The sequence below is a fragment of the Sphaeramia orbicularis genome, chromosome 24 (genome assembly GCF_902148855.1).
Source record: "Sphaeramia orbicularis chromosome 24, fSphaOr1.1, whole genome shotgun sequence".
In the NCBI taxonomy this organism is placed as follows: Eukaryota; Metazoa; Chordata; class Actinopteri; order Kurtiformes; family Apogonidae; genus Sphaeramia; species Sphaeramia orbicularis.
The window spans coordinates 5,340,930-5,592,396 of NC_043979.1; the positions used below are offsets into that span (position 1 = coordinate 5,340,930).

General features: G+C 37.8%; 3 protein-coding genes and 1 long non-coding RNA gene across 5 annotated transcripts; 2 read left to right on the forward strand and 2 right to left on the reverse strand.

The window, feature by feature from the left end:
- Positions 1-94,722: 94,722 nt before the first annotated feature.
- frk (fyn-related Src family tyrosine kinase) lies at positions 94,723-132,917 on the reverse strand. Its single transcript, XM_030127960.1, is given in 9 exon segments — positions 94,723-96,061; positions 97,199-97,364; positions 100,548-100,729; positions 105,177-105,335; positions 113,702-113,870; positions 114,022-114,185; positions 118,655-118,776; positions 132,303-132,324; positions 132,327-132,917. Coding segments are annotated over 9 exon segments (1,566 nt in total). The 5' UTR covers positions 132,700-132,917; the 3' UTR covers positions 94,723-95,852.
- A 6,898-nt stretch (positions 132,918-139,815) lies between these two features.
- On the forward strand, positions 139,816-243,573 carry nt5dc1 (5'-nucleotidase domain containing 1). Of its 2 annotated transcripts, XM_030127954.1 has the most exons (12): positions 139,819-140,242; positions 142,568-142,659; positions 145,707-145,778; positions 145,890-145,999; positions 146,104-146,183; positions 146,292-146,373; positions 204,801-204,975; positions 208,635-208,732; positions 218,269-218,390; positions 230,204-230,377; positions 235,283-235,451; positions 242,659-243,573. In XM_030127954.1, the coding sequence occupies exons 1-12, from the start codon at positions 139,886-139,888 to the stop codon at positions 242,769-242,771; spliced, it is 1,644 nt and encodes a 547-aa protein (XP_029983814.1). In that variant the 5' UTR covers positions 139,819-139,885; the 3' UTR covers positions 242,772-243,573. The 2 variants fall into 2 exon arrangements, with proteins under 2 accessions (XP_029983813.1, XP_029983814.1); XM_030127953.1 differs by having other exon boundaries at positions 139,816-140,242; positions 145,707-145,999.
- Positions 146,494-152,439, reverse strand: col10a1b (collagen, type X, alpha 1b). The gene is made up of 3 exons (XM_030127951.1): positions 152,286-152,439; positions 151,706-151,829; positions 146,494-148,922 (listed from the first exon to the last, which is right to left on the reverse strand). Exons 2-3 carry the CDS (start codon positions 151,812-151,814, stop codon positions 147,067-147,069), a joined length of 1,965 nt encoding a protein of 654 aa, XP_029983811.1. The 5' UTR covers positions 151,815-151,829; positions 152,286-152,439; the 3' UTR covers positions 146,494-147,066.
- Positions 190,249-200,869, forward strand: LOC115414705 (uncharacterized). Its single transcript, XR_003934702.1, has 2 exons — positions 190,249-190,332; positions 200,820-200,869. It is a non-coding gene; the product is annotated as an uncharacterized LOC115414705 (long non-coding RNA).
- Positions 243,574-251,467: the final 7,894 nt, after the last annotated feature.

The window sequence follows — 251,467 nt, forward strand, 5'->3', positions numbered from 1 at the left end:
GCTTTTTTCACACCACTTTTCTGTCCAACACAGCATGGATGCATAGCTCTTCTAGAACGCACTATTGTAACTAGGGATGCACTGATACCGATACGAGTATTAGGCATCGGTTCCGATACTCCGTGTGTGTACTCGTATTCATACTCATAAAAGTAATCCGACACAAATGCACCGATACCACTTACGGCCGTGTGACTTTCACAGTTCAGTGCAGCAGGTACGCGGTGCTGGAATAATGTGCAGGGAGTGTGAAGAGTGTGGAGATTTTTCAAAATAAATGATGGTGATAAAAGTAACACAGACTGCAAGTAATGTTAAAGACACAGACAGATACAGATGCAGCATTCTGTCCATCCACTGCGTACATTCCATCCATTTTCCAGGTGCTGACGGATGCGTACCCAGACAGAGAATACCACCAGGGGTACGGAGCGGTGCAGACCGCTGCCAGTGGAAGTGAAAACGAAACTTATCACTCATTTCTCTTTTCTCTACCTGCTGAAGCTAAGCTTTTAAACCTTACTAGCAAAAACGCTGCAATATTAGTATCACATTAGTGTTGCCTCTGTCGTCTCCATGTTTATTATTACTGACTTTCTTCTTCTCAAAAAACTTTACTCTTCTTCGTGGTATTTGTCCAGTATGGTTAATTCAGAGCAGCGCCCCCTGGTGGATTAATTCAGAAACGCTCATTCCAACACGTTAAATGTCAGTAGCAGCACTTTTTTTCCAGTCAAACTAATGACAACGACAATAAAGCACATTCACAAAAGGAACTAAGAACTGGAATGGGATTATTAAGTACTCGTATTGGTACTCGGTATCGGCAAGTACTCAAATGTAAGTACTTGTACTCATACTCGGTCTGGAAAAAAGTGGTATTGGTGCAATTGTATCCATGAAAAAAACAATTCTCCATCACTTGTTATCCATTTAAGTGTTTGATGGTAACAATGTAAACAAAGAAGACTAGATGGCACAGCTTTCAGTCTAAAATGACAGAAAACTCGTTATGCAGTTGCATGATTTGTTTTGCAATGTGAATAAATATTATCTGTCAGTTTTGGTCCAAACTTCCTTGAAACGTCTTTAAAATGTACAGTATTTTTCAAAAATATGAACAATTCCAGAATTACACTTCTTATTTTACACTAGTAGCCCAAGTACAGACACCTGGGGCACACCACTTAGGTAGGTATGTAAATGTGCTCATCGTGTCTATCGTGTCTAGACCAGTGGTTCCCAGCCTTTTTTGGCTTGTGACCCCATTTTAATATCACAAATTTCTGGTGACCCCAGACATTCAAAATGGAAACTTTTTTTTTTTTTTTGCTAAAATTAATTTGTTTTTGATCATGTAATAGTTTGCTATACTATGATGCAAATAAACATTAATTTTAGAGGACATTTAGGTTATATATTGTATATTATTATGGATGGAGGCAGAAAAGCCAGGTGTAGATTACTGCACAAAGTGAAAATTTTATTTTCCTTGGTCAGGATATGTACAGTCAGTCCAGCTTGGATTTACAAGGCTGACAATTAATACTGAACAAACAGTAACTCAAACTATGAATTATGAAAGAACTGCAGCATCTGAAACCGACCACAATCAACATTTGAAAGATAAACAGTTTTGACTTTTTTTTCTCTAATTCAGTTAGTTTTAATTAGTTTTTAGAGCATGTTTGCTAGTTTTTATTAGTTATCGTTTTTTTCTGAATGCTTAGTTTTAGTTTAGTTTAGTTTAGTTTAGTTTAGGTTTAGTATTAGTTTTAGTTATTTCATATGTTTTATCTTCCTCACCATCCTATTCAAAGAAATTAGTGAGGCGCGAATCAGTGGGTTACCCTGGACACTTCATTTGGGGGTCGGGTTGGGCGGCTCATTGACTGAGCAGAGACACAAACACATGTTCATTATGATGCATAAATTCCCTATACTAGGTTGGGGGTGTGCGTGTGTGATCCATACACAACGTAACTTACGTGAAAACAATGCAAAGATGTGCAAAGCGTGAGAGGAGATGCACAAAGCAGCCAGCAGTAAACCAGTTAGAAACATATATAAACCAGCTAACCAGCAGTTAAACCAGTTAGAAACATATATAAACCAGCTAACCAGCAGTTAAACCAGATAGAAACATATATAAACCAGCTAACTAGCAGTTAAACCAGATAGAAACATATATATATATATATATACATATATATATATATATATATATATATATATATATATATATATATATATATATATATATATATAAACCAGCAGTTAAACCAGATAGAAAGATATATAAACCAGTTAACCAGCAGTTAAACCAGACAGAAACATATATAAACCAGCTAACCAGCAGTTAAACCAGATAGAAACATATATAAACCAGCTAAGCAGCAGTTAAACCAGATAGAAACATATAAACCAGCTAAGCAGCAGTTAAACCAGATAGAAACATACATAACCCAGCTAACCAGAAGTTGAACCAGATATAAACATATATAACCCAGTTCCTCATCAGTAAACCACACCTTAGCAGATATGTCATATCTTAATCATCTACAGTTCCATTATTAGCCAACTTTGCTTCATTTCAGTTCAGCTAGCTGTAGCTAGTAACATCAAACGTTTTTTAACATTATAACAGGTTCCATACCTCTGTAATTGGATTAGTTTCCATCCTCCTCTTTTCTCCTCTTCTATACTGTGCAGTTAAGGGCTTGGAAGGCCTTTTCATGGTGATAAACTCTCCAGTCTTTACCTGGATGCTAGTCCTGTTTGACGCTGTCATTTAGCTCTGCTCTTTCTGTCACGCACACACAGTGAGGGAAAAAAAAAAACAAAACCCGACCCCATGCATCACTAAAGTAAATCCCAGACAGGACTGTGCTACGTTGTCCCAGCTTTAGTCTGTATGTTCCAGGTAGAGTGGGGACCAGAAGACGACTGGAAACCACCAGTGACCAGACATGATGGACTGTGAAGTGTCGTATGGTGCCGCTAGCTAAAATTGCTGGAGCGAAATAAATCAATTTGATATCAATCCGACGTTGACAAAGACGACAACAAAGGGAATTTTATATATAATTTTTATATGTTTTAGTTAGTTTTGTAAGCTCACAATATAGTTTCAGTTAGTTATAGTTTTTTTTTTTCTTTTAATTAGAGTTTTTATTTATTTCAGTTAACAAAAATGTTTTTCAATTTTAGTTTTCGTCATGTCATTCGTTTTCGTTAACGAATATAACCTTGGTAAACTGTCCAGTGTTCAAAATATTCCATCGTGGTAGCCGGTTGGCTCACCTATTGGAGCTTCCTCTCTCCCAGCTTTCCTGTCTGTCTCTACTGTACCCTTAATAAAGGCTCAAAATGCCCTAAAAATACATTTACAAAATTAGCATAAAATTCATTCTTTCTCAGTTTATTAAAAACTTTGCAACAAATGTTTATTTTTAATAAGCCAGCCATAAAACATGCTGGAAGCATCCGGTGTTACACATGGTGTTCCAGGGACTAATCTGTCACCCACTATTATCCATACTTCATGAGTTTGGCGGCTGCAGCCCTGGCAGTGGCACTGCTGTAATCACAGCGGGTCCGGCGGGCATATCTTCAGGCACCCATTCATTAGCTGACTCAGCAGCAAGTTGGACAGGAAGCTGGCAGATTGGTTGGTGGATCCAGGGTAAGTGATGAGGTGGCTGGAGAAAAAGTAGGAGAGTGTCTCCTCTGTGATTAAAGACTGGAACTCCTGACATGCATGATAGCCCCATGACTCGGCTGACCCCGGTCCACAAGAGATAAACTGAGGCCTCTACTTCTTTCTCTCTGCAGCATCCTCATCTGCAGCTGTAATTCACTGGCCTCTGGTGAAACCTTAACAACTTTCCCCTGGCTTCTGTACCCCATCACAGTTGCATCACTCACCAGGTGAAGACGTGTGCAAAATATGAAATGAAAAAGAAAACAAGAGAAGCTGAGTCTCTTTATTGATTACAGTGTAAAGACCTGACCTGAAGACAATATAGACCGTACAGACAGATGAATGAACTTAGTGTAATGGTGATAAAATAGAAAACCTCACAGGAGTGATATAATAAAAGAACAAAGAATTGACTCACTGCTCAAAGGCTGATTTAGTATCATTTGTCAGACTTATATATGGAAGTGCAAAAGGTTTACAAACTCTAATCTGTCACACTGGGGGGTTCAGTGTGTACACTGTAACATATAATGCATATCTGTCAAAGCCTTTCATTAACTCAGGTGCAGTTCAGAACATAAAATTGCACTGTAAATGTTAATCAGAGTAAATAGCCATTGTCTGAGGAAGGTTATCGGTACACTATTTATCATCTGTTCCTCTAACTAATCCAGTGATCAGACCCATGCATCAGTCATCCTCCACCCTTCATTGGACTTCAGAGCTCAGTACTGAATTTACATTATGTGAATATGACTGGACCTAGATTATATATTTTGTAGAGTTGTGCATTTAGATTATCTCAGACATTTCCAATACTGTTTAAAATCAGAGAAATAGGCAATTTATTAACTGTCATGGTCACTTTCACTTGGTTAGCAGTGATGTCATACAATAACATGGGAACCTCAGTAAAGGAATAGTAATTTACCCTTTCATGCATAGTGGTCACTACAGTGGACAGCTGTTCAGAGGTGTTTTCTTGTGTATTCATGGATTTTATTATTTTAGTTCCATATCAGCCAACACAGTGGACACTTATCCATCATCCCATACACTGTAATTTATACCATTACTGTAACTTTTCTGTTCTAGATAAACCTCTCATTGTTTTTTTTTGTTTTTTTTTGTTTTTTTTTTTTGGGGGGGGGGGGGTGTCATGCCCTAAGAGGAATAAAAATCACTCGGGGAAAAAAAAATCTTGATTAAGGTTCTCATAATTCATGCATGAAAGGGTTAATACAATTTTAACACATTACCTCACCTTTAAACAGAATTTCTAATTTCTAGATGGAACAAGTTAGATCAGCTGCTGTGGTGAAAACAACTCCCATAATCCCATACTACACAAAAAAACATACTCACAACATCTTCAAACTACATATTTTGCTACAGATTGTGCCTCGAAAGATGACAAGAGGAGGAGGCTGCAACAGTACTAGGGATGAAAAGTGTGCTGTTAAGTCCGTCCATTTACCATCTGGAGATATATATCATGCAGACTATACCTAGGGAGGGTCTATGTCTGTGGAAAACAACATTTACGGTGTAAGTATTCAAAGTAGTTTAAAGACTACAGTACATATAGACGGCCCTAATGCCAGACATCAGGAAGACCCTGTAACAGCTGCTTCTGCATCTTCTGAGACCCCATGTCAAATATGCACAATGGAGTGGAGGATAATGTCTTCTGCGTATACCCAGAGACAAGCTCCAAGGGATGGGGTGAATCTCTCCATTGTTTCCTGGATCACTGATAATGTGACAAGAAGGCCACAATCTGTCAGGCTACAGACCCGTGTCTCTGGGGCAGTAATTATCAACAGTGGGGCTCCACAGGGGACTGTTTTGGTTCCCTTCCTGTTCACATTGTACACTGTGGACTTTTAAGTACAACTCTGAGTCCTTTCACATCCAAAAATACTCGAGCGACACAGTTGTCTTGACATGTATCATGAATGGATAGAAGGGGAAGTACAGGGACCTGACCGAAGCCCTCTGGGACTGGAGTCGCATAGGCTACGTTCAGATAGCAGGTTTTGTTCATAATATTACAAATTAAATGCGACTTCTATCAGTTTTGAGTATGAACTGAATGCGACCCTGAAGTGACCTGCATATGCACGAGAGGTCCTGACGTAATACATGACCACACAGGCCACACATGTGTTTACGGAAGTAAATATGGTTTTCCCACCTCCTCCTGGGATGCAGAATTGTGATGTTTGTCCCATTTCAATGGCGTAAAGGTTGGATAACTGCATCCTGGCCGTTCAGACTGAAGTCGCATTGCAAAATATTGAAATATTTTCATTTAGATAGTTGAATTCTTAAGTTTAATCACATATTAGTCAGTATTAGTATTAGTTAGTATTAGCTCGGATTCCTTTGTGTCACTAGATTTTCTTTGTTTCACTGGCCAGTCGTAAATTTCTTAGGATAGGTCACATCTTGGTCACACACTAAACTGGCAGATTTATGATCATAGGACTAATACACATACCCACAGATGATCGTAAACAACTAGAGATTAAGATGTAAACACTAAATATGGGGTTTTGCATTGAGTTGAGGAATTACATCTGCTTGACTTTAGGGTAAGATGACACCAGTCCATTTTCTGTGACCCAGCCCACCTATAGCACAAGGGGTTCAGCCCATAGTTTGAAGATCAGGTTACAAGGATTATAAAAATGATGTGGATTTGGAATGTCGGGATCCATTTTCCCCGCTTGGGGTGTGGATCCTCAGCTGAATTATATTTTGTTTGTGATCAGATCAAGTCAACGATAAATTTATAAAAATGAGACCTAAAAGAATCCAGACTTATTCTTGGAGCTGCCAACAAAAGAACATGTTAACAATATCAGATGTGTATTGGATTTAGGACTACATATGAAAGTGGCCTGCGTCGGATTTGAAAAAAATTGGTTTTGTGTTGTTCAAACTGTGTTTAACAGACCGGATACAGGTCACATATGGACAAAAAAATCAGATTTGGGCCACATTTGCTATAGTCTGAATGTAGCCAAAGACTGTCACCTGCTGAACACTCCCAGGACCAAAGATATGGTGATGGATGTTGGAAAGTTTAAACCATGTCTTCAGCCAGTCAATATTCCTTAGATGCATATTTGTATTCACGTTGCTGGCATTAAAAATATCTTGCATCTGGACTGGTCACTCTGTCGACTAAGATGCTGCATCTTTAACTGGTCCATGGAGACGACTGTACAAACCACTGCAGTGTAAGTTTGAAAAATTTGCAGCCATCATGATTGATTGATGAGGTTAACATGATGTTAGAGTAAGTCAGGCACAAAACTAACCAACAGGTACGTGCACCGACTGCCAGGTTATTTTGAATGAGCTTGGTGTTTTGGTTGAGAGGCAGAAATTACATTCTGTATGCATTTATCGAGTAATAATGTATCATTTGTAAAACAAACTAGATGTTAAGACATTATAATCCTGGTTTTATTGGTATTTTAACATTAGTTTTAGTATTAATATCAAAGCTCTTTCCTGTTGCTGAATGACAATAACTACTTTACATACAATCTATTAATTTAACATTCTTTTGAAAAAATTTGCTATTCTGAGCAAATAATTCAGCAACCATAAGATAGTACTATATCGCTGTTAACCGATTACTGCATTATACTATGTGCAATGTATGTATTACTTTTTAGCATTTGTTTCCCCTGTACTTTAAACATGCTGTGACAATGTGCTGAAGCATTTTGCAAACAAAAATCAGAACAATAAACCAAACACTAAAAATACAAAATATGCTTTTTCTTAGCATCTGCCCCTGAAAATGCATTTAAATTCCAAGAATACAGAAGTTTTGAAAAATAAATAAGCTACGCTACAAAAATAACACCACAAAAATAACAAGGAAATTGACATATTTGGCAACAAAAATGTGACTACTAAACATACAAGTAAAACATTTACTGATTATCTTATTTTCTTTCCACTAACATGTCTGATTCTGTTCTACCTGCTTGGTGTCACTACGACATAATTAAAGTTTTTTTCTGGATATATTTAGGCACTAGCACTACTGCGGGAGAAACATCACATCTTAGTTCATTACAGAAAATGTCAGCGGAGACTTTCAAAACAAGACAACATCTACTGTATATTGAAGCCATTCTCTGTTCTAAAACAACACATTTTTTCATGTTCTTTCACTGTCAGTGCTTCTTCACTGTGCAGAATAAAGCGCTTTGACACTGTCAGTTTAAACATTCATCTGATGGAGATGGAAAGTTCCTTTGTGACTCTTTGACAATAAGAAAAAAATGTTGAAATACGATTAAACTTAATAAAAAAAATATGGACATATTATCGAGGTACCTGAGTGTGATAATATTTTATGTATTGTTGCTTAAATGGGTGACTTACAGTATATACCAGAGGCTGGTGGGGTGATATGTGGATAACAACTTGGTCCTTAACACAGCTAAGACCAATAATTGTTGATTTCAGCAGGAGGAAGCCTGATCTGCAGCCCATCAACAGGGAGTGTGTGGAGAGCAAGGTTATAATAGTTTTGGATATTTCGTTCTAGTTTAGTTTTATTTTGTTTTGACTTGTGTTTTCTCTAATTCAGTTAGTTTTAATTAGTTTTTAGAGCAGGTTTGCTAGTTTTTATTAGTTTTTGTTGCTTAGTTTTAGTTTAGTTTTAGTTTTTGTTATATTTTTTCTCTTCTTCTCCGTCATATTCAAATAAATCCCAGACAGGACTCTGCTGCTTTCTCCCAACTTTAGTCTCCATGTTTCCAGGTAGAGTGGGGACCAGAAGACGACTGTAAACCACAAGTGACCACAAGTGATGGACCGGTAAATATCATTGGTGCCGCTAGCTAAAATTGCTACAACGAAATAAATCGATTTCGTATCAATCCCACATTGACAAAAACGAAAACAAAGGGAATTTTATCCATAATTTTTATCCATTTTAGTTAGTTTTGTAAACAGACAATACAGTTTCAGTTAGTTATTGTTTTTTTCTTTTAATTACAGTTTTTGTTTATTTCAGTTAACGAAAATGTTTTTTCAATTCTAGTTTTCATTATTTCGTTAGTTTTCGTTAACGATAATAACCTTGGTGGAGAGGGTGCCCAGCTTCAAGTTCTTGGGGGTGCACATGAACGCAGACCTCAAACACCTCAGCGGTAGTGAAAAAGGCTCAACAGTATCTCCACTTCCTGAGGATTCTCAGGAGGATCAATCTGAGGAAGGACCTGCTGACCGTATTCTACCGCTGCTCCATTGAGAGCGTGCTGACTTATTGCATCTCCGTGTGGTTCTCGACCTGCACCAAAGAACACAAGAAGGCTCTGCAGAGGGTCATCATTATTGTCCAGAAGATCATTGGCCACACTCTTCCCTCCCTGAAGGACCTCTACAGTACCTGCTGTACTAGTACCAGGACTAAACAGGGTGAAGCTGTGTTTCAGTTTTATGCAGCCAAACTCTGGAACAGTCTACCTGATGACGTGAGACAGGCCTCTGCTCTGACAATGTTTAAGTCCAGGCTGAAAACAGCTCTGTTCTACTGTGCATAGAACGACTGAAAGGGTTCTATCTGCACTCTGACCTTTTACTTTGTTTTAATTGATTATTATTTATATTTTTGTTTATTTGTGTTTTTAACCTGTCTCTTTTCCATTTCTGTAAAGCACCATGAATTACCCTGTGTATGAATTGTGCTATACAAATAAATCTGCCTTGCCTTGCCTTGCCGCCACAAGAGCATCCTGGGGGACTGTGCACACCCAAGACACTGGGTGTTTGAGCTGCTGCCCTCTAGCAGGAGATTCAGGGCGCTACGTTCACAGACTTATAGACTAGGGACAGTTTTTACAACAGGGCAATTACCCTAATCGATGAACAGCAGTGACGTTTTCTGGCATGTACATTATGTGTGGCCGCCCAGGGTGGCATTGCTGGGTGGCATTGTGCCCCAAAATTTAAAAAATGACAATGTGAAATGTTTTTCTATTGTGTAATGCAGTGTTTTTCAACCTTTTTTGGCTAAAGCCCTACTAACAGCAGCATCAGCCTCCTGCTACCCTCCCATCCCCGAAAAAATGTGTGTGTGTGTGTGTGTGTGGGGGGGGGGCTGTCACAGTAGTTTTATGGTAACGTAAAGTCAAGTTTATGGTAACGTAAAATGTAAACCTTTTACATTTGCGACGGGGGACTGTCTCGCACAGGATGCCATTCAAGCTAGCACCCCTCGTTTAATTGGTGGTTGGAGGTAAAGGCTCAGGGGTTCAGCACTCACGAAGAGTCAGCGAAATTGCTGCTGCGTGGAATTCCCATTCCTACAATTCCAAAAAGGCCCAAGTGACGTTTTGGTTTGTTCTGTAAACAAGTGGACTTTAGAGCTGCAACCGATTAATCGACTCCAAGTGATCCAAAAAATTCATTCAACCACAATTCTCCTGAATCAAACTTTGTTTCCTTCATTTCTCTGCTGTTAAACATTGGTTCCATTGTTGTGTTTCACACGGACGCTTATTGTGATGCACAAAGAAGCTTCAATTCAGGAAAACTGCAATAGAATATCTCCCTTCAATCAATTCGAGTTGATTAATCGAATCGGGAATTTTTGCATTGGCTTCAAGCACCTAGTCGATTAATCAGTTGCAGCTCTAGTGGACTGTGTTTATGATTGAGTCATCTTCAAAGTTGTTCACTGTGAGGGAAGTGATTCAGTTACGTAAGCATGGAAAGACTAATGGATTAGTGATAATTAGGCTATCGCTCAGATTTTACAAACTTGAAAAAAAATTTGTAATGAAAGTCATACGCTGCTTTAAGGAAATCAGATGATTTGGTGAGGAGTAATCGCACTGACACTGATGAACAGATGACAGGGTTCAACAATACCCCTGCTGCCATTAGCTGAGGACTAAAAACCAGTGGGTGAGGCCATGAAAGCTACATCCATTTCCTTCAAACGTGGTGGTCAAATTTAAGTTAAATTTACTTCTTACCTGTCATCAAAGCAGTGAGTCACACATTGTTTTAACCATAACCCGACTCAAACTGTCCTGTAAATTGCTGCAGCAACCAAACAGACATCTTTAAAACCAGGCTCCGGACCCACTTTTTTAATCTGGCTTTTAAATAAGATCCCTTTATTTTAGCTCATGTTTTTAACACCTGTCTCCCTTAGTTTTTAATTTGACTTTTAATTTGACCTTTAACCACTGCTTCTTTTTTATCTTTTTATTACTTATATTTATATTATAGTTCCACATATTTTTTATATTACATTTATACTCTTTTAACCAATGCTTCTTTTTTATCTTTTTAATGTTTTTATTTATATTCTCCAGTGTTTCATCGGTGGGGGCCCTCCACACCAGGGGGTGGCTGTAGGCTCCAATGGCTTTGACGCTTGCTCAGGGGTCTGCTCCCAGGTGGGGTATGGGGCCCTGCTGCTGTGATTTCGTGGCATTTCAGCCCTCCCTCACCGGTCAGGATGCGGCTTTATGATGGCGGCGCCAGGTTGCTAGGGGCGGTGGCTGCCCCCTGGTACGGGTGGCTCCCTGTGATAGTGCCTCCTCTCTGTTGTTTTATGGTCCCCCGTGCTCAGCCTGTTTCTTTCCTTTATTTCTTTATCTATTTCTTTTTGTTTTATTATTTATGGGTATTAACATTGGGTACATAGGTGGCGGGGTGTGTGTGTGTACGTGTATGTGTGTATGTGTGCATGTGTGTGTTGTGGTGGTGGGGTGCACTGATTTTATATGTAAAGCCCTTTCTGCTACATTTCATTGTATGAAAAAATGCTATATTGATTGATTGATTGAAACATAATACTTCTAGTTTCATTTCATTGGGGTTTTAGAATGAAAATACCCCTGGTCTATGTAACGATACCTGTGGTCTGAAGCATTTGTGTATGTTCATGACATTAGCAACTGTAGGGGCGACAGGTTTTATGACAAGGGTGGACAAAGTATACAGACATTTAAATGCATTAAAAAGACTAGAAAAGCACTTGGAGAGCACTGACCTCCATCAAGGCAGATCAGTGCCCCCCCCCAATCACCACCAAAATTTAATCATTTGTTCCTTGTGCCAGTATCAATATTTCCTGAAATTTTCATCCAAATCCATCCATAACTTTTTGAGTTATCTTGCACACGGACAGACAGACAAACCAATGCCGGCAAAAACATAACCTCTTTGGCGGAGGTAATAAGGTGATATCATGACTCGCATAAATATACACACCAAATTTAATCTGCGTGTTATCTGTATACATTATAAACTTTCCGTGTGTATGTTTACGCCATTATTAGCCCTCTGTCCAACCTCAAGCGATGCGTCAAATATCGCACACTGAGGGTTAGGGTTAGGGTTTTGTGAACTGCAGATCTTGCCATAAATTGACACGCAATCAATTGGCGCTGAATAACACACGAAAGGTTGAAAATGCGTACGTATAGCACGCCAAATGCCATAAGAACTGGTGTGACATACAATGCCATTTCATGAGATCAGTCTTAAAAAGAAGTAAGCTGTTGTAAAATAAAGGGGGAAAAAAAGGATCTGAAAGGTCCCTGGAGCAGATGCATTTGCTTCGGGCTTTCATGTAATACTTATGGTGGTAATCTTGTTGGCGATCCAAGAGGAACGCCAAGATGATGGAATAATGCATTTTATTTGGGAGGGGGACAGAGGAATGGACAGCTCTGCAAATGCTGACAAGTGGAATGTATGAGGAGGCACATTAGAGAAGAGTGAGAGGAGAATACAGAGGCTTGCTGAAGTATCAGTTCACACCCTCCCTCCCTCCCTCCCTCCTGACGGTCCTACCAAGGCCCATTATTCCCATGGAAATCAGAAGTGGGGCCTCTGAAAGAATAGATCATATTGCTGTTGTTTGCTCATTAGACAGAGGGGAATTCAGCACAATTTTTTCATCCACATCCCCGCTCTGATGTTTTTGAAGACCTGTTTATGCAGCAGACATTTATTTTGGAGCCCCAACTGAGGGCTGGATGATCCATCACAGGCTGCAGTTAATAAAATTACAGCTCACAGTGGCTTGTACATCCCAGATTCATCACCTGCAGACAGCGGCTTCCTGCCACACCCTATCAGTCTCTGTTACTGAAAACCCAACCCCGGTGCCAGAAAAAATGGTGCCATTTTAGATTTCTGCATACGACTGATAGGAGGAGCGGGTGCATTTTAAAATTTTGGTGTTTCTCCTGGGATTTTTGCATACTAGGAGTCAAGCAAAAAGATAGACAAAAAATGTACACTCAAGGAATGTACAGATATCTGAAAACTATACCACAGGAATGTATTATTTGTACTTAACCCCTTAACACCTGAATTTATGTACAAGTATATTGAAAAGCGTATTTGTGTTTTTGCTTTCAAGCAGATGCTAAATTAAATAACAATTGTTATTTGACTACAGCACATAAAATACTCAGAAATTTGGGTATGATGTAAATTTGTGACAACAGGCATAATGGTCTATTGTTATGGAAAAGTAATGCAACAGATTTTCCCTTTCAGGAGATGGAGATGGTTTTATTGATGCCACAAAATTATTTTCAGTGTCCTGACTAAGTATGTATTGAATATATCTGAGCTGGCAATGGGGGAATACATATGCTATCTTTGCTAATTCTGTAATGGAAATTTTTTCATGCAAATTTGCAACAGTTGATTTAATAGTTACTTTCATGTTATCTTCCACCGCTGAAAGTGGTTAAACACTGCTGTTAAAGTGTGAAGTACTGATTTGAAATGTATTTTTGGTTAAGAAATAGGGATATTACACAAATGCTCAGTTTTTTGTTACCAAGTTGGAGAAGGCAGCCCTATGTTCCCCCGTACCAAGGGTTAGGGTAGTGGTTCCCAACTTTTTTTGGCTCGTGACCCCATTTTAATATCACAAATTTCTGGTGACCCCAGACATTCAAAATGGAATTTTTTTTTTTTTTTTTTGCTAACATTAATTTGTTTTTGATCATGTAATAATTTGCTATACTATGTTGCAAATAGGCATTAATTTTAGACAACATTTAGTCTATATAATGTATTTTATTATGGATGGAGGCTGAAAAGCCAGGTGTAGATTACTGCACAAAGTGAGGATTTTGTTTTCCTTGGTCAGGATATGTACAGTCAGTTCAGCTTGGATTTACAAGGCTGACAATTAATACTGAACAAACAAGAACTCAAACTATGAATTTTGAAAGAGCTGCAGCATCTGAAACCGACCACAATGAACATTTGAAAGATAAACAGTACCACAGGGCTTCAGTTTCAGCTTCACAGTTTATCATGTCTTTTATGGATTGGGATTGTCTCTCTCAACTCATCATATGTTTTTTATTAGTAAGTTTTTATTTTTATCAATTACTAGAGATTTCAGGTGACCCCATTTGAATTCCAGGCGACCCCACGTGGGGTCACAACCCCAAGGTTGAAAAACACTGGGTTAGGGTTAGGGTAAGTGAGGCTGACACTACTTCTGACACCAAGTTTCCCTGTGTAACCCTACATAGGGACTGGGGAACGTAAGTACGCTCCCAAGTTGGAAACCATCCAGTTTGACAGTGAGCTGAGACTCGGAAAAATTAAAATAAAAAAACCAACAATAATGGGATTTTGATGAGCAAATGCTTCCCAGCTTCACAGTGCCAGCTCTTCCCTGTCGTCTGTGTGTGACAGTTGTAAATGAGTGTCCGTCAACAGGCTGACGACTGACCTGCGGGGCTGAGCCGAGGCGAGTGGAGCATGGCTGGTGTTCGGCGACATGGCAGCAGGATGTGGGGAAGGTGGAGGCAGGCGGAGGCAGCTGCTGCAGCCTGGGGGTGACCTACAGGAGAGAACAGCACATCTGTAACCGCTGACAGGCCAATAAGGGCTTGACGTCCCATTATCAGCAGCAGCAGGAGGGCACATCGAGGCAAGGCGTCCACGCAGAATCACACTCAGTCTGAATCCAGTTTCATGTGCAGGAACCACTGGGGTAACTGCCATACAGCTCGTAATTATTTCACCTACTGATTCTCTCAAATCCTCCTTTTACTGCACTAATAAATACACCATATGAACATTATCATATCTGGCCTATTTTATTTGTCAGTGAAATCAAGAGCAAAGAGGAGCAATTAGCAACAAAATACGGCAGCATAAAATTGCCATTAGTTTCCTCCCTCGACGATGATGTGTTGTGATTTATAGAACGATTTCATTATAATGAGTAGGGATGAGGGAGGTTTAAGGCACTATAATGGCAACAGAACCATTTGTTAGGTGTAATTGTCTCAATATGAAAATGAGACATGTAAATCAAAAATAAACAACCTAGTGATGAATAATACAAAGATTAGTCAGCTATACTCAACATGATGTGCCCTCCAGTGGTTCTGACAGTGTTCTCTATAATTTTCCCCTTTGTAGGGTGAAAAAAGTCATGTATATGTGTACCATTATCCTTGATTTTTGTATTTATTAAAGGGCATGTTGAACTGATTAACCCAGGGGTGTCAAACTCCAGTCCTCGAGGGCCTGTATCCTGGATGTTTTAGATCACAGGTGTCAAACATGTGGCCCGGGGGCCAAAACCAGCCCGCCAAAGGGTCCAGTCCGGCCCCTGGGATGAATTTGTGAAATGCAGAAATTACACTGATGATATTAACAATCAAGGATGTTAGAATCATTTTAGGTCAATTCAATCTCAAGTGGGTCAGATCAGTAATAAAATCCTATCATAATAACCTATAAATAATGAAAACTACAATTTTTTCTCTTTGTTGTAGTATAAAAAATGTAAAATTACACAAAAATGTTTACATTTACAGATTAGCCTTTTGCAAAAAATGTGAATAACCTGAAATTTCATAAGAGAAGTATGTGGAATTTTAACAATATTCTGCCTCTTACTAAATGTTTTGTGTATTTGTTGATCCACTGTGATCTGTAAGTTGTGATGCACATGTATAAATAATAAAATAAGGCATGATATTGTTAAAATTGCACTGATTTTTCTTAAGAATTTTCAGGTTAATATTTGTTCATATTATGTTCAAGTACACAGATGTATAGTAGATGTAAAAATTTTCATTGTGGAATTTGACTTTTTTCACTCAAAAACAGAGAAAAAAACTTTGGAGTTGACATTATTTATAAGTTCTTATCCTATTATTTATATTATTTTACTGGTCCAGCTCACTTTATATCATATTAGGCTGTATGTGGCCCCTGAACTAAAATGAGTTTGACACCCCTGTTTTAGATATTTCCCTCTTCTGTCACACCTGGAAGTCATTACATCATTGTCAGGCTTCTGCAGAACTGGATAATGAGCTGATCATTAATTGAACCAGGTGTGGCTGGAAGAGGGAAACATCTAAAACATGCAGGATACCGGCCCTTGAGGACCGGAGTTTGACACCTGTGCACTAATCCTATCAATACATATAAATAATTCCAGTAACATGCAGTTTGTCACCTTTTCATGGTCATCAGATATGACCCATTTGGACGTTCAGAGGCTCCGGAGTGAACATGGAAACACTGTCATCTTCTACCACAGGGGTCACTAACCCTGGTCCTCCAGAGCTACTATCCTGCATGTTTTAGCAACATGAGACTGTGTTGGTTTTAGATGGTTCCCTCTTTCAGCACATGTGATGGGTCGTTATCAGTCTTCTGCAGAGCTTGATGATAGGCTTATCATTTGAATCAGGTGTGTTGGAGGAGGGACACATCTAAAACATGCAGGATAGTGGCTCTGGAGGACCAGGGTTGATTACCCTTGTTCCCCAACATTGATTCACCAGTACAACCCATGGAGTTTGATAAATGACAGTGGATGTAGACACTTGGTTTTATGTTCAACTGATGATATATTTCATGGAAAAGGTCACTTTTTTCTGAATTAATCTAATAACCTTTGCTTTATTTATAATCTTCTTAAATTTTATGAACATCTACATGGTCAGTAAAATAATATAGGACCATACCTTATTTTCACTGAAAAATGTAAACTGTAAATGATAATATGATAATAAATGGTGATAAATCACTTGAGAATTACAAAAAAAAAGTTATTTTGCATTTAATCATAATAACTGCTCAATAATAACTGCCATAATTATCATGAGTCTTTAAGGATTAAAAACGCTGGTACGGTCAGTTTTCAGTTGTCAGTGTCTTATTGCTGTTACTGTCTATTCAACGCAAGCCCCCCCCCCCCCCCCCCCCCCCCAAAACTCCAAACCATTTGTTCTGTGGGTTAAAGGGTTCAACAAGTGATATTTAGTGGATTTTCAAATCCTAAAGGTGATTATGAAACAAGAATAGTGAATACATAAACCTAAAACTATGGTTCTTGTTTTCTCAGTTTAATAATCCTTATTAGTTATTGTGATTATAATGATAGCAGCCCTAAAATGGGGTCGGAACTTACCATCCAGTAAATACAGGGATTCTGAGAACATGACACATTTCCAGGTTTAAAAAGCATTTGTCAGGCATCAAAACAGACATTATCTATACTGTTATACTGTTGACAAACACAATGTAATTCATGTCACCTTATGCATTTGGTCAAATGGCAGCACTGTTTTCCACTGCATCAGAACCTGATAAAGTCTTTAATAATATAGAACTGACAGAAGGCTGAAGTGCCACCACTATCATCCTGAGATATTACAGAAAGAGTGTGTTTAAAAGGAGGTGAATGCAATAGTGCAGAGGAGCCAGGCAGCTCCATTTACAATGTCATTACCAGGAGTGAGTTTATGTCACAGTATCAGTGATGGTGGAAATGGCTCTAGCGTCTCCACACTCACTGTGAACTGGAGCACAGCAGAGCAGCCGACACACTGCCAGCGCTGGGACGTGTCGACGCAGATGAATGACAGTGCTTTGTTCACTCCGAGTGGTATTTTTTTGTGCGTTGCCACACAAGTAGAGAAAGCGGAGTTTATGAGAGCTAAAGGGGCTTACAAAGCACTGCTGAGGCTTTGCCAGGTTGCATCTTGTACTGATCAGTAATCGTATTCTTCTGCTGAAAGAAAGAGGAGGGGAGAGACGCAGCCACCACAAATCAATATACGAAAAGCAGATGAATAGATTTCCAATTTAAACAGTCCTGCAGTAGCTCTGCTAATGACCCCGAGGGCTGTAATCCAAGGTGTTGGACATGGGAATGCACTCACAGGAGTAGACCGTGATCAAATCATAGCCCAGATGTCCTCCCTCCCACCCCACTCGCATTCTTCAAAAACATTTTAAACAACCATTAATCTCCATCTCCTCGTCTGGCATGTTATTTCCTCTTTCTTCTCTCCAAGGGAGGTCGTACCCAATGCCTTTGTCTTATAGGAAACACTACATTGTTTTATTTTTCTGCATAAGATTACATCCATTAAGTGGAAATACCCCCCCACCCCTACTTCCTGACACCTACAGAACGTCCACAAATATTTCCCTCAGAAAAAGAAAAAGTCATTGAAAGATTCTCCAAAAAAAAAAAAAAAGTGGTAATTCATATTTGTTACCAAACATAATACATATATGACAGTAAATATAAATATTTAATATTTAAGACATGACATGCTCATGGGTTGAAGTCAAGTCAAGTTTGTGCTGGAATCTGTTTTGTGTTGGAACCAGTCTTTGTTGACATTAGCAAAATCCATTTCTGAGGTAATGGTAGATAATGTTGCAAGCATTGATTTTTAATGAAAGTTAGGAGCTAGTCCTCCACATCGAGGTCAGTGCACAGGCGGTTATCATGGAGGGAAGCAACTGAGACAGATGTTAGTGTAGAAAAGAGGTTGGTTAACATCGACCAACGACTGGCTTCCCAACACAAACTCAAAGAAACAATCTGGAACTTTCAAGAATTTAGTTTGATGATTTTTCTTATTAACAATGAACACAAAAAAATCATTTGCATTTCTTTGTGTTTGTCTAATGTAGCCATATCTTTTGAAACACACAAAAAAAGGCTTTTGTCTTATTTATTTAACTCATAAAGACCCAAATATCCATCATCAACTAAAACCATCTACTGGTCTAAACTGTTTAATACCTGTTGACCCATTAATCCTCTCAATACATGAAAATAATTGGTGTAAAATACAATGTTTCATTTTTTCATGGTCATCAGATATGACCCATTTGGACGTTCAAAGGCTCCGTAGTTACCGTGGAAACACTGTCATCTTCTAAGACATTGACTCACCAGTAAAATCCATGGAGTTGGATCAATGACAGTGGATGGAAATGCTTCATTTATGTTCAGTTAATGATATATTTTACTGAAAAAGTCCCCTTTTCTGCAGTTTTCTCTCTTTTTGATATAACAACCCTGAACTTTAATCTGAGCTTTTATGAACATCTACATGATCAAGAAATTAAATACAGGAAAATACCTGATTTATACTGATAAAATGCAAACCACAAAAGATAATATTATAACAATTAGTGATAAATCACTGAAGAATGGGGGGGGGGGGGGGGGCTTAACATCAAATACCACATTAGCCCTGATTTTCTGATGCAACAATGTTGATGCAATGTTCTAAGCACTCCTGTGTAATTAAAAAAAAAAAAAAAAAATTGTCCAAAAACGCCCCCTACCCCGAAAATTACTTTTTTAACTCTGAAAGGTCCCACCCCCCCGTCGACTGGTGTTGGAATCGAACCCAGGACCTTCTGTCTGTGAGGCACCAGTGCTATCCACTGCACCACTGTGTCACCTGCAATGGGACATATACATGTAAATGTCCAAGTCATGTGAAACTACTGTTTGTTCTTTTTGACTTGTCTATATGGATAATACACTGTGTAAATAGTTGTGTTTAATGTGTCTTACTGAATGGAAGTTGTTTGTGTTCAGTAGATGTGTTCTGAGGAGAGAACCTGAGCCCAACATTTGGAAGAACCCACATTAACAGCTTAATTCCATGAAATATTCATTTTTGGCCATTTGGGTGACCTTTGACCTATAATTTGACCTTGACACTACACCTTTTATAGCGCAAAGCACTCTTAAGACATAACGTGTCTCACAAAAAAACATTTAAGGGCCCAGCATGAGCATCTTGCTACACTGTGCTTTATCAAAAGTGAAGAAGGTTTGAAAGTTGCCAAAAAAAACCCCAAACAAACATGTTTTCAGGGTTGAAAAAGTAATTTTTGGGGTGGGGGTGGGGTGGGGGGGTTGGGCTTGATTTGAATTTTTTTTCACATTTTTGTATTCCCAAGACATGGGAGCATTAGAAAATCTGCTAAAGTTGAATATGAAAATTTTCCTGAAATAAGCCCCCCCGCCCCATTAAGAAAGGTTAAATATAGAGGAAAATTTAATTTGACACTGAACTGACACAAAAGTAGTGCTTGGTCTTTATGGATTAATGATAATATTTGAGACTGTGTAAAATTTTAAGGGTGTCTGAAAACATTTGACTATTGAGTACTTCCATTGCTGCTGTCCTCCATGTTTGCATTCACCAAGTGACTGTTTCGAGACCACAGTTTGGACAAAGTCAAACTAGGGTGGCATAGAAGTCACACAAAGTCTGAAATGCCTGTTCAGACTGAGGTAACATTGCAAAGAATATATAAATACATAAATAAATAAGAGAATCAAATGGTTCTGAGTAAACAGAGTTATGCTCTGGTGCTGAGGTCATCTTCTCCAACCCCACCTTGAACACTAATCAGCTCCAGTAGTGGTGTTCTGTATTTCTTGTTTCAGAGTTTCTGTCTTTCTGCGGGTTCTGTTTTACCCAGTTCATATGCCACTTGCGTTTAAGAATTATAATCTCAGTTCCAAGGAAAAATAGAAAAAGAAAATGAATTGCATTGCTGCTGGATGTGACCTTCTTTTCTATATGAATCAACCCATTGTTGGTAATTCCACTGTGGTTGATGAGCGCTCTGTGCGTACAATGGCTTTCACATAAACAGAATGAAAACAGGTTGATTCTTCACCAAGCGAAGCCTCCTATTGAACCCCTGAGAATGACGAGAGATGTTGATGAGAAAAAAGGTTCCGCGGATAGACTGGCTCATCTCTCAGCACTACGCCACCTGGTCGAGATTCCCCACAACCCCTTTGTTCTCCCAAATAACCCCCTCCCCTTCCAGATCTGATCCTCCGGTGACTTTCTGTCATCTGGTTGCTTTACTCCAAGGCCAGCATTTCCACTTGACTCCTGTGCATAATTATCAGCCCTCTGCTCTCCAAGATATTGAAAGGAATTGAGAAACAAGCACAAGACATGGGAACTGAACTGCAAGAATCACCTGGAGTATCAAGTCTCTGCACTGAGGATATACTTTATTAATGAACATGTTCCACAAGACCCCAAAAGAAGAGGAAAAACTTTTTCTTCTTTTTTGTTTTTGCTAAGGCAGATTCTGCTGTTGGGTTTTTTTTTTGTTGCTGCTGAATTGTTCAGGATTTTTGAACATTTCTTTTTCATGCTGGAGTTTTTCCCACAAGGTTTTGATTTGCTTAGTATTACAGTGTTTCACTTCTCAAAAACTACTTGTTTCTCAAACATGCACTCAGGAATTGTTTCACAAATCTGAAAAAGAGCCATGGAAATTCTTGTGTCTATACTCTGATACTAGTAATTGCAAACGTGTTTCATATTATTATCATGCTGAGGGTGAATATCATTTCTGTGAAAAATGTACTTTTATTTCAAAGCAAACACAAAACAGTTGTCATGCCATGGTAACATTGCCTCCACATTTTAGTCGCAATAAAAGATGATTTCAAAAAGGTGGTATGGAACATATCCAAATCAAATGAAAATTGCTAAGGTTATTCCGCTACATAAAACTGGGAGTAAGCACAACTTCACAAACTACAGACCTGTCTCAATACTGCCACAGCTTTCAAAAATATTGGAAAAGCTTTTCAACAATAGAATGGATGCATTTCTAGAAAAACATAAACTATTTGCAGAAAGTTAGTATGGGTTTAGGGTTAAAAGATCAACATCACAGGCAATATTGGAATCAATTGAGGAAATCACGGATGCAATAGACAATTAAAAACATACAATAGGATTATGATTATGATTCTATAGGATGGAATTGGTTAATTTCACGGATGACACAAATATTTTTAATTCAGGAGAAAACAGAACAAGTGGAAGCAGTTACAAATGAGGAAATGAAAAACTTAAAGACATGGTTTGATTTGAACAAATTATCATTAAATGTAGTGAAGACTAAATGTATGTTATTTGGCAATTTATGTTATTTGGTATGTATGTGTATGTATGTATATGTGTATATGTATGTATGTATATGTGTACATACTGTTGGTTTAGACAAAGGGGTGAGAGCTAATAAGCTATGCTTCTTCACACTCCTTTTTGAATATGACTTTTTTTCTTTTTCTTTTTGTGTGTATCATTATTTTATACTTCCTTGAATTTTCATTTCTATGTTATGTTGTGCAAAGAAGTCAGTTAGCAGCAATCAGGAAGCTTGTATCATTTCCATATTCGAAATAAATCAATGAAAAAAAAAAAAAAAAGCCAGATGCTAGTGGTGGTCCAGAGTTGGTGCAACTCGTAGACCATCAAAGATTGTTTTTCTACCAGTCTATATGGTGCATGAGCCAACATCAATATTACAACGAAGTATGTTAACATTATCCATTATTAACAAATTGGTTAATAACACATTCAAAGCCTTGAAAATTCTTTAAATGATGACCTGTCCAGGGTGCACTATTACCAACTCCTCAGAAAGAAAAATTATCTTTTTTCTGTCCTAAACGTAACTCTTGTTGTAAATCATTTCAAATAGGAGTCAATGTGCACAAAGTCCAATCCACAGTTTCCTCTGGGATTAATAAAGCATTCTGAATCTGAATCTGAATATTCAAACAGTCAATAATCAACAAAGATTATGACAGACAATGTTGGCAACTCCTTAGTGAGTATCTGTTGTCTGTCCTAAAAGGAGCTAGAAGTTGCTAAATGACCTCATCGACCTAATTTGCATACTTGTAAATATGCAAGTAATTGTAATGAATGACGCAGGGCTGTGTTGGAGACAAAAAGTAAGTATAAAAACACCCTAAACATGTTTAGAACTACAAATGAATTATACTCTGTCAGTTCTTGGTTTTTCTTTTTTAATGTTCCAATTCCGACTGTCTTCCTTTATCTTGGGGACCAGCTAAAGGGACCCAAAAAAGACACTCTGGAGGAGTTCCTTAGGTTATTTATTCATTTATTGGTTTGTATGTTTGTTTAGTGTTTAGCCTCACTTTCTTAAGTTTGGTTTGGCTATTGTCATCAGTTCATTGTCCACCTGTCTGTCTGTCTGTATGTGCAAAAACTAAGGTGTGCACCAGTAGTTCTCAACCAGGGGGCGGCAGCAGATCGTTAATGATAAGGAAACCCTGGCGTGGACTGAAGGCCAAGGGTTTTCAAGTGTGGGCACGTTGTGTTTAACGGTCCACTTAGGAGACTACAACAAGGCACAGTAAAACAAGAACATTTTTAACAAGCACATTTTTAATTTTCAGTCTACATTAACAATCTGAATGGACCAAAAAGAGACAATAGAGAAAACTGTCAATGTCAATGGGACTGATTTATATTCAGTGATTTATTTTAGACAAACAGTGTTACGTGCTTTCATGTCAGACTCTCCAAAAGTCTCCAATAACACCAGAAAAAGGGGAGTATTTCCTTTTTTGATAGAGTCCCTAGAGGGGTCTGAAAAATCACTAAATATACCAACAAAGTGTTTAAGTGGGAAACACTGACTTGGGTTTATATGACTGGGACACAGGAAATCATTTGGTGTCATTTAGAGGAAAACTGTGTATGTTTCAACGTTTGAGTCATTTTTCAAAAGTTGCTAAAACTTTCCAAAAAATTTTTAAAAATAGCTAAATTTGTGTTTTGAGGGGGAAAAAAAGTTGCTAGGGGTGTCTTAAAAGTTGCTAAATCTAGTAGCAAAAGCGCTATGTCGGCATCTGTGTCAGTATCCCACCTCCACCTGATGGTATATAAAATAAGCTCCAGCTCTCCCATGACCCTCCAGAAGATTAAAGGTGGGGAAGTAGATCTTAGAAAAACAGTTCAAGCAAGCTGCATTTTGAAAATACACAATTCAAAAGTCCACACCCCTTTCTTCAGACATTGCCCCCGAAGCCACGCCTCCAAAGTAATGGTACGCACAATGCTTGTTTCCGAGGGTTCACGAGCGCTGCACAGTATCAATTCGCCCGGCCCCAACTCCAGCTCCCGCTCCAGCTCCGACCTCAGCTACAGCCCTGATCCATGCATACCTCATTCAGTTTCCTCTAACACCCCCGCTCTGACAGAACAACCCCAGTTCATACCTATCTGGCTAACCTTAAATTTCCTAGTGATTTATGTTAGTGACAAAACAGTTTGCAGGTGAATTTTCCATCCTAATACAGCTATTATAGCCAAGCTCTGGCTTCGTTTCCTGTACAAGTGCTCCAAGCCTCTGAGAACGCATGATTCATGCATGAAGAGGGGGGAGGGACAAATGGCAGTTGAGTTTGATAGACATATCACCAATCAATCATTTCGATTGGGTGCTTAAAATGATTGGATGGTGTTTTTTCGGTCCTGTCCGTTCCACAGGTGACTAAATTTTTTTTAAATTTTTATGTTAGAGTATTTAGTTAATTGGTTGTAATCGGGGTGTGAAGGGGATTTTAAGCAATATAGTAAAAAATGCTCCAGGAAAACATCTCCCACCTTTAAGTGGTTCAAAAAATGAATGAATAAATGAACAAATGAGTGAATGAATGATTTGAACTAACAGTCCCAGATTACATAGGAAAGAATTATTGATGTGATCTTTTGAGTTTTTAGTCTAGCTCAGGGGTGTCCAAACTTTTTTTCAAGAGGGCCAGATCTGATAATGTGGACATTGCCAGGGGTCAGTGGTCCCTTCAGACATTTTTTAAACAGTAAAAATTACATATAAATGCGCTGTTCTACAACAATTTTATTTTCATTGTCACAATATCGTTTTTTTAAATGGCAATGTAACCAAATCTAAGCCACTCAGGTATGAACAAATTAAAAACAAAACAAAACAATTCTGCCTTCCTTTCACATCTGGAGTCAGGTAACATAGAACAAACTGTATAGCGTATCTTACACATCCAAGTTGATAAAAATCTGAACCCCACATTCATTTTAAACATGACTTATATGAGTAATCATTACTCATATATTACTCAGTAATGTAAAGTCTGTTAACGTTTAAGATGAAAACATATGACTCTTACTCTTTGAAAAAAACATTCAGAAAGTAATATTTTGTGTCACATCTACAAGTACATAACACCAGCAGTTATAGGCAACTAACCTGGCAACTTGGTAGCCTGCCTTGGTGGTGAATTCATTGAACTCCCAGGTTCACATGAAGAGTCACTGTTATGAGTTTAAAGCAGCTTGAATTTGCTTCACTTTTTCGGAACGCTCACTCCCTGCTAGCTTGTCGTATGCGTTAGCATGTTTTGTCTGTTTGTGTCTCTTTACATTGAATTCCTTAAACAAGGCAACAGTCTCTTGACAAATTAGGCAAACATAATTGCCTCAATTTTCAGTGAAAAAAAATTGTAATTCCCATCTCTCCTGGAAGCAGCGACCCTCACTGTCAACTTTTGTTTTTTTATTTACAGGCGCCGTGGTTAGAAATTAGTGAAAAAGGGTTCACGGTAAGGTCACAGAGCCAGATAGAGTTAGAGTGGTGCTGCCACCATGAGGTGAAAGGAGAAACTGCATTTTGAACCTTTTATGAGTCATGTACTCGGTTCAACAGTCCAAGCGGGCCATAAATAATACAATATAAAACCCAAGCTGTGGGCCGTATAAAATCTGACCGTGGGCCGTTATTGGCCCCCGGGCCGGACTTTGGACATGCCTGGTCTAGCTGAAGTCCCATACAATAACATGGAGGAGGTGGGATTAATGTAAACTAACCACCAGAGGGAGTTTGTTTTTTTATCTGCAGCTACAATCCCTTTCATTTAGGATGCTGTCAAAACAAACTACGGCTAAAATGGAAATAATTTAACACAACTGATCAAATACCAATATTTTAATCAATATTTTAGTTTTAGCTAAAATAGTTTAAACAAAAATCTGAAAAAGTGCATATAAATAGTGAATAAAAATTCACAGATTGACAATAGTACTCGTATCCCAATAGACAACCGGATGAAAGATGAAGAAAACCTGAGAGTGAAAATGATTGTTATGGAAGGTTAATATTTATTTTTTTAATCACTTTAGCTACTTTAGCAACTGTTACATTATTGGCATCTTAGATTATCCATAGTAATACACAGGTAGTCATGCAGTCTAAACAGGTTAGTATGTCATATTTCTAGAAAACAAAGGTTTATTGTTGATTTCACACACTTGCACTTAATGTGTCATCCTCCAAAAAACAATCCTTTGAGTATTATTAAATTGGCCCTCGGGAGCACAGCATATTTATTCCCCAGAGGTTGTGAAGGCTGTCACAAGTCGGGTTATTTGGGTTATGATTTAAAAGCATTCCAGGCCTTGCAGTGCTGACAGCATTGAATATGTGCAAAGCGCAGCCATTAAAAGAAAAGCACCGGCAAACAAAAGCATCAACCGAGGTGAGGAACCTGATCCATTTCACGAAAATGAATTTGGGCTCTACAGCAACCTTGACCTTTTTGTTGAAATCCTCTAATTTGGCCTGAAAGGTAATTGGGTGGATGATGGATGTGTTGCTCTTTTATTATGTTGATTCATCTACTGGATATCAAACTGTCTGTCAGGGGGTCTTTCCTCAATGCTCAATCATGGCCACTTGGGGGGTTAACAGTATTTTTATTGGCTTTAATCTGTGTTGGGAGGAGTTAACGCTGATGTAGTCATATGGGGGTAGATATTTCTTTGTGATACTATTCCCCTTGTCTCTCTCAGAAGAAGTCACAAATTTTAACTTAAACTACATTTTATCACCAAAGGAATGCCATGAATGTTACCTTTTATTTTAAGCTTACCAATTTGTATTTTATTTTATTTTTTCTTTTTTACATAATTTCCAAGTGGCAAAGACACCAACCCTGAATGTAAATGACAGTATTGCCTGTTCTGCCAGCTTCATTTACCATTTAACTCTTCTGTTACCATGTTTTCTTATCCCCAGGGGAAGGTTTGGTCTCTGCATTTTACCCATTCTAATACCAGTCCCAGGCAAAAATCTTTGAACATGCGATTGAGTATGGTTTTTAAGTGATTTTGCACAGTGAAATTGCAGGAATTTGCAAAAAATGTGCAAAAATATGTGGGAACTGGAAAAACATGCATTTCAATGAAAAAAACTGATTCTTCTCCCACACCCTCTTCTAACAATGCTACTACAAAATGAAAAATGTAATCATTTGTTCCTTGTGCCAGTATCAACATTTCCTGAAATTTTCATCCAAATCCGTCCATAACTTTTTGAGTTATGTTGCACACGGACAGACAGACAAACAAACAGACAGATGAACCAACTCCGGCAAAAACATGATAGGTAATAACTGCTTGCTGCTTCACAAAAGTGAGGTAGAACAGGCCATCTGTTTCAAGTCTGTTATAGCCTTTATGTTCATATAACATTATTATCGCTTCAGCAGAAACCATTTTCAAATGATTCGTGCAGGAAAAGTGACTCCAATGCTGATTTTCTCTGATGTTCCAATGTACAGTTGCATGGGCTGTAATAGAATACTTGTGACTTGGCTGGAGTTTTCTATTGCTTTTCCTTATTTAGGAAACAGAGTTTGCTCTGTCTTGCAGATATTTTTGTTGGCAAATGAGCTGTATTTTTCATCATCTTGCAGGATTTTTTCTGAGATTCGTGGTTAGTTTACCTTCTGTGGACGCACGAGCTGATGACATTGTGTGTCGCATATTACATCACTACCCGTCTCAAGATACAATGTAATATTTTTCAAACTCCATGTGGAAAAATGTGGGGATTATGAAATCATGTGAGCCCTGCATATTTCGCATATTTTGCACAGAAATATGCTATTATTGCAGTGAATATGCGCCCTTTTTGAAAAAATGCGGACCCCTGTGTAATGGGCACTATTTTCTTGATTATGCATTGAATTATGCAATCGCATAATCACATTTTTCTGGAGGGACTAATACACGCAGTACCTAGCATTAGCATTAGCACATCCACATTAGGAGCAGCGAGCTGCCATCTTCATCAACACTGTGGTCAAGGAGAGTTAACCTACATGATATAAGTAAATGGGGAAAAAAACGATTTCAAAATTCATAAAAAATGTTAACTTTGACCTACTTTTCCCAAAATGTAATCAGATCTATACTGGGTCACTGGCAATCTATTAACCTGATTTGGTATGAAGTGAAGTAATAGTTTTGCTGCTAAAGTGTTAAGAAAGAAAGAAAGAAAGAAAGAAAGGAAGAAAGAAAGAAAGACAGAAAGAAAGAAAGAAAGAAAGAAAGAAAGAAAGAAAGAAAGCAGAAACAATGCCCCTTGCCTCATACTCAGCGAGCGGGGTAATAATAATAATAATAATAATAATAATTGACCTCTATCGTTCTTATTCAGGTGAGGGGGGGCTCAAACCCAACTATCTAATTCTGGCAACCTTCTAGGAGCTTGAGGTGATAATATTTGTTTAAGAAGATGAAAATGTTTAAGTTCAAGGGGTGATGATGGGTGAAACTCACAAAGTTAATGTAATAGCTTGAACCTGAAAAAACAATAACACTGCAAACCGAGAAATGTCAATGGAAAATGCCTATACTTATTCACCCGGCTGTGATTTTCCTGGTCATTTCTCCACCTTCTCAAATAAAAATGATCAGATTCTTCAGTAAGTTTACTGACTTGAATAGCAAAAACACACTGGCCTACAAAAGAAATCATCAATGAAAGAAATGGAAATTGACAGAAATAAATGTTGTGACATTTATTGCGACATTACATAAGCGCTTTGCGACATTAACGATGCCACGATTAATGTATTCCATGATCAAACCTAAAAGAGGTCTCACAAATACACTGAAATATATGTTTAGTCATATATGAATGTGATTTCTTAGAGATTAGGCTCATTTATCTGGATGAATGAGTGCTCTTATTTCTTAAGAGGTCACCTTCTGGTATGAATCCCCAACCCATCATGGACCGTTGTAGTCCTGCTACACACAAAGCTCTACATTCAATTTCCCAAACAGAGATAGGCTCTTCAGCTCAGAAACTCAATAACAGATGACAGTGTCCAGTTTCCAGTAGTGTGGAAAATGAAGCCTGCCTGTGGAAGTGGGAAAAATCTGCCGACTGTCCCCTGAGCGCATTGAACCGAGCAGGGAGGATAGTGTCACTGCTGCATTTGCATAGCGACAGGTTCCCCTCCCTTTGTGTCCTCTGGGTCTGTCTGTCCATCCATCCGTCTGTCTGTCTGTCTGTCTGTCTGTCTGCCCTCTGGGACAGCAGGGCGAGGCTGTCCCTTAGCTTTGGACACAAGATGATGGAGCGGACAGACATGACCCCTCTGCTCCGTTTTTTTTTTTTTTTTTTTCTTGCAGATTTTTGAAAGGGCCTGGAAATGTCATGGAGACGCATCATCCTGCCAGCTGCTATGACTGAGAGTGGACCCGTCCCTGCCTTTCCTTTAAATGAGTTGAATTTATTTCTTCTCCAGCCCGACTTTGGTGTCATTTCAAAGATGGACAGGCATGAGACCTCCTGTATAAACTCTCTGTACGTAGAGAGGGGGACCAATGTCACTGAAGTGGAAAAGAGCACTGTCAAGGTCAAACACTCTCGTCTGTCTTGTCTGGCAGAGTTCAGACGCCACCCCCCCCACCCCACCCAATATATCTACAATGGCTGGAGTGTCCTTGCATGATAGTCTCAAAGATTCCAAAATGTCCTCTCTTCATACTCATGTTAAAGGTTATTGCAGTGCTTTTGAAATGGATTAGCTTAGAGACATTATTACATTTTTATTACTATTAAAGAATTATCATACTGTATTACTACACTGTTATTAGCTTCTACCCTTCGTGACTGGAAGAGAAATACGGAATAATTATAACAATAATGGAATATTTTGATGGAGTTTTTTTATGGACATTAACACAGTATGAATTTCACTGACAACCTCCAGTTAAAGGACCACAAAGACCCAATCCCAGTTCACCCCTTAGCCCTAACCCTTACCCTTACCCATTGGCCCTTGCACTTGACACTACCCCAGTGGTTCCCAACCTTCTTTGGCTCATGATTCCGTTTTAACATCACAAATTTCTGGCAACCCCAGACTTTCAAAACTGAGACATTTATTTTTGCTAAAATTCATTTGTTTTTGGTCATGTAATAGTGTGCTATACTATGTTGTAAATAAATGTTAATTTTGGAGGACATTTAGTCTATATAATGTATATTATTATGGATGCAGGCAGAAAAGCCAGGTGCAGATTACTGCACAAAGGGAGAATTTGATTTTCCTTGGTCAGGATATGTACAGTCAGTCCAGCTTGGATTTACAAGGCTGCAAATTAATACTGAATAAACAATAACTCAAACTATGAATTATGAAAGAGCTGCAGCATCTGAAACCGACCACAATGAACATTTGACAGATAAACAGAACCACAGGGCTTCAGTTTCAGCTTCACTGTTTGTCATGTCTTTTATGGATTGGGATTGTCTCTGTCATCTCACCATATATTTTTTATTAGAAAGGTTTTTTTTTCCTTTTCTTTTTTTTTATCAATTACAAGAATTTTCAGGCGACCCCATTTGAATTCCAGGTGACCCCACGTGGGGTCCTGACCCCAAGGTTGAAAAACACTGCACTACCCCTTGAAACGGAGTTGCAAGGCTTAGGGGTTGAAACATTCTCCTATGAAATGGGACAACCCTTCGCGACCTGTTACATCATTAGCAGTCATCGATGTTGCTATTAACAGATGTGAAAACTTTGTTTCCGAAAGAATTCCCCATGCCGTCATTAGCTGTAACCATCTCTGTTCCATTGGCTTTGGTCATCTTTTTGCAGCTATCAACTATAAACCACAGAAATGTGATCTATAACACATTGAAACGGCACTAAACAGTCGATCAAATGTATAGCATACCCCCCGAATGAAGGATGACACTTACCTGGTGATTTTCAGATTTAATGGCACTAAATCCTTAAATCAACCGTAAGAGCTAAAGAACACAGGAAAACATGTGTTATTACAAAGCATTTACATTTCACATTAGCAAAATAACTATGAGGATTAGCTTGACTGAAACCTAACAATAAACATTAGCTTAGCTCGCTAGCGTAAATGACAAATTTATAAACCAGTGAGAGACAAACTATTCAGTAACATTTCTAAATTTAACACAAACGTACCTTGTGCCTCTTCAGAGGGGCAGCTAATACAAAACAATGAATTGACTCTGTGTTGAACTTTCTTTGCTGTTTTTTAAGTGTTTTTTTTTTTTCTCCTTCTGATGTTAAGAAAGGAAGTTACTCTTCAAAATAAAAGTCCACTATGTCCAAACCGGAAGTTACCCTTTACATAATCAAAATAAAAACAATACACCAAGACACAGTTACAGAAGTGAATTTAGCAATTGTACCAAGGGTTATTTACAAAATGGTAAAGCTGTTTACAAGGGAAATACGTACATTTGTGTGTTTCTTTCATCACACTGCTGCACTTTTTGGCTGTGTTTACCTCCATTTTGTTAATGATTTGAACAGAATTGTGTCATACCTGCAGCCAGTTAGTCCGGTTTTGTCTGTCTTTTATGTTTTGTTGGTCACTTCCTGTTTTATTTTGTTAAGTTTCCCCTCGTGTGTCTTGTCTGTTGTCTTTACTTCCTGTTCCTTGATCATGCTCACCTTTCCCCTGATTACCTGTCTCCGCCCTGATTTGCTCCACCTGTGTCTAGTTGTCTTCCCTCCCTTTTGTGTATTTAAACCCTGTCTCTTCCCTCTGTCAGACGCCAGTTTGTAACTCTCGCAGTTCTTACCAGCGTTTTGACCTCGTCTGTTCGTTTGTCTGCCTGTTGTGACCCTTCTTTGGATTCCTCGGTTTTTTGCCTTCTGCCTGCTCCCTGCCGGTTTTGTCTGCCTCATCTGAGCTCCTGGTTCTGACCTTCTCGCCCTGACTACTGGTACGTGAGTTTAGCCTTGTCCTTATGTCCTGTCGCCTGTTTGATAGCCTGCCTGTGTATGACCTGTTTCCGTCCCTGACCTCCCTTTGCTTTTCCCTAGTCGGGAAAAATACCCCTAAGGCCGCTCGGGTAGACGGGCTGTCGCCCTCGATCCGGAGGACGAATCAGAGGAGGAAATCCCCAACCATTATCCTCAAGATTCTGTCACTAACATTATTTTTGCACCTGTGTGTAAATAATAAATCTTCTGAATCTTATTTTTTGTGTCCGAGTTCTGCATTTGGATTCTGTGTTTGTACTAACGCCATTACAAATTGTGGGAAATTTCTCCAATCCCTCTGTTTGTAGGGTGGTCCTGAAAAATCTCCGTTTCGAGGGCTTTACAGCCCTCCACCTTAGCCCTTCCCCTTTGTCTAATTGAGAATCGGGACAACACTACCCCTTCACATGTATGTGGAAAACAGAGGGGAAGGGGTAAGGGGGAGGGGCCAAGGGGTGAATTGGGATTCAGCCAAATAATGCTCATCCCATGCAAATACAGTTCATAGGCTGTACTTAGATAGTGGATGAACCCACCCATTACAAAATTCACTGGTTTGTCAACTCCAAATCTGAAACCTAAAGACGGCAGATATGACCGTCACCATGTTGGAAACCAGTGGGAGGAATTGGAGAACAGTGTCCACACCCCCTGGTTGAGAACCACTGGGCTAAGGTATTAAATGTTAAGGTGCTTTTTGCGTTAACTTCAGTGTCAAGCCACAAGTTCCCCCTAGATTCTAAGTATTATTTGTATTTGTACATAATGTACCTATTTTAATCATTTCAATCATTTCTTACAAATTATTGCATTTAAAAGCTTTCTGAATAAATGTTTTAAAATGGTGAAATGAATGTGACAAGTGGTACATGGGTTTATTTGGATGTGGTGGAGAGGAATACAGCAGAGTGGTCTTAGTGGGAATCCGCCTTGTCTTATATACTTAGTGGTTTTGTTTATAAGTTCCTTTTCAGATAACAGGTTTTCACTGAAAACCAAACCTCTCCAAATGTGATGATTTTGAATGTTTGTGGTAAACTGTAGGATGAAGTGTTTTTATGGACTGGTTTCAAATCCTCTTCTGTCTTAAGCTGAATAAACTCCGAACCCTCCTGGATTAGCTGGAAAAGGCATCATCACAAAGCTGAAAACAGGCCTGTTTTTCTGAGCACATGAAAAAGTGACTTTTTAGAAATGCATGGTACATATATTTTTGCATTTGCACAACAAATGAAAAAACACTCCTTTTTGTCACCCTTTTTTTAAAATATAAAATGTGTTCAGTTTTCAACATAACACTAAGATAGACATAACATCTACATTTACATTATCTATTTATGTTATCTCTTGTTTAAAATTTATGTACATTTTATGTACACTTTTATAGTGTTCAATAAGTGGGCCTAAAAAATAGAAGATTAGCTTCACTTCACTTTTAGGGTTTTAACATGTGATAGCTTTTGTCTGATCATCAGTTTGTGCTACCTGTTGTGCCACATATTTTCATACATTATCAGAATATCTGTAAAGACACAGCAAACAGCTGATCAAGTCAACTGTGTCATAATAATGCATGTTAAATGTGTGCTAAATCTGAATTTGTTCAAAAAAGGTATTTCTGTTTCCTGAATTTACTGCTGTGAAAAAAGGTAGAAACCACCTCCAAAAGTGGAAAGAATAATTTTTTCAATCTTTTTTTTTAATTTTATTTCACTATTTCCTTACACATTTTTAAAAAGTACATTAAAGACATTTATGGAAATGCACCTATTGACTACTGTGATTTTTCAGATTCAGAATACTTTATCAATCCCAGAGGAAATTGTTGCTCCATGCAAATATTGTAAATAACACGCACGCGCACGCACACACACACACACACACACACACACACACACACACACACACACACCCCTATATATAAAATAAAGAATTGTGAAATGCATATTGTTGTATGTAATTATGTGGTTATAAGTTGGAATTTCATACTTTTAGTCTTTCACTTCAATATGTACAAGTAAGGTATTAAATCATTAAAGGATCAAAATATTAATGCAATGAATTACAATGGCTTTTTACATGACATGAAGACTGCTAGGAGCTGGTAGAGAGACTGAATATTAACTGTGCGTGGACAAACCTAAGCTTGGCTGATTCTGTTCCCTTTTGCCCACAGGACAAACATGAAAAAAACAAGGGAAAAGAAATAGAACAGGAATGCTTCGTCACATCTGGACTTTGTCATAATTAGACAACAATGAACTGGACAGGAATGTGGTCGATGCACCCTCCACCCATCTGCCAAGTCCCCCGCCTCCATCCCTGCTGACCCCCCACCCACTGCTGTGACTACGCCAATCAAACCCAAAACAGCAGCCAGAGCTGGCTCCCTCACTATACTCTTATAATCCCTTCCTCCCCCCAGATGCCTAATTACAGCAGTTTCTATTAGCATATGGCACTGTCAAGATGGATTTTCCCCACTCTGGTCTCCACAGGTAATAACTTACAGCATTTTTGTCAGAATAGACACACACCTTACATTTTTATGCAGGTTGAAACCAGGAAGAACTGAACAAACACCTGTGTTTGGTATGGTTTTCGTAAAAAACTGCTCTTGTCAGTCAGTGATTTAGTCGAAGCCAGTTGCTATGTAGCTATGTAACCAATTTTCTCTCATCAACCAAACCAAACACTTGTGCCTGCTGAATTTAATCAGCACTTCAGTCTCATCCCTGTCTTCTGGCCAAGGCCTAATCCAGTATTTGGAAATACTGACTGCAGTCAGCACTCAAAAGAAAATTACAACTCACATGGAACACCCCTACTAATACAGATGGAGCTACAAGTGAACAAACTACTATTATTTACAGGGCAAAGCAATAGATTTAAAAGAGATTTTTACCCCGAGATTAAATCTGCCACATGGACTATTATTCAACCAATTTTTCATAGCCACAGGGGAAGTCTCTTTAAAATATTTAAAGACTTTTTTTCACAACTTCTTAATGACCTTCTTGTCTTTTCCAAGTGATTTATCATTATTTATTATATTACTGTCCGCACTTTGTATTTTTCAGTGAAATATTTCCCATTATTTAATGTACTGATCATGTAGATGTTCATAAAAGCTCAGAGTAATATCAAGGGTTATTAGATCAAATCAGAAAAACATGAAGAAAAGGTGACTTTTTCAACAGAATGTATCACTAACTGAACATAAACCAGGTGTCTCCATCTGAAGTCATTTGTAAAAGTCCATGAGTTTGAGTGTGGACCCGACTTAACCCATAAAGACCTAGTGCTACTTTTGTGGTCGTTTTTAAATTCAGTTAAATTTAATTTTATTTATAGAGCCCAATACCACAACAAAGTCACCTCACAGGGCTTTACAGAAATTGTTGATTTACTACAAAAAAAACAAACAATGAAAATAAGCAAACAGGCAAGTAATCAGATAGTAAACAGTTGGTGAAGCAAATGGATCAGTGTCCTGGGCTTACTCCGTCCTTAGACCCTCCTTCTCGGAAAGGAAAAACTCCAAAAAACCCAGTGGGAAAAAAGAAACCTCAGGGAGAACCACAGCGAAGGAGAGATCCACTCCCATGGACGGACAGGCTGTAGATGTAATCAGGACTGATGGACATCCATTTGCTGATATAATTCCAAATGAATTTTTCTCTGTATTTAACCATTTTTAAGTGATTTATCGCCATTTATTTGTTAGAACCAGTGACACAAGACTTGGACCCAAATGCACAACCAACAGACAGGAATAAAGTTAAAGAGTGTTTATTAAACACGGACAAAATTAACAGTTCACAAAAAGGTTTCGTTAAGGAGTCTTCGCAGGTCAGACTGTGTGAATTCGTCACGGCGTCCGAGACCAGCAAGGGAAACTCTCTGCCCGGGTCGGGAGCACACGAGGGTAACCCGACTAGGAGGAAACAGAGGAGAGTCAGGGGACAGACCAGGTCATACACAGAGGATCCAGAAAACAGGCAACGGTACATGGGGATAAAGCAAAGCACTAACCGTGAGTCCAGGCAAAAGTCGAAAACCAGTGAGGCAGAATCAGGCAGAGGTACAGACAGGGATCAGGCAGGCTCAGAAGACGAGGAACAAACCGGGTCAGGAACGAACAGACAGGCAGACGAACAGGTTCAGAGAATCGCTGGTAAGTATACACAACACAAGGAAGGAATACGAACTGGCACAGGACAGGGGAAAACACAGGGCTTATATACACAGAAGGGAGGGAAGACAATGAGACACAGGTGGAACAAATCAGGGCGGAGACAGGTAATCAACACAGGTGAAACAATCAGGGAGAGGAAGCAAAGACACCAGACATGACACAAGAGGAGGATTAACAAAATAAAACAGGAAATGACACAAGACAGACAAAACATACAAGAGTCCAAGTACTGATATGACATTATTATTATATTATCCTCTCTACTTTTTTGCGTTTTTCAGTGAAAATCAAGTATTTTCCTATATTTAATTCACAGATCATGTAGATGTCAAACTCATTTTTGTTCAGGGGCCAGATACAGCCTGATATGATCCAAAGTGGGCCGGACCAGTAAAATAATATAAATAATAGGATAATAATAACTTTTGAGTGAAAAAAAATTAAAATTCCATAATGAAAATGTTTACATCTATGAACTGTACTCGAACATTAAATGAACAAATATGAACAACCTGAAAATGGTTTAGTAAAATAAGTGTAATGTTAAGAATTAGGCCTTAGTTTATCATTTATAAATGTGAATCTCAACTTAGAGATCACAGTGCATCTACAAATACACAAAACATTAAATAACAGGGGGAATATTATTAAAATTCCACATACTTCTCTTAAGACATTGTAGATATTCACATTTTTTGTAAAAGGCTAGTCTGTAAATGTAAATATTCTTGTGTAATGTAACTTTTTTTTTACACTAAAACAAAGAGAAAAATTTACAGTTTTCATTATTTATTGGTTATTATAATCGTATTTTACTGGTCTGATCATTTTTAGATTGAAATGACCTAAAATGATTTTAACATCCATGATTGTTAATATCGTCAGTGTAATTTTTGCATTTCACAAATTCATCCCAAGGGCCGGATTGAACCATTTGGTGGGCCAGATTTGGCCCCCAGGCTGCATGTTTGACACCTGTGTTGTAGAAGATGACGGTGTTTCCACGTTTACTACGGAGCCTCTGAACGTCCAAATGGGTCATATCTGATGACCATGAAAAGATGACAAACTGTAAATATATCAGTTATTTACATGTATTGATAGGATTCGTGGATGAACACATATTAAACATTTTAGATCAGTAGATACTTTTGGTTAGTGGTGGATGTTTGGGTCTTTTTGGGTTAAACCAGGGGGTGCCAGATTCAATGGGGTGCGTCACTTTCTCTGCTGTCAAATCAGCTATATAATATCTTTTTAAAAAGTGAATTAACAACTCTGTGTGTTCCAGCAATTACAAAAAAGTGTATAAAATATTCCTCTGGCATTTCCATCAGAATATAAGAAGTTAAGTCAGTACGTCTTATCGACTCTCCGGTGCCAAATGGACCATCAGTTGTCGTGGCAGCAGCCCAGCGCTCTCCAACATGCCAGCCTGCTCAGTGTCTGCACACACTTCCTGCTAAAGATATTGCACACCTCAGCTGGCTGACAAATGAAAGAGCACTCTGCTTGGCCAGTAGAGATGGACACAGTGCGAGACAGAAGGATGCCTGATATTTGAGGGTTTGTTATCCTCTCTAACCAACCACACAATTGAGAACCAGTCAAACGGGTCCTACATCCAAATAGATTCAGTCTAAAACTAACAGTCATATCCCAATGAATGTTCTTAACCCCTTTAGCCCTATCAGCCCGCCCGCGGGCCGAAAAAATTATATTAATATTCATCTACTATGAAAATATAATAAATCAGGACAATGAATGTTTTTTTCAACTTTTGCTCAAAGTTTAGACCCTGATGTTAATAAAAGTACATCAAAAGTGTATTTTAGTGCAAACTTTAATGTTCAAACATGATTTTTAATCTTTGTGAGGTGAAATATTGCTATTAAAAATCTCCGACATGAACAATTAATTTATGCATATCATCGTCAATCCAGCCGGGAAAAAAAACAGGCGAGGATAAAAAATTCCAATTTCTCTTTTAGTTTGTTACAGTTTACTCGGGCATAGTAATAGATACAATATTTTAGACAATGGGAATAGATTCTGTGAGGTCTCTAAATGTCCATAGACACCAAGAACATCCATATGAACCTTATGATTGTGAAGTAATTCTTCATTTACTTTGGGTATGTCTTTTCAGGCGTTTTTCCCCTGAAAATATGGTCAGGGTTTAACAGGTTAAATGTAACATATATTTAAATGTTTGCTTTGCATTTGAATAGTTTGACAATTTGCAATCAGAACATCTGAGCCTACATCTAACCAGCCCACTGATGCATCAGTGGTGCTTGACGTTGCAATGCCAGCCATCGAATGTGGAGTTTTTAATGTCCATCAACAGTTCCAAGTGAACTCTATGGTGGCCCAGAGGGGCAACAGCCCAAAAAATGACGGGGGTACTGGAAAGATACGACGGCGTATTAGGGCCACATAAGAAAATAAAAACACTTGTCACTATGAGTATAAAGTCATAAAATATCGATATAAAACCCATAATTTTATGAGAATAAATTCGAATACAAAAAGAATCACAATGTTATGAGAATAAAGTCAAAGTTATCAAAAAACTCATAATTTACCAAAAATGTAATTCGTTTATGAGATTAAAGTCGTGATTTTCCAACAATGAAACCATAATATTACAAGAATAATGTCGTCATTTAAAAACAGGTGGGAAAAATATCATAAGTTACAAGAATAACTGCTGTGCTGGTCCACAGCAGTTGTAGCTCTGTTGTATAAAATGCTTGATATGAACTAGTTGTAAATATCGTCAGTACCAGCAGATCATGCATATATTCACTGGGGTCAGTACATGGTCTACTGTAAATGCACTTTGGATCAGCTGGTTCTCTGCCTAGTTTTGGACCCTGGTTGTAATGATGAAACCACATATATTTGTTTCAGATAAAAATAGCGCTGATCCGCTCCACCCTGGATGTCTGGATTCACAATTTCTGTCCACATGTCAGTGTTCGTGGACCACTTGTTCTTTGGTAGTTCGTACGGATCCATGTCCAGTCCAACTGTCCTTCATTTAATTTCATATTTCACATTTTCCTGGTCTGGCTGTGTTTACTGCTATACTCCGTCACGTTGAGCAGGTTGGTTTTTGCCACTCAGTCTGATATAGAGGGGCGTGGCCTGGGGGGGAAGTGTCGTATTTTCAAACCCTCTATACAGACATGACAGAATGAAGGATGGTTGTTTAATTTTGAGCTAAAACCTAACCTATACATTCTCGATCCATAAAAGGCTTAAAATGACTTGTTACAAAGTGGTATAATATGTCGTCAGGGCATAGAGCTCAGGACACATAGACAAGTGTCGGACTGAAAACTATATGTCAGTGGTTCCCAGCCTTTTTTGCCTCGTGACCCCATTTTAACATCACAAATTTTCCCCAGACATTCAAAACAGAAACATTTTTTTTGCTAAAATTAATTTGTTTTTGATCATGTAACAGTTTGCTATACTATGTGGCAAATAAACGTTAATGTTAGACGACATTTAGTCTATATAATGTATATTATCATGGACGGAGGCAGTAAAGCCAGGTGTAGATTACTGCTGTGGTGGAAAAATTTACTTTTTATATTTTATACTCTTTTAATATGTTATACTGTTAAGTGCATGCTGAGTCATTGTTATGTGTGATGTTTACCACTCTGTAGCAACCCCGACTTGGGGACGAAGTTCTTACCTTGAGTTGAAACCCAAACACCTAAATGTCTGAATGTGTAGATAGAGGATGGCGCCTGTATTCAAGCAAGGTTAGAGTGAAGAGGACCTCATGACCTCTTCACGGAGCAGAGAAGGAGTAGTATGGGGTGGTATGATGTACGTAAGGAATGACATCATAGTTTGAGGGGGTTGGATTTGGTTCTATATAATCTTTAGTTTTCTCTTGTTAATCAGACTTCATTTACAGAGCTTTGTCTGTGATTGACTTCTCAATAAATGCATTTATTATTTTAACTCTAACTTTCTTCCTTTTTCTTTGTGTGAGTTATCAGTTGAACGGTAAATTTCCACGACACTGCACAAAGGGAGAATTTGATTTTCCTTGGTCAGGATATGTACAGTCAGTCCAGCTTGGATTTACAAGGCTGACAATTAATACTGAACAAAGAAGAACTCAAACTATGAATTATGAAAGAGCTGCAGCATCTGAAACCGACCACAATGAACATTTGAAAGATAAACAAAACCACAGTGCTTCAGTTTCAGCTTCACAGTTTGTCATGTCTTTTATGGATTGTGATTGTCTCTCTCAAGTCACCATATATTTTTTATTAGTAAGTTTTTATTTTCGTCAATTACTAGAAATTTCAGGTGACCCCATTTGAATTCCAGGCGACACCATGTGGGGTCCCGACCTTAAGGTTGAAAAACACTGGTATATTTCTATACAATATGATGCACTGACTCCTTCAGAGACAGATTTACAATTATAACAGCCCAATCTTGTCACTCCTAGGTAATGCTAGCTGTAGCTAATGCATGGGCGCAGTGCACCAGTTTCCTTTGTGTAGAAGGACAGCAACACCAAGCATGTGCTGGCTCGTATACTTCAGGCTTCAGGATGCGGTAGAGAACTGTCTGCCTCACCTTGGGACTCTTCTCTGTAGTTTTGTGTCCAATCAACAAGAGTAATGATGTCACACATACATTAAACACATTAAACAGACTGGACAAAGTCATGGTGGATAATAAACCTTTGTGAAAACATTATGTTGGCGACATGCTGAGACAGAAATGCACATGACCACATGTCAACCCAGTTTGTGAACTGCGCATGTGAAATTCAGGGGTGATGCACGACTCAAAGCAGCTGCACTTCAGGTTTACCTCTGTACTTGAACAGGAAAATCTGCAATTCTTTACTTCAAAAACATTAAGAAAAAAGATTGGTCTGACAGAAAATACATTTATAACACAGATCGGTGAGAAATTATTAATATTTATTATACGTTATCATATTTTTTTTGTTTGTTTGTTTTTTACAATGACCTCCTCTAACTGTATGTCACTGATGTTAGGCTCATGACATACCATGTAGATGCATTTCCATGATCATACAACAGCTGAATTTGACTTCATGTTTACCGTCCCTTCTCAGATTTCAGTCTCAACAGAACAAGAATTCAGAAGTTTTCTAACAAATGATCCATTGTGTCATTGTGTCATGCTATGCCTAGACAAATGTTTAAGACAAATACAAAGCTTGCCAGGGAGTAGCACATGGCAGCTACCTCCTTCGATCCTTTCTGTCTGTTCAAGAGCTGTATTGGAAGAAAATTGTCCAAACAGCACTTCTAAAGCTTTCAACTCTTTCCCTCCTCCACCTCTTCTCCATGGTATAAATGTCTGAAATACCAGCCCCTACCCCCACCCTGTCTCATACATAGTGTTAACTGGGTGTCCACCACCACTTGGGCAATCTCATTCCTTGTCATTCCTATTGACAATCAACACTTGACCAGATGGTGGTGAGGAGTGGCCACTCTGCTCCATCACTACAGATTGGATACATAATGGTCCACAACAGAGGGTGGAAGCAGGAAGAACATTGTTCCCCCATGAGGATATTTCACTTACTCCTTATTTGTATTCAGACTGCTTCTTTATATACATTTTTGTGATTTTGCTCTGTGAGAAATACAGCTCTGTGGCATCTTGTGCAGCTTGTGATCATTAGTCTTACTGATGTGTAAAGGAAGACAAAGGTGGAAGGAATCTAGCATGCCGACACTTTCTTTGCAATTCACCGTATTGAAGTAAATACCATTACCTTGCAGGCAATATGCATTCCACTCTTCGAGTAATGAATCATCCTGTGAAAGACTTTTTTTTTTTTATTGTCAATAGTCGGTGAGATATGACTATGGGGTGTGAGAGTCTTATTTATTCCTGTGGTATTGTCAGTGTCTCTCCCCTCTACTGATCTCCAGCTGAATGGGGCTTGTAAGAAAAGCTTTTTCAGGCAGAACAAAGCGGGGCATTAATCATTCAGAAAAGGCACATGCTGTCCTCGGGGATCCAACGGGGCTCAATGCAAAATCTGTTAAAAGAAATAGTTTTGGAGACTCTGCCAAAGGTCAAGTAGATGGATTAAGTGATAAAAGTCTGATGATAGAAGTCAACAAAGTACACAAAGCAATATACCTGAGGAGGAAGGACTGCTCTTCTAGCAACCTTTTCATATGGCATCAAGAGGACAGACGAGCACCCAAATGAGCACTATCCACCGTGACCTTAACAAAGTCTTCTGCTACTCACAGCTTATCAGTGGCAAACTAGATAATCTCATAGGTCAGTTGATAAAGCATTTGATTCTGCGATGAAGTTTAGAGAGGAATAACAATCTGGCTCCTGTTGCCATACCTAACCTCTGTAAAAGAAATTCTGCTACTCCAAAATTAACTCTTTTCAGCAAAGTGTTGTGGTCATGAAAAAGGCTGCCAAGTACTCTTTATATTTTAATAACAAGGTATTGTGCAGACTCTTTTAACACCATGTTGTCATGGTGCCATAAGCCTAAACAAACCAACATCTATTCTAAAAGAAATACTTGTGTTAGTGCTTGTTCAATAGCAAGTTTTTTCTGAAAAGACCTTTTCATCTTTGCAAAGACATGTTAAGAATACCCAGCAGAGTCAACTCTCAAAAAGTCAAAAGAAGAAACGTTTTTCTGCAAATCAATAATATCAGGAGAGAAGGCAGACAGTTATTTATTTAATAACACTTTGAACCTTCTGCTTTTTTCATATTTAATACTTTAACTACAAACTCCAAAAATGCACACACCAAGGCTATTTAGTACCAAAAGTGAAGTCATACTGGAGCTGCCATGTAGGATTGTGCCAGTGTAAAGAATGTCAATGTCAGATTTTACTGCTAGATTTCACAAGAAGGTGTAACATTAGCAAATACCCATGACTGAGTGTGTAGTGACTCCAGTGCAGTTGGTGGCAGTAGTGCATGTTGGGGCACCACTGGCAATAGGGGTTTTTAACGCATGACAAGGAAATGGTTTGAAATGACTGACTTTGTGTATCACTTTTTTCAGTTTACCTTGTCAACAATGGCTGAGGCCACACCGAAGTGTCACTGCTGTGTGCCCCAATGTACATCAAATAAACAAAGGCAACTATATTTAAGTTTTCATGGTTTTCCTTCAGATTTAGTTGAGAAGAAGAAATGGGTGGTGGCAATTCATCGAGATGAGGGGCCGAACTTCAGAATCCAATCAGGAAGTACGTTTGTGTGTAACAGGTGTCCTGAACACCGGCATTTCTGGGAAGAGGATTACCAGGGAAACATCAGTGATATCGTGAAGAGAATCAAGGATGGATAGATGGATGGACTTCATAAGTCTATGCATCAGACAATTTAATGCTCTAACGTTGGTGTTTAGATAAAAGTCATTTTTGTATATATTTCTATGATTCAAGGGGCATAGTAATTTTTATTTGTCCGTCATCATTTTGCTCCTGGAGCGTAACTGGTTGACCAAACCTGAAGCATTTTATCAGTTATGTGTTAGAGTGGTAAGTTTTGATTTCTTGGCATTTTTTCATCCATCCATGGGGTGTGTTATTCTCTTTGTCATCATTCTGGAAGAGAAGACAACTAGAAAACAATTGAATATTTTTCCAGTTAACATCTTGAAAACCTACTCAACACCTCTGCAGTCAGCGAAAACCCACTAGAATCTGTATCATGTACCACTTTTGATGCTGTGGGGCTGGGAGGATATGAAATCCTCCTACAGCTCTTTTTTAATAGACCACAGTTTGAGAAAGAACACGTGTTGCATTTTAAGTAGGTGAACTTTCATTGACTTGTTAAGAAAGACATATTCCGCTATAATGCCAGTGCCCAAACAGATGTGATGAAGAGCTAAATGCAAGAAGTTGTAGCACATGTACTGTAATGAAGCATTTTAACTTAACTGTGAGCTGATCTAAATGTTTTCCCACCTTTTATCCAGTCTGTGCAGTAACAGGCTCCACAAGGATGTCATACAGTCCATCCACACTCAAGGATCTGTGTCCTGAAATGCCTCAACGCTCATTTCAGGTTGTGTGGGAGCAGGAGTGTGGGTGGGAGTGGACTCTTGTGTCATCCCTCAGTGTCTCTCATTTCCAGCTTCCGTCTGCTAATGAATTCTGCTCTAATGGAATTACACTTTAATGATGTTTGCTGTTTTTACAACGGTAATTAATTAGATCAGTGTAATTTCTTTCTCCTAAAAATCTTCCCACATGAAAATCATAAGCGGTGAACAGTGCAGCCCACGGCCCCACAGCGCGTCATAAACAGCGGTAATGGTGTACTCCCAGGATGATGCTCCCTCAGTAAATGAGGGCTGAGCCCACACTGCATAGGCAGAGGGCTGTGACACATTCTCCAGAGGTGGAGATGTTCACAGAATTATTACCTGATGTCTACATATGCATTTAATTCTTTTTTAATTCATGGAAGCTCCAAGCACCAGACTCAGTCATCCCAGAGCACCTCATAAGGATGAGCACTGCACACAAATCCACATTCAAATGAGGGCTTGTCAAGATCAGTCTCCAGATTTGTTAGTAAGTGACAAAACCTCACATGATGCTATGAAAGAATTAGAGGATGGAAATGGGTAAAAAATGCAGACGACTGTGTAAAGACTTGTATTTTGACCCTGTAAACCCTGAACCATTAAATCACTGACAGAAAATTCCAGTTCCTTGAAACTGGATCCTTTATTGGTCCTTCTGAACAACCAAAAAAAAAAAATTTTTTTTCAAATATCAATTTTCTTATATGTTAATATGAGGTAATATTCAAGAGTTAACCCAAAAACAGACAAAATAAACACTGGCTATCATGAAGGACTCTACTGTTCATGACATTAGTGATCACTCTGAAGATATTTTAGACACACATTCCAAAGTCATGACATTGTGTTGCTTGGTCATAGGCCCATGGTATTTTCAACACACATATAGTGTTAATTTTAACAGTTTTCAACATGGATGATACGGACTGACAGTAACACTGTTAACCTTAACCCATAAGGACCCAGCATGACTTTTGTGCCAGTTCCCAAATAATTTTTTTTCTCTCTATTTAACTTTTCCTAATTGATTTATCACCATTTATTACAATACAGTTGGAATTTCGCATTTTCCAGTGAATATAATCTATTTTCCTATGTTTAATTGACCGATCATGTAGATATTCATAAAAGCTCAGAGTAAAGTGAAAGGTGATTAAATCAAATCAGAAAGACATGAAGAAAAGGCGACTCTTTCAACAGAACATAAATCTGGTGTGTCCATCCACTGTCATTGATCCAACTCCATGGGTTTTACTGGTGAATCAATGTTGTTGAAGATGACAGTGTTTCCACGGTAACTAAAAAGCCTCTGAACATCCAAATGGGTCATATCTGATGACTATGAAAAAATGACAAACTGTATTTTACACCAAATGTTTACATGGATTGATAGGATTAGGGGATTAGCAGTTTAGATTACTAGATGCTTTTGGTCAACAGTGGACGTTTGGGTCTTTATGGGTTAATACAGTGGTTCCCAAACTTTTTTGGCTTGTGACCCCATTTTAACATCACAAGTTTCTGGCGACCCCAAAACAGAGACATTTTTTTTGCTACAATTAATTTGGTTTTGATCATGTAATGATTGCTATACTATTTTGCAAATAAACATTAATTTTAGACAACATTTAGTCTATATAATGTATATTATTATGGAAGAAGGCAGAAAAGCCAGGTGCAGATTACTGCACAAAGGGAGAATTTGATTTTCCTTGGTCAAGATATGTACAGTCAGTCCAGCTTGGATTTACAAGGCTGACAATTAAGACTGAACAAATAATAGCTCAAACTATGAATTATGAAAGAGCTGCAGCATCTGAAACTGACCACAATGAACATTTGACAGATAAACAGAACCACAGTGCTTCAGTTTCAGCTTCACAGTTTGCCATGTCTTTTATGGATTGGGATTGTCTCTCTCAACTCACTATATATTTTTTTTATTTGTAAGGTTTTCTTAATTTTTTATCAATTACTAGAAATTTCAGGTGACCCCATTTGAATTCTAGGCGACCCCACGTGGGGTCCCGACTCCAAGGTCGAAAAACACTGGGTTAATAGGAGGTGGTTGAGGTAGAACACTAAAGTTTGTGTACTTGCACACTGGACAACAGAGTTTGTGTCAGATTTCCTGTGTATGTCATGAGTGTTTTTGCATTTGTTTCTTTGTCTTTCTGTTTTTAGCCCCTTCCCTGATCCAGTTCCTCATCCAAAGTAACTTGGAACTGGACCCTGAAAGTAGAGGGTTGAGGCAGAGTTCAGTGGAAGGTTTATTGTCCAAAAACAAAAGGAAATATTTGACTGTGGTGGTAAGTAATCAGCTATGAAGACGTGGAAAAGAGGTAGGCATGGGTGGAATCACACTAAGATGATTCAAAACCAGTGGACTGGAGTTCAAAACGTAAGGAGGTTAGAGAAAGTGGAGGGAGGTAGACAAAAACAGTAACAGAACAGAAACACCATAGTTAGTCCTGTGCACCTCAAAAAATGACAACCAAGGCCCATTTATGCTTGCTTTACATCAATAGGTATGTCTGTTTTAAACATTGTTAAAAATGACTGCTTTTATATTTCATGCATCCATTGCATTGAAATGAGCATTTTGCAATCAGTCCACCAGGGGGCGCCACTCTGAATTAGCATATTGTCTGCATTTTTTCACCAACTCACAAATCACTGAAATTATTCTCTTAAAATCTCAACACTGCGGTACTGCTCTGAAAACTTTTGGTGACCAGGTGATATGAGGCCTTGCTCTTATTGGAGGATTAAAGAATCATACAGGTGTAAAAGGTCAAAGTATACCCCCACCCAGACTGTACCTGGGGTTAAAGCGGCCTAGGCTAATTAAAAAGAAAAAAAAAACAACGAAAAAACTATTTTCACACCCCAATCTTATTTCAGTAAAGTATACAGCACTATGTCTACATTCCTCTCAGTAGCTGACACTGAAAACCATGAGAAAAATATGGGGCACGAAAGCCATGTTAAGAGTCAAGAATGCGAAGTTTAATACCGGAGTCCAGTGATAGACATGAGATGCAAGATAAATACAGGTCCAGATGTGTAACCCCATGGCTATAATTTAGATAAGCTGTACTGTGTGGATAAAGACAGTAACATTACACAAGCCTTGATGTCAAACTTCTTTTGCATTTGCATTATTTGTTCCTTCTATAAAATACCTCCCAGATATATGGGGCGGACTCTGGTTGGTGGAATGAGCAGATAGTGCAGCATAAATGTGATAAAAGGATTGATTTAGAAGCTTTTTTGGCACTGAAATAGATACGGACTAGTGCCGTCCATACAGCGTGAACATATATGCATACTGATTCATGGTCTGCTGTTTTCAATTTGCATTTACAATGTAGCCGTCAAACAGACGGTCACACAGCCAAGTGAAATATCTGCTCCTCGTCCACGCAAGTTGACATTGTGAACAGTGCAGCGAGGCAAGTGGAAACAAACACTGCAAATGAGTCCGTCACATAGGAAGAACGACCTTGCTTTATGACTTAAGTACTTCCCGCCTTCTCCTGTCTGATCTGCCACTTCCATCTATCAATCTAATGATGTGGCAAAGGGCCAGGTTAATCAAGCTCAATTACTTCTGCTCTCATTTGTGACTGACAGTGATGCAGCCGTGTCCCAGCTGCAGCAGACTTAGGACTGGACCAGTTTCAGGGTCTGGGTGTTAGACAACCACATGCAGACAGACCTTGTTCCCAAAGAAACTTTCTTCCCCTGTAATGAACTTACAGATCATTTACAGGATGGATTTGCTTCAGATGTGTCATTAGTCATCTGGTGTGGTGCCACAACCCCCAACATCACATTTAGAACAAAGGACCACAACATGAATTTTCTCAGTAAGGATGATATTCAACATGGCAGCCATTTTCCTCTGATGTCACTCAAGCTCAAATACTGATAGCCAAAGTAGAATAGAATAGAATAGAATAGAATAGAATAGAATAGAATAGAAGTTATTGTGGCTTCATTTCTGTCTGGAACAATTGGGAGGCAGCTATATGAAAAGAAATTAACACAAGAAATAAAAAGTAATGCCATACTACATAAAATAGAAATGAAACACCACCATTTATGAACAGCAGCTAATGTCAGACAAAGGCTTTGAAAAACTGCAGAAAAATTAGAAACCATGTTTTACTATTAAGGCCAGTGGTTCAATTTGTTTCAGATTGCAGGAAAAAAGCTGGAAGCAGCTTCAGCTTCAGGTTTTTGCCAAATGTACACTACCTCTCACATTCATCAGGTCAATCAATAGTTCAGATAGTACATTACTGTATGAAACACTAACAAGGGAAAAGTTTTTATTATGCCGATGACAACAATGAAGACGACGACAACAGTCCAACTTATAACATTCACATAATTCTGTTGGACGGAAAAATTATTCATTTATTATTTGATTATTTCTGGAAATTCAGTTAAGATCTGCAATACATTTGGATGGAAACCGACTTACCTTGCACAGCGTTCTTTGGTGCAAAACCAAAACTAACTGGTTCAAATATTTGCAGGAGAACTAAGACAAGAATCTTGAGGGGAAGGGAGTATGAATTAGAACTGAGGAAATGGGAATCTAATGTCAGTGCCTTCAATCTATGATGTCTGGGGTATTTTCTTTGTTGATCAGGGACTAAATACCATTTATTAACATATCTTTTTTTTTTTTTTTGGCTGTTTTTCCTGTCCCTGTGAGACCCACCCCAATGGGTTATAGAATATTAAATGGTAACCTCTCCCACTCTTGTGAACTCTAATAGAGAAACCTCCACTTCACATCTTATACTTTTCACACTATTTGCAGCTAAGCAAGACAACATTCAACGCTCACTGCGCTATCTTCTCTTTTTTTCCACCTCTCGATCTGTTCTCTCCTTTGTTCTCCTTCTTCGTCCCTGGATGATATGGCCTCATTAGTTAACTGGTGACCCTCCTAATTTGTGTTTGGCTGTTACAGTCAGTAGGCAGAGAGCACCCTGAGGCCTGTATCAGCTGGCCAGATCATTAGTGAGACTCCTGTCTTCCTGCATGTACACATCAAAACATCTTCTCTTTTGTCCTTGAGGAAAGCGTGACAACGGGAGCATAAGGTTCAATAAATATTGCATTGCACTGGAGGCCTGCACACAAACACAGTGTTGGAACGACTGGTGGTAGTTAACAGATGTTAGTACATCTTAAAATTTTACTTCATACCGGAAACATGACTGAATATTATTTAATTTCTTCACCTAATTTAGCCCTAAATATGCTGCCGAATTTATATTTAATTGTCGTCTATCAGGTTTTCATTGTTATGTCTTTAGTGCAGGGGTGTCGAACATACAGCCCATGGGCCAAAAGCAGGAGAAGGAGTAGGATGAATTTGAGAAATGGAAAAATAAGAAAATATTAACAATCAAGGGTGTTGAACTCATTTTAGTTCAAGGGCCAAATACAGACCAATATGATCTGAAGTGGACCGACAAGAATCTCATCCTGAGGCCAATGAGATACATGCATATATGTATGAATGGTGATTAATGGTGTTTTCACACAGCATACTCAAGTCCGTACCGTACTTGGGTCCGTTCACACCTTTCCCGCAGATGTTGCGTTCACACACACGTACCACGGCCCATGCCCGAGTACGAATGAGTGTTACAGGGCCGAAACAATAGGTGGTGGTGTGGAAGGAGTTCTGTCGCTATCCTACAAACGAAGAAGTCAGAGGAAGACAAACCCTTACCAAACTGTTAGCCTGTTTGAGGCTAAGAGAAGCAGAGCGACTTCTGTTGTCCCTGATATATCACTGAGTGGTTCGGTTGATAAGGTGAGCCAGGGCCGCGCGGATCCAAGGCTTTTTTCAGGAGACAACAGGAGTGCTGTCTATGGTCTCGTGATTAACCCACTTCCATTGTTGGAGTGGTGATTAGATCACTTCTGGACTCGGACATGGACTGCATTCACACAGCAACGTGCCATGCTGGAGAACGGTCAGTCCAGACCCAGGACTATCTTCTCAACTGGACTCAGACACGGTACGGTTGCATTCACCTGGATAAAATTAAGCAGACTTGGGGGTCCAGCGTACTAGGATACGGACTCGAGTATGCTGTGTGAAAACGCCCTAAATTGTTTTGTCCTTTCAACAGCCCAGGCAGACATAGATGGAAACTGCATCTTGACTTTCGGTGAAGGCGTTCCACAGTGAATATTTCTCATTTTCAAAAGTTCTTCAGCTGTTTAAAAAGTACAGCTCTCTCTTACAAATTAGCTAATGTGCATTTATTCCATCTACTACCTATTAGTCATTCCACTGGTATTGGCAAGGCCTCAAACTGGCGGAGTGTCTAATTAATCAGAATGCAGAGGTCAGACAGCTGTTGCTTCCAAAGCCATTACCATCACCTTAGTGGTCCTCCCACTCTGCATGCTACATATTTCAAATAATTAGCATTAATGAACTCATCCACTACCAGCAACACCACACACGTACCACTGTTTGATGTCAGATGGGTTGGACAGATTATGGATAACTTTTGTTCCTAGGCTTTATCTCCCAGTTGGATCACATCAGGAGGTAGTGCATGCAGTTCCCCGAGGATAGAAGAAAAACTGGTGTTAGTCCGACCATTAAGACGCAGACATATTAGCTGTAAGCATGATGTCTTCATTGCAGCGTTGTCTCCTCTGAATCCTATCTCTGCTTTATTTTTGGATGGGGTCACAAATAATTTCATGCCTATTTTGGCTAATCCCCATGTTCCATCAATTATTTGAAATACACCAAGTTAAGCCTCTTCCAGTAGGAGATGTGAATGGAAAGAAATGCAGTTGAAATGTTTTAGCAGTTGTAACAGAAAATAAATGAAGTTCATTAAAAATGGAAATCTTGCAGGGGATTAGTGAGGGAGAGGCGCTTGGCACTGGTGGGACGCCTCCATGAAAACCCTGCTGCTCAGGATCAACACACAAAATGGTGTCAATGCTGTTAATTGCCCCCAAGTCCCTGTCCCACAGTGTGGCTCTCAGCTGCCTCTTAGCTCTGTCTGACTAATCTGCACATGGTGTTAATCAATGCCACTGCCATTTCCATAACAAGGCAAACTGCTCGGTAACTATGTTTGCAAAGAGGATTGTGCATTCCCTTCATGAAGGTCTGCCGAGGCGTATTTGCTGTAGCTTTAGAGAAAGTAGTTGTTCAATCTTGTCCGTAAGGAAGCTAAATTAAAGTAAATCCAGTGTTGTTTTCTGGCCACAGTTAAAATACTGTTGCCAAGTGGGAAGCAAGCCTGTAATCCACTTTATGATGTGGATAAGTTATTTAAAACAGTTCTATTTGGGAAATGCCCTGGATCTTATACAGCTACATGACAACATGTATCGGATTCATCAGGGTTCACATGGAGTCGAGAGTGAACTCATTACATTTTGGTGACAGGAACGGACATGGTCAAGGTCATTGCGACTTTACAGAACACATTTGTGGTCATGACTGCCAGTAACCAAGAGAACTGCATGAACTGATTATGATGGAAGGATAGTGGACATATGGTTCTTGTATAACCACATTTTAGCTAAATTTTTCTCTTCCAAACCAAACCAGTAACATTGAAACATTATATTGACACAAAACCTAATGAATTAAGTTTATAACTAAGCATATGTAGTTGAGTATGAACATCATTTCTCTGAGCCACAGTTGAAATAATAAGAAAGCCATTTACTTCATTGCTGGCCCCTGCTCAGACCATGAGCTTATACCCAGAGCAGACTTTTGGTCAACAGAGTATGATTGTTCACACAATACAGGGAGGAAATTACAGCGGTGTAAAATGCCTTCAGGGTCTATCTGTCTGCTGTCTATTTATTTCAAACCTCATCACACAACTCAAAAAAGACCAGACACATAATGATGGATCATATGTAGTAGTTTATGAAATTGGTTTTTATGGAATTTTTCAAAGACAAATGATAAAATAGCAGACGTGATTTGTGTAACAGGAAGTTGCAGTGTTGTAACGTGGTCCGCATGATCATGTTTTTAAAAATTCTAATTAAGCTGGATTTTAAGCAAGAGATATGATTTGTGGTTTGTAGCTTTAATAAATGGTCCTTTCCATTAACCATTAAACCACTGATTTGCCAGGGCTCATTCCAACCAATCAAACCTATTATTTAAGCTATTACCCTTGTTCATCGCATATGTAACTAGAAGCACTCGGAGAGCGCAGACCTCCACCAAGGCTGATCAGTGGCCCCCCCCCGTGGGCCCCCCCGCCCCCGATCACCACCAAAATTTAATCATTTCCTTCCTTATCCCATTTCCAACAAACCCTGAAAATTTCATCCAAATCTGTCCATAACTTTTTGAGTTATGTTGCACACTAACGGACAGACAAACAAACAAACAGACAAACAAACAAACAGACAAACAAACCCTGGCAAAAACATAACCTCCTTGGCGGAGGTAATTAAGAAGGTTTTACCAATATAAACTTTATACAGTGACAACATATTAACCTATAAAGATCTGGTGCTACTTTTTGTGGCATTTCCCAAGTGAATTTTTCTCTCTATTCAGCTTTCCTTAAGTGATTTATCAACATTTATTGTAACATTATCACTGTATTTTGTGTTTTTCAGTGAAAATCAGGTATTTTCTTAAGAGATAAGACAAGATAAGATAAGACTTTATTGATTTCACAGTGGGGAAATTGCAGTGTTTAAGCAGAATAATACAGAAAATTAAATGCGGGAAGACAGGGAGAAACTTTCAAGAGTGAAACAGGAAATATAAAAGAGAATCTGCTGTTTATATTACTTTCTCTGTGCATACATACATATTATTTATAATACAATTGTATATGATGTTGATAATGATATGATAATTGATCATTTCAACATATACTGACTTACACAGCGTTCAACATAGGTTTTGTGTTTAACCTCCTAAGACCCAGCTATGGGTTTTCTGTCCACATTTGTGGACAAGAGTTTCACAACTTTATACAAAAAAAAGAAAAGAAAACTGTCCACCACAAAGGACATTCCATAAAATAACTAGAAGCACTCGGAGAGCGCAGACCTCCGCCAAGGCTGATCAGTGGCCCCCCCCGTGGGCCCCCCCACCCCCGATCACCACCAAAATTTAATCATTTCTTCCTCATCCCATTTCCAACAAACCTTGAAAATTTCATCCAAATCTGTCTATAACTTTTTGAGTTATGTTGCACACTAACAGACAGACAATCAAACAAACAAACAAACAAACAGACAAACAGACAAACAGACAAACCCTGGCAAAAACATAACCTCCTTGGCGGAGGTAATTAAAAACTGCATCTGAAAAAAATGTCGCATCATGATGTTTCCAATATAGGCACTTATTTAGTAAAAAGCAAAAAAAAAAAAAAGAAAAAAGCTTGTACTTTGCTGACATTTCCTGGGTCTTAGGAGGTTAAATGAGATAAAACCTTTGTTTCAAGTAAAGCTCAGTTCAGACCAGAGAACTGGGCCTACTGGCCTAATGACACATTTTTTGACTTGGGTAGAGCAAGGCAAACAAGTTTCAGGTCCTTTTTAGTTTTTAGCGATGCAAGGCTAGAATAAACATAGCCTTAGCCTAACTCAGTACTCAACATAAAAGCACTTCCAAAGCCAAATGTTTTCAAAACCTGTCATCTCTTTTTGACATTTGTCATTAATCATATAAAGAGGAACAGAAGAGGCATAGTCAGTGTGATATCACCTATAGATTTTTGTTGGATTCTTGGATTTTTGGCGTTTTTGGATTTTGGAGTCAGAAACCATTGTTGGACAAGAAGGAGAGCAAGTGGTGAAACTGAAATGCTCCAAGCCAGTGCTCCTTCTTTTGCTAATTTACTGAAAACAGTAATACTGTTACCTAGCACTGTTATGTTAGATGCCACAGAGTTCATTTAGCTACTTACTGCAGAGCTGTCTGTTTTATTATGAAAAAAAAAAAAAAAAAGTTAAATTATTATAAACATTATCTAACGTAGTTCATCAGGTAGTTAAATTAGTTTTAATAAGAGTAAAGATTTGCATCAATCAAGGCCCATATGACAGACATCAAAGTCATAATAATGCAGCAATAATTTACCAAAAGGACCACAATATATCATTGGGTCCAATGGATGTCACAGAATGAAACAACAATCCATCCTGGAAAAAAATAGGTTTGGTTTGTCATTCAGTTAAAGTGGACCTTATTATTCTAGAGTCACAGGAGATTACTGCATGAGTGTTTTTGGTCATTTAGATTTTCGCTCTACAAGTTTACTCATCATTTACTCCAGTTAAGCGATACAGGCCAGAGTACAGATGTGTTTGTCACCAAATTATCAAGCAGGAGAAAAAGCATGACGAGGCCACTTGTCTGAAAGGAAGCCGCCGCAATATGCGAAAGTCAAATGATTCATCTGATCCGGTCCGAGCCATTTGTCTGTGTCAGAGTTTATGCGATGCTCCCAAACACTTTGCCGAGCCCCCCAACTTTCCTGTCTCCCATCCTTGAAAGCCGAATCAATCAAGCTTCCCCATGCAGGAAAGTGCCGAAATAAAGAGACAATGAAGTGGAATGAGCGAAAGCAGGATTGATAGCATTAAGAGGATTTGGGACAGCTTGTGAGGAATTTTCTGGGCTGCAGTTTTTTTTGGTTGGGGGGTGGAGGGGTTGTGGAGCAGCACACTCCACTCTACACTGCTGAATAGGAGGTATGCAAATAAATAAAGTCAAAGCTATGTAATCACATATTCAGGCCCTAGGAAGCAGTAGCGGGCGGTGCTCTGATGGATGATTGCCTATCTTTATTTCTAGAAGCTAGAAAGACAAAGGTCTGCAGCATAACATAATCGATCATTTTTCTCTGTGCTTTCAGGACGAGTCGGAGGCCTGACAACCTCCGAATACTGATTGTCAGATGCTTCTTTTTTTAATCACGCTCACAGCAAAGATTACTTGAACTGACATGTTCAATCTTTTCTTCCAGGGAAATAAAAACACAGAAGTGGATGTTGTCATAAACAAGCCTTTATCTCAGCAATACTGTATTAAATCACATTTGATTTCCAAGAAAGTAAATGGGCTGCAATAGTCGATTGTGATTTCATCTTTGATTGGGTCAGCTTTTGTTCCTGCAGCATCAATGCTAAAGTCCAATAGTGCCAGAGGAATATCAAATATTGTCAAGTATTTTTAGCAAATTAAACACCAGAGGTTAAACACTGTATTGAATACGATATATCTGAATGTGTTTCCCATGGACATGAAAAGACATTTTTGAGCTTTAGAGTAAATCAAGTTACCTCGGCTGGTTTTCACATTTCAACCAACAGAAATCTACTTAAGATTTCACATTAATCATTACTTAAACATGTTTTCTCATTTAATGCAATATCTGTCTTTTCACAAAAACCTAAATCATAATGTTACACACCCCTGGGCACAAATGTTTCATGTGTTCACGCTTAATTTGGTTTTTGTCCTGTATTTTTTTTTTAGCTTCCTGCTCTGTTATATTGTTAAAGCACATTTAAAATAGTTTTATTTATTGAAACTTGTTGAACTGGACCTGAACCATCTCCTGCTTTTGCAACCGACATGAGGACTGTTTTGTGGGACTTGTGAAGATGGCCACATTCTGGATATTTTATGGTTTCAAAATTCTTAGAGAACAGTTTATTTTGTCTTTTATTGTAAAAGTAGTGACACAAAGTTAATACATTTAAATGATTATGAAAAGAAATTGACCTAAACGACCTGAACTTCAATCCACATCTTCTTTATCATTGTTTAAAAAGCATCTGAAAAGGACTCTAATTCATTAAAAAATGTAAGGCTGTATATCATTTGATTTGTATTTGATGATTTGTAATGTGATTTTCATTTTTATTGTTTTTACTTTAGTTTGTTATTTCAGTTGTATTGTATTTTTAATTCTTTTTTTCTTTTTTTTTTCCCCTGTGTATTGTTCATTTCTGGGGAGGTATTCATGTAACCCTTTTTTGGCTTCTAACCTCTCCTGCACAATGATGTGACTTGTTTGAATGTTGTTTTTTAAAAATTTTTCTTGCTGTTTTATGATGTGCAAATAAATAAATAATAATAATGAATTAGATTTATATAGCGCTTTTCTATGAACGCATACTCAAATAAATAAATAAATAAAATAAATTACATTGGGACAAAATTCAGAAGGAAATACAAGAAATTTTAGATTTGAATACATCATTCGAACCACACCAGATAATTCTATGAAAAGTATGTTTAGAGGGATTGAGTAAAAAAACAATATATATGCTTAGAGTTCTTGTATTACTAGCACATCAAATTATTACTTTATACTGCCTTAAACCCCACCCACCCACTGTGGACCAGTGGATCCAAAGCTGTAGATTGTATGGAAAATATAACCACAAGCCTGCAACTCCAGAGGGATATTTACTTGGAAAGATGGTCTCCTGTTAAGTTGTATCTGGTAAAGAAAATATGTTTCTGACCTATGGAGAAGTCTGTTTTTTTTTTCCTCTTCTTCTTTTTCTTGCACATATGTATATGAGTAGAAAAAAATGTGTAAAAGACAAGTATTGTTCAATATGTATGAGACTTAACTGTATGTCAAGGAATTTGTTCCAATAAATGTTACAAAAAACAAAAAAAAAAGTCATAGTCAAAAGTAGAAAATAGTCAAAAAAAATTACAGTCATAGTTAACATATAATATACTTAGCCTGGCCAAAAAACAAACACATGCAATATCTGACTGCACCACCTTTGGTTTTGATTACAGGAGACATTCACTGTGACATCTTTTTGCCACATGATGCTTTTGTAGCGTCACAATAATGTTAATAATATTTTTTCCATCAATAGTGGCATTAATTTTTAATTATTGACGATGGAGAATCGGACCGCTGCATCAAGTCTTCATCACATCCCAAATTAGAGTCTGGACTTTATGGAGGCTAATCCATGTGTGAAAATGAAGTTTCATTCTCACTGAACCATTCTGTCACAAGCCTGATGATTCTGATCAATCTTTGCATTGGCATTTAATTAACCCATAAAGACCCAGTGCTACTTTTGTGGCAATTTCCAAATTATTTTTTCTCTCTATTTAGGCTTTAAGTGATTTGTTACTATTAACTGTAATATTATCATCTACATTTTGCATTTTTCAGGGAATATCAGGTATTTTCCTATATTTAATTCACAGATAATGCAGATGTTCATAAAAACTCAGAGTAAATTCAAAGGTTATATCAACACAGAAAAAACTGAAGAAAAAGTGACTTTTTCAGCACAGATATCAATAATTGAACATAAAAACAAGTGTCTCCATCCACCGTCATTTATCAAACTCCATGGGCTTACAGGTGAATCAATATTGTAGAAGGTGACAGTTTATCTACGTTCGCTACAGAGCCTCTGAACGTCCAAATTAGTTGAATGTGATGACCATGAAAAGATGACAAACTGCATTTTACACCAATTATTTACATAGATTGAAAGGTTTAGTGCAGGGGTCTCAAACATGCGGCCCGGGGGCCAAATGCCAATCCGGCCTGTGGGATGAATTTACAAAGTGCAAAAATTCCACAGTCAAGGCTGTGGAACTCATTTTAGTTCAGGCTCCACATACAGACCAATATCATCTACAGTAAAATAATAATAGCAAAATAACCTACAAAAAATAATGACTCCATATTTTCTTCTCGGTTCGGAGTGAAAAAAATATTACACTATGGCTAAAAATAATGACAACTTCAAATTTTTGTCTTTGTTTTAGTGCAAAAAATAACATGTGAATATAAAATGTGAATAATCTGAACTAATATGAACAACCTGAAATGTCTAAAGAAAATTAAGCACAATTTTAACAACTTTCTGCGTGTTACTCTGTGTTTAGTGTGTTTGTGGCAGATACTTCAGGGCAAAAATAGGGCTGACAAGCTACTCCAGGACCCACAAAAACTGAAGTCAAGGTCATCATCGAAACTGATGGATGAACAACAGTGTCTTTGTAGATCCGATCCATAATGCACATTTAGAAATGATAAGTTGAGTCATGATATTGTCAAAATTGCACTTATTTTTCTTAAGAAATTTCATTTTTTTCATGTTTTTCACATCTTTTTTTGTTTGGATAATTTATAAATGTAAGTATTTTCATAATTTAATGGGGGTTTTTTGCACTAAAACAAAGACAAAAATTTGGAGTTGTCATTATTTATAGGTTATTATTTGACTGGTCCAGCCCACTGCAGATGAAACTGGGCTGAATGTGGCCCCTGAAAGAAAATGAGTTTGAGACCCCTGGTTTAGTGTATCAGAAATTATTAAGCATTTTAGATCTGTAGATGGTTTTCATTGCCAGTGGCTGTTTGGGTCTTTGAGGGTTAATGTTGTAATCTTAGGTGGATACGTCGTCCTTAAATGCAAAAAGTGCATCTGACATGTCACACACTTCTGCTCATTTAGTAAAAGGAGAAAAGCATGGCCACATTGAAGGACAATCCCTTTTTACTCAAAGTCAGAGGGACCCGTGGCAGATTAGAAGATCCGAGTGCTTTCTTGGCCAGCTCTGTCAGTGGTCATGGCAGTCCTTGAACACCATTTGATAGACTTGGACATCTGGACCAATGTCAAAAACGTACTTGGCAATGAAGATACTTTATTGTCCGGAGGTGAAAAGGGACATTTCTGGCTGTTGTTCAGGCATTTAATTTCTGGGAGAAACACAAGCATCTGTTGTCAAGTTCATTTTTCAAATTGGTAGAGGCTGATTAACACTTTATAGAGAAAGCTGGTGCAGTCAAAGCCCTGTAGGGATGCTCTGTCAGGCTTTGAGATTTTGGCCAAGATTTGTTTCAGTAATGTGAATAATTACTTTGATGCTAATCACAGAGAGAAGAGAGAAACATCTGACTTTGAAGAAGAAGGTGGGTAAAATAGAGTGATTTCACACTATTTCCTCCACTTGACGTACAGTCTGGATGCCTGACAAAACAAAGCTCAGCGATCGTCTGTCTCTTTCTCTGCACTAATCGACTTTTATCTGCAGGACTTTTGCCTTTGATCTTCGACAGTTAGCAGCAGACTGCTCCGCAACGTGAGCCTCCGACAAAAACGGGTGAAACATATGGTAACACAGTGGGATTCTGGGTAATTTAGCTCCCTTCACAACAATCGCTCTGCATGAGAATGAAGTCTTGACAGAGGAGGTGAAGAGACTGGGCTGAACCTGAGCCTTTGGTGTTCAAACATCCGTGTCACTGATAAACACTATGGCCTCTGACAACAGTCCAACAACACTGGACATCTGCATCACATCACACATCCCTCCTACTGGCCTGTTGTCACGATCGTTTCTTTACATTTACCAGTTATCACATCCAAATGTGGCACCATTTCCACAGTATTAATAATATGTAAAACACTGTGTTACTGAAATTACAAAACCCATTTATTTCAATTTCTCAAAGATCAACTTCATTCCATGTGCTTACATGACAACTTTTACTCCTGGTTTAAACTGATTGAAGGTTAGATCCTACTTAAGATGCCCATGTAAACACCTTATTCCAGTTGAAAAAGAAAAATTCGGATTAAATTTAAACCCGATTAAAGTCACTGGTTTAATCCACTTTTGAATCCAGTCTAAATTATTCTTCGGACATGTAAACCTTTTATTCCGTTCAGACTTTATTCCTGTCATTCTGCGCATGCTCGTTGTCTTGTCCTGTCGTGATCATGCACACATTCTGCACTGGCAGAAGAATATGCAATGCAGTCTGGTCAACCCAAACTGTTCCAGTGGGCTATTCTGATGGGATCTACCAGCCTCTAAAACCCTGAAGGAAGAGTTCACCACTTGTTTTTTATTCATTCATTTGTCATGCACTAATGAATTTGATAAGTGGGCAAAACAGTTTGCACTGCAGTGCACCGATTGCCTTGTTGTCGCAGTCCTTCCGTTAGCTTGGCTTAGCCTAGCTTAGCATAATCACTTCATTCCTATGGTCAGACGTAGCCAGGCTTTTATAGGTGATTTGTAATATTTTATGAGTGATTTTGTGAAATTCAGTTCTCCCTAATCATTACTTTAGTCCGGTGGGGTCAATATGATCACAAACTGAGGCTCAAATCATGGCCATGTGACTTACTGCAGTAATAAAATCTGGGGAAATAAAAACTAATGCAAAGCTAAAACAGTAAAGCAAAGCTAATTTAGCACATGCATCCCTTCCAACAAAAAGATTTTCCAACTTCCGTCAACACAACAGTCCCAAGATTGTATGAGTGCAGTAAGTTGCAAATCTAAAGAAATAATTAGGGAGAGTCGGATATCACAAAATCACTTACAAAAGACGACAAATCACCTTTAAAAAACTGGCTACGTGTGACCATGGAAATGCAGTGACTATGCTACACTAAGCTAACAGAAGGGCTGCGAGAACTGAATAAACATTTCACATGTAAACCTTTATTCGGGTTTAACATTTCCATGTAAACAGAAGAGAAAGTACTTTAGTTCCGGATTAATTTCTTCTAGAAAAATGAATCAGATTTAAAAAAACATTATGTAACCGTACCCACTGTGGTATCATAATGTTCCGTAAAAACACTTTTGTCCATTATTCAACATCATATTCCTCATGCATGTTCCTCACTTTAGTCTTATGCTTGATATTTTATCAGCAGCCACTGAATTCTGCTGTTGCTACATGTCAAATGCCAAAATTAACACACCTCCTTATAGAAAGGAACTCACATGGTACCTCCATGGAGCCACTGTAGGTACCTGACCTGCTCAGCCTGCCAGATCTGTAAACCCAGACCCCAAGCAGATTTGGCAGGATGAGCAGATCTGGTCCCTACAGGTCCACACGCAACTGGTCTTTTTGCCAGCGTCAGTCATCCAAAGTGAACATGGTGGACAAATGCTGTGCTCTGTCATGCCTGAGGACTCCGGTGAGTCCTGTTCTAATGTGTCTGTTGTTCATTCATACATAACCTGACTTCGTCCTTTGCAATGGTTTTAACTTCTTTTTCTAGGACTCAAAGTATGGACATGAGGATCACTGGATGTGCTTTTGGAAAATCATCGAGGCTTTAAAAATAATATCCTCTGTCATTGGTGGAAACTAGTTGTTACCTCTGAATTACAAACGTGCTAGAGTTCAACAGGCAACAACTAAGACTATTTTGGAGGTAGACAGAGGTGTTAAAAGTATTCACAGTCATTACTCAGGTAGAAGTATAGATACTAGGGTTTAAAAAGACTTCTGTAGAAGTTGAAGTAGAAACTCAAGCTTTTTACTCAAGTAAAAGTGTAAAAGGTTTCAAAACTACTTAAAGCACAGGTGTCAAACATGCGGCCCAGGGGCCAAAACTGGCCCACCAAAGGTTCCAATCTGGCCCACAAGATGAATTTACAAAGTGCAAAATGCCAAAATTACCCTGAAGATATTAACAGTCAAGGGCGTCAAACTCAAAAATAAAAGCATAATAACCTAGAAATAATGACACCAAATTTTCTTCTCGGTTTAATTTTTATTTATTTCTTTTTTATTTAACCTTTATTTAACCAGGAAAAGGATCCCATTGAGATTAAGAACCTCTTTTTCAAGGGAGTCCTGGCCATGAGACAGCATGAAACACAACACATAGTTACAACATACAATTACCTCATACAGTTACAACAAACAATACTTTACAGGACAAGTCAGTGTGAGAAAATATGACATTATGCCCCTAAATAATGGGAACACTAATTTTTTCTCTTTGATTTATTGCAAAGAACATTCAGTTCTGATATCCTTTAACAATAAAATGTCAATAACCTTGGCAAATATGAACAACCTGGAATGTCTAAAGAAAAATAAGTGCAATTTTAACAATATTCTGCCTGTTTTGTGCCTTGGTAGATCTGATCTGTAATGCACATGTAGAAATCATAAGTTGAGCCATAATATTGATAAAACTGTACAGGGTGAGTCAGAAAAAACGCTCTTTTCATTTAAAGAAATTGTACCACTGAAATGGAAATGCTTATTTTTCTTTTGATTATACAGTCATATTGATGTGGTTATTGAGCATGTCTGGCGATTGAATCATTGATTTATGGCATAGCATAACAGAGGGAATGTCCATTGTTTATTGTGCACAGAAATATCTGCCAACACAGTTTATGCCACCGTGAATGAAATTGAAATTGTCAACCATTACAGCATGTTTACTCGCCATCAAAATGTTTTGTCTCAACGAAGTCGTCCGGCACGACCTTCAACCTGGCTACCGTTCAGATTGATGCAAATCTGTGCTCGTTGTCGCATCTCTAACACAGCTCTTCTCGCCATTCGTGTTCGTCGTAGGGCTTGGATTTCAGCTGTGATGCGATTTCGGAGTTCCTGAAGAGTTTGTGGAACAGTCTGATACACACGGTTTTTAAGATACCCCCACAAGAAAAAATCAAGGGGGGTCAAGTCCGGGGATCTAGGTGGCCACTCTCTCTCCTGACCCAAACAGACAACTCGATGAGGAAATAATACCTGCAATCGCTGTGGTCTTGCCATGATGAAAACTCCCTGGGCACTGTCATGTAGGCCTATGTCCTGAGTGTGAAAGCAAAGCCCCGACTCCTGTAATTGTTGTCAATTTCAAGTTTGTTCACTGTGGCATACATTGTGTTGGCAGGTATTTCAGTGCCCAATAAACAATGGACCTTCTCTCTCTTATGCAATGCAATAAATCTATGACTACATCACCAGACATGCTCAATAACCACATCAATATGACTGTATGGTCAAAAGAAAAATCAGTGTTTCCGTTTTAGCAGTACAATTTCTTTAAATGGAAAGAGCATTTTTTTCTGACTCACCCTGTACTTATTTTTCTACAGAAATTTAATTTTTTTTCCAGTTATGCACATCTTTTTGGTTTTGGGATAGAAATAGTTTCATCATTTAATGTTATTTTTTTGCATATAAAAAATTTAGAGTTGTCGTTATTTATAGGTTATTATGCTGTTATTTGACTGGTGTGGCCCACTGGACATCAAATTTGGCTGAATGTGGCCCCTGAAAGAAAATGAGTTTGAGACCCCTGACTTAAGTATTAAAGTAAATGTAAGGGGGGAAAAAAATGCCATTAGGACAAAAGCTTAGGCCACACCACAGGGGCCTATAGTGCACTACCCCACCTCCCTAAAAACCATTTTTCTAAAGGCCATAATAACTATAATGTTATATTACAATGTTAATATTGAAAAATTTGGGATGCACTAGGCTACCTGTTTCAGACGCATATTTGCCCATTGAAAATGAACGCATTTTAGTCCAATGCGAATGTATTACAGAGCCACATGTGTACTACTGAGCATTAACGTGTTTTATAGAGTGCAAGATATGATGACTAGTTGCCTTTAAGTATTGCAATGGTGCAAAAAGTCAGTTGTGATGGATCGCGTACAAACCAATTGGGTGTTGGAATGGTATATGTTTATACTTCTCATCCAACCACAATCAAATTCACTCTATCTGGATGGTGTGATTTATCCGGATAGTTTTTTTTTTTTTAAATTTGAATGAAAACAAGCCGAAAGTAACGAGGCTATTCTTTAAATGTAAGGAGTAGAAAGTACAAATAATTGTGTGAAAATGTAAGGAATAGAAGTAAAAAGTCATCTGAAAAAGAATTACTCCAGTAAAGTATAGTTAACCAAAACTTCAACTTACGTAAGGTAACGAAGTATTTGTACTTACTACACCTCTGGACGTAAATGCAAAAGTCAACACTCAATATGTCAAACAAATATTGTAAAGCAGAACAAACTGGGCCTAGCCTGCTGTGCTGTACATGACTTATGCTAGCCTCAAAAAGACGAACAAACAACAAAGAAATACATTTTAGTTATTATTTTGTCTCCGATGCTTAACCCAAAAAGACCCAGAACTATTTTTTGTGGTGACGTCCAAATGAATTTCTCTCTACGTTTAACCGTTAACAAGCAATTTATCACCATTTATTGTAATATTATCCTATGTATTTTGCATTTGATTGGTGAAAAAGCTGTTATTTTCCTATATTTAATTTACTGACCATGTAGGTGTTCAAAAAAACTCAGTAAAGTCGAAGGTTATTATATCAAAACAGAGAAAACATGACTTTTTCAGAAAAATATACATTAATTCTTCATAAAAACAAGCATCTACAACCACTTTCATTTGTCAAATTATATATATTTTAGTCGTGAACCAAAGTTGCAGAAGATGATGGTGTTTCTATTTTCACTACGCAGCCTATGGATGCATGACATCTGATGCTACTGAAAAGCTGAGAAACTGCATTTTACCTGAATCCATAGAATTAGTGGTTCTACAGTTATTAAACATTTTAGTAGATGCTTTTAGTCTTTAAGGGTTAATATCCATGAAAAGTTTGCAAAAACTTTCCAGAGTGATTGTCGGGGAGCTGATCAGGTAATTGCAGATGCCTAAATACTACAGGTTTGTAAAGTAATCAGTACTGGTTTCATTTTTTGTGAAAAATGTTTCAGGAAACATTACAAGGATTCAGTAATGTTTAATCTGTCAAGTTTTTCAAGATTAGTGTTCTATGTAAAATTAAAATGTGCAGTGCACTCTGATGGCCTGGAACTTTTTGTAAGCCATTAATAATACATCATAAGTTGTTAACGAAGGGATTTGGTTGAGACCTTCTGCATCATTCAGTCCAATTAGTCATTGCTTTGTAGATTAAAGCTCAGAAACCAATAATGACAGTATTTGCGTGATCAGGTTGTAAAATACGTCTACTGCCGCTACTAATCCTCTGTAGTTGGTAATAATTCAGTTTGAATGTCAGTAATCCATTCATGAATTAATAAAACTTTACTCTAGTCCTTATGTAGAGAGAAGAGAAGTGCAGACTCTCCAGTTCTTTTTACAGCCTGGCAGCCCAACAAGTGTTCTCGTAACTGCTAACAACAATCAACAATAAAACATTATTAAAAGACAGGTGTAATAAATTAGATTTAGCTGTCATAGAACCATTGGGAGAATGCCTTATTTGAAAGATGGTCTGTCATTTGAAATAAAATAATAAAAGAACAATCCAAAGTAATTTATTACTTGCCTGTTGTATATTCGATTTGCTTGCAGTGTTTGCCTGCTCACTTGAGTGACAAGCTAGCATTCACATTTTATAGTTTCAACAAATATTTCCTTTGTGTTCATTTTATGTGGAGTTTTTCCAACTGTGGTACTGAATCCAAAATGCTTACAACAAAGCTTGGAGTAAAGTTTAATAATTGAACTCGGTTTGCTAGTTTTATCCACCAGAGAAAAACTGATGGCAAGGAAACTCACGCTGAGGGCGTTTTCACACTGGGTATCCGAGTCTGTATCCGAGTACGTTGGACCCCAAAGTCCACTTAATTTTATCATTCTGAGCATTTACATGACAACTTTTATTCCTGGTTTAAACTGATTAAAGGTTAGATCCTATTTCAGATGCCCATGTAAACACCTTATTCCAGTTGAAAAAGAAAAAATCGTATTAAATTTAAACCCGATTAAAGCCACTGGTTTAACCCACTTTTGAATCCGGTCTAAATTATTCCTCGGACATGTAAACCCTTTGTTCTGTTTGGACTTTATTCCTGTCATTCTGCGCATGCTCGTTGTCTTGTCCTGTTGGGATGACGCACACATTCTGCGCTGGCGGAAGAATATGCACTGCAGTCTAGTCAACCCAAACCGTTCCAGTGGGCTATTGTGATGGGATCTACCAGCCTCTAAAACCCTGAAGGAACAGTTCACCACTTGTTTTTTTATTAATTCATTTGTCATGCACTAATGAATTCAATAAGTGGGCAAAACAGTTTGCACTGCAGTGCACCGATTGCCTTGTTCTCGCAACCCTTCCATTAGCTTAGCTTAGCCTAGCTTAGCATAATGGCTTCATTCCTATGGTCAGACGTAGCCAGGCTTTTATAGGTGATTTGTAGTATTTTATGAGTGATTTTGTGAAATTCACTTCTCCCTAATCATTACTTTAGTCCGCTGGGGTCAATATGATCACAAATTGAGGCTCAAATCATGGCCATGTGACTTATTGCAGTAATGAAATCTGGGGAAATAAAAACTAATGCAAAGCTAAAACGGTAAAGCAAAGTTAATTTAGCGCATGCATCCCTTCCAACAAAAAGATTTTCCAACTTCCGTCAACACAACAGTCCACAGATTGTATGAGTGCAGTAAGTTGCAAATCTAAAGAAATAATTAGGGAGACTCGGATTTCACAAAATCATGCTCAAAAGACAACAAATCACCTTTAAAAAACTGGCTACATGTGACCATAGAAATGCACTGACTATGCTAAGCTAAGCTAACAGAATGGCTGCGAGGACCGAATAAACGTTTCTCATGTAAACCTTTATTCGGGTTTAACATTTCCAAGTAAACAGAAGAGAAAGTACTTTACCCTTACCAAAAAGAAGTATGTTCAAGTATACTTCAAGTATACTTTGTTTAAACTAAAAATGATGGGGTATACTTTCAGTATACTTTTTATGCACTTATCAGAGATATACTTAACAAAGTTAATGTTAAGTATACTTGGCTTGTACTAAAAAGTATACAAGAAGTCTAAATACATTTAACCTATACTTATACTTAAACTTTTGATGTACTTGAATATGCATTTGTGCCTTAGGTTTAAGTATACTTGACTTGTATTTGTGCTTATGCTTTTAAGAGTAGCCTAGTATATTTTCACACATACTGGTTTCTTTGTGGTATACTGCAAGATATTTTATATCCTATCTTGTGGCAACAGGTCAGGCGCTGAAGAGTGAGCAGTGCTGAGTGAACCCGATCTTTCATGTACAGTGCTATTAACCCACACAGACAGAAACATTTGTTTGATGTTTATTTGAAATCAAAAATGACAATTTACATCACACTGGCATAACACCTTTGTTAAAAAAAAAAGTATAATACAAGTGCCCCCAAAGTAATACTGATACCAACAGTATTTCTTTAAATATGCATCATGTGAATGGAAGCAATCAGTTGAAATATCCTCCAGGACCTCTAAAACTTTATACAGGTCCTCTAAAGCTTTCTCCGGGACCCCTAAATCTTTAGCAGTCAAACATTCAGGACTGGGAGATACACTTATGAAAGTCTAAAGTCATTAACACATCATCTAAAACATTTTGCACCAGTTTTACTAATACAGTTTCGAGATTTTTCATGCTCTGTTTAGTAAATGATTTGCTGACCCACTTGTAATACATCTGTGGCACACAAGTTGGAAACCCCTGCCTTCAACGTATTTAGCACCTATACTCACCCCTAGACTTATGACAGCTCTTTTAGTCTCGCTCATATGGATTTGGTAAAGGTGTCATGTACAATTTATCAGCTGTTTCAACAACAACACATTTCACTGTCATCATATCAGGCCAGATGGCACTTATGTTTCCTGTCTTCCTGACCTTGTTTATGAAAGTACTCTGTACGTTTATCTGTGAATCTTTACATAAAGGCCTGCTAGATTTAGCCAGTACCTCAACCAAAACACAGCAATGTTTAATACATTTAGTGTTCAGGATGTTGATGTGCACATTTTTGTTTAAAGACAACTAGGTCATCTAGGACAACAAGTGACCATCTTTCAAGTATACAGCACTGTTGATGAAGGGGGGGGGGGGGGGACGACGACAACACATTAAGGATATTTTTATGTACTATGAATCTTGATCTCAGAAATGTAAAGTGGACACAAAAAACTATTAGACAATTACAGGACAAATTATGTGGACGTCATGAAAACAAAATGTATGGAATAAAATATTTTGACTACTTTGTAGTTAATTAATTTGTAGTTAAATTAATCTGTAACCATAGTTACAGATTAATTTCTTCTAGAAAAATAAATTGGATTTAAAAAACATGTAACCGTACCCAATGCGAATGCTAATGTTCTATGCGAATGCTAATGTTCTATGCGCAAGCACCCTAGTCCAGCTGAGAATGTAGTCCCAGGTACGGACTGAGTGGATTCCAGTACGAAACGTTGCCGTGTGAAAGTGATCCGTACCTGAGACAGGAAGTGACCTAATCACCACTCTGACAACTGAAGTGACCTAATAACCATGAGGCCATAGACAGTGCTCCTGTTGTCTCCTGAAAAAGCCTTAGATCCGGGCGGTACAGGTTCACCTTATCGACTGAACCACTCGATGACATATCAGGGACAACAAAGGTCTTCTTCACTTTGCCTCAAAAAGGCTAACAAAAAGACAAGCATTGGCTGTGGACAGAACAGTTGCTCGGTTGATGACGTAAGGGTTCGTCTTCTTCTGACTTCTGCGGTTGTTGGATAGCTACAGAATTCCTTCCACACTGCCACCTACTGTTTCAGCCCTGTAACACCCATTCTTTCTGGGGCACAGGCTGCAGTATGTACTTGTGAACGCAACATCTGCAGAAAAGGTGTGAACGTCTCCAGGTACAGCACGGATCCGGATACCCAGTCTGAAAATGCCCTGAAAGTTTTAAAAATTTCAATATGCAAAACTTGTGTGTACTTGTAAGTTTTTTTTTTTGTTTTGGGTTTGTATTGTGGAAGTAGTTCTTTGTTAATATTTCAAGAAAACAGTCAGATATACACTACCGGTCAAAAGTTTTAGAACACCCCAATTTTTCCAGTTTTGTGTTGAAATTCAAGCAGTTCAAGTCCAATGAACAGCTTGAAATGGTACAAAGATAAGTGGTGAACTGTCAGAGGTAAAAAAAAAAAAAAAAAAAAAGGTAATTTTTAAGTGTTATGATGGTCTGTCTCTTTTCTATCGTTAATTGCCTTTTCCTCTTTTCCATTTTTATAGTAACACTACTTTCTGCAGTCCAATACTGTTCAAATAATGCGGACAATGGTATGGTACCAAAGTGTGTTCCAACACTACTTTCATGCAGATAGAGGGGGGTGGAAGGAATTCACAAATGTTGGGACACCTGGAGGAACTGATAGCACCAACTTTCGACCAACCATTTCAACCTCCATTGCTGCAGAACTGCTGTAAGCTGTTAACCCATTTCTTGTTCGCCTTTTTGTATAATTCTGAAATGTACATTATTTTTCAGTTTTGTTTAACCTAACCTTTTTTTTTTTCACCTCTGACAGTTCACCTCTTACCTTTGTACCATTTCAAGCTGTTCATTGGACTTGAAATACTTGAAATTCAATATAAAACTGGAAAAATTAGGGTGTTCTAAAACTTTTGACCGGTAGTGTATGTCAATTAATTCTCCTGTCATTGCCATTGGTCCCCAAGCACCTTCACTGTGATGTGCTAATGCTAATCGCCAATGGCAGGAGCTCAGTGTTTCATTAACATGTGTAAAATGCAGAGACTTTAATTTTCGAATGAGGAATGCAGATAATAGAATTGAGTTACCTGGTGTTAAGAAAATGACCAGCTCCAAGCACAACTTCGACTGCAACACAAACTTCATGTAAGCCCATCCAAATATTACACATTGAATCTTTAATTTGCACATACAATATAATTTAGTATAAGGCATTTAAATTTGCTCAACATTATAACTCAGAGTTTAAGTAGGGACACCTTCCCACAAGAACTGAGTGAGTTGGATTGAGTGGTAAAGCCTGTTATAACAAGGGAAACTGCAAAACAGAGTAAAACAAATGATTATTTGCTTCACTTGCAGGCATTTTTTCGTGGAACTTCACAACAGCTCAGGGGTTGACAGCTTTGAACTGAGTGCTGACTCTCAGAAAGTTGTTTTTTGACATCATGTGCATACCAATCTATAGAAAGTGGCAGTCCAATTAGAAAGCGGAACCATATGGGGTATTACTGGGAGATTAAAACTTGCATTGGTGTTGTACACTGGATAACAACAGAATAAGCCAGGGTTTTCTGTGGCTTTTCAGCGGCCCATGGACAGGGCAGGTGGCCCCGGTCGCATGCTGACTTAACAGCTTGACTCAGTTCTCAGGATCCGGCCAAGTGTCAGCACCAGGTTTGGACGAACACACACTTCACAGCTCAAGCGCCAATGTCACTGGCCTCATTTAACCACCGTGTCATCCAGAGACATTTTCACCAAGATGAATCCTATTTCTAAATTATGGATAAAACTTTAATGACACCAGGCATTGAATGGGCTAATATAATTCCAATTAAAATGCATAGATTTTGATCTTTAATTTGAGAATGTGAGTGAAAGGAAGGGATGCTCTAAATGTTTAAAGAGACAGAGTTTATGAGAGGGAAAGAACGGTGGAAAATACCAGAAAATTAAACTTCAGATTTATTACTTCTGTATCAAAGCAATCATCCATCTGAACATGAATCTTTAAAGCTGTGCTTAAATTACAAAGCATGAATATATCTGTAAATGTGAAGAAAGACAGCGTGTCTCTATCTCTGATACTCTAGTATATAAAATGTGGAGGTATATTTGTTTTTCTTTTTATTAATGTATATTAGATTTTAGCCTTTGAAAACAATATTAACCATTATTAACTTCATATCCATTCAATTTTTTGGAAATATATATATATTTGAAACTCTTGCATACGGTGCACAAAATTTGGTAGGAACAGGTCTAGGTGACTAATGCCCCGTTTCCACTACGTAGTATCGGCTCGACTCGGCTCGGCCTTTTTGCGTTTCCATTACGAAAAAGGACCTGGAATCAGGTACCTGGTACTACTTTTTTGGTATCACCTCGGCCGAGGTTCCAGGACCGGGGACCAGATACTAAACCATGATGTGTAAGCACTGCAGACCACTGATTGGTCAGACAGTTGTCTCTGTGACCCGCCATTTTACAAAAAAGAGATGCGGAAGTGGATAGTAAATATAGCCGTACATTAATTCACATGATAACAGCCCAAAACTACACCATGGTCGGTCCAGGAGATTCAGTCTTTGGTGGCCGATGTAAAAATTCAGACAAGACAACATGTAACGAGCGAGTTTGTCAGCAACTCCCTGAGCAGACAACACGGAAATAACACGCCGCATTGCTATGACGATCAGGTACTGTAAAGTCAGTAGTATCTTGTAATGGAAACGGTCTCCAGGAATACCGCGTCGAGCTGAGCCGAGCCGAGTCGAGCTGGTTCCACGTAGTGGAAACGCGGCATAAAAGGACCATTTTGGTTTGAATACGCCCAGGGCTTAATTTGTAAAGTGGGAGGTGAAAGTGGGTGTGACTAGATATCCACATAAAATTTGGTGATAATTGATTGCAGTTTTCGGACGTTAAGCTACGTTAAGCTTTTTTACATTATGTTTTAGACCACAGGTGTCAAACATGCAGCCCGGGGGCCAAATCCGGCTCGCCGAAGGGTCCAGTCCAGCCCTTGGGATGAATGTGTGAAATGCAAAAATTACACTAAGATATTAACAATCCTTTTAGTTCAGGTTCCACATTCAGAACAATTCAGTCTCAAGTGGGCAGGATTCAGTAAAATACTATCATAATAACATAGAAATATTGACAACTTCAACTTTTTCTCTTTGTAAATGTAAATATTTTCATGTATTTACACTAAAACAAACTATAATTTTGCAAAAAATGTGAATAACCTGAAATGTCTTAAGAGAAGTAAGTACAATTTTAACAATATTCTGCCTGTTACTAAATGTTTTGTATGTTTGTAGATCCACTGTGATCTGTTAGCTATATATAATGTACATGTGCAAATGATAAACTGAGGCAGAATATTGCTAAAATTATACTTGTTTTTTTCAGTTTGTTCATGTTATTCACATCTTTTGAAAGGATAGTTTGTAGATGTAAACCTTTTCATAATGTAAATTTACTTTTTTCTCTCTAAAACATAGAGAAAAGTTTGGAGTTGACATTATTTATATATTATTATGTTATTATTTTATTGGCTCGGCCCACTTCAGATCAAATATGGCTAAATCTGGCCCGTGAACTAAAATGAGTTTGACACCCCTGTTTTAGACTGTCCCCGTTACATCCGTGTTTCCTTTGAAATTTACCTTAAAATGCATCTGAACACAAGATTTTTGTGTAACTTTGACGGAGAATAAAGATTAACAAGACAGATAACAACAAAAATTTGGTTTTTTTTTTCATTTAGGCTATCTGTTTTTTCGTAGAGGTGCTGGATCCAATGAAATACATTCCAGATCTGACGCTGGAAGTGCCGGATCCAGCTCAATTTTAGCCCTGAATACACCATTTCTCCCTCATTTTTGTTTGTGTCACTGTATTCATTATTTAGCTTTTTTCTTGCTGTACAAATGGTGAAATATATTATAAATGCAAAGATATTTTACAAGTCTTGATCTTGGTTGTGTTGAAAAAAAAAATAAAAGAGACTCAATAACGCCCCCTTCAGAATTTTTACATGAAAACACTGCACAAGGTTTCACCTATAGATGTCCCAACTTTAATATATATATGTGTGTGTGTGTGTGTATATATATATATATATATATATATATATATATATATGTGTGTGTGTGTGTGTGTGTGTGTGTATGTATATATATATATATATATATATATATATATATATAAATTAAATTAATTTATTAAATATTCTGTTGGGTTTCTGTAAATTGCCTTAGAGTCTGGTTTTTGACCAACTCTATATATAAAGTGTCATGAAATAACTTTTTTTGTGATCTGGCATTATATAAATAAAATTTGATTGATTGAGTGATTTAATTGGTTTTCCCCTGTAATCCATTTGGAAAAAAGCGTCTGCCAAATGCATATATATATATGCACCAGGTCCAGAAAAGTATCCACCAATAAGGCCAAGAGGATGTCCATCATTTTGGTTTGAACTGGTATTTTTTTTTTTTTTTTCTTTGTTAGTTTCTTGGTTTCTATACATAGACATTTAATCCAAACAAGTTCACACTGTATCATAGACCCTTGAGATGGAAAGTTATTTGTAAAAGAGACTTTTAGCCTCAGTGAGTCTCTCCTGATTAAATAAGGGTTAAACAAAATCTGTGACTTGGCACTGAATACTGTGATGATGCAGAAAATTCAACTTATTCAATACACATCAGGAAGGGGTTGAAGCATGGGGGTGCGTCATCTAGTCTGCCTCAAATTTTCCATGATTCATGAGACTCCTGGCCTGAACACAAAAAGAAATCATGTGACTTGAAATATCAGTAATATTAGTGAGTGCACCACATAGTTACAGGAAGTTATTTATGTACAAGGACCCAACCATAGCCACTTCCAGCTTTAATTTGCACTTTATCTTGACAACTGTAGATTCCTGTTATTTTTAAGGTCTCTGTTTTCTATAGAATTGGCTGTATAACACTGTACATTTAAGAAAATATTCATTTCTACTTGATCTGATAGTGAATGAAGCAACAGGAAAGCAGTCAAATTAGACTGGACTCAAAAAACAGAGAGTGAACAAGGCATTGAAATCAGAGGTAGTTATGTAGTGATTTGGGTAAATGAAGGGCACATGAGTGGTTTTATGGAATACAATGGAATAAAAGATCAAACTGTGAAAATATCACAAAATTTAAGAAGCTGTATGAAAACCTTATTTTCTGGAGATACAGTAACAATGAATGGGAGTACAACAGTAAAAGGTATTGATGGTATGTTATAATATTTTTCTCCTTTTCCATAATTTAATAACTGATCTATTCTTTTTTATGGACTAATTAGCCAAGTCATATAGTGTTGTTAAAGAGCCACAATGAAAGAGTTGTGCATTGTGTTTTTCTTTTCTTTTCTTTTCTTTTTTTTGGGTTAACTTGTTAATATTCTGAAATGTTCTGTTTAAATTTGTAATTTCCTTTTGCCTTTTGTTCACCTTTATATTTTATTCTTACTTATGTTCAAACTAAATTTATCATTACCTTTTTCATTATCATGTGACAGGGGACAGACAGACATGAGACACAAATGTTAAAAGAGCTGATTTAACTTCCGTAGAGCATGATATGTTTTTGATCATTCCAGTGGAACACTTACATAAAATGTGAAACAGAGGGAGTTCTTTATTCTGAGTCAAACTTTTTTTTTTTTTAATAATCTACTTTTTCTGCATGTCTGTATTTTTTATTTTAAAGTCTTCCTCCAGTGAAAAGTGTATGCTATTTTTTATTTCTTTACTGAGTTCCACTGTGCAGAATGTACTTTTCAGAACAGTCCGTCTCCTATGTAATATGAGTTTCAGGGTAACCTACCACGTATTTTGGGTGCCAATCAGACCTGAATATGCAACTTTTACCAGTAAAATATAAAAACTCAAAGTCCTCACTGTATTATTATTATTTTACTTCAAGAATGTTCCAAACTGCAATACTTTAAAGCAGGGGTCTGCAACCTTTATTTATCAAAAGAGCCATTTTGCCCCCTCTTCTGCCAAAAAAAATTGTCAGGAGCCACAAAAAATAACAGAGCTTATACACTTTTAAAAGTTTTGATCTTTTTTTTTACATTTTATCTGTTACAACCACTGAATACAGCAGAAGTGCAGTGTGGAATGGATTCTGGAGTATGATTACTCCAAAAGTAGACAGTAAAAGTTTTATTCATCATTGAATTTAGTCTTAAAGCCTATTTCAGACGAAAAAAACAAACACTTTTGTAGCTTGGAAGGGAATCTGGAGTAGGATTACTCCAAAAGTACACAGTAAAAGTAGTTTATAGTATTTGTGCTAATAGTATATGAAGTAGTAATACCAAATATACCAAATTCATGAAGCACTTATTGGAAAAAAATAATTTTATTCATCATTGAATTTAGTCTTAAAGCCTATTTCAGATGAAAAAACACACTTTTGGAGCTTGGAAGGGAATCTGTTGTAGGATTACCCCAACAGTACACAGTACTTATACTCATACAGTCGCTCTATGAAAAGTATCGCTATTTATGGAAATTATTCTCTTCAAAACTCAACACTGCCTCCACAGTTCCCAGCTGTACTGCTCCATATTCTCCGTCCGGGTTCACATCTGCAAGCTTCTGGAAAACGGACAGAATTACATGAGTAATATACAAAGGACGGACAGGACCCTCCGTCCATATCCGTCTTTAACGTAGAGCATAAATGAGCCCTTACTTTTGTTGTCCGGAAGGCACATTCGCTCCATGCAGCTCATCTACTGTAACTGAATGAGTAGCACACAAGAAAAATGCTAGCGGCTGGCTTGACCATGCACAGGAGAATTGCGGCTGGCTTGACCGTAGTAAAGGGAGGAGCCACTACAAGGAGGATGAAGAGCTGCATGCAGCTCCGGAGCTGCAGGTTGCCGACCCCTACTTTAAAGTGAAGGAGATTGAGCAATTTCTAACATAGTTCTTGTGTAAACTTAAGATCAGATATGAACTATTTAAAACATATTTATTTTATCTTTTTACCTGACTGGGTTAGATTTTGTTGTCCCAAACACCCGTAAAGACCCGGTGCTACTTTTGTTTTAGTTCCCAAATTCATTTTTCTCTCTATTTAACCTTTTTTAAGTGATTTCTCACCGATTATTATAATATTATCCTCCATGTTTTGCATTTTACAGTGTAAATCATGTATTGTTCGAGATTTAATTTACTGATCATGTAGATTTTCATAAAAACTAAAAAAAAAAAAAAAAAACTGACCTTCATCCAAATATATCGTTCAATATTATACGCTGAATCTTGAACCCTTAACCCATAAAGACCCAGAACTGTTATTTATGGCAACTTCCACTTGAATTTTTCTCTACATTTAACCATTACCAAGTGATTTGTGACTGTTTATCCTAATATTACCTTTTGTATTTTTTTTTTTTTTTTAATTAACTTTCTTTATTGGAAGTAATTTCACAGGCATGACAGTGCAATGTGTTAAAAGGACTTCCATTCTTTCATTTTTCTTTTTATCCCTTCCACAATACCACCCTACCCAAAAGAGGACAATCCTTAATGTAAATCTATTGTTGTTATGTAATTAGTACAGAACAGATACAACAATTGTCTAATAAAAAAAAGTAGCTAAAGTAAAAAGACATTTTTTTTTTTTTTTTTTTGGGTGAAAATCTTGTATTTTCCTGTATTTAACCCTTAAAGGCCCAAAAGCATCTATTGCTCTAAAATTGTTAAGAACTTTAAAACTATTAATCCTATCAATACATGTATATAATTGTGGTAAAATGTAGTTTCTCAGCAGTTTATCATATCAGATGTCTTTCTCAGACTCATCCATAGTCTCTGTAGTGAACATGGAAACATCATTGTCTTCTGTAACACTGGTTCATATATTTTGAAAAATGACAGTGGTTGTAGACACTTGTTTTTATATAGAATTAATGATGAATTTTGCTGAAAATGTTATGTTTCCTTAACTTTTCTCTTTTTTGAGCCATTATGAACAGACATGTTCAGTTAATTAAATAAAGGAAAATACATGATTTTCACTGAAAAAGTACAAACATTAATTTTAGAATAAATGATGATTATTCATGTGATAATGGTTAAATGTAGAGAAAATTTTATTTGGAAGTCAACACAAAAAATCGTTGTGGGTCTTTATGGGTTAATCAGCTCCATTCTGACAGCTTGAATCAATCAAACATAGTTGTTGGTTTAAAAATAATATGCAGTTGAATTGAAAAAACAGAAGCATGAAACTGACGAATGCCTGCCTTTCGTCGACACTGTGGCGTCACAGCAGGATCATACGGCCGACCTGCTGTGACAAATGAAAACTGGTAAATGGGAGTAGTTCATTAAAACATGTTCTAGTTCTGCACAGACTCTAACTGGGAAAATAATGTTTTGGCTCATGTGTGTTTGATTTATTTCCAGAAAACATCATGGCAATTACTGGGAAAGTTCTGGAAAGCATGAAATAAATATGTCATATGCATATGACTCATGCATCACTGATAATAAACAGTTTATTTCACAGGTCACTCTTGTTTGTTTCTGTACCTAAGGATGATTAATGGACAGATATGTCCCTCATCATTTCAGGAGAAGAATGTTTGCCTTCTCGAAATGAAAGCTGAACATTTGATTCCTGTGTCAACCATCACAACAGCATCACAACCTTATGTGCTTGTGTTTTGAAGCAACATTTCTGAAATAGTTGGATTGTAAAAAAAAAAAAAAAAAAAGCAGACCAACAACATACAGCAAGGGTGTCAAACATGTGGCCAGTGGGCCAAAACCAGCCCATCAAAGGGTCCAATCTGGTCCCTGGGACGAATGTTTTTTTGTTTGTTTTTAAATTACCTCCGCCAGGGAGGTTATGTTTTTGCCAGTGTTGGTCTGTCTGTCTGTCTGTCTGTCTGTCTGTCTGTCTGTGTGCAACATAACTCAAAAAGTTATGGACAGATTTGAATGAAAATGTCAAGAAAAGTTGACTCTGGCACAAGGAACAAAGGGATTACATTTTGGTGGTGATGGGGGGGGGGGGGCGGGCACTGATCTGCCTTGGCGGAGGTCTGTGCTCTCTGAGTGCTTTTCTAGTTATTATCTTTTATGAGCAATGTAACAGTACATACAAAGGAGTGGAATTACAGTGCATACATTATACATTACCTTTTATATTATTTTCCCCCCATGCCCTCAGAGTGGGGGCAACACCAGGAAAAAGAACATAATAACAAAGTCTCTGTGCAGTTGAAAATCACTTATCACTTATCAGCGACCACCACCAAAATGTAATCATTTGTTCCTTCTGCCAGTATCAACATTTCCTGAAATTTTCATCCACATCCGTCCATAACTTTTTGAGTTATCTTGCACACGGACAGACAGACAAACCCCGACGAAAACATAACCTCTGCCATTCCTTGGTGGAGGTAACAAATCTGTGATTTACAACCATAATAACTGAGCCAACAGAAAACACAAAAGAGAAATTTTTTTTTTAAAAAGTAGACATAGCTTATAATAATAATGATTTAGATTTATATAGCGCTTTTTCTATGAATGCATACTCAAAGCACGTACAGAGGATCCATTATTCATTCGCTCACACATTCTCCCTCTGGTGGTGGTAAACTACATTTGTAGCCACAGCTGCCCTGGGGCAGACTGACGGAAGCATGGCTGCCAGTCAGCGCCTACAGCCCCTCTGACCACCACCAAACATTCACACGCATTCAAACACCAGTGTGAGTGGCAGCACTGGAGGCAAGGAGGGTGAAGTGTCTTGCTCAAGGACACAACAGCACATGGACAGAGTGGGATTCGAACCGCCAACCCTTTGGTTATTGGACGACCCGCTCTACCATCTGAGCCATAGCCGCTTGTAAGATACATGTGCCTACTTTAAAATATTAGGCATTACATCAAGCATGAAAATAATTGGTAGACAGAACGAATTAAGACAAAAAACAACACCTAAACAAACACAACATAGAGAATAGGGTGGTGGTGAGAGAGATCAATCTGAAGACAGTGTTCGTAAAGATGGGATGAATGTTTGAGGTGAAAAATTTCAAAATGAATTTGACTGAAGATTCAGTCAAATTCATTTTATTTCAATGGTCACATACAGAACAATTAGACCTCAAGTGGGTCACACCAGTAAAATAACCTAGAAATGATGACAACTCTACAGGGTGGGGAAGCAAAATTTACAATATTTTGAGGCAGGGATTGAAAGACAGTGTATGACCAATTAGTTTATTGAAAGTCATGAAAATTTGTTTGACACAAGAAAATGTACATAATAGAAAATGTTTTTATTCTATGTGTCCTCCTTCTTTCTCAATAACTGCGTTCACACGCTTCCTGAAACTTGTGCAAGTGTTCCTCAAATATTCAGGTGACAACTTCTCCCATTCTTCTTTAATAGTATCTTCCAGACTTTCTCCTAATAGTTTTGCTCATAGTCATTCTCTTCTTTCCATTATAAACAGTCTTTATGGACACTCCAACTATTTTTGAAATCTCCTTTGGTGTGACGAGTGCATTCAGCAAATCACACACTCTTTGACGTTTGCTTTCCTGATTACTCATATGGGCAAAAGTTTCTGAAAAAGTATGGATAATAGTGTTAGGTATGATTATGACATCAATATATGTTTGGTTTCAAAACAATTGACGTAGTGCCTGCTGAGAAAAAACAACTAAATGTTCATTGTAAATTTTGCTTCCCCACCCTGTAAATCTTTGTCTTTGCTTTTAGGTGGAAAAAAGTACAATTACATGATGAAAATTTATACATTTACAAACTAACCTTTCACAAAAAATGCAAATAAAAAAGAACAAATAAGTAAAATTTTAACTATATTCTACCCTTTTCTGAATGTTTTGTGCATTTGTAGAACCACTGTGAATTGTAAATGTGATGTATGTGTACATGAGACGCTGAGGCATAATATTGTTAAAATTGTACTTTTAAATCTTCCACAAAAAAAAAAAAAAAAAAAGTTATTATTATGATATTACTTTACTGGTCCAGCCTGAGATCAAACTGGGCTGTATGTGGCCCTGAACTAAAATGAGTTTGACACCCTTGATGTACAGGATCCTACCAATCAGCTATCACTGCCTGCCTTTGCCCAGAAACAGTTATCAATCATTTAAGACTCAGTAAAAACAATGGTTTATTTCTACACTACAAAAGTTTTGATTTCAATGTTATTGGCTCTGAGGATGGCATTGGACACAACTAAGCTTGGTACTTTAATAGACAGATGTGAGAGGTGGGTTACTCTGTCTGGGTCAGCATTCATTGGACTTTTATCATGTACATGTTTGTCGTGTTTCTCTTGGGAATTTTCTGGTGGAAAATTTCCTGTCAGTATTAGGCAATATTAGGCCTTTTAGTATTTAATTTCAATTAATCTCACCTTTGGCGCCAACAAAAACAAGTCAGTTATTATTACTGGTATTTGTTTTGTCCCTCCATTTTTATTTAAGGTGACATTAACCCATAAAGACCTAAACTGTCACCAGTGGCCAAACAGTAACTACTGATCTAAAATGTTTAATACCTGTTGATCCACTAATCCTATCAATACATGGAAATAATTGGTGTAAAATGCAGTTTGTCATTTTTTCATGGTCATCAGATATGACCCATTTGGACGTTCAGAGGCTTCGATGTGAATGTGGAAACACCGTCATCTTCTACAACATTGATTCACCAGTAAAACCCATGGAGTTGGATCAATGACAGCGCATGAACACACTTGGTTTATACTCAGTTATTGATATCTTTGCTGAAAAAGTCACCTTTTGTTCAGTTTTCTCTGTTTCTGATATAATAACACTCAACTTTAATCTGAGCTTTTATGAAAATCTACATGATCGGTGAAATATAGGAAAATACCTGATTTTCACTGAAAACCCAAAAAATAGAGAGGATAATATAATAGTAAATGTGATAAATCACTTAAAAACGGTTAAATAGAGAGAAAAATTCATTTGGAATTACATCAACAAATGGATGTCTGTCAGTCCTGGTGTATCTATAGTCTGTCCGTCCATGGGAGTGGATCTCTCATTCACTGTGGTTCTCCCTGAGGGTTTGTTTTTTTTCCCACTGGGTTTTTTGGAGTTTTTCCTTGCCAAGAAGGAGGGTCTAAGGATGGGGTAAGTCCAGGACGTTGATTCATTTGCTTCACCAACTGTTTACTATCTGATTATTTGACTGTTTGCTTATTTTATGCAGGAATAGCTTATTATATTATCACTGCATATTTTTCAGGCACTACCTGTTTGCATGCATGTGTGAAGTGTGGGTGTGGAGTATGAATGGAATCATTTATTCTTTAGTACTTATTGTTCTTATACTTTTTTTATGGGTCTCATTTTTACCTTGTGCTTCAAAATTTTGTATTTAATTGTAATGACAATTAAAAAAAAAGAATCTTAGAAAAGGAATCTAATCTTATTTTCATTGCTTTTTTTTTTTTTTTTTTTTTTTTTTAAATTAAACAATTTCTGTAAAGCCCTGTGAGGCAAATTTGTTGTGATATTGGGCTCTATAAATAAAATTGAATTTAACTGAATTTTAAAAACTACCACAGAAGTAGCGCTGGGTCTTTATGGGTTAAGTCTGGTCCACACTCAAAAACAGTAGGTGGTACTAATGCACCCAATGTAAAAATGTAAAATAGAAAAAAGAGCTCCTGAGCTACCATAGAAACATGGCAGACCCTGTTAATGGCAGCCCTCTCCCTCTATAGATACAAATGTCTCATTCTAAGATAATGGAAACAGAATGACTGTCATTCTAAAAATGAAGACATAATGATGACCATCACATGGCATGTGTGCAGTTATATCCTGCTCAATCTTACACATTTGACCTGTAAGGAAACTTTCAATTTAAATATTTCTTCAGTATGTACCAGACACTTTAGTCCAGTGGTTTTCAACCTTGGGGTCGGGACCCCACGTGGGGTCGCCGGGAATTCAAATGGGGTCACCTGAAATTTCTATTAATTGATTGATTGATTAAATAAATAAATAAATAAACCGTAATACTAAAAAATATATTGTGAGTTGAGAGAGACAATCACAATACATAAAAGACATGACAAACTCTGAAGCTGAAACTGAAGCACTGTGGTTCGGTTTATCTGTCAAATGTTCATTGTGGTCAGTTTCAGGTGCTGCAGCTCTTTCATAATTCATAGTTTGAGTTCTTGTTTGTTCAGTATTAATTGTCAGCCTTGTAAATCCAAGCTGGACTGACTGTACATATCCTGACCAAGGAAAATCAAATTCTCACTTTGTGCAGTAATCTACACCTGGATTTACTGCCTCTGTCCATAATGATATACATTACATAGACTAAATGTCATCTAAAATTAACGTTTATTTACAACATAGTATAGCAAACTGTTACATGATCAAAAACAAATTATTTTTAGCAAAAAAAAAAAAGTGTCCGTTTTGAATGTCTGGGGTCATCAGAAATTTGTGATGTTAAAATGGAGTGATGAGCCAAAACAGGTTGGGAACCACTGCATTAGTCTTCTGCCTTCTAGAGTTGTCAACAAACATCAGATACCACAGACTTCAGCACAAACCTCCCACAAATCTACATTCTGAACCTTTAATTTGGATGGCTTTTCTTTTTCTGCTCTTTAATATCATTAAAGAATATCAGTCTTACATGCAGTATGTCCTCTTAAAGTCCAGGACAGACTCCAGTCCAGAATATCAGAACCCAGATGCACAGCAGTCATCATTTGCAGCTTTTGATCTCTGGTGTGCTTACGTACATGCATCATTGATTTATTTCCAGCTGCTCATTTGAGATACAGCTAAGACAGCTCATTTACCCAGACTGCACTCTGCTTCTATAGAACACGACCAGGGATTGTTCTGTCGACGTTCCTGGTTTTGTTTTAACAAACTCAGTCCATGCTTTGGCCAATTGTGCAGCCCTGCAGAGTAGAGATAATTAAATCTAGAGGTTCTAATGTCAAGTCATGGCCACTGTGGCTTTGCTAATGAATTCCAGGTTTCTTGGTACAGGAGCTCGTTCCCTTCTCCGCAGCAGCCGCAGAGAGCCTTTTATTGCCGCTGCCAATCGATGCATGATGAAGACGTGATGGTCCAGGCCTGCAGAAAGAAGGGGCTCTGGACTCCAGGTTTTTCAGGTCATTCATCTCAGCGAAGATGCTCCCCCTCTCCTCAGGCCATTAGAGTTTGAGGGATCAATGTGAGCAGCCTGAGAGGAGTCCATCCATCATGTCACCCACATCCAACCCCAAAGGATGTGGCTTCCTGAACCTCACCTAACCCCACGCCACAAATATAATTACAGTCTGTTCCAGTCACCTTCCGCTAAACTCACCCAGAGGACAGCCTCATCTTCCAGCCAGCAGCGTGGTCACAGGTGGCCTCCACAAGGACGCATGAAGGAGAGCGTAAGGTTTAAAGTGTTCTGCATATATGGAATATTTTAGATGGTTCTTATTAGCAAAACAACAGTTACCATGATCCAACAGCTGATCAGCTCAGATCAGACTATGAGACAAACGGCATCAGTCTGTTCAGAGTCATCTGGGTATGTAGAGGTACTCAGGTGCACATTTAAGTCGGTATTAACACATTTATATTAGCTTTAAATGCAGGTCCCTCAGTTGCAGAGGTGCTGCACTGATCACATCTCCAAAGGCAGGACATTGGACCCCAGCTTTTTTGGTCCAATGTACTCTAATGTCGGCTGCCAAATGCAACCCTGTCGCCCAGAAATCCTGTTCCAAATGGAATTGCAGTTGTTTTTGTAATTAGTGTGAATAGTGCTAGAAATGTAGCATGAACGAGTGCATGCTACATTTCAATGTCTCCTATGATCAGCAGGAGTTTGATTAGGACTGATATGAGGCCAAGAGTTTGATTGGGGTTACGAAATTATTAGACCATCAAAAGTCATCAAAAACAATGGTTATGCAATCAAGGACTAACTCCTGTGTGTATCATGTGACTAAAACAGACAGAAAAGAAAACACGAAATGCCTAAAAGCACTGTTTTTGTTAGTACAATGCCATAGATATTGATGTAAGAACTGAAGTGATTTTGGTTTTTATCAAGAAAACCATGGAAAATTAATAGATATCAGCTCTGAAATTAATCTCTTATGAGCTATTTTTGTTGTTATCATTAAATTTGTCTTAGCAAATGGACTTTTTGGTTGCATCAGGCATTAAAATGAGCAAGAAACTGAAGAAAACAAGGACAAGGGGTGGTCTAAAACTTTTTTCCGTGACTGTATAGTGACTTTGTTTGAAAAGTCATTCTGAGTCGTTCCTGTTATCTTTATGTTACCAGTGTAAACCTATAATTTCATGATGCTATGCAGTCACATGTGTCAAGAAACCAACCTTGTCTATTAGAAATTACATTTACATTGAACTAATTTGCAACAGTAAATAAACTGTGGAGGAAGCATAATGCAGTCCTCTATTAACATAATAGAAAAATGTTTGTTAATTAACTTAGTGTATACGACAAGTCAAAACGAATGTATCCGTAAAATGTGAACTGAAAATGTATTTCATTGTGTTCAGTTGTGTTCTGCTCCATCTGCTGCCTGTTTCGACTATAGATTTATTAAACTTGTTTACACAATAGTGCTGCCACACTTGGTTAAGGTTATGGAAAGGCATCAGGGCTCAGTTTAATATTAAACAATTCTTGTGTGAATGCCACTATGCATCAGCGTAAAGCACCTCATAGAAAGAAAACAACCCAAACCTTTATCAGCAGGCAGAATAGCAGAGACAGGCTATTTCTTCAAAGAATGCAATGCATATTTGTTCTGCATTAGGAGGATACTGTGTGAGTTTCTACACTAACATTATGACAAGGGCCAGTAACCATGACTTTGAACTGATGCCGATGTGGAAGTACCTTAAAGTGTAGTGTCACTGATGGAAACTATAAATGCAGAAGAAAAAACCTCTGACTGACTTCCAACTTCTCTCTTGCAAGAAAATGTGTTTTTTAGCCTCTAAATGTCAACTTTTTGTAAAATATTCCTTGATTTCTAAGATTTTAGGGCTAATGGAAAGCTTTGATTGACAGCTCATTTGCTGCTGATTCCAAACATTTTGACAAATTTCACAAAACTAATACATTTTCGTTATGTCCTCCAATAACACACTAAGGTTGAAATTTTGAATTTCAGAGTAAAGTAAAGAGTGCCCTATAAAGGCTTAATTGATTATTATTTATGTTTTATTGATTGTGTTTTAATTGTAATTGTGTGTTTTTCATTTGGCTTTTTTCCATTTTTGTAAAGCACTGTGAATTACCCTGTGTATGAACTGTGTTATACAAATAAATTTGCCTTGCCTAGAAATTAGTGTACAGGTTATTACAGTGGTTCCCAACCTTTTTTGGCTCATGACCAAGGTTCTAATAGTTTTAGATCTTTCATTATAGTTTAGTTTAATTTAGTTTTGACTTTTTTTTCTCTAATTCAGTTAGTTTTAATTTGTTTTTAGAGCAGGTTTGCTAGTTTTTATTAGTTTTCATTTTTTTCTTAAATGCTTAGTTTTAGTTTAGTTTTAGTGTTAATTTTAGTTTTGTCGTCTCTTTTCTCTTCTTCTCCGTCGTATTCAAATAAATCCCAGACAGGACTCTGCTGCTTTCTCCCAACTTCAGTCTCCATGTTTCCAGGGAGAGTGGGGACCAGAAGACGACTGGAAACCACAAGTGAACACAAGTGATGGACCGTCAAGTGTCGTATGGTGCCAGCAGCTAAAATTGCTAGAGCAAAATAAATCGCTTTTGTATCAGTCTGACATTGGCAAAGACGAAAACGAAGGGAGTTTCATCGATTATTTTTGTAAGTTTTAGTTAGTTTTGTAAGCACACAATACAGTTTCAGTTAGTTATCATTTTTTTCTTTTAATTACAGTTTTTATTTATTTCAGTTAACGAAAATGTGTTTTCAATTCTAGTTTTCGTCATTTCGTTAGTTTTCATTAACAATAATAACCTTACTTGTGACCCCATTTTAACATCACAAATTTCTGGCGACCCCAGACATTCAAAATTGAGAAATTTTTTTGCTAAATTTTGTTGTTTTTGATCATGTAATAGTTTGCTATACTATGTTGCAAATAAATGTCAATTTTAGACGGCATTTAGGCTATATAATATATATTATTATGGATTTGAAAGATAAACAGTACCACAGTGCTTCAGTTTCAGCTTCAGTTCATCATGTGTTTTATGTAGTCATTGTCTCTCTCAAGTCACCATATATTTTTTTATTAGCAATTTTTTTTTAATTTTTATTAATTACTAGAAATTTCAGGCGACCCCATTTGAATTCCAGGCAACCCCACATGGGGTCCCGACCCCAAGGTTGAAAAACACTGAGTTATTATAATGGAAGTAAACAGAGGTTTGTTAGCAATGAAATGACCTAATTGTCATATCTCGTCAGATTTGTTAATTATGTTAATGTTTAGTGTTTCATGTCTCGTCTTTGGTTTTCATTGTTTTGTCTTTCATTAGTTACTTTATGTTAAGTTAGAGTTTCACATTTTGTCCTGTCTTGCACTTCCTGTCTTATTTTGTACACATCTCTTCCCTCTCGTTTCAGACCCTGACCTCCTCCCTTTGTGTGTTTTCCCATCAGTGTGATTGTCAGCCCCTCCCCTGACTGGTGTCACCTGTGTTCCCCTACCTCATGTATAAATAGTCCCGTCTCCCCTTATCTTGTGCCAGTTCGTCTGATTCCGTCATGGAGTTCACGTTAAGCAGCCAACTAGGTGCTTTTCCACGTTCATCAGGTTTTTGTTTCAAGTTTTCTCTGAAAGAGTTTTTGTTCATCATAGAGATTGTTTTTTAGTTTGATATATCCTCCTTGAGAGCGCTTTTTGTTCATCACTTTTTATTATTAAAATACTTTTGTTAAAACCTTCAGCTGTTGTGAGTCGTGCATTTTGAGTCCTCCTTTTCGTGTGTCAAGGAGTTAATACTAATGTCAGCAAATCACTGACACCCAAAACCTCAACGACTCCAACACAAACTTCCCAAAGCATATCGAACACACTGAACCTTTATTGTTACTGCACAAAAAATGAACAGAGTTTTGACATAGAACTGTTGTACATTTTCTAACAGCTCCTTTGTACTGAACTCACAAACCTGGCTTTCAGTGTCGTTTGTGTTACTTATATCGATATGCCAGTCCCATTCCGCTGCAGACGTTAATGTTACCACTTAATGAGTTGCTAGATAATGTGACTTCAAACAGAGCTAGCATCTCTCCTAAAAGGCAAACACAAACCAAGTGATTTGTCACGTTGATAACCTCAAAGCGCCCCGAAAGCGAATCTTAACTTGAGCGTCGTTATATTGTCTCTCACATACAGTTGTGCGTGTGATATACAGGCATTATAATGCTGACTGTGTATTCAGCAGTGCTCCCTATATACCGGCACAGTGTCACAGTCAATCATACAGCGATGCCTGCAGATATGAGGAAGAGGAGGAGAAGCAGATCCGGAATCTTGACATGTCTCTGTGAATAAGGGAATTAACTGTGTGCTCATAAATATGTTGGCTGGTAAAGGAATTATCCATCCCATTCTAGGCAGCCCATCTTTTCCAAATCCCCCCTTTCTCTATGCAAACAAGAGCAATTCATTTGAATAATTCTCACTAAAGCTGTCTCATCCACTTGTTTTCCCTTTGAGAGGCAATCACCCGTTGTCTGCTTGTAATTTATGACCACGGGCGAGTCTGCTGTGGTTTTACAGGGTTGCATTTGAAAACACTCTTGTTATTGTGAGGCATTATGGTAAATGGGGACAAATATACTTTTTAATGGAAAAAGACAGGTGCTCTAGTAGGTGGATCCTCAGCTTTATGTGTTTCCGAGACACTAAAAGGAAGATGGATTATTTTTGCAGTGCTACTTATTTGTTGTCCCTATTATGCAAATAGTTTACCACTGTGAAATATCTCTAAAAAGCTTTTGTACATTGCAGCCACCGAATTAAGACGCATAAAGACATCGTGTTTGTTGTACTGTGGCACTAAAAACAACTTCATGAAATTAGTGAGCTCATAGAGTTGGTCAGCCTTGTAGAAAATAAGACCTTCCAAAGTGTTTGACAAGATGCGAGTCACAATGTTTTATGTTGTGCTTTCAAGTGTTTGTAGTGACTGATGAAGATGGAAAATAAAAAGCCGGAAAGGAGCAGGTTTTATGTTGGAGAAGCGTAGAAATAACGGGCAAGCAATAAGGGGCCTTGTACCTCTGTGGCCTTTAAAGTATGCTGTCACTTATGGGATTTATTACAAACTTACATGCCCTCTTTTCAGATGCTCAACAAAGGAGCTGAATATTACATCTAGAGGAAACAGTGCAATACCGGGACGAAGGCAAAAATTACATATTTGTACCAAAATGGTGGATGTGCTTCAGGAATATGGGTCCAACAGGCTTTTTGTACACCTGCACTTCTAATACACTATCTTTTTTTGTTTGTTTGTTTTAACCAAATTTGGTACATCTAGGTGATATCTAACGTGGATGCTTTCAAGTCATTTCTAGCAAAACAAAAATGTTGCCCCGCTCAGAGAAAAATCACCATTTCAGTATGAAGAATGTTAATGTACAATGGCTAGAAATGGAAAAAATAGGGAGAAAATTGCATATTCAAACCAAAATGGTGACGTCTAATTGGGATGAACTTGGACCCACCAAGAGGCTGTCTCGTAAGTCTGTACATAGTAAATGTCCAACAAATTTAGTACATCTAACCAAACACAAACTCACTGGTTGTAAGTGGGATTACTATATTTCCCACACCTGTTCCCTACCACAGGAGAGTCTAAATCAGGGCTCTCAAACTCATTTTCAAGGGCCACATTCAGCCCGATTTGATCTCCAGTGGGCCGGACCAGTAAAATAATAGCATAATAACCTATAAATAATGACAACTGCAAATTTTTGTCTGTGATTTAGTGCAAAAGAACCCCATTACATTCAGAAAATACTTACTTTTATAAACTATCCAAACAAAAGATGTGAATAAGCTGAAAAAACTGAAATTTCTAAAGAAAAATAAGTGCAATTTAAAAAAAAAAAAAAAAATTTGCCTCAACTTATCATTTCTACATGTGCATTGTGGATCGGATCTACAAAGACACTAAACACTGAGGAACAGGCAGAAAATTGTTAAAATTGTGCTTAATTTTCTTTAGACATTTCAGGTTGTTCACATTTAATTGTTACAGGATAGTTTGTAAAAGTAAATATTTTCATAATTTAATGTTATTTTTTTGCACTAAAACAAAGAAAAAACTTTGAAGTTGTTAACTGAAATTTTTTTTTGCTTAATTCCAGATTTTTTGCTACATTTGAGATTTTTTTTTTTTTGGCTTAATTCAAGATTTTTTTTTACTTAATAGATTTTTTTATTTTGCTTAATTCAACATTTTTTTCTTAATTCAAGCTAATTATTTTTTTGCTTAATTCAACTCAAGACTGGAATTTTTGCACTTGGCCAAAACATCCTACGAGCCGGATTGGAAACTCTGGCGGGCCGCATTTGGCCCCTGGGCCGCATGTTTGAGACCCCTGGTCTAAATAAAAATTACAGCTGAATCTCATGTTTGAAATGCAATTATTTTTCACAATTTGGCAGGGTGCATTTTTTTCAGTTCAAGTTGGACTTTGTTTCTCTTAGTTTTGATGCTGTTCCAATGCAAAGGAAATAAACATGTGAACGTCAAAACATTTGCAATTGCAGCAACTTTCTGTGATATTTTCTGAGTGCAAGGGTGCCCATATTTTTGGCCATGACAGTATATTAAAGCTGTCAAAACTGTGTTTTGATTTTTTTTTCCAGACAAAATAAAATTGCTGTGTAAATTCAACAATAAATGAAGACCTCTGGAAATAAAAACAGTAAAAAGATGTGTCATAACATTTCTTTGTGGATAGACTGTACTTTATATTTGCACAAATATCATCTTAAATACATCAAACTCTAGTATTTATGATTGTACCTTATTCAGAGAGAATGTGAAGACAATTCTGCTAATATGGATTAAAGATTGTAAATAATTAAGGTCAAAACTACACCTGAGTTATCATATACATTTCACAAGAATACCTCATCAAATTTATTCTGTTTAAGTATGTCAGATTTATCTATGCTTGTGTTAATACATGTTGTCTGTGTTGGAGTCCTAACTCCATTTCTCCTCTTGACAATCACTCAAACAATGTTTTTCCAAATGTGTTGATTCTGAATGTTTAATGGATAAGGTGTTTCCATTGAATAAAGTTTTTGATCTTTGTGTAGTGGTATTCCACATATAAAGAGGGCAAAGTTTGGACAAACACATTAATTTTAGTGATAACTAAGACTAGATTTGATCCAAGATCCTACAAATAAATAAATAAATGAATAAATAAATAAATAAATAGTGCAATTTGTCTGATTTTTTTTCAATCATCCCACATTGTTTTTGTCTGAGGTAGAATGGGTGCACCATGTCTCGTAAAATGACATGATTCACTAAAAATACCTGAAATTTAACTGAAATTTTATCTTCAAAGAAGAGTCTGGGATGGTTTGACAATATGAGTTATGTCACCAATGCTCGAATATTATCACATCACATGCACAAGGTCAGTGATCAAAAAACAGAGGAATATTTCATATTCTTACATCTACCAAAAACAAATTGGAATTTTCTCATCTGATTCTGAAAATAAGAAAAAGTTATTCAAGATGAACATGTCTGAGCTCAAAAAGGCTGAAGAAAAAAAAACAAAAAAACAGCAACTTTAAAAGGGAACAAAATAAGACATAAATGATTTTTAAAATGATCAAAATTCAACAAAATTAACCAAAAAAAAAAAAAAAATTAAACAAGAGTTATCATCCAGATATAATAGATATCACCTGGATTTGGTAATACTAACAGCGTCTGACCATCCTCCTCCTCTGTAAGGGAACATGTCAGAGGGATTTTACTGCACACACTAAAACAACATGTTTAACAGTACGGTGAAGCTTCCACTGTCATAACTGATGACCTTAAATGGTAGAGAATGACTGACTTTACTGGATACAATAAAACATAAGAGGACACGGAAGATGAGGAGGTGGTGAGGGACTGACAGGATAAGGAATGTGAGCACCACCCTGTGGCCAGTTTAGGTAAATACACTCAGCATTCAGCCTGTTCATGAACTGACCGAGTCCTGTAGGGGAAACATATGTGCCACCTGTTCAGTGAATACACCTATTATTAACCCTTTCATGCATAGTGGTCACTACAGTGGACAGCTACTCTACAGCTGTTCTCTTGTATATTCATGGATTTTGTTATTTTAGTTCCATATCAGCTTATGCATCATCTCATACACTGTAATTGATACCATTACTGTAACTTTACTGTTCTTGATAAACCTGATCTGCAATAACATGTTTGACTGTAAATCAACTGCTGATTGCTATTAGACCAGGGGTGTCAAACATGTGGCCCGGGGGCCAAATCCGGCCCGCCAAAGGGTCCAGTCCGGCCCTTGGGATGAAGCTGTGAAATGCAAAAATTACACTGAAGATATTAACAATCCTTTTAGTTCAGGTTCCACATTCAGAACAATTCAATCTCAAGTGGGCAGGACCAGTAAAATACTATCATAATAACATATAAATAATGACAATTCCAATTTTTTCTCTTTGTAAATGTAAATATTTTTCATGTATACTAAAACAAAGTATAATTTTGCAAAAAATGTGAATAACCTGTAATGTCTTAAGTGAAGTAAATACAATTTTAACAATATTCTGCCTGTTACTCGATGTTTTGTATGTTTGTAGATCCACTGTGATCTGTAAGTTATAATGAACAAGTGTAAATGATAAACTGAGGCATAATATTGTTAAAATTACACTTATTTTTTCATTTTGTTCATTTTATTCACATCTTTTGAAAGGATAGTTTGTAGATATAAACCTTTTCATAATGTAAATGAACTTTTTTCACTCTAAAACATAGAGAAAAGTTTGGAGTTGACATTATTTATATATTATTATGTTAATATTTTACTGGTTTGGCCCACTTCAGATCAAATTTAGCTGAATCTGGCCCCTGAACTAAAATGAGTTTGACATCCCTGTATTAGACTTTTTTTTTTTTATCTTTTTTTTTTTTTTTTTAGCATATTATCTCCATGAAGTAAGTAGTAACCAGTATTAGAGTGTGTTAAAATGTGAGAAAACATCAGATTACCAGCATTAAAAATTGTTTTGTTTCAGAGTTTTCACACAATGTATCAGTTAATACATGTTTCTTTGCTGCTAAAATTAAACGCATGATGTCTACCTAAGTGGACATTTTTGCAAATCTATGAAAAACAGGTTCATAAAAAAATTTCAATTGCATTTTTTTTGTTTGTTTTTTTTCATGCCTAAAGTCGAATAAAAACCCTCTGGAAAAGAATCTTGATTAAGGTTCTCATAATTCATGCACGAAAGGGTTAAATAAAATGTACTAAAATACTCTGCTGTTTAGAGTTGGTGCTATGTTAAACTTTTATACAGTTTTTCTTTCAACTGTGCACATTATTTGTACGTAGCACATACAGTATGTTGTCCTCTTACATTATTCTCATGTCTTATGGTTGTGTCTGATTCTGAATAATAGCAGCTCAAACTCTGGATAGAAGGCTAGGAGCTGAAGAGAAATGATCATTTTATGTTTAATTTAAAAATGCGTAATGATGATAACTGACACAAACAGCTGTATGCTTTTTCCTTGGACCATAAAGATATTTAAAAGGAATGACACCTTTCTGACATATAATACGTCCCTCTGTTTTGTCCAGTTTTGTAATGAAAAGTGGAAATTTGTCCCAAATACTGCTGTTGAATGTGTTTTATTTTAATGAGACTGTTCTGTTCGTTGCTTCATCATCTGAAACAGACATAAGGTACAAGTGCCGCATGTGAACATTTAAAGATGTTAATATTTTAATCGACTTCAGATAACATACAGTCCTGGAAAAAATTAATAGACCATCAAAAGTCATCAAAAACAATGGTTATGCAATCAAGTACTAACCCGTGTGTGTATCATGTGACTAAAACAGACAGAAAACATGGAATACCTAAAAGCACTGTTTTGGCAGTACAATGCCACAGCTATTGATGTAAGAACTGAAGTGATGTTGGTTATCATCAAGAAAACCATGAAAAATGGATAGATACTAGCTCTGGACTTCAACTACTACAAGCTATTTTTGTTATCATTACATTTGTCTAAACAAATGTACTTTTAGTTGTACCAGGCATTAAAATGAACAAGAAATTGAAGAAAACAAAGGGTGGTCTAAGAATTTTTTTTTGGCGACTGTATGTCAGTTATCTCTCTATACATTTATTCATCTTCTGAACCCACTTTATCCTCACTAGGGTCGTGGGGGTGCTGGAGCTTGACCCAACTACCTGTGGGCAAAGGCAGGGTACCCCTTGGAAGAGTTGCCAGTTCTATCTTCTCCCTTCATTTCATAAAAAGAAAAATACACTGCAACAAGTAAAAATGAAAAAAAGCAGAGAGAGGGAGCTGCAGAAAGTAGGAGAATCTTTCAGAGCTGGTACTATGTTAAACTTTTATACAGTTATTCTTTCAGCTGTGGACATTACTTGTATGTAGCACATACAGTATGTTGTCCTCTTACATTATTCTCATGTCTTATGATTGTGTCTGATTCTGAATCACAGCAGCTCAAACTCTGGATAGAAGGCTGGGGCTAAAGAGAAACGATAACTGACACAAACAGCTGTATGCTTTTTTCCTTGGAGTATAAAGATATTTAAAAGGAATGACACCTTTCTGACATATAATGCGTCCCTATATTTTGTCCAGTTTTGTAATGACAAGTGGAAATTTGTCTCAAATATTGCTGCTGAATTTATTTATTTTAATGAGACTGTTCTGTCCGTTGCTTCATCATCTGAAACAGACATAAGGTACAAGTGCTGCATGTGAACATTTAAAGATGTTAATATTTTAATCGACTTCAGATAACATACAGTCCTGGAAAAAATTAATAGACCATCAAAAGTCATCAAAAACAATGGTTGTGCAATCAAGGACTAACTCCTGTGTGTATCATGTGACTAAAACGGACAGAAAACATGGAATACCTAAAAGCACTGTTTTGGCAGTACAATGCCACAGCTATTGATGTAAGAACTGAAGTGATTTTGGTTATCATCAAGAAAACCATGAAAAATGGATAGATATCAGCTCTGAAATTAAACTAATATGAGCTATTTTTATTGTTGTCATTATATTTGTCCAAACAAATGTACCTTTAGTTGAACCAGGCATTAAAATGAACAAGAAATTGAAGAAAACAAAGGGTGGTCTAATAGTTTTTTTTGTGACTGTATGTCAGTTCTCTCTGCTTTCATACATTCATCTTCTGAACCTGCTTTATCCTCACCAGGGTCATGGGGGGTGCTGGAGCCTATCTCATCTACCTGTGGGCGAAGGCGGGGTACCCCTTGGAAGAGCTGCCAGCTCCATCTCTCCCTTCATTTCATTAAAAAAACCCACTGCAACAAGTAAAATGAAAAAAAGCAGATAGAGGGAGCTGCAGAAAATAAGAGAATGTTTCAATCCTTCATATATGAGATGCACAAATTTGAAAACACATACTTGGACGATGTATATTTCAGACATTAAAGGATTATGAGACCAGATGATGATCAATAGACATCTGTTTGTCAAAAGCCGTGGTGGGTTAAAACAAAGAACCCATATAAGGTGGTCCTGCTCTAAAAGTAGATTCATCTAACTTCAGGTAAAACTCCAGTCTTTGTTGAACCGACAATGAAAGTGAACGGTGCATGCACAAACAAACTAAATATAATCCATTTAATTATATTACATAAGACCAATTTGTTAAAATACAGTTTGATTATATAAACAGTCACAGTTACAATATAACAAGATTGTGTTTCACTAAAAACATATGAAAATCACAGCGACATAATCCATACGTTTCATTAGTCAGTGTTGATTTGACGGATGATCACAAAGACTGTGAACAGATTTAACAGAATCAATAACAATAAAGGAATCAAGTCTGGTGTCATCTCGTTCAGTCATCCAGTCAAACATCCCACTGTGGTAAGACCAGAACAAAACATACTGATTATGAAAACAGAGCTTTTCGTATTGTCAGTTTAGGGGTAAAGAGCCCAAAACTCTAAAAAGAAAAGTGCATTCATGAACATAGATACAAAATAAAACTGCATGCTCTTGAATTACTTCATAGGTACCGAAAATTAACAGAACATGATATTACAGCCAAAGCAGATTCACATTATAAACTGAATGATTTACAAACTTACAAGACAGAAATAAGTGAATCATCTCAGATCATTTATTTCTATCTCTTATAACTGGTTAAAATGCTAACAAATGCTAATGTTAAATGTTTAACAAGAGTGCAGTGGATCGATCTGTGCACTAATGACTTAGTAGTACAATGTGCAGACAATGAAGTGTAAAGGAATGAAAGTGAGACAGTTTGGATTTTGTGATGAGAGAAGTGGACTTGAAAGGTTTTATAATAACTGGAGCAGTGGGTTGTCGATCAGGGCCTCTGTAGGCTCCCACTGGTTATGAACGATGGACTGGGTTTACTCTACGAAGCAGTGACGAACAGACTGAGGCGCTGGGGGAATGTGAGTCATAAGGCTGTCGGTAACGGATGGGCAGGTGGAAAGAATGTGGAAACTATGCAGAGTATGAGAAGAACCGGTCCATCCAGAGGCAGATCAAACAAGTGTGTTTCAGTCCGTCTGCACGAGCGTCGACTTCCTGAACAAAGACACACCAGGGCTTCCATCGGACTGGTTCTGTAAAAGTGTCCTTGCTGCATTCATCCCGTAAGTGACAACAATGAATGGAATTTCCGCTTACATTGGACTCCGGTGTTTTGATTCTTTTGGCTCCTTCTGTACGCTCTCCTTTGTGTTTGGTCTAATAACGGGCAGCGTCATCGTACGAGGTCACGTCCATGTCGAAGAAGTCCTCCAGCTTCCACTGGAGCGTCTCGAACGTGGGCCGATCCAGTTCATTCTGTTTCCAGCAGTCCGTCATAATGTCATAGAGGATTTTGGGGCAGTTTGGGGGGCACGGCATCCTGTAGCCCTGGGGAACCTTCTGGACCACCTGGTAGTTGGTCATGGCTGAAAGAAAAAGAAGGACATGAGGAGTTCATTCAACATCCTGCATAACGTGGGATTCAAACAAGACTTCAACAGCTTTCACTAGTTACATTTAAGACGTTTTATACCAAGTACCGTTTGGGGGACCTAACTGCAGAAAAAGAAATATTAATTATTCATAATCATTTGAAAATTAGAATTACTTTTCTTTACACTGCCATTCTTCTACTCTGGTTAAGAATTTCTGTTTTCTGGTGGGTGAAATCCAACATTAACAAAAACCCCAGAACAGATCAAACGTAAGGTATAGGTGTGAGTTTTGGCATTTGCTGGGGGCAATGGGACTCTAATGCCCCTAAACCCAGAGGTCCAACATCCAGCATGCTTAAAATTCATTGTCAAGTAATAATGTATTAAAATCATATTTAAGATTTTAAATATGGTTATCAGGTTAACTTTTGACAAACAGCCAAAATACATATATATGATTTCATCTGAAAGGAAACTAGTTTCTCTGATTAGCATGTGTTTAACCCTTAAATATCCATAATTTTTTGTCACAACTTTTTTTTTGTCTTTCCCAAGTGATTTATTACCGTGTATTAAAATATTACCCTATGCATTTTGTATTTTTCAGTGAAAATCAAGTATTTTCCTATTCCTTAATTATCTGATCATGTAGATGTTCATAAAAGCAAGAGTAGATTCAAAGGTAATTATATCAAAACAGAAAAAAATTTGGGAAAAAAAGGAACTTTTTCTACAAAATATATCATTAACTGAACATAAACCATCCACTGTCATTGATCCACCTCCAAGGGTTTTACAGGTGAATCAGTGTTGTAGAAAGATGACGGTGTTTCCATGTTCACCAAGGAACCTCTGAATGTCCAAATGGGTCATATCTGATGACCATGAAAAGATGACAAACTGCATTTTACATTAATTATTTACATGTATTGATAAGATTAGTGGATCAACAGGTATTAACCAGTTTAGATCAGTAGTTACTTTTGGTCACTGGTGGATGTTTAGGTCTTTATGGGTAAAAAAAGAGCCTAAAACAGAACTGTTAAAACCTGTGATTTGATTGAAATTGAGACATTTTAAGGACCTGCAAAACCCAACAAAAGGATTAATACATAGAAAGACTGTTACCTGGGTAAGGCATCTGCCCAAACGTCATGATCTCATAGAGTAAAATCCCAAAGGACCAGATGTCAGATTTGATGGTGAACTTGTTGTCGTGGATGGCCTCAGGAGCCGTCCACTTCACAGGAAACTTGGTGCCTTCTTTGGCTTCGTACACCATTTCATTCTCTTTCTACAAACAAAACAGACAGAAAATGAAGCTTTACATTTGATCATGGCTTAGCTTCAACACTGAACTTGAACACTTGTCTTAGAAATGAAACATTAAAGGGAAGGGAGTAGGTGTGATTTTGACATTGGTGGGGACACAAAAGTGCTCCAAGGCAGCACTCCTGAAAGTTGATGATTTTTTTTGCATTTGCAATCATAATTTCACATCATGTAGAGCTGATCAAAAGAGCAAACAATCAGTCAGAAAAAAAAAAAATCAGTAATCAACATGTTTAGAATGCATATCTGAATATCTAAAGACGATACAAAAATTTAATGCATTCTGCAGTGTTGTTCTCATGACTAACACATCCATTATTATTTAACCTCACCTGTGAATTTTCAGCCTCTCCTCCTCCTGCCTCTACTGTCTGTCACCTGACATAAATATGTTGATTCATAACATATGAACAGATAAGGGATACAGTGATCATAGAGTTTGATGGTACAGTTATTGCTTGAGCAAAAAAGGCTTTTTCTTTCAGTTATTACATGTAATTTATTCCCCAAAAATATGGATAAAATCACATGTAGAATCACATTTAGAATTTGAGGTTTTATTGTATTTTCCCCACAAATTTTCTTTGTGTTTTTTAAACAGTTGCTCTCTTCCATAGTAATACATGAAAATAGTACATAAAATAACTTTTTTAAAAAAGTGTATCTGTTTGGCATTAAATAGTGTCTTTCATTCAATATCTGTATTGTTCGGCCTCTACAGTTCTATACCTTGAACTAACTTACACTTTGACCCCTAAAAAAGCGTCTTCTGACCAGTTTTCTTTTCTTTGACATCCTTCCAATCCTAATTACCGAGCACACACGCACGCAGGTGAACAGACACAAATACAAATGTAAATGTAAATGACACCACTGATATTAAAATCTGTCTATCTGACATGACCCATGCAGAACAAATGCCAAACATATTGACAACTTACACTAGCAGTGCAACTGTCCAACTAACAGGTTCATTTTACAAGTAGATGGAGTGACATCAGGGACGCCCAATCACATGTGCGTTAGCAAAACCGCAGAGACAATCAGAGAGCGATATTTAGGTTAGAGGCGGGACTTCTAACAGAGACCGACTATTAACCCTTTGTGTGCCATAATCATTGACTAAACACTGCAGACAGCGGTTGGATTGATAGTGAGTACACAGTTGTGGCTGGATATTGGTAGGGACGTGTCCCTAACTTCTCTACCTAATTCTACACCCCTGATTAAAGGGTAACTGACACTTTTGGACACCAACCAAATGCAAAAATAGAGATAGAGACGGTTCACATCCCGGACACAGCCTGTTTTCACTGTTGCCCTCAGGGAAGAGGTACAGATCCACCCAGGCCTGCACCTCCAGATTTAGCAGCACATTTTACCAAGTGCAATATGGGTACTGAACACATTACAGTGACAATAGCTCAAATAAGGATATATATTTAACATACATCTTTAGTGTCCAGCCAGGGACAAAGAGCAATAGATATTTATCTCTACTGTTTCTTGGTTGGTTGACATGCTTGTTTTTATTCTGTTACACTTTTTTTTTCTTATCTTTAATACTGTTCTGTACTATGCACCACAAGAGAGTTGTCTCATTTATTTTGTAGTACATATGACAAGGTTGAAACTTTGAGTATCATTATTGTGACATTATTGTGAAAAAAATAATGTGGAATAAATGTATATCTTTCATGCAGTGTCTTGTGTTGAATTTATTGGAAAAATTGTGCAGTTTCAGAATATAACATCAAAAAATGTGTATCACTTGTCCTTGTGTGACTTTTTGCATGATGTTTGCTGAAAAGTGGGCAAAAATTACCCTTTTTCAGTGACAAATAATTTGAAAACCCATATTAATCCTGTTGCTGCTTGCAAATTTTCATTGAACTGGCTTACTTTTAACCATTGAAGAAAAGCTTATGGTCTGGCCTTTTGAATGAGTATCAGTTTCAGGGATTTCAGTTAAAAGTCAATGACGTCATATCAGCCAGTTCCTCAGAAGACGTCCTGTGACAATGTTGTTTGGATTTTTTGGCTTCTAGGTAAAAATTTGACTTAGAATTCTTTATGTAGAGTTGATATTATCATAAATCTGTATGTATTATACACCATTCTCTTTATTTTACTGCATTACCCAACAATTAAGTATATTCTAATATTAGATAAGTCAAATCATTACTTTTACTAACCCTACCCCCATCAGGTTTTAGTTTGTGAAAAAAATACATACCATTGTAAAAAAAAAAAAACTTGCAATCACTCAATTTTCAATATCTAGCCTCCAAAATTTTATCAATTATGCCCACCTACATGGGCTACAGTTAGTTTATATTATTTAGGCCCATTTACTTTCCTAAAGTGAGATCAAGTTTGTTTTTTTTTTACAACCAAATTTTCATATTCGTTTTTGAAACTGCCCACCAATTTGTTAGATTTGGACTTGCTCTGTCAATGATGAAGCTAATTTAGCTAGCCAGAATCACTTTAGGAAGGCTTCTATATATCAATTTATAGTTAAACTAATAAAACAACTCTTACACATGTTATGGAGGAATGCCTAATTGATTTTTTTTTTTTTTAAATTTCAGACTGACTGAATAGGGCTAAGATGCCAAGACGAAAGCCATCCAGGCTGCATTGGCTGACCTGAGAAAGGACTAGACTTTTAGTGAAGAATTTGTGCCTTATGAGCAGAAGTACATGTTATGTTTGATTTTTGACAGAAATCAAATGGTTAAATCAAGTAGTGCATAGGTGAAATTTCATGTTTTTTTGTTTCAACCTTGTATCAATAAAGGCTCAGTGATTTGAAAACCACAAAAGATTTTGCATAAATGATTTCAGATTCAGATTCCTGAGAAAATTTGACCCTAAACTGATATATTTTTAGTCCATAACCAAGAACTTGAATTTTTGGCACTTAATGTCACTAAAATGCAACTCAAACCTTGAACCTTGTCATATGTATAATGACAATAAAGGCATTCTACTCTATTCAGATCTATTCTATAGTGAAACTTCGTGTTGATCCATGACTGGAGCTGTGTGTATAATTACAGCTCGTTTCATTGACAGGGAGGCATTCGTCATAGGACTGTGACTCATACAGAATACAGCGTCTCTGTGTTGTAAAACTCACCATGAAGACTCTGGCCAAGCCAAAGTCGGCCACTTTGCAGACGTTGTTCTCGCCCACCAGAACGTTCCGGGCTGCCAGGTCTCTGTGGATGTAGTTCTGCAGCTCCAGGTAGGCCATACCTGATGCCACCTGGGCCGCCATCTCAATCTGGTCAGAGATCCGGATGGTGGTGCCCTTATCCTCTGGAAACAGACACCAAAGTCACATAAATATTACATCCTTTTATTTTATTAACCCTCCTATTATCCTCAAATGTTACTAACACATCTGAGCTCAGGGATATTTACCTCCAGGAAATGATTTACATAAAATTGTTGACCCAGTTTTTTGTGTCAGGCACTTTATTTATTATTAATTATTATTATTATTATTATTATTATCATTATTATTATTATTATTATACATGACATGATAATATTAGAGGGGAGGTATGTGTAGTTGGACAGACTTGGATGTGATCATCTCTTAAGCCTATACTGGCTTCTTCATTTTGGCAGGAGTTCACAAGTCAAGTTGTTTCCCACATGCCCACACCACCAGAAGTATCAAAGTTCTGGTGGGAATAGTTGTTTTCTCCTCCCCGTGTTATGGATCAACTCAAAAATATCAACTCTGAACCAGCAGGTATGGGGATGGTAGGTGTACCAGTTTTAAACTGACCCCAATGTGTATAATATGTGTTCAGCACATTGAAAAAATATCATCATGACAATTTTATGCTAAATCATTTGTCCCCACCAAATTAGGAAAAGTCATGAAATATGAAGCAAAAAAAAATCAACTTTTTTTTTTTTTTTTTTTTAATAATAACCACTGAATGTGGTCAAAGTAACCACAAGGATAATAGGAGGGTTAATCTATAAATAACACATTTGCTCTTTTGTCTGGCCTTTTGTCTCCATTACAGCTTTTCAACACGTATCAAAGAAACATTGATGGTATACATGATGGCTGAGTGCATGGAGGAACTGTGATGTCACCCACTGGTCTCCGAGCTGCTGTTCGGAGGCCAGTAGTTTGCCATTTAGCTGTTGCTGCGTTCGCTTTCTGGGGAAAAGAGGCAGAACAATGAGAGCCTGAGGGGTCAGAGGTCAGCTAATGCTAAGCACTAGTTTACTGACTCAGTGAAACTAAACTTCTCCAGGCATTGAGTGACAGTCATTCTAACAGTTCTGTTAGCTGAACCTAGCCCAGACATAAAACCATGTTGATGGAGCAATATGTAAATCATAAAATATGTATGTAACTCATTATATAATGGAAATGTAATGACCATTAGTACTGATAATATTGATTAACGACTGAAACACTGAGTTAATATTTATGATGAGAACTTCAGATAATTTCAAGCTTTTTAGAACCAACCCCTTGAGGTTTGTATGTGGTATTAAAATGACTAATAATAATTTAAATACTAATGCATTGGCCTCAGTTTCAACTTGTTCATCTATTTCATTACAATGCATGTTAATAACATATATAGGGGCCTTTTTATGGCATTAAAGCTATACCTGTACATGATTTTCATTCCTTTTCAACACAGATTAAGAACTTCTTGTTTTTTTAGTGCTTACCCTCTCTTTATCTCTTGTTACACCCTCTATTAAGAATAAGAGGTGATAATTGTTTTGGTAAATGCTGTTCATAGTCTGTAGATTATAGACTGGTGGCTGAATAAAACAAGAAATTCAAATACAGGGCTGCTTAAGGCACACCATTAAAACTTATTCCTGTAAAATAGTTTTGGACTGAGTTAGGGTTTCTGCATCATGTTCGTGTGACTTTGAACATGTCCTATCTGTGGGATGTCGGCGTCGATGGGCGTGTGGTCTGAATTATGGTTGATGTGTCCGAGCACAGACGTCTCAGGGCTGCAAACATCAATTCTACCTGAGCTCTGTGGTGACCCTCGGTCTGATGGACGTGACGCTGCATCTCTCACACTCCGACACAGCATGTGTGTCCACAAGGTCACACATTAAGCACGTAACATGTCTCAGATATTAATAATAGCAATATAGTGGATCTGTTGGAGCTGTTTGGTGATATTTTTAGAGCTGAATCGATTAAAAGAATTATTCGATTACAATTTTCCTGAATCGAAGCTTCGTTTCCTTAATTTCGCTGCTGCTAAACATTGGTTCCACTGTTGTGTTTCACATGGACACTTATTGTGGTGCACATGGCGCCAGGATCAACACAAATAACACGGAGCGTAGCTCAGAAGAGAGGAGGACAAAAATCAGATAACGTCTATAGGTTCACTTTTCTACATTGGAACCATCACCTACTCCTTTAAACTTTGAGGCTTTCACACAAACATTAAATATATTTGTTGTAAATTTTTTTTTTTCGTTGTATGTCAGTTCCATGTTAATTTATTAGTAATTTGGATCCAAATGTGTTTAAGACTGCAGTGCACTAATTGTATCTATAGATATATTTATACTGTTATTTCCATATTTTTTTTCTATCCTTTAATTTGTTTTGTGGTTGTTGTTTCAGCTAGTTCTGGAATAAAGGACAAGTTGTATGTCATTTTCAAACAAATTTATACAATTTTTTTCACCTATTCAAATAATCGTTTCATTGCATCGAAGAAGATAATTGATAAATTAATCAATTGCAAAAATAATTGATGGCTACAGCTCTAGGTCTTTCTCTGGGGTTATACCCAGTCACAGCCACCATTTCCACAAAAACACTGTTCCATAATCCTCTGTTGGTATAAAAACAGAATTAAAGCTACTTTATAAGTAAAGCAAAGTTGTAAACAGTTGTAAAAATATTTAGATGCTGAATCACGATCGTAAATCTGCTACATGCTCATTTTTAATTCACTCCAACAACACCGGTCATGCAAAGAACAAAGTCCAGCTCCATACCTGACAGTAATGCCTGTGTAATTTATTTACATGTCTATTCATTTTGAACAGAAGTGTCTATAGTGGGTGACATTTATTACATGTTCAAACAGGATGCACTTAATTGTTTAGTCTAAAGTGCATATATCACTCTGACCTTTGACTGTAGCATAATTAGAATGAAAGACTTTAATGCAAATTTAAGTAAAAGGTAAGATCCATTAATTGGATAATTACTGCAGTGATTAATATGTTTCAGCTGCAACAGGTTTTTTTTTAACCCTTTCACTGATGCAGTGAGGAGCTTTTCATGTCTTAAAGAACCATCAGTTTGATAGAAGCATGAAGACTGGACAATGTCATAGATGACGTTTGAAGCCATTATTGTCCCTCTGTCATTATAGGACTTTTTCAAATATGGATGTGAATATTGTATATGTACTACTACTATCACCACAGAACATCAATTAGAAGATATCAACCAAGAAACTCTTAGGCTACACTATTCACAAACAAGCACATTAATAATGAGACTAAAACACATGGTTTAAATGGGTTATTGTCTTTATATTAAATTAAATTAAAATGACTTTATATCTTCTTCCTCATTACTCTGATGCCCAAACTGTGGCAGCTTTGACAGACATACGGTTAAAATGACGATGATCACATCTGCCTGTCTTTTAGTGCTGGGCAATACCACACGTTATGGTTTGACACAGATAACTTTTTTGGCATATACTGTATGTTCAATACCCAATACCGTGATTATTATTATTATTTTTTATTTAATTTGCAACACTTAAAGACATCTCGCATGACAAATACTGTCCATTTAACTTAATGTGCATAACCTATGCTGGCCTTTTCTTTTAAGCAATGAAAAAAATAAAAAAAAAGATAAATAATCAATAATTAACATAAATGTTAATTAAAATATAAAAAACAAAACTGAAATATAAATATAATAAAAATGTCAGAATAAAACACATTAACACATTAATTATATAAAAATAAACAAATACACATGAATAAAAAAAGACATAATTTGAATGTATTCATTGAATACATTCAAACTCCAAAGACCCTTTTTTTCAACAAGACTTATGCATTTCACATTTTATAACAAAATGAATTTATGATAGAATAAAATTGACAGCGATTCTGATGGAACTGGGCTAATTTTCAAGAGTGTAAAAAAAGTTGCTTGTGTTGCAGCAGTGTTGTACATTTTTTTCTGCACAGACTACACTTTGCTGTAGTTTTATCCACTGGTGAAAAGTACACCCACACCACACTCCTCTTTCCTTCAGCCAGGCTCTCCTTTCAGACACACGCAGCCACAATGTGAATACAGAAAATGTATTTAAGCAAAACTATCAGTTCTATCATTAGTCCTATATCTATAAGTCTGTTTGCTATCTTTTCTGAAGTGTACAAACAACCACCCTCATTAATGCACTGAACTGAAGTGTAAAGAAAAGTTAAAGATAAACTCAGTGGGAAAGTGTCTTGACCCGGAACCTATTTCAGGAATGGAATTTGTACTCACTTTGTACCCAAGCCAAATGGATTTAAATGAGGCCTGTGTGATATGAGGAACATCTGTGGTGTAAGATCCTGCATATATATACAACTGAAAGGACTTGGCTGACTCTTGCCACAGATCATGAGGTTGTTTCCGAAGAGCGTCAACAATGCTGGACTCTGATCCCGTCATAAACCTTAAGTTAGACTGTGTTAGATATAAGAGAGGCGGTCTTACTCTGCAGGTAGTCCAGCAGGCTGCCGTGTGTCATCAGCTCTGTGATGATGTAGATGGGCTCCTCCATGGTGCACACGGCGTACAGCTGGATCAGCTTGGCGTGACGCAGTCTCTTCATGATCTGAGCCTCTCGAAGGAAGTCCTCAGGGTCCATGGTGCCTAGGACAGGTGGACAAAGTTGGTTTCAATGCTACAATTAGCACAACTCCAACATAGAAAGTGTAGTTAGACTAAGAGAAGTCGGGATGTTGATACAAGCAGAAAAGATAAATGTTGATATATGTTCATACAAGGGCTGCACGATTAACTGATTTTAAATCGAAATTGGATTTTTTAATTGGGACGATTTTTAAAAAAGGGAAATTGTCAAATTGATTTCATCTCTCTCATGTCTCCAGGCTGAGCGCCTCCAGACTACTGTAGGCTCCTCCTCCTAACTGTGAGAGCGGTCTTTCACAGAAGACCCCGTAATGACCACAGACCTTAAATCTGTGATGGGCCTGCAGTAGTGACACCAATGTAAAAAGTGGTCCACGCATGGATCCTCCAATTCAAATATAACTGCATGGAGATCACTCATCTTACGTTGTCCACACATGGTTCCGTACCATACCATCTTCTTCCAATCCGGGTTTGGGTCCTGGGGGCAGCAGCCTCAGCAGAGGAGCCCAGACAGCCCCCTCCCCAGCCACATCTACCAGCTCCAGGGGAATCCCGTGGCGTTCCCAGGCCAGCCCAGAAATAAAATCCATCCAGCGTGTCCTGGGTCGGTCTCCTTCACGCACAGATCTCCCAATTTAAATATAATCACATGGGGATCTTACATGGTCCACGCACACACAAGCGATGCCTGTCACTGACTTACATTGGTATAACTTCTGTGGGCCTATCACAGAATTTTCGGGGATTCCATGATACCATCACAGATTTGAGGTAGGGAGCAGTGCCTTGCATTGCAGGCTGCTCACAAAAACGACTTGCTGACTTCTGTTGTCTTTTGTAGTTTTACCCAAAAATCGAGTTTTTAGAAAAAAAAAAAAAAAAAAAAAAAAAAAAAAAAAATCGGGATTTTATTTTTGGCCAAAGTTGTGCAGCCCTAGTTCATACAAACATTGACCAATGCCACCAAATATCAGCTGCTATATTGGTGCATCCAAGTTGCATCTACTGTACATCTATAAGGTAATGGATGGAACATGCTAAATGTAGTGTACATTTAAGCTGAAAACGACCAGCTCTGAGTTTTTGCACTGAACATCAACACCACAACTCTTAATCTTTCAAATAATACCTTCAAAGCTCATGAGACCTCTGCTCTTAAGAGACCACAAAAGATAGCATACCAGGTTATTTTATTACTGATAGAGATATCATTATTCAGGTCATTATTTCATCTCATTATTATTAAAATATTAGAAAACTGAAATTGACCAACATACTCACTGAATGAGCAACAAAGCAAAGCGAGGAATTATGGGAAACAGTGGCAGTACTGGAAAATGGAACCTAAGCATCCTTCTTGCAGTCATTAGCAAATAACATAAATTGGTCTAATTTGGTCTGGAGTTGTGTCTTCATCTACAACAGGGGTGGCCGACCCTGGTCCTGCAGAGCCACTACTCTGCATGTTTCAGATGTTTCCCTCTTCCAGTCCACCTGGCAGTCGTTATCAGGCTTCTGCAGAGCTTGATGATAGGCTTATCATTTGAATCAGATGTGTTGGAAGAAGGATACATCTAAAACATGCAGGATAGCGGTTCTCCAGGACCAGGGTTGGCCACCCCTGATCTACAGCATGATTTCTGAGTGGTGGATGTACCACAGCCATCATTATGAATGTCAGGGTTCTCACTAGGATTTTTTCACAGCGTAGGGGCACCATGTACGTGGCGGGCGCCAGTACATGGCGCAAGTTTAGTAGGGGGTCCGGGGGCATCCTCCCCTGGAAAATTTTGAAATTTAAAACTCTCTGAAACACTATTTCCTGCATTTTGATGGGTAAATTTTGAGGAATGAAGCCAAGTTTTTGTCTTTGTTACAACAATGATTAAAAGCAAAAACTGTTTTTTTTTTTCAATTTGTGAATGGTAATTATTGATGGGAATTACTCCATATGGGATAGTCGGAGCGGCACTCACTACACGCACGCACTGGCTAAATTTTAGATATAATTTTCCACAGGTGATCAGTCGTTTAAATAAAATAAATTAATTGAAGTCTCATTGTTAGCCAATGAGAATGAATGATAGTGATGTTGCTGGGCAGGTGTCAGACAATACCAAGGCACACAAAGGGGTTTTGATTATATTGTTCTCATTTCCTGTCTGCAGCGCTTTGCACCAAGACAAAGGTAGGGCTGCACGATTTTGGCAAAAAATTATTTTTTCCTCTAAAAACTCGATTTTTGATTTTGAGTTCAATTGTTTTTTTTGTTTTTTTTCATTAAATCTTTATTGAATTAAGTAGAGTATACAAACAATGTATACAACAAGAAAATAACATAACACGTTTGCCAAGGGGAATGGAATACACTATAATACAATGTCCAAATGGTTGATGATGGTTTTTACAGCCTTGTTGTTTCCAGATTTTTCTAACAGCTTTAACCCTTTCATGCACAAATTATGAGACCCTTAATCAAATTTTTTTCCTGAGTTTTTATTCCTCTTTAGGCATGAAAAAAACAATGCGATTGAAAATTTTCTTCTGGAAAAAAAAAAAAAAAAAAATTGAATAATTTAAAAATGTAAAAAAAGACATTACAAAAATAATAATAATAATAATAATAATAATAATAATAATAATAATAATAATAATAATAATAATAATAAATCTTATGAACCTATTTTTCATGAAGTTGCAAAAATGTCCACTCAGCTGGACACCACACGTTAAATTTTTGATGAACAGAAACATGTATTTACTGATAAACTGTATGAAAACTATGGGGAGGGCTTGTGATTCTGGGGGTTTATGCTCAGGAGAGATCTACATAATGTGGCCAATTCATGTCATAAAAAATGTATAGTGTCTAAAAAACTTTAATAACGATATGCGTAAAAAAAACCAAACAAACAAACAAAAAAACAACAAAAACAACAAAATCCATGAATATATAAGAGAACAGCTGTAGAATAGCTGTCCACTGGAGTGACCAGTATGCATGAAAGGGTTAAATAAAGTTCAACAACTTTCAAAAAATAAATAATATTTGGTTTTGTGTTAAAGAACTTACATTTGTGAATGAAAAATTTAGCAGGCAAGAGAAATACTTTTTTTTTTGTCTTTTCTGGGTATCTGGGCCCACAGAAGTGATACCAGTGTAAGTCAGTGACAGGCATCAGTCGTGTGTGCGTGGACCAGGGAATATGAGTGATCCCCATGCGGTTCTATTTAAACTAGGAGATCTGTGCGTGGAAGAGACCGACCCAGGACACGCTAGAGGGATTCTATGTGTGGAGCTGGTGGATGTGTGTGGGCACAGGGCTGTGTGGGCTCCTCTACTGAGGCTGATGACCCCGAGACCCAGACCCGGATCGGAAGAAGACGGTACTGTATGGATCCGGGACAACGTAAGATGAGTGATCCCCATACAGTTATATTTCAGTTGCGGGATCCGTGCGTGAAACATCGACTTACATTGGTATCACTACTGCGGGTTCATTAACAGATTTAAAGTCCGGTCATTACATGGACTTCTGTGACAGACCGCTGTCACTGATAGGAGGAGGAGCCTACGGGAGCCCACAGGTGTGCAGCCTGGAGGCACAAGAAAGAAGAAATCAATTTCATGATTTCCCTTTTTTAAAAATCGTCCTGATTAAAAAATCCGATTTCAATTTAAAATCGATTAATCGTGCAGCCCTAGACAAAGGAATATATTTTTTCAAATTCAAATCTCGTTATCATTACGCTGGACGATCACACACACACAAAAAAAACACCGCTACGGTCAAATCACAGCGTCGGGGGCCCTGACGTTCAACGATGGTAGCGAGAACCCTGAATGTATACATGCACAGATAAGGCAAGAGTCATCTGATCTAGCATTATGCAATTACTGATTCTGTTTTCCTTAATTCCACTGCTACACTAAGTCAGATGACACAAACTGGCTTCAACTTCCTTAATGCCACTGAGGCAGTAAAAAGGATGACATGATGATTCAGTGTTTCCAGTAACTACATCAAATTTGACTGAAAATCTGTCTGATTCTTCCTGTTCTGGATTTGGCACATGGGTTTACCTGTCATCCAAAACACACAGTGGTATTTATCACATAAACTGTGAAACACTTCTAAAGAATACAGCTGTTTTAACTCTAACTTAACACATCCAAATCACAAACCGATTTAAGACGATGTATCAACAGATAGAGCCTCGCTGAGCCTTCATTTCAGCAGATGTCAAAGTCATACTGTGAAACCAGAATTATGGCACACAATAAAAATTGAATTTTCAGCAATACTGCCATCATGTTTGGTGCATGAAAAGATGGCAAAAACAGGCTTCTGAGGAAAGTGATTGAATGAAAAAACAAACAAAAAAACAAGCCAATACATCAGATACGTGTCATCTTGTGATACCTGATTGTTTTGTAAAGAGTTGTATATAGTTTCCCTAAAAACCCATGAGACATTGCCTGCGTTTTCTTTTTTTTTTTATTTTAATTAACACTTTCTTTTATTGTTTCTTTTTAAAGAACATGTAGCAGATATGGACATACAGAAGGAAGACAAAAAAAAGAGATAAATACAAACTTCAAAAGAAAAAGAACATAGTGGATTGCCATGTCTTTACACTTTGCTCCAGTGTTGTTACCTCCATCAAGGAATGACAGAGCTTATGTTTTCATTGGGGTCTGTTTGTTTGTTTGTCTGTTAGCAAGACAACTCAAAAAGTTATGGACAGATTCTAATAAAATTTTCAGGAAATGTTGATACTGGCACAAAGAACAAATAATTAAATTTTGGTGGTGATCGGGGAGGGGGAATGATCTGCCTTGGGGGAGGTCTGCACACTCCGAGTGCTTTTCTAGTTATCAATAAGATCGTTGTATAAACACTGGCCACTTCTTCCACTTTTCTTGACATTGTTCTTCTTGAGTCCTTATCTTATGGGTCAACAGCTCCATTACATATATCTCACTTACATTTTTTTTGCCAGTCATCCTATATTGGCGGATTGGCTTTCTACCATTTTCTTGTGATTGTTTTCTTACAGGCTGCGAACAACTTTTTCTGTAAATATCTGTCCTCTTTTAAAGGTCCCGTATTATGCAAATCTCACTTTGTGACAGTTTTCTTACAGTAGCGTGTGTTGCAGTAGCCTCATTATGAGGTTGGAATTTGAAAACTGTCTGTTTCCTCCCTGCCTTGCTACACCACATTTTGTGAAAATGCCTGCTCAAACGGCCGAGTTTGAGTTGGGTCCGCTTATGACGACATAAGTGGATTTAACTCCTCCCCCTGACTGTGCTCCCACCCTGCATGAAAAGGTGAGCCCCACCCTGGCAAAGTACCTCTTGGACAACAAACATGGTGAAGGCGAGACACGCAAGTTGTGGTGTTGTTGGCTGCACACACCAACACGATAGTTTATTTTTGCTCCCCACTTCCGAGCCTCTCCGTAAAAAGTGTCTGGATTATATCTTTGATGGTCATGTACCACACAACATTCCCAAACGCTTGTATGTGTGTGCCCGGCATTTCACGGACGAGTGTTTTTCGAACATGGGCCCATACAGCTCCGGCTTAGCACAAAGACTCCGAATCAAGAAGGACGCAGTACCAACGCTTCGTGACCCAAGTACAAGTGTAGGAGATGGAAGTTCTTCTCATTTTTTTGTATCTTTACTGCATAACCCTACATTACGGATAAACTGGTGGTTGTTGATGTGTTCGTCTAACGTTAGCATGGCAGCTAACATAGCTTGGTTACTGCTGCTAACGCTTGCGTCCCTGTTAACATGCAAGAGCTGATAATATCCAGAGACATTCAACAGAACTACTTTGAACACAGGCCTTTTGTGGTTGGCGTCAGTAGAGTTAGCATCAGGCTTGTTAGCAGCTGCCTGCATTAGTGGCAGCAGGCGTCTTTCCGTGTCAGGTCCACGAACCCGACACAACACCGCCGTTTTCCGTCGGGGCTCAATCACGCCTCAAGGCAAAGAAAGCCAGTGTTTGGAAAGACGTTCTGTCTGAGACATGTGTATGATGGCTTCACAGTCAACATTAGCGCGTAGTACCGCTAGCGTAAGCCGCGTCCTCTCCCAGAGAGGGGAGGGGGAGTGGGCGTGGACAGATGCGTTCATTTGCATACCTGGAAGCAGGCCCAGAAACAGCCTGTTCTCAGGAGGGCTGGTGAGAGGGACTTTTTCGACCGCTGAAACTCTGAACAAAGGATGATTTTGGGGCGAACAAACTTAAATACTATGTTTTTGGGCTTCTGAGACCTATATGACGTGACTGAAAAATAGCATAATACAGGACCTTTAATACAACATTGCCTGACATATTGCCCACATACAATAGTACACTTGACTTGGTGTATTATAGCCCAGAATTTTAGAAATTACCGGTGAACATTGTCCTAAAAATATACGATTTTAGGACAAAACCAAAATACATGTGAATGGTCTACATTCATATCTCCGCATTTCCTCCAACATGGCTAATCCTGGGTGTGACAAAAAATCTGATCGAGTTCTTCCAACAGTATAGTCTCCAAATCCATGATGATGTAGATGTCTGCTGTGTTCGCCAAATATTTAACCATTCATCTTCTGAAATATTCACACCCAGTTCTCTTTCCCATTTTAGTTTTATATATGTAGTTGTATTCCCTTTTCCCTCCATAAGGTGGCTGTACATTGTAGATATGATTCTATACTTCTTTGAAGTGTAGGTTCTAATGAAACCATTCTTATCCAGGTTTACCTTGCATTTTATTCCTTTGTCAAAAAGTCCCTTACTTTCAAGTACCTGTAATGGTCATGGTGACTTAAATTATATTTTTGTTTCATCTCTTGGAAACTCATGAAATTCCCTTTTTTTTTTTATTAATGTACATAATACTGTTATGCCATTTCTGCTCCATTGTTTAAATTTCTGGTCATCAGAACTAGGAGTAAAGCGTCTGTCATATGTTATCCACCAAAGCATTCCACACTGCAAAAATTTAAATCTTACCAAGTGTATTTTCTCATTTCTAGTCAAAATATCTCATCACACTTACAATAAGACATAATCACCTAAAGAGTAACTTTTCAGTGAAATATAAGAACATATTTTTAGACAATAGATCTTGAAAATTAAATTATAAGTTACTTGTGTGTTTCTGGATGGTGAGTAATTGAATGGTAGGATTTGTGTTTTAGTCAAATTCAGCTTATATCCAGAGCAGAAGCCAAATGTCTCTTGTTGTTTGATTAATGTAAGAATTCCTGTGTCTGATAGTGCCTGCATTTTCATGTAAATAGTTGTATATAACTTTATTTTTTTTGTTTGTTTAATTTTGTTTAAGTTTTCAATTTATGTTTATTCTAAATTATAAAAATGGTTTGTTCAACATGTTTTTGGTGAAAAATAAAGAATCTTTTTCCTACTTGGATTTCATGTTTTTAGTATAATTTTAGGTTCAGCATGTCAAACGAAAAAAAACAGGCTTCCGATGTTGGGGGGTGACAGCAAGGGTTTATCCCCGAAATCCCCCAGTCCTCTGCTATACATAAATCTATCCACAATAATTGTTAGACAATTGATATGAACTTAATTTGAGCTACATCGACCTGATAGTGGTAGAATAATAGTCAGAGAACCAATTGTTGCCACAAAACTCCCCCTAGTGAATGAAAATGACCCCATATGAACCCTGGATGGTGGACAGAACATGGACATTTGGAAGACGATCAATATGAACCAAGTTTTTATCTCAATCAGTCTATTATTGCTTGATTTATGCCCAAAACATAACGTACCAGCACTTGAAAACCCTCGGCCTTCAGTCCATGCCAAAGTTTTTGCACAGACAGATGGATAGACAGACGGCAAACTGATGACAATACCCTGTGGCGAGGGTAAAAACTGATTTTCAACTAAAGCGCCCCCATTTGGATGACTTATAATACTCATAGAAAAGCTGAAATCAATATGGTTCTTCCACTAGGAGTCCCCTGTGTTGGTTATCAAGGGATGACAAATCCAACCAAATTTGTCCAAGTTATCACATTCACACAAAGGATATCCGGTGGCAGCAGTAGGGGTAAAACCATTATTTCCCTAAAACTCGTCACACAGGTGAGGTTGTGTTGAAAATAATGATACCAAATCAGACAAAGTAAACAGTTTTATAATGAGAAATATAAAAGACAAATTCAAAAGTATTAAAAAAAAAAGCCAATATACACTTAGACTCCTACGGTTTCGTCATCATCTGGGATGTTAAGGGCTAAATTTTCAGCACTTTTATCTGTTTACTGATCTGTGTCATGACACTTAAATGGAAATTGGATGCATGTACTGTACCGGGTTTGAGGGTCTTCACTGCCACTGCTGTTGTGTCATTCCACAGGCCTTCGAAGACTTCTCCGAACTGACCGGCGCCCAACTTCCTTATCAGCTTGATGGATTTGCGGTCAATCTCCCACTGGTCCACGGTGTTGTAGGACAGGCCGTATGTCTGCGGAGCCTCCATCTACACAAGAACAGGCAGGTGACACCAGTGGTCATGGCTAAAATCACAGCAGTTTTAAATGATCTGGATCATGGTTCCAGAAATGGTAGAACAAATAATGGAGGAAATCTCTGCGTTCCAACATGTTTGCTTCATGTCTGGTGTTTTTCACCTTTTTACATGGTTCACCCAGTTGAACACAGAGGCCATCTGCCTGTTTGGAGTAATATTCCACCAACTCCCTCAGTGTTTCAAAGGATTTGGTCCTTGATACGTAATAGTGACCGTTATCCAGCTTCCTCAGCTTGTAATGCTTCACCCGCCCACTGTCCAACACTGAAACACAGGAAAACACACATACATTAGCATAACTTAGTCATTTACTTTAGTTCAGCTTACCCTCCTAGTGATTCTACAATTCTGCGTCTTATGTAAATATGTATACAACCTGTAGAGTTTTATTACTTGTTTATTACTCTTTGCTTTATTATTTAGCTCTCTCTCTCTCTCTCTCTCTCTCTCTCTCTCTCTCTCTCTCTCTCTCTCTCTGTATATATATATATATATAGGGGGGAAGCAAAATTTACAATGAACATTTAGTTGTTTTTTCTCAGCAGGCACTACGTCAATTGTTTTGAAACCAAACATATATTGATGTCATAATCATACCTAACACTATTATCCATACCTTTTCAGAAACTTTTGCCCATATGAGTAATCAGGAAAGCAAACATCAAAGAGTGTGTGATTTGCTGAATGCACTCGTCACACCAAAGGAGATTTCAAAAATAGTTGGAGTGTCCATAAAGACTGTTTATAATGGAAAGAAGAGAATGACTATGAGCAAAACTATTACGACAAAGTCTGGAAGATACTATTAAAGAAGAATGGGAGAAGTTGTCACCCCAATATTTGAGGAACACTTGCGCAAGTTTCAGGAAGCGTGTGAAGGCAGTTATTGAGAAAGAAGGAGGACACATAGAATAAAAACATTTTCTATTATGGACATTTTCTTGTGGCAAATAAATTCTCATGACTTTCAGTAAAGTAATTGGTCATACACTGTCTTTCAATCCCTGCCTCAAAATATTGTAAATTTTGCTTCCCCACCCTGTGTATGTATGTATGTGTGTGTGTATATATATATATATATATATATATATATATATATATATATATATATATATATATATATATATATACATACATATACACACACACACGTACACACACAAACATAGTCCATCCAATGAACAGGAGAGAATTCAAAATGCATCCTGTTTGGTGTTTTATATTAATTGTGAATATGCTTCTAAAGCTAAAATTGTTCATTGTTTATTTAAAGATAGTTATGTGTTATAAACAAAACAGAGTTGGTTGCCTTTTTTTTTTTTTTTTTAAAAACAGCAAGATTTACCAAATCTCAACAAAAATCGCTAATCATTTTTAAATCACATTTTGTATCTGTATCCAAAACTATCTTTGTTTGTGCCAAAGAAAAAGCAGTTTTATCAACCACTTACCACCTGAATTTATATTCATGTATATTTTTTAAAATAAATAACTAAATGATTGTGATTTTGCTTTCAAGCAAATGCTAAATTATGTGGAGATCATTAATTTAACTATCATGTAACAAATAAATTAAAATTTGGGTATGATGCAAATTGGCAACAGGCATATTGGTCAATAGTAATGAATAAGTAATGACTGAGATGTGATGACACAGGATTATTTTTGTGTCATGACTAGGTCCGTATTAAATATGTCTGTACTGTCTTTGGGGGAATACATACGATATCTCATCTGTTTCTGTAATGGAAACAGTTTGATGCAAATTTGTCGACGATAAGGGGTTTAAAACAGACTATATGAGCTGTTATCAGAAACATAAAAGAAGATGACTAACGGTATTATTAAACCAATTAATGACGTATGAACTTTGCATATACCTTAAAAAACACTGTAAATGAAAGGTCGTCATTTGATCCTCAGACTCGCATATAAACTCTCTGACTGGTTGTGAAATAAATTATGTCATCGAGTGGATTTAATGAATGAACATGGAAAGAATTCAGGCCTGATGGAAATAAAAGGCAAGGCCAGCTGAGTGAGAAGACAGATTAGAACGGAGACAGATAAAGTTATCACCGCGCTTTTATGGGAGCTGAGGCTTTTATTTATTTAACTTGATGACCTTGAAACCATCAATCACACGAGTCAGTCGAGGGAAAGGGTGAGTCACTGAACAATGCCCGGTGTGTTGGGAAATGTGTGTTTTGGAGAGGAGCACCACGCAAATTTACACGACTGAATATCTGGGAAAAAAAACATAGTAGCACAATAGAAATGAGGCGTCACTCCTTGGTGTGGGAATGTTGTTGTGCATCATCGCCAAACAGGTTCTGCGGCCGTCACAGGTGCAGCAACACAGTAATTAATGTATTTAACACCGGTGGTTATTAAATTCTACGTTCAGCTTGATCTGAAAAGGACCAAACAAACACTGGCACATTTATGCTGCAGCAAATGTCTGCAGTCTACTTTTACAGATTTTGACGCAACTATAGCCACAAATAAAATACACAGAATTAAAAATAATCATTAAAAAAACTATGAAATGACTCATTAACCCATAAAAACCCAGAACTATTTTTTGTGGTGACTTCCAAATGAAATTTCTCTACATTTAACAACTACCATGTGATTTGTCACCATTTTTCCCTCATATTAACATTTGCATTTTTCCATATCCAATTAACTGAACATGTAGGTGTTAATAAAAGCTCAGTAAATTCACAGGCTATTATATCAAAACAAAGAAAATTAAAGGAAACATGACTTTTTCAGCAAAATATATTATTAATTCTACATAAAAACAAGCGTTTACAACCACTGTCACTTGTCAAAATACATAAACCATTTCACTACTGAGACTATGGATGAATCTGAAAAAAAAAACAAAATACAACCACCCGATTCGGCTGAAAAGCATAGAAATTGAATTTTACCTGAATTATTACATGCACTGACAGGGTTAGTGGTTCAAAAGTTCTTCAACATTTTAGATCAGTAGATGCTTTAGGGTCTTTAAGGGTTAAATATAGGAAAATACAAGATATTCACTGAAAAAAATGCAGAAGATAATATTACAAAAAATGGTGATAAAACATTTCATAATGTAGAGAAAAATTCATTTGGAAGTTGCCACTGAAAACCATTTAGTGGCAACTAAATAATGGTCAATGGTCTTTATAGGTTAAGGTTGAATTGAGACTTAAGCTGCAAATGCACCTTATAAAATGTTTAATCACTTCTGATCCACTAATCCTATCAATACGTTGAAATAAGTCATGTAAAATACAGTTTGTCATCTTTTCATAGTCCCATTCAGAGACTCCGAAGTGAACATGGAAACACTGCCATCTTCTACAACATTGATTCAACTGTCAAACTCATGGAGTTGGATTAATGACAGTGGACGAACACTTGTTTTCACGTTCAGTTGTTGGTATCTTTGCTGAAAAAGTCACTTTTTCTTCAGTTTTCTCTGTTTTGGATATAATAAGCTAACCCTCAACTTTAATTTGACCTTTTGTGAACGTCTACATGTTCAGTGAATTAAATATAGGAAAATCTGATTTTCACTGAAAAAGGCACAAATCCATTTAGAAAGGTTAAATAGAGAGAAATATTCATTTGGGAACTGCCACATAGCTAGCACCGGGTGTCTATGGGTTAAGGTTAACTGTGGCCACAACTACAACACAAAGAACTAATAATAATCTTAAGAAAAATTATGAAGTGACTCATTAATGTCAGTTATATGGCATTATCTTTAACCCTTTCATGCACGAATTATGAGAACCTTAGTCAAGATTTTTTTCTTCAGTGTTTAGCCATGAAAAAAACAATGCGATCGAGTTTTTTTTTTTCTATGGAGTTACAAAAATATCCATGTATTTCATTTTTGAAGTAAAGAAACATGTGTTTAAAATCCAATATCAGAAAATGATATGAAAACAGTGAAATAAAAACTTTTTTAACGCTGCTAATCTGATGTCTTCTCACATTTTAACATATTCTAATGCTAGTAATTACTCACTTCATGGAGATAATATGCAAAAAAAACCCTCCTTGTCTAACAAATAACAATTGATTTACACTCAAACATGTTACTGCAGATCAGGTTTATCAAGAACAGTGAAGTTACAGTAATGATCTGAATTACAGTGTATGGGATGGTGCATAAGCGTCCACTGTGTTGGCTGATATGGAACTAAAACAACAAAACCCGTTAATATACAAGAGAACAGCTGGAGAAGAACTGTCTACTGGAGTGGACAGTGCATGAAAGGGTTAAAGTTTGTTGAGAATAGCGAAAATTAGCCTCTATACACTGTCAGATTAGGCATTTAGTCCACACTGGCACATTTATTTTTACAACTAACTTTTCCAGAATTTAAAGCAATGGTGACCACAAGTAATAATAATGAAAACTGACCAGGATATTTAAGTTGCAATCAATATAAATAAAGTCAGCTGAGATTAACTACCATAAATCAAGTAAAATTTCATTGCTCCTGAGGCCAGTGGGCTGGCAGTTCAACAATCCACACAATTCTATGGGAAGTTACCATAACACGACGTTACACGGAAGTTGATATGATATTCCATTACAACAAGATATTCCATTACATGAACCCTTAAATGAACCCTTATATAAACCAAAAGACTAGGGTTTGATTTCAGAGGATCGTTTGTACGTCCTGAGGCGGCGGCCCTATCGTTTCATCCAGTTTTACCTGACAGAGACAGCTCCCCTCTCTGACTTTCACAGTTCCTGATGAGAAAAGCACCCTGGTGGTTCCCCTCGGCCAGAAGCATCTTCTCCGCATCTTGCCTCTTGGTTTCAGGAAAATACCATCTGCAGATTACAATTAGAAGCCTGGTTAAACAGTGCAAATAAATCATTTTCAATGTGTCACATTAACTTCGTGATCCGAGTTTTTACTCAGCTAGTTTGTACACAGCTTGAATCAGATCAGTGTATTAGGCAGCCAGCCGTGCACCCGTGATTTGCATGTTTAATTTTTGTTAGTGATGTTCAATACCACGGATTTCCTTTCCAATCTGATACTGGGTAAAATTCAGGCCGGTATCAGCGATATCAATCCGATACTTTGTACAATACACTTAATGTCTGGAAAATCTTTAAAAAATTGTGTATTTCAAATCATAACTTCATAAAGACATGAGAGTATTTACTGTTACCCTCGGCCCTCGCCACAGGGCATTGTCATCAGTTCATATTCTGTCTGTCTGTCTGTCTGACTGAGAAGCGTGGTGCAGTAAACCAGTGTTTTTCAACCTTGGGGTCGGGACCCCACATTGGGTCGCCTGGAATTCAAATGGGGTCGCCTGAAATTTCTAGTAATTGATGGAGAAATCCGGAGAAAAGGCCTATGTAAAGATATGCTTTTAGGTCGAATATTTGAGTATATTCTTAATTTATTACAATTTTGATTTTATATACTTAAAATTTGGAACCAATATTCACTTTTAAAGTCTTTGTAAAGGTTCATTAAGCATCTTTGTGTCATTTATGCAAAAAATTATATACATTTTTCAAATCGGATTTTATATTTTTTGTGTGTTTTTTTGGCCTTTTGTATTGATATAATAGGTTGAAGTGAAAAAATAATAGGCAGGTAAGATAGATGAAGTTGTGCTGAAAAAGAAGATACTAAACATGGGTATAGTAAACATTTCTTTATATCGTATATAAAGGCAAAATCAAAAGAACTCAAAAACAGCCAAAATAGGCTCAGACCCCTAACGGTTCAGATGCTGCAGCTCTTTCATAATTCACATTTGGAGTTATTGTTTGTTCAGTTTTAATTGTCAGCCTTGTAAATACAAGCTGGACTGACTGTACATATCCTGACCAAGGAAAATTAAATTAATTTCAGCAAAAAAATGTCTCTGTTTTGAAAGTCTGCGGTCGCCAGAAATGTGTGACGCTAAAATGGGGTCACAAGCCAAAAAAGGTTGGAAACTACTGCAGTACACACTTACCCAGGTGGAAGAAATAGTTCCCACCAATCGCGTGTCATTTGGACAAGATCCCAATAGTTTAGCTACTTTCCACTGTGTTCCTGATATACATTACCTCAAATGCACGAAGGATCAAAAGTATCGGTATTTTGTTTTGTGAATCGATTCTAGAGTGCCAAGATCTGGTATTGGAGATACTGATATTTCAGTATCGATCCACACATCCCTAAAAGCACGGCCAATAAAATGGTGCACCGCTTGCTCAAAGCTGTGCTAATTATCAGTATATGCTAGGGCTGCACGATTAATCGATTTTAAATCGAAATCGGATTTTTTAATTAGGACGATTTTTAAAAACGGGAAATCGTAAAATCGATTTCATCTGTCTCGTGCCTGCGGGCCGCGCGCTTACGGGCTCCCGTAGGCTCCTCCTCCTCTCAGTGACAGATGTCTGTCACAGAAGTCCGTGTAATGACCGGACGTTAAATCTGTTCATGAGCCCGCAGTACTTGCAGCAATGTAAGCCGTGGCTTCACGCACGGATCCCGCAACTGAAATAGAACTGCATGCGGATCACTCATCTTACGTTGTCCCGGATCCGTACCGTACTGTCTTCTTCCGAACTGGGTCCGGGTCTCGGGGTCATCAGCCTCAGCAGAGGAGCCTACACAGCCCCCTGCCCACACACATCCACCAGCTCCAGTGACAGAATCCCTCCAGCGTGTCCTGGGTCGGTCTGTTCCACGCACGGGTCCCCCAGTTTAAATAGAACCACATGTGGATCAGTCATAATAACGTGGTCCACGACTGATGCCTGTCACTGACTTACAGTGGTATCACTTCTGTGGGCCCAGATACCCAGAGGAAAAAAAAATAAAATAAAATAAATTATATATATATATATATATATATATATATATATATATATATATATATATATAAATTTAGTCCTCTTACTTGCTAAATTTTTCATTCACAAATGTAAGTTCTGTAACACAAAACCAAATATTATTTATTTTTTGAAAGATGTTGAACTTTATTTAAAGCTGTTCGATAAATCTGGAAACAAAAAGGCTGGTATAAAAAAGGTATAAAAAACATAAGTATTTGCTCTGATTTGGACATTGTATTATAGTGTATTCCCCCTGGCAAACTTGTGTTATTTTCTTGTTGTATACATTGGGTGTATACTCTACTTCATTCAATAAAAATTTAATTAAGAACAAATAAACTTCTGTGGGTTCATCACGTGATACCATCACAGATTTGAGGTCAGAGCAGTGCCTTGCATTGTTGGCTGCTCACGAAAACGACATGCTGACTTCTGTTGTCTTTTGTAGTTTTACGCAAAAATCGAAATCAAAATCGAAAATCGAGTTTTTAGAGGAAAAAATCTGGATTTTTTTTTTTGCCAAAATCGTGCAGCCCTAGTATATGCCTTGTCACGGATATTACGATGTCAAAACACGAGCGGCTGGACCACTAGAGTGTTTCTCAACGTGGGTGGTATCCTGCGTAAAGACCCCATGTAAGCGCAAATTTGTTACAGCTTTTACACCTGCCAGAATATTACACACCCTGTTTTGTTTTGGGGTTTTTTTGGTATTTTTTTTTTTTTACACACTCTGTTCCTCCATTTCTGCCTGATTCACTGAATCACATACAGGACAAATCCAGCAGGATTAAAGTCTGGGCAAAGGGAATAAATTATCCTGAGCTTATCAAAAGGCTTTTTCGAAGAGTTCCACTGCAGCTCTTAAACGTTATCCACTGTAATCAAAAACACTTCTGGAGGGATAATGCACAACTAATAATATCACTGTGGTTTTCAACATAAATTTAAAGACAAGTCTAGAGCTGAAATGGTTAATCAATTAATCGAATGGAATCGATTAAAAAATATTATTCGATTAGAAATAATATTTGATAAACATTGGTTCCACTGTTGTTTCACATCAACACTTATTGCGACACACATGACCCGAGGATCCACACAAACAACATGAAGCGTAGCTCAGACGAGACGAAGACAAAAAGGCAGAAAATGTCTATGTTGACTTCTCTACATTGGAACAATCACTTACTCCTTTAAACTTTGAAGCTTTCACACAAACATTACAAATATTTGTCTGTATTTTTTTCAGGTGTATGTTAGTTCCATGTTCAGTTATTAGTTAGTTGGATCCAAATGTGTTGAAGACTGCAGTGCACAGATTGTAGATGTCATTGGACTTGTTTGTTGTTTATATCTATAGATATTTTTATATATACTTTTATACTGTTGTTATTATTATCTCTATATAGATATTTTTATATATTATTTTACTTTAATACTTTTTGTGGTTGTTGTTTCAGCTGGTTCTGGAATAAAGGACAAACTGCTTGTCATTTCCAGACACGTCTGTTTCACATTTGTTTTTTCCACCTATTCAAATTATCATTTAATCGAATTTAAGAAAATTATAGATTAATTGATTACTAAAATAATCCATAGCTGCAGTCATTGGTTGCTCTGTTTATCAAAAATAAAACAAAACAAATCAAGCAACTCAGTCTCAAATGACCAACACCACTAACAGTCCACTTCATTCCTTCTGTGTCTTATTTTGATTGGAGGCTGTTTCACAATAATTAAAACACATTTCATTAGAATTCATCTTGTCATATTTCAAATATCAAATATGAGCTCTCAATTTGTTCCCAGTATGATGACTGGTCAAGTCTACATTGAGTCTTCAGTCAGTGTTAGTTAAGTCTTTTGTCTTTTAAATTGTGACTCAAGTCAGACTAAAGTTGGTGGCATATTTCTGACCAGGAACCAGTTTTTGACACGTTTTTGAGTCTTGGTGATAATCTGTGAAGTTTGTTTCTGTATGGAGGTGAAACCCATCTTGGCTGACATTTTTACTAGTCCATATAATTGACTCTTCTTCCTGTTCCCATCAAATGTAACTCAGTAAACTATAAACCCCTTTTGCACTAATTCACTCTTAACCTTATGAGAAACAGCTATGACTTTGTCCAGTTTCAGGGAAAAGAGTTTCTCATCTTTAATTATGTATTTATTAAAAACTGTCTACTGCAAAAGACATTCATAAAAAAAAGTTACAAAGAAAAAATTCAAATGCATCTGGAAATAAAATGCTGTTTACACTAGGGGTGTAACGGTGCACTCGTTTTACCGAACCACTTTGGTTCAGGGCCTTCGATACACTACGGGGGTGTACCAATGTTTCCTCTACAATTGTATGAGGGGGGCACTCCGCCCTCTCAATGACACCTCCCACCCACCCCAAGACCACAGACCAGCACAGGCCCAGCCGGAGGCTCACAGCTGGGCACAGCCCCTTGGACCTCGGATCCAGTTCCAAGTAAGGCTCTCCATCAGCTCCCACTTAGGTGTCTATATGTATCACTGTCTATCTCTCTCTCTCTCTCTCTCTCTCTAATGTCACTCAAGTGCACATGTTGAGCTGCAGGTGCCACTGACCTGGCGTGCATACTACATGGATAAATAGGAAATTTCACACACTTTTGTGTCTCCGTCTGCATGCAGATTTTCCCCCAAAAACGGACATCTAAACGCTGAATTTAAAGTGAGAACGTAACGCCACTTTGTGTTTTCGGTTCAGATTATTCAGGCTCCCAGAGTCAGGTGTACTTGACTGTGCAGACGTCCATGTGTCTCCACCGGATGACTACTTTTAATCCAGCTTGGCTGACAGAGGCCAAATACTGGCTCTGGCTGTAGAGGACTGAGCTGGGTAAGTAGTAAGGTAGTTAGAAAACAATAATGGGGAAGCAGGGTGGCCGTAAGCAGAACACATGTACAGGGTTTCCCCTGTACACATTCTGCAGCGGTGCTGCTGCTGAATTCTCAGCACTGCTGCAAAAAAAAAAACAACAACAAAAAAACACTTTATTCTGAGGCTGGGGTGCTGATAAGGGGGGGTAAACATGACAACAGAGAGTATAACAGAGGTACAGAAGCCGAGTCGGACATTCGAGGTGTGTTAAGTTTCACTTGCAGTTTTCAGTAGGAGTGCACCCCCCCATATCCCCCATACCCCCATACCCCCCACCCCCTGCTGGTGTCCTTAACTGTACCGAAGACCCCTGCACTGAAAACATACCGAACCAAAATGTTTCTGTACAGTTACACCCCTGATTTACACTGAATTTCTCTGTGAAGGAGCTTAAAGATGAGAGAAAACATATTTTCCTTACAGGTAGAACCTGCTTTCCAATCCAAATCCAGATGTTTTTAAGCCAAAATGCTCAGAATGGCTCAAGGACGAGGTCAAGGGCGTCACAGATGGGCAGCCCACAACTTGCTGATTCATAACTTTTGAACCAGACAAGTTTAAGACAAATATTACACATAATTATAAAGGTCTAAATGCCATCTTAAACTTACCCAAAGGGCAAAATTTTATTTGAAATATTTTTAGATGAAAAATACCAAAAACTACTGTGCCTCAGATGGACAAAAAAATTAACGTCTATTTTTTTCAAGAATTACAAAGTTCTCCAAAGTGAAGTTTCTATAACATTTTTATCCCAAAATTTATTCAGTGTACACCTTAAGTCTTCTATTTAACAACCTAACAGTTGGTTAGAGGAAAAAAAATATTTGATCATACCTAAATAGCAGGAGTTTTGACAAATGACAGCGTCACGGATGGACAACAAAAGTAAATATCAGATTAAATATTTTTTGTTTCAATTATCAATATATACATTTTACAATATTTAGAACTTACAAATAATATTAACATTATAATCAAATGTATTTTGCATTGATACATGCATTTTTAAATTTTAGACAGTGTGTTTAAAATATGACATAAATAATATAATAGTCAAATTTAGTTTATTTATGAGACTTTATAAAATGAAACCAGAATGATGGCAGAACACTGTCACTTTCCAAACATTCACGAAAACACCTCAAAATTACCTACCCAAAAATATAAGTTTGGTGTAGATTACTGTAATTTCATTTTTTTGACCAGATGCTGACCTTCCCTCGTTTTCGCCCTCAAGATACGATGTGAAACCCAAAATGGCTCCTGTCCCATGTTGATGACAAAGAGGTATCAGGTTTTTTATCAGGACCTAGAGCTGGTTTATCTGGCCCTGTTTAAACCAAAACACAGCGCAGCCAAAACAAGTCTCAGTAAATAGTTCAGACCGTTCCATTGGATAAAATCGTACAGAGACTATTATGTTTCAGCTATAACAAGCTGTTTAACTCAAACTGATGCAGTGAGTAGCTTAGGTGCTCCAGTCCAAGCTTGGGGGGGGTCAGGGTTATGATCTGGGGTTGGTTTCAGTCGGTTGGGACATTAATGTTTGTTGCACAAGCTAACTGAAATGATGCCATGGTGAATGCGTGCTGTAAACAAAGTTAAGTGGGGTACACACTTCAAGATAATCAGGCTTTTTTTGTCCTGATTTTCCCCCTCCCCGACCAAGGACAGCAAACGCCAGATTATCTTTTGTTTTATAAGTTTATCCTATAAGATTATCCTGTGGTCTGAGGTGTGTTAAGAGTAAATTTTAAATTTTAAATTTAAATCCTGAAGACCCAGCTCTTCCGAGAGCACCTCCTGTCCTAGCACTTTCAAACATTCCATTTTAAATATTCTAATAAGGTTTTTCCCAGGACAACCACAGATTCTTTCACGATTATCTCTGGACCTGCTGCGGTGGTCCGGCCTCTTCCCTGCCCTCATCATCACCACTCACTTATCCTCAACCGCCTCCATGTGTCTCCCCCTACTCCCCCCTTCTCCCCCTCTCCCCCAGTCCCTATCTCTATCGCTCTCTCTTTTTCCCCTTCTCTACTCTCTCTCTTTAACCCCAACTGGTCAAGGCAGACGGCCATCCTCCAGGAGTCTGGGTCTGCTCGAGGTTTCTGCCTGTTAAAGGGAAGTTTTTCCTCGCCACTGTCACCAGTCACAAGTGTTTGCTCCTGGAGGATTCTGTTGGGTTTCTGTAAATTGACTTAGAGTCTGGTTTTGACCAACTCTATATATAAAATGTCAAGAGATAACTTTCTTGTGATCTGGCGCTATATAAATAAAATTTGATTGACTGAGTGATTTAATTGGTTTTCCCCTGTAAGTCGCTTTGGAAAAAAGCGTCTGCCAAATGCATAAACATAAACATAAACATAAATTTGTCCCGATAATTGGCTCCGAAATGGGTCGGGGCCGACAATCATAAATATTAAACTTGTTCAATATTTCCAACGAAAAATCTTCATGTGTAGGGAAAGCCAACAACTCCCAAGCAGAGTCCTGCACTGGTCCACTTTTCCAAACCCACACCCACCCATGTACATTAGACCCACAACCCGACCCGACATGTGATTGAACACACTGTCTACACAGTAACTCACTTTTAAAGGCTTTCTTTTGGCCTAAAACTCACGCCATCAATAAATCTCTAATATGTGCTACTCAATGACATTTGTGGGCGGATGTAAACAGAGGTGACGTTCACTTCACAATAAAATAAACTGGATGTGGATCAGCGATGGTGAAATTAGATGATCATCGTCATTAAATGTCCTGCAAATTTTCATCCACAAACTTTTTATTTTTTCACTTCCTTGCCCACTACCTGTCAGCATTTCATTAATTTTACCTGCAAATTTTTTTTTTTTCCCCCCATCCCCGCATGTTTTTGCAGGCTACCCGACCAGATGCAGGACTCTGCTTCTGAGTCATGCTATGTTTCTTCTTTGCTTTTGTTAGATCATGCGAGATTTCTGGCTTGGAGGACTAGATTCTAGATCGATGGTGGAACACAATTGTTATGTGTGTGGTGTGCTGTGTTGAGATTATCGGACCACACATCACACAGTACAATCCAAACTGTTCAATGCCTGAATTTCGTTGTACATATGTATAATGACAATAGAGACATTCTATTCTATTCTATTCTATTTTTTGTCTTCATTTGTGGGGTATGGAACAGATAAAAAATCTCTTCAGATTTAGAAAATCCTTATGTCTGTACCCCGCTTTAAAGGTGGTCCAACAAAATATTCAAGTGCATGACTTTTTTGGCCCAGGATATGTATTGTCTTGAGCTGCAGCCATCTATTATTTTTGTAATTGCTTAACCTATTGATTATTTTCTTCAATTTGATTAAAAGACTATTTGAATAGGTGAAAACAGTAAAAATGTGAAACAGACATGTCTGAAAATGAAAGACAACTTGTTTATTCCAGAACCAGATGAAACAACAACCAAAAAAAGGCACACTTTTTTATACATTTAAGTAGCGAAGTCCCAATCTGGATTTTTTTGCTTCCGATCCGATTTTTTTAATGATTAGTTTTGCCGATGCCAATCGGATACTGATACTTTTTACTATGAAATTTTGATTTAAATTTAAAGTCATTATTTTAAGGTTATTATACTATTATTTTAATTGAGATCACAGTTGGGCTGAATGTGGAACCTGGACTAAAACAAGTGTGACACCTTTGACTCTTAATAACTTTACTGTCCTAATTTTTGCACTTTCCTAATTCATACTGTGGGCCAAATTAGAACCTTTGGGGGGCCAGTTTTGGCCTACGGGCCATATGTATGCCACCTCTGCTATAGCGTGGCTATGGACAAGTCCATCCAGGGATTATATGGGGGTGTGTTCTGTACCATCTGTACCTCACAATGAGTATGCGCAGATAATACGACCGTACAAAATATACGTGAAACTTATAGATGCTTTACTAATTCCTCTAAAGGTTCCCACAGAGTCGGCCGCACTGTGTGTGTACTGTGAGCGGACGTTTGAGGTTTCATAGTCAAGTGTACCAATTTCCTACATTTACATCATCCTATATTGTGTGACACCGAGTACGCATATGTGGAGTCTGCGTGGTCGTAAAAAGTGAGCTTTGAGTGGACATGTCCAGCGGACGTCTGGTTTGGGTCTGCATTGAGTTCAACTTGAGTATGTGCTGACAGAAGTATGCCCGACTATGTGGGGGCCCTTAGCTGTTGTGCAGCTCATTTTCCTTTTCCCTACCTTTGTAAACTTTAATTTGAGGGGGCAGGACGTTTGTTTAAGGGGGCATTGACCAGATCGGCCTGATCTCGTGACTAAATCCGATCCGATCTCCTAAAAATAGGACTAATAGCCCTGTAGCTTACCGGCCAAATTAAAAGCTTTGGGAAATGTATCCAGATGCCATTTATTATCATCCAGTTATGTGTATTTATTCTATTACAGAAATAGCCCATGTTTTGGTCATATTCCAATCAGATCTGTAAAAAATTAAAATTCCAACTTGATATCATTGATACTTACCGATTTATTGTATCAATCCACTTCCTATCTCTTATAATGGGAAAATTTTTCAAAGTCGCACCAAATCCAGACTCAGATCTGGATCCAAATAATTTCAATACCTTGTGCTGACATCATCATAAAGAAGCTGTATACTAAGTTTGAAGTCAATCAAAACTGTAGTTTTGGAGAAGAAGACGATTGAAATTTTTTCCCCATAAGAGCCCATGTTGAATTTTCCGTAAGTTCCCAGATCCAGAAGAAGATCCTGATCAGCATGTGGACATTATGTTTTGGTCATCTCCCCATCAGGGCTGGACTGTAGAAATTTACACTTGATATCATTAATATTTACTGAGTTATTGCATCGATCCACTTCCTATCTCTTATAATGAGAAAATTTTTCAAAGTGGCACCAAATCCAGAATCAGATCCGGATCCAAATATTTTCACTAACTTTTGTTGACATCATCATAAAGAAGCTGTATACCAAGTTTGAAGTCAATTGGAATTGTAGTTTCAGAGAAGAAGACAATTGAAAGTGTTGTAACCGACGACGGATGACAGACGACGACGATGGATGCCGAATGACGACAATAGCTATTTTGTGAAAGAGTGAAAATAGTGTACTATGATTGACTGTTCTTTAATTATTTATTTTTTTATCTGGAAGTCCAGTCCCTACAGTGTTGACTCATGTGACAAAAATAGTTGATGACCTCTGATTTTGGGGATCTAATCCATAACTGGCGTTATATGAGGTCTTCAAAGGTGTCACCTTTAGTGAAACTGTGACAAGTGATACCTACAGTAGAATCAAGAGAATGCGGTCTATTTATATCCTCAGTGTAACGGGAAAAACCTGAGCACAGCTGAGCAGAAGCAGGTTTCTGTCAGAGGGAAACCATACACATACCAGACAGAACTGTAGAGAGCCAGTCAAGTAGATGTTGTTAGAAGCTCATCCGATCAGTCAACTCTGAATATTCTACACAATATTTTAATAGTTTTCCATCACAGTGCTCTATGCTTCACAGCATCTGGAACAAAACTAGCAAAACCAGTTTCTCTCCCCTCACATATTTAGACAAAACAACATTTTAACCCTTAAAGACCTAAACATCCACCACTGACCAAAACCATCTGCTGATGTAATTTTTTAATGATGATGTTAAATACCTGATGATCCACTCATCCTATCAGTACATGTAAATAATTGGTGTAAAATGCAGTTTGCCATCTTTTTATGGTCATCAGATAGGACCCATTTGGACGTTCAGAGGCTCCGCAGTGAACTTTGGAAACACCATCATTTTCAACAACATTGATTCACCAGTAAAACCCACGGAGTTGAATCAATGACAGTGGATGAAGACACTTGGTTTATGTTCAGATAATGACCTATTTTGCTGAAAAAGTTTGTTTTTCTTCAGTTCACTCTGTTTTAATGTAATAATCCTTGACTTTACTCTGATAATTTACATTGTCAGTAAGTTAAATATACAGCCCGACCAATGAATCGTCCGTGCACTTCCTGTCTTCCTCACAGGTTCATTCTGCAGGCAGGCCTGTGAGTTAATAGTGTAGGGGAGACCGGGGACAGTTGTAACACGGGTCAGTTGTAACTCTTGCAATTGCTCCAATCAGAAACAACTTAGGACTCACCTAATTCACTCTGCACATGCTCAGTTTAGTCCTTAGTCCACATAAGAAGTTGTAGTGCCGTGAGGCAGACACATCAAAATTTGTAAGTGAAAACATAATTGTGTGGTAATATTTTTTGCTCTAATTATTTTTGTGATCGCATAGTTTGCATTTTAAAGTTGTGTAATATATATTTGTGAGATAAACAAAGATGTATGCAACTGTTTAGCCACCTGTCCACAATTATCTAATATAAGATTATTATATCCTGTGTAGATCAGTGTTCTTATCGGCCAATATATCGTTTATCGGCCAATATCGGATATCGGCCAATATATTGGATATCGGCATTTTTTAGCCTCCAATATCGGTATCGGCCCCAAAAATCCCATATCGGTCGGGCTCTAGTTAAATATAGGGAAATACCTAAAAAAAAAAAAAAAAAAAAAAAGCAAATTGCAGGGCATTATATAATAAATGGTTATTAAAAAAAAAAAAAAACACGTAAGAAAGGCTAAAAGAAGAGAAAATTCCTTTTTTCATGTAGTCTGATAAATGACAGTGGATGGAGACACTTGTTTTTATGTTTAGTTATTGATATCTTTGCTGAAAAAGTCACTTCTTCAATTTTCTCTGCAGTTGATATGATAACCCTTAACTTTAATTTGACATTTTATGAATAAATCATTTAAAGATTAAATATAGAGAAAAAATCATTTGGAAACTACCACTGAAGTAGCAATGGGTCGTTATGGGTTAAGTCTATAGGGCAGTGGTTCCCATCCTTTTCTGGCTCGTGACCCCATTTTAACATCACAAATTTCTGGCGACCCCAGACATTCAAAACAGAGACATTTTTTTGCTAACATTTATTGTTTTTGATCATGTAATAGTTTGCTATACTATGTTGCAAAAAACATTAATTTTAGATGACATTTCATGTATATAATGTATATTATTATGGATGGAGGCAGAAAAGCCAGGTGTAGATTACTGCACAAAGTGAGAATTTGATTTTCCTTGGTCAGGATATGTAGTCAGTTCAGCTTGGATTTACAATTAATACTGAACAAACAAGAACTCAAACTCTGAATTATGAAAGAGCTGCAGCATCTGAAACCGACCACAATGAACATTTGACAGATAAACAGAACCAGTGCTTCAGTTTCAGACTCACAGTTTGTCATGTCTTTTATGGATTTTGATTGTCACTCTCAACTCACCATATATTTTTTATTAGTTTTTTTTTTTTTTTTTTTTTAATCACTTACTAGAAATTTCAGGTGACCCCATTTGAATTCCAAGCAACCCCACATGGGGTCCCAACTCCAGTGTTGAAAAACACTGCCATAAAGTATTAGTGTTTTAGTGCAATGCTGGTTGATTGATTGATAGATTTTTTTCCAAAACATGTTAAACATTTAAAACAGCTCTGCTCAACTTTAAAACAGCTCTGCTTGTTTATAAGTCTCTCCATGGTCTAGCACCAAAGTACATCTGTGACATCTTGGTCCCATATGAACCATCTCGCACCCTGAGAACCTCAGGGATTGGTCTTTTGCTGGTGCCCAGAATCAGGACTAAACAGGGTGAAGCTGCGTTTCAGTTCTATACAGCTAAACTCTGGAACAGTCTTCCTGATGACGTGAGACAGGCCTCTACTCTGACAGTGTTTAAGTCCAGGCTGAAAACAGCTCTGCTCAACTGTGCATAGAACAACTGAAAGGGTTCTATCTGCACTCTGACCTTTTACTTTGTTTTAATTGATTATTATTTATGTTTTATTGATTATGTTTTAATTATAATTGTGTGTTTTTAATCTGTCTTTTCCATTTTTGTAAATCACTGTGAATTGTCCTGTGTATGAATTGTGCTATACAAATAAATCTGCCTTGCCACAACACTGGCATGACACATTTGCATTTCCTTCTCTTCCCATGGTTGTAAACAAAACTATAATTCTTTGGTTTAATTAGAACAGAACAAAACAATGCAGCTAAATTTCTCTCTTTAAACACTGCCATTACTGTCCTGGATTCAAGTGCTTTTCCTCATTCTTATATTTATGTAAAAGTTTTCTTCTTTTTTTTTTTATGGTCTTGTGGTTTAAAGACATGGTAGGAATTATTAACTGGAATGCCTCAACTTCCTGGTCAGAGGTAATTATTAACTAGATTCCCAGATTTCATTTATTCAGCAAAAAAAAAACACAAAAAACAACCTGTTGAGGATTGCAAATATCATGTTTGGATTCTAACAACTTATATGAGTGTTTGATTGAATATTTTTATTTTATATTGATCTGACAGAGGTTATGTTGGGGGTAAAATGAACCAAGTACACTCTGATAACATCTAATATTTCAACCAGACATCTGAGCAGGAAATGGGCGAACATGAAAATCCAGAACCCCCTGGGTGTTTGGGTCAGATGGTACTCACGGTTCTGCATCGATACTCTCCACCGGGCCACATAGTTGGCGGGGATGTAGCCCTGTTTGGCGGCCGAGACCCCGCTGAGGGCCCGGGCGAACCACCAGTCCCCGGCGCTCTTATCCAGAGCCTCCAGCCGGTCCCCGGTGTTGAAGCTCAGGTCCTCCTCGGTCCGGGCGGAGTAGTCGTACAGGGCCACGTACACGTTGGTCCGGTTCTCCGGGGGGAGCGGCGGGAGCGACCGGCGCGCGTGGACGTCCGCCCCCCCGCTGACATCTGTTACATTACGATTCACTATCACCGTGGGGGGTTTGTTTTCATTCTCACCCCCGGAGTCAGTATTTGGCTTCTTAAAACACGCCATAAAGCGCTCCCAACACGCAGCAAAAGTTTTCTGGATATCCATGATAAAAAAAAATAGAAAAGAAAAAAGACAAAGAAAAGAAGTTAAAATGCCTCCTTAATCACAGCAGCTCATTCTGAAGGGAATGAAGAAAGAAGTGTGTGTTGGAGTCTCAGAGGCCCCCGGTGTGTGCCCCCGATCCGCATTCCGTCATTTTAATAATCCTTAAAACAGCCGTGTTCCTCCACCTGGACTGCCTGAGCTGACTGTGAAGTTTCCTGGTGCAGGAGCCTCTGCTCAGGTCATGGTTCAGGTGTTCTGTGCCAATCACCTGCACCTGTTGGAATGGGGAGCGGCCACGGTACTAACATAAAACCACGACCCCTGGCGGCAGCACAGGAGAACTGCACCTCAGCTAAGAGACAGGGAGGAGAAACCCAACCTGCCCACTAGGGCTGGAACTAATGACGATTTAAACCTGGGGGGTCAAACTCATTTTACACCTAACAAAAATATAAACGCACCACTTTTGTTTTTGCTCCCATTTTTCATGAGCTGAACTCAAAGATCTAAAACTTTTTCTGTGTACACACAAGGTTTATTTCTCTCAAATACTGTTCACAAATCTGTCTAAATTTGTGTTAGTGAACACTTCTTCTTTGCTGAGATAATCCATCCACCTCACAGGTGTGGCAGATCAAGATGCTGATTAGACAACATGATTTTTGCATAGGTGTGCCTTAGGCTGGCCACAATAAAAGGCCACTCCAAAATGTGCAGTTTTATCACACAGCACAATACCACAGATGTCACAAGTTTTGAGGGAATATGCACTGGTCATGCTGACTTCAGGAATCTCCACCAGAGCTTTTGCCTATGAACTGAATGTTCATTTCTCTACCATAAGCCATCTCCAAAGCTGTTTCAGAGAATTCATGAAGAAGACTGTTCGAGGAAAATGGTGGTCACACCAAATACTGACTGGTTTTCTGACCCCCCTGGACCACCCAATACTGTAAAACTGCACATTTTAGAGTGGCCTTTTATTGTGGCCAGCCTAAGTCACACCTGTGCAATAATCCTGCTGTCTAATCAGCATCTTGATCTGCCACACCTGTGAGGTGGATGGATTATCTCAGCAAAGGACAAAGGAGAAGTGCTCACTAACACAGATTTAGACAAATTTATGAACAATATTTGAGAGAAATAGGCCTTTTGTGTACATAGAAAAAGTTTTAGATCTTTGAGTTCAGCTCATGAAAAATGGGAGCAAAAACAAAAGTGGTGTGTTTCTATTTTTGTTCAGTGTAGTTCAGGGGCCACATTCAGCTAATTTTTTTTTTAACTGATTTGTTTCGAATATGGCTATGATACAAGCTTCCTGATTACTACTATTTGACTTCTTTGCACAACATAATATAGAAATGAAAATTCAAGGAAGCATAAAATAATGATATACGCAAAAAAAAAAAAAAAGAAAAAAGTCACATTCGAAAAGGAATGAGAAGAAGCACAGCTAATTAGCTCTCACCCCTTTGTCTAAACCAACAATATGTACATATATACATACATACATACATACATATACACATACATACATATATACACCTATGTACGTACACATCTATCTATCTATCTATCTATCTATCTATCTATCTATCTATCTATCTATCTATCTATCTATCTATCTATACACACACACACACACACACACATATACATACACATACATAAAACACACACACACACACACACATATACATACATACACGTGCACATGCATACATATACACATCCACATATATATATATATATATATATATATATATATATATATATATATATATATATATATACATACACATACACCTACATATACATACATACACATATATGCATATATGCACAAATACCATGCGCGTACACTTACATATACATGTACAAATTTATATATACACTGTTGCAGGCCCGGACTGGCTAATCGGGAGGACCGGGACAATTCCCAGTGGGCCGGTATAATATTTGGGCCGCGAGGGCCGGAGTTCACTTTAAATATGTATTTAATATTTTATTTATTTATTTTTTAGGGGCCGGTGTTCAGTCATAGCACTGAGTTGATCACGTAATCTGCAGCCGCTGTTCCTGGGCCCCACCCCCTCTACTAGCAAACTGTTTGTTTTCTTCCTGTTTTTTTTGCGGACACACCGTGACCTGGTGTAACATCTCCTTGCATACGGTTAGTAGCTCTGTACTGTAGCTGTGGAGCATATACCATCTGTGCTCTGCAGGCTGTGGATGGTCAGCTGTGTTTGCTGTTTGAAACATGGATAATAGAAAGAGCAAAGGTGGTGTAGAGAAGACAAGAATTAAAAAGAGGAAAGCTCTGGAAGCAAACGCAGCCAAATGTGACAAAATCGGCAACTTTTTCACAAAAACGACCTCCCGGTTGGAAACAACTAATAAGGACGAAACCGCGTAAACCACCTTTCAAGTTAGTTAATTATCGAGTCAGTGAATTGTGTGGCATTGTGGCGTGTAACATAACGTTATGTAATTTAAATAATAGTATGATACAACGCCCCATAACTGGGAAACTTTGTCTTGTAGCTCCTCAGAGTCAGAAAGCAGATCCAGCAGCAGACACCAGCCATGAGCCCACAAGTTCAGAGTGGGCAGGTAGGACTGCTCAGAGAGGGAAGATTATTAATAAATAGGCTCCATTTGAAGAGTATGGTGTAGGCCTGTTCAGTATGAAAGGTGCTCTGAGATGCTCCAGGATTCAGCACTACATGAATGAAACTGACACCAAGGCTTTGCAAAATAGAAGATTTGTGCTGAGAATTATGACCATTTTTAAACTGTGCTTTAGTGTCAGAAGCAGAGCCAGGAGCAAGTAGTGATGAGGGGATTGTTCCTGTCAGGATGGAAGGAAAAGGTGAGCTGTTGGAACAGACTGTGTGAACAAGCATCAGTTCCAGTAAAACCACTTTCTAGACCCAAACCATAGTCCTGACCTATTTTATTTTTTATTATTAAAAGTGAAACAGTAAATACACAAAGCCCACAACTGAAAGGCAATAGCTTAAATTAATATCAAATAAGCCTGCATATTTTACCAATGTAAATATCTGAATTGGTTAAGTAAGTCAAAATGTCTGTAGATATTATTATTTATTGTGATACAGGTGCAGACGAGTCTAGAGAAACTGGAGGAAGTGTGAAAGGGAGAGCAGAGTCTACTGATGACAGAGGAGCAGCTCAGCAGCACAACCCTGAACCACTAATGACACAGATGAAGAGGAGTCTGCTGTTAGCTTTGATTGCTTTGCTCACCCTCAGCCACAGGATACACATATTTTGTTCTTATCATCCTCATCAAACCCCTAATATCACTATACCAAAAGTTTTCAATAGCATCGATGGAACAAACCGCAAGTAAGTTGTGATGGAAATCTTTTGTTGCAGAGGATACAAAAATAATAGTTATTAGAAAGTGCAGCAAGCTTTTTTTTTTTTTTTTTTTTTTATACTTTCATTTCATTTCAAACATTTTAAAGGTTTGAAAAATGTTAACACTTATAAGATCAAAAATATAGATTCTGTTATTGTTGTGTTGTGAGGAATAATAATGTTGGAGATGTCAGTGTGCACTCACTTTTGAAATAAATCCACATTGTGAAGCAACCTTTACTTGCGCTGAATTGGAAATATTTTTGAAAATACACTGAATTAGAAGGCTTTGCAGAACAGTGTGTAGACCTAACATGTAAGGTTATAATTGCATGATTTTAATAATAATCGGTCGTGATCTAAAGTGGGCCGGTCTGAGGTATGAAACTCCAGGGCTGAAAATGAGTCTCAGTCCGGCCCTGCACTGTTGCATACATACACATATACATTCCCATAGGCTTCTCTGCCTCTAATCCCTATGCCATATCAATGAGTGAAGGAAAATAGTCAGTAATGACAATTATCAATTATAACTGCTAAACAAAATATTTTTGTACTTTTTCTTGAACTGGTTAATATTTGGATTTTGCTTGAGCTCTTCACTTAGATTGTTCCATATCTTAACACCAGGAATAGATAAACAAAAACTTTTTAAGGCTGTTGTCCTGTTTTTGATTTTGAAGTTATGTTCCCCTCTTAACTGATAACCTCCCTCCTGATATCTAAACTTTTTTTGGACATTTTCTGGTAATTGTCTGTTTTTTGCCTTGTACATGATTATTGCTGCTTGTTAAGATACAATGTCCGTGAGTTTCAGTAGTTTTGATTGCCTAAAAAAATTTGATCTGCAGTGGGCCGAACCGGTAAAATAATAACATAATAATGTATAAATAATGTCAACTCCAAACTTTTCTCTGTTTCTCACTCTATGTGCAAAAAAGTAAATTTACATTATGAAAAGGTTCACATCTACAAACTATCCTTTCAAAAGATGTGAATAACATGAACAAACTGAATAAATAAGTGTAATTTTAACAATATTCTGCCTCAGTTTATCATTTACACATGTTTATTATACCTTACATTACATTTACATTTATGCATTTGGCAGACACTTTTTTCCAAAGCGACTTACTGGGGAAAAAACAAAAATGAAAGAAAAATACAAGAATAGATTAAAAACATAAAACAGCTGTACAATTAAAACACTGTCGTACAGAAGAATAAAAAGCAAAATAATAGACTAAAATACAAGAATGGATTAAAAAGAGACATAAAACCAGCTGTACACTTAAAAACAGTGAAATAAAAATAACAGGTAAAAACAACAGAATAGACATGATAATATATTTAAAATGGACTGTTTAACTTATAAATCACAGTGGATCTACAATTACACAAAACACTGAGTAATCGGCAGAATATTGTTAAAATTGTACTTACTTCTCTTATGACATTTCAGGTTATTCACATTTTTTGTGAAATTATACTTTATTTTAGTGTAAATACATGAAAAATATTTAAATTTACAAAGACAAAAATTTGGAGCTGTCATTATTTCTTTTTTATTACAATAGGATTTTACTGTTCTGACCCACTTGAGATCATATTAGTCTGAATGTGGAACCTGAACTAAAAGGATTGTTAATATCTTAGTGTAATTTTTGCATTTTACAAATTCATCCCAAGGGCTGGACTGGACCCTTTGGCAGGCTGGATTTGGCCCCTGGGCCGCATGTTTGACACCTGTGATTTAAACAGTCAACTAGTCTTCAGCGACTGTACCGACTATATTACAGATTATTAACTACAAAAAATACAACAAAAGGCATTTTCTTTTCTTTAACAAGAATTTGGTGACACCAGTTAGATTGCACAAGTTTGATAACATTCAATATTCAACAAATATTGCAGCAGCAATGAAATACTTTATTTCCTTATACCAGGGGTCTCAAACTCATTTTCTTTCAGGGCCAGTAAAATAATGACATAATAACTAGGCCTGTAACGGTACACGTACCGAACCGAACCATTTCGGTACGCACCTGTTCAGTTCGGTACACAGCTGTACCGAAACGGCACAGTATGATGAGAAAAAGAAAAAGGAATGAAAGACGTTTTTCAATGTGGAACTTTAAATCCGCGCAAGTTTCACATGGACATATGGAAGGACGCACACATTGACCCAAAATATGAAATAGCAGCTGATATAAGGTTAAAAAAAAAACAACAAATATGGTGTGAGGAAACAGATGTCAATAAGACAGACGTTGTTTGGCCCCTAGGAACTACGGTAGTTCTAAAACACTTACACTAGCTCTGTCTGTCTGTCTGTCTGTCTGTCTGTCTGTCTATCACGCACGCTGTATAAAAGAGGAATAAATAGAATGTTAGAAGTATGTAAAGTTTCAGTTTCGTTTCACGACAGCGTTCGTTACGTTAGTTATGGACCGCACCCCCAGGTATATAACTGCACGCCCCCCCTACCCCCCCGGCTCCGACAAAATAAAAAAAAAAAATCCCCTGTGCGGACAGGCACACACAAATATACACAGCGTCCTAAACAGTTTGTTCTCTGTCCTAAAATAAATAATTTGGTTCATTGTGTTGTCAAAGTTTCTCTTCAGTTTGTTTAAACAGAACACCAGTTTACCCTCTTGTTAATGTTGCAATTCATGTGGAATTTTTTTTTCTATTTTTATGCAGAATGTGAACTGACAGAACTGTGATTAGATTTCTCTTGTTTGTTCGAAACTACCTTTCAGGGAAAAGTGCAATACTAATGTTTAAAATACATTTGATAATATTAATAATTTATTTTATTTTCTATTTGATTTGTAGCAGCAGAATTATATTATTCCTGTTTTTCTGTATTCTATTGACTCCAAAAATTGTGGGAAAAATGTTAAAAAATTCATAAAAGCATGAATTTTGAGGGGTTTTCTTTCTTCCCGTACTGAACTGAAAAAAAAAAAAAAAAAACAACGAACCGTGGCTTTGAAAACTGAAAACGTACCGTCACAGGCCTAAAAATAACCTATAAATAATGACAACTCCAAATTTTAGTGAAAAAAAAATAAAACCCATTAAATTACGAAAATACTTACTTTTATAAACTATCCAAACAATAAAGATGTGAATAACCTGAAAAAACTGAAATTTCTAAGAAAAAAAAGTGCAATATTAAAAATATTATGCCTCAACTTATCATTTTTACATGTGCATTATGGGATCTACAAAGACACTAAACACTTTGTAGCAGGCAGAAAAAATGTTAAAATTGTGCTTAATTTTCTTTAGACATTTCAGGTTGTTCACATTTTATTGTTACAGGATAGTTTGTAAATGTAAATATTTTCATAATTTAATGTTATTTTTTTGCACTAAAACAAAGACAAAAAATTTGAAGTTGTCATTATTTATAGACATAATGTAATATTTTTTTCCACATCAAACCCAGAAGAAAATAAGGAGTCATTATTTTTTGTAGGATATTACTTGAGATCATATTGGTCTGTATGTGGAACCTGAACTAAAATGAATCTGTGAAATTTTTGCACTTTGCAAATTCATCTGGATTGGATGAATTCAGCCGGATTGGAACCTTGGCGGGCCGCATTTGGCCCCCGGGCCGCATGTTTGAGCCCCCTGTGCTAAACTGTCTGTGTGTCGGTGCAGATGTGTCCGGTAGTCCTTATGTGCTCTTCTATTCCACACATTACGGTCCGTCCTCCCGGAAGTCCTGTGCTGTCTCTCTGCTGCCTCCTCTGGTTCACATGAGTTTACCCTGTGACTCCATATGTGCAACTCATTGACGTTTACCGTTCACTTAAGTCGAATAATCGGTGGTGCTTTCGGAGACGGGTGTGTGTGTTCGGTCGGGGTTCCGGTCGTGTCGGCACCGGGCCGTGCAGTGGGCTCCGGTCCGCAGTCTCATCCGCCTCCTCCGTCAGTGACATTGACAGAGCCAGTTGTGTTGTGCTGCTGTGCACAACTTCATGTGTGTGGAGGAACGGCGGCTGCCGGTGCTTCCCCCGCGGTTTCAGCCCCTGCTTCGGCTACAATGAGCGGCTACTTCAGCCTGTCGGACTGTGATGTGATCGGGTTCGACCTGGACCACACACTGTGCCGGTACCATCTGAAGGAGACCTCCAGGGTGAGTGTGTGTGTGTGTGTGTGTGTGTGTGTGTGTGTGTGTGTGTGTGTGTATGTGTGTGTGTGTCCGCTCCGGTTCACAACCGGAGGCTTCGATCCGCAACACATCGGTATCAAAAAATAGCTCGGCCCCGTCGATAAGCTCCGCGGTCACATGGTAACTGTGGCTCTGGTGTCCGTGGAAAGGCGTGTTAGTGGGTTTAAACGCGGGGATGTGGGGACGTGGAGTCGGTAATGCGATGGTCCTGATGCTGCAGTCAGCGCGTGACTCACAGGTTGGACGTCGACAGTGATGCTCATACATGTCTTTACATCCTCTGAGGCCTCACACACACACACGCACACACACACACACACACACACACACACACACACACACACACACACACACACACACACACACACTCACTCACTCACTCACTCATTCACATGGACACACATTCCTGTTACCCAATGTTCATTCCTGTTACTAAATAACTTTTTCTAAAAAATAAAGATAAACCACCAGATATTTTCAGTTATGTGTAGTCCATAATTTGTCCAAGTATTTAATGAACTGCATCATAAAAATTTTGATAAATTTGAGGTTTGGGTCTCCTTTAAAATGAAAAAATGACTTTGCAGTTTTAAGAAAAATACAACTTGCGTGCATATGTAATGATTTTTTTAGTCACAAATATTAATTATTTGAACATGTAACCAACCATTTCTTTAAGATAAACACTTTGTTGAGAGGAAAACAAAAGGAATTCGTTGACGAGCTTTTAAGTGTGCTTTTTAAATGTCTCATGAGTTTTGGTAACAGGACTGAGAAAAATGCAATCATCTTCTGCTTAAAAACCTTGTAAAAAATGAAATAAAGTTGCCCGAGATTGACCAATACACATTTTGAATAGTTAAATATGTGTGCTATTAGATTCAGTGTTGAAAAAAGATAAAAAATGAAGTTTAATTTGGAAGAGTTATAACAAGCAAATGGCACCCATTCGATGGAATGACCCATTTACATCAGCAGATGTTTACATCAATCTGCTGTTGTACATGACTTTACATCCTCTGGGGCCTCACACACACAGACACGCGCGCACACACACACACACACACACACACTGATCAAAGACTTCAGCTGCGCCAGTGACTCACAGGTGAGTGCATGATCCTCACGTTCAGACAGAAGCCTGAGTCTGGCTGGATCACATTCAGGGAATCCTAAAGGGTTTCCCCCACAAACTCATAGATCAGTTGATCTTATTTATTTATTTATTTACTCCCAGAAATCTCCATTTGCAGATGCAGTCATGCAAAAGGGTTTCCTACAGCCCAGTGCATATACAGTTCCAGTGTTTTGCACAGTGTAATTAAATGTTGTGATGACTATTAGTTTACCATTAGTGACTACATCTGAGGGATCACAGTGGAGCTGCAGCCATCAGGTATTTTTATAATCGATTAACCTATCGATTATCTTCTTTGATTCAATTCAATTAAGGGATTCATTGAATAGGTGGGAAAAGAACAGAAAAAAAATGTGAAACAGATGTGTCTGAAAATGACAAACAGCTTGTCTTTAATTCCAGAACCAGCTGAAACATCAATCACAAAAAATATAAAAGTAAAAGGATACATAAAAAATAACTATGTAGAAATAGCAACAACAGTATAGAAGTATATACAGTATAAAAATATAGATATGAACAACAGCAAACAAGTCCAATGACATCTACAAACGTTAGGTCACTGCAGTCTTCAATACACTTGGATCCAACTTATAAACAACTGAACACGGAACTAACATCCAACTGAAAAAAAAAACCACTAATATTTTTAATGTTTGTGTGAAAGCTTCAAAGTTTAAAGGAGTAAGTGATGGTTCTAATGTAGAAAAGTCAACATATAGACATTTTCTGCCTTTTTGTCCTTGTCTGCTCTGAGCTACTCTCCATGTTGTTCGTGTTGTCATGTGCGTCACAATAAGCGTCCGAGTGAAACACAACAGCAGAACCAATGTTTAACAGCATTGAAATTTAGGAAACTTTGATTCAGGGCAATTGTAATCAAAAAACATTTTCAATCGATTTGAGATGATTAAGCGTTAATCATTTCAGTTCCAGTCAAATTAAATGTATTCTCCTTTCTATATTAGTTCAGTCATGTAACAGAGGTCACCCATGGCCATGATGTTAAGAGGCTCCACAGTCTAGCATGTGAACTTATTACATGTGGTTAATCAGTGTTGACACATTCAAGGATGTCACATGTACATATTGTTATTATTCCCATCGCTGTTATTACTGCATCTTATGGTATCTGTGGTTTCATGTTGCAGCTGATCTATGAGAGCTTCGCCAGGTACCTGGTGGAACATAAAGGCTATGACAAGGACCTCCTGAACCTCACTCCAGCCACATGGGACTTCTGGTGAGTCAGCAGCAACAGGAAACTACAGTCAGGCTGTTCATACTTACGGAGAATACAATCTGCTGTCCTTGAACATGCACTTAGCCACTAGTTCGATCAAGTATAATTAGACCATTATCCAGCACAAATGGCTGCAAAATCCGACTTTCTCTCTGCCCCAACCTGAACTACTGAACATGGCACTTAAGATATGATCTGTGTCATCAGAAAACAAACCCAGAAGCTCAAACAAAAATCTGAATATTTGGAGGACCTCTTTTGAAGAAAGAAACATGGAAATTCTTGTCATCCCTCAGCATGTCCTATTGCTGAAATTAACCTCAGTATAAAATAGATGGGATGTGATAATGTTTACGCTATTGAAAAGTAGGGCTCTAACTAATCACCATTTCAGTAGTTAAATAGTAATCAACTACATTAACGACTAGTTGATGAGTCAGATTATGAACGGCAAAAAAAACAAACAATGACTCTTATTTATACTCACTGCAGCAACAAAATACAGTTTCTTTCCTTTAACTAGAACATGTGCTGTCAGTGCATCAAAGATTTGGTAAAAGTGAGATGTCTCACTCAGAGCTTCTTCAACTGACTATTGTTTAGTGCAGTGTTTTTCAACCTTGGGTCAGGACCCCACGTGGGGTCGCCTGAAATTCAAATGGGGTCGCCTGAAATTTCTAGTTGTTGATAAAAATAAAAATAAAAACTTACTAATAAAAAATATATGGTGAGTTGACATAGACAATCACAGTACATAAAAGACATGACAAAAGTTGAAGCTGAAACTGAAGCACTGTGGTACTGTTTATCTTTCAAATGTTCATTGTGGTTGGTTTCAGATGCTGCAGCTCTTTCATAATTCATAATAATAATAATAAATAATAATACATCACACTTATATAGCGTTTTTTTGGACACTCAAAGACGCTTCACAAACAATCAAAACAAAAAGAACAGAGAGAAAAGAAAGGGGCTCAAGAAAATGCAAGTTTGAACAGGTGAGTTTGGAGTAGTGATTTGAAGTTTTGTATTGAGTCGGAGTTCCTGATGTTTTGTGGGAGTGAGTTCCAAAGGGTGGGGGTGGGAGTGGGGGTGGGGGCGGCTGCAGCGAAGGCTCGGTCCCCCAAGGTCCGGTGCTTTGTCCTTGTGGTGGGAGTGAGGAGGTTAGTATTGGCTGATCTTAGGCGGTGGGTGGGGCAGTGATGCTGAAGGAGATCAGTAAGATAGGGAGGGGCCAGGTAATGGAGGGACTTGTAGTTTGAGTTCTTGTTTGTTCAGTATTAATTGTCAGCCTTGTAAATCCAAGCTGGACTGACTGTACATATCCTGACCAAGGAAAATCCAATTCTCACTTTGTGCAATAATCTGCACCTGACTTTTCTGCCTCTGTCCATAAAAATATACATTATATAGACTAAATGTCATCTAAAATTAATGTTTATTTGCAACATAGTATAGCAAACTATTACATGATCAAAAACAAATTAATTTTAGTAAAAAAAAAAAAAAAAGTCTCTGTTTTGAATGTCTGGGGTTGCCAGAAATTTGTGGTGTTAAAATGGGGTCACGAGCCAAAAAAGGTTGGGAACCACTGGGTTAGTGTGACATTGCATGCCGTGGGATACACACGATGTCATCAATAACGACCCACTGACTGCTAAATTAGTTGTTGTCTAATTGTGCAGTCAGCTAGTCAACCATAAATAGTCGTTGTGGCCCTATTGTAAAATTAAAGTACAGTTAGAAGTAGAGCGATGCTGATCACCGACATCTCTGAAAAGAAATACCCATTTGATATATAGCTGATGTAAGTGTTGTTTTGTTTTCTCATCAATGCTTTATTTTTTATATTTTGTCGCTAACTGCTAGCACTGATACAAGCTAAAGTAACAGGGTGAGATCAAGCGAAAGTAAACATCAGCGTTATAATTAAAGTTTCCCCTGTCATTTCTGAAATAGGCTAATTTTTTAGCTTAAGAACTGTATTTTATGGAACTGTTGACCAAATTTCAGTATCACTTGTAGAAAAAGAGATATAAATATATAATCAATATAAAATGAACCTAAAAAGGAGTAATATATGTAAATGGACTATTAACTTTAATAACAACATTTTTTTGCTTCTGTGAATGTGTAGGAGCTAATTATTCAACAGTGCAAAAATATAGAAAGGTTGTGTCCAATCCAGTTATTTGTCAAATATGCTCTGCTGTTAGCTGTATATATCACTTCAGTTGTAATATGTCTGTTAAATAAAAATTTATGTGCATATTTGTAGTGTTTTAGTTCCACTCAATCTTTTATTCTGATACTGAACAAAGATGCAAACTGCTGTCCCCGTTTCACAACATATTTATGTTCATTAAAACATATCATTTAAACATTTTTATCCAATATTGATCACACTTGTAGTTTAACCTCATAGCTGAAGCCCTGTGTTTCATTTAGGATCAATTTCTTATGACAACAGCATGTTTTGTACATTTGCATAAAGTGAAAAAAAAAAAAAAAATCATTCTGAGTCTTTAAAAAAAGTAAAATTCCATGAACTGTCCTCTCACAATAAAGGAACAACAGGAACAACCTGAAATGTCTTAAGAAAAATGAATGCCTGTTACTAAATGATTTGTGTATTTGTAGATCCACTGGGCTTGGTAAGTTGTAATGCACATGTGTAAATGAAAAACTGAGGCAACATAATGTTAAAATTGCTCTTGTTTTTCTTAAGAAATTTCAGGTTTTTCATATTCACATTTTTTTCTTAAAAAAGGGTAGTTTGTAGATATAAACATTTTCATATTGTAAATTTACTTTTTTCACTTTAAACATAGAGAAAATTTTAGAGCTAACATTATTTATAGGTAATTTTGTTATTATTTTATTGTTCAGATCAATTACAGATGACTTTGGGCTGAATATGGAACCTGAACTAAAATGATTTTGACAGTCCTGCTCTAGGAACTACCTGAACCTGAGATGTGGAGACAGAGGCAGAGGAACAACAGTTACTTATTTCCTTTTTCTCATATTGTGTGGGTTGTGCTCAGTTTCAAAGGGCTGGTGGTTGATCTTGAGGATGGGAACCTGGTGAAGTTGGCTGAAGATGGAACTGTCTTGCGGTATGATCCTGACTTTATGAAATGTCCAAAACATTCCAGAAGTCCTTCTGTCACAGCAGTGGTTGTTTTTTCAGGGGTTTTGATCGAATTGTTGTATTTTTGTCTAATTAGAGCAACACATGGAACTAATGATCTCAGCACAGAGGAGATCATTAAGCACTACGGTCCGAAAAGGGAGTGGAAGCACTTCAACAGCCTCAACACCTCCTTCACAAGATCTGGTATGGATTTATATAACAAACTGTAGTGTTCCAAAAGCTAATTATTTGCATCTTTACCTTTTTAGATTTAATTAATTTACTACTTTTTGCTTTTGTCATTACAGCAAAATATTATTTCTATGACAACTACTTTGACCTACCTGGGGCTTTTCTTTGCGGAAGAGTTGTGGACATGTTGCATAAGGTCTTTGTTTCATAATTAAGATATTGTTTCATAAAAGATAAGCACGTTTTTTAGCACAATCTGTCTTTAGCAAATTCATGATATATGCTTCTGTGTGTTTGTGAACAGCGAGGAAATGAGGTGAACTCTGACTTCTGGAAAGACATGGTCGCCGCCATCGATCACAATTACAACACATCTGCTTTCAAAGGTATGGACTTGGTCTCTTTTTAGTTAGATTACTGTACCTATTGCTTCTGGATTATGCTTCTCCTTAAGGACCCATGCTGTAAGGAAAAACCACACACAAACAACACAAACAATACTCTTCTTTCTTTTTCAAACTAGAATTTTATTCTGTGTTTTGGTTCGCAAATGGTACATAACTTAACACATCCAATGGGACATAGTTGTTTCAACAATATGCGCTTTGAATTTCTCATTCTGTTCAGTTTTGCTTGTCGCAGTGCTTGTGAGAATGTGCTGTGTAGTAAGAGTTTTGTGTGTCTTCTGTGTGTGTGTGTGTTACATGTAAATTCTCAGACAATAGACATTAATAAAAACAAAATACAAATACATGTTGTGCTGTAAATGTTACAGGCAGTTGTAGCACCACTTCAAATATCTTCCAATGTTGTTTTGTGTTCCTTAGAATTGCAAAGTCATGGTAAACAGTGAAGGGGATCATTTTGAACTGTACATTTTTAAATTCTCTCTCTGCCTCTCTCTGTGAAGTAATTTGGTTTTTCATTGTTGTAAAGCTAAAAATGAGGCACATAAATTTGTAAAAATTACAACCTTGTTTTATCTATTCAACAGTTTCATTGTAATTTTGTAAACCAATCTGTTTCTCTGAGTAGTTCAATGTTTTGTAAGGATTTGAGGCTTATTTGGAATTGTGAAATCACGTAGAGGCAATCAAGAACCCAGAGAAAACACAGTGAACATTATCCGCCGCAAATATACCGTTACTCTCCTCATCAGGGACCTGGACGTAGACTCTGTCACCTGCATGTAGCATAAGAACAGCGCTGCCTGACATCTGATCCAGGAAGCCTTTGTTGTACTCGTCATAGGTGAAAAGGACGGGCTCCTCGTTCCTGTAGAGGGCCACTAATGCGTTGGCACCATTGACATGCATGTGATAGCTGAAATAGTAGAGACCTGGGATCTGGCAGGTGAACACCCCACTGTGGGCATCATAATGGTGCTCCCCATTGTACAAAACCTGGCTGAACTGAATAGGGGCTCCAGCCGGGGGGTAGGCCGTGGTCAGCACAGCACTGAAGGCGGACATAGGAGCCTTCATCATTTCATGAGGCATCACAACCTCGTGGGACTTGATGGGCATGCTCTTCTCATGGTGGTAGATTGTCTCTCCTGGTGGGCCAGGTGGACCAGGAGGACCAACAGGACCTGGGAGACCATCTTGACCTCTGGCACCTGGAATTCCAGGTGGACCTTGAGGACCAGCAATTCCCTTAGCTGTCATGCCAGCAGGGCCTGGTGGGCCGGGAAGACCTGGATGACCTTTCAATCCTGCAGGTCCAACTGGACCAGAAGGACCAACTGGTCCCATAGGTCCTGGGCGTCCGCTTTCACCGGGTTTTCCAGGGGCTCCTGGGCTACCTGTATGTCCTTTTAATCCTGGAGCACCACTTGGGCCTGGGAGTCCTGGGGCACCAGCATGGCCTGGTGAACCCTTTGGACCCTGTGCACCATGATGACCTGGAAGTCCTGCAGGACCTACAGCCCCTGGAGTACCTGGTTTTCCTGTGAATCCCTGAGCTCCCTGTTCACCCTTGGTTCCCCTAGGTCCTGGTGCGCCAACCATACCGATGTCACCTTTTGGTCCTGCTGGGCCAGCCTCACCCTGGAATCCTCTGGCACCTTGTGGACCAGCTGGGCCAATTTGACCAGGAGCACCTGGTTGACCAGTAAAACCAGTAGGACCAGGTTCTCCCTTCTGACCTGTGGTTCCTGGAGAACCAGGAGAACCTCTGCTACCTGGGATTCCAGGCTCACCTGTTTTACCAACACCAGGCATACCAGGGGAACCTGGCTGGCCAGCTGGACCCTGTGGACCTTTAGCTCCCATAGGTCCAGGCATACCTGGGGTACCATTCTGACCTGGTTTTCCTGGTGCTCCTTGGCCTGGAGCACCAGTGTGACCCTTTGGTCCTTGTGGACCCATTGGGCCTGGGGCACCATCTCTTCCTGGCATGCCAGATTTGCCTGGTTCACCAGGATAGCCAGTGGCACCAGGCTTACCAACTCCAGGTTTGCCAGGCATACCAGTGGGGCCCATTGGTCCAACAGGACCTGAGGGTCCTTGAACACCAGGAACTCCAATGCCTTTCTCTCCCTTCAAACCAGGAACACCAGGAACACCAGGATGTCCCTTCAAACCAGGCTCTCCTCTTGGTCCCATTGCTCCAGGGAAACCAGCTGGTCCAGGTTTGCCAACAGCTGAAAGTCCAGCAGGTCCTGGGGTTCCAGGTGTGCCAGGTGCACCTCTGGGACCCATATGTCCAGTTGCACCAGTTGCACCTTTTTCTCCAGGGATTCCAGGGGTACCTGGTTTACCAGGGGCACCTGGGGCACCGGGTTTACCAGCTTGTGAGTAGCCAGGGGGTCCAGGAGGTCCAGGTGGGCCTTGTGGTCCAGTATGTCCTACACCACTTTTACCAGGAGGTCCGGGTGGGCCCATTGGTCCTGGCTCACCTGGTGGACCTTGAGCACCTGGTGCACCTGCAACGGCTAGAGAAAACACAAGTACAGATACACATGAGCTAATTATACCTGTAACACAATCTTTCCCACCATAATATGACAGGAATTAGAACGATCGGTGTTTCTATGTGTTCATACCAGACCTGCTCTGTACTGTGTGACACCAGAATCAGATACAATGTAACAAAAACGCAATGGACATGATTCATGATGATGATTCGTTATACAGTGGGTTGTTATAGAAAACATGTTCAAGCACACAACAATCCAGACTTTTTAAAAAGCATATTATTATGATTCTATGTAGTAATAAATCATATACAGAGTATATGATCAGAAAATAGCCACATTTTTAAATACATTTTTCTTATTTGGAACCTGTGTAGATGTTATATAATGTAAATAGTGTTCAATTATTTTCCTTTTTTTGCATGAGATAGCCTGATTTTTAAAGCATATCTATGATTTGCACTCTATGACATAAGATGCCACCATCGCCTTGAATAACCCCAAGGTTCACTATTCTACGCCAAAAGCCCACAACCTGACTTAAAACACTACTCCCTATGATTGTTGGGCGGGATGTGGGGACTCCTTGTTTTTTTTTTTTTTTCTTTTTTTTTTTTTGGAGTAGTCCTCTTGGCACTAGTGGTCTGAGGTAATGTTCTCAACAAACTTATGTCTGGGACCCCGCAAACCAGCTGCTGTGCATTTCGCCAGCACCATACATACCCTTCAATTTGCTGGATTCTGCATGACACTGAATGTATGGTTAGTGGTCTGCACATTGTCAGCATCATGATGATGCCCTTCCTGCCACATGTTGAGTTCATGGACAAGGTCACATGAGTTCATGTGGATACTCAGATCTTTACTTATTTACTTACTGCTCACTATGTATCACTAAAATCACCATTGGGGTGAATGAAAGCTATAAAACCGAGATATAGCATTTCAGACTGCTGTATTTTTTGATTTAACAACATGAAAAAACATGTATAAATATGTATTTTGTGGTTCAGTCTGTCATTTCATTAGGAATAGTGTAGAACATGTGCTGGGATTTGACACATTGAATAGTCATCCTTAGAAGTAGTTGTTGCTGACCTCTAGTGGCTGATATCTTCAGTCACTACTACAGGTGTACAACAGAACCATGAGGTGTGATTACAGCAGAAATGGGCTTTAAGCTTTTAGTCATACACAGCAATAAAACTGATCTACAAAGTATATAGTAACTTCAAAATATAGTAGTGCTTAAACAAAAGGGGCTCCAAATGCACTTTAGAGAGACCATGTGTGACTCTGAAATTGTGACAGAGTTGTTTTCAAGTGGCGTTTATTTCATAGGCAATAATCCTGAAAGCATCCTTGCCAAAAGGGACCTGTGAAATAAATCCTGTAGGTTTGGCTTCCTTAGAGAAAACGGTGTTTTGAGAGGAAAATGCTTTGACAGGGTTGTCATTTTCAAGCCACATAAGGCAGTGCCTGAAACCCCAGAGAGGATATTTGTGCCAGAACTGGACCTTTTGGCTGACACGGACACCGCAGAAGCTGGACCACGTGTGACCTGATCACACTGCACAGTACTACGCTCTTAGATGATTTAGTGTTGTACATTCTCAGTTTGGGTGACTTTAATAGCACTTCTTGTCTAAACCCCCCCCCCCCCCCCGAAGTCTTTTTGTCTGCATTGTTTTTGAAACAACACAGCTCTATTATCTCAACCGCTAAGTAAATTTGCAGTATTGTGTGGTTTGTTTGGCAGATTTACTGTTTGAAATAAATGTCGGCGTCTCCAAACTCTGTTTTTCTTCTCATTCTAATTGACTGAAGTGATTTTAATGCAGCTAACTAGTCTTAAGGGTGTGTCTGCAACGTGGTAACAACATCTGTTTTGGGAGATTTGTCAACGACTTTGTTTTTTATGTGGAAACGTTCAGTCAAACCACATCAGAACTTTCCCCTAGAAAAACAAAACAGAAGAAATACATCGTACTGCAAAAAAATCTGAATCATTGTTTAGTTGGGATATAAAATACAGTGTTGCACATGGCCCCAGCAGTTGCATCATTTATGACCATTGTTTGGGTTTTTTTTATGACACATGCAAAAGTGACACTTTCACCTCTTGAACCTTTATTTATCCAGGACTCAAGTGCTATTTTACAGCTGTACCCCACCTCACAGTTAAGACATATTCAACCACAGTCTGCATAGAGCCAATGAGCAGGTACAGCAGGACTAATAACAAAGGAGGGTGACGCTGAATTTACTGGATGTCAGTGATGCATTACAGTGGATTGCACTGATATGCAGACTTATGTAATGACTTTAATGTGTAGGATTAGACTTAAGGTTAGTCATTTACCTTAGTTTTGGATCCTTCAAAAAAAATGAAGGGAGGTTGAAATAGATATCCTTGTTTGTAAACCTGGACACTTGTCTATTTCAGTTTTTTTTTTTTTTAAATTTAGTTAATATACATATCTTAGGTATAATCTGTACCTGGAGTATATTGTAAGATATGCAATAGTAATTTCCCCAGTATCATCAAGAGCCATTTTCCAGTTTTATTTGTGTATATTAGTCTTAACTGTTGGCCAAATAGGTGATGGATTGGTGATACTGATGCAGTTTGAAAGCAGTCTGCACATTGGTGATTGGCTGGTTTATCATTATTACACTCTGGAGAATTTTGGGAAAAGTCCAACCACATTTATTTATTGTAATCTCAACTCATCACTGTATCATGTCCTTTTATCATACAGTAAATGTAGTTAAAGAACAAGTGCAGTACAGTGACTCACTGTGGGTTTTAGTGGGGTAGGGGGCCTTCTTCACATGGTAATAGCGTTCAGGGGTCGCCTCAGCCAAAGCCACGAGGACGAGGAGGACGCTGGCTACCCTCAGGTCCATCTTGTGAAGCTAAACCTGCAAGGCAACAACATCAGTTTGTGACAGGAATAAAACATATGTACCTGATGCATCTTCCTCCACGGATCATGCATAATAAAAATAAAACATAGTGGCAGCAAATTTTTAGTAGCATCACCAGGACTTAGAAGTGTCTCGGAGTGTACATGTGATTGAAAAATCAGCATGAGAAGATAACTTAGCATCAAGTTTTGACCTCATAAAGTGAGCGTCTGCTGTTCAACATTATCAGGAAACTTCCAATTTCAAATGCATTTCCTGTTTAGCTGATGTTGTGATAGCATGCAAGTAGTCAACAAGGGTCACAGAAGTAGATGAAAGCAAGAAAAACAAAGTCATGCCCATCACATGGCTCATTATACCGCTCTATTGACTCAGCCTGCAGGTCTCACTCTGCAGGCACTCTAACCTGCAAGCAGACAAAAAAACAAGAAAACACAGGAGCCACCTTACCAGGGGTTTATGCTCCAAAGAACAGTGAGGGGGGGGTCAGGAGGCTGCTGTCCCTGACGGTGCTGCTATATCCTTAAAACTGCGGAGTCTGTCAGTCTGAGCGGCAGCTGCTGCTTCCCAGGGCATTGGGCTCAAGGTATTTATACCGAGAGCCGGTCTTCAAGCATGGTGAAGGATCCTACCTCGTGTGGAAGTCCCCTCCCCACTCTGATGTCATCTTTAATGATGGGTGCCATGTCCTCAGGCCTGGGTGACAGTCCTCCCTCTCGTTCCCCGGTCTCCCTCTTCATCTGGCTCTCTCTGCCTCAAAGGAGCTGCAACCCTCTTAAATTTAATTTTGCCTCATAAGCCATTTTTCTTGATTTATGTCGGGTGGTAGCGACCTGTCGTTAAACTTGTGGCAAGTGTTTGTGGAAACATTAAAAGTGAGCATCCTCAGGTCATTTTTAATCACTGTGTTTGTGCTTTTTTGACAGATAACTCATTGCATTTTCATTTTTAACCGCACAAACACAGGTGTTTTTAGAGGTGTGTCGGTGTCAAGCTGAGTTACTGACTGAGTGTTTTTCTGACAGGGTGTTCTTATTATTTATTTATTTTGGAAAAGTAAAGACTGGATGTTGGAACAATATTTTCCTCCAGTCTGAAGACTCTTTCCTGGTTTGGCTGTGGTAAACTCAGATGGTTATTTTTATGCCAGCCATGGTTACATCTGAAATTTCACCCAGCTTTTAATGAATGCTGGAAAGTTGTGGAGTGTCTTTTTTTAATCTATAATTTTGTGCTTCGAGAGGAAACAGCAGCCATTGTCCACTTATCTAAACTCTACATTAACCTGTCACAACTTATTTATGTCCACATTGAAATATCACATCGAAAATTCCATTGATGTGTATCTGTATGTTCTTGATATGAGGATTTTGGAAGTGGCCTGTGGTTTGCAGGTTTAGAACACCAGGAGGCAGGAGTGAGGTTGGGTTGGAAACTTAGTTGCTGCTAAGATGCACCAGTACTGGGAAAATAGCTGAATTTCTAGATTCTACCTGAAATACTTCAAAGCAGCATTTAAAAGTTGGCAAAATATTATCATTTTGATGGTTTTTAAATAATTCTTTTAAATAGTTAGATTCAGGGTGAGAACAGTTCTTTGGTCTTATTTGAGCTAAAGTCAATATAGATATAAATATTAAAGAATGTGACAAATTCCATATAGAGATTTAGAGCTGATTCTTCTGTTTAAAAAATGCTGTGAGAACATATTATTATAGATTTTTGATCAAAGTTCCATTCGAAGCCGGACGTTTATGTGATGTTGCACTGATATTGATATTTGACATGTCACACTACATCTAAAATAAGCACATCTTTTCATATTTTTATTTATAATTTTAACCTAGACGTGCATTAAACTGAACTTTTGAATTCATTATTAGTAGTATTAATATTTTTGTCTTTCAGTGTGTTTTTATTTTGTACTGCTGAATTTTTGTTCATTTTATTTCATATGCCAGATTTATTTTTTTATTTTTGGAAAACAGTGATCATAAATGCTCCACTGGGTCAAAGAACACAAATGTAAAAGTGTATATAATGTTACAAGGGTGGGATGCATGAAAAACTAAAGGACACAAAGAACTATCAGGGGAAGAAAAACAATTATCTAAGGCACAAGTGTCAAACATGCGGCCCAGGGGCCAAATCCAGCCCGCCAAAGGGTCCAATCCGGCCCGTGGGATGAATCTGTGAAAGGCAAAAGTTACACTCAAGATATTAACAGTCAATCATTTTACTTTAGGGGCCATGAAAAGTCCTACTTTAGTCTCAAGTGGGTCAGATCAGTAAAATACTACCATAAAAACCTACAAATAATGACAATTCCAAATGTTTCCTCTGTTTTAGTGTAAAAAAGTGAAATTACACGAAAATGTGTAAATTTACAAAGTAGTCTTTCACAAAAAATATGAAAAACTAGAAATGTGTTAAGAGAGGTAAGTGCAGTTTTACTAATTTTCTGCCAGTTACTAAAATATTTTGTAAATTTGCAGATCTATTGTGATCTGTAAGTAGTAATGCACATTTACAAATGATAAGCAGAGGCAAAATATAATTAAAATTTCACTTATTTTTCTTAATAGATTTCAGTTTTTTCATGGTTCATGTTATTCACATTTTTAAAAGGACAGTTTATAGATGTAAACATTTCCATGGTGTAATTTTGCTTTTTTCTCTATAAAACACATTGAAATATTTGGAGCTGGCATTATTTATATATTTTTATGTTATTAATTCACTGGTCCGGCCCACTTCAGACCATATTGGGGTGAATGTGGCCCCTAAACTAATATGGGTTTGACACCCCTGATCTAAGGTCAAAACGTTGTGCAAAAATTCAGAGAGAAGTCAGAGGCTCTGACGCAAAAATAAACAACACCACTGTCAATGCAGGCAAGGTTTTATTTAGTCTTAGTGTTAGCTTTTCTAGTGTAGTGAGTGTCAAATTGGCCAATGCATGACATCAAATCTTCATTCAATTTAGTCCCATTTTGTGCAAAGACATTGTATTCTTGTACATCATAACCTTGCAGGAAAATAAAGCTGATTTTACCTGCAATTCTGTTTTGTTTTAGTTTATTTTGCATCGATGGTTGTAGTTTTCATGTAATTTTTGTATTTGTCATTGCTACATTATATGGGAAAAAAATGTTGGCACACATCATGCCTAAAGATTAAACTTCCCATTCCTGTTGATATGAAATATTATCATGATTACATTATCAACTGTTCATATTTATTTAATATTAACTATTATTATCATTAGTAGTATTGTTATGTTATAATTTCTTTTAAAGTTAAAGGTTGATTTTTTTTTTCTCTTGAGTGAGAGTTGAAGATGGTTGCTGTTGGTTAAAATGATGGTTAGAATGAAGCATATTTTAGAAATGTATTGGTCGAATATTCCACAAAATGATAACAACAAATTTCATCGGAGAGTAAAAACATTTTGTAACCATATGCCAATGTAAAGAAAATTAACACTAAAGATGAAATAAAAGCATTTATTGCACTATTTATGACAATATACAATTCTTAAGTCTCAATTTTCATTAACTAAAATACAAAATGCATAAAACACAAATTATAGCATGGTGACTCTAGCGTTTTTGTAGATTAATGTCTTTTATCCATTATTTATATTTTATTCTATATTTATTGGATGCTGTTTTCTGTATGCAGGCACTGCTTGTAGCTCCTTGTAGATTCATGCCTCAGTCCTGCACAAAAATCAAATGCAGATTATTACCTCCCAAAGTATTTATTTGTTATGCTGTATATCCCCAATAAAATTACAGTTGTAGGAAACTATAAGTTGTTACCTACATCTTGCAGAAAACCCCATTTAATTTGGTTCAGTGGTCACAGAGAAATGTGGATCTTTGTAAAGCATGTCATGGGTTCGTTTCTTCCAAGTTTGGCTCTTGGATGCTCTTGGCATCCATATGATGTCCTTTTTGATGTAATTCATTATTCATTTCGTTAGTTGAAAATGAAAAGAAACAAGCAGTCACTTTTTCAAAAGAGATATTTTTGTGCAAGAACACAATGAAGAACTTCGTATTTGTAAGGCGTGAACACAGTGGACAACGCGTCTCCTTACAAACTTTGGAGGGAAGGGACTTCTGACATGCTTTACAAAGATCCCCATTTCTCTGTGACCACTGAAACAAATCGAATGGGGTTTTCTGCATGATGTAGGTAATAACTTATAGTTTCATGCCCTGAAATTGCATTTTGATTGATTCACTATTTTAAATTGCAGAAAGTTCGATTGTAATTTATTTGGGGAAATGCAGTATGACGTAAATCATCATTTGGAACTAAGAAGCCCAGGACTTATTGCTCGCTGCCATAGACCATTTAGAAAGGGTACTTTGTAGTAAAAGTAAACATTTTCATTCAGGTTAACATATCAGTCATCAAGTCTTAAAAGCCATATAAAAGCAGAAATATATTTAAAATGTTTGAAGGCTAAATGTGAACATTTGCGTTCTATCAGGTTTCTTCCAGGGCCGCAGATCTAAATCAGCTTTATATCTTGTTCTGATTGGTCAAGCTACAGTATAATTTGGAAAAGCCTTTCCTTCCCTTTTCACCATATTATTTTAACTGCCAACATTTCTGCAGTTGCAGATGAGCCATGGGCATCTTTGGTAAACTCTTTGAATTAAATGACAGAGTAGTGGGGGGGGTGGAGTCGACATTTAACAACTTTGTGAGCTGCAGATATGCCACTGCATCTCACCATGAAAGTGGTTGTGACCGCAGCGAGGCATGGCTGGCGCTGCAGTCATTTCCATTTTTTTCCCCCTGATTCTGTGTGTGTCAGAATTAATGCTTCCCGATCTAAATCTGGCCACGGTGAGGTTCAATCTAAATAGCTACGTAGATTCAAATGCTGATTCTTGGTGAACTATAGTGCTGCGTACAGCAAAAACAGTAGTCCCAGCGCATAAACGTGTAATTAGGTGTATGGATGGGAGCGCTGGCAGAGTGTGATGTGGACTTCAGTGTCTGTGCAGACACCTCCTGATGGTGGGGTGGGCCAGGGGGTTCAGTTCTGGGAAGGTGCTGGTCTACATCTAACATCTAACATGTTGCTGTTTTACTCCAGACATGACTTAATGCTTCTTCAGTGGCTTTAATTAACTTCTGTAGTGAAGGGGACAGACTGTTTTTCACATTATCTTGGTCTTAGTATGTTTATGTCTAAAGAACCTTTAGCATCTTGGACATTTTTTAAGAGAACCTTAAAATGATTTCAAAAATTATTTTATCTTTTAGATTATGTTTGAAAACTCTTAATTCATTTCTCTTTATTTCATATTCATAAATGTTTGCTATATGTACTCGTTGATTCCAACTTAGCATTTGGTTGCTAGATTTAGCAAATTTCCAGACTACCCCTGCAATTTTTTTTTCATAAAGCACCTACAAACAAATTTAGCTACTTTTAAAATTTGTTTTGGAACTTTTATCAACTTTCGAAAAGTGACTCAAGCACTAAAACACACACGTTTTCCCTCTAAATAACACCAAATGATTTTCTCTGTCCCAGTCATATAAACCCATGGTCTGTCTGTCTAGCTGGTAAAAGTCAGTGTTTCCAACTTAGACACTTTGTTGGTATATTTAATGATTTTTCACACCCCTCTAGAGACTCTTTGTCAAAAAAGTGACCAGTGACAAATCTTTTTCTGGTGTTATTGGAGACTTTTGGAGACTCTGACGTGAAAACACGTGTCGTTGTTTGTCTAAAACAAGTCACTGAATATAAATCAGTCCCACTGACATTGACACTTTTCTCTACTGTCTCTTTTTGGTCCATTTCAATTGTTACTGTAGACTGAAAATTCAAAGTGTTCTGGTTAAAAATGTTTATGTTTTACTGTGACTTGTTGCAGTTTCCTAAGTGGACTATATGGTTAAAAAACAAACCAAACTGAAGAAAATGAAGATTAAAACTAAACAAACAAACAATCAAACAAATAACTAATCTAAGTAACTCCTCCAGAGTGTCTCTTTTGGGTCACTTTAACCGGTTCCCAAGCCCGGATAAAGGAGGAGGGTTGGAATTGGGATATTAAAAAAACAAGATGGTCATGAGCTGTAGGTAGTGACTGAAAGGACAAGATTGCAGATGCAAGCGGTGGAAATGAGTTTCCTTCACAGGGTGGCCGGCTTCTCCCTTAGAGATAGGGTGAGGACTTTGGCCATCTGGGAGAGGTTCAGAGTAGAGAGAAGCCAGCTGAGGTGGTTTGAGCATCTGGTCAGGATGCCTTCTGGACACCTCCTTGGTGAGGTGTTAAGGGCATGTCCAACTGGGAGGAGACCCCAGGGTAGACCTAGGACTCACTAGGGGGATTACATCTCTCGGCTGGCCTGGGAATGCCTTTGAATCCCCCGGAGGAACAAGAACAGGTGGCTGGGGAGAGGGAAGTGTGGCTTTCTCTACTCAGGCTGATGCCCCTGCGACCCGGACCTGGATCAGTGGACATGGATGGATGGATGGATGGATGGATGGAAAAAAAACAGGAATTGACAGAGTATTGTTCATTTGTAGTTCTAAACATATTTAGGGTGTTTTTATACTCACTTTTTGTCTCTAACACAATGTTATTCCTCTCTCCTACATTGTTCATTACAATTACATAAACATTTACAATTATTCAAATTAGGTGATGGTGTCATTTAGCAACTTCTAGTGACTTTTAGGACAGACAGTAGATACTGTCATAACTGAGGAGTTAGAAACACTGCATGTACTGTATATTCTTTATTGTTTGTATTGGGTTTGATCCACTTTGTTGTACCTTGGTCTACCTAGACTTCAGTGGCGAATGCTGGTCTTTAAACCAAAATGTCCATGGGAGGGTTTTGGATGGGATGATTTGATGCATTTAGCCAATGACCTAAAAAAAAAAACAGCTCGGTGTTGCCTCGTAGACATCCCACTGTCACTCAGTGTCAATGGAGAATTTAACAGTGTAGGCTACTAATGCGAGAATGTATTGGGGAATTGGCATTTGAAAGTAAACAATATAAATGGCCGACCAGAACGACATAGCCATAAAATTAAGTACATGCTTGCACAATTTTGATGTAAATGGAATTTGTGTCTTTATTGTAAATTGAACAGTGCAATTCTGCACATTCATTTCCTGAAATGTTAGGGGTAGTTCAGCTTCCCTTGCTGTCTCAAAGCAATCGCCTCTGCTAGAGTTGGGTTTTTTTTTTGGCTTTTGCCACCTTGTGTTTTGTAGCAAGAACTGGCCTTATATGGTTAGAGGGTGGAGCTGGTGATGGTCCAACTGACACAGTAATGTGGTAAAGTTTATTACCTTTTGGCGTAACAAAATCCTTTGATTTTCTTCTTAGTGTAACCTTCTATCCGTAATGACAGCAATGTTGTTTATTTACTGTTAGCCCTAAAGTGTAATTAACCAAATAATAATTTTCAGAAAACCAATGAGTACACTTATTAGAGGGTTCAGCTGAAGCAAATGAGACCAGAATGTCTCTTGGAAAGCTGGAAGCTGAGGTTGTTGTCCGTTGCTTGTTACCTTCCAGCTTTTTATCAGGAAGAGTCCTGTTAATCACCTAGTTTATTTGGCATGAAGACAAGCATTTTTAAAAATTTTATTCAGTTTAGCTGTTAATTCTTCAACTCTAGATGTGTTTGCATGCTACCTTTGGCAAACACATCCAAAAGACTGTATTAAAGTTCATCAGAGAACCTTCCTCTTGCATGGCAACCTTCATTAACAAAACTGAAACACACTCAGAGCCACTGTCTGGATAATGAAGCAGTTTGGAAATGGCAAATGTCCCCAAGAAACAACAGTCCAACCTACCAAAGAAAGGATAGAGGACAAGATATAAGAAAAACCAAAAACTGGACCAGCCAAACAAGAGGGAGAAAAAATCAGTAGCCTTCAAAAAGAAATCATCTCTTGAACAGGTAGTATAAAGAGATTTTGTAGAAAAGAAAAGAGGAAGAAACTGAGGAACATACTCCAAAGGCCAAGTGTAGTAGTCAACTCCAATCTGCTAGCCATAGTAGTTTACCTCATTTTTACAGCAGTGAAATAAGTAAAAGGAGGTCCAGAAGCAGTTTCAGGCATCCAACCAACTCCCCATTACTGGGTTGATCCATGTAAAATTAGAGTTGTGTAGGCAGAAAATGGAAGACGACCATCAGGTTCAAGCTACAGGTGCAGGTCGAAGCAACACTGTCTTTACTATGGTACTACAGACATCAGGTCCATAAGGTTTGTCCCACTGCAACTCTTTGACATCTGTTATTGGAGATTTGAAAACAGCCATTGTCAGGACTCCCAGAGGTTGTCTCATCTATAACCTGACCAGACCTGACCTCTGAAACTAAGGAACTCAGCAAGAGTTTACGTGGTCGAACACAAGGACTTGGTCTGGCTTATCTCCAGTACAAAGGCCAGCCTAAGGGGAAAATAACATCATACATTACAAAGTGAGAGACCTGGATAAGGGCAAGACTAGGGCTGAAATGTTGAGCTCAGGACACAGGTAACAGGAGAGGAAAAATCCAGGTACCACATTTGGGCAAAGGCCTCAGCTTTGTGTAGAGCTGAAATGATGAATCAGCTTGAATCGATTAAAATAATATCTGATTACAGTTTTCTTGAATTGAAGCTTTATTTTCTTAATTTTGCCAATGCTAAACATTGTTTCCACTGTTGTGTTTCACACGTGCACTTATTGTGATGCACATGACGCCAGCATCAACACAAAGTTGTATGTTAGCTCCATCTCAAGTTGTTAGTAAGTGGATCCAAATGTGACATATTGTTTGGAGGTGTCAATTGACTTGCATATTGTTGCATCTATAGATATTTTTATATATACCTTTATACTGTTGTTGTTATTGTTATTTCTAGATGGATATTTTTACTTTTACTTTTATACTTTTTAGGTTGTTGTTTCAGCTGGTTCTGAGATAAAAGACAAGTTGTTTGTCCTTTTTGTACATGTTTGTTTCATATTTTTGTTATTTTTTTGCCTATTCAAATAATTGTTTAATCCAGGGGTCAGCAACCCTGGTCCTAGAGAGCCACTATCCTGCATGTTTTAGATGTTTCCCTCTTCCAGCACACCTGATGGTCATTATCAGGCTTCTGTTGAGATTGATGATCGGCTGATCATTTGAATCAGGTGTGTTGGAAGAGGGATACATCTAAAACATGCAGGATAGTGGCTCTCTAGGACCAGGGTTGCTGACCCCTGGTTTAATCGAATCAAAAATAATCAGTAGATTAAGTGATTACAGAAATAGCTAATTGATAGCTGCAGCTCTAGCTTTATGCATCAGGCTCAGAATGTTGACAGCTGAAAGAGCACTTCTGCTGCACTCAAGTACCACCGACAGACCGGTGATTCTGAGAGCACTTTAAATTCTGTTTAAAAAGTCAAGGTCAAGTTTAATTCTGTATTACATTTAAAACAACACCCAAAGTGCTGTACAAATGGTAAATGGTAAATATGGTAAATGGACTGCACTTATATAGTGCATTTTATACACCATCATGGTGCCCAAAGTGCTTTACAAGGCCTCGTATTCACCCATTCACACACATACTCACACACCTGTAGGCAGCTGCCACCATGCAAGGCACTGCCAGACCCTGCTGGGAGCAATTTAGGGTTCATGACATTGTAAGCTAATAAGAATAACAATAAAATGTGCTAAAACAGAAAAGAACAGATACAAAACAAGTAAGATAAATAGGATAGAACATCTAAAACACAACCAGTAGGTAAATAGATAAAAGTCAGTCGTATTAAAAGCCAAAAAAAGCTTGAAAGACTCTACAAAATAAAATAAACTACAGTGATTGGGAAAAAACAGAAACAAAACAGAAGAAAGAACATAATGAGAAACTCCAGTACTAAATTTATAATTTTGTTAATAGCTATCTGGACTCTTTACCTCCATCTGTTAGAAGCATATGAACAAATACGACTTTTAAGGTACGTGTGATATTGGTTTTGATCAGTGTTTTCAACTCCTCAGTGAGGAAAGTATCTATTGTCTGTCCTAAAAGTTGCTAGAAGTTGCTAAATGTCATCACCTAAAATCATTTGGTGTCATTTAGAGGGAAAATGTGTGCTTTTTAGTGTTTGAGTCACTTTTCAAAATTAGCCAAAAGTTTCCAATCAAAGAAAATTTACTAGGGTAGTCTGAAATGTTGCTAAATTGAGCAACAAAAGTGATAAATTTGCATCAGTAGTTTTGATAATAATACCAATATATCCTTTTTTTAAAGACTTGCATCAGTAAAGCTTTTTTTGCCAGAACAATTTATTTAACGTATTTATAGCTTCACAAATATTGTCCCTTCAGTGTTGATGTCTTTTTTTTCGGAACTATAATGCAACATTGTCAGACATTGGTAGCAGCAGATATTTGCTGATGTCAGTCACTGAGCATGTTTACATGACCATACAAATCCAATAACGGGGAGTAATCAGACAATTGTAATAATAGCCTTAGTAATAGTAATAGTAGCCTTCAAATCCGACCCAGGCCACTTTCATATGTGGTCCTAAATCCGATGAGTATCTGATATTTTACAATGCGACTTCAGTTTAAACAGCCAGGTTGCTTCTATCCGACCTTTACATCATTGAAATGCGATAAACATCACAATTCTCTGCCGAGACAAGATGCCTCCATATTTACTTCCATAAACACAATGCCTGCGTGGTCATGTATTACATCAGGACCTCTTTTGCGCTGTTTGTTACTTCAGGGTTGCATTCAGTTCATACTCAAAACTGATAGAAGTTGCATGTAATGTGTAATATAAACGAGCACACAAAAATCGGATTTCACCACAAAATCCAAATTATACATTAAGACCTGCTGTCTGAACATAGCCTTAGTCTCACTTTTATCTGCCGTAGTTTTCCAAATTTTTGTGCACAGTAGGACTGCAACTAATGATTATTTTAATAGTCGACTAGTCATCAACTACTGTAACGACTAGTCAGATTATGAACTGTAAAAAAAAACAACAAAACAATGGCTCTTATTTATATTTATTTATCAATAAAATACATTGTCTTTCCTTTAACAAGAACATTTGGTGCACAGCAATTAGAATACATAACAGTTTATTGAACAAATATTCAAATCCGGATTCAACACACATTACAACAGCAATAAAATACTTTTTTCCCCTTAAACAAAAGTGCATTTTGTGCATAACAATTCCAGTGTCTGACAAAGTCTGTTAAATAAACAACTAAATACTTAAGAGTTGCAATCAGTAATAAAATAACATTTTTTCCTTAAATTGAAGTACATGATGTCACCAACGACCTGAGTATACGGGTCGCATTCAGTTCATACTCAAAACGGATAGAAGTCGCATTTAATGTGTAATATGAACGAGCACACAAAAAAATCAGATTGCACCAAAAAATCCGAATTGTGCATTAAGACCTGATGTCTGAACGTAGCCTAAGCTTTTTTTTTTTTTTCTTCTTCTTCATCTGTTTAAACATATTATAGCAATATCCATGTAGCTGAATTTATGTATTTGTAGTTTTTGCATCTGTCTTTTTGGACTGTGTTGTCTCCTATTCTGTGATCTGAGGATGCCATGGTGCCTGAGAGAAAAGGAGCAAAAATAATTGAAGGTTGATGTGCCTAAGCCAGCAGGGAAGGGTGGAAAGCAGGAGCTAAAGATAGAGCCTTAAAGCAGGGAAATGACGGTGGCTCTGGTTTAACGTTTTAATAAACCAAATCAGCCACTAAGAGGCATTTAGAGCTTTATGAATGGAAGGACTGAAGCTGGACCTCCTGGCTGAGTGTTGGCTACAATTACAGGGACCCAAAGAAAAAAAAGCCTGGTTGGAGGCTTGACCGACCTGAGGCTGAGAGTAAGTCAGAATAGCAACCACTTGCCTTCACGATTTTCTTTCTTTCTTTTTTTTTTTTTTTTTTTTTTTTTTTGACAAAATATTGCCTGAGTCATTATGAAATTACAGAAACGTTGCTCTCATGAGGAAGAGGAATTAACCCTTAAAGACCCAGACACCATGTAGCAACCAAAAGCATCTACTAATGTAAACTGTTTAATACCTGTTGATCCACTAATCCTATCAATACATGGAAATAATTGGTGTAAAATACAGTTTGTCACCTTTTCATGGTCATCACATATGACCCATTTGGACGTTCAGAGGCTCCGTAGTGAACATGGAAACACCATCATCTTCTATAACATTGATTCACCAGTAAAACCCATGGAGTTGGATCAATGACAGTGGATGGACATGCTTGTTTTTACATTCAGTTATTGATATCTTTGATGAAAAAAATGAATTTTTCTTCAGTTTTATCTGCTTCTGATAAGATAACCTTTGAATACACTCTGAGCTTTTATGAACATCTACATGATCAGTCGAGTAAATATAGGAAAATACCTGATTTTCACTGAAACAATGCAAAATACAGAGGATAATATTGTAATAAGTGGTGATAAATCAAGAAATAGAGAGAAAAATTCATTCGGGAGCTGCCACAAAAAAAGCACTTGCTCTTTATGGGTTAAAGCCAGACACTCTTAATTTCTCAGTTACCAAATCAGATTTCGCTCTCATTTTGAGCTTTATTTCTGGAGAAGGCAATGGGTTGCTTTAAGGCCAATTATCTTAATCAAAGCTGAGTTAAGTGCCATAATGACCACTTCATTTCAGCTGGATTGTGCCTCCCATACTATCTCATAATCGACGGCTTTTGCAGGGGTGCAGCAAAGATTTAATGCTCATACAGTTTTAATCTTTGGACTTAAAAACTCCTCTAGTGTGTGTTGCATCAGAAGTTTTGTAGCCAACACAGTTCAGTCCCTCCCCACATTCTTCACATCCTGCAGTGAGTGCCTGCCTCCGACTGACCGTGGAGGGGTGTTAGTGGTGAAAAAAGGTGTTGGAGGCCAAACCAAACAGCTCCAACGTTATTATGTGTATGTTTTTCTGGAAGGAGCGCCGGTGTTTACCAAATTACGCAGAGCCCAAAATAATTACGGTGCAACGAAGACAAAAATGGAAGGAGTGACTAGCACTGATAATCTGCCATTCAGCTTCTGCAGACATCAGAGGCAGTACTTTTCTCCAGTTTTGGACTCTGTTTTCATTGAAGATGAGTCGTGATGGGTTTTTAATCTTTGCTTTAAAGGCGTGGCCTTCGCTGACCAATGACCAATCGGACAGACGGTCCAGTGTATGTTTTTGACCTCTTGAACTTTTTTTTCCGTTCACAAATTACAGACACATTATTGGCAAAAGTTACAAGAATGTAGATTACAATAGTCTATTTATTGCAATATGACAAATAAATAATAAATTAATTAGTTTAACAATCTATAGACAGTGAATGTTTATCTGTTGTGTTTGATGTAATCAGAACTTTGCAGTTTCAAGAAAAGGATCATTTTTTCAATTCCTATTAACACCCTGAGACCCAGGAAAGTAAAAGTTTTGGCTTTGTTTTACATTAAATTATTGTCTTGATTGGAAACAACATTATGCAGCAGTTCTTGGGTTGTTTTTGTTTTTTGAGTTACATTTTTTTATGGAATGTCCTTTGCAGTGGAAAACATTTTCTTTCTTTCTTTCTTTCTTTCTTTCTTTCTTTCTTTCTTTCTTTGTTATTTTTTTAAAGCTGTGAAACTCTTGTCTCCAACATCATTGCGTTGCAGGGTCTCAACAGATTAAAACTGTCACCAATAAAATATTTTAAAAGTCTCCTGAACAACTCTTTTTTTAACGAAGTCTTCTTAGAGTTAAAGAACTTGGTGCAGCTGAAAAATATTATTCATTGTAGTTATTTTGCAATGGAAGGATGTGAACTATTTGCTTGATTAAAGTAAATAAATAAAAAAAAATCAAAAGCTACTTAAGGGGTGACTAAAGTCATTAATTTATGAGAAGAAAAGCTTGGGTATATAAAACTGGTAATGTTATGACAAAACACTTCAGTCTTAAATTTAGTTTGAAATGATGAAATTATATATTTTTGATTTAAAAATTACCATATTCTGATATTAAAGTGGTAAATTTATTATGGGAAAAAACTAAATTACAAAAATAGAGATCAAATATTCCCTCAGATCACAAAACAAACCAACTGACAAGAAGAATATGCTTCAACGTCATACATGCATAAATGAGTGGGAAAAGATTCAAACTCTGAGATTTAAGTGGAAAATAAAACATGACTATTGTCTGAGATTACAAAGTTGGGTATACATACGATAATGGTAATTTCGTGTCTTGGGTTAAAATAAACTCTTTGACGGCGTTCAATGTGGTGACACCACTTCAACCACACCTCAGAAACCAGCACAGAATGAAGGCCACATGGACCAGTTAGTCTGGAGATGCAAAAGAATGGACGCTAACTTGACAAACATTACTCATTAAAGAGCTCCTATTCTACTCCTTTTTAACAAGTTAATGTCATTCTCACACGTCCAGGAAATGTGTATTTTAAGTTGCAGACAAAACTTTTTCCACGCCTATAGGCCCCTGGTTTTCAGCCCTGTTTCAGACCAGTTCTGTTGCTGTCCATGTTTCCTGTCGGTGCCATGGATACCCCCATGTGGACATGGCATTCAACCACTTGATTCCCCCTCTTGTTGACTAGAGGTTGTTCCTTATAATAATTAGAGTTTTGAGCAGGGAAAAGTTGATCAGTGTTGCCAACTCATCAACACTGAAAGTATCTATTGTCCTAAAAGTCACTAGACATTACTAAATGACGTAATCACCTAATTTATATCATTGTAAATGTGTATGTAATTGTAATGAACGATGTAGTAGTAGTGTCAGAGACAAAAAGTGAATATAAAAACACCATAAATATGTTTAGAACTAAAAATTAACTATACTCTGTCAATTCTTGGTGTTTGTTTTTTTTTGATGTCCCAGTTCCAACCGTCCTCCTTTATCTGGGCTTGGGGACTGGATAAAGTGACCCAAAAGAGACACTCTGGAGGAGTTATTTAGGTTAGTTATATATTTTTTGGTTTGTTTGTTTGTTTATTTTTTTTCATCATTTTTTCCTCAGGACCTGAACTGAACTGGAACTGAACATCAAACCAATTATAAAAAATCTCAGGGATTTTGATCTCTTACGTTAATATGTTAAAGTCAGTATTTCCACTTTTAAAGCCTAGTATTGGCCATTGACCATCTTTGGCACCAACTTCTGCCCATTCCCACTTCATACAACATTTAACCCCTTGTGTTGTGAACCATAGTTTCCTATTTTCATGGTTTTGTGTCCAGTTGCCTTGAACGCAGCACCTCAGGCATTGCTTCACATTTGGCACAAATGTGGATTAGACCTCAAAAGTCATAGGTCAAGGTCATGGTGATCTCACAAAACACATTACTGCTGAGAACTCAAGACACAGAAATGTGATGTCCAAAATTATTAGATGAAGAAGTGATTGCATTTTATATCCAAAAGATCAACTTGATGTTTTGAAAAAATATTTTTTGCTCCATAATTTATCACCGTACTTATCTGCAAAAATACTTTCTAAGACTACATTCACACTGCAGGTCTTCATGGTCTGTTCAGTTTTTTTTTTTTTTTTTTTTTATCTTTATTTTTTTGCATGGTTGTTCACATTATAATATAAATGCGATGCCATCAGACTCATGTGTGAACAGTCTGCAGCCCTGAAGTGACATCAGATGCATCATACTGTGTTTACGGAAGTAAATGTGGATCTTGTCAGGTCCTGCCTCCTCTAGCGGCAGAATTGTGACATCTGTTGCATTTCAGTGACATAAAAGTTGCCATAAAACCCAGATGAAATGCAACATGAGCATTCAGACTGAAGTTACATTGCAAAACATCAGATATGAATCAGATTCAGGACCACATATGAAAATGGCCTGGATCTGATTTGGAAAAAGAGGACTGGTGCTGTTCAGGCTGTCAAACAAACAAACAAACAAAAAAAACAGATATAGGCCATACACATTGGTTAAAAAAAAAAAAAAAAATCAGATTTGGGCCACGGTCACCTGCAGTGTGAACATAACCTCAGCTTAATTTTCACTGGAAATCATTTCTAAAAAAAAAAACCCCAAAACATTTAATAAATTTCATTAAATTCCTTCCAGTTCTTCATTCCATATATGACATGATGTTGAACAGACATGGAGGTAAACTGTAACTGGACCGTTCAGAGTCTTACAACCACAGAACAGTAATTGTAGTTTTTACCTACGTTGACCCTGGTTCGCCATCATAAAAATATATATAGCATCACTAAAGCTGCACTATTTGCAGCAGACCCTTCACCTCTACCTGTAAGTACACTGAACTGACACTTTTTAAAACAAAATAGAACTTTTAATACAGATCTGAAACTTTTGGATGGCAGTTTGGGTTCAGGTTCTAGTACATAAATATAAAATGAGCTTTACGTTGTCTTTATAATACAGTGAACCCGGTGCTTATCAGCCCTGGTGGCCTACGTCCTAAATATACTTGAATCTGTGTGGACTTTCCTCACTGGGCTGCGCTCCTAGGTCAGGTCTGTTGTTGTTTTTGTCGGTTTTGATTTTATTTTAGGTGTTGGGCTGGGAAGGATCCCTGAGAACCATTCTCAGTAGGTTGGGAAGAATGCATTAAGGAAGTTCCGAAGCCCTTGGTTCTTTTTTTTTTTCCATCCCTTCAATCCAAAGAAACCCTACAGGGGAAATGAATAAGGAGCAAGTCACGAATAGCATTTATCTCACAAGCAGTATAAATATCCCTGGTTCGATCCCCACCACAGTTGATGAATAGATAGTGCAAATGGACATGAAATTGGATGTAGTAAAAACTATTAAACCCCTTAGAATAGCTTAAATAAAACTGTAAAAACTCAAAATGTGCTGCCAACAACAATCTTCATAGTGCAAAATGAGATGAATATATAGAAATAGCAGCATCTAGATTTAGTATTTAAGTATTATATCTGTTTTATCAGCACAGCTGTGAAATATTTGACATAGTTCCATAATCTTTCTGTGGCTTTTGGCTGCAGTCGGCTAAACTTTTTAAACAGAGGAAAACTATCAAAGTATGTGATGCTGACGGTTGCCTGAGCGAGAACACAGCGAGCTTGTGTTTGGTGATATAATCTGGGGCTCCACAGCGTTTCAGCGGTATTATAACATGTAAACACTCTGAAAGTTTATACTTTCTGAAACAGGGGTGTCCTGTTCCCAACACTTCTGGACACTTTTATTGCCTTGAATTCTATGCTGTCAACACCAACAAGTGGTGTAATTTAGAAAGTATTGTGCTGAAATCCACTTCTTTTCTTTGTGCTGCACTTTTGTGGATGATACTGAAATTGTAACAAAGGCTAAAGAATCATGTGTGATTGTGTTAATTCTGAAAGTAAACTCTTTTCAACCAAAGCTGATGACTTATAGTTTGGTCACACCAGCTTTTATAACCACAGCGTTTCTCACCACAGCCATGTCATTCCAACAGCTGGTAAATTAACTGGAGAGACAAATTGAATTTACATTCATTGTTTTTAATTTTCAACAATATATGAACTGTGACACGATGTCACCTCCCCGACTAATACAGAACATCTGAAGTCCAAACTGAGTAATGATAAAGACCATAGCAAGTAATTTAGATGATGCATACAATATAAACAAACACTGTTTATGTGCACAGTCTAGCCTAAAAAAAAGTCTCCAACCAGATTTAACAAAGCAGATACTGAAGTTCTTTGACTCTAACTGATGTATGAGTAGCTTCTCATTTCTTAAATTTCCATCAGTTTGACAGAAGCATAAAGACTGGACTGTGTTTCAATGGAAAAACGTCATGTGGTCTGCTGAGTCCAGATTGACCCTGTTCCAGAGTGATGGAAGAGGTGATTACCCATTATGCCTAGTACCTATAGTCCAAGCCTGTGGGGGCAGTGTTATGATCTGGGGTTGGTTCAGTTGGTCATGTCTAGGTTCAGCTTACTTATGCCACGTTTCCACTACTTGGAACCGGCTCGACTCGGGTACCAGGTCCTATTCCTGGAGACCTTTTCCATTACAAGATGCTACAGACTTTACAGTACCTGGACGTCATAGCGATGCAGCGCGTTACTTCCGTGACATCTGCTCAGACAGTTGCTGATAAACTCACTTGTTGCGTGTTGTCTTGTCAATCTCGCGCTGAATTATTTACATCTGAACCTCCTCGACAAACCATGGTGTAATTTTGCGGGCTGTTGTCATGTGGATTAACCTACCGCTACATTTACTGTCAACTTCCACATCTGTTTTTTGTAAAACGGCAAGTCACAGAGACGACTCTCTGACCAATCAGTGGTCTGCAGTGTTTACACGTCACGTTTTAGTATCTGGTCCACAGTCCTGGAACCTCAGCGGAGGTGATACCAAAAAACTAGTGCCGGGTACCAGATTCCAGGCCCTTTTTTCATAATAGAAACGCAAAAAGGTCGAGTCGAGTCAAGCCAATACCACATAGTGGAAACACAGCATAATACCCCTGCCTGGTCTCACAACAATTTGCCCCTCCTCCTGGTCAGGGATTGATTTTGAGTCTTAACTTACAATCTTTTGAAAAACTTAAAAAGTGTGGGTGAATAGCGTAAGAGAAATCAGATGGATTAATTTTCTAAACTGAAATTTTGAAAAATTTGTAAAATAAATAAATGAATTCAGTCATCAAACTGTGCACTGCATTTCTACTAGTGATAAAGAACATGTGTGTAAAATTTGAAAAGAATCAGGGGAATACTGTCCGAGAAATCAGTTGGACAAACATCTTGGACCGACCAAATTCCTGGTATATCTATAGACCAATTTATTAATATCTAATTTATTAGTATATAGATACTTATACTATTTGTACTGTTTATTATATTGCATAATAAATGCTATGACGTTGTATAACTTGATAATGAAAGTTAAAGGTGTCCAATTAAATATTAGAGTGTGGAGGGGAGTCTTTTTTTTGGCCTGTCTTTGTATCTGTAATGTTAAGGTCAGTTTTCCCACATTTGGGGTCAGAACCCAAACTCCACAGTAATATGCGATACGTTTCAAAGTAGAACAGAGTTTAGGACAAGTTTATAAATGTTGACCTAACTAAAGAGTTGTGAAATGTAGAGTAGAGACCTTATCTGTAAAAAATATAAAAAGACAAATATTGTATAAAAGGCAGAACAAGGAGGGTGAAGTGTCTTGCCCAAGGACACAACAGCATATGACTAGGAATCACTAGTGGGATTCAAACTGCCAACCCTTTGGTTATGGATGACCCGCTCTCCTGAGCCATGGCCGCCCCCAACTTAAATCAACCATTATATGTAGGAAAGTCATTGAGTCAGTTTTGAGGCTCCACGGTGATTTTACATTAAAGTGAAACCAATGATAAAACACAATTAAACACAATAATAAAACATGAAATTGCACATAAAATAGTGAAATATACAAAAGAATCTACATTTTATGGGGGACGACAATCGACACTTCCATTTTGATCCTTCCCGTAGGCTCACTTCATAAACCTATGTTTGCCACAATGGTGATTTTCTGCATTTATCCAAAAGTCAATGTAAAAATCGACGGCCTGATCACAATCAAGGGTACCAGAAGGGGTGCACATATAGATAAAAAATAATAATTATCTATCAAAAAATCAGACAGGCCATTTTATTTGTCTGATATTTCTCTTTTAAAGTCCAAAATATTTTTGTATAATGGTGTCTACTAAAAATTTTGCAGGCTTGCCCCTGTCAAATCAGAAATTATTGGGTGTACGGACACTCCAGCCTAATAGCCTCCATATTTAATGCCTGCAAAGATATACAAATGTTTCAGCACTCAGGATAATCATGCATTGTTTATTGCATAGATGTCGTGTCCAAAGCATGCGTGCTGAAAAATTCCATATATTGACAGAAACAATAAAATTAGACCCACATATTTTGATATGGTGTACGGACACTACTTGGTGTACGGACTCTACAAAATTGGAATGGAAATCTGGCTTACCACATGGTCGCACCTCTGTTAGATCTGTAACTAAGTCTTCCTGGTAAAGGAGTAAAGAAACGTTTGTGAACAAGTTATAACAATATATCTATAAGGCATATATGCAATATTATTGATGGAAGTATTTTGGTGTTACAGACACTACATGAATTCTGGTGAACAACGCACCATTGAAAACATGCGGTTCGACGTAAACATCTGTTTGCCACATTGTTACCAAATTTTCTGCAGCCAGGGAGCATACCAACATCTGTCTAGTTGTGCATATTTAGTCATAATGATACTTAAATAACAGGTTCCCATTCTATTATTACAATTAAAGGGCTGTAAAAGAAGGATTTTCATAACAAAATGGTTGATTGTCTTAATATTGAAAATAAGAATTGATAATCAAACAGCTGTTCAACAAAAATGATCAGTAAATGAAAAGCAATGTGATGTGTGTATTTTGTAATAAAAAAGACACAGGAGTTGAGTAGTAATTATTTATTGTGTTACGAAACATTATGTACAATAATTTTGCTCTTTTATAACAATAAAATTTTGCACGTTTTCACGCTCATTGGGTCACCATTTAATCAGTTTTTATCTGATTTTCTTCAAATTTGGACGATTGCAAGACCTAGTAATAAGATGGCCAAAGAAACATTTTGGGAATGGTTTTGGGGGGATCTTTTATCAATACTGATTAATAACTGATGCAAATATACATGTAGACCTTGATTGTGGTCAGGCTGCTAATATTTGTTCTGCTGAGGGAACCTGAGTGATGCTAACTTCCTGGTTGGCTCACGAAAATCTGTCAATGAAATACTTGTGTGCAACCAAACGGTTAGCAATTTTTTTTACTAGATTTCAAGCTAACTAGCACGGTCAGATCCTGGTCAGTAATTCAAGGACTTTCTTTAGTTGATGCTCAGTCAACCACCTTATATTACACAGTTATTTTTGCAACATTTGGCGTGTCAATGGTCAGTCCAGCCGAGGACTTGACTCAGCGACAGGGGAACGTCCACTAATCTGTAATGACCACTGGTTAGGTGACCTCGGCCTCCCCTCCTCTGTGCTGTAATTACTGGGAGGACCCCAAAGCCACTTTCCCTGTGCCTTTTGAGAAAGAAAACCAAAACAGAGTATGTGGGCACAGAATTGATGTGACACAAGTTTGAAGGGAAGCGACTCTAACCGGTAGATGCTGGAATGAAAAGTAGTGAAATGATGGAAAGTATTAAATAGCATCTGACATTTTCACTAAATCTTTGCAACCACTAGATTTGGTTTCGCTTGAAATACTATAGACCTAAGAGCATTTTATTAGCAATACACACACATGTGGCTCGGTGAAATCTCCCATGAAAGGTGGAGCATCTAAAAAAGTGGAGCTTAATTTTCTCAGTGAAATAGGGGGACAACCCTCAGTGACTGACATGTGTATTGGTTTTTATGGTAATCCAGCAAATCCAAAATAAGGCAGCTTTAAAGTCAGCAATTTCATTCTCAAACATGGTATTAAGCTGCAAAAAATACCAAAGTGCTCTCATCAAATCTACCACGTCTCCGACCACTCATTCACCTCAGCTTCCACCACTGATTTAACTGCCGATGTGTTTAGATCCACATATTTATGGTAATTGTCATGAGTTTCTGACACCTGTTGTCTGAGTCCTTTACATTTAACGACTCCACCTCTAAATCCACGTCCCACTCCTGATCCTGTAGTTTTGCTGCTTCCGTCTCTGTGGTGATTCTAATTTTGTGTCTGTATACGTGTTCCTATACACTAAACATGCTGTTGGCTTCAGTGGCCTTGTCAAGAAGTGAGTATATACATATACCGCTAGTATGTTGACATAGTAACTGTAGCCATGTTTTTACAGCGTCATAAAGATTTAAGTTAGACTGTGAAGTCATCTGTGCCACAAGACTTAGACCTGATTAGTCTGGAAAAGGGAAAGTGGAGTTATTTTAATGCCTTTGTTTGTATTTGCAATGAGGTTACACCATAGGGTTTGCTACAGTCAGAGGTTCTTACGTCGCAGTCTCTTCTATACAGGCTGACAAGGTCTTTGATTTTTATTATCAGGTTAACTTGCAGTGAGTGAGTAAAACAGGACCTTCCCTTCTGAATGTGTCCAGTCTACTGCAGTTATTAAGGTTCACTGAGTTTCAGTATGCCTATTTGCTTTACTGACCGTAGTAATATGACAAAATAAATCCGTATTATGTCTGACTCCTAATGATAAGGTTCAGTTATGTCACTTGTAACTTATTTTTCCTGTTCTGTCCTGTCCTCGCTGGAATGAAGCGGGCTGGGATCGTCCATAAAATGTATAAAAGAGGCCGACATAGCCACCCACAAGCACGTTGCTTTGTGGCCTGCTGTTTTGCAGCTTCAAGTTTTTGCATTTTGGCTGTCACTATCTTGGTTTTGGAGACAGAAGTGACATTTTTGGTTCAAAAGGGTGCAGCTGGGGAGGGGTGGCACTTGACAATCTAATGCTACCGCTAACTCCCAAAAAGGCACTGATCAGACCGACACCAATACTAACAGTGTTACGTTAAATATCACTGAGTAGTTTCGGCTACTTGATAAATGTTCACACAGTTCATAAACATACTGATTAGTGCAGTGGTGCCCAACCTGTTTTGGCTCATGACCCCATTTTAACATCACAACTTTCTGGCGACCCCAGACATTCGAAACTGAGACTTTTTTTTTTTTTTTTGCTGAAATTAATTTGTTTTTGATCATGTAATAGTTTGCTATACTATGTTGCAAATAAACATTAATTTTAGATGACATTTAGTCTATATAATGTATATCATTATGGACGGAGGCAGAAAAGCCAGGTGTAGATTACTGCACAAAGTGAGGATTTTATTTTCTTTGGTCAGGATATGTACAGTCAGTCCAGCTTGGATTTACAAGGCTGACAGTTAATACTGAAAAATAATAGCTCAAACAATGAATTATGAAAGAGCTGCAGCATCTGAAACCAACTACAATGAACATTTGAAAGATATACAGTACCACAGTGCTTCAGTTTCAGCTTCACAGTTTGTCATGTTTTTTATGTATTGTGAAGGTCTCTCTCAACTCACCATATATTTTTTATTAGTAAGTTTTTATGTTTTGTTTTTTTTTTAATCAATAACCACAAATTTCAGGCAACCCCATTTGAATTCCAGGCAACCCCACGTTGGGTCCCGACCCCAAGGTTGAAAAACTGGATTAGTGCTAGCTGACCTAATACGCAGACTAGCCCACATAGACCACATAATTGGAATTAATTAATTGTAGTTGATAGCATATCGTGAAACCCTTGATCAATTGTTTCGAATCTGAATTATTTCAACATAACACAAACCAACAGACTGGCCGATAGCAGAAGCTTCATTCACATAAAACCAAGTTTCAGGAATCAGAAAACAGCACAGATCAGACAAAAGTCATAATCATTGCACCATAATGCAAACTTTCTTTTTATTCTTTGTCTTGTTCAGTGAGTTTTATCGGTAGAGAAATAATCCTCGTACTGTTTGATCTGCTTATTGTTAGTGTAGCACTGCAGAGTTTGTCTCATTGGTCTGTTTTATGGAATAATTCGTGTCATATGCGGGTCGTAGACTGTTAGCTTGTTTTTCGGTATTTGACCATTTAACAGTCCCTCCAGAAAACTGCGGGCAAAAATCTTTGATCATATGAGCAAAAATCCTTGATCTTGCGGCTGTGGCTCAGTTGGTAGTGCAGGTCGTCCTTTGACCAAAGGGTCGGCCTAAATAACCCTAAATTGCGCCTGGCAGCGCCTTGCATGGCAGCAGCCACCTTCTGGTGTTTGAATGTGTGTGTGTGAATGGGTGAATGTGAGGAATTGTAAAGCGCTTTGGGCACCATTAAGGCATAGAAAATGCACTATATAAGTTCAGTACATTTACCATTTGATCATGCGATGGAATATGCAGGGGTTTTATGTGATTTTAGGCGGTGAAATTGCGGGAATTTGGAAAAAATGCACAAGGCTGTGAAAATTTGCGGGAACTGGAAAAACGTGTTTTAATAAAAAAAAAAAAAAAGAACTCTGATTCTTCTCCGACACCCTGTTCTAAGTAGGCTACTACTAAATGAAAAAATGTCTAACTACATCCTATGATAAGCAAACATACAGAAGTAAGCCTCCACTACATCCCAGAAAGTGGTGGTTGAGTTTTAGCTCTTCTTTATTTTCTAATCATGGCTCAAACATTGTTTTAACATTCCTGAGTCACAAGTGTCACAAAGAAAATAATTGCTTCCTACTTCATAAAAGTGAGGTAGAACAGGCCATCTGTTTCAAGGCTATTAGAGCCTTTATGTTCATATAACATTATCATTACAGCAGAAACCAGCGTTGATTTTCTCTTGTGTTCCAACGTGCAGTTGCATGGGGTGTAAAATAGTATGAACCGGCTTTCATAGGACGTCGAGTACTAGTTTACTTTGTCCTTTGCAGATATTTTTTGTTGGCAAATGAGCTGTATTTTTCATCATCTTGCAGGATTTTTTCTGAGGTTCACGGTTAGTTTACCTTCCGTGGACATGGGAGCTGATGACGTTGAGCATTGCATATGACATCACTGCCCGTGTCAAGTTACAATGGAATATTTTTTAAACTTTGTGCAGAAAAATGTGGGGATTATGAAATCATGCTAGCACCCCATATTTTGTGAATTTTGCGTGAAAATATACTATTATTGCTGTGAATATATGCCTTTTTTGAAAAAAATCTGGACCCCCGCATAATGTGCACTATTTGTTTGATTATGCATTGCATTGCATAATCACGATTTTCTGAAGGGAGTAAGTACTTATTTGGATTGTGCTTTCCGACAATGTGTTTTGTTGAGCTTTTAGCTGATATTCTTCTTGTTACGTGGATGAATAGGATGTTTTTATTTCTACAAGTAACATGTAGCGTTGCCATGGCAACACAGGTAGAATTGTGGCTACCCTCGGTACTGTGAGCAAGTATTTAGCCTTAATACAAGTGATAATAAACAGATAAAGGTTATAATACTTCTACTGTTTAACTTTGGGAGGGTCAAATGCCATCAACTCCTGTTTGGAACCAACTGAAGAGGATCAAAGAAGTGCAGGGTTTGGTTCTGGATGGCTTCATTTTTTAGCTCTGGAGGTTATCACTTGGAATAAAAAAGATAATATCCCACATTTCAACAGGTCACTGTGATGAATATGATGGGAATTGTTTGACTAATTCTGGCATTTAAGCAAATGCAGCTGCACATCATATAAACTGTATGTATGTACCTAATGAAAAAATATCATATCAATCTCGCATTGACTGTGTTATGTAACATTCTCATAAATAGGTTTGGTATTTTCAACTGATTTGTAGTTAACAGGCCTAACATAATTTTTTAAAATATAAATTTCTCTTTAATTTTGCAATTTGCATCAGATGATCTACAAACTGTCTGCACAGATGTCTATGAGTTGAGAGTTAAATCCTTGTCAAATAATAAATACAGAACACAGACAATACACAGTTAAATATTTTATTCATCTGATGTGTATTTCAGGTTTCCAAGGAGTTGTTAATGGGCAGGAGCTGAATTTATTGGCATCATTAATTGACAAGTTTCAGGTGTTTTTTTGAGAATCTCCGCTGTCAGAATCTCAGGCTGGTACTGGTCCAGAACAGAACAGAACAGAACAGAAAAGAATAGAATAGAATGCTTTTATTGTCATTATACACATGTACAACAAAATTTAAAAGAAGGGTGGGGTTTTAGCTTTACACCAATTTAGGTCGTTTTGAATCCTGGTTTCTGGGTCTGATTAATCTGAATCATTAAACTGAAGAAAGAAATTAGTCCAGAACACAATCTGGGAAGCAGGGCTGCATGTTTGACATGAGCTGAACCACTACACGCCTGAGGGCTTTTTGGTAGCATTTTTATTGATGCTAAAGTAGCACTTTTGTTGCCCCCCCCCCCCCCCCCCCCCCCAAAAAAAAAAAAAAAAAAAAGCACCTAGCAACAAATTTAGTTACTTCTAAAATTTGTTTGGAAACTTTTAGCAACTTTTGTAAAGTCACTCAAGCGCTAAAACACACACATTTTTTTCTGTAAATGACACCAAATGATTTCCTGTGTCCCAGTCATATAAACCCACAGTCCGTCTGTAGCTTTAAAAGTCAGTGTTTCCAACTTAGACACTTTGTTAGTATATTTAGTGATTTTTCAGTCCCCTCTAGAGACTCTTTATCAAAAAAGTGACAAATCTATCTACATTTACTGGTGTTATTGGAGACTTTTGGAGACTTAAATGTGAAAACATTTATTGTTGTTTATCTAAAACATGTCACTGAATATAAATCAGTCCCACTGACAATGACAGTTTTCTCTACTGTTTCTTTTTGGTCCATTCAGATTGTTATTGTAGACTGAAAATTAAAAATGCTCTGGTTCAAAATGTTCATGTTTTACTGTGACTTGTTGTCATCTCCTAAGTGGACCGTAAGGTTAAAAACCAAACCAAACTGAAGAAAACGAAGAGAAAAACTAATCAAACAAATAAATAACTAACATAATTCTCTTTGGGGTCACTTTAGCCAGTCCCCAAGCCCAGACAAAGGACAGTTGGAATTAGGACATTTAAAAAAACAAGAATTGACAGAGTATAGTTCATTTGTAGTTCTAAACATATTTAGGGTGTTTTTATACTCACTTTTTTTTCTAACACAATGTTATTCCTCTCTCCTACACATGGTTCATTACAATTACATGCACATTTACAATTATGCAAAGGACATGTTCAGGTGTCCCATCTGTTTTGCCCACTTTGGATTTATGTTTTAAATAGGTGTGTCTGGCTCAGTAAAATGCATAAATTATGTCTAGAAAATCATTTTGGACCATATTCAGTGATGCATGACTCAGTTGCTGAACCAAAACAGTAATATCAAGCATCTCCAAAATGGATCCCTTTAGCCTGATAATGTCTGTAATACTAAGTTTGGAACTCTTTTGTGTTAATAGCGACATGATTTACTCAACTGGAAAGGAGTTTCATTAAACTAAAATAAAACTAAACTAAAAAAAAACTACTGAACTAAAAATAAAACTAAAATACTTCTGATCATAATAACAAACATTGATTTAAAAAAGAAAAGAAAAAAAAAAGACATGTTTAGGTGATCAGTTGGAATGTTCCATTCAGTTCTGCATGTAACGTATAATTTTAAACCCTCTTAGTCTGACTTAACATTAAGCATCTTGCCCTCCTCGTAGATTCTAAAGCTTGATATATTTTCTGTATAAATATAGTATATTTAACATATTTCAAGCAATGGAATCTAGAATCTAGCAAGAATGTTCTTTTAGATTTTAAAAGTCCAACATAATGATTTTTACTGTATTTTCCAACATGATATTCAAATAAGTTCATGTCAAAGGTCATGTTTGGTCATTATATGGAGCTGGATATGTATTAAAGGTGCTATTTAAGTATTGTATGTATGAATGATATAGAAGTTGATAAACTTGCATAAAAGCTTTGATGTGATTTTTAGGAAATATTGCTGGTGCAAGGTGATGTCAGCATCTGGAGGTTTAAATAGTTAGAGAAGATCAATATATGGCATCATAAAATAGATCCTTCTAGGAATCAAAGTCTATGAAAGTGGGACAGGTAGGGACAGAAAGGAGACAAACCCTTAAGTCACAGGTGTCAAACATGCAGCCCGGGGGCCAAATCCGGCCCGCCAAAGGGTCCAATCTGGCCCCTAGGATGAATTTGTGAAATACAAATATTACACTGAGGATATTAACAATCAAGGATGTTAAAATCATTTCAGGTCAATTCAATCTAAAGTGGGTCAGACTAGTAAAATATTATCGTAATAACCTATAAATACTTAAAACTACAAATTTTCCTGTTTCAGTATAAGAAAAGTAAAATTAGAAAAAAAAGTTACATTTACAGACTAGCCTTTTACAAAATATATAAATATCCTGAACAAATATGAACAATCTGAAATGTCTTAAGAGAAATATGAAGAATTTTAACAATATTCTGCCCGCTACTAAATCTTTAAGTTGTGATGCACATGTATAAATGATCAACTTAAGCGTAATATTGTTAACAATGCACTTTTTTTCTGAAGAATTTTCAGGTTGTTCATATTTGTTCATGTTGTGTTCAAGTATGGTTTGTAGGTTTGAACATTTTCATCATGGAATTTTACTTTTTCACTGAAAAACATAGAGAAAACTTTGGAGTTGACATTATTTATCAGTTCTTATGCTATTACCGTAAATTCCGGACTATAAGCTGCTACTTTTTTCCCACACTTTAAACACTGCAGCTTATACTCCGATGCGGCTTATACGATGATTTTCCCTTATTGCCTGTTACACCCCAGGGAAGAATCTGTCTATTGTTACCAGGTATGCAGGAATGGATAACATTAACAACTTAACCTTTATAAAGTTAATATTAACACACACAAAAGTGGAACTTTTAAGGAAAAATAGTAAACCTTCAAATGTTAATATTGTTTCACAATTATACAAAACAAAACTCTGAATGAAAACACCCAATAAAGCTCTCCAGAGACCGTCATAAATTTAAAGCATCTCAGAATTAATGTGCACGTTGTGAGAGACAGCGAGTGCATATTGAGGCACAGACACCGCCGGTGGCTCACTTCCGGTACCACGGCTCGGTGCTGCGGCACCTCGGCTCGAGGTGCCGGTGGTGCCGCAGCACCTCGGTGGCACCGCAGTGCCACAGCACCTCCTCGGTGCACCGCGGCACCTCCGTGCCACAGCTCGGTGCCAGGTGCCATGGCGCCGTGGGACCATGGCTCGGTAACACAGCTCAGCTCGGTACCACGGGTCGGTACCAGGTACCACAGCACAGTGCCAAGTACCGTGGCATCTCGTCCCTACTGCACGTCGTGCGTAATGTTAAATGAAAATGATATTACAACAGACATAATTACTTGTTTTTAAATCTTTATATTTTAAAATAAATTAAAAGTCCTACTCTAACGAAAAACAAAAATTTGTTCACTTTCAAGTGTCTTTCAAGTCATTTTAAGTCCGTGAATCCACAGCCGGCGCAAAAGCAAGTCAATCCCATATCGGCGCGAATCCAAAGGAAACCCCAATAAGTCCACCGACAAAAAAAAAAAAAAAGAAAGAGAAAATGTGCTTTTATTACTATCCTTTTATTGCCTTGTTTTTTGTCTTTTGTTTTTTAATCATCATATTAACAACGAATCAACCTATAGACATGACAGCAAGCTCACACATATCAGACCCATTACATACAGGGAAGAATTTCATTTGAACTCAAAGAAAACCTTTATTCAATTACCGTTCAGTTTTGACGCAATGAAAAAAAAGGTTCCACTCGGTCCCATAGACTCCCAAAGAAGCCAGGCTTCAACGGGGAAATGCATTGACCATAGATCGTATGAGGAAACAGCGCAACGGGAATGTATGAGAAGTGAACAACATGGAGTCTGATGATTTGGGATAAAGCTGATTCTGAATGAACTCGTCTGTGAGATGAACGTGTTCTAACACATGTAGTCAATGAAATGTCAACACAACCGAACATATTTAACCATTTAATTTTGGTAATGAAAGGGGAAGCCGGGCTTCTCTTGCAGTCTATGAGAAATCACCACTGGTGGACACCTGCGGCTTATAAACCGGCGCGGCTTATACGTGTACAAAATTGATTTTCTTTCTAAGATTAGGGTCTGCGGCTTATATTCAGGTGCGGTCTATAGTCCGGAATTTACGGTATTTATATCATTTTACCGGTTCCGGCCAACTTTAGATCATATTAGGCTGTATGTGGCCCCTGAAATGAAATGAGTTTGACACCCCTGCCTTAGGTGATGATGTCATTTAGTAATTTCTAGTGACTTTTAGGACAGACAATAGATACTTTCACTACTGAGAAGTTGGAAACACTGAGTATTTTTGGGGATTATAATATGTGCTCTACTAGTGTATACACTATACACATAACTTGTCCCTCAGCTGGAGTTTGTACATAGATGATAATGCTGTTTATGGCAGCAGGTTCAGTTTTCTGATCTTCTATGATGCCATTTTTTTTGCCTGCGGATAATTGGATCGACTACATGTTTCAGTTTCTTTTTCGGTGTCGGAGTTTCTTTTCTTGATCATGTTACATATTTCCGTGTCGTAAACTCCATGGGTTGGGCTTTCAGAACCAAGAATATCGAGGGCGTGATTTAAATGACGAATCCATGATGAAATCCGTGCTGCGATTGGCAAGATATGAGCATTTTATGAATCACATGAACGTGGTCATCAGATGATTTCTGTGCCAGTTTCAACATTTCATGAATGTGTGAGAACTGATGAGTGGCCTAAAGCTCCGTGGTTCTCTCTTCAGGATTTTCTCATCACACTGTGCTCCAAATTGTGTTCAGGAAAGGCAAAATTTACTTTCACCCATCCTGTCTGAGGAAAGAGGTGCATGTAAACACCAGGGCAAAATGAGTTCATGGGATTTGAGGTTCAATCATCAGTTCTTTACGACGTTGCAATATATGTATATGAGTTGATGTGCTGAAACACATCATACATCTGGGAAGGAATGCTCAGTGTTATGTCTGACTTTCTTTTTTTTTTTTTTCATTTTTTTATGGGCTCAGCTGGCTGACAGGCAGCTGTCTGTACCGATAAGGCAGCAGCCGAAACCAACTGTACTCCCAGTCATCGTTGCCCATTTTTCGAACACCTTTGCTTGTGTATCCTCTTTTATTTGGACATTTTACCAGGGAGTATCTCACACTACTTTTTTTTTTTTTTTTTTTTTTCCTGTTTGTCTTGTCCAGCGTCCTAACAGCAGAATGGTAGTCTGGTTCCTTTTGGTGCTGAACAAATTTGCTTTGCCAAGGGTAACTTCACAAAGTATATGAAGTGCCCTTTGATATTCTACTGTGTTTATTATGAGTTTTGTTGAACCACATTTCAATGCCGGACCTGACATGGGGGGTGGGGGCGTAGAAGAAGGGGAGAGAACAAGAGAGAAGAAGGTGGCGAAGACCCTCACAAGAAAGTATCAACAATACAAACAGCAACAACCACGGAGACAATTATAATGGTGACAATAACTACAAGCAGAACTGAGTAAACTGGGCAGAAGAGAGAGAGCAAAAACAAAAAAACAAAACAAACAAAACTACAAAAAACAAAACAAAAAACCCCCCAAAAAAACACAACAATGAGATACATAAGACCTATGAAATGAAGAATATAAGAAAGCATGAACAAAATGTCGTATACCACATTCACACAAATAATACCTATAACAGATAATACCAGAAACAAATCCACACAACATCAGTTGTTCACATTCATCTGCTGTGACAGAGTGAACCAGGCAAACAGACTGAGGTGAAGAACACACACATGCAACCGCAACCGCACTCCCTCCAAGGATCAGGGACCGACCAAGAGGGCCCCAAGACCTGGCCATCCAGCAGACACCACAGAGAGGGGGGATCCAGCCTGCCCCCCCCCCCCCCCCCCCCCCCCGAGAGGCAACAGTGTGCCCGCCCCGAAGATGGTCGAGGGAGGCCCCCACCAGAGGCCCCACAGCAGCCGAGCACAGGCCCCAGGAGGCCAGGAATGCCAGACACCACCCCCCCGCCGGGGGCCGGCCGCCCAGGGGCAGGCAAGGCGCCGGTCCCCGAGCCCCACGAGCCCCACGAGCCCAGGAGCCACCCGTCTCCCCAGGCAGGGGTCCCACCCAGCACACCGGGTGGCCAGGCCGGCCCAGACCGCCACCCGCTGCAGGCCAGTGCGCACCCCGATGCCACAGCCAAGCGCCCTGGGGGCCCGGAGGCCCACCTCCCCATCCCACCAAGCCCAAACCCCACACACACCCCAGTTCCCCACTCACCCACACAAGCATCGGCACACACACTCACTGACTCCCAGACATACACACCACCCATCCCACATGTTCGACCATTCATACACACACACACACACACACACACACAGACACACACACACACACACACACACACACACAAACACCTCCACCCATGCCCATACACCCACCTACCCACATGCACGCCCACACATACACATCTACATGTACACACATACCCACACATGTACCCACACCCATCAACAGCCCCTCCCACTGACCTGCACACACACCTGCACACACCAGACACGCGTATCCGGAGTGCTGCCCCCCCCCAGCAGCGAGCAGCACTGCTGTGAGTCCCCCCAAAGCGCGGCACCCGAGCGCAGCCCCAGCACCAACCGCAGCCCAGGGCGGCAACACCAGCCGCCAGGAACCCCACCGCGGTCCACCACCCCGCCAGCAACCACCACACCCCCGATGCCTGCATACACACATCTTTCCCGGTCCCAACACGACCTGCGGCGGGCAAGAGAGCAGCTAGCCCAGCGCCCCCCCCCCCCCCCCCCCCCCCCCCCCAACCACAATCCCCATGCGCACACATCATTCATCAGAGGGCGGCAACCCCCCAGCAATGCAGCCAGGTGAGCCCCAAGCCAATGTTCCAGCCCCCCTCCCCCAGGGCCCCCCGCCCCAGATGGCATCCAGGAAACAGGGGTGTGGGAAGACCCCCCCTCCTCCTCGCCTCCCGACCTATCAGTGTTTTGAAGTGTGAGGTGTGTATGCAAGCAATTAAAATTGAGGAGCATAACTGCGCACCGCTGAGGGCGACACCACACAGGCAGCCCCACCCACTGGCACGGTAACGCCCACCAGGCGCCACGTAGCCCACCCCCCAAAAGTGAATGTGTGGTGTTAGTGTTTCTGTGTGTTGTGTTGTGGGTGGGTGTAATTAAAATTGAAGAGTTAGCCACCCCAGGGTACCACAGAGGGAGGCCATTTTAGTGACCCCCCCTGCCGTACCCCCTCGGAATGTGCACCCTCCCCAAGACCCTACGTGCTTTGCGTGAGGGGGGTGGGGAGGCAAGGGGTTGGGGATAGTATGACTGGGAGGAAGTTTCCTCCCAGAAGACGAGCCAGCCGGCATTCGGCACCCCCGTTCCCCAGTACCCGTCCCCAGGCAGGGGCCGCCAAGGAGCGGGGTAGCCCAGAGACCCTGGGCACCCAACGACCGCAGCCAGAAAGCCACCACCCCCCCAGAGGCCACTCACACACTCAATCATCCTATGCAGTCGAGGGAGCACGGACCCGGGACCAGCCGTCCCAAACAGGCGCGGGGACCCACCACACTCCACACCTCCCCAGTCTTACATGCACTAGGGATGCAGCGATCACCGGCACAGTGCCACCCCGCAGCACGAGACCCAGCGACCAGTGCCCCCGCCCCAGGTCCCAATCGCCACCACGGCCGCACCCCACCATCGCACCCCGACAGAACCCCCAGCGACACCCCCCACAGGGGCCACAACCCCCCAGGCACACCTGCAGCCCCCCTCCCCCACCGCCACCACACCACAACCCTCTCTCATTCACCAAACATACATGTACATCCACACCCACACACCTGCTCCATCAGCTCCCCCACACACCTGCACACACAGACTTGCACACACAATCCCTCATTCATACTCTAATGCACACATGAGCACTCGTTCACACACACCAACACACACCGACACACCCACCCCTACACACAAACGCGTGCACACACACACACTCACACACATTCTCTCTCTCTCACACACACACACACACACACACACACACACACACACACTCCCCCACCCCAGGACTCCCAGGCACCAGCCAGACACCTGGGCACGCACCCGCCCACTCCTGCAGCGGCAAGTCCAGGCCAGCCCAGACACCCCGGCGCGTGCTGGGTTCCCCCCCCACCCCGGGAGGGGCAGCACCCGGACCCCAGGGCCCAGGACATCATCCCACTTTGCTCCAAATTGTGTTCAGGAAAGCCAAAATTTACTTTCACCCATCCTGTCTCTGAGGAAAGAGGTGCATGTAAACACCAGGGCAAAATGAGCTTATGGGATTTGAGGTTCAATCATCAGTTCTTTACAACGTTGCAATACATGTATATGAGTTGATGTGCTGAAACACATCATACATCTGGGAAGGAATGCTCAGTGTTATGTCTGACTTTCTAAATGATTTTGAAGTAATGTCCGGTTTTGATCTGGTTCGTGATAAGCTTAATTTGTGTTTTGCATATAACAATAACAGCTGAAGCCCATCTTATACAATATCAAATAAACAAGGTGGTTTGTTGGGTTGGATCAGGTTTTCTCAGGAGTCTGGAAGGGCTGTTGAATGGAACTATAACGTTTCTCAGTTTCATTGAGTTTTAGACTGGACCAAACCATTCAGGATTACTTAGAGTCGGATGAAAGCTGGTTACACTATAAGAGCTTGTTTAATGTGCTTATATTCTGAGAAACAATAGCCCTTCAGGTTAATTATAATAATACTACAATGTAGTTATATTGTTAATGTGGGTGTGAACAACATGTTGAATTTGTGAAGGGGCTGTTATGTTGAACTGTGGCGCAGCAGCAAAAGAACATTTCATGTGGTAGGCAGCTGTCGGTAGGCAATGACATACTGGTATAAAATATGGAGAAAATAGTGACACTGGACTAATCCTCCAGTACTGTTTAATCAGAGCAGAATAATGACAGAAATAAAGAAGGACATTAGATACTTCAAAACTTATATCTAAAGCACAGGTGTCAAACATGCAGCCCGGGGGCCAAAACCGGCCCGCCAAAGGTTCCAATCTGGCCCGCGGGACAAATTAGCAAAGTGCAAGTTAGGGCATCAAACTCAAAAATAATATCATAATAACCTATAAATAATGACAACACCTTTTTTTTCTCTTTGATTTAATGCAAAAACATTAAATTAGGAAAATATTTACATTAACAAACTATCCTTTAACAATGAAATGTGAGTAACCTGAATAAACATGAACAACCTGAAATGTCTAAAGAAAATAAAGTGCAATTTTAACAATATTCTGCCTGTTACTAAATGTTTTATGCCTTTGTAGACCTGATCTGTAATGCACATGTATATAAATATAAATGATAAGTCAAGGCATAATATTGATAAATTTTACTGACAGCAGCAGCTGGAACAGACACGATGCAGAAACGGCAGGAGCTCTCTTCCCTCAATGCATATTTCTCCCACTGTTTCCGCATTTCAGCCGTTTTCGTGTCATGTTTCATCCATATAATATCATATGGTTGCGCTGCCACTGTCAGGTTGCTGTGCGAATCTCCCTTTCCCACAATGTTTGTCGCGACAAAATTCCAAAGATGCCCGAGAGATCTCCCGGCTTGGTTTGTAAACAAATGGTTTTGTTTATGGTGGATGGCACGACAAAATTGTTCACCATAATGCAAGAGATTCAGGTGAGCAATCACAGAAAGACTTACAGATTCATGATACTTAGGCTATGACTGAGGTTTTACAGATCTGATGAAAAATTGGTCACGAAAGTCTCCCACACCTTTAAGGAAAAGCCTGAAAGTAAGACAAAAAAAGAGTAAGAAGACTGGACTGACTTGAGCACCAAAGTAAAAATAAATAAACTAAAATAAATAAAGGATGAATGAGAATGAAAATAAAATCCGAAAGTCCTTAACAGTGTATCCTTGATGAAAATAGCTCCAAAACCTGTGGACTCATGGGCTGGTTTATTAGTTGGCACCACAGTTTCAAGACGTCTGAAAGGAACCGCTTCAAGAACCAGAACTACTTTGGCCTATATATACATGTTCAAAGGTCCAGTAAGACAATGAGGCTCTACTACTGTGTGTACTTCATGGTCTGTGCTACAGTAACCTCACTCTGCAGTCCAATGCTACGTCACACCAAAAGACGTGGTCACTGCTACCGCAAACGGACTATATATACATGTGGAGGGGACATGGACGGCGTAGATATGGGGGGGGGGTTATATTGTACAGAGAAAACAAAATCACTACTGTAGATAAAAATGTAATGTCACAGAACTAAAAATAAGCAAGGAGACAAGTTAAGTGATAAAGCAACAACAACAGAATGTGTATTGTCTGCTCACAGTGTGATCCTGGTGGAAGCTATTGTTTAAGGAGATTGCACCTTGAGATGGAGGCTCATTCATCACCCAGATGCCAAAAACCCCCCTGTGATTAAAACACACCTGACCGGACTTGCTCGGGGTTTTACACATTTCAGTAACTGTCCTCTCTTTATTGTTCTTCCATGAGTCAGCAGAACTGAGCCATTCACAGGAACTTAAATATACTTAAAATGAAGGGCAACTTAACTATTTCAAGCATCTCCCATCAGCCAGCTGTTCTCTGTATTTGCCTTTGTTTTAGCTCCCTACAGTACGATCTGATCTACAATATTTTATCCAAGAGATGATCCTCCTGAGATCAGACCTTGAAGACTAAATCCTCAGTTTTCTTAAGATAGCTCTGACTAAATATAGCTCTGGTTTTGTATAATGACAGATTGCAGTGTCCCTCACTTTTGCTCTAAGGGGAGTCAACTGGCGTCACTGTCCCCCACAGCGATGTGCAAAAGCGTGTCCAAAAACCACTGTCTCTCTCTCTCTCAGCTGCCATTGTTCTTTGTCCCGTCACCTGTTTTCTCTGCTTCAATAGTATTTCTTTATGAGAGGAGGAAATATTTGAGAATGGGGATCGTTCACGGCTAAATTGACTTGCATTGCTTTCATTAAAGTTTTGTTTCTCCTAAAGGAAAGTGATTCTGTACGATGTCAGTCATCTCCTGAAACTACTCAGTGTTTGCTTTTTTTTTTTTTTTTTTTTTTTTTTTTAACCATCTCATTTGCCACCGTATCTTTGATGTGTACAGTGATTCATATACAGTCGGCCTGATGACACATAGGATGACTGTGTCCTCGGTTAAAAACCCAGACATACGGTATATTTTTAGGTAAGAGTATGAATTAGGGTACAATCTGGCCTAACCATTAAATCTACTATGAAACATAAATGATAATTACTCAACTAGACAGTTTTACAGTTCTGAAACATAAATTTACATATAAAGACAATGTAAAAAAAAAAAAAAAAAAAAAAAAAAAGAGAACTGATGTCTGTTTCATGGTTATTCAATCGTAGTAACCTTTAGTGAAACCAACTTCATTTCTATCAAACAATTTTATCCCAACTGGTCAAGGCAGATTCTGTTGGATATCTGATTGCTTAAGTTTGACCAGCTGTTATTGTAAAGTGTCATGAAATAACTTTGTTATGATGTGGTGTGATATAAAAAAATTTTGATTGATTGATTGATTGATCTTCATTTTATTTCAACTAAACTCTGTTACAACACGTCAACTTGTTAAACTTTATTCTTATGGCATGTGCACAGTCCACTGAGTATATCAATAGTCGCTTTTCCATTGACCCTCAAATTGCGCAAATATGACTTGTGCATAAAAATTTATTTAATGGAAAAACGACAATTTCGCCAAAAGTCTCATTTTTCAATTAAAAGTTTTTGCCCTAGCAAGAGGTGTTTTTTTGGGCGTAGCGCAAACGGTATATCACGCAAAACTGCAATAGAAGACCTTTTTTCGCAACTAGAGTCAAGTGAATAAAAAAAACTGATGCTGACGGATGTTACAACAAGTGAAGAAAAAGAAACATGTCACGGTATGTGTGGACACACCAGGAAACCCAATCATTTTTTTATTTAGTACAAGATAGAGGGGTAATATATAATAATAATAATAATAATAATAATAATAATAATAATAATAATAATAATGATAATGATAATAATAATAATAATAATAATAATAATAATAATAATAATGAATATATCTGTAAATCAACACCATATTTACGTTCGTCGCCATGTTTATTGAATGACTTCTCATGTCATCTCACGATAATAAATAAACACATCATCGCGTTTGTGATTTAATGGAAAAACTGACATTACGCACGTCTGCTTTTTTCACATTTTGCAAATATCAGTAAAGTTTTTTGCAGATGTCCAATGGAGAGGCGATTACTGAAAAAACTCAGAATCTTGCCAAGTGTATTTTTCTCATTTCTAGTTGAAATATCTCATCACACTTAAAATAAGACATAATTACCTCAACAGTAAATTTTAACTGAAATATAAGAACTTAATTTTAGACAATAGATCTTGAAAATCTTATTCAAGTACTCTTACCAAGTTGAATTTCACTTGTTCCTTTGGCAGATTTTTTTTTTTTGCTTAATCCAACACTTTTTCTGGTTATGTTTTCTGCTTATGCCAATGGAACAAGCGAAAATTATCTTGGTAAGATTTCTTGAAATAAGATTTTCCAGATCTATTGTCTAAAAATAAGTTCTTATATCTCACTGAAAAGTTACTCTTTAGGTGATTATGTCTTATTTTAAGTGTGATGAGATATTTTGACCAGAAATGACAAAAACGCACTTGGCAAGATTTTGATTTTTGCAGTGATCACAAAGTACCTGTCTTCAGTAAACGTTATTCTTTCTTCCTTCAGCTGAAATAATTCAGTTTTTTCTTTTGCTACCAAATCTGTCCAGTTCCTCTGTCATTTTCAGGCTGTGGTTGTTGGCTACAGTGAGGGCAGGGCCTGATGCACTGATGAAGAATCATGTGCAGAACCTGAATATCACTGCGGAACAATAAACCCAGTGTACCTAAGAAATCCTTAAATAAAGTAAATCATGTCCGACAGACTTCTCATATAGATTAGTCATATAAAATAAGAACTGTACAAGTTTTCTTATTATATCAAGCACCAAATAAAGGAAGAGAATGAAGTGTTTGAGTGCTTTACATGTGCACATCCGTGTCCATGTACCTTAAGCCTTATACTTTAAATCTAAACTAACTGTAACCATCATCAGGCCTTTACCTCCTTGGTAGCTGCATATTTCCAACAAGAGCAAATGAAATGTTATTCATGACTGTATGCATAGATTTTTTGGACTCAGAACGCCTCAGTTTGACAAGGTTTTCATTGAGTTTAACTGTTTTTGTTAACACTGGTTGCAATTCCAGATTCTTCTTCTTTTCTTTGGTCACCCACCAAAGAAAAAGTAAAAAAAAAAACAAAAAAAAAAAACCTTTCACCATGACGGACATGATGCAGCAATTTGTGGCGAAGCTGCTAAAAAAAGTAAAGTCCACAGACAAAATAGGCTGTTTAGCTAGTGTTTTCCACATGGTTCCAACAGGTGCTGGAAAACACAGTTTGTCTGGATGCCTTTTTAAGAGAAAACACACAGATTATAGCTTCCTTTCAAACATCCTCTCCATGAGTTGTGCGTATATACGGAGCTTGATGCTGTGATTTTGCGCATTAAGTATAATGAGAAAATGGACAAATGCATCTTTTTTCTCGTATTTGTTTTGATGGCCTTTATCTTCCCTGCTGATTAACTGGGCGATAAAGGAAACCAGTGTGTGTCTAAATTGCGGCCCCTCATCACATTTGGTGTGGCTGTTTGTGAAACGCTCCTGTGCGCGGCCCTAATTTTCACTGCAACTGTTGATTTGTGCATCCTGTCAGGATACTTTGATGTGTGAGGGAGATTGAGCTGCTGCCTGGCGTAGTTCTGCCTCTTTCTGTCTGTAGCTTGGACACCGGGTAGCTGTCCAGATGTCCGGTTGTGCCTGGCCGGCCACAGGCTTGGGAACCCTCAGGGCACTACAGGCCTATATTCACAGCCAGAGCCTGGACTCAACCACACACATCCTATAGTGAACCAGCGCTGACTGAAGCCCATGCTGCACAGGGCTCATATATACAGGGTTTGTAGACTGATCACATGTTACTCCTGTCCCAGTGCACTCTGCGTTATGAGACAAAGTAATAGGTTGGACAAATCAGGTGTGTTTAGTGTTTGATCTACTTCAGAGTAGACACAACTGTTCCTGATTTAGTTCAGTTTGTCTTTACCAGAGCAGAGCAAAATGCAAAGTTTTTTCTGAACAAACTAGAGCTGAAACTATTAATAGAGTAATCAACTTGAATCAATTAAAAGAAACTAGTGCGTTGAACCATGGGGAACCACAAGTTCTGGATCCTGGACTTCATCATCGTCAATACTGAGGGTGGGATGCGCAAAGGGGGGTTTGTAAAATCCACATCCCAACCCAGAGGGGCAACATCCTGGTCCCCCAGCATGGATATTTGTTGTGTATTCACACATGCTGTACTGCATTTTTCCAGCAGTCATTCTGGGCCTAGCAACATGATGATTGTAAGGCTGAATCCCAATCCACCCCTTGGCCCTTTCCTTTACCCCTACCCCTCCATTTTGCACGTACACATGAAGGGGTAGTATTGTCCCGATTCTCGATTAAACGGAGGGGAGGGGCTAAAGCTGTATAGCCCTCGAAACAGATGTATTTCAGGACCATACTAGAAACGGAGGGGGAGGAGAAATTTCCCATAATTCTGTTTGAATCATTGGATAGATAGAGGTAAACACAACTAAAGAATGCAACAGTGTGATGAAAGAAACACACAAATTTATGAATTTTCATCATAAACAACTTAATCATTTGATCGACCATTTAATGCCGTTTCAATGTGTTATAAATCGCAGAAATGCAGTTTATAGTTGATAACCGCAAAAAGATGACCAAAGCCCATGGAACAGAGATGGTTACAGCTGCTGACGGCATGATGAAAACTTTAGGAAACAGTTTTCGCATCTGTTAATAGCAGCATCGATGACCGCTGATGACGGCACAGGTTGTGAAGGGTTTTCCCATTTCATAGGAGAGTGTTTCAACCCCTAAGGCTTGAAGCTCCGTTTCAAGGAATAGTGTCAAGTGCAAGGCCCAAGGGGGAGGGCAAAGGGGGAGGGCAAAGGGGTGAATTAGGATTGGGCCTAAGGCTATGGTTTTCCAAAATTACTAATATCTCTCAAAATATTGGTTGCTGTTTTTACTAGTCTCTTCCTTGACCAAAAATATATAAGTATGTCAAACTGTAGCAGTCAACTCTTTCCAGATTTGTGTGATGCCCGAGACGTACACACACACACACACACACACACACACACACACACACACACACAGTCCACTTCCCTTTTATAATACACATTATTTGATTACACTTTAAACCCTTACATTGGCTCCTCCCACCAGAGGAGTTGAGGCGAGGACCTTGAGGAGGGAGGAGCTAAGGTAACAGGCATTTAAGACAGTCAGATGTGTCACTTATTTTGTTACCCCTGTATTTTATGATCTGTCAGATTAGTTTGATTAACTTTTATTTCGATTCACAATGTGACTTAATGTAATATAATTAATTGCAATATAATTGTAAATGAGAATCAGTTCTGATCTAACTTACCTGGTTAAATAAAGGTTAAATAAATAAAATAGAAATAAATAAATTGTGTTTTATTTCACACACTAATTTGATCATTTTAAATAACTAATAGAAGTTCAGATTGAGGAAGATTTTGATTTTTAAAGTGTTGCTTAGAGTTGAAACGACTGATTGATAAATCGACTCAAATTGAGCAAAAAAAAAAAAAAATTGATTATAATTTTCCTTAATCAAAGCTTTGTTTCCATAATTTTGCTGTCACTAAACATTGGTTCCACTGTTGTGTTCACATGGATGCTTATAGTGACGCACATGACGCCAGGATCAACACACAATTGGATGTTAGTTCCATGTTTAGTTGTTAGTCAGCTGGATCCAAATGTGTTGAAGACTGCAGTGCACATACTGGTCGTAGACGTCATTGGACTTGTTTGTTGTTTATATACTTTTATACTGTTGTTATTGTTGTTATTTCCACATAGACATTTTTTATATATCCTTTTACTTTCATACTTTTTGTGGTTGTTCTTTCAGTTGGTTCTGGAATAAAGGACAAGTTGTTCGTCATATTCAGACATGTTTCTATCACATTTTACCGTTTATTTTTTATGTTTTTGTCTATTCAAATTATCATTTAATGGAATCAAATCCAAGAAAATAATCAATAGGTTAATCGATTACAAAAATAATCAATAGCTGCAGCATTAGAGGATTTGACCATTTGACTTAATTGTGATTGGCTGATAGGCCTGTCCATCAAACATCCAAGATTAGAAGCATATTTGGGGCTTCTTGTCGGCTGTATGGTCTCGGAACCACTATATTCGTCTGTCTCCACCTTTGTCTCACCACTTGTAAGAGTTCACATCCTGTTTTGCTGCATCAGGAGCCTGTCCTTCCACTTGGTGCATCATTCAGCTTCCGCAGCATTGTATTTGATCAAACGTAACACCAAAGGTGGCCTGGAGGTCAGCTGGTTGTTTATCCTCTTCACACACATATGAGCTGTGACATGGGACTTTGCTGGCGGCGCTGCTGTCTCAACCCCCCCTTTAGATGACCTCCCTGCCTGTGGGTAATGAGGCAGTACGAGCTCTGCTGCTGCAGGTTCCCAAAGGACGACTGGACCGGCCCACAAACGCTGATGTGACTGACCTGCTTCTACTGTTTAACCCAAGGTGAAATGGACTGTGGACCACATTAAACTTCTGAACGAATTTGTTGGAAAAATGAGAACCAGATGTTTACACAAAACTCACAGATCTGCATATCATTTCAAGGTTTTGTTTTTTTTTTTAAAAGGATCCTGAGTGGAGTCTCAGCTTTTGATTATTGGTATTTTTCGCCATCTTCTGGTGGGAGTGTTTTACTGCCTTCCTTTGCCTCCTCATGTTAGTTCTGTGTTCCACCACATGATGGCAGCTTGTCCATGGTCCTTGAGTCCATCCACTTCTACCACAGCGGTCCTTTTTAACCCCTAAAGACCCACTGCTGCTTTTATGTCAGTTCCCAAATTAAATTTTCTCTATATTTGGCCTTTCTTAAGTGATTTTTCACCATTTATTTACAATGTTATCCTCTATATTTTGTATTTAATCAGTATAAGTCAGGTATTTTTCTGTATTTAATTTACTGATCATAACGATGTTCTTAAAAGTTCATTTTAAAGTTGAGGGTTATTATATCAAAAGCAGAGAAAACTGAGGAAAAAATGACTGGTGTTGTTGTTTGTGTCTCATTTATTCAACATAAACCCAGTGTGTCCATCTACTTTCATTGATGCGACTCCATGGGTTTTACTGTTGAATCAGTGTTGTAGAAGATGACGGTTGATTGATTGATTGATGTATTTATTTTGAATATGAGTGTCAAACAGAAGAAAATAAATAACCAAAACACTTAAACTTAAGACATATTATACATATTTGAAAAGGAGTGAGAAAAATTGCAACTTATATACTCCGAACCCCTTCTCTTTATATAATTAATAACAATAATAACCTTCCTAGTCTAATCGTATCTATACTATATACCATAATATGACTGATACTTACTATTAAATAATTTGGTTTCTGGCTTTATATTATTATGAACAAATATAATATGATTTACATAAACACATAATGCAATAACACATACATGTAAATACATATTCATACACAGATCTATACACCCCCACCCCCACATGTATGTGTGTATATATATGTATATATATACACACACACACACACACACACACACACCTATATATACATACATATACATCCACATACCACATACTTGTACATTTTTATAACACCCAGTGATCCCCAACACCTCCCTCATCCCTGTACCTCTGAAAAATTGTGTCTTTGTGCCTCCTTTTAAATTCTTTCATGCGTGGACACTGCTTTAACTCTATATTGAATCTGTTCCACAGTCTCACCCCGCTGACAGAAACACAAAAACCCTTCCTAGTTGGGCATATGAAGTGAATTTTAAAGTTAATTTTCCCCCTTAAATTATAACCCCCCCTCATGAATACACAGTGTTTCCATGTTCACTACGGAGCCTCTGAACGTCCAGATGGGTCATATCTGATGACCATGAAAAGATGACAAACTGCATTTCACACTATTTATTGACATGCATTGATAGGATTAATGGCTGTATGAGCGACTCCTGGACAGGTTTGGGTCAGCCATTCCCATTCCTTGGGATTAAACATTTTAGATCAGTAGATGGTGTTGGTCGCTGACGGATGTTTGGGTCTCTATGGGTTAAGAACTGCTTGGTGTAATTGGATGTGGCTGTTTAAGTTGTCCTATTGTACTTTCCCATGTCGTCTGTACATTCACTTCAGGATCAAGTTGCTTCAAAAATAAATTAATTCTCAGGCTTCAAAACTTCATGCAGATTCCAAAACTTCTCAGGCTTGTATTTTCTTCTTTTTGTGTAAATATAGTAGATAATTATTCCAATGTATTTTCAAGTTTTTCTACACAAAGTTCCAAAAATATATTTGGAGAGCAGCAGAATACTTTTTAACTATTTTTTTTTTTTTTTTTTACACAAGTGTCTGTTCTGCTGGAGCACAAAATATGTGTTCATTTGCTTCCTGTGGTTAGCATATCAATCACTTCAAGCATAACTCTAGATACCCCTAAGTAAAACCAACTATACATATCAAATATTCTTGCAAAGATAACAGAACGGTGCTTTATACCAGTGCAAATGCAGAATAGTGGAGTTTTATTTCATTGGAAATTGCAAGTCAGAAAACTCTTTATTTTATTATGTATTTATGTATTTATTATTATTATTATTTCATTTATTTATTAATTTTTTTCTCACTCATTTCTACATATTCTGTCCTCTAACTACAAGAGTGGCTACTTACTCCCACTTAGTGCCTGAAAAACTTTTTGCTGTTGTCTCACTGGCTGCCACACCTGCAGTCCATGACTATAAATTAGTGTCTTCCTCTTTCTTTGTAACACCCTGAAGAAGGCGCATTCCAACACATGTTGGTGTGTTTTTAACTCCAGCCCCTAAGAAATAATCTACAGGCCCTCATGAAATAGGGGCTTTTTACAATTTTTCCAACTAAGTGCCTGGATTTTTGTCTTTTTTATCAGAAAACTGTTTAGTCTGAACAAACACACCTGAGTCACAAACAATATTAGTTCTAAAAAAAAGTGTCTGAGAAACAGAAATAGCTGAATTAAAACTGTAAGAGTTAGGGTTTGTAGTACAACCATGAAGATTTATTAGAGTGAATGTTAAAATGTATAATATTTTTCAGTTTATTTTGAGGTTTAACTTCCTGAGACCCTGCAGTGCATTTTTGTCCTCTGTCAGGGAGAAGAGTTTCACAGCTTTTTTTTTTTTTTTTTTTTTTTTTTTTTTTTAGTCCACTTCAAAGGACATTCAATAAAATGATTTTCAAAAATTATCTTAAAGAAACTGTTGCATCATTCTATTTCTAATGAAGACCATATTTAATGTAAAAAAGCCAAAACTTCTACTTTTCAGGGTCTCATTGAGTTAAATTTCCATGAGGTAACAAATCTGCTTCTTTACACCTCAGTCATATATTATTATAACATACAAAAACTACATTTTAAACTCTAGGTCTTCTCTTTATTGAACCCATCTAAGGTATTGGGAGCTCTGGTGTAAAAATGGTCAAAACCAAACATCAGACCGAACTGCAGTACTGACTTCAATTCAGTTCAGTTCAACTTAATTTATAGAGCACATTTCATGCACAAGGCAGACTCAATGTGCTTCACAACAGGTATTTAACATAAAAACATAAAAAAAAAAAAATTGGGTATGAAAACAAGCAACAGTCACATAAACAGTAGAAGAAGGAAATGGATTAATGTCGTGGGCATGCCCTGTCCTTAGACCAGTGGTTCCCAACCTTTTTTGGCTCGTGATCCCATTTTAACATCACAAATTTGTGGCGACCCCAGACATTCAAAACTGAGAATTTTTTTTTTCTTTTTGCTAAAATTAATTTTTTGATCATGTAATAGTTTGCTATACTATGTTGCAAATAAATATTAATTTTAGAGGACATTTAGTCTATATAATGTATATTATTATTGATGGAGGTAGAAAAGCCAGGTGTAGATTACTGCACAAAGGGAAAATTTGATTTTCCTTGGTCAGGATATGTACAGTCAGTCCAGCTTGGATTTACAAGACTGACAATTAATACTGAACAAACAAGAACTCAAACTATGAATTATGAAAGAGCTGCAGCATCTGAAACTGACCACAATGAACATTTGACAGATAAACAGAACCACAGTGCTGCAGTTTCAGCTTCACAGTTTGTCATGTCTTTTATGGATTATGATTATCTCTCTCAACTCACCATATAGTTTTTATTAGTAATTTTTTTTTTTTTTTTTTTTTTTTTTTTTTTATCAGTTACCAGAAGGCAACCCCATTTGAATTCCAGGTGACCCCACATGGGGTCCTGACCCCAAGGTTGAAAAACACTGCCTTAGCCCTCCTTCTCAGCAAGGAAAAACTCCAAAAACCCAGTGGGAAAAAGAGAAACCTCTGGGAGAACCACAGTGAAGGAGAGATCCACTCCCGTGGACAGACAGGCTATAGATGAAACCAGGACTGATGGAGGTCCATGTAGATGTACCAGGGTTGGACAAAATAATGGAAACACCTTCACCTCAAGATGATAATGCCCCAATCCATACAGCTAGAATTGTTAAAGAATGGCATGAGGAACATTCTAATGAAGTTGAGCATCTCGTATGGCCGGCACAGTCCCCAGACCTCAGCATTATTGAGCATTTATGGTCAGTTTTAGAGATTCAAGTAAGACGTTGATTTCCACCGCCATCGTCTCTAAAAGAGTTGGAGGGTATTCTAACTGAAGAATGGCTTAAAATTCCTTTGGAAACAATTCACAAGTTGTATGAATCAATACCTCAGAGAACTGAGGCTGTAATTGCCGCAAAAGGCGAACCTACACCATATTAAATTATATTTTGTTGATTTTTTAAGGTGTTTCCATTAATTTGTCCAACCCCTGTAGTTCCAATCTGTAAAGGTGCAGAATGGTGGGTGACTTTGACCACTGGGTGTCGCTCTTCCCCTCAGCAGACACTGAGCCTGCCAGAGCTCATGACTGATAGTGTAGATGTTTGGGCTAATCCACCTCTAAGCTGGTTTGGCATCGGTCTCCAACCCTGAAACCACCCTAATGAAGGGGGGATTGGCCATGCAAGACTAAAGCAGCACCCGAATAGGTTTTGAATGACTTTTTTTTCTCGTTAACATGTTTCCTCATCTATATTTTTAGTAGGGCTGTCAAAATTAACAAATTAATGCAGATTAATCCATCTTCATGGTTAATTTGATGAAAAATTGTGACACAATTAACCTATCTCCAGTGCAGAATGACTCTGAACGTCTCTGCCAACGCATTTCAGGCAGTTTGTCCAAGTAGAGTTACTATCACGCATGCGCAAATGGGCAGTTGATCCGGTAGTGACAGGCAGCAGAACCAACCCATAATAAAAATGGAAGACGGTAAACAGCACACTGGTCCTCTGGATGGAAATATGAGGACAAAAAACCAAGACGGAACAGTCGACGACAAAAAGTATTATGCACAGTTTGTATGAAGGAGTTTTCTTTTCTCCGAAGCACTCCCATCTTAAAATGCCACATTAATGTGAAGTATAGGTTAGTTCTGTTAGCTCTTTGGCTAACGCGTCACCCATCTTGCAACAAACATGTTAAGTGCGTATATATTCCCTTCTTTGTTGAGTCTGTTTGCTCATGCTAAATGAAACATGATTAATATAGATTAAAAATGAATGATATTGAATTGAAATTAATCCACAGCAACACTGTGATTAATCTGATTAAAAATTTTAATCGTTTAACAGCACTAATTTTTAGCTTTACCTCTTTTCATTTATAAACCTGATGTGTTGCTATATTGATGCAGTTTTATTTAAGACTAAATCTGACATGGTTTTTCCCATTGTCTTATAAAATCAGACGTAGCATGCGTTGTTTATCTTCCCCTATCTTTACTGAAATGTAGCATCAACTGAACATGACTTGCCAGACAATAGCAGCTTTGTTAGTGTGTTTAAAACAATTGTAATATAATGTAGAGCTGCAGCTATCGATTATTTTGGTAACTGATGAATATATTGATTAAAGTCTTTTTTTTTTTTTTTTTGGAAAAGCTGTGATTCAGGAAAATTATAATCAAATATTTTTTAATCGATTTGAGATAAATAGTTTTTTATTTTTTATATTTGAACAACAGTATTCCTCAACTTCTCATTTACACCTGTACATTACAACTTACAGATCACTGTGGATCTACAAATACACAAAACATTTAGTAACAGGCTGAATATTGTTCAAATGTTTGGAGTTTGGAATTTAGAGTTGTGATTATTTATAGGTTATTATGTTATTATTTTACTGGTCTGACCCACTTAGATCAAATTTAGCTGAATGTTTAACCTGAACTAAAATGTGTTTGACACCCATTCTCTGTATTAACATGGAAAAAGAATATGTAGGAAAATGTGTATGGCATTAAAAACAAAGAAAAAAAACAGCTTCTACAAACTAAACTGACTTCCCTTTGCAGTTAACATGTTTTATCTCTGTTCTGTGGAAGCCGTTAAGTTCTGAACTTTTGTAATTTTTAATACAATGCACATATTTCCTGTATTTACCTCAATTTCCTGAAGGCTCTGCTCAAAGGATCAATAAAGTTCTATCTCATCTCATCTCACACTGCAAAAATCTAAATCTTACCACACTTAAAATAAGACAATCACCTAAAGACTAACTTGATCTTGAAAATCTTATTTCAAGAAATCTTACCAAGATCATTTTCATTTGTTCCATTGGCAGACTTTTTTTTGATAAATTCAAGATTTTTTTGCTTAATTCAAGCAAAAAAATTTGCCAATGGAACAAGTGAAAATGATCTTGGTAAGATAAGTTAATAAGAAAATAAGTTATTATATCACACTGAAAAATTACTCTTTAGGTGATTATGTCTTATTTTAAGTGTGATGAGATATTTGGACTAGAAATGAGAAAAATACACTTTGTAAGATTTTGATTTTTGCAGTGCATCTATTTTTTCACCTGTTGTTGGGTGTCCTCAGTGTAATTTTTGCATTTCACAAATTCATCCTGTGGGCCAGACTGGAACCTTAGGCAGGCTGGGTTTGTTATGCGGGCTTTATGTTTGAAACCCCTGATGTACAGTATAACGTCTATCGCACTTTCAAATCAGGGTGTAGGATCCAGGTCCTGAGCCGAGCCCTGGATTTTCAGTCTAATTTCATTACGTACCCATGTGGCCTTTGCTGGAATTTGAGAAATGTTCCTGTGTGGAACAGATCTATGTCATGATCAGGCAGAAAAAACAGAATTAGGCCAGAGTTTGTGTCTCAGTGTAAACACCGTCTGTGGGTCTGGTCTGAGGACTCAGTGATGCTGCTGAACGCCGGCGCTCACTGCCAGGGTAAACACCTCCGCTCATGAATACATGCCACTCATCCACACCCGGCCCTGTTTTCCTAAGCCCTCTTTTCCCCTGCTTGTGAAAGAAGCAGCGCCACTTCTCACATATCGGTTATGTTCTGCAGCTCAGGAGCAAATATGTGCAGGGTCCCACATTTTACTGTTTAGACTGAGACGACACTCATCTCAGCGTTGGCTAAAACTTTCACTGTAACAGTAAACACATGGAAAATGTTTTTCTGGATAACTCAGCAGAAGTACTTATTTCCTGTAACAACACACTCATAAGATCACAGTTTATCACAATTCCTATCATGAAAAAGGGCTCTATTTTAAAGCCTATTCATCCATATGCATCAAGTGCCTGTTACTTACACTTTATGATTTATTCATGGGTTTTTATTGACATGCTTTGCAGGGAAAACATTAGGTCAAGAGTTTGTGTGCTGAGATGGACTGGGATTGTGTAACAGAGATCAGAGTGCTGCCATATTTAGCTCTGTGTGCTGACAGGATGTAGAGAAGGGCAGCTGAGGCGCTTCAAAGTGAGAAGAGCCACTGATGCTGTGGAATATAAGCCTTAAACATCTCTGAACTCATGGCTGTGAAACTGCCGAGCAACATAGCACATCAGTTGCAAAAGCAATTGTATAAATAATTACTTAAATGTATTTTTTTGGCCACTGTGTTCACTTGTAACGCCAGCAGCTCATGGAAAAGTCTGCAGCCTGTGCTGACCCTCGGCTCCGTCTGTAAACATTTAGTTTATAATAGAGACAAAAGAAAGCATGTGGGCTCTGATGTCTGTCTGCAGAGACAAAAGGACTTATTAGTATGCAGAGCAGTGGCTGATTTATGGTTCTGATACAAAAATAATCCAAACTTATTGGAACATTTTGTGATGTGTACTTCTATTTTGCAGCTATTTTTCGTTTTTACTCAGACAGTGCTTATAAAAACCAGACATGTCAACTCAGAGTCCAGTTATAGTAAGTAAAACTGTGATGCCACAGCACGATACACAGCCTAGCCAAAAAAAATCCTCTCACTCTAATAATGTGTTGGACCACCTTTAGCTTTGGTTAGGGAAGACACTCATGCATCATTTTGTAAAGCTGATGCAATTTTACATTTATTTCCATCGTTTTTGACCCTTATCGTTGCTGAATCCAGACCTGACCAACTGAACCAACCCCAGATCGGAACACTGCCCCCGCAGGCCTGTACTGTAGGCACTAGGCATGATGGGTAATCACTTCATCCATCGCTCTGGAACAGGGTCAGTCTGGACTCATGAGACCACATGACGTTTATCCATTAAACACAGTCCAATCTTTATGCTTCTATCAAACCAATGGATGTTTCAGAAATGACAAGATACTGCATCAGTTAAAGGGTTAAAGAACTTTTTGTAGCTAAAATATATTAATCACTGCATTGAAGATTCATTCATTCAATTCAGTTCATTCATGATATTTGTTTTTCCAGGTTATTATGACATTTAATCAATATTTTAATAAATTCATTTAATATTTTAATAAAAATATTCTAAAATGTTTGGACTAAAACTAGACTAAAATAACTTGAGCTCTGGTTTGACTAAAACTAGAGTATAATGTTGAGACTTTTAGTCGACTAAAATATGACTAACAAAAACTGATATATGTATGATTAAATATGACTAGGACCAATAAGGAACTTTGACACAAGACTAAGACTAAATTGAAAAATGGGCGACAAAATTTACACTGCACTTCAGCAATTATTTATTGGAGGATCTGAACTATTTAAGTTGTTAAAACCAGTATGAGACTTTGTTTAGCCAAGTAGTGTAGAAATGTACCATACCCTCTACTGATTCTGTGGATTACTGTTTGGAGGAAAATATGCAGCCAGTGTTTCCAACTCCTCAGTAGTGAAAGTATCTATCGTCTGCCCTAAAAGTCACTAAATGACATCATCACCTAATTTGCATCATTGTAAATGTGCATGTAATTGTAATAAATGATGTAGGACAGAGGAATAACATTTTGTTACAGACAAAAAGTGAGTATAAAAACACCCTAAATATGTTTAAAACTACAAATGGAATATACTCTGCCAATTGGTGGCTTTTTTTTATGTCTGAAATTATAACCGTCCTCCTTTATCTGGGCTTGGTGACCGGCTAAAGTGACTCAAGAGACACTCTAGAGGAGTTACTTAGGTTATTTATTTATTTACTGGTTTGCTTGTTTAGGTTTTTCTTCATTTTCTTCAGTTTGGTTTGTTTTTTTACCCCTCGGCCAACTTCGGGCTGAAGGAGTATTGTAATCGTTTTGTTGTCTGTCTGTCTGTTGGTCTGTCTGTCCATTCAGCAATGTAACCGCATTATCTGAAGAATGCATTGAGATATCTGAAAATTTATACCGTGGATGCAACTTGGCATGGAGCAGAAGTCTATTCAAAATAGATCACCTTGACCTACTTTTTCAAGGTCAAATGGCGACATGTCCTTTCAACTACATAATCGCATTATCCTAAGAATAAATTGAAATTTCCACACCAAATTTACCAAATCTACACAAAGACAATCAAATCTAAATTATAGGACAACTTTCAACAAAATCTTATACTGTATTTGGCCGAGGGGTATTAAAAGTGTGCAGCACATTATGTTTAACCTTATGGTCCACTTGGGAGACTACAACAAGTCACAGTAAAACATGAACATTTATAACTAGAATATTTTTAATTTTGAGTCTACATTAACAATCTAAACGGACCAAAAAGAGACAATAGAGAAAACTGTCAATGTCAGTGGGACTGATTTATATTCAGTGATTTCTTTTAGACAAAGAATGATCAGTGTTTCCATGTCAGAGTCTCCAAAAGCTTCCAATAACAGCAGAAAAAGGGGATATTTTATATTTATTTAACCTTTATTTAACCAGGAAGGCCCTTGAGATAAAATCTTTTTTTTGAGGGCGACCTGACCAAGAGGCACATCAACACTGGATGGATGGATGGATGGATAGATAGATAGATAGATAGATAGATAGATAGATAGATAGATAGATAGATAGATAGATAGATAGATAGATAGATAGATAGATAGATAGATAGATAGATAGATAGATAGATAGATAGATAGATTTGTCACTCGTGGCTTTTTTGATAAAGAGTCTCTAGAGGGGTCTGAAAAATCACAGAATTTACCAACAAAGTGAGTAAGTTGTAAACACTGACTTTTCCAGCTACAGACAGACCGTGGGTTTATATAACTGGGACACAGAACAGCATTTTGTGTCAGTTAGAGGGAAAATTTGTGTGTTTTAGCATTTCAGTCACTTTTAAAAAGTTGCTAAAAGTTTCCCAACAAATTTGTCGCTAGATGCTTTTTGGGAGAAAAAAAAAAGTTCCTAGGGTAAACAGTTGCTAAATCTAGCAACAGAAGTGCAAAGTTGGCATCAGTGTGTGCAGCTGTCTAACTGTCTGTGTGCGTGTGTGTGTTTTACAGACGATGCAGGGACGTACTTCCCCAGTGTGAAGAGGGACCCAGGTCGGTACCTTCAGCCCTGCTCCGACTCTGTGAAGACCTGGCTGCACAGCATGAAGAACGCCGGGAAAGTCCTGCTCCTCATCACCAGCTCCCACAGCGACTACTGCAGGCTCATCTGCGAACACATCCTGGGGTGAGACGACAACACAACACCGGGAAACGTGGAAACACCATCATCTTCTACAACACTGATTCACCAGATTACTGGTGAAACAATGTTGCAACAGATGACGATGTTTCCACGGTAACTATGGAGCCTCTGAACGTCCAAATGGGTCATATCTGATGACCATGAAAAGATGACAAACTGTATTTTACACCAATTATTGACATGCATTGATAGGATTATTGGATCAGCAGGTATTAAACAGTTTACATCAGTAGATGGTTTAGGTCGACGGTGGATGTTTGGGTCTTTATGGGTTAAATATGTCTGCCTGAACTTGCTCATATTTGAAATATTGTCCACCAAAGCTAGAGATAACAGTGAACATATCATTAGACTTCAATAGGTGTGTGTCAGCAGCTCTTTTTTGTGTTTTCATGGCAGCTTCATGCATTGCAGCCCTCCCTGAGTGGACTGTGCTCACAGTGTGCTGTGGGTTTATTTTTGTAGCCTAAGCCCTGTTACACACTCGATCAAGCAGCGAGACAGCCACGAAAAAACAGAAAGTCACTGTCCTGCTGCGGCTCAACAAACATTAGCCCCTCTTGTTCTTTGTGAGCTGTTGTTGTCGTACGCAGCGCTCGCCTGTTGAGGTGGTCTGCGTTTTCACTCCGTGCTCAGAGCTGATTGTCCCGTGTAGCTGAGCAGAGGCGAACACGAGGTCAAGGTAAAGGCGTGGACGTGGAGACCAGTCTGTCTCCAGAGCCTTCAGACACCCCACCCCCTTTTACCATTTCCTGTCTCACAGCCAGCAGCCCAGTCACTGCCGCTGTTCCTTTCCCATACTCCCCTGCTGTTTCACCAAGCAACCCCCCCCACACACCTCCAAGCCCCTGTTGTGACCCCCAACACCCTCACATGTGTGGAGATATCCAGATGAGAATCAGGGTCAGATTTCTGCTTTACAAACTGATGTTTCCACTAGAGCTACAGTTATTGATTAATTTTGTAAACAATTAACCTATAAACCTATCGAAACTATTTTTTAAATGGGCGGAAAAATGTGTAAAAATGTGAAACTGACGTGTCTGAAAATGACAGACAACTTGTCCTTTATCTCAGAACCAATTGAAACAACAACCACAAAAAAAGTAAAAGTATACATAAAAAATATCAATCTAGAAATAACAACAATAACGACAGTATAAAAGTACATATAAAAATATCTATAGATATAAACAACAACAAACAAGTCCAGTGACATCTATAAACTATATGTGCACTGCAGTCTTCAACACATTTGGATTAGGGGTGTTAGAAAATATCGGTTCTGCAATATATCGCAATATTTCATTTCACAATACTGTATCGATATTTAAAAGTACTGTATCAATATTTTTAGGTATTTATTCAAATGCAGATATAGCAGAGGTTCATTTTTGTTTTTGGTTTTCTTTATTGTTTTTATCTTATTTATTATAATTTAACACTATTTTATTAAATAATGGTTATATGAAACACCCTAGAAGCCCTTTTTACTTTACAGATGTTAGTTCCTTTGTTGGGATTGCACAAAAATAATGTTCTGATGTTAGTTCTGAACTAATAGAATATGAACATTTGAACAGGATCTTAAACTGTAATGTCTGTAAAACCGAATTTTTAACTCAGGAAGATTTTGTGACATAGCATTAGATCCTGTTTTGATCAAATAAAAATGTGTTTAGTATGTATGCGTATTTCTGGTGTAAGTCAGTTCTTCCAGGACAAAATCTTAAAAATATATATGAATAAATGAATGTAAAATGAATAAATGATAATAAAAATAATTTAAAAAATCTTTAAAAAATCTTAAAAAACAATAAAAAATTACCTTTTTAACAGTATCGTGATATGTCATGATATATCGTATCGTGATTCTAGTATTATGATTTGTATTGTATCGCCAGATTCTTGCCAATACATACCCCTAATTTGGATCCAACTAACAACTGAACATGGAACTAACACCCTGGCGTCATGTGCGTCACAGTAAACGTCCGTGTGAAACACAACAGTGGAACCAATGTTTCGCAGCAGAAAAATTAAGGAAACAAAGCTTTGATTCAGGAAAATTGTAATCGAATAATTTTTTTAATTGATTCCAGTTGATTAATCATTTCAGCTCTACATTTCATTACAAACCAACCCTTTCCCAGAGGCATTTGTATTACATATAGGCGGCTCAGCCCTGAAAACACCCCCTCCTCTCAGTGTTACGTCAGGCCTCCTTACCTGGTCTTCCAGATCCAGATAAATGTGTCCAGTCTGGTCCATTCGGCTGCAGGCCAGGTGACGGTCAGCCGCCAGAAGTAACACAGCACGGACAGAGTTGTCTGACAGGAGTGGACTGGCCACAGCCCAGAAACACATCCACAGTCAGCTGTCAGTCTGTTCCACAGGCTTTCACAGGAAACTTATATATTTGCATATTGTTAATACGGTGTTTGATGAAGTGTGTCATCTTAGAACTTAAATAATTACATAATAAAGTAGTTTACTATAAGAAAAATGACTGATTATCTGATTAATATGATAGTATAAATATAATAAGATAAGATTTGACTTTTTTGATTTCACTGTGGGGAAATTGCAGTGATTACAGCAGCACAAGTAAAACAGAAGTGCAGACAGAAACATTCATGAGTGAAACATGAAAAATAAAAGAGAATCTGCTATTTATATTACTTGTTCTCTACATACATACATATTATTTACATATTAAAATATAGTTGCACATGATGTTGGAAAAAAATAGTGTCTGATTGAGTCTCCCAAGGTAGATTCAAAAAGCCCAAAAAACAGCAATAAAAGTAGTGCAAAAGTTACAAAACATGAAAAAACTAGAAATATACAAATAAATTATCTGCACTTTGCTCTGTTTTCCTATTTTAAATTTGTGTGCTCTGTTTTCTGTTTTCTATATTTATTTTCTATTAAAATGTTCATTTCACTATCAATCCTGTGGATCGTAATTTTGTTCATCACACCAATGTTGAATGACAATAAAGAATCTTGAATCTTGAAATACGAAAAATACAAGAGAAAGGAAATTACAAGAGAGAGAGAGAGCTGCTGCAACTCACAGCCACTCACACGTTATCATCTTGAAGAAAAAAATGAGTCAGTATGTAAATACACATTTTAATCATTTGTGCTGAAGACTAAACTAAACACATTTCCATGGCAGTCATGTTGTTTGTCACACTAGAGATAATATAATCTAAACCTTTTGGAAAGCCATAAACAAATGATAATGATAGGATGTAAACATAAAGCCGTACATAGACACTCATACATCAGAGCGGTGGGTTTACATGTGTATAAACTCTCAGGGAGGACATGGTTTTCTTCTCCCCTTATATGGGGGACATTCTGTCCATACTGTGGCGTCCATATACATCCAGTGACATGAGGAGTTTACTGTGCCCTCTGTCTGTTTACTTTATTAGTCTGTTCCCTCCACAGCGTCGCACGTTCACACTGTTTATTAGTTCATGTTTTCCATCGTCTCTACAGACTGTTTAGCTTCTCCTTGGTCTTTTTTTTGTTTTGCTTGTGTAATTGAAGTGGACTTGGATGCGGTTCAAGCATTGTCCCTGACACAGCATCACCAAGGTCTGTGTTTTTTTCCGTGTCTGTTACAGGAAGGATTTTGAGGAGCTGTTTGACGTCATCATCACAAACGCGCTGAAGCCGGGTTTCTTTTCCTTGGTTCCCCAGCAGAGGCCTTTCAGAACCCTTGGTGAGTGTTCACCTCACCTTTAACTCTGCATGTCTAGTTATTCCTCTTTGCCTCCTGCCTGGTAGCTCCATCTCGATCATCCTTCCACCAGTGTATCCCCTTTTCCTCCTTTGCACATGTTCAAATCATCTCATTTTGTCCCCAAACGTCCATCCTAAACTGTCCCTCTGATGTGCTTGTTGCTAATCCTGTCCATTTTTGACATACAAGAAAAGAGGAAAAATCAGAGAGATGTGGTAGTGGGCTGTTGAAGCAAAAACTGCAGATATTTAGTGGACAGATGAACTGAACCATAAATAGGGATGGGAATCGATAGGAATTTAACGATTCCGATTCTTTATTGATTCTCTTACTGATTCTCACTGGGTGAGGGAATAAAACAGTACAAATGGGTGTGTTTGCATTAACTGTCTTTTATGTTTCCATCTCTGCACAGAAAATATAACATATACAGTATGCACAAATAATATGTACAGATGACGCTGGGCCTGCTCTTGGGGGGGGGGGGGGGGGGTCCCCGAACAGTGAAACTGAAACTTACAATGCTTTACTAATTCCTCTGTCTCCCGTTGTTTTGCACCTCATTTCCTTTCCCCTACTTTCGGAAACTTTTATTTGAGGGGGCAGGCTGTTTGTTGCCAGCACCAGAACCAGGCTCAGATGATGCCCTGGTGTTCGCTCCACCGCTATTCACAAGTGTCACTAAGTAGCCTATCAAATATGTGACATTCCTGCAAATGAATCACATACTGTGTGGATAAATGTTTGAACATATTGGAGGGATTTTCCCCTTTTGAAGAAATGGAAGCTTTGCAAGTGTTCCAAGTGGCCCTGGTGTCATCTATTTGGAGCGTTTCTGCCTCAACGCCATGTTGGCTACATTCTAACCAAAACAAGGCAGCATGTGTGTGACATCATCATGCATGCACAATGAAGGCGGAATCGATAAGCAGAATCATTAAGCTGGTGGGCAAACGATTCCAAGGAATCAAGCTACTGGGAACTGCTTCTCGATTCCCATCCCTAATCATAACACTCTAAACTGTCAGTTTGAAGCCATTGGTTTGAGATGTGGTGGTTGCCGTGGTGGGTTTCTATAGCCAGGAAGTGACCGTATTAGAATAAAAGGGGTGGAGCCACAGAAATAGAGCCATCTGTTAGGGGCCAAAGGCTAAATGCTCACCCTTACTGACTCAGAAAACCTGTAAACTTCATCAGATACCATAGAACTAAGTCATTTTGCAGTCTTGTCAGGAAAATGTGACTTATTAAATCAACAAAAAAATTCTACTTGGCAGGTTAGTGACCTGTCAATCAAAGCCCAACTCAGCAGACATCTCAGCTTCTATGTGATATAATGTAGAAGAAAATGTACAGATTGACCAGATCACTTGGTCCAAATAAAACAGATGAGACAAGAATGAGTCCTGAAAAAGTTCCTTTGTATTTTGGGAGAAAAGTTCAGGGAGAGCCAAGGCTTTTTGGAGCAACATCTAGTGGCCTTTTGTGGTATTACAACGTTAACTTCATTTTGGAGTTGAGGTCTTTGCTCCATGTGTTACTGTCATATGACTTAAATGTTACATCACAATCTTCACAAAAGGCATATCCATCCTCTGTTAAGTACGTTCACATGGAAAATGATGACGAAATTGTGGCAAAAATTATTTTTTTGTTTGTTTTGCTTTTTCTTTCAAAATACACAGATGGAAACAGCTTTTGTTCTCATTAATTGTATTTACTAGCATTTATTTTTAAGGTTAAGGTTAAGGTTCACTCACTGTATTATCTCCATAGGGAAATTATTTTTAATTTCATTTAATTTAGTTTAGTGACCTGAATGTAAGAAAATATTTGTGAAGAAAATCTCTGGAGGGTTTCAGAGACTATTGTTTGTTGTTTCACATGAGCTCCTGTTTAAGGATATAATTCAATAATATTCCCCATCATAATATCATATATCATGAAAAAAATTGGCCCAGTTTTGAAAAACCTGTGTTTCACTAAAACCAAGGCAGTTTTTTTACTCATAACTTTATGATTTGAATCTCATATTTTCTCCTCGGATGTTTTCTTCTGTTAAATTTATAACATCTATGACCATAAATTCAGTTTTCTCTCAGAATATCACCCCTCCCCTGGCTTGGCTGTAATTCACTGTTTTAAAACACCCCCCTAATCTCTTGGTGAAACATTTCCAGCGTCAAATCCTCATAAATTAACTTTACTCTGCCAAACGTGCAGAATAGTAGTGAGATATTTTCCAGCTAAAACAGGAGTGGTCAGTCTGTGGAGGCCAGAGGAAGAGCAGATGATGATGATTCTTCTGCCAACGTGGCAAATCTCAGGAAGAGAGAGAGGGAGAGAGAGAGTGAGCGGATCATCCTGTCTGTTCCCAGTATTATTACTGGCACTAAGTCAATCCGTCCACATGAGGGACTCATTCCAGCGACCACCCCCCCCAGCCAATACCCCCCCCACACACACTGTGAACACCTTTACAATGAAAATCCAATATCAGAGCAGGAATGAACGGAGGCCACAGCCCAGAAAAGGAGCTGGACCGATGATGACAAGCACATGAGTCAGACCCTGGTAAATCTCAATATGTCAGACCAACAGCAGCTGGAAATCCACACATTAAACAGACAGTGTTAGGGGGATTACAGCTAAACAAGAGATGTACAGCAACTGCACAGGTGCCTTCAACCACTGCAGTAGTACCCTCTGATATACAGTACATGTATGTTCATGTGGAGGTCTGGTTTAGAGATGAAACCCTGCCTTGAGCCCAAATACAATAAAAGGGATAAAGTTTAATATGTGGTCAAGAAAGCGTGATATAATACTCTTTAATCTATTGATTATTTTCTTTGATTTGATTCAATTAAATGATTATTTGAATAGGAAAATAAGAGCAAAAATATGAAAAATATCAGATAATGACAAATATCTTGTCATTTTTGCCAGGACCAGCAGAAATAACAACCATAAAAGTATGAAAGTAAAAGGATATACAAAAATATCTATATAGCAGTGTTTTTCAACCTTGGGGTCAGGACCCCACATGGGGTCGCCTGGAATTCAAATGGGGTCACCTGAAATTTCTAGTAATTGATAAAAATAAAATAAAAACTTACTAATAAAAAATATATGGTGAGTTGAGAGAGACAATCACAATACATAAAAGACATGACAAACTCTGAAGCTGAAACTGAAGCACTGTGGTTCTGTTTCTTTCAAATGTTCATTGTGGCTGGTTTAAGATGCTGCAGCTCTTTCATAATTCATAGTCTGAGTTATTGTTTTTTCAGTATTAATTTGCAGCCTTTGGACTGACTGTACAAAATTCTCACTTTGTGCAGTAATCTCAACCTGACTTTTCTGCCTCTGTCCACAATAATATACATTATATAGCCTTAATGTCATGTAAAATTAACGTTTATTTGTAACATAGTATAGCAAACTATTACGTGATCAAAAACAAAAAAATTTTAGCAAAAAAAAAAAGTCTCCGTTTTGAATATTTGGGGTCGCCAGAAATTTGTGATGTTAAAATGGGGTCACAAGCCAAAAAAGGTTGGGAACCACTGGTATATAGAAATTACAATAACAACAGTATACAAGTGTGTATATAAAAATATCTGTAGATATAAACAACAGCAAGTAAATGACATCTGCAAACAATATGTGCACTGCAGGCTTCAACACATTTGGATCTAATTTATAACTGAACATTGAACTAACATACAACTGTGTGTTGATCCTGGTGTCGTGTGCGTCACAGTAAGCATCCATGTGAAGCGCAACAGTGGAACCAATGTTTAGCAGCAGCAAAATTAAAGAAATGAAGGTTTGATTCAGGAAAATTGTGATAGAATAATTTTTTTGATCGATTCAAGTTGATTTATCAATTAATCATTTCAACTCAAAGCAAGACTTTAAACATTGAAGTCTTCCTCAATCTGAAGTTCTAATAGTTATTTAAAACCAAAATATTTTTAGTGTTTGTGTGAAAGCTTAAATGTTTAAAGGAGTAAGTGATGGTTCCAGTGTAGAGAAGTGAACATATAGATATTTTCTGCCTTTTTGTTCTCTTCTCTTCTCTTCTCTTCTCTTCTCTTCTCTTCTGAGCTACGCTCCATGTTGTTTGTGTTGATCCTGTCATCATGTGCGTCACAATAAGCGTCCTTGTGAAACACAGCGGAACCAATGTTTAGTGGCAACAAAATCAAGGGAACAAAGATTCAGGAAAATTGTGATAGAATAATTCATTGTAATCAATTCAAGTCGATTAATTGATTAATCGCTTCAACTCTAGCCTATATAGTCAAAGTGGGTGACCTTGAAATGAAGCCGTTTCCTCCTTTGCTTCATTCTATCTCCTACATGAAAAGAAGAAGGGTGGCTCATAAATGAAACCATAACTTTAAGTTCCAGAAGGTATTTTTCCGTGAAAAATCCCCAGGACGTTTGCACTTCTCTGAGATCCAGACCACATACCAGTCATTCCTGTTCCTCTCAGAGTCCAGCGTCCTTCCAGCTGTTACCATCTATGTGTGTTATAAACTCCCACAGGTGCAGCAGCTCATCCCTGTTCCTTCACTCTCTTCTGTCACAATATTTACAGCATATTTAACCTCCATCTGAACCTACAGTAGCCTATTCTCTGTTAAACACTGTGGTTTTGTCAGTGAGACTGACACTTTTCTTTTATCCCACTGTTGCTGATCTTAAACACGAGTCAGTTAACGTCCAGACCACCGTCTGTCCACAGCTGCACTTCCCCTTTACAAAGTCTGAGGGTTCGACATAATAGTCAAGACACAACACATCCAAAGGGCCCATTCATAGATAAATGACACATTCTTTATGGCATTTCATGAAGTGAAATCTACAATATTGAAAAAATCCAAATGTATTTTTCTATTTAATTTCTGGGTAAAGTTCAGTAGTTATTGAAAGAATGAAGAGGTAAAGAAAAGGAGGCAAAGGCCAAATGGTCCAGTGATTGAATACATCATCTGGGTCTGGGAAAACTGTCTAATGGTTCATATATCCTTTTTTTTGTTAGGACGAATCAAAATCCACAATCTGAATCACAATTTTCTTTCCTCTCAAAAAGTGTAGGCCATTTGCAACCAAACTATTACCACTTTTCCATTAGTTTTCTCTGTTTTGTATTCATTTAACTTTTATTTAAGCAGGAAAGTCTCATTGAAATTAACAAACTCTTTTGACAGGCAGCAGCACAAACTACTATTAGTTACAACCAATGTTGAACCAAAACAATAAGATGGATGAGATTACTTTTTTTTTTTAACAAAATATACAATTCATACCCACTACATAAATAATATAACCATGAGTCAGAATGAGCAAAATATAATTTTAACAGTCAAGCAATGCGAATACATTCAGATGTTTTTGCCTCTAGGCTTAAACTGTATATGATGGTTTTTTTATTATTATCTGACTGCAAACATTTTCGCATCATTTTATACTTAAATTATTACACTCTTGACAACATCAAGTAGTAGAGTTGCAATGACTAGTTGACAAATAGTCGACAGCAAAATGAGTTGGCGAGTAATTTATTAGTCAACAGGTGGTTAGTGACATCACACACTTTTGTTTAAGGAAAAAAAAATTATTTTATTGCTGATTGTGACTCTTGAGTATTTAGTTGTTTATTTAATAAACTTTGTTAGGCACTGTAATTGTTTTACACAAAATGCACTTTTGTTTAAGGAGGGAAAAGTATTTTATTGCTGCTGCAATGTTTGTTGAATATTGAATTGAATATTTGTTAAACAAACTTTATTATTCATTCTAATTGTTGTGCACCAAATGGTCTTGTTAAAGGAAAGAAAATGTATTTTATTGCTGCAATAAATATAAATAAGAGTCATTGTTTTTTTGGGGTTTTTTTTCAGTTCATAACCTGAATGGTCGTTACAGTAGTCAATGACTGATCGACTATTAAATTAGTCATTAGTTGGAGCCCTAATCATCTAATAGCTCTAATAGTCCACATTTTTCAGTGTTTTCATTACTTGCATAGATTGCAGCAGTCTATTTTTCACATGGACTTAAATCAAACACTTCAGTGCAGCAGAAACTAAAGTATTGCCGAAAACAGACTGAAATAAGTCCTCTAGCCAAGCAATTTATGCTAAGTACAGTAATGCCACAAAGGTACAGTACAGTAATTCTACTAATATATGAGCAATTTAAAACAAATCAGTGGAACATTTTTGATAGCACTCTCAAATTTTGTACAATCTTTCTGAAAAATAGCTCCTTTGACAAATAAGATTGATTATGATGTAAGATTATGAGACTGATGACCTTTCTATAAACTGTTGGTCCTTCCAAGATATCAGAATAACACTGATTGAAAACACACTGCAGTATCAATGGGTCCAGTTTTATAAGAAGCAATCATGCAACAAAATCTGGTTTAGTTCAGCGTATTTAGTTGTTTACTACTGATGTTGGCTATTATTACCAAACATATGGCAAGGATAATATCAGTATAATTAATCAACCAGTAGACTAAGCTTAAGCAGTTATTATTATTATCCTTAAATAGGTAAAAAATATATACCAATGCACTGTTTTACGTCAAAAAATTCAATGAGTTTGAGTTTTAAAATATGATTTGTGACTATATTATAAAAAGACTTGAGCTTGTAGTCACTGATTAATATTGAAACACGCAAACAAGCTCAACAAATATTGGAATGATAGACTGAAACGTGATACATTTTACTACCATGTTTGTTTTCAGTATTTGTGTTTTTTTTTTTTTTTTTTTGCAATCGAAGGGATATGTTCAGGCTGAAGCTGTCAGATGTGGCCATAACGCCTGATGTTCAGCAAAAGTGACACAGTATTCTTTAGCCAAACAAGAAAACTACATATAATTGGCAGTTATTACATGTTCAGTCCAATTTAACTGCGGGACACATTTGGTATTTCAGTTAAGTATGTTTCATCAACGTCACATCTGTCCATGCAGTTCAGTGTGCAGTGACGTGCAGCTGTAGTTGTAGTACTTTCTCACTCGTCTTATGTAGAATCTTAGAAATAAGCTGTAACTGGTGCTTGGAGGAACACCACCGTTCAGACCATTCCAGTCCACATAATGGAGAGCATCTGTAAGCATGTCTGTGCAAGTCAATTATGGCATTAATTATGTCATTAAGCTTAATGAATCTCAAGAGAAAAACAAGTAGATGACCACAAATGACTTGAAATGACCTAAATTAAAACATGATCATTAGGGTGAGACATTTCATCAGTTTCTTCCTAAGCTTCAGTATTTACATAAAGACAGAAACGGCCTAAGAAAAGCCTAATATTTAGAATTAATACATTTCAAGTCCGTTTAGGGGCGACACGGTGGTGCAGTGGTTAGCACTCGTGCCTCACAGCAAGAAGGTCCTGGGTTCGATTCCAACACCAGTCGACGGGGGGTGGGACCTTTCTGTGTGGAGTTTGCATGTTCTCCCCGTGTCTGCGTGGGTTCTCTCCGGGTACTCTGGCTTCCTCCCACCATCCAAAGACATGCACTAATAGGTTAATTGGTTAATCTAAATTGCCCATAGGTGTGAATGTGAGAGTGATTGTTTGTCTCTATATGTTCAGCCCTGAGATGAACTGGTGACTTGTCCAGGGTGTACCCCGCCTTCGGAAGCAACCCCCGTGACCCTAGTGAGGATAAAGCGGGTTCAGATAATGAATGAATGAATGAATGAAAGTCCGTTTGGAAGTTTAGGAATTTAGTCTTTTAGAAATTAACTAAAACTAGAACTAAAAGAACATAAAGAACAGTAATTAGATTATTACACATCTATGGTCCATAACCACAAATGAGTGTCAATGTGAGTTGGTGTTGGGGTCAAGACATCTTTTAAAAAACTCCCCTGTTTTGAATTTGTCTGTTGGTGGAACTGACATAGAACAAGTAGCGGAGGCCAGGCTGTTAGGTGTGACTGTTGATAGTATGTTGACTTGGAATTCTCATATAAAGCAAATATTAAATAAAATGGGCAGAAGCATTGGTGCTGTTAAACAATGTAGGAATTGCATACCATATCAAATAAGGAAAACACTAGTGGAATCATTAGTTCTGTCGCATTTAGATTATTGTTCAATCATTTGGTCAAACACATCAGAAATAAATCTAAATAAACTTCAAATTGTGCAAAATAAAGCAGCTCGAATAGTCCTAAACTGTCCATTTAGAACAAGTACTAGTGACACTCACACCCGTCTGGCCTGGTTACATGTTAAAGGCAGAATTAGATACTCTTTAGTTAAATTTATTAGAAACATCATAATTACAAAAACACCTGAACTTCTTTACAGTAAACTGACTTTTTTCAGTGACATCCATCAATATTCCACACGTCAATCAGAGGACAGACGTTTCCTGTTGCCTGCTTGTAGGACGAATCAAATACAGGGTAGTGTGCAATACAGGGCAATGGTGGCATGGAATACATTGCCACAATTTTTAATTTCAGAAATTCAAGCAGTTAGTTTTTCTAAAAGGTTGAGAATTTTTATATTTACCCAAGAATAACTGTCTGAGCTATTGTATATCCTATAATGACATCATCTAGACGGTTTTGTTTTTTGTTTGTTGTGGAGCGTTTTTTAATTTTTAATTTTTTTTAATTTTTTTAATTTTTATTTTATTTATTTATTTATTTATTTATTATTATTATTATTATTATTATTATTATTATTATTTCATTATTATTATTATTATTATTTACTTATTTTATTTTTTATTTTATTTATTTATTTATTTATTTTTCTGTTGTTGATATTATTATTGTAATTGTTTTGTATTGTGTGCTGTTGCTGATTTTTGGTTTTGTGTTGTTGTGTTGAGTGTATGTACATCCTGTTTGTTGAGTGAGTTGTGGGAAATTGTTGGTGCTTTGTTTTTGTGTTGTTGATGACCCCAGGAAGAGTAGCTGCTGGGGTATGCAGCAGCTAATGGGGATCAAACTAATAAACTAAACTAAACTAAACCAGTCGTTCACAGAATGTGTAAATAGGTGGGTATTGTAAATGCTAAACTAGTAATTGCAAATAAGTTATAATAATATGTAGTTTCTGTGTTTACAATTATGGGAATTAGGTGATGATGTCATTTAGCAACTTCTAGCACCTTTTAGGACAAACAATAGATACTTTCCTGCCTGAGGAATTGGAAACACTGAACGTCCTTTGAGTGCCTAGAAAAGCGCTGTATAAATCCAGCCTATTATTATTGTTATTATTATTATATTCCCGTGGCCCTTTATGGGAGGACACAAACTACATGTTGTAAGTACTACCCTGGGGTGCATTCTGAACACAGTCTGTCCACATTAGTCGGTCTGTCTGTGCAGTTGTGTTTCCTGTGGGTGTTTTCTGGTGAGTTCTGTGGTGGTGGTGGGGGGGTCATGTCTTCTCCAGCTGTCTGGTTGAGCTGTGGCCACTGTGGACGTCTGACTCTGTGTTTCCTCCTCCAGTGAACGACGTGGAGGAGAGCGAGGGGCTGCCGTCGCTGGATAAACCCGGCTGGTATTCCCAGGGCAACTGGCCACACCTCCACGAGCTGCTCAAGACCATGACGGGGAAACCGGAGCCCAAGGTACGAGGTCGTATGTTACAGCAGCGACTGTCAGGCCTGTGGCGGCCTCTGAAGTCCAGCTCTGGCAGAGCCTAAAAGAGATGAAGCAGATAGATGGTGATAAATCATCTCAGGGAGATTCACAGTGATGTGATGGAGCTGGAACATGCTCCTTGGCGTGGCGTTCCACAGGGCGCTGAGCCAACACACAGGGAGTTCACTGATGAAGCACACCAAGTATTACATTCCACTCTTCTCATACCAGCCTATATACAATGAAGCCTATTCTTTCTCCAATTACCAATTTCTCCACTTTTTTCCCTGTGAGGTATGGTACAAAATGTGACTGTGCAAAGGCATGTCTTTTCTGTCAGTTATACAACATTTAGATGGCTGGACAGTTTTTTGTCTCATAGTCTACCACAAACCCAGCAGCCTTGCATTTAGCATTTGCCCATCCCATCATTATTTAGGTTTTTGGGCTGAACTGCACCAAGCTACTGCTATGACTAACTTACTGAAAATACTCACCATACTTCTAACCAACATCACTAAAGGTCTAAATCAAAACACTAAATAGACATACATGACATGATGTGATTTTATGCAGTTAAAGTGAAACCACTTTTCCAAGATTCTATGTCCAAACATGATATCGAGCATCCAGGTCGCTTCATCAGTGATCAGTGGTTAAAGCTTTGAATCATGTATTTAACCCTTAAAGACCCAGTGCTACTTTTTTGGCACAAATGAAATTTTCTCTTCATTTAACCTTTATTAAGTGATCTGTTACCATTTATTATAATATTAATGTCTGTATTTTGCATTTTTCAGTGAGAATCAGGTATTTTCCTATATTTAATTTACTGATTGTGTAGATGTTCATAAAAGCTCAGAGTTAAGATGAGGGTTGTTTTATTAGAAATTATATCAGGGAAAACTGCAGGAAAAGTGACTTTTTCAGCAAATATATCAATAAGTGAACATAAAAACAAATGTCTCCAACCACTGTCATTTATGAAACTCCATGGGTTTTACTGGGGAATCAATGTTGTAGAGGATGATAGTGTTTCCTACCGAACATAAATGTAAGCTCTAAATATACATATAGCTCTAAATACCTAAATATTCATCTTAAAACACAATTAGAACAAGCAATTTGTACAATAAATACTAGACAAATATCAATATATGTAAAAGAAATATACATGAATAAGTGTGCAAAAATGTTGTTGTGTGTAACTAAGTTGTTATAAGGAGAAAAAAAGAAAGACGATGTCAAAGTCAAAAATATTCATGTCTATATTCAGTATTCACAGTCACAGTATTTAATCAAAATTGCCTGTCGCAGGATTTTGCATTGGTGTGCTCAAAAAAATCAGTCAAATTCAGAGCAGGAAAAAAATCTCAGAGGACGAACCTGAGAACAAAAAACATCAGAGCAGATAGAAGGTAAAAGTGCTGACGTCGGCTCTCAGCGCAGCCTGAACCTGATCCACTAAACCTCCCATTAGACAGTTCAGTGAAAGATACTTGGCTTCGGCTCTTTCTGTCTCTGTCTGGAATGGCTCATCTGCAGGAAGCAGCACAGGAGAGGTTATTAAGTCTGAAAAAGGGCCTGAAAAAGTGGTGTAGTTGAAAAGGCGGAGGATCAGGCTTCTCTCCTGGTACTAAACATTTAATATCTTCCAGTTGTCTTTCCCAGTGATTGGCAATAGATGTTCAAGAAGTTTTTATGTTTTTATATATTAGTTATTATGGGTACCTACTACAGATGCACTGATATCACTTTTTTCCAGACCAAGTACAAGTAGAAGTACTTACGTTTGATTACTTGCTGATACCGAGTACCAATATGAGTACTTAATAGTCCCATTACAGTTCTTAGTTCCTTTTGAAAATGTGCTTTATTGTCATTGTCATTAGTCTGGCTGTAACAAGGCGCTGCTACTGACATTTTATGTGTTGGAATGCGCATTTCTCAATCAATCCACCAGGGGGCGCTGCTCTTAATTAACTATGCTTGCCAATTATCACGAAGAAGAGTAAAGTTTTTTGAGGAGAAGAAGAAGACGAAGAAGAAGAAGAAGACGAAGAAGAAGAAGAAAATAAATGATACCAAACATAGTGACGACAGAGGAGGTAATACTAATGTGGATATCAGTGTTGATATTGATGTGGGTAGTTGTCATAAATATGTCAGTAGTTTTTCACACTTTGAAAAGATCTACCACCCCCACGGTTCCTGGTGGTACTGCTTCTCCACCTGCGCCCGCACAGAGTCTTATATATAAGATAATATGATGATCTTTATATAGCTCTGGGTACAAATCTGCTAGCTCCCTAAAAACTGACAGAATTATGTGTAGAGTGTATGCAGAGGACGGACAGTACGCTCCATCCGTATCCATCTGTGTCTTTAACGTAACTTGCGGTCACCGTTACTTTTCCTACTGTCATTTAATTTTGAAAAATCTCCACACTGCTGACATTACTCCTCCACTACGTACCTGCTGCATTATGAGGTGAACGTCACTTTGCCGTCAAATGGTATCGGTGTGTTTGTATTGGAGCACTTTTACGAGTACAGGTATTACTACACACACTCAGTACCAGACCGATACCCAATACTGGTATCGGTATCGGTACATCCCTAGTACCTACTAATTTGGCCTGGCCAGTGCGGTTTCTCATTGTAGCGTTGCATGAAAGGCTGCACAAGGTCTGACTTCTCCACTCACTGCTAAGCACTTTGCATTGAGGTGATATTTCAGGCCTGAACTGCTCTGGTTCAATGAAAATTCCTTCCTGCAGAAGTTGTACAGAACAGTTCACCTCTGTGCAGAATCAGGAAGTTTCTGTGTTGACAGGCTTGCCAATAAGTGTTACTGGGTATCTAGAATGACCCCCAGCTGCAGCTGTGATGTATTTTTTGTAAGCCTTATTGGAAGTTGACATTGTCCTGGTTTCCTGAACAAAAAAACAACTCAAAGTGTTCCATTGTCTTTTCAGTCACTGCAGAAAATGTGTTGCAAAAAAAAAAAATTTACCTGTTAAAGAAACCTTTACGATGCTTAACTGTCTTTTCAGCATCGAAGCTTTGGTATTTGAAGTGGAAATGCAATCAAAGTAAAACATTATAAGCAAACTGCAGCTTGGTGTCGCCACCGCTAAATGTAATTTGTTTTCACATTCTTAATTCCTTATTTCTTATTTCAGGCATCTAAGCAGAATCCCATTCAGAAAACCCAATGAACTCTGGCTAAGAGAACTGGAAATACAAAATACAAACTCATTTTGGGTTTGACAACTCATTTCTACTTCAGTCTGTTCTTAAGAGGATAAGCATGTTGGATGAATTTGCTGTTCATGTCTAGTATGAGAGGATTCTCTGTGTAATATTTTGCACAACAAAATATGTCAGTTTTCAAAAGCCTGGTGTTATAAATCAGGCATAGTAACGGTTGCATCAGTCCAGCCCAAGGCCCCAAAGAGTACTCGTCATCATCACCCCCCCCACCACCATCACCACCCACCCTCCCTCCCTCTCGGCTCAATGCCCCATCTGTTCCTCAGCCACGTGGAGAAAAACTCTTGCGGAATTCAGTGTCAACCTGCACTTACGGCTGCTTTAAACGCTTCTCTGGGGGTGACCCGAGGCGCTCTGTTTTCATTTCTCTCTACTTTCACCTGACAGGACTTAAGGCAGGTGGACTGAATAGAGGCATTCAGGGAACATTACAATTCTCTCTCAGCAAAGTGCTTGGACATCTGGGGTCATCACCAGGCTGACAACATACAGAGTCAGACAACCAGCAGAGGTGGAAAAAGCCTGTGCATTCTTTGCCCCAGTAGGAGTACACATACTCATGTAAAAAACAAAAAAAGACTCTGGTTAAAGTAGAAGCATTGATTCAGCTTCTTTGAGGATGTTTCATAGTCTTTTACTGCAGCAAAGTATCAAACTCCTCAGTCAGCCTTCGGAGGACTTTTCTATTGGCTGTTTGTTTTCATGCAAAATACACGAAGACTATGAAACCATGCTAACATCAAATTAATTCAGAAATAATGAACAGTAACTCACATCAGTTTACAGTGTCAACAGTGCAGAACACTACAATGCATTTTTTCCGGTCCAGTTGTTTGCATCTTTTCTGTTATTTTTATCTCTGCATTTTTATGTACACATGACAATGAAATGATGTCAAGCCGCAAAAGTTTAATATCATTTCAGTCTTTCGTCCTAATGACACCGGCATTATCGGTGCCCTGAAACGGTATTTTTGGAGAATGGGTCCCAGAATAGAAAAATCTCACAACGCCGCCTTTGCGTTACCGTATGGATAGGCAAAACTCCGCTTTTTGGAAACTATGATCCCATAGTACCACATGACCAGAAGAAGAAAAGCCTGGATGTAACCTCATGCGCATGCTCACTGCATTCTTCTGTGATTGTAGTGTATCCTGCGGCTGTCTGTGTTTATGTACAGCGCCATATATAAGTGTGGCATACGTATTACACCGTTTTAACACGGTTTTCCAATTTCCACCCGGACACGGATATTTCTTGAAACGATACGTGTATGGATGCGAAACTTTTAGAATCTGCAAAAGAGTGTGTTTGGTAGAGCACATGCCTTTTTTAATTCTACTTTTATTTTTAATCTAACTTATTTTTAGCTATCTGTATTCTGTGTTTATTGTTGCTGTGGTGTGACTCTTTCTGTATAGTGGTGACCATGTTTTGAATTTCCCCTTGGGGATTAATAAAGTAAATCTATCTATCTATCTATCTATCTATGAAAAATACCACGAACATTGTCATCTGGATGTAGCCTTAGATGCAGATTTTAAGTCTTGTTGCACTTTTGATGTTATTTTTGTTTCTTTGTATCTTGTACATTGCTTTTTGCATTTGTTGCTTTGCTGTTTTGGTGCATTGTCCTGTTGTTATGCTTTTTACGTTGTTTTTCCGAGAAGCCTGAGAAGAAGCACAGATGCTTGTATTAAAAAGTGATGATAATAATAATAATCCTACTATAATGGACATTCTGTGTCCAGCGTATGTTTGTCCGACGCGTGTCCCGTTGTCCGATGCGTGTCCCGATGTTGCAGCACGGGAGGTCGTACGGGTGCAATCCCGCTGTTGCACCATGGGAGGGCACTATCGTACAATGGCACCACGGGTACAATGCCGCTAGTAATAATAATAATAATAATAATAATAATAATAATAATAATAATAAAAATAATTGTTATTTGTATAGCACAGCAGGAACACTAATTAGTCAAGCAATAACAAAAGGTGCTTAGATAAAAATGAGAAATAAAACTGTCAAAAAACTGTATACAACACAAATTAATGTATACGCTAATTAAAAAAGAAAGAGAAAACAATAAAATCAGTATCAGGGGAAAAAATAAAAATAAAAACAGAAGGCAGATGACTGTATCTGTATTTTGGGTAAAATACAGATACAAGACAACTCTATTCATTTCTGTCCTTTAAAGAACAATCTAATGAACTCAGTTAAGACAAGGGTTAAATCAGTGTCACTATTCCAATAAATTTACATTGACATTTTCTAAACACGCTCAGAAGATCATGCAGTTTAGTTAGAAATGTAAAACATGCAGCCAAATGACTGTGGTCATCATTGGTTAGCGCTGGGGAGTGTTAGTGCCTCCATCAAAACCATGTGTAATGACCTCATTCCTCTGGCAGAAATGTTCACAACTTCAGAAGAACATACAACCTCCAATAACTGAATATGAGTCTAAACTGGGTTTTCTTCTGGGACCCCTCCACTTCCTGTGCCCCAGGCCCCACACAAACCACAGCACAAAGGGCTCATTAAGACCCCCCGGCTACCTCAGCTCTGTTTACCTGGACCTGGATTTAGCTTTTACTGCTCCTCTGAGTGATGAGCTGAAAAGAGACGGGGGGCCACGATGTTAAGAATGTGATGGCTAGATGACAGAAAATGAACTACACAATCGCTGAGACATTTGACAGACGCTGGGACACCCAAGCATCACACTGGAAAAGAAAATTCCATCTACATTAGTGTTGATACAAAAGACAAAACACTGACTTTTACATCTGTACATTTGAAGATATGGAATATTTTTTGTCCAGTATAATGAGACTGTCTGACTGAAGAGCGTACAGTGTTTTGTTTCCTTTTTACTTAGTTTCGGTCAGCTCCAATAACAAGCCAATCATTTAAAAAAATGCAATTTATGATTGAAGAAAATACATTTAACATATCTGTAAAACCTTGTGGATACATATACTGCAGAGCTGCAACAACTTGTAGTCAATTATTCATTCATTCTTTTTCTGAACCCGCTTTATCCTCACTAGGGTCACCAGGGGTCACTGGAGCCTATCCCAGCTACTTATGGGTGAAGGCGGGGTACACCCTGGACATGTCACCAGTTCATCACAGGGCTGACATATAGAGACAAATAATCAATCTCACATTCACACCTATGGGCAATTTAGATTAACCGATAAACCTATCAGTGCATGTGTTTGGATGGAGGGAGAAAGCCAGAGTACCCGGAGAGAACCCACGCAGACTCATGCAAACTCCACACAGAAAGGTCCCATCCACATCGACTGATGTTGGGACCGAACCCAGGACCTTCTTACTGTGAGACACGAGTGCTATCCGCTGCACCACCGTATCGCCCTGTAAGCAATTAATCTATTGATTATTGTCTTTGATTCAATTCAGTTAAAAGATTATTTGAATGAGCGAAAAAATAGCAAAAAACAACCTTCTCTAAAGGTAAAAAGATATATAAAAACATCTATATAGAAATAACAACAATATAAAAGGGTATATTAAAATATCTATAGACATAAACAACAACAAAGTCAAATTTGTAATGTTTGTGTGGAAGTTTAAAGGAGTAAGTGATAGCTCCAGTGAAGAAAAGTGAGCATATAGATCAGTGTTTTTCAACCTTGGGGTCAGGAATTCAAATTGGGTCACCTGAAATTTCGAGTAATTGATCAAAAAAAAAAACTACAAATAAAAATATATGGTGAGTTGACAGAGACAATCACATACATAAAAGACATGACAAACTGTGAAGCTGAAACTGAAGCACTGTGGTTCTGTTTATCTGTCAAATGTTCATTGTGGTCAGTTTCAGATGCTGCAGCTTTTTCATAATTCATAGTTTGAGTTATTGTTTGTTCAGTATTAATTGTCAGCCTTGTAAATCCAAGCTGGACTGACTGTACATATCCTGACCAAGGAAAATCAAATTCTCCCTTTGTGCAGTAATCTACACCTGGCTTTTCTGCCTCCGTCCATAATAATATACATTATATAGACTAAATGCTGTCTAAAATTAATGTTTATTTGCAATGTAGTATAGCAAACTATTACATGATCAAAACAAATTAATTTTAGCAAAAAAAAAGGCTCTGTTTTGAATGTTTGCCAGAAAATTATGATGTTAAAATGCGGTCACGAGCCAAAAAAGGTTGGGAACCACTGATATAGACATTTTCTGCCTTTTTGTCATCATCTCTTCTGAACTATGCTCCATGTTGTTTATATTGATCCTGGTGTTATGTGCGTCACAATATGCATCCATGTAAAACACAACTGTGGAACAAATGTTTAGCGGCAGCAAAATTAAGGAAACAAAGCTAAGAACTTTTTTAATCAATTCAAGTTGATTATTTGATTAATCATTTCGGCTCTAGAGACCAGTATATTGTGTTAGTACTGACTTTGTATTTCTAGAGAGAAGTTCAGTGGAAGTCTAGGTTAACCTTTTTTGGAGCCAGCATCTAGTGGCCATCAGTAGTATTACAACTGAACATATTTTAGTAAGATTTTGTTTTTACATAATTTCACACACACTAAAAAAAAACATTGAAATTTGCAGCTTTAAAATGTAACAACCAATGCATGCACAACCTAAGTAATTAGCTGTTAATGCTGCTGCAGTTTGTGGTTGGATGATTGAACTGTGGCCTGTTTTCTGTTTCACTTCATGGTGCTTTGCTTCATGCAGAGCTCAGTCTGGTTCAGGATAATAGAACTGTATCCATTCACACTGATTCTCTTCTGTAATCCGCTGCCCCAGAGCTGGAATCTTGGCCTCTGTAAGTATTTATCATGCTGATCCAGTGACTCTCGACTGGATTCAGACTCTGCAGAGCAATGAGAGGTGCAGGGCTTTTGGGGTACGGAGGCCAGCTGTGGACATTTCTGGGAAAATCTTGAGGAAATGTGATTCCTGCCACCACACACACACACACACACACACACACACACACACACCATCTCCCACTCCCACCCCACCTCCACCTCCCCATCAGGCCTGGCCTGCTGCAGTCCCGATTAGCCTGTCTGCTTGTTTACATATGGGAGGGCCAGTTTGAGACACAGTGGAGCTTTTTTTTTTTTTTGAGGGGGGGGGGGTAGCAGCTACTGGAATGCCTCACATCCTCTTTATAGCTGAGATAACAGTGATTTAGGCCACTCTGACATGCACACATGCACTTATTCAACCTTTTGCTTTTGATGTATATAAAGGATTACAGTTCACATGTCTGTCTTGGTAACTGGTACATGATTTAGTTTGTCTTAATGTAAGGTCCAGGTTTCTAGATTCCACTAACCCTTTGGAGTGTCTGAATGCTTTGGACTTTGCCTTTATATTCCTCTTTAACAAACCACTTACCTTGTCTTTTTTGGTGTCATTTTTTTCACCAGAACCACACCTGTGGGACTTTACAGTTATGTTTTTCATTTGACATGTATTAACACACTGAACCTAAAATCACACAAAAAACATCATATCTGAGTAGTAAAAAAATGTAATTACCTCCGCCAAGGAGGTTATGTTTTTGCCAGGGTTTGTTTGTCCGTCTGTTTGTTTGTCTGTCCGTTTGTGTGCAACATAACTCAAAACGTTATGGACAGATTTTGATGAAATTTTCAGGGTTTGTTGGAAATGGGATAAGGAAGAAATGATTAACTTTTGGGGGTGATCCGGAAGAAATCCTGGATTCTGGATCACTTTGAAATTTTCGTTAACATTGTGGTAAATGGGGCCAAAATTTTCGTTTCCCAATATCTCGCTTAATTATTGACCAAAACTCATGAAATTTAACTCAGGAATTGACAATGGGGTCCTCTATCACATTTCAAAGGCTGATCCGGATCTGATCCAGAAGGCGGATTTTATTTTAAAAAATAAATGTAGGATTTGTATCAAGGATTATGTGGGGAATTTTTGCGCTTGGCGGAGGTCTGCGCTCTCCGAGTGCTTTTCTAGTTCTTTACTGTTTCTCACCAAAACCATGTTGAATTAACAATTTTTATAACTTAGAATGAACATATACATTGTAAACTTATAAAACTTTAAAAAAAAAAAAAAAAAAAATTACAAAGCTATATATGACTATTTACATGAAAATGGAGACAATACATCAGGAAAACTATATACAATTAAAAAATAATCTGGTGTCAAAATTTGGTGGATAAACATTTTTACAACTCAGAAAACTATTTTTAAGAACAATCAGGTGTCACAAGATGACAGACATCTGATTTGTTAATGTAATTCACTTTTCCACTACCATAGTGACATGTTTTGTTTGTAGCTTACCGGCCGATAGGCCGATGTATTGAAATTATTTCGATCCGGATCTGATTCTGGATTTGGTGTGACTTTGACAAATGTTCCCATTATAACAGATAGGAAGTGGATTGATACAATAAATCAGCAAGTATCAATGACATCAAGTTGGAATTTCAGTTTTTAACAGATCTGATTGGAATATGACCAAAACATGGGCTATTTCTGTAATATAATAAATACACATAACTGGGTAATAATAAATGGCATCTGGATACATTTCCCAAGCTTTTAAACTGGCCAGTAAGCTACAGGGCCATTGGTAATATTTTTTTCATGCAGTCACTTTCCTTAGAAGAATGTTTTTATAGTCTTTTGCCGTCTCCTCGTCATTCATTTTTAAGCTATATTCATTGCGTTTCATTTTGCATTAGTAAACAGACTCAAGAAACAAGGGAATAAATATGCTCTTAACGTGTTAAGTGTGTTAGCTGAAGTGCTAGCAGAATCCCCGACTAATGTATGCTTTGCGTTAATGTGGTATTTTAAGGTGGAAGTGCTTCAGTAAAAAGAAAACTCCTTCTTGCAGAGTGTGCATAATCACGTCATGTCAGTTGACTGTTCTGTCTTGGGGTTTTTTGTGCTCAAATTTCCCATCCAGAGGGCCAATGTGCTGTTTAGCATCTTTCATCTTTATGGGTTGGTTCTGCTGCCTGTCACTACTGGATACTGCCCATTTGTGCATGTGCAACAGTAACTCTTCTTGGACAAACTGCCTGACATGCATTACGTTCAGAGACGTTCAGAGTCATTCTGTACTGCAGATGGGTTAATTGCGTTAAAATTTTTGATCAGATTAATCCTGATGATGGATTAAAATCTGTTAATTTTGACAGCCCTAGTTTTCAATGTTTCTGTCATTTATTCAGTATAATAGCCCATTTCATTTGGTTGCCTGTAAATTGCGTTGTATTTTGCTCACTGATGGTACTTGTGAAAATACCTCACAACATGTAATGTGAATGAAATCTGAATGCATCACCTCATTATCATCATCATCACATCAGATAGATTTTCACAACTCCCTTTAACCCTCAAAGACCCAAACAGCCACTGGCGACCAAAGTCATCTACTGATGTAAAATGTTTAATAACTTCTGAACCATTTAAACCTATTAATACATTGAAATAATTGATGTTAAGTGCAGGTTGTCATCTTTTCCTGGTCATCAGATATGACCCATTTGGACGTTAAGAGCCTCCGTAGGAACATGGAAACACTGTCATCTTCTACAACATTGATTCACCAGTAAAACCCATGGAATTTGACAGATGACCGTGGAAGGACACATTGGTTTTTATGTTCAGTTATTGATATATTTGCTGAAAAAGTCACTTTTTCTTCTGTTTTCTCTGTTTCTGGTATTATAACCCTCAGCTTTAATCTGAGTTTTATTGAACATCTACATGATCAGTAAAGTAAATATAGGAAAATACCTGATTTAATAAATAATAAGTCACTTGAAGAAAGGTTAAATAGGGAAAAATTTGTTTGGAAACTGCCACAAAAGTACGTACAGTGTCTTTCCCACCAGTACTACCTTATGATGTCACATACAGCTACATCTTTAGCTATCATTTTGAGACCTTCCTGCAGCAGAAATGACATGCTATGCATTTAATCAACAGTTAGTATATTGATTAATTAATTAGTTATTGCAACTGTCATTCAGTAGATTTGAATGACAGTTATTTCTTCAGTCTTGACACTTTCTTCATGTTTTCTTTGTAGGCTGTATACTAGTCTTAAAGTCTGTTCATGGTATGAGCAGACTTCAGTGTTTTGTCATTTTAATATCCACTCCTCACTCCATTTCCTCTCCCATTAGAGAGGAACAGAAACAAATGGCTGCTGAAATGGGATTTAAAGCTTTGAGCGCCTGCACTCCACTTCAGGAATGCCGTTCAGTAAAGCCTGCCTCAGCTCGCTTAGCTTTCCAGACGTGAAGGACAATGAGATGTGTGATGGTCAAAGAGGTTGTGATGAGTTCTGCAGACTCATCGTGTCTGGTCTAGTTCACCCCGGGGGGCCATAAGACATATGCCAGCTTTACTGAGTCTGAAAAGAATGTGGCTCAAGTTTGTTTTAAAGACAACACTTAAAAAAGCCGTTGTGTGAAAGTAAACAACCTGTCGCCTTTGTTTCTCTGACCCTGTAGGTGGTGTATTTCGGAGACAGCATGCGATCGGATATGTTTCCTGCCAGCAGCTTTGGGAAGTGGGAGACTGTGATGATCGTGGAGGAAATGGAGGGGGAGGGTGTGCCGAAGAGCGATGCAGCCAAATCCAATGAGGCCCAAGTGGAGCCGCTAGAGAAAAAGGGAAAGTTTGAGGTAAGTTCACTGAAGCAGCTGTTTCCGTTTAGCAGCCGTTCTCCCACCCCGCCAACCCAACCCCAACCCCCAACTCTGGGAGCCTCATTTCACTACTCAGCCTAATACCTCCTCATGCCCTTCATGATGCATTTGTGTGAGCTGTTGCATGTGAAAATAAGTCTGTCCAACATAGCAATTCAACTACAGTTTGTGGGAGTCCAGCATCTGGAGACTGAGTGTGACCATCAGGACAAGTGAGAGCCATCCCTCATTTTTTGTTCTTCCAGCTGAACTGTGATTGGTAACAACAAAACTTGATCATGTAACGCTCGCCCCCACATTAGGAAAGGAACTAGGATCTGGGACCTGATTCACCCTCCCACTCTGACACTGCTCAGTTCTGATGCTTGGACCCACAGTTTTACTGCCCAGTTGGATGGACGACTTAGGCCTTAACAGCCACCGGCAACTCAGAGTTATCTGAATTTGCCTCAAGGAGGTTAAAATCTGTTCAGATCACTTTATTTGAAGCTGAAATGTGCAGATGGATTCCATTTTAAAAGTGTCTTGAATGTTTCAAATGGATTGGATTTCTATATCGCTTTTCAAGGCACTCAAAGTACTTTACATTTTTTGATCCATTATTCGTTCACTCTTGCTACAGTACTACAGCCACAGACTGGGGGCAGAAGCATATCTGCCAATCCACACCAAACGACCCTGCCAACCACCACCAAACATTCATATGCATTCATACACCAGTGTGAGTGACACACTGAAGTGTCTCCAAGAACACAACAGGACATATGACTAGGATGGAGTGGGATTTGAACTGCCAACCCCCTCTAACTCCTTAGTCACCGTCCCATTTAATAATGTTATAGTGTAATGTAGAGTGTTACGAGCTACAGCATTATGTTGTGAATTGTCATGATGATATTTCTTCAGTGTTACACAAACTGCTGCTGGTTAAATTGGATGAACTGATTCTGGTATCGACAAATTCGAAAGATTTCCTCCAAAGGCATTTGAATTCTAAAAACTCTCTAGAAAAGACTGTATTAACTGTGATACTTGGCACATTTACATATAGTCACCCAGTTTATTACATGACTTAAGAAGGGTAGTAACAGTGGTCATCTGTTTCTTTTTCGTTCACTGAAACAAGCTGTGCAACATTAAAATTCAAGAGAGGATAGTTTGTGACCAGAAGTAAATAAAAAGTCATTTTGAACCTTTTTTTTTTTTATCATTGTTATAAATGTATTCCCCTATAAAATCACCCCAGTCATTCTACAATGATTTCTATCAATTTTCTGTTATGTTTTTCTGTTTGTTTGTTTTTTTTAATATTTCAGTATACACATTACAGAGAGGTTTTTCCGATGTCATGCAGCCATCATTTTCCTGTTATGCCCTACCTCTATGATGCCCCATTGTTATAAAAACAGGGTGTTAGATCTGCACCCAGACATGGCAATGATACTCTGATGATTTATTTAGTAATAATTCTATGTAAAATCAAAACAGTACCTACCTATTTTGGGGAGAAACTGGTGCGCAGTTCGATGAACCTACCAGAGGGCAAAGAACCTGCTGGCTTTCTCATTACCTCTGTCCACTCTTGTACATACTGTACATACTGTACAGTCCTCCTATCCTGAAACTGTGCATGTTCAAAGATTTGCTGTGGCAACATGACTGAATGCAAAAGAGTAAATAGACCATTTCAAGATTAGCAGGTGGAGTGTCAAACTATATTTACCAGACGCATCAAAGTTACATGCAACAAATGGCAAATTTAATTCAATAGGACATTTTAACTTTAAATCTGACCTCACATTTAATAGTCAAATTTGACTATGAACAGATAGTTTGGTTGCAACTAAAGATGCATTGTATGATTTCCTAGTTGATGTCAGCATTTTTAATTCTTTGAACAGGAACAACACTAAATATCATAATTCATCTCAAGTTGCAGTTGTGTCAGAAACCATAAACACTACAGACACATGCTGCAATATAATATATAGTGTTTCCCATACAAATGTTGGATGTTGCAGCTATTGCTCTGTCAACATGAGTTATCCATGGGTTTGACTTCTCTAAGCAAAAGAAAACAACAAGATTGTGGTATTAATTAGAAAATGTGTGGTATTTCTGCAAAGAGTCCCTAAATGACATCTTGTGTTTTTGCAGTGGAAGAGTTAATCAAATGAGGGATCAGGAAAAACAAGTTAAATACGCTCATATCAGCTGTAATACAAACTTCAAAGATAAGGCCCTCTTCCTGTTTATTAGCCGCTTTTATCTATCAACATTTCGTCAAATACTTTGAGAACTGATGGTGCATGGCAGTAACAGTGCAGACGTCTAATTCTTAAGCATGCACATATTTGTGCAGTGAAGGCAGATAGAGCAGCATAAGTGATCATGAAAACCATTTTTTATTTTATGTGTCAAATCTGTACTTCTTTGAGGACCACGATATTTTAAGAAATCCTTCAGGCAGTTCTACTTTCCAGTTTCCTCTCCAGTTAGCCTGGTTTTATTCTACTTTAACTGGTAGAAAGGTCTTTGTGTAGTGCTGATTGTTGGTGTTCCTCTAGGTAATGTCCTCAGCCCAGTTTTCTTGTCATTTTTTCTTGTCATTTCTCACTGGTTTTAACAGACGACATCACATAACTCCTATCCTGGCATCCCTCCATTGGCTCCCTGTGTGTTTTAGTATTGATTTTAAGATTTTACTGATTACTTTTAAAGCCTGAATGGGTCTGGCCCCAAGCTATATAGATGACATGTTAGCTACCTACGAGCCAGCACATAGCCTTAGATCCTCGGGCAGAGGGCTCCTGGCTGTTCCAAAGTGGAGGCTTAAATCTAAGGGTGACCGGGCCTTTTCCATCAGGGCCCCTCGACTTTGGAACGGCCTGCCCGAGGAAATAAGGCTTGCGGAATCAGTGGCATCTTTTAAGTCACTTCTTAAAACACACTTTTATAGACTTGCTTTTATGTGATGTTTGTCCCTTTTAATTTTTAATTTTTTAATTTTTAAATTTGAATCTTATCCTGTTTGATTGTTGGTTTATATTCTCATACATGATGTTGTTTTATCTCACGCCTCTACTTCTGCATTGATTTAACAGCATCATGTTACATTACCCCTGCCCTCCTTATTCCGATTCATTTAATCTATTTGAAGTGTCTTGTTTCTGCATTGCTGTACACATCTCTCCTATTATGTTGCTTCTATTTTAGTGTTTTTACTGTTTTTATTTACATCTTGTATCCTGCTGTTGTGCCCTTTATTTGTTTGTCAAAGCACTTTGTAAACTTTGTTTTAAAAGGTGCTATATAAATAAAGTTATTATTATTATTATTATTATTTTATGGTCCTACTTAGAGACATTATTAATCATTACCTTGTCTATTTACATGTAAATCATATTGCTAATTCCTGCCATGCTGGTATTAAGGCATTCATGAATGGATTGAAAACACTTAAAAATCAAATAAGAAAAAAGTTGATATTTAATAGGACCAGAAGCAGTGATTATATTGTATTTATTTTGGACTTTTATGTCTTCTTGTATAACCACAGCTCTCGCTTACTTTCACTGTTAATTGATATGTTGTTTTATTTTCTTAATCAATTTAGTAGTGGTTCTAACTATAAAATGTCATAAAATGGTGAATAATGTCACTAAGCGTTTTTCCTTAAAGCTCAAAATGACGTCCACAAATATCATGTTCAGACAACAGGCTTATTGAAGGAATCGTTGGATTTTGACTTTTGACTCCAAAAACAGATTGATCAATCCTCAAAATTATTGCTGATTCTTTAGTAGCTGACAGGTATCGTAGCTGTTGTTGCTCTAGAGTATATTAAAAATTTGTCTTTTTAGTGAATCCTTAAGTTTGGAGTAGTGATGTAAGTTTAGTTTTTACCCACGGCCCTCGACACGGTATTGTCATCAGTTCGTCATCCATCCGTCTGTATGTGCAAAAACTTTGGCGTGGACTGAAGGCCGAGGGTTTTCAAGTGCAGGCACTTTATGTTTTTTGTCTTTTAATTGTTGTTTTGTTTTAAATTCACTATGCAGGTCCAGTTTAAGTAAAGCAAAGTTAAGTTCAATATTACATTTTGAGATTCTTGCTGCAGATCATCATATATCATCATCGTATTTTTTTTTCTCCTTGGCTTTTGAAACCATGTGAGATGTTTGAAGGTACTATCTTTATTCTGTTGTTTTTATTAGGTAGTGGTTTATTGTTCTTATTTATCTATGTATTTATCTATTTATTTAGTTAGTTAGTTAGTTAGTTGTTTTTAATTGTATGGCTTTTTAATCTATTCTTGTATTTTATTCTTTTATTTGGGTTTTATTTATTCTTTTGTATAGCGCTTTTTTTCTTTTTTGTACAGTTTCTATGTCTTTAAATCTATTCTGTATTTTATTCTTCTATTTTGGTTTTAATTATTCTTCTGTACAGCACTTTGGTCCACTGCAGTTGTTTTAAAATGCTTCACAGATAAAATTGGATTGGATTGGGTATTTATGTGGTCTTTTACTATTGCGAAAAGATTTCAGATATCTCCAAGTTTTGCAAAGTTTGCATCTTATCACATCTTCCCTTTTAAAAACCCACATCCTGTTTTGCTCATCGGCCAAAATGTACTGATGTACAAATGATGAATAACCTAGTGGGGGATTTTTCCGTGATAATGATTCATCGCCGTTCTCTAAATATTGTTCAAAGCTGCTTGGGTTTGAAGTCTTCTTTCCTTCCCTCTTTACTCCCTTGACTTTTGCTCAGGGTAGAACCCCCACTCCTTCCTTTCATCACGTCTGTACTTGCCTCAGAATGAATCTCCCGGTTAAAGTACACAGTTTGACGGTTTGGTTTTGTGTGTCTGAACAGGAGCAGGGCATGAAGTCGCCCTCTGCCATTTCCAATCAGTGGGGCTCCTACTTTGTGGACGTACACCAGAGTGGAGGAGGAGACGAGGAGAGTCAGAAACTGACCTGGTGCTGCCACTGCATCCACAAGTACAGCACCATGGCCATCCCCAGTGTCGAGCACATAGCAGGTACATATACTTCCACCTACACAATGGCCTTTTATGAGTCAAAACCAAGATGAAATCCTTCAATTCTCAGGTGAAAGTCAGTACTTGAATAATAGCCAGCATGAAAAAAAGAATTCCTAAGAAAGTAAAGGCCAGTTGTTTGTTTAGGAAAAAAATCTACATTTCCTAAACACTCTTCGTATCAACAGATTGAGGTCATGGCATTCATTGATGCCAATTTAGCACTGTTGTTGCTAGATTGAGCAACTTTTCAGACTACTCTTTTTTCTAAAAGCACCTAGCAATAAATGTGGGTGAATGTACTTTTAAAATTTGTTTGAAAACTTTTATCAAGTTTTGAAAACATTAAAACACTCACATTTTTTCCTGTAAATGACACCAAATGATTTCTTGTGTCCCAGTCAGATAAACCCACAGTCTGTCTGTAGCTTTAAAAGTCAGTGTTTCCAACTTAGACCCTTTGTTGATTTTTCAGACCCCTCTAGAGACTCTGTATCAAAAAAACGACTACTGACAAATTTATCACCTTTTTCTGGTGTTATTAGAGACTTTTGGAGACTCTGATGTGAAAACCCGTATCGTTGTTGATCTAAAACAAATCACTGAATATAAATCAGTTCCACTGACAATGACAGTTTTCTCTATTGTCTCTTTTTGGTCCATTTAGATTGTTAATGTAGACAGAAAATTAAAAATGTTCTAGTTATAAATGTTCATGTTTTACTGTAACTTGTTGTGGTCTCCTAAGTGGACTGTAAGGTTAAAAAGCAAACCAAACTGAAAAAAAAGAAGATAAAAATGAAACAAACAAACAAATAAATAAATAACCTAAGTAACTCCTCCAGAGTGTCTCTTCTGGGTCACTTTAGCCGGTCCCCAAGCCCGGACAAAGGAGGACAGTTGGAAAAATGCAAGAATTGACAGAGTTCATTTGTAGTTCTAAACATATTTAGGGTGTTTTTATACTCACTTTTTGTCTCTAACACGATGTTATTCCTCTCTACTACATCGTTCATTACAATTACATGCACATTTACAATTATGTAAATTGGGTGATAACATCATTTAACAACTTCTAGTGACTTCTGGAACAGACGATAGATACTTCATTACTGAGGAGTTTTGCAACAGTGATAGCATTTTTTGATTCAGTTTGTCTTTTAATGATGCACTGGATGTTAAGATGGACACCACAGGATTGTTTCCTGCCACCATGTAAAAATGAGGCCACAGCCCTGTGGTAACTGTCAGTTTATTACTTCCACCAGTGAAATGGCGGAGGTTATGTTTCATCAGAGTCTGTTTGTTTGTTTGTCTGTTAACAAAATAACTCAAAAAGTTATGGATAGATTTGGATGAAATTTTCAGGAAATGTTGATACTGGCACAAGAACAAATGATTACATTTTGGTGGTGATCGGGGGGGGGGGGGGGGGGGGGGCACTGATCTGCCCTGGCAGATGTCTGCGCTCTCGAGTGCTTTTCTAGTTGAAAATACAAACTAGACAAAAAGGACAAAGACACAATCAGTCTCATGTCCAAAGTCAAAAACCACTTTTACACAGAGATCCTTGAAAAAAGGTGAGATGGTGATCTCCCCTTTTTTCCACCATTGACTGATGTCCACAGCCAAGCCAACGGAGTAACAGAGGTGAGACAGGCTGGACTGTTACAACAGTGGGACCTGCGTTCCAGAATCAAAGGGGCGGCACAGCACAGAGTATAGCCCCATGTTTTTAAAATACACATCCCAACCCTGAGGGGTACCATCTCCCCTAATATTAATTATTATTAATTATTATTTTAATATCTCCCTAAATATTGTCCAATCAACTTGGCATTTTTGCTAGTCTCTTCCTTGACCAAAAATAAATAAGTATGCAAAACTGCAAGCAGTTAGCTCTTTCTGGATTTTGTGTGATACCGAGACAACACACACACACACACACAGGAGTGCACTTCCTTTTTATAATATAAGATGGTATATGTTTGAGCAAATTAAACCAGGAGCAGAGAAAAAAACAGGAGACCTGACATAATAATGCTGATTTCCTTTAGGTTTTGTCTTGTTGCAAGAGGAAAAGGTCTTAGCACAGATGATATGTTTTCAATGGAATTGCTGTAAATGCATCCATGTGGTTCACAGAACACAACTCTGACAAACTCATGGTGTAAAAAGACGTGAAAAACCAATCGAATGTTGAACATTCAGTGGTTTGCAATCTCTGCTCCCACATCAAACATTTCTTCATCTTAGCATTTCAACAAGGAACATTCACAGGAATTAAACTGGGCCAAAGACAGATGTTGAGGCAAAGTCGGCATTAACTCTAACCATCAATGTGGCAGAGAACTTACTGAAAAATGTACGTAACAATGAGTGGATTGAATGGGATCATTTGCTTTGGTCTGATCTTGGGACTAACTCTACCATTAAACCTTAACTCTAACCATGTTGGTCTGGTCTCACATTTGGTAACTTTTGTTCTGACCCATCTGCTTTGTGCTTTACTCAGCAAAAAAAAACTTTTATGATGCCAGGAAACTTCCATTTTTATGACTTGGTACCAGTCTAAGAATGCCACCAATTATGTTGTCATGACATGTGTGCTCAAACGTCCTGTGGTGGCACAGATTACAATGTAATTACACATAAACCACACAACTGTTGACTGTATGTTATTGCAGAGCCTGTTGATTATTCTTGAAACAAACAAGGGTTATGTTGTCTGTTTACTTCGAGAGGCCCAAGTGCATGTTAAGGCCAGAGTGCTTAGACCAGGGGTGTCAAACATACGGCCCATGGGCCAAAACCGGCCCACCAAAGGGTCCAATCCGGCCTGTGGGATGAATTTTTGAAATGCAAATATTATACTGAAGATATCAACAGATTTTAGACCATTTTAGTTCCAGGGCCACATACAGACCAATTTGATCTCAAGTGGGTCAGACTGATAAAATACAATCATAATAACCCATAAATAATAACAACTCCAAATCTTTCTCTTTGTTTTAGTGTAAAAAAAGTATAAAACTGTACATGTCATAATGTCTCGACATTCTGTCTGTTACTAAATGTTTTGTGTATTTGTAGATCCACTGTGATCTGTAAGTTGTAATGCACATGTGTAAATGATAAGCTCAGGCGTAACATTGTTAAAATTGTACTTATTTTTCTTAAGAAATTTCAGGTTGTTCCTTTCATTCACATTTTGTTGGTTTGAAGGGATGGTTTGAAAGATTGTTTGTAGATGTACATAATTCATCATGTATTTTTGCTTTATCTTCCCAAAAACAAAGAGAAAGATTTGGAGTTGTTATTATTTATAGGTTAATATGTTATTATTTTAATAGTCCAGCCCATTTGAGGTCAAATTGAGCTGAATTTGGCCCCAAACTAGAATGAGTTGTCTGTCTTTGTAGTTTCTGTGTAGTTTCAACAAGATGAGTCATAAAATAGCAATAATGGCAAACATTCACTCCTATATGCTGCTGAAGGCGAATTCATTTTAGCACATTAGCTTCAGCTCAGGTTTTATAGTTCCATCTGAGCTCTAAAAAAGTGCAGTGGATGTTTTCACACCTCTGCTTTTTTCATCCGGTTGGTGCTTCTTTATTATGGACTCTTGTGTTTTCCTCTTTGCGGCGATTCATGTGGGTTGGTTTCAACACAATGATCCCTGCTTGGATGCAGACCAAACCCACCACACTGAGATCCTGTAGAGCAGACAGTCTCATCTGGTCCCTGAAGAACTCTGCAGTGGTTTGTTTGTGGTGGGCATGTGAATCCGACCTGATTCATCCCAGCTACCAGGTGAACTCTGAAGACAAAGCATGCAAACTGTAGCAGCTTGTGTAATTGTAGTTGTGGGACAACAACCTCAACTGCAAATGGAAGCCAGTGTGGAAGTATGTGGAAGTGTAATACCAATGACAGCCACTAGATGCTGGCTCTAAAACGCCTGGTTCCACTGAATTCTGTTCAACTGCTCCCCAAACTATTAACCCTTTATAGGGCACTCATAGAAATATTCTGAAATTCAAATTTTCAACCTTAGTGTGTTATTGCAGGACATAACAAGACTTTATTACTTTTGTAAAATTAAACAAAAAAGTGTCTTGTAGAAAATCAAGGTTGATTTATTTGGTTCCTTGCCCATGCATGGCAAAACAAAAAGGGGGGAAAATCCAAGAAGTGAATATAAAAATACAAGAAAAACACACGTAATGTGAAAGGAACTTGCATTTAGATCATTACAACAACATAAGTGTGATCCAGACCAAGGTTATTATCGTAAACGAAAACTAACAAAATGATGAAAACTAGATATGAAAAAGCATTTTGTTAACTGAAATAAATAAAAACTATAATTAAAAGAAAAAAAATTGTAACTGTATTGTGTGCTTACAAAACTAACTAAAACGTATAAAAATTATGGATAAAATTCCCTTTGTTTTCGTCTCTGTCAATGTCGGATTGATACAAAAGCGATTTATTTCGCTCTAGCAATTTTAGCTAGCAGCATCGTACGACACTTCACGGTCCATCACTTCTCATCACTTTTCATTTAGAGTCGTCCTCTCGTACCCACTCTACCTGGAAACATGGAGACTAAAGTTGGGAGAAAGCAGCAGAGTCCTGTACGGGACTTTTTTGAATACGACAGCGAAGAAGATAAAAGATACAACCAAACTAAAATTAATACTAAAACTAAGCATTTAGGAAAAAAATAAGAACTAATAAAAACTAGCAAACCTGCTCTAAAAACGAATTAAAACTAACTGAATTAGAGAAAAAAAAGTCAAAACTAAATAAAACTATAATGAAAAATCCAGAACTATTAGAACCTTGATCCAGACACCTGTCAACAAACACATTATCACTTTGAACATCATTCCTTACATTAGTACCATTACTTCATGGTACTGAACAAAGCAGGTACACTCCCTGTTCATGCAGAAGTGGACCTTGCAGACCCTGTAGACCCCATTCGACCTGAGATATATCCTCACTGTAACTGTTGCTGTCACTATCTTATAATGTGTGGAAATTACCAAAAATAGTCAATTGCCTGAAAAGTCAGTAATTTTTTCTGGGTCTCATTCATTGCATTTTGACTCTCTAATATGTGTTCTGGTGTTCTTATTCCACATTTAATAGAATAGAGCAGGGTGGCCAACCCTAGAATAGAGTGACAGGTCTGTTTCTTGAATAATAGTATTTTTTCATGACAGATGGCTTTACTGTAGTTTTGGTCAACAATAAGAAAACCATCAAAAGAAATTTCTTGTTTAAATGAAAGTATTCATTTGTTCATTTTCTGAACTGCTTAATCCTGGAGAGGGCCATGGCGTGGGGGGGGGGGGGGGGGTATTTTTTATTATTTTACCATAATTTAGTTGGTGCTTTACCTTGTCGAGTTTCACCCGTCACCTCCTGCTCTTCCCCAGTTCCTCACTTTTGTCTAAATATGGCCATGTCTGTCTTCAGAAGATCAAGATGATGATGCTTAAAATAAAAATTACCTCCACTTCTTATATCCAGCTCAACGTTTCTACCTCCTCAGTGAAGAAAGTATCTATTGTCTGTCCTAAAAGTCACTAGAAGTTGCTAAATTGTGTCATCACCTAATTTACATAATTGTAAATATGCATATAATTGTAATGAACAATGTAGGAGAGAGGAATAACATTGTGTTAAGAGACAAAAAGTGAGCGAAAAACAAACTAAATACGTTTAGAACTATAAATGAACCATACTCAGTCAATTCTTTTTTTTTTTTTTTAATGTACCAATTCCAACCATCCTCCTTGGGGACCGGCTAAAGTATCCCAAAAGAGACACTCCAGAGGAGTTACTGAGATTAGTTATTTATTTGTTTGTTTGTTTAGATTTTACCTTCAGTTTGGTTTGGTTTTTAACAGTATACTCCACTTAGGAAACTACAAGTCACAGAAAAATATGAACGTTTTAAACCATAACATTTTTAATTTTCAGTCTACATTAACAATCTAAATGGACAAAAAGACACAATAGAGAAAACTGTCAGTGTCAATGGGACTGACTTATATTCAGTGATTTGTTTTAAACAAAGAACAGTATGTGCTTTCACGTAAAAATCACTTATCCAAAAAGCCAAAAGTCTCCAATAACACCAGAAATAGGTAATAGATTTTTCGCTAGTGGCTTTTTTTGATCAAGAATCTCTACAGGGGTCTGAACAAATCACTAAATATACCAACAAAGTGTGTAAGTTGTAAACACTGACTTGGAAACACAGAGCGTGGGTTTATACGACTGGGACAGAGAACATCATTTCATGTCATTTAGAGGAAAAATGTGTGTTTTAGTGTTTGAGTCACTTTTCAAAAGTTGATAAAAGTTTCCAAACAAATTTTAAAAGTAGCTAAATTTATTGCTAGGTGTTTTTAGAAAAAAAGTTGTTAGTGTCTGACAAGTTTTTAAATCTAGCAACAAAAGTGCTAAATTGATGGTAGGAGTTATAAGTAGCTCCTCCATGTTAAGTTGCAGTTGTTTCTCACACTAATGTTCACTAGAGTTGAACACTGGACCGTCTTCCTGTGTTTACTTTCTTGTTCTTCATCTAATTAATGAGCAGAGTGAATGTTTGTATTGATACATTTTTGTTTGCTTGGATTTCTCTGTGTCAAAAGAAACTGATTCAAGGGGAAATAGACTCAAGTTTACAAACTCATCATTTAACCAGATTAAACCAACTCTAGCTGTGAAAACGCCCTTAATTGAATTACTCCAGTTGAACATTCTGGCATTGATTTAGCCACGGCCCTGTTCTTTTAACCTTTTACAACCCACAGATGCTACGGCGTAAAATGAAATGTGAAAAATGTGGACATTTTTTCTTCTCTGCTTTCATCTTAGCACGTACCACAATGCTTCAATTACATTTCAGCATTTCATAAGGTGTGTTTCAGAACCGTCACCTTTTTCATCACAGCTGAGCACAGGCATGTTATTTATGATTGTTCTATGCCAAGGTTAGGAAAGGAAAGATCAAACATGGTAAGTCCAACATTCTCTGGCCTCACTGATTATTACTACCTGCTGTTTAGTACAAAGTGTGCTCTCCCACTCGATAATGAATCACTCTTGACTGTTTGCAGTCGCTTTCCAGGAGAAGCACTTCATTAAGCCAACAGCTTGTTCTGTTTTTTACTCTGCTTTCTAGATCTGCCTCTGGATTACAAGTTCCCCAGGTTCTCCCCCGACAAGCCCTGCACCACTGGCTACTACCCCCGGCCTCCGGATTCTTTGCTGAAGAGGTGCGAGAGTATGTCGTAAAAGAAAAAAAAAAAAAAAAAGAATAAAAGAAGAGAAAAAAGAGAAAAAAGTCCTCCCTTTCCCTTCAGCCTCAGGAGAGGAATGTGCCTCCATTTTTGCCTGTAGTTTTCCACCTGACCCCACAGGACACATATACTACACCCCCCAACTCCACCCATTCAGATGTGAATGTAAGCCACAGTATCTCTGTAATAACGCCTACATTTGAACGTTGTGTCGTGGTTTAGTGTACCGTGGAAATACGACAAATTGACACAATTAAGTGTGAGTGTGCGTGTCCACATACAGTAACAATAGGAGATGTTGTGTTCTTACTGTTTCATGTGTGAACCCTTTCTCTTATTTTGTACGGTAGAGTGTTTGACAATTCTTCTGAACTTTTCTGTGACCGTTTACCTGTACCCCTGAAGTGATTACCTCAAGATTGCGACAGTCACAAGAGTGTTTGTCCCTAAAAATCCTTCATTGTGTCAGTATTTCTGTATGACTTGTAAAGTTTTTCTTTTTGAAATCTAGTTTTACTGTATGCATTTTAGTACGCTAAACCTGACATTTAAGTCTACTGTTCCCCTCCCTGTGTCAGTTTGGTAGAAGGTGTTCTTCAGGTCATTGTTGCCAAAGATCTGGCACAGTGCTGTCTTTTGTGTTGGCTGTTTCAAAAAACACCATTCGGGAAACACTTAATAATTCTAATAATAATAATGATAATAATTCTAATGGACGACGAAGACTATGCTAGATGTTCTCTGTATTATTTCGGTGCAACAGTGACATGTGCTCTTTGAGTGATTGTGTAAAAAAATGTGGACTACTTGTGCTTCATTTATATCTAGATTGATATGCTTTAACCGACTTCTGAATGGTTGTTTTGTCGGTGTGCATAGACAAGTTGTGCCATATTGTTTAAGGAACATTTCATTTGGGAAAACCCTGTGACAGTTACAGTAGATTGTTGCTGTGATTGACATTAAAGTTCATCTCCATGGGTCCGGGAAGTTTTTAGACTAGGATACAAAGTTGGGGGAATGGCATAATGTTAGCATCGGTGGCCATGAAAATTCTGATAGACTGGTTGTTTTGTGTCGAAGTCTGGTTCGGGGGGTATTTTCAGGTAAACTTCAGGTTCAGGGTGTAGAAGTTACTTATATCTAGTGGTGAAGTTACAGATTGCAGCTAATGATACCCCGAAACCTTGTTTGACTGCAGTAGTTTGTTGATAACTTAGTTTGTTTTTTACTTTTGGCAACTGTATTATGCTTTAGAACTTAAAAAGTGGGTGGAAGGGGATGTTCCTGATCATCGATATGATGGATTATCACTATTTTTTCCTCTATTACTTTTTTTCTGCAAAAATTCAAAACCCAATGGAGAAATGCCATTGTCTTGTCGTTGAGGGAACCGGGGCGATGCTAACTTCCAGCTAGTCTACAAATCATCATCATTATCGTCATAATGATAATGCAGCCCCCCAATAAATAAATAATTAAATAAAAACATCTTGTGTTCAGATGTTGTTTTTGAGCTAAGCTAGGCTAAATTACTCTTGGACCTGCCCCAAAAAATAACAGTGGTGTCAGTCTTTGCATCTCAGCTGGTTTCTCCCAAATAGAGTTCCTTTACGATGACCATCATCTCACAAATAAAGAGAATATTTTAACAGTAATAAGCAGCAAAGCTGTCGGCACCAATGTGAGATTGGTCATCCAAGTGAATTATTACTTGTGCTGTGTGTGCAAGTGTTTTAAGCATACAGCTGTAGTGATTGTACTCTTCTTTTTCTCATCTGACCTGGAAAATTTGACTTGCACATTTGCCTTATGTTGGATTCATTTGTGGTCTTAAGTTCTTGAAAAACACAGGGAAAGTATATCTGTGTTCAAGTGTTGAAGTACTGTCAATGAAATAAAATGTTCTACAATTTTCTTACGTAACGTTTTCTCTGACTTGTTTTGAAAGCACAATTCTGCTTTATTTTCTTCCACAGGCTAATTGAAGAACACTGCATTTATGATGCGAAGAACACTTGTTTTTGTTTGCACACAGTGGAAGATTGTCAGACTGAATTTAAGTGTATTGTCATGTGTTATAAATGTGCTTCGGGGTTGACAAAATAACTGACAACAGAGCTAGCTACCATGTCTTAGGAGCTAATTCAAGCAACATTCTTAAGTGCACCCAGATGCTAATGTCCACCAACTTAATACAGTCCAGTAGACCCTCCAACTACAATTTGTTGTACAATTTATTAGAAATTAATATGGACTAAATTAGTGTTAAACTTTTATTGAAAAAAAAAACATGAAACTTACAGTGATATGCCAATTATTTACTTGATTTGTTTTGTTCTTTTGCGGTACAAACAGTGCAGAAAAATGGATAAAAATCCACTTATCTGAACAGAACCTTTCTACGGGCTGTAATGAAGACATGTATTGCCAAACTTTAGCCACTGGAACCACAAATTACAGGATAATGGTAAATGCTAAAACAGTGTAGCTGCTGTAACACAAAAAGAGAAGTCATGAAGTCAGCAAACAGGCCCCGTGATGTCAGCTATCTAGCATTTGCTGACATTAGCTTGGACATTAGACCAATTAGTGCCATGTAAGGATTGTGTGTCACAATTAATACAAAAAATGGGTTGTTAGCTCTTTGACAAGTTACCCTGAGCCTACTTTTATTTAGCTTTATTGATGTTATGATGTTATGAAACACAGCTGGGGGAATACACCGGGAACTCGCCAATATCTGATATGCATGTTTGCTGACATTAGTTAACTAGTTTAGATTAGTCATCTGCTAGACTAATCAGTGCTGTGTAATTCTCTGTACAACAGGTTTGTATTGGCTATGAATTTAACTTTGCACTTGTAATATAAAGAATACAATGTATGCTCTGTCAAAAGTCATATTTAACCAAATTTGAGTCACTACTTTACAAATTTATCTCAGGTTACCATTAAGTGACTCAAAAAGGAGCTAGTATTACATTAATTAGCATTCCACTTCCTGGGCTAGCGACATGCTAAATTAATGTTGGCGGATTAGGGACATTAATGTCTATGAATTGCTTAATGTATTTAATGTATTAAACATATTTAACTATGTTTTTTTTTTTTGACAGATTCAACAACTTTTAATAATTTGCGAGCTAAATTGTAATGAACTTAACAGGCACAACCAGGGTCTAGTCAGGAACAGTAGTGTACATGGATCAACCATTGCTGGGGGCCTGTATGGGGTAAGGAAGCTGTCAAAATATTTACATGCATAAGACAGATATGCGTGCATATAGTCTATAGGTCTGCAAACATAAATATAGTTGTGCAAAAAATGAATATTTGTAAACTCTTGACTGAATTCAGTTGTACATAAAATGTAGTGTGTGTTATCTGTCAGAATAGGAATGAAAAAGTTTTGACATCAAGAATTACAAATATGAAATGCAACCTTACGATTGCACTTTCATCATCAAATATGAATTCACCAATGTGACTACTGTCAAAAATAAGACACCACTTCACAGGCATTATTTATGGAGCAGAAGAAACATCGCTTCTACAGACTATAGGGATGGGAATCGATCAGAATTTTACGATTCCATTATCAATTTTGCTTATCAATTCTCATTGGGTGAGGGAATACAAGAGTACAAACGGGTGTGTTTCCATTAACTATCTTCTATATTTCCATCTCTGCACAGAAAATATACATATACAGTATGTACAAATAGGAATAACAAATGATGCCGGGCCCGTTTGGGGGGGGCAGTGAAAGTGAAACTAAAGACGCTTTACTAATTCCTCCCATGCCTTATTTTGCCAGTTCGACTCAGCTCAGCTTGTCTCCTGTTGTTATGCACCTCATTTCCTTTCTCCTACCTTCGGAAACATGTATTTGAGGTGGTACGATGTTTGTTGCTCGCACCGGAACTGGGCTCGGCGTTCACTCTACCGCAACATTCACAAGCGTCGCTAAGTAGCATATCCAATACATGACATTCCTGGAAATGAATCACATGCTGTGTGGACAAATGTTGGAGCATATTGGAGGGATTCCACCCTTTTGAAGACAGGGAAGCTTTGCAAGTGTTACAAGTGGCCCTAGTGTTGTCTTTTTAGACCATTTTGCCTCAACACCATGTTGGCTATGTTCAGACCAAAATAATGCAGCGTACCTGTGACTTCATCGCGCATGCACAATGAAGGTGGAATCGATAAACAGAATCATTAAGCAGGCAGGCAAACGATTTAAAGGAATTGAGCTACTGGGATCCGGGACTCAAAAAGAACCGACTCTCGATTCCCATCCCTAACAGACTATGCATGAGTTTAGGTTCCCTTTCCACGGCAAGATCAAGGCAAGATCGGGCAGGATCTCTGTGCAAGATGGAGTATGGTGACATACTTTTGACAGTAGAATAACGCTGATGAATTCGAATTCATAATGGAGAAAGCGCAATCATAAAGTTGCATTTTATGTTTGTAATTCTTGTTGTCAAAACCTATTCATTTGTATTCTTACAGATAAAATACACACAATACATTTTACGTACGACTGAACTCATTCAAGAGTTTTCAAATATTTATTTTTTGCACAACTATAGACTAATATGCACGCCTGTCTATCTTATGCATACACATATTTGATAGCAGCCTCACTCTATAGCCTGGGCTGTATAACAACAGGTGTATTTAGGCTATTGAATTAAATTACACATTTAATACATAATAGATTTCTCTGGTGTGGTGTCCAACTGCTAATGTGTGGTTGGAAGTTTAAAGTGGTTGTGGTTGATGTGAGGAAGTGGTACGTATGTGTCCATGGGTTTTATTGGTGAAGCTATGAAGTTTCTGGTGATGTAAGAAATGTCTCAGCCAGAATCATCTTTGTTTCTTTTTTCTCGTAGAGTACATACAGACCTTTATATTTGCTAAAAAGGATAATCAATCATCTGTGTGTCAGCTAGGAGAAATCTCATGAAATTAGCAAACCCAGTTAAGTCAGGTAACCATAAGATTGCTGAAATCAGTTTTTCCTGACAGTCATTCAGAGTAGCTAAGGCTTCATAATCTTTACCAGTTTCTTGGCTGACTTGAGCTTACTCTTACTTCCTTCTTGTAGTTCACACTTAATTACTTTGTTGTTGTTATGGGTTTAATGGATACAAACATAGGCTAACTAGGTTTATCTACTCTCCATAGGCTAGCTGCACGATAATTACACTACATTCAGACAGCAGGTTGTAATGCACAATTTGGATTTTTTGGTGAAATGCGATTTTTTTGTGTGCTCGTTCATATTACACAAAATGCGACTTCCATCAGTTTTGAGTATGAACTGAATGCGACCCTGAAGTGGCCCGCATGTGCAAAAGAGGTCCTGACTTAATATGTGACCACACAGGCACGCACTGTGTTTATGTAAGTAAATATACTTTTCCCACCGCTCCTCCTCCTGGGATGCAGAATTGTGACATTTGTCGCATTTCAATGACATAAAGGTCGGATAAATGCAACCTGGCCATTCAGATAGAAGTTGCACTGCAAAATATCAGATATGTATCGGATTGAGGACCACATATGAAAGTGACCTGGGCTGGATTTGAAAAAAATCAGATTTGTGCTGTTCAAACTGTCTTTAACAGATTGGATACAGGTCACATATGGGCAAAAAAAATCAGATTTGGGCCACATTTGCCTGCAGTCTGAACATAGCCTTAGCCTTTTCCAGTAATAACTCATGTAATGTTTGTAAGATCAAAGTGGATTCCAGGTCCCTCAAATCACTCTTTTTCATTCTTTTGCCAACTAATAAGTATCATAAAGTGAGCAGACTCTATCATTTTAGGAAACATAGCTAACTCCAAATTTGCTGGAATTAGTTAACTTCTCGATTAGTCATGGTGGTGTAAATTTTGGCTGTTTAATAATACCATGTGTTTTTCCTTATTTTGACGCTCGTGACGCCAGGATCAACACAAACGACATGGATCGTAATTCAGAAGAGATGAAGAAAAAGGCAGAAAATGTCTATACACTCACTTTACATCACTGGAACCATCACTTTTACGCCTTTAAACTTTTAAGCTTTCACACAAACATTAAAAACATTTGGCTTTATTTTTTTTTCAGTTGTATTTTAGTTCTGTCTTAAGTTAGTCAGTTGGATCCACATGTGTTGAAGACTCCACTCCACATATTGTTTGTAGATGGCATTTGACTTGTTTGTTGTTGTTTATATTCTTCCAGCATGTATTTTTGTCCTCTGTAGGGGACAAGAGGTTCACAGCTTTACTTAAAAAAGGGGGGCAAAAAAGGAAAAAAAAAAAAAAGATGCCCACTGCAAAGAATATTTAAAAAAAAAAAAAAAAAGTATTTAATATTAAATCTGTGGCATCATGCAAACTTCCAATCAAGGCAATTATTTAATGTAAAAAAAAAGCCAAAACTTTTACTTTCCTAGGTCTTAGGAGGAAATATAGATATATTTATATACTTTATAATTTTGTTATTTCCAAATAGATATTTTATATACCTATTACTTTTATAGTCTTTGTGGCTGTTTTAGTTGGTTCTGGAAAAATTAACCCTTTCATGCATAGTGGTCACTCCAGTGGACCGCTATGCAAAGCTGTTCTCTTGTATATTCATGGGTTTTGTGTTTTAGTTCCATATCAGCTCATGTAGTGGACAGTTATGCATCTCATACACTGACATTCATACCATTACTGTAACTGGGCTGTTCTTGATAAACCTGATATGCAGTAACACATTTGAGTGTAAATCAATAGCTGATTGTCATTAGATTGTAATTAACAGTTTTGTTTTTTACAATTTTTTTTTTTGCATGTTATCTCCGTGAAGTGAATAATAATAATAATAATAATAATAATAATAATAATAATAATACATTGTATTTGTATGGCGCTTTTTGTGGTGCTCAAAGACACTTTACATACAGTGTAAGTAGTATTCAGAGTATGTTAAAATATTAGAAAACATCAGATTAGCAGCATAAAAAATGTTTTTATTTCGTAGTTTTCACCTAGTATATCAGTAAATACACGTTGCTTTCTTTCAAAAATTAATCGCATGGTATCATCTGACTCAACATTTTTGCAAATCCATGAAAAATAAGTTCTTTAAAAAAAGTTAACCGCATTATTTTTTCCATGCCTAAAGAGGAATAAAAACAGGACAAAAACATATTGATGAAGGTTCTCATAATTCATGCATGAAAGGGTTAAGGGCACATTATTTGGTTTATTTTTTTTTGCAATTTTTTTCTGTCTTTTCAATTAATCGTTTAATCGAATCGAAGAAAATTATCAATATATTAATCCTCCAGTATCCGGGTGTACCTTTTAGGCACACTTTGCACTTTGTGTTAAAAAAAACTTCACATTACTTTTCACAATTTAAATAAGGTTAGAATTCAAAAGTTGTTCATTTTTGCATGATCTTTAAAATTCTGGCCACCAACTAAAATTTGCACATTGTAAACAAAAGAAAATTACAAGACTAGCATCTGTCTCCAAAGTGTGCCTAAAACACACTATTTCTTCCATTTGATATGTATAATTAGGACTGACCTTGATTTAAAAAATAAAACCAAATTAGAGCAGAAAAACAAATCAATATATAATATTTAATAGTTTGATGTATAGGTGTGCATTTTTTGCACACTTGGTGACAGATGCTAGTATTTTGAACATTTGACCTTGCGCCAAAATAATAATGGAAATTAACTGATGTTGGAGTTAATCATTGACATATGCCAGGCTGCAAAATCTAATAACATGTAATCCACTTTTTGTTGTATATTGGAAAAAAAAAAAAAAAGTGTGTTTTTGCATCCAAAAAAAAAAAAGAAGTTTGTTACATTACAAACACGGCATTTAAAGGGTAAAAAAATTTGACAATTATTGAGTATTTGGTATTTTTATTTATGGCTCAAGTTGATGAAATAGAAAAAAAGTGTAAAAGAATTAAAAACAAACTGTATGAAAATTTTTGACATTATTCCACAAGTGTGCCAAAAACGCACACTTGGTACTTAGTAAGTAGTAGTAGTAGTAGTAATAGTAGTAGTAGTAGTAATAGTAGTAGTAGTAGTTTATTTCGAGCACATAGAATCATCAGATAACAAAGAATCATACAACATGGTCAAAACAAATAAATAAATGCAATTTTTTGCGCTCGAAAAGGAGTGGGAAGAAGTATAACTATTGACTCCACCCCCTTTTACAATCTAATAATCAAACTAGATCCGCCTACTTTGCTTTGTTAACACACATTTTCCTCTGTATAAATATATATATATATATATATTAATATATATATATTATATATATAATATAATATATATAATATAATTTTTTTTTTTTTTTTACAATAACACAAAACATCCATAAAAACCACTCATATACACTTTTTTAAAGTCACCTCATACACAATCAGATTTGCAATAATCAACCGTTTTCAGTATAAACTATAATATACATATCCACCTCAAATATTTACTCCAAATACAATGATTAATAAATCTGATAGTATCTTCCTATCATGATAACCAATTAACTATAATGTCTTAGTTTATGCGTACTTCTAATGCTCTATATTTTGTTATTATAGTGGATTTATACATCCTTTTAAATGCACAGACTGAAGAAGACATTTTTAAGTTTGCTCCAG

What these genes read in the sequence shown, in the direction of transcription:
- nt5dc1 (XM_030127953.1), top strand. Translation starts at nt 139,886, where the DNA reads ATGTGCAACTCATTGACGTTTACCGTTCACTTAAGTCGAATAATCGGT. An exon ending in AGAAAAAGGGAAAGTTTGAG is followed by an intron (nt 230,378 to 235,282) that starts GTAAGTTCACTG and finishes GTGTCTGAACAG; the next exon opens with GAGCAGGGCATGAAGTCGCC. An exon ending in CAGTGTCGAGCACATAGCAG is followed by an intron (nt 235,452 to 242,658) that starts GTACATATACTT and finishes TCTGCTTTCTAG; the next exon opens with ATCTGCCTCTGGATTACAAG.
- col10a1b (XM_030127951.1), bottom strand. Translation starts at nt 151,814, where the DNA reads ATGGACCTGAGGGTAGCCAGCGTCCTCCTCGTCCTCGTGGCTTTGGCT. An exon ending in CTACCCCACTAAAACCCACA is followed by an intron (nt 148,923 to 151,705) that starts GTGAGTCACTGT and finishes TGTTTTCTCTAG; the next exon opens with CCGTTGCAGGTGCACCAGGT.